The sequence below is a fragment of the Molossus molossus genome, unplaced genomic scaffold (assembly GCF_014108415.1).
Source record: "Molossus molossus isolate mMolMol1 unplaced genomic scaffold, mMolMol1.p scaffold_m16_p_6, whole genome shotgun sequence".
NCBI classification, from domain to species: Eukaryota; Metazoa; Chordata; class Mammalia; order Chiroptera; family Molossidae; genus Molossus; species Molossus molossus.
Window position 1 is genome coordinate 84197645 of NW_023425399.1, and position 288358 is coordinate 84486002.

The window sequence follows — 288358 nt, forward strand, 5'->3', positions numbered from 1 at the left end:
ATACTGGCCGGGCTTGGGGCCATTATTAAGTAAAATAAGAGTTACTTGAACACAAGCACTGCAATACTGTTATAGTTGGTACCAAGATGGCTAATAGGTGACAAATAGATAGGTAGTATATACAGGTGGGTTTACTGGACAAAGAGATGATTCATGTCCTGGGTGGGATGGAGTGGGATGATGTGAGATTTCATCATGCTACTAAGCATAGCACACAATTTGAAACTTAGGAATTGTTTATTTCTGGAATTTTTTCATTTAATATTTTTGGACCATAGTTGACTGTAAGTAACTATACCCTTGAAAAGTGAATAAGGGGGGATTACTGTATAAGGGGCCTATGACAGCATCACTTTAGCTGACTCAAATGTCCACCGATACTCTCAACTTACATATTTTCGAGGAAAAGCACTAATGTGATTGCTTAAGATGTGAGCTGGACTAGCTGTTTTTTATTTTCATGGGACACCATATTTATGTAAAGAACAACTGACAGGCAGACCATGGTTATTAAGTATTTGGCAGAAATTTTCTTGAAAATGTATAGCACCAAGACTACTGAATATATTCATATTAATAATGACTTTTTAAATCATGTTAGTATGGGCACACATAATTCCACACCCCAGAAGTATTTTGCACGTAAGTCTGATTTGTCCCACCAGTTGTGAAGCAATGATATGTACATACTAATGTATCACAACAAAGTCTTGCATTACTTCTCAGTGAGAAATATTAGTTCTTGCAAACAAAAATGTAGGACAGGAATATAGTCAATAATATTGTAATAACTCTGTGTGGTGCCAGGTGGGTACTTGAAATATTGGAGTGATCACTTTGTAAAAATATGATTGTCTAACCACTATACTGTATACCTGAAACTAATACAAAATAATATTGAGTGTAAACTGCAATTGAAAAATAAAATAAAAATAAAGCTATTCTAAAAAAAAAAAATAAATGTGTGATTTCAAAAAAAAAAAAAAATGTAGGACAAAAACATCTGATGTCATTGGCCTCTGTGCCAATAACAATTTCTGTGCCTAGAGAAGTAGGATGTGAAAGCAATTCATAGGCAGACATTGATTTTCAATAGTTCATTCCCATTTCTTTCACCAAATGTTTACCAAATGCCTAGTAGGTGCCAGGTACTGGAGTTACATGTTTCAGAGATTGGTTTCTAGTTAGTTACTCAGGAGAGGTAAGTTTATAAAGCATAGTCATACTGTACCTCATTTTTTTTTTTTTTTTTTTTTTTTTTTGTGCTTGGCTCTAATGCTTTTCACAGATGTTGTGCATTTTTACAAATTGAAGGCAAGACCCTCCACCAGCTAAAGGATAACGACTTGCTTTATTGCGGTGGTCTGGAACCAAACCCGCAATATCTCTGAGGTATGCCTGTAACTACAATCCCAAGTAATGAGTGCTGTACGTAAGTGCAACCAAAGCACAGAGGAGTGATTAATCCCTTGTTCCAGCTGTTTGCAGGCCTGAGCTTCAGGGGCAGTGAACTGGACTCGAGTTTGAGGGAGATAAAACTTTTTTATTTCTTTATTGATTTTAGAGAGAGAGGAAGGCAGAGAGAGAGGGAGATAAAAACATCGATGAGAGAGAACATTGATTGGCCACCTCCTGCATGCCCCCCCACTGGGGATCGGGCCCACAACCTGAGCATTTGCCGTAACTGGGAATTGAACCAGCAACCTCTTGGTGCATGGGTCGACACTTAACCACTGAGCCATACCAGCTAGGCGGGAGATAAAACTCTTGATCAGTCCTGTGAAGTAGACATACAGGTATCAATTTAGGAGCAACCTCAGATGTCACTATTTCCACCTCCGAGCCAATGGATGCCAGCTCAGGACCTGTTCTTGCTTAGGGTGAATTCTTAATGGCACCAAGCCAGCTGAGCTACATCAGGGGAGCCAAACTTGACAAGCCACCTGATGAGCCTTTTGTTGTGGTGAGAGGAAGAGTTTCATCTCATCATGCTGCAGCAGTTTCTTCCCACTGTTCTTTTGTGGGCTGAGTCTTAGTATAAGAACTCCCCATATAAAAGGAATTTGAAGTAGGATTATCCTATGTAGGAATAGAATTGTTTCTCACTGCCTCAACCTACTGGCTTCTTGAAATCTGAAGGGTTACTCCTGGTCCTTTTATATTTTCCTAGTATGAAAGATATGACTATTGTCTTTCATGCTTATTATAAAGTATAATATATAGAGAGCATCTTTGCCTTCAGTCAGGGGTGTGGCTGACGGTCAAGCCAATGGTATTGGTAACAATAGCCATCTCCAGTGTGACCAGTAACTATCCCGTAAATAGATGATCATAAAGAATCTGACAAATAAAAAAAAGAAGCAAGCCCTGGATGATTTTCTCAGTGGTTAGAGCGTCGGCCTGTGGACCAATGAGTCAAGGGTTCGATTTCGGTCAAGGGCATGCACCTCGGTTGCGGTTCATCCCCGGCCCTGGTCAGGGTCATGTGGAAGGCAACTAGTTGATGTGTCCCTCTCATGTCGATGTTTCTCTCTCTCTACTCTCCCTCTCTCCCACTCTATCTGAAGATAAATAGAAAAGTGTCCTCGGGTGAGGATTAAAAAAAAGAGAGAAGCAAAAAGGTAACTGTGATGGTTATGTGCCAACTTTGTTAGGCCACAGTATCCAGATATTTGGTCAAACAGAAGTCTAAATTTTATCATAAAGGTATTTTTTAGATGAGATCAATATTTAAGTCAGTAGACTTTAAGTAAAGCAGATTATCTTTTTAAATGTGGGTGGGCCTCACCTAATCAGTTGAAGGCCTTACGAGGCAAAAGACAGAGATCCCCAGAAGAGGACTGCCTTTGGACTCAAGCTGCAACATCAACTTTTTTTTTCTTCCTTTTTAAAATGTTTTTATTGATTTTTTTTAGAGAGAGCAGAAGGGAGAGAAAGATAGAAACATTGATGTGAGAGAGAAACATCAATAGGCTGCCTCCTGCACACCTCCTATTGGGGATCGAGCTTGCAACCCAGGCATGTGTCTTTGCCAAGAATCGAACCAGGACCTCTCAGTCCACGGGATGACACTCAGTTCACTGAGCCACACTGGCTGGGGTGCAGCATCAACTTTTCTCTGGGTTTTCAGCCTGCCAGCCTACCCTGCAGATTTTGGACTTGCCAGCCTCCACAATTACATCAAATACGTCAATTCCTGAAAATAAATTTATCTAACTGTATATACATCTTATTGATTCTGCTTCTCTGGAGAACACTGACTCATGAAGTCACATATTTGAAAAATGGGGTAAGAGATAGTAATTCTGGGGAGGGGCTTGGAAGAGCTGTGTGAAGAATGTGATTTAGCCTGCTCAGTCCTAGGGGATGAAGATGTCTTATGAGCTTCTCTGTTCTTTAAGTGTCTGGACCCCTATTGACTTCGTGTTCTTATCCAGGGGCTTCTTTAGTCCTCATACCCCCTTTTTTTTTTTCTAGATACATTTAATTTAATTGAAATTCAAATATATGTACCTCTCCAATGTGTTATAAGTGTTTGTAAAATTTCATTAAAAGCTAGTATTGGGAAACTCATGAAGTAACTAACAAAACTTTTTTCAGGGGAGGTAGGAGAATCAGATGAAGGAGTCTTCTGCATCTTTTGTTGCAATCTCTGTACTATTTACTGTTAGAAAGCATTTTACATTCACGATCAGCTACCCTCGGGTCTAGAATGTACTCATTTCCCATGGGGATTTTGAGAATCACATTCCTAAAAGAAGTATGTTTTTCTGATGGTTTCAGGAGCTTTCAGAACAATCCACAAGTCCCAGAATCTCAAGCATGGGATTCCTGTTTCTGATATTACCTGGGAGAAATGAAGATCAGAGAAGGATCAGCAACTGGAGGCAGAGACAGTTTCCTGGGATCAGACTCCACATGTCCTAATGAGGCTTGGAAAGGCTTCCCAGGGGCAGGATACAAGTGAGGGGAGCTGGAGGTATATGAAACCAGCTACGTGTAGCCTCTGCATTAGAGAGCTTCACTGACAACTCCAGACAGAAGGAAATGTAAAAGATATCCATTAATTGTAGTCAAAACACAGTTTTAGAGTTGGATTTCAGCCATGCCTCAATGACCATCTTTGACATTCCTAGTGAGGCTTTGTCCATGTGCTGTAATTAGGGATTAAAACAGATTCTAACAGTCCTAGGAACTGTTTCTTCCAATTTCCCAACTTTGGATATGAGCTGCCTGTCCCAACATGTAGAATGCAGCCAGGTGTCTCCGTTACACATCTCAGCTCTCAGAAACAGATGTGCATAATAAATACCTTTATTTTTCTGTAACCATAATTATTGTTTTGGGTCTCCCACCACATAGGTGGGAAACATTTAATTGCAGCCAATTCAGAATTCCCTTCTTTTACCCTTACGCTTCCACCTGAGCTTAATAGCCCAAGGCACTGGGAGGGCCTCCTCTGATTTCCATCATATATCCCCACAAGAATCCCCTGAAACATCTATGACTCTGTCTGGCTCTTGGTGGTCATTCTGTGGAGCCTGCTATGGAGGCTTTCTTATTGCTCACCGTGTGCCCTTTGGGCCCGGTGGCCTGCTCTGATACTTGTGTTCCACTCTTTGGCCTCCCAGGACTTTGTGTCCTCCTCCCATGATCTGCTTTCTTCTGTGTTGTTGTTTCCTTGTAACTCTAGCTAGGAAATAGGTTTATTGGGTTTTGGGTCCTATAAACTATCTTGGGGATCCCAGGGAGCAAGTGAAGAATTGCTCTATAGTTAATGCTTTTAATACTCCCTTTTAACTCTCAGAGGGTGGGAATGACTTGCTTGTAGTCTTTGTTCTTTGTCTATACTTCCATGTTCTTTGTCTATACACGGGTCTTTTTTTTCTTTAAATTTATCTTTATTGTATTGTTGAATGTATCACAGATGTCCTCCCTTTTTTCCCCATTGACCCCCTCCTCCCCAATCTCGTCCCCCCTCCTGCCTTCCCCACACTATCGTCTATGTCCATTGGTTATGCATATATGCATAGAAGTTCTTTGGTTTATTTCTTCCCACCCTCCCATCCATCTTTCCTTTGAGGTTCATCAGTCTAACAACTAATTTGTACTTCTTAATTCCTTCATCTTTTACACCCAGGCCCCCAGCCCCCACCCATCTGGTAAGCAACAAAAAGTTCTCTGTATCTATGAGTCTGTTTCTGTTCTGCTTGCTCATTTTGTTTGTAGATTCAATTGTTGATAGATATGTATTTATTGCCATTTTATTGTTCATATTTTTGTTCTTCTTCTTCAAGATTTCATATAATACTTTAACATTTCATATAATACTGGTTTGGTGGTGGTGAACTCCTTTAGCTTTTTCTTGCCTGGGAAACTCTTTATATGTTCATTGATTCTAAATGATAGCTTTGCAGGATAGAATAATCTTGGTTGTAGGTTGTTGTTTTTCATCACTTTGAATATCTCTTGCCACTCCCTTCTGGCCTGCAAAGTGTTTTTTGAGAAATCAGCTGACAGTCTAATGGGAACTCCCTTATAGGTAGCAAACTGCTTTTCTCTTGCTGCTTTTAAGATTCTCTCTTTGGCCCTGGACGGTTTGGCTCAGCAGTTAGAGCGTCGGCCCACGGATCAGAGGGACCCAGGTTCGGTTCCCGCTAAGGACATGTACCTTGGTTGCAGTTTGTCCCTGGCTCACATCGATGTTTCTCTCTCTTTACCTCCCTCTCTACCTCCCGCTCTATCTGAAGATAAATGCAAAAATGTCCTCGGGTGAGGATAAATAAAACAAAACAGACTCTCTCTTTGTCTTTAACCTTTTGCATTTTGATGATGATGTGTCTTGGGTGGACCTCTTTGGGTTCATCTTGTTTGGGACTCTCTGTGCTTCCTGGACTTGTATATCTGTTTCCTTCACCAAGTTAGGGACGTTTTCTGTCATTATGTTTTAAAATAGGTTTTCAATTTCTTGCTTTCTCTCTTCTCCTTCTGTCACTCCTATGATGTCAATGTTGGTATGCCTGAAGTTGTTTCAGAGGCTCCTTAAACTGTCCTAAATTTTTTGGATTAATTTTTCTTTTTGCTGTTCTGATTGGGTGTTTTTTGCTTCCTTATATTCCAAATCGACAGTTTGCTTCTTGGCTTTACCTACTCTAAATTGATTCCCTGTAAATTATTTTTATTTCAGGTAGTGCACCCTTCATTTCTGACTGGCCCTTTTTTATGTTGTTGATGTTCTCACTAAGTTTCTTGAAATTCTCACTAAGTTCCTTGAAGTTCCTACTAAGTTCCTTGAAGGTCTCACTAAGTTCCTTGAGCATCTTTATAACCAGTGTTTTGAACTCTGCATCTGTTAGATTACTTATCTTCATTTCGTTTAGTTCTTTTCCTGGAATTTGCTTTTTTCTTTCATTCAGGACATGTTTCTTTGTCTCCTCATTTTGGCTTCTTCCCTGTGTTTGTTTCTATGTATTAGGTAGGGTTGCAATGTCTCCTAGGCTTCATAGGGTGGCCAACTGTTGTAGGTGTTTTATAGGGTCCAGTGGCACAGCCTCCCTGGTCACCCCAGCAGGGCCCTCAAGGTTCACCCCTAGTGTGGACTGTACACCCTTCTGTTGTAATTGAGTCTTGATTGCTGTTGGCACATTAATGGGGGGGATTTACTCAGGCTGATCTGCTGCAAGGACTGGCTGTGCCCACTGACCACTGGCCTCTGACTCCCTTGGAGGATCAGCTATGTAGGGGCCCATCACCCAGAGCAAGATTGGCTTCATCAGGGCTCTGGTACTCACTGAGTCCATTCCTAGAGTGTGTCACTTGTGGAGGTGGTTGGGTGGTGGTGCTTCAATGTGGTCTGAAGATGTCCACTGAGTGTGCTGGCTCTGGGGCCAGGTCAGACACTGCCTGTGTTCAATCCGGGGCCACCTGGCATAAGCTACAAAGTGATCTGCAGATGGCTGCTTCTTGTGCTGGGCTTGTAGGTGCCCAAGAAAAGCCAAGCTGGCTGCTTCTAGTGCCAGGCCTGGGGCCACTTAATGAGAGGTATGGGGCTGGCTGAGACCAGATGCTGCTTGTTTGAGAGATTTTAGGAAAATCTGAAGCAGGATCCAAGGCAGGCCATTTTTATGATAAAGACATTGGAAACAGCTTGGGTGGGCCTGGAATTTGGGTGGGGCAGGGCCTCAGGGAATCACCAGGGCAGGGCCAACAGTGTGAGCCAGGTTGCTAGAGTCCCAGATATGGCAGCCATCAGCTGGCCCCTTGGGATACGAGCTCACCAAAGGAACAACGGCCCCTGCCAGCACGTCTGTCCAGGAGAAAGCTGCCTCTCCAGCTCTGGCCCCGATGCCAAACAACTCAGTTCTTCCCCTATGTCTTTGGTTCCTTTCAAGCTGCCTCCCCAGTGCTGGAGCCCAGAAGGAGCAAGACCAAGTAAGTCCGTGGGCGGGCCCTTTAAGAGGAATTGCCTGGGAATACCGCAGCCTCAATTCCCACTGGTTTTATAGCCAGAAGTTATGGGGATTCTCTTCCTGGAACTGGAACCCTGAGCTGGGAGCCTGGTGTCAGATGGAGACCCCTCACTTCTCAGGAAGGACCTTCCCTGCTGAGGTGTCCTCCTGATTTTTATCCGCCACACGTGGGTGTGGGACCAGCTGGTCCTCGCCTCCGCCCCTCCTACCAGTCTCAGTGTGGCTGCTGCTTTAATTTCGTAGTTGTAGGACTTCCATTCAGCTTGATTTCAGATGGTTCTGAATGATGGTTGTTTGGTAGTTTAGTTGTAATTTTGATGTGGTTGTGGGAGGAGGTGATACCGTGTTTACCTATGCCACCAACTTGACCAGAAGTCTATACTACATGTCTTTTTAAATTCTTTCTCTTAGCACAGAATAAGACAAAGGGCAGTCTCAACTAGGGAAGAAATACTGTGGGGAAAAAGTGGTATTAAAAAAAAAAATTAGCCCTGGCCTGTTTGGCTCAGCGGTTAGAGCATTGGCCCGCGGACCAGAGAGCCCCGGGTTCAGTTCCCGCTAAGGGCATGTACCTTGGTTGCAGTTTGTCCCTGGCCCCGGTGGGGACCGGGGTCATGTGGGTGGTAACCACTTGATGTGTCTCTCTCACATCGATGTTTCTCTCTCCCTCCTGTTCTATCTGAAGATAAATGCAAAGGTGTCCTCGGGTGAGGATAAAAAAAAAAAAATTAACCTTCCCCAAAAGTAAGCTGAGAATGAAACTAGGAACTAAGTTAGAGAGTAGGTTGTTCCTAAGAGAAAGTTATCCCAAGAAAAGAAGAAAAAAGTGAGACAGAATTGAGAGATGGAGTGGGAATTGTTCATTTATTAGAAAACCAGTAACTACTCCTAGCCTTTTTACCCTAAAACCCACCTGAGTTTGCTTGATGGGAATTTTCAGGAGTGAAATATGTTGCTATTTTGCTACTGTTTCGCTGGATCGCAAAAAATGCCAGATTTCTAGCACATCAATGGATTTTGTAACTCAGTAAATTTTTATTAAATGAATGAATGATAAAAAGCTGTGGACATAACTGGGGATATTAAAGCAGCACAAGGCTAAATGAGCAGGAGGAGCTTCACAAATGTTTACTATTTGAAAGACCGAGATTAAAAATTAATTTTACATTTTCTTTTGCTCCATCAGCATTTTTAGTTTTGAGGATCAGTATGTATACATTGAGAACCTATTTCATAACTGGTCTCAGCCAGGCACTTGACTATTGAATGTTCACACACACACACACACACACACACACACACACACATGAAAACCAACCAACCAACCCCACAGAGCTGTGTTAAAGATACTGGACTTTAACTCCTTGATTGGAGGTATTATTATGCAGGGAGCTGACCTGCAAGATGGATCACTGAGGTCAAAGGCTATAAGTTATGATGTTTGCCTTTTAAACTAAATGCTATTCTGAATTTCATAGTTCGTAGCTTTCAACTGGAAATGCCAGCATGGACTCGTGGATTCGGCCTTGGTTTCTGTTCTCTGCCTCTTTCCTCCTGGTTTCTGGCTTGGTAAGAAAACAATATATGAAAAACAACTAGAAAAATTGGGAGCCATTGATATCTATTACTAAAGAAAAAAATTGTTCATTTTTTGTTTTTTTATGGGTTTTGAAGTGTTAATGAAATGAGAGTTTTCTTGTGGAGGGCAGGCTGGGTTCGGGGAGTGAAATGGAGCCCCACCAGAGAGAGTCAAAGACATTGACATAAAATTATGCTTTTCTTTCCACTTCATTGTCGTGTAACAAGTTTTCTTTTGATAAGATGAAAAATGTGAAATTTGAAAATCATTGCATTTTATTGCCGAATGACATCATATTGCTGTGACAGTAACGTGGCATGGATGGAGTGCATGGTGATTGTCATAGGCACAGTAAATACTTATGACGTTTTGTAGCATGGGGCTTCTCTTTTGCTTCTTCATGAACTGAGACCAATCCTTCTAATGGACAGATAGTGTGTGTACCACACACCAACCCAAGGTTATAAATGAAGTTCCAAATACTTGGGGGCAAACCTCTAGTTGTGACTGTAGAGTAACAGGTCTTATATTATGCTGATATTCTGTGAACAGGAACTACAGCACTGAGAACAACAGAAACCACTTGATAACATTAAAACTGTAACTATGAAAAAATACTCATAACTTGCTTTAGTAGAAATGACTGGCATTTCTTTGTATGTGTGGCTAAAGTGTGAGACAACCATGGTGCTTGTTACTGTCAACAAGGATGGTGTTCATCCAACTAGTTCGTGTCCACTGCTTGCAGAATGTTCTACATGGTCTAGAATTTAGATATGTAAATTGTATTTACAAAAAATTTTACCTTACATTTGTGTGACATTTGCTTTTACATGACATCATATAACTCTCAAAATACCCATGGAAAGCAGATGTTGACCATATTTTACAGACAGTCTGAGTATCAGGAAGGTGAACTGACTTTCTTTTAGCTGGTGGAATCAGGAATATAACCCAGATCTACTGTCTATCAGTCCCATGAGTTTTTACTAGAGTACACTAAGACATTTCTCAGGTTTACTTAATTTTTCAACTGATGTAGTCTGGGTTTCATTTGGTTACTTCTATCTTCAGAAGTTTTTTGTGTTTTTTTGTCAGTAACAATATTATGTATACTCATCGACTTCTTTCTTAAACATTTAGTATTGTCTTTGAAGGCAGCATCTTGAGTGAAAAATGAAAACAAATTATTATTAATGAGGCCTTCAATAAAATTTCTTTTTAGAGGACTATTATAAATTACAATAATATTTCAATGTTGAGAACACATTTTTAGGCTTTTCAAACACTGCTCCATGAATCCTTTGGAAAATTATGATAAAAGTAAACACATTTCAGAGGTTGGAGTCCTATGTTCTGCCTTCTCTTCAATCTGTGAAGTTGATTTCTTACTCCTTTTACTTTCAAATTTATATAACAGAAAGTTTTATTTTTTTGTATGAAATGGGAAGTCCTTTTGGTTAGAAAGTTATCTCAAACTTCATCAGAAAGTAATCCATAATATTAGTGGAACCCCCACCCCAAATGGTTAGATATAAATTGGAACCAAGAAGAGAATATATATCATGGGCATCATAATAATATATTCTTTTATGTGTTTGTTTCCCAGCCAACTCCAGAAAATTTTGGTGAGTATAGTTTGAGATTTGCTCTAAGTTTTATTAAAAGGAAGTTATGTGTATAATAGAACAAAGGACAGAAGAACTTAGGACACATTTAATGCTAGGTACATGCATAATTGCATTGAACTTTGATCAAACACTGGCTTCTCTTGATTTGAGAAACCTTTGATTGTTCCTGTTTCAGAGTTCTACAAACCCAGCAGAAAAACAGATGATGGAGTAAGAAAGACCAAACACAGTGACTAACACACAGATATCCATAAATGCTTACTACTAATATGTTTGCTATTTTGTGTTAAATTAGATGAATATCCTATTTATTTAGTTGCACACTAGAGATTTGGCCATATTATTTGCCCCTTTGTGATTTAAAAGATAAGTTAAAATTAAAATTAAGAATTTTGTTTGAGTGTTCCAAGGTATGCTATTGCAAAGGATATACATATGGATAGATTGGACTGGTTTGACTAAATTTAAACATTTGTTTTCTATTTAATCTATTCATCTATCTTAGTCTCCCAAATTAAGTTTAATATTATATGGAGTAATGAAGTTCTTATTCCTGAAGTCATTGGCATTCAAGGGACATGAATAGGACAAGAGCATATATGTAAAAGCTCCATAGCCACAAGCCTGGCTCATGAGAGGCTCTTGATCAGTCAATCAATCAATCAACCAACCAACCAACCAACCAACCAACCAACCAACCAACCAATCAATGTATATGTATTAATTCAGAACCTAGTAGTTACTTAGCTGAGGCAAAAGATTCTTGCTCACTTCTAATTCAATAATTAATAAAGATTTTCTTTTATAAACATAATGTTCAATGTGTTTTTTTGTTGTTGTTATTTTAGTTAAAGATGTAGATGGTGGAATCGATCGGGATATATTTGATATCAATGAAGGTTTGTAGACTTTTTTTCACATTTTTTATTTAGTGGGGAGTTTGAACAAGTTTGCTAACATGAATCTTGATCTTTCCTCTTAGATTTGGGACTGGATCTTTTTGAGGGAGACATCAGGCTTGATGAAGTGAGTTGAAGCAATGCAAGAATCTTCTATTAATCACTGGAAGTTAAAATACAGAATATCTGATGATTGGAAAGCATGGGCTTAGTTAAGCCCAATTATCTCCTAGCACACAGAATTATGGTGACACATTTTTTTTTTTTTTTTATTCCTTATCTGAGAATATTGTTCTGTTTATCATTAGATAGAGTGGAAGGGAGGGAAAGAGAGAGACAGAAAGAAACCTCGATGTGATAGATCCACACCGACTGGTTGCCTCCCGCATGACCCAACCAGGTCCGGGGACGAACCGCAACAGAGGTATGTGCCCTTGACCAGAATCGAACCCGTGACTCATTGGTCCACGGGCCAACGCTCCAACCACTGAGCCAAACCTGCCAGGACTATGGTGACACATTTATTCAATGAATACATTGTACTGTAAGGAACTCATATAATAGTGTCTTCATGAACTATTACTCAGATATATGTGGTTAAAACCACCATCACTCACCATGGATGCCTTGGTCTTACTGATCTTTTTTATTTTCATTACTGGAACAATAAGATGTTTTCATTTTTATTTTATTTAATTATTTATTTCTTTATTGATTTTAGAGGGAGGAAGGGAGAGGGAGAGAGAGATAGAAACACTGATGAGAGAGAACATTGATTGGCCACCTCCTGCATGTCTCCCACTGGGGATTTGGCCCACAACCTGGGCATGTGCCCTGATCAGGAATTGAACCAGCAACCTCTTGGTGCATGGATCAATGCTCAACCACTGAGCCACACCAGCTGGGCGACGTTTTCATTTTTAAATAGAACCTCACTGATTCAATCTAGTTGAAGCAAAGTTAAACTGAATTTATAGACATCTTCAATGAATCAGGCTTTTTATCATAAGAGAGATTTTGTGACTTCTATCCTGACAGCTAAAAATAGTGTTGTCAAGTAGAGGTTTTCCTAAGCTTTGTACAAAGTCTTCTCTCTTGGTGACGTTATCACTACACCTTCACCCCATGCTATGGAATAAGTAAAAAAATCCAGGAGTCACCTTTGCTTCTTCCCTTTCTCTCACCCACCATCCAATCCATTTGCTAGTTCTATCATTTCTATCTCCAATGTATACCTCAAAGAATCTACTTTTCTCCTAATTTATCTTTCTATTTCAAATATTATCCTTCTCTAAGGGAAAACTCCATCCCTGTTACAGCAAAGTGATCTTTTAAATAGACAATGACATCATTTCATTTCCTGGCTTGAAACTCTTCAGTAGCTTCCTATTGCATTTAGGATAATATCCAAATTTACACATAGCCTTCAAGACCTCACACAATTTAACTCCTGCCTATTTCTCTTCTCATTTCTTCTCTTCTGCCCTCCCCTCCCTATCATCTCTTATCTCATCTCATTTCTCTCCTACCTCATTAGGCTACTGGCATCATAGCATCCTCAAAATGTACTAAGCATATCCCCACATCAGAAGCAGAGCAACTACTGTTTCCTCTGCCTGAAATGATCTTCCCATGGTTCCTTTCAATTCTGGATCTTTTTTATCACTCCTATTTCACCTTAAACATCATCCTCTCAAAGAGTCCTGTCCTGGCCACTTTATCCAATGTACTCCCCCATCCCTTCACTCTTATCCACACCTCCCTTTTTAAAATTTCCTCTACTACAATTGAATGTAGCCCATTTAAATTTAATTTGTTTTCTTATATATTACTTGTCTCTTTCATTAGATATTAGCTCCACAAATGTAAAGACCTTGGTAGTTTTGTTGTCAGTGAATCCCTATTCTCTAGAAAAGTGTTCATTTTTTTGCTGGATGGATACATTAGTGAAATTAGTTCTTTACTATACAAACTTCAAGTCGTTTTTAATGTTTTAAACACTTTACCCTAGCTCATGTTACTTTTTTTTTTTATGACTCTGTGAGATCAGATTATTGAGGTTTTGCTATTGCTTCCTTCTTGTATATCTTTAAGCTTTTGTAAGGAAACTGGTTTCCTTATTACCAATGTTTATAGTTCAGTTTTATAACAATCATTCTTTACATGGTTTTGCATGATTCCTTCTTCAACTCTATCAGCAAAATTAGTGATAGAAATTTCCTCCTAGAAACTTTGTTCTAATGTGATAGAAGCAGAGGTACAAACACATGCACATGTGTGCACACACACTGGCAGTTTGTTTAAGCTGGCCGGGAGACCTTTTTTGTTGTTGTTGTTAATTCTCACTCGAGGATATTTTTCCATTGATTTTTAGAGAAAGTGGAAGGGAGGAGAGAGAGGAACATGGATGTGAGAGAGACACATCGATTGGTTGCTTCCTGCATGACTCCAACCGGATCTGGGGATCTAACTTGCATCCCAGGTATGTACCCTTGACTGGAATCAAACCCACGACTCTTTGGTCTGAGGGCCAACACTTTAACCACTGAGCCAAACCAGCCAAGGCTTGGCTAGGAGAGTTTAAAGCTTCATTTATTTCTAGATTAACAATTTGTTGTTTCTTAAGTTTTTACCTGATTTGTTTAATTACCCCTTTCATATTTATTTTTGACAGGTGCAAGATAGAAATTCCATCATTGGAGAAAACTATAGGTGGCCTCATACCATTCCATATGTTCTAGAAGATAGCTTGGGTTAGTATACACCTTGGTGTATCCATAACTGATATATGTTCCTGAAAGAATATGATTACAGTATTTCCAAGGGTAGGCAATTATGTCTTTAAGAGTCTTTTGTTAGTTGCTTTGTGTACCTATGATACTTAAAAAAAAATAGTTACTGTAATTACTTTAAAAAAAAATAAACAAAATGAATAATAAAAAGAATCTAATTGACTTTGTCTGAAATATTTGTTTGCTTTGACCAATAAAGAAATTACTTTAACCAACATTTATGGAATGCCTGTTCTGTGCAGGAATATTCCATTCTAGGGACATAAAGATTAGGGAGCTAGTCTTTATTTTAAAGCAGTGGTTTCCCATATGTTCATATTCATATATGAGTAAAAAACAATAATCAAACAAATAAAACTCTAGAAATTTGCATTGCTTTACCAACATTTCATTTTGCCAAGTCAGGAGCTTAAACAACAAGAACCCACCATCTTTTATCTTCCACTTTTCATAAAATAAAGTGTTTTAATAATAAAAGGTCAGAAGAATAGAATCCACAACTAAGGACAGCTTTTCTATAGAAGAAATGTAATTGTAAAGGGCCACTCAAACATGGTCCTCATTTTATTTATGGACTAGTGAAAATGATATCACTGACCAGCATCAGTTTAGGAACTGCTGTTTGGGAAACTTTTCCTTAAAGATCACACATTTCAGTGGAGATTCAGAAAAACCAAAAGCTAATTATGATAGAATGGAATAAACATAATGATTAATTATATGTTCAAAGAGTTATGGGAGCAACCTACATTTAAAGGCATAAACTATAAGTAACAGGTGGCACTATGCAGGGGGGCTGTATGAAGGTTGTCTAAGTTGTACCCAATACACAGGTGCTGGGGGTGGGGGACAAGTAGACTGAAGTTGAGTTTGCATTCTGTTCATCAATAGACATTCATTATTTGCATGGAGTGCTATTCATCCACCAAGACAACACTGGAAGCATTTTCCAAGTTGAGGTGCCTCTAAAGAAGGGTGCCCCAGGCAGAGGTGCAAAGGCATGGAGAAGGGGGAAAAACCCTTAGCTGGAATTTAGGTTGGAAGTAAAGAGATAACGAGGTTAAGCAGGTAGGCAGGATCCAGATTGGGACAGTCTTTCCCATATTAAAAAACTTAATGTGTATGCTGATGGTAATGCAGAGCCATTAAAAGTTTTAATGTGGAAGAAGATTGTTATCATCTTGGTTGCAGTATAGAAATGTATTATTAATGGGCAGTAAGAAAGTAGGGAGATCAGCTAGTAGACTGGGAAGATATTTAGGGAAGGACTGAAGATTTTCTGAACCAAGATCTTTTTTTTTTTTTTTTTTTTCTTTTTTTTTTTTATCCTCACCCGAGGACATTTTTTCATTTTTTGTTCAGGTAGAGTGGGAGGGAAAGAGAGGAACAGAGAGAGAGAGAGAAACATCGATGTGAAAGGAACACATCGAGTGGCTGCCACCCGCACAACCGACCAGGGCCGGGGACAAACTGCAACCGAGGTACGTGCCCTTAGCGGGAACCGAACCCGGGTCTCTCAGGACCGCAGGCCGACGCTCTAACCGCTGAGCCAAACCGGCCAGGGCTGAACCAAGATCTTTTAGTAAGGATAGACAAGAATGAATAAATCTAAGAGAGATTTAGGAGGCAATAGCTAGTTTTGGTGATTAAAGGCAGGAGGTCAAGTTAGCAGGTCCAGGTAAAGAGATGCTAGTGCCCAGGATTTATGCAACTTGATGGATCATAGTACCTTTTACAAGAATAAGAAATATATCTTGAAGTGGGTGGAATAGAGAAGTGTGGTAGAAATTAGGTTTTGGAATGCAGAATTTGAAATTCATCAGGCTTATGGTGGGAGAGATATTATATGAAGCGTGGGTGGATAGCCTGGTCATTCAAGATAGAGAAATATTTGGGAGTTATTAGGATGTGGGAAAAGGTTGAAACTATGGGTCTGAATGAGTATCTTTCACAGTGCCTTGCATAGATACTCCATAGATAATGGATCCGATTGAATGACCCAAGAAGACTGTATTGAGTGAGATGGCCAACGATGAAATTCAGCCTGGGAGAATAACCTTTTGGAGTTGGTATAGAAAGAAATATGAGGTGAAATAAGGGATCTGAAGAATAATCAAATATTTGCATATAATACAGTAGGTCCTTGAATAACGTAGTTTTGTTCAACATCATTTCATTATAATGTTGATGAGATGTCATAGGGATTTAACATTTGTTTATATTAATTAGCTAAATATTTTTGTTTATTTTCTTCCTTCAGAAATGAATGCTAAGGGAGTTATCCTCAATGCATTTGAACGCTATCGTCTAAAAACATGCATTGACTTCAAGCCTTGGACTGGAGAAACTAACTATATATCAGTGTTCAAGGGCAGTGGGTAAGTTGAAGAGTTTGTTTTCTACCGGTATCAATGAGAAATGTTGTGGTCGGGACATTAATATCACAGCACTTGCCCTAGGCCCTGACCTTGAAGGAGAGTGGGGGCTTTCTTTCCTGTTTGTTGGAGATGAAAAGACAGCTGGATCTAGTTTCTCTAGCCATAAAATGATATTTTTTTATTAGGTAAAGAGGGTGGGGTTGTATGGCATCCATCTCACAATTTTGTGAACTTCAGCTAATCCTTATGTCCCACTTTAAATAAAACACGAGTGTGTGTGCATGTGTGTATTTACATTTATTTTAACCTAATGACTCTTACTACCTAAATTAAAAAGGTGACAGTGTTATTTGCTGGAGCTCAGCAATCCTGAGTGGTTGTTATACTTATAAAACCGTTATGAATGGTCATCAGCATAGCAAGGACTATCTGAAAGGCTTGGAAATTTCCAGGAAAAATCAGGAGGAGGCTGCCTTGGGGATGACTTGCTCCTATGTTATGTTTGGTGTCAGGGCAAGTTCTCCAAAGATCATCTAGTCTGGAATATTTTATATACTCACCAGGGTTATGAGAGAAGTGAATTGTGCTCAGATCCTTCCATTGTGAAGGACCCAGGCAGATAAATAAGTAGATTAGGAATTAGGGATCTCGCCCTGAGACCTCAACCTGCATCATTGTAACACCCTCTCCCCTTTCTCTTGTAAACTTTCCTCTAAGCTGCTGGTCTTTAGTGGGAAACAGGCATGCTGGGAAACAAGAACTCTCCATTGGGGAAAATTGTGACAGAATAGCAACGATTCAACATGAGTTCCTCCACGCACTGGGATTCTGGCACGAGCAGTCTCGTTCTGACCGCGATGACTATGTCAACATAATTTGGGACAGAATTCAGTCAGGTATATTTCTCTTGTTTTCTTAGATTTTTAGTTAAAGACTGAATTCTAAGCATTGTGCCCTCTCCTACCATCTACACCAACTGTATATAATAGGAAAACGAAAACTGTGTTTTGATGTCTTACTTCATTTAGCTCTAACCCAGTATGAGTTGAAGTGGGTGAAGGCTGTTGGGAACAATATCCTGGAATTCTAGTACATTTGAGCTGGACATAATTTTATTTTATTTATTTAAAATTTTATTTTTGTTACAGATGTTTCTCCTTTTTTACCCCATTGACACCCTCATCCCCATCCCCCGCACCCCGTCCCCGGCTTTGTTGAGCTGGACATAATTTTAGAAACTGGTTTCCTAAAGCATGTTTTAGGGAGTGCTGTTCATCAACATGCTCACGGGTGTTGTGTAAAAAGGAGTCTGTGGTCACATTAGTTTGGGAAAACCTAAGTTAAAAGAAATTAAACTAACAGTTACTTGCACTGCTGTGCTGTTCAGTCTTTGTTAGATGAACACAAATTGTAAATCTCAAGACAGGAGCATTTCCCAAAGTGGCTTAGTTATGGTCTTTTTGTATTTTCTTTTTGTGGAGTATTTGAGTTTATTGTTCCATGGAACACACACTGGGAAACACTGCAGTCATTGGATGGCCTGAACTTTTGTGACTTTGTGTTCCAATTCTGAAAGGTCTTCATAACCATGTCTGACTAGAGCTCATGTCCTCCACATTTTCTCACAGTGACACTTAGTTTGCCACCTGTCCTGCCTCTGTAAGGAACGGTGGAGGGGATAGCATTGCAGTCATGGGGGCACTGTGAGGACTACTCCGTATTGCAGCCCCTGACATCAAAATCTCAGCATCATGGCTCTTGCTCCTTCCTCCCCCCTCCCCCCTGCTCCCTCCCCCCAGTGTCCTGAACTCAACTGGAAGGCACAGCAGCAGACTGTAAGATTTCAGCAAGAGAAGTGTTTAGCTTTACTCCATAGCTGCATTCTTTAGGATTCCCAATGTCTTATTTTTGGTAGAAAGTTCTACCCGAATTTGACAACACATTTATGTGCTTTGGAGATCACATCTACCTCATTGTGGCCACAAAAGCATTTGATTTCCAGTTGCAATCAGTTGCCCATTGGTATGATATTAAACAGCCTGACATCTTCTCTAAATGTATTCATTTTAAAAACGACTACACATACTCCAGTAACCATAAAACCCCTGACTATGTCAATCTTCTCTAATGATTCTACATTATCATTCCCAGCCCCATCCCACCACATTTCCCAAAGTCCTCTTACTGTCATCTTCTGCTGTGGATGCTCCGCCCTCCCATCATTGCCTGCCAGTGGCCCTGACTGTTTCAACGGCTTTTCAAGAATTAAAAAAAAAATGTTTTTATTGATGTTTAGAGAGAAAGGAAGTGAGAAGGGGAGAGAGATAGAAACATCAATGAAAGAGAAACATCATCGGCTGCCTCCTGCAAGGCCCCCACTGGGGATTGAGCCTGCTACCCGGGCATGTGCCCTGACCAGGAATCAAACAAGTGACCTCTTGGTGCATGGGCTGATACTCCACCACTGAGCCACAGTGGCCAGGCTCAACAACACCTTTTAGAACCCTCTTTTCCATGTGCAGTTCTTAGAACATTGGGCCCAACGCTAACATCTAAATTTGGGCTATAATGAAAACTTAGATATGTTCAGCACAGCTGCTGGTATCACAATTCTAAGCTTGAATATTACATTCTAAGACAGGATGTGTGAAACCTTAGAACACTGTAGATTAATTGTAGCAAAAGTTGCACTTTCTTCATTACAGTCTCCATGTCTACATTAACAGCATCCGAGTAAAATAAGTTGAATTTTGTGAACATCAAGTAATTTAATATTCTTTCGTTTATCATTTAGGCAAAGAGCACAATTTTAACACCTATGATGACCAAGTCTCAGACTCTCTGAATGTTCCCTACGATTACACATCAGTCATGCACTACAGTAAAACTGCATTCAGAAATGGAACAGAGCCCACAATTATAACAAGAATCCCAGACTTCATGGATGTGATCGGCCAACGAATGGATTTCAGTGACTCTGATCTCTTAAAGCTGAATCGACTGTATAACTGCTGTATGTGATAGGTGCTTTAAAATGTCTTCTGTTTCTCTCTGCTACACAGGGGAAAAATTATGTTGTGTGCCATTTTGCTGAGCATTGCTGAGTTTTCTGAAATTATAAAAGCTTGATTTTTTATTTTTTAATCTTCACTTGAGGATATTTTTCCATTTTTTTCAGACAGAGTGAGAGAAAGAGAGACAGAGAGAGAAACATTGATGTGAGAGAGACGCATTGATTGGTTGCCTTCCGCAGGGCTGGGGACAGAACTGGGGACCAAACCCAAATCCCAATCTACAATGTAGAAGCAGTATTTTTCTTTTCACACAGTCTGCCTTTCAGATGTGAAAATAAACAGGATCTTGAAGGAACGTACCCACACAGGTTTCTCAAACTGTCACTAATTCAAATGTGATATTCAAAACTCTTTTCAGTCCTATTGAGGCATATGGTTATAATATAAATGGGATCAAATAATCTGGGCAGTGGTTTGATAATCTGAGTAACTAGAGGAATGTAGACTCAAGTTTCTATAATTAGATAATTTAATAAAAAGCCTTGGGGCAGGCAGTTCATTCAGATCTACAGAGTTGATCAATGTCTTGGTTCTGCACATATCAAGACGTCGGCAAACCACCATCACCCAGAATCAGTAAGGTGTCTCCTTTTTAAAAAATTAAAAATTTTTTTTTATCTTTATTGTTGAGAGTATTACAGATGTCCTTCCTTTTTCCCCCAATTGACCCCCCTCCACCCCACTCCCACCCCCCACGCCTTCACCACACTATTGTCTGTGTCCATTGGTTATGCTTATATGCATATAATTCTTTGGTTTATCTCTTCCCACCTCATGCCCCTTCCCTCAGAGATTTGTCCGTCTGTTCCATGTCTCTGGATCTATTTTGTTCATCAGTTTATTTTGTTCATTAGATTCCACATGTAAGTGAGATCATATGGTATTTGTCTTCCTCTGACTAGCTTATTTCGCTTAGCAGAAGGCTCTCCAGGTCCATCCATGCTGTCACAAAGGCCATGGTATATTTACACAATGTAATATTATGCAGCTGTAAAAAAGAGGTATCTCCTTTAAATGCCATCCTGGCATTCCTAGTACTTCTGTGATAAACTGTTTTTATGCTTAGATTATCATGTTGCATGAGAGTCAATAATTGTTTTTTGCTTTTGTAGCCTCTTCCTTGAGCTTTATGGACTCATGCAACTTTGAACTGGAAAATGTGTGTGGTATGATTCAAAGTTCAGGTGATAATGCTGACTGGCAGCGGGTTTCACAGGTTCCCAGAGGGCCGGAGAGCGATCACTCCAACATGGGCCAGTGCACAGGTAACAGGAGTGTGTTGCTTTGAGATTTTACTTACACTCAATGGTTTTAGCTTTAACATATACTATGAAAGACTGGGCTTTTATCTCTAACTTGTATCAGAATTATACATGATATCCCATTAGCTTGCTACCAAGGAATCGGTTCTGTGCCTTAAAAGGACATGGTGAATTGCTTTGCCTCTGTTCTCTGAGTTTGCTTTACTGTCTGAGTCTGAGCTGGGCTCTGTGAAGCCTCTGCTTCAATGTCTATGCACCCACCGCAGGAGGAGAATGTCTCTCCTGAAAGAGTTTTATCTCGGGGGTAGTGGGGTTGTTTTCTCAAAGCTTGCAGAATACGAGAGACTTTCTGGTGAACAGCACTAGGCTGTGGATTAGTCAGCTCCAGAATTTCAGCTGGTTGTGGTTACATGCTCCTACTACAAAAATACTTAAAATGAAGGTAGAAAGTACAATTCATTTAAGTTTATTCAGATAAGTCTCATTTTCCATTATAATTTTGTTTTGAATTAAATAGGCCTTTTCTTGGGGCAGGGGTGGGGGAGGCTACAAATACCAAGTTTTCATTTATTTGCTCATTTCTGGCAGCAAATATGTAAAGGTAGACTTCAGAACCCAGAGCCATTGCTTGACCGCTCAGATGGCCTAGGCCGGGAGTGAGGCCTCTCAAAGTGAAGAGATGCTTTCCCTTTTCAGGGTGGGGAGGGGTGAGGTGAGGGGGTAGACAGATGTTTTTTAAGGGTACAAACTTGCAACGAGTGGTAAATAAACCCTAGAGATCTAATGCACAGTACAATAAATATGGACAACAATATTGTATTACAATCACCAAACTTGTTAAGAGACCAGAACTTAATTATTCCAACCACTGAAAAGAAATAATTATTATGTAATACAATAGAGGTGCTGGTTATGGTTACAATGGCAATCATATAATATATAAATGTATCAAATTAACACGTGCACTTTCAATTTTCACAATGGTATATGTAAAGTATATTTAAATAAAAATATTTTTCTTTTTAAGGGCAGATTTGGATAGTGGTAGTGGTCCTACATAGGCCAGAGGAGGGGGGAAGAAAAGGAGGGAGGGAGGAGAGCGAGAGAGAGAGACAAGATCTGGTAGGTGACACTTTTTTCCATTTTTGAAAACTAACGTCTACAATAAGGAAAAGGTAGCCTGATGTTGTCTCTTTCATAAACCTGTTCCTAGAATCGTATTTAAATAGCCAACACAGCGTCCTGCATACTGTGGGAAGTGAGTGGGACTGCAGTGTCCATAAGACATGCATTATTATATCCAGTATCTGTTTTCTCTCAATTCTGCTTTTATCCTTGTAACAGGGTCTGGTTTCTTCATGCATTTCAACAGTAGCTCTGTAAATGTGGGGGCCACCGCCATGCTGGAAAGTAGAACGCTGTACCCTAAAAGAGGATTCCAGTGCTTACAATTTTATTTATATAACAGTGGAAGTGAAAATGACCGCCTGAACATTTACATCAAGGAGTATTCTGCAGGCAAGGACAATGGTACTTTAATCCCGGTGGAAGAAATAAAAGGTAAAGTGTCGACATTCTTGCTGTTTGGGTTCAGAGTGAGGCAAACAACTCTACTTAATGCCACAACCTACAACAGGGTAGGGGCTAAGGGCTTGTTACTTTTCAACATAGAACTCGATCCTCCCTGTTTTATGTGTGGTAAGGAAGCTAAAATGGGGTCGGCTGTCTACTGTAATATATGACACTCAAGAAACTGTAGATCAGTCTGACACTGAGGAGGTCAGTGCTTGGCAAGCAATAAAAATACAATGGAAGCTAGTTTAGGCAAGATGAGGAGTGTTACTGGCTCAGTGTAACTAAATTATGGAATGGATGGGGGAGGAACTAGTCTCAGCTAGGACTGGACCTGCCCCTGAACAAGGATGGGGACCTCCCCTGCTATCTTAGATGGTTTTTTTCCATGAAACTGGTGCTTTGGCTGTTTCAGCTCCCAGCTTACATTTTACCAAATGTGCCATCAGACTGCAAAGGGGACTTGTCTTCCAACTTCTAGCTTAAAAAGAAATCCCAGTGAAGGGTTCTGATTTTTATGACTCTAGTTAAACTGAACTCCTGGAGCAATTGCTCTGTGGAGGGAGGGCAACACCATGATTGGGCACCCAGTGTCATTCCAATCAGGGTCTGAGAGGTAGGTCATGTCGATCACCTATTAGAGCAGATGGTTCAGAAGCTTCCCTGAGCAGGAGGGGTTGTGTTCTGGCAACTACATTACTGTCTGTTCCACATATTTTTTTTTCTTCTATTGCTGGTTTATTCTTTTTTTTTTTTTCCCTTTAATTTATCTTTACTGTTGAAAGTGTTACAGATGTCCCGCCTTTTTCCTCTTCCCCACTCCCGTCCCCACCCTGCCTTCCCCACACTGTTATCTATGTCCATTCGTTGTGCATATGTGCATATAAGTTCTTTGCTTTATCTCTTCCTGCCCCCTTTCCTTCTGAGGTTTGTCAGTCTGTTCCCTACTTCCATGTCTCTGGATCTACCCTTTTGTTCACCAATATATTTTGCTCTTTAAATTCAACATATAAGTGAGATCATGTGATAGTTGTCTTTCTCTGACTGGCTTATTTTGCTTAGCACAATACTCTCCAGGTCCCTTTATGTTGCCTCTAAGGGTAAGATATCTTTCTTTTTTACAGCTGCATAGTATTTCTCTGTGTAAATGTACCACAGCTTTTTTTTTTTTTTTATAAATGTTTTTTATTGAGTTTTTAGAGAGAGAAGAAGGGAGAGGGGGAGAAAGATAGAAACATCAATGAGAGAGAGAGGGAGTAGAAGAAGAGAGAGCTAGAAACATAGATAAGAGGGAACATCAATTGGCCATCTCTTGCATGCCCCCCATTGGGGATTGGGCCCACAACCTGGGCATGTGTCCATACCAGGAATAGAACTGGCAACATCTTGGTGCATGGGTCAACGCTCAACCACTGAGCCATATCTGCCAGGTGAGCATTTTTTCATATGTCTCTTGGCCATTTCTATGTCCTCTTTGGAGATGTGTCTATTCAGGTCCTCTGCTCATTTTTTAAAATGGATTGTTTGTCTTCATTTTGTTGAGTTGTATGAGTACTTTATATATTTTGGAAATTAACCCCTTATCCAATGTATCATTGGCAAATATGTTCTCCCATACAGTGGGTTCCCTGTTCATTTTGATGCTGGTTTCTTTCGCTGTGCAGAAGCTTTTTAGTTCGATATAGTCCTGTTTATTCCTTTTTTCCTGTGTTAATCTCACTCTAGGCAATGTATTGGTGACCATTCTACTGTGTGTCATGTCTAAAATTTTTCTTCTAGGATTTTTATGGTTTCACAAGTTACATTTAAGTCTTTCATCCATTTTGAGTTTATTCTTGTGTATAGTGTAAGTTGGTGATCTAGTTTCATTTTTTTGCACATACCTTTCCAATTTTTCCAACACCATTTGTTTTTTTTTTTGTTTTTTGTTTTTTTTTAAAATTTTTTTTTTTATTTATTTTTTATTATTTTTTTTATTTTTTTTAATCCTCACCCGAGGACATTTTTCCATTTTTTGTTCAGGTAGAGTGGGAGGGAGAGAGAGGAACAGAGAGAGAGAAACATCGATGTGAAGGGACACATCGAGTGGTTGCCACCCGCACAACCAACCAGGGCCGGGGACAAACTGCAACCGAGGTACGTGCCCTTAGCGGGAACCGAACCCGGGTCTCTCAGGACCGCAGGCCGACGCTCTAACCGCTGAGCCAAACCGGCCAGGGCCCAACACCATTTGTTGAAGGGACTGTCTTTATTTCATTGTATGTTCTTGCCTCCTTTGTCAAATATTAATTGAGCATATTGTCTTAGGTCAATTTCTGGGTTCTCTGTTCTGTTCCATAGACCTATATGGCTGTTCTTGTGCCAGTACCAGGCTGTTTTGATTACAATGGCTTTGTAGTATAACCTGATATCTGGCGTTGTGATCCCTCCCACTTTGTTCTTTTTTTTCAAGATTGCTGTGTTTATTTGGGGTCGTTTTAGGTTCCATATAAACTTTTGGAGTATTTGTTCTAGATCTGTGAAATATGTTATTGGTATTTTAATAGTGATTGCATTGAATCTATAGATTGTTTTAGGTAGTATGCACAACTTAATGATGTTGATTCTTCCATTCCATGAAAATGGTATATGCTTCATTTTTTTATATTTTTCTTTCTCACTCTCTCTTTTTTTAATATTCTGTAGTTTTCTGAGAACAGGTCTTTTACCTCTTTGTTTAAGTTTATTCCTTGGTATCCTAATTTTTTTGTTGCAATGGTACATGGGATTGTTTTTTCAGTTTCTCTTTCTGAATTCATTATTGATGTATAAAAATGCCATCAATTTCTGGATGTTGATTTTGTATCCTGCTACTTTGCCAAATTGATTTATTAAATCTAGATTTTTTGATGGAGACTTTAGGCTTTTCTATGTACAATATCATGCCATCTGAGAATAATGACAGTTTCACTTTCTTCTTTCCAAATTCGATGCTTTTTATTTTTTTCTTCTTGTCTGATCACTGTGGCTAAGACTTCCAGTGCTATGTCGAATAAGAGTGGTGAAAGCAGACATCTCTGTCTTGTTCCTGTTCTTAAGGGAAATACTTTTAGTTTTTGCTCACTGAGTATGATGTTGGCTGTAGGTTTGTCATATATGGCTGTTATTATGTTAGGTATGAGCCTTCATTTTTGAAGTCTTGTCAGATATAGGTATTCTGCTTTTATATTTTCCATTTCCATTTGCATGGAATATTTTTTTCCATCCCTTCACTTTCAACCTGCGTGAATCTTTTGTTATGAGGTGGGTCTCGTGTTGATAGCATATACATAGGTCATGTTTTCTTATCCATTCAGCTACCCCATGTCTTTTGATTGGAGCATTTAGTCCATTTACATTTAAGGTTATTTTTGATATGTACTTATTTACTACCCCTTTTTTTCTTTATGCCTAAGTTCCTTTCTCTCTATATTTCTTCTTCTTCTTAAAACAGTCCTTTTAGCATTTCTTGCAATGCTGGTTTGGTAGTACTGAATTCCTTTAGCTTTCTTGTGTATGTGAAACTCTTTATTTTGCCTTCAATTTTAAATGATAGCCTTGCTGGATAGAACAGTCTTGGTTGCAGGTTCTTGCTTTTGATTACTTTGAATACTTTATGCCAATCACTTCTGGCCTGAAGTGTTTCTGTTGAGAAATCCACTGTTAGCCTTATGGGGGCTCTCTTGTAGGTAATTAACTGTTTCTTTCTTGTTGCTTTTAAGATTATCTCTTTGTCTTAGCCCTGCCATTTTAATTATGATGTGTCTTGGCATGGGTCTCTTTGGGTTCGTCTTGTGCTTCCTGAATTTGTGTAACTTTTCCTTTCACCAGGTTAGGGAAGTTTTCTGTGATTATTTCTTCAAACAGGTTCTCTATCACTTGCTCACTTTCTTCTTCTGGTACCACTATGATACAGATATTATTACATTTTATGTTGTGCCATCTCATTCTTTTTAATTTGTTTTTTGTTGTTGTTGTTGTTGTTGCTCTGTTTGGGTGTTTTCTTTGACCTTGTCTTCCAAATTGCTGATTTAATCCTCTGCTTTGTCCAGCCCTTCCAGTGTATTTTTGATGTTGGATATACTATTCTTCATTCTTGTTCAGAGTTTCTATTTTGTCATGTTGATGTGGTTTTCATTAAGTTCCTTGTAATTTTCTCTAATTTTTTTGAGCATCCTTGTAACCATTATTTTGAACTCTGTGTCTGGTTAATTGCTTGCTTCAATTTCATTTAGTTCTTTTGCTGGAGATGTTTCCTTTTCTTTTCTGTTTCTTTGTCACCTCATTTTAGTTGTCTCTTTGTGTTTGTTTCTGTATGTTAGATAGAACTACTATGACTCCCAGTCTTCATGGGGTGGCCTTATGTAGTAAGTGTCCTGTAGAACTCAGTGGTGAAGTCTCCTTGATCTCTTTAGCTGAATGCTCTAGAAATGTCCCTTGTGTAAGTTATATGAACCCTCCTGTTGTAATTGGGAGCTGATGTTGTTGGCCCATTCATGAGTGTGATTGACTTTCACCCCTTGGAAATGAGTTAAGCAGGATGGGGCTGCAGGATTTGGGAATGCAAATCCAATCTGCCCTTTCGATTGGGGTAGCACGAGTCCTCAGCCCTCAAGATGGTATAGCTGCTCTCCTAGCTCACACCAGAGCTCCTGAAGGGAGGCTCCAAGGGGGTTTCACCAGATTTCAGGTCCTGGGTTGGGGGTCTTGGCATGGGCTTGGGACCCCACTTTTCTCCAGGTGATGTGAGGTGGGGCTTTTGCAGCTGCAATATTTCTCCAGCTTCACAGCCGCTGCCCCTGTATGCAGGGACCAACCTTTCTGCATCTGCCCTTCTTACCAGTCTCTGTGTAGCTTCTTCTCTTTTTTTCACTCTTTGGATATAATACTCCAGTTCAGGTGAGCTAATGTTAATTCAGGTTAATTGCTCTAAATTTTAGCTCTAACTCTGGTTTGGTGGCAGGAGGAGGTGTGTTACTTTCACCTGTTCTGCCGCAACGTTTCTCCTCTGCTCCACATATTGACCTCCTGGCTCGAATGAATTGAGTAAAACCTGTTATAAAATTGATCCACATTATGCTATGTGTCACCCCCTTCCCCACTGTTTAACTACGAGAAACAATCTGAAAAACAATGGTAGTTTCCCTTGTGAACACTTTCAGTGAGGTTCTTAATCTCATTTTACATAACCACACACCACATACTATACATATACCTTCTATGTAAGTGTATATAGTATGATACACAATACATATATAAAATACCTGTTATATAGCTATTCCTTCATTAGCAATCTGTGGTGTTATCACTGATACACAATAGCACAAAACATACTTAAGAAACTTAAGGGTCCAGAATTTAAACTGATAGTACTGATAATAATAAAGTGGAAATTCTCATGAAAGGTTTTCGTTCAATTTACAGTCCATCCATGGACAATAACATTTTCTGTAATTTGAATATTTCTAAGTTATTTTCAAGAAATTATGTTTCTCATTAAGTGCCAATATATTTAAATTTTAAGTCATTGTGTTAATTATGAGCTTCACATAAATTGAGCTGTTGTCTACTTGGGGCTTCTGAAAAAATTTAAATATACTGCTTCTTATATGAGCATGTGATATAGGAAAATAAAACAGGATGGCATAGCTCTGCTGCTAGCTAAGGGTGGAGTAAAACAGTGAAGGAGGAAGTGCAGGTTGAGGAGAAAGGAGATGGTACTAAATATTAGATAAATATTCATAATGCTGAATCACTGGTAATGATGGAAGGAGTAAATTGTAGGATGTGGGCTTTCTAGGGTTTGGTGGGTTCCTGTTTCATACAGCCAAAAAGTTGATTGAAAATTTTGCATGTAAAGGAAGTGTTCGGGTCAGAGTGTAAATATACTAAAGGAGGCTTTGGTTGAGTATCACAGGAATCATGGGTACAAGTATAGAATACTGGGTTTCTTGCTTGACCATTTAATTAACACAGAGCTAGCATAGAATGAAAGGTAACTCCTAAGAAGGGCATGAAGTGCTCATGAGTTATTTGCTCGCCCATCTTGGGCAAAGGGTGACCTAGCTGAGAAACAACTAGATAAATATCCAAATATTCCAGAGAAGAGTCTGACCCCACAAAAATACCTTAAAGTAAATAGACCTGGGTTGGAGGAGTGACCTATAGGAATCTCTAGCTCTAGGATGAATGTGTGTCCATGAAGGTTAGAACGCTCACGTTGATTTTTTTTTTTTTTTGGTATGTGCCCCTAGTGGGAACCAAACCCGAGACTCTCTGGTCCGCAGGCCAATGCTCCAACCGCTGAGCCAAACCTGCCAGGGCATGTTGATTCCCACAGGATTCATTGTCCTTGGTCTTCTTTGAAATAATGTCTGTTTTGCAGATATACCCATTGGGAGCTGGCAGCTTTACCACGTAACACTGAACATGACCAACAAGTTCAGAGTGGTGTTTGGAGGGGTCAGAGGCGCTGGTACATCATTGGGTGGCCTGTCCATTGATGACATCAATCTTTCGGAAACACGGTGCCCTCATCATGTCTGGCGTATAAGGAATTTCACACAGTTCATTGGCAGCCCAGATGGAACTCTATATAGCCCTCCATTTTATTCTTCTAAAGGTTATGCCTTTCAGATTTACTTGAATCTAAACCATTTGACTAATGCAGGAATATATTTCCACTTGATCTCTGGAGCCAATGATGATCAATTACAGTGGCCGTGTCCTTGGCAACAAGCCACGATGACACTCTTGGATCAAAATCCTGACATTCGACAGCGTATGTCCAACCAGCGGAGCATAACTACAGACCCATTTATGACCACCGGTTCGTGACTCATTTTCTTTATTGCTGTGCACGGTCATTGCTCCTGGAGAGGCGGGTGGTTTGGGAATGAGAGACTGCACAGCAGGTACCTAGGGAATTTTGAGCCCAGATCTTAAGAACAGAAGGTATTTAGGGGAAGAGTTTTAGCACTTGCGGACAGTTTCCCAAGCAGGAGACTGTCAGGATTGTCAGCAGGAATGCCGATGATAGAGACAATACTGACTGTATTCCTGGGAATTGATGACCATACCTGAATTCCCAGTGTTGTGGCAGGAATATTGATTTCAGAGTCTGAAATGCCTGCATTAAAACAAGGTTTGCTTCTCATTAGCTAAGCAAATAGATCTTGAGCCAGTAATCTCTTGGAGTTGTTGTGTCTTCGCAGTAAAACTGGAGGAGTAATAATAACCACACAGACTTGTTCTAAGAATCACTACAGATCAAGCATGGAAGTTTGTGCAGAGTCATGGTATAGAGAGGCCTTCAGCTGCTGAGTTTCTCCTAATCCATGCTACCCTGATATTGCCACTGGGGCTGTCAAAACCAAATCAGCTCTAGTAGTGAGGGATGGTTTTTGATTAGAAGGAAGATGAGCAGATGCTCTAGAGTGTTGAGACTGGACTGTAACTTTTTACTAAAGATTTCTGGAGGATTTGTCAATGGTGACATTATTCCCAATCTTCCAGTTTCAAAAAGGAGCAGAACCCAGAAAGCAATCATCACATTTTTAAAAAATCCTCACCCAAGGTTACGTTTTTATTGAGTTTTAGAGAGGAAGGGAGAGGGAGAGAGAGAGAGAAACATTGATCTGTTGCCTCCTGCACAGGCCCTGACTAAGAATCAACCTGTCAGTGTACAGGATGATGCTCCAACCAACCGAGTCAGCAGTCAGGGCACAATGATCACATTTCTAATTTTAATACTTTTTTGCCATCTGGGAATCCAATAAAGGGACAAATGGAATTATGGCAAGGTGAATATTATGGCCAAATCTGAATTCTATATATGAAAGTAATGGACTTAAGTGACACTGAAAAAAAAAAAATCTAATGTGATCGAAAAAAAAAATTTCAGAAAAGATTATAGAGACTTGATGTTCAGAATTTCTTTACTTTTTTTTTTTTTTTTTTTAAAACATTCCTTCCTGGATGACATTGAAAATGGCTCAGGGTTGGGTGGGTCATCACCTTTCTCCAGACACAGTGCTTCCCTCTGAGAAAGACTTTGCTCTGTTAGGTACATAATTCAGTTCCCAAGATAAATTGTTCTATGCTAATATTAAACACTCTTTCAGTAACAAATTGATTTAACTCAGTTAAAAGGCCTATCCATAACGAAGGAATGATTCTAATGGGCAGTGCGGTTCCCCTACTGGTCAGTCAGTATAGATGTGACACCTACCTGGGGAACCTTTTGTACTTCTCCCCTCATATTCCAGAATGTGGTCCTCCCAGCCAGGCAGGCAATCTCATTTCCTTTAGGACAGTATAAATGAACAAGCTCCAACAACTTGCCAGGGAATACATCACAGGTCAATAGCATCATTTAATCACTTTTAGCTTCATCCGAATTGTGTTTCGCATTGTCTGTTCTTTCCTACCACCGAAAGCTAGGCTAACACAAGCCATTACTATAAATTGCTTTTCAGATAATGGACACTATTTTTGGGACAGGCCTTCCAAAGTGGGAGAAGTGGCTTTTTTCCCTAATGGCACTGAATTCAGAAGAGGTAGGGGCTATGGAACCAGTGCCTTCATAACCCACGAGAGGCTGAGAAGCAGAGATTTTATAAAAGGAAATGATGTTTATATCCTACTGACCGTGGAAGGTATGTCAATAAAAATAGTTTTATTGAAGCTATTTTTGTTGTTGTCATAGCCATTGATCATTTTTAATGTGTTCTTCCGGGTTCCATTTTTAGGTGTATAAATAGAGATGTGGGAGGAAATGGGCCTGAGTGGAATTTTTTTTTTTTTTTTGGCATGAATCATTAACAATATGAAAATAATTTAAATGGAAACAGCAAGGGTTCCAGGATAAAGACTTTAATTACCACTACATGGAGTAATAATGGAAAACTTTAGACTGGAAAACTTTAGAAATATGTTAAAGTATAGCCATTATACTCTAGAATTATAGTCTAAGATTCCAGAAATAAAAGCATCACACAAGTACATGAAATTAAACTTAAAATGGATTATCTTTATTGTCTTTTTCAAATACACACACACACACACACACACACATATTTTGACAGTAGTAATAATCTATTGTCTTTTAAAGTTTCCTAGCTATGGCAGTCAAAAAATACATTTTCCAGGAGTACTGGTGGTTTCCATGTTTTATGTGGTAGGATTTTAACTTATTTACTAAAGACCCACCTACCTCTCAGTAAATCAGAATCTTGTGAGTTTTTTTTAATTTTTGTTATTTATTTATTTTTTAGGTGGTTTTTTTTTGCCCTTTTTAAAAAATTAATATATTTTTGTTGCAAATGTTTCTCTTTTTTCTCCCATCGACCCCCTCCTCCTGATCCCACCCCCGCACCGGCCCCCAGCATTGTTGTCCATGTCCATGGTTATGCATACATGTGTATAAGTTCTGTGGTTTATCTCTTACTTCCACTCCCCCCCAACCCCCCTTCTAAGGTTTGTCAGTCTGTACCCTACTACTATGTCTCTGAGTCTATTTTGTTCATCGGTTTGTTTTGTTCATTATATACCACAAATAAGTGACATCATGTGATATTTGTCTTTCTCTGACTGGCTTGTTTCACTTAGGATGATACTTTCCAGGTCCCTCCATGTCATCTCAACGGATAACAGATCTTTCCTTCTTACAGCTGCATAGTATTCCATTGTGTAAATGTACCATAGATTTTTTATCCACTCATCTAGTGATGGACAGTTGGGCTGTTTCCAGATCTTAGCGATTGAAAATAGTGCTGCTATGAACATAGGGGTACATATATTCTTTCTGACTGGTGTTTCAGGCTTCTTAGGATATATTCCTGGACATGGTATCAATCAGAATCTTGTTTGTGATAAAAAGTGATACAATGAAAACCCATGGAATTTTTATTTCAGTGTCAATTAGAGTAAATCTAAATGATACTTCTTGGAAAAAATTATTCAGGAAAACTTTTGTTGAGGAAGAAGAGGCTTCATAAAATGTTTTCTCCCTCAGCAAAACTCATGTATTCATTCTGTTTGACCCTTTTTGGATAAGAGGCAACAAAAAACACCACAAAGAATAGAACCTTGCTTTTTAGAGGATCTTGTGTCTTTCACCAAATATCCATCAACTGCTCCACAAAGCAAGAGACCCGTGACTTTGAGCAGACCCCTCAGCTGCCTTGTGATCTGCTCCTCAGTTTCCTTGTCTGTCCCTTGAGGGCTGGTATGTAAAAAAATAACAAATGAAGACATTTTTAAATGGAGCCACCAGGCCAGAGAAACTGCCTTGACATCTTATACCTCAAACCTCTTGAGTGTTAAAACAAGGCAAAATAACCTTGGGATTGGCCAAGCAACCTCATATCCAAAGAACTGTTTGCAAAGATAACAAGAAAGCGGATATGATTACTGGACTGAAAGTTTTAAACTTTCTTTACAAAAAACAACACTATGTTATCTGCACAATAGAAATGTTTTTCTCCTATTTATATAATTTTCCCCCTACCCTTTATCATAGATGCTACTTGCTTTTGTTTGCGAGAACATTATTTGGGCTTCTGACTGAATTCATGCTTCCCCAATAGCTATTCTTTCGATTGCAAATAAATGCTTCTGGCCTCTCGCTTTGAAAGTCCTTTTGTTTTTAGTTAACAGTAACAAAGGCTGGGCCCCTGGAGTTCAGGCAAGTCCAGGCGCAGACAAACCTGGTTTCGCTGTAGCCCCTCAGGCTGACCCAGCTTCCTGTGCATCTCGATTTCAACCTGCCTATTTATTGTTTCACCGGCTATGAATATCCTTGGACTGTGCTTCAAGATTACCTGAATTTCTCGCAAACCAGAAACCTGGGCATCTGTTTTAAAATGTAAAAATCAAGTCCTTGTTAAAGCAAAACCTAATTTCCATCCATGCTCTTCCCCTGCCTACCTTAGACATATCCCACCTCAATTCTACACCAACTCTGCCAACCTCAGTCCCAACCTCAGGCACCGCCAACACTTGCGCGGACTTCAAATGTGAGAATGACGGCATCTGCACTGTCCGAGATGGCAAAGCTGAGTGCAGGTAAGGGCTCTCCCCATTCTTTGTTTGAAATTATATCATTCCCACAATATGGGACCACACAGTGATCTTTCATATGCGTGAAATCAGTTAGTTCACATCTCAGAACAGTTCACAGGATATTTATTTTTTGTTCTTCATTTGGGACTTTGGATAGCCAAAGAACAATAAAGTTACTTATGAAAATATAACACATTATATTCTAACTGCCTGAAAAAGTCCTCAAGAGTTAGATATCTGAAGTCCTCGCAGAAGTCTGATGTGGATCAGTGTAATTGCCCCCATGGTGTAGATGGAGATTCTTAAATTTGGAGAAGAGCTTGTCCAAGGTGTAAGCTGGAGGTGGAGGGACTAGGTCACTGAGAACTAAATTCTCTCCAATACCTCCACGCCCCCCCCCCTTGCCCCCTTGGAGTGCTGTTTGAATATCAGATGAGAAGTTACTCCACCGTTTCTTTTCCATTGACCCCGCCTGGTCTCCTGGTGCTAGTCCACCCATCCCCCTCTGGTGCAGAGTGGGTGAAATGTTCCGGAAGCCAATGACCTGGATGTTGACTCACACCTTTAATGGTGAGGTTGTGAAGATTTAAATATCAGCTCATAACTGAGCCGTGTTCTGAATGTGCAGGTGTCCGTCGGGGGAAGACTGGTGGTACACGGGATCCAGGTGTGAAAAGCGAGGCTCCACGCGAGACACCATCATCATTACTGTTTCCTCCACCATGGCTGTGTTCGCCCTGATGCTGATCGTCACCCTCGTCAGTGTCTACTGCACTCGGAAGAGATACCGTGAAAAGACAAGTTCAAACACAGCAGATATAACTCTGGGAAATGTAAGTTGAGTCTGATATTTGGTTATGCAAAACCTATTGATGAAATCATACGAAGAAGAATTTAGATTTTAAAAATATACTTTAAAAACTTCTTATTCCTTCCCTATGCTGGGGACAACTGCTTTGAGACAATGAGTTTTTGGGACCTTGGCTATAAATCAAGGGTTCTTAGAATCCATGGAGAATTTTGGGGGACAGTTTATAATCTCCCTAGAATTGTATCCCTTCTGAAAGGCAAAACTGATTTTCTATATGAGGTTCAGCCTTCCTGGTAAAAGGGAGAGGTGACTGTATGTTTTTGTTTTAAAAGTCGTTGAGTGGTGGTTGAACTTCCGCTTGTAGAAAAAGGGTGCAGGCATATTTGGGGCTTTTCTATGAAAGAAGGTTTCAACTAATTCTGGCTTCATGTGCAGTAACTCACTGTAAAGCAAGGTTTCCAAGTAGCAGTTTAAGTCTTGCCTCAGAAGGTCTCTAAAATGGCAAGAGACCCTGGTTGCTGGGAAGCAGACACAGAGGGATATTGGCATGGCAGGTTCACTGGGCAGTGAACACCCCCTGGGAACACCCCCACTGGACTTGGGGAGGCTGAGCTGACGCAGGAACAGCCAAAGCCTCAGCCCACCTGCAGTCTCTGGAGCTGGGATGGCCCCTTAGAAGTGTCACAAATAGAGGCAAGGGGGGTTCTCACCACATCAATAGCCATTGAATTGGGGCTACCCCACTAGAAGAGTGAAAAATTGGACAAGTGTATTTCAGGGGGAGGGCAGGTCCTGCATGAGAGACTCATGTTCAAGGGAAGGACTAAACAATGGGCCCAGCACCCAGTAAAAGAGAGCACAGAGTTTTGTAGGCAGATTTGTATTCTCACAAAATTGCACAAAGAAAACGGCATAAAATCTGAACATCACTTAAAAGTGAAGCTTTAAAACGTGTTCAGTTCTATTTCATTCAAAATCGAGTCTCTGAAAATTGCTAGTAAAACTACAGAAAAACATGCCTAATTAGAACACCTCTGAAAATAAAAAGTATTGCAGTTAGCTAAATGAAGAGTATATTTTCTTAAGAAAAATGATTATTCAAAACCTACTATATTTTAAGGTTATGAGTTTTGGAGTGGACAACCTGTTATCAAGATACTATATTTATTTGTGAAGTCAGCCAACAGATGGACAATGAACAGAGAGTGAATAGTTTTATTCTCATACACTGCTACAGATTTTATCAACATCAGGAAAGTGTTTAAAGCTACTCATGAAGCAATGGATTAATTACTTCACAAGCTTGTTAGAAAAGCACTTAAAATGTATACACGTTGCTTTGTTTTTTAAACAGCTGTTTCCAGCTTATTTTATGACTCAGAATAAAATGGACCGATCCACCAACACAGGACCCAGTAGGCCAACCTCAGACATGGTCCCCTGGGCCAGAACTGATGAACTTGGGGTTGGAGTGGGGAAGATGGAGGAGTGGTTAGGGGGGAGAGGGTGAGTGAGCTGGGTGAATGGAAGTGCCAGGATTTTCTCCCCGAAACTGGCAAATATAAGCGCTATTGTAACAGCAGACTTAAGTAAAAATCAAAAGGAATTAAAGAAAATGATAAAACAAAGAGAGAGCCAATAAAGGGGAGAACTGTTAAGGTATCAGAGACATGGAAGGGCCATTAAGTGGACACACACACACACACACACACACACACCATAACACTACAACAGAACTGCTTTGTCTCTGGGTCATTGAAACACATTCCCAAGAGCAAGGAATCAACTTACATTCACCTTAGTGTAGACATTTCTACAGTTAATTCACTGATAACAGAACCTCCAGATCTAGTTTAGATCTTTAAATCAGAATGACCTTCTTTCTGAGGCTGAGATGTACACTCACCCTAATGTTTAGCATCCACATAACGGGGGCCGGACAGAGCATGTTCCTGGAGACCGGCCGGGCTGCCCGCCCGGGCTGCCCGCCCATGGCATTTCATTTAAAAACCAGACCATTTTATTGTGATTCATTTAAATGACAGTATTTACATTTAGAAATTAAGTCATCAATTGTTCTTTCCCCTTTTAGCAGCATGTGTTTTGAAGATGAACTCAACACTACGGCAGGCCGGCAAATGCAATTAAAGAGGAGTCTTTGTCATGGATTTCACCTAAAATATATTGCAATCACCTCATTCTTCTATAAATGGATCAGCTCTGTAAATAGCTAGTAAATCATTATTTTGGTATGACAAATTGGTGAAATGTTTGTGGTTTTGTTTTTAAAGGAGGGGAAGCAAAAAAATATAAAATAAAATATAACGGTGGGAAAGCAATTCCGGCTTCTCCAGAAGAATAATGTTGTCTATAAAAAGAGCATAGCAGCTAGAGAGAGCTTTCCAGATTACTGATCCTTATTTGGGGGCCCAGGGTAGTGGCCTCCCAAGTGATCACCTAGAGACCTATTGGAAACACCTAAAGGCTGTGATTGTCCATGTGGAACCTCAGCATCTCCATGTTGTCCTGTGTCCATGTGGGGAGGGGCAGCAAGACGGCTCCCTTTCTCTCCGGGGACATGTGCCCCTCTCTCCGAAACTGACCACTCTCTTATTTTCTTATGTATATCCTGTGGTACATGAGCTTGGTTTAGAATTTGTTTTAATCTGCAATTATAATCAACAAGAAAACTAAACTCTTAGAAGAGTGGTTCTCAAAATTTCGGGTCTCTGCAGACTTCACACTCTTAAAAATTATTCAAGGCCTCAAACAGCTTTTGCTTATGAGCATTTATCAGTAGTTACTTAATTAGGAATTCAAACCAGGAAAATTTAAAACCGTGTCTTTATTACTCATTAAAAAATAATAAGCCCATTTATGGTAGCATACATCCTATTTTTAATGAAAAGTAATTGTATTTTCCAAAATGAAGAAAATTTAGCAAAAAAAAGAGAGATTTTGTGTGTGTGCAAATTTGTAATGTCTGGCTTAGAAGAAAATAGCTGAATTCTCATATGTGTGTCTGCATTCAACTCAGTCTGTTATACAATATTATCTTAGATGAAGGGTATGGTGAAAATCTAACCTTATGCAGACATGCAGTTGAAAAAAGGAGTCATATTTGAATAGTTTTTCAGGTGATTGTGGACATTTTTTTTAAATTGATTTTAGAGAGAGAGGGGAAGGGAAAGGGAGAGAGAGATAGAAACATTGATGAGAGAGAACATCGATTAGTCGACTCCTACACGCCCCTCAATGGGGATTTGGTCCACAACCTGGGCATGTGCTTTGACTGGGAATTACACCTGCAACCTCTTGGTGCATGGGTCGATGCTCAACCACCAAAACACAGCGGCCGGGCAATTGTAGACATTCTTTTGAATACTTTGTTCAAAGTTGACAAATGCTGATTTCTTCAAGGTTAGTTGCATTTTGAATTTGAAATCATATCAGTGAACCTTTTTACACTGTCCAGTAAATCCACTGTTCTATCACATATTTTGAATGGATCTTTCAGCTATGCATGGTTTTATAATATTGTGTATTGGTTATTTAGAAAATATTGATTCACTGAGTTATGCAGCTCTTACAACTTTTGGCACATTTCTTAATATATTAACATAACATTAGTTAATATCACCACTAATTTCATAAAAAGTCTTTAGGTCTTGGGAGGATGGCACTCATAGCAGCACAAACACATTTTTTAAAATTCTAACTTTTGGTTAGAAGCATAAATCTTATCATTAGCAGTAAGTACTGCTTTCCTTGTAATAACAGGCTCACTTCATTTACTTTTTTAAATTCAAATTTATTTTGAGAACACTATAGAGTCACATGCAGTTGTAAGAAATAATACAGAGAAATCCCATGTACCCTTTACTTAGTTTGCCTGAACTGTAACTTCCTGCAAAACTATTGTCACTACCAGGATGTTGCATTGAGAGAGAACATTTTCATTACCACAAAAATCCATCAAGTTGCCTTCATATAGCCACATCCATTTCCCTCTGTTCCCACCTCCTGTTTATCCCCTGGCAACCATTAATCCGTTCTCTACTTTTATAATTTTGTCATTTTTATGATGTTATATTAATGGAACCATACAGGATAGAATCTTTGGGGCTTGCTTTAAAAAAATTTTTTTTTAAATTTATTTTTAGAGAGAGAGAGAGAGAGAGAGAGAGAAATATCTATGTGAGAATGAAACATTGATTGGCTACCTCCTGCACACCCCTCCCTGGGGATGGGACCTGAAACCTGGGCATGTGCCCTGATGGGAAATGGAACTGGTAACCTTTGGGTGCACAGGACAATGCCCAACCAATTGAGCCAGGGTGCTTTTTTTTTTTTTTTTAAACTCAACATACTTTTCTTTAGATTCATCCAAGTTGTTGCATGTACACTAGTTGGTTCTTTTTTATTGCTGAGTAGTATTCCATAGTATGGCTACACCCCAGTTTATTTAATCATTCACTTGTGTTAGGACATTTGGGTTGTTTCCAGTTTGGGGCTATTCTAAGTAAAGTTGCTATAAACATTCATGTACAGGTTTTTGTATAGACATAAGTCTTCGTTTTTCTAGATACATGCTGAGGACAGCATTGCTAGGTGATGGTTGTTGCATGTTTAGTTTTTCTAAGAAACTGACAAACTAATTTGCAGAGTGGCTGTATCATTTTATATTCCCACTAGCAGACGTGATCCAGTTTCTCTGCGTCCTTGCCAGCTGTTGTTGCTGTCACTATTTTTTTCAATAGACTATTTTTTTAGAGTAGTTTTAGATTCACATTAAATTGAACAGAACTTAGAGAGATTTCGCATATAAGCTTAACCTCTCCCATTATCGACATCCCCACCAGGGTGGTAAGTTTGTGACAATTGACAAACCTACACTGACACATTATTATTATTACCTGAAGTCCATAGTTTGTTTACATTAGGATTCACTCTTTGTGTTGTACATTCTATGGACTTTGACAAATGTATAATGACATGTATCCACCAAAAGAGTGTCCTACAGAATAGTTTCAGTGCCCTAAAGGTCCTGTGCTCTTCTTATTCATTCCCCTCAGCCCCTGGCCACCACTCATCTTTTTACAGTATTCATGGTTTTGCCGTTTCCAGAATGTCATTTTAGTTGGACTCATACAGCATGTAACCTTTTCAGATTGGCTTCTTTTCACTATTTTTTTTTATTTTTATTCTAGCCATTCTCATAAGTATATAATGATATTTCATTGTGATTTTAATTTGCAGTTCCCTAATGACTAAGGACATTGAAATCTTTTCATATGCTTACCTGCCACCTGTATATTCTCTTCAGTGGACTCTCTCTTTATGTCTTTGCTCATACTCTAAAAGGGTTCTTTGCTCTTTTACCATTGTGTTTTGAGAGTTCTTTATATATCTTAGATCTATCCTTTTATTGAATATGTGGTTTGGAAACATATTGTTCTATTCTGTAGCTTGTCTTTTAATTATCTTAAAAGGGTATTTTGCAGAGAAAATGTCTTTAATTTTAATAAAGTCTAATTTATCAATTTTTAAAAATAGATTATACTTTTTGTGTCAACTATTTATTGAAAAGGCAGTCCTTACTCCATTGAATTGTATTACATTATACATATAATTATATATAAATTATAAATAATATATAATATAATAACTTATAAGCTTATAATTATGTATATAATGTAATACCTAGAGCAACCACTATAAGAGCCATACAAAGACATGCTCAAAACCTATATATTAAACATATATATAAAATGTATTACATTACACATGTGTATAAAATCATAGTCTTCATTCAAGTTTTTTAAAAAAACCTGCCCAATAACTAAGTCTGAATAACAATAATTTATCCTTCAATTTTTTTTTAAATTAAAAAATTGCATTTCATAGATGGACAAACCTCAGAGGGAAGGGGAGGGGCAGGAAGAGATAAACCAAAGCACTTCTATGCATATATACATAATCAGTGGACACAGACAACCAATGTGGTGAAGGTGGGGGAGGAGGGTGTCAATGGGGGAGAAAAAAAGGAACATCTGTATTACTCTCAACAATAAAGATGCATTTAAAAAAAATTGTGTTCCATGATAAAAGAAGCTAATTCATCTCACAACTCAAAAACCTTACAGATGATTTCCCTGAGTCAGCCATTACACGTCACCAGGCAGCAGAAGTGTTCCATCAGCACCTCCCGTTTTATTACACAGAGGACTAAAGGGTTGGAGCTCATAAAGTTAACAACACTGACTGCTTCCTGAAGGACTTTCTTAAGGAAAATGGTCTTTAAATTTACTTATTTATTTACTGCAAGTGTGTAACAGTGAAGATTACAATGACTGTTAGTCCAACTCGGTGCCACTGCCTTGATTTGTGCTAAGACACCACCCATTTTACTCATCATTACTCTCCACCCCCCTATTTTTAAATTTTAAATTGTGGTTAAAATTTTAAAACCATTAAAGTCACCATTCTAACCATTTTAAAGTAGCATCTAGTACATTTGCTAGATTATACAATCACCACCACTATCTAGTTCCAGAACATTTTCATCACCCCCAAAAGAAAGTTTTGTGCCCATTAAACAGTCATTCCCCTTCCTACTTCCTTTAGGCTCTGCCAACCACTAATCTGCTGTCTTTATTTGTCTATTCTGGAAGTTTTGTATATATAGAATCATACAATCAATGTGTGACCTTTTATGGTGAGCTTCTTTCACTTAGCACATATCAGAGCATTGTTTCTTTAGATAGCTGAATAAGATTCCATTGCGCGCACGCAAACACACACACACACACACACACACACACACACACCACTTTATCCATTCAAAGGTTGGTGGACATTTGGGTTGTTTCTACCTTTTGGCTATTGTGAACAGTGCTGCTATGAACATTCGTGTACACGTATTTGCTTGAACACCTCTTTTCAATTCTTTGGGAATATGCCTAGGAGCGGAATTGCTGGGTCATGTGGTAATTCTATGTTTAACTTTTTGAGGAACCGCCAAACCACTTTCCATGGCAGCTGCACCATTTTACATCCTCACCCACTATGTATGAAGGTTACAATTTTCCCACATCCTCACCAATACTTATTTTCCATTTTAAGAGATTATAACCATTCTAATGGATGTGAGGTTGTAGCTTATCATGGGTTCACAAATACTTTTGCACCATCAGTTCAAATTTCAACGTAGAAAGAAGCAAATAATATGGTAGTATTAATATGAAAATATTTTATCTTGCCTTGGCAGGTTTGGCTCAGTGGTTAGAGTGTCGGCCCACGGACCAATGAGTCTTAGGTTCGATTCTGATCAAGGACACGTACCTTGGTTGTGGTTTGTCCCTGGCCCTGGTCGGGGTTGTACGGGAGGCAACCAGTCGATGTGTCTCTCTCACATCAATATTTCTCTCTCTCTCCCCCTCCCACTCTATCTGAACAAAAATGGAAAAAAAAAAATCCTTAGGTGAGGATTAAAAAAAAAAGAAAATATTTTATCTCAATAACTCCCCTGAAAGGACCTTGGAGGTTGTCGGGGGGCTCTGTGGACCACTCTTTAAGAACAGCTGCTTTAGTGGAATTCTATGCAGGCAGACTAATATTGGTAGAGTTTTCTTTACCAGGGTAGGGACAGTTCAGGTGATTTTTTTTGTTGATTCCCTTTCATAAAGGACAAAGGTGGGGTAGTAGTTAAAGCCATGCGCTTTTGCATCAGACAGACCTGGGTTTGAATTTTGCCCCGGTAAAAAATAATTATATAATTTTGGGCAAGTTTCCTAACATCCCTGAGCCTCAATTTTCTCAGCTATGAAATGGGCCAATGACTACATCATGGAATCCTTATGAGGTTTAATAAGACAATAAGCATACGTTGTTTGGTAGATCGTGGGCACTCAATAAATAGCAGCTATGAAAGGTAGATAGTATTACAAGTGTCATATAATTTATTATCTAAACAGGGACAATTCTGAGGGTGATGAAATGCTGGACAACAGTTTTTACCTGTCTCAGGTATGCCCGGAAGTATGGCCACCCTAATAAAAAGAAGTTGTAGGAAATCGCTTTAGCAATAGAAGAAAAGTGTTGCTCACAGACTGGTGATTAAGAAAGCCTGTGTGGCCCTGGCCGGTTTGGCTCAGTGGTTAGAGCATCGGCCTGTGGTCCAGAGAGATCCAGGTTTGATACCCGCTAAGGGCGCGTACCTTGGTTGCAGTTTGTCCCCGGCCCTGGCCCTGGTTGGTCGTGCGGGTGGCAGCCTCTCGATGTGTCCCTTTCACATCTATGTTTCTCTCTGTCTTTCTCTCTCTTCCTCTCTCTCCCTCCCACTCTATCTGAACAAAAAATGCAAAAATGTCCTCGGGTGAGGATAAAAAATAAATTAAAAAAAAAAAAAGAAAGCCTAGCGTGGAGCCTGACTGCCTGGGTTTGGATCCCAACACACACTCGTTGTGTGGCCTGGGACTAGTTACTTATCTCTCTATGCCTTAATCTCCTCATTTCTATACTGAGTAAAAAGAACACATAGCTCATAATGCTGTTGCAAGACTTAAACTGCAGAGTTTATATGAAGTGCTCAGAATAAGTCTGGCACATTATAAGCACTATGTACTTAAGGGCTGCTATTGTTAGAAGAGGAAATATCCAGGGAAGCTAAGAAAGCAGGGGAAAAAATCTTGGATAATTATTTTCAGAGAACTGCTAGGAAGAACAGTTAAAAGTAGCTTTTTATAGTTATCTAATTAGCAAAAGCAATGGCATATGAGCCTTTCCTCACAACACTTGTTCAGGGGTTTTATTTTTATTTTATTTACAATAAAAATCCTGGTTTAAAAAATTGAGCCATTAGCCCGGCCGGTGTGGCTCAGTGGATTGCGCAATGTCTCATGGACTGAGAGGTCCTGGTTCGATTCCTGGTCAGGGCACATGCCCGGGTTGCAGGCTTGATCCCCAGTAGGGGGTGTGCAGGGAGCAGCCTATCAATGTTTCTATCTCTATCTCCTTTCCTCTCTCTAAAAAAAGAAAAAATTGAGTCCTTAAAGGTAAATCTTGTTTTCTATGTATGATATTGATCATTTGTGTTGCAAGTCTATTGGTCTCTAATAGTGTGGTTCTTGGGTGATTAACACTACCAAGTTATGGGCAAGCTGTTACTACTCCATAATCAGGAATTCTCAAATTGAGATTGAGATAAATTTTTGGGGAATATGTATGTATATATTTAAGGATTTTTTCTTTATTGATTTTAGAGAGAGAGGGAGAGAGAGGGAGAGTGAGATAGAAACACTGATGAGAGAGAACATCAATTGGCTGACTCTGCATGCCCCCCATTGGGGACTTGGCCCACAACTTGGGCATGTGCCCTGACCAAGAATCAAACCGGTGACCTCTTGGTTCATGCGCTGACACTCAATCACTGAGCCACACCGACTGGGTGAGAATTTTATATTTTTATTCTAGGACCAATAGAGGAAAGTTTCCCAAATTTCTTATATTGAATATAATCATACCACTCATATGTAGTATATGAATATATCATAAGGATAAGAGAATGAGCAATTGTGCATATACTTTAGAAAAATGCCATTTATTTATATTGTGTAGCCATATTGGATCCAAATTTTAGTTACCTGTTAGTTTCAGACATTAAGCTTTTTAATAGTGTATGAATTTTTGTTTTATAGTTGCTTCCAGAGGTTATAAATGGAGCATATAAAGTTTCCTCTTTTTCAGCTATAGAAGAACTCCCATCCCACCCCCAGTTCTCTTTAAAGTGAGAGAGGAAACTGATCCATCTCAGTCTGTCAGGATCCAGTACCTGCCATGTTCTCACACCAGAATACTTTCCTTCAATTACTTTTCCCATGGTCCCTGTTCCCTGTGACTATTTAAGATAGGTGTCCTGAGGTAACAACTAACTAATTGCTCCCCTACTGGGTGGTGGTCAAGAATTTTCAACATTATTTCAAGGCAGAGAACAGGTCCCTTCAGTGGGATGTGTCAGCCCTGGAAACAAGGGACTGGATTGGATAATCTAACGGCTTTTTCCTGTGGAACCATCCTTCCGTGGTCCCATGCCCGCCGTAGCTGCGTGGTTGTCAAGTTATATGTACTTGTGAGGTCTATGATTGTAAGTTTGTGATGCTATTTGTTTCTTCCAGTTTTGACTGACAAGGAATGGTGTGTATTTCTGGGAACCTGCTGCAGTGGCTCTACCCCGAGGCTAAACCCCATCACAGTTTCAACTGATGAAGGCCACTAGCTGTAATATTATGAGGTTCTTGACAAATTTTAAAATTTGAGATGTTTCACATTATTTAAAATTTTGCACATAGAGAGAGAGACTTTTTTTTTTTTTTTATCCTCACCCGAGGATATTTTTCCATTTTTTGTACAGATAGAGTGGGAGGGAGAGAGAGGAAGGGAGAGAGAGGGAGAAACATCGACGTGAAGGGACACATCGAGTGGCTGCCACCCGCACGACCAACCAGGGCCGGGGACAAACTGCAACCGAAGTACGTGCCCTTAGCGAGAACCGAACCCGGGTCTCTCCAGACCGCAGGCCGACGCTCTAACCGCTGAGCCAAACTGGCCAGGGCGAGAGAGAGAGAGACTTTATTAAGACATTTAATATTGGGCTTTTTCCAATAAAAAATTTACATTTTGCAGAAAATTTAATCCTACCTTATTTCAGTGATTTTCAATCTTTTTCATCTCATGGCACACACACACTAATTACTAAAATTCTGCGGCACACCAAAAAATAAGTGTTTTGCTGATCTGACAAAAACAAAAAAGTATATTTGAGATTCATTCATACTGGACAGCTATTGCTGTGTTGGTGGTTGTCATTTTCTTTTTTATCCTCACCCGAGGATATTTTTCCATTTTTTGTACAGATAGAGTGGGAGGGAGAGAGAGAGAGAAACATCGATGTGAAGGGACACATTGAGTGGCTGCCACCCACACGACCAACCAGGGCCGGGGACAAAGTGCAACCGAAGTACGTGCCCTTAGCGGGAACCGAACCCGGGTCTCTCCGGACCGCAGGCCAACGCTCTAACCGCTGAGCCAAACTGGCCAGGGCGGTTGTCATTTTCTTATATGACAATCTAAGGAAAAAGAGGTCTGTGCCCCTGACTAAATAGTCAGGTATTGAATGTTTTAAAACTTCTTGCAGCACACTACTTGAAAATCACCGCCTCATGTCAGACAAATATCACACCCTAGTAGTTAAATACTCATGGAAACACATGGACTCTTTCATTCCTCTTTTGAGCCTCTTGGTACCTAGGAATACTGATGAACTAATCTGCTTCTTTAAATATCAGGAAGAAATGGAACATTATTTAATTTCAGGGCTCAAGATGACCTTAAAATTCCGGTAATTCTATGGATACCACTGCTTAGGGTCCGGAAAGAATAGGGTTCTATTCAGATTATCTTCAATGTCACTAATTGTATCTAAATAAGAACATGGACTGCAGGAAAGACAAACAATAATACTCTTGGAATCTAGAATTTTAACATAAAACCAAATTTCAGCACTGAAATCAAGTTCGGCTGAGAAAAGCATGAGACGAGAAGCTGTTACAACATCACCTCTGTGCTGCAGGTGTTCCTCACGTGGAAACAAAGTGCTTGATGCCATCAGAGTGATTGATTCTGGAAATTTCCTTCAGAGCTCTCTGGTGGCTGGGAAAAGCTGCTATGGAAGCATATAATTGATCATTGTCCACTTAAACACCCATTTCAAACAACAGATGGAAATAGGTCATAGAGGGGGATGGTACATAAACTGTTGGGACCTTGGAGATCATCATGGTCAGGAGAAAAGGGGAACTTGCCCTGGCCAGTTTGGCTCAGCGGTTAGAGCATCGGCCTGCGGAGAGACCCGGGTTCGGTTCCCGCTAAGGGCATGTACCTTGGTTGCAGTTTGTCCCCGGCCCGGGTTGGTTGTGCGGGTGGCAGCCACTCGATGTGTCCCTTTCACGTCGATGTTTCTCTCTCTCTCTCTCTCTTCCTCTTCCTCCCTCTCTATCTGTACAAAAAATGGAAAAGTGTCCTCGGGTGAGGATAAAAAAAAAAAAAAAAAAGAAAAGGGGAACTAACCTTCCTCTTGGTTAGAAGAAGGGAACTAACATTTGCGGGAGGGGGCTGTACTCAATTCTAGACTCTGTGTGAGGTGTTTTGTATACTTAAGTCTCAAAAAGTCCTTTGTGATAGGTGGTATTATCATTACTTGGCAGGTGAGGAATATTATGTTTATAATTAGGTCAATTTGGCCTTCAGCCTGTGCTTAGTCTACTGTGCCCGAGGGGCTGGCTATACCTCAGGAGCAGGCAGTGATACATCCTATACAGAACTCACATGAAATCTTTAAGGTGTAAATCATCAAGCAGAGCCAAGCCAAATTAAATCTCTACCCCTAGAGCAAACAGGAAAAAGAAAAAAGAAAAAGAAAAAAACTGTACTAGTATGCGTGTCTGATATTGTGATTTATAATAAGAAATATATATTTGGTCTTCCTGTTCCTGCCACAGAGTCCCTAAACCCTTGAAATTTCCTAAGTAGTGAGAGCATTTAAGATGTCCTGTGTTATGTTAATAAGATGACTTTTAGGAAGCTCAAAGCTTAGAGGGTTGCAACCCCTGATTTTGGGGGAAGGAGGGCTGGAGGTTGAATCAATAACCAATGGTGGAGGATTTCATCAAGCATGCCTGTGTAATGAAGCCTCCATAAAAACCAAAAGGACAAAGTTTAGAGAGCATGTGGGTTGGTGAACACGTGGAGATCTGGGGAAAGTGACTTTTGCACGGAGAAGGCAGGGGAGGTCCACACCCTTTACCTGTTTCCTGCTCGAGTTGGATCCTTTTATAACCAACCAGTGATCTGAGCTCTGTGAGCTGCTCTAGCAAATTAATTAAACCCAAGGTGGTGGAGCTAGGGGGTGGTCATTGGAACCTCTGATCTATAGCCAGTAGGTCAGAAACACAGGTGATAACCTGGGCTTGTGTCTGTGTCTGAGGTGGAGGGCAGTCTTGTAGTACTGAGCCTTCGCCTGTGGAACCTGATGCTATCTCCAGGGAGATAGTATCAGAATTGAGTTGAGCTGGAGGTCACCCACCTGGTGCACAAGAAGTGCTTGGTGTGCATGCAGCAGCTTCCACTCCCCACCCCCAACACATCAAAACTATGAATCACTGGTATGGGAATATGAGGTCAAAAACTGACTCCCAGTTTGACTGAGACTACAAAGAAATTCTTCAAACTGAGCAATTTGCTCTACCAAGGAAGCTAATTGACCTGCCAATCCAAGGACTAGGCCTCTCAGACCTAAGGCCTTGACTCACTTCTGCTTTTCAAAAAAAATTTATTTTCTTTATTGATTTTTACAGAGAAAGGAAGGGAGAGAGAGAGATAGAAACATCACCTGGCCACCTCCTGCATGCCCCCCCACTGGGGATCGGGCCCACAAACTGAGCATGTGCCCCAATGGGGAATTGAACTGGTGACCTCTTGGTGCATGGGTTGATGCTCAGCCACTGAGCCATAACGGCTGGGCTCACTTCTGCTTTTACCTGCTCTTGACCTCCCTCAGACTTAAGCCCAGGTTCCAAGTTCTGAAAGTCAGTCAGTCCTCCTGTCTCAGAGCTAATGGCCATTGCAGTTCCAAAGACAGTGTCTTGAGACTCCCTGCTCCCTTTTCAGCCACAAGTGCGCTCGGCACGCAGACCTGCCTGAGGCTTAGGAAAGGCGTACATGGGCACAGCAGGAAAGAGAGGAGGTACAATATTTTCCTCCTTAATTTTTTTAATGATTAGATTTTCTAATCATTACATTAGAACATCTAAACTGTGAGGATAATTTGTTTTTTTATAAGAATCTCATTTGTACATCTTTCATATAATTACCTCAAATGTAGTTTAGATAACGTATTGTTAGATATCTGTTTTAAAATTTTTCTTTTCTGCCCTGACTGATTTGGCTCAGCAGTTAGAGCGTCAGCCAACAGACCAATGAGTCATGGGTTCGATTCCGGTCAAGGGCATGTACCTCGGGTCATGCAGGAGGCAACCAGTCAACGTGTGTCTCTCTCACATCGATATTTCTCTCTCTCTCTCTCCCTCCCTCCCACTCTATCTGAAGATAAATAGAAAAATATCCTTAAGTGAGGATTAAAATTTTCTAAGTATTTTCAAATATCACATGATCTTTTTGGGTTTACGTGTGTTCTTACTCTAATGGTCACAATAAAAATTTTTGCATTTTCTGATAATTGTATAACAGACAAAACAAAAATCACTCCCAGGTTCTCAAGACTAAACTTTTCTGAATGAATAGCTTTAGGTCAATAGGTGTTCCTTTTCCAGGAAATGACTTAGTCATCATAAACCTTAATGAGAGTGATTTGGTACACCCCAAATCAGCTAAGATTATGAAACATTTCCTTTTAGATGGAGCCTTAGAAAACTGTCCCATGTAATGAACACATGCAATTGTCAGGATGGTGCTGATAATGTGTTATCTGATAAGGCAGCCTTAATGTCAGCAATGTACAACAAACACCTGCTTATCTGTACACCTTAGCCATAGAGGCACCCTACTCACAAGGGAGCTCTTGGCTTTCATAGTTTAGCAACATTTCCTGAATTAATTTTCATAGTCTCTTCTGAAGCCTCTAAGCCAATGTTAAGGTAACCATGAAGAAGGTAGTTAATGTCAGAAAAGATCTGAATACATTTCTCTCCTTGAAAGCTCTGATCGTCCTAAGAAATGTGTCTATTTTCTACTCTTCATTTCCATCCAGTTGTGTTTTCTTTTGGCTATTGCTGCCTGTGTGTCATTCTTTCTCTTGGCTGTACCTTCTTGGATCATTTATAATGACAACATAAGAAGGAGCAGGGGAGGAAGGAAAAGCTAAGGAATAATAGCCGGGAGTGGCAGAATAAGAATGTTTTCTGGAGACCTTGCTATGAGAGCCCGCTAACTAATGGCATTCATAAGCTCTGAAGTAATCTGCCAACTCACAGGTAGCCCCCCCAAAAGATTTCCCATTAAATTGGACCCATTTCAACAGACCACTTTCTCCAGGTATCACCTCTGTGCTTTTATCTCCCAGCTAGTAAACACTCAAGCTGAAATTTGACTGCGAATTTCTGACTCAAGAGCCGATGAGTCAGAACCACTGCTACCTGGCAGGATCTATGAGAAATGAGAAAGAAATAGAAGTTGTCCCTAAAGGTAGTTCAATCAATGCTGGTTAGTCATAGACATTTCAATTGAATTTCAGAGAATGGAGAAAGATGCACTCCAGGAACAGCTGAGTGGAAACTTGACCCTTGGCTGTATAATTCACGACTCCTTGGGTTATAAGTAAGGAGTTACAAGTTTGTTTAAGCAAATGAGAACTTTATTGGCTTGAAATTCTGGGCTTGGGAAGGCTGGCAATCAAGCTGGCCCCAGGAATGACAGGCATCAGAAGACACCAGGACTTCCTCTAGTCCTCCATTCTCCCCTTTCCACCATTTCCACCTCTCTCTCTCTGTTGGCTTTGTTCTATCAAAGCAGCCCCCTTTCTGTGGCTAGACTCAGCTTCTAGCAGCTCTGCCACAGAAGGGACATAGTGCTCTCTGCCTCCAGGTCCATTTGGAAGCATTGTGGAGAAGGATTTTGATCACCATGGCTTAGGTTACGTGCCAGTATCTTGTGGCGAGGGGTTAGGTGTTGTGATTGGCCCAGTGTGGCTCAAGTGCGCACTCCTGTGGCCAAGGAAGGGGTGGGAACATGGTTGCTGGGAAATCCCTGTGGATTTGGGTGCTCACTCTATTTTGTGCTATAAATAACTGATGTTGGAGTAACAAACAAAAGATCAAATTGTGTTTTTCAAGCAGTCACGCTAGAAGTCAGATTCCATTCAGTTAACCACAGAAATAGACTCATTGATTGTCCTCTTTTCTATTTGAAAAACAACAACAACAAAACGGATGCTGGGAGAGAGCAGGAAGGGTAACCTGCCACCTGTTCTGCTGAAGAAGTTCAGCCCTGAAGGTCAGAATACCCCTCCGCCCCACCGCCCATTCACAGGCTGTAGGATTCTTGAAAATGTCAGGAAAAGAGCAAGTAGCTGATGGCCCTCAAAAGTTGGTGATTCCTGAGGAAAGTTCTAAATAGTTATTCTTTAGAGATATTTGGTCTAGTTCATTAAAAAAATGAAACACTGCTAGTCTCTTTAGCATTTGAATTTTTATACTTAATCACGTTTCATTCTTTCCATTTGATCTCAAAAACTGCATATGTTAAGATTTGTGGGGGAAAAAAAAAAAAAAGCCAAATTTAATATTGGATATAATCTTATTAGACAGAGAAAAAGCCTCAGTTACCATTCAAAACTTTTAATGATAGTTAAGAAGAAAAAAAATAGTTATAAAGAACTAAAAGAAGAAACACTGGAATTTTGTAGGTTTTATTGGCCTATTCAAAAATTTAAAGGAATCTATCAAAAATTATCAGAGGTAGTCCTGGCTGGTTTGGCTCAGTGGTTAGAGTGTTGGCCTGTGGTCCGAAGGGACCGGGGTTCGGTTCCCGCTAAGGGCATGTACCTCGGTTGCGGTTTGTCCCCGGCCCTGGTTGGGTCGTGTGGGTGGCGACCACTCGATGTGTCCCTTTCACGTCGATGTTTCTCTCTCTCTCTTCCTCTCTTTCCCTCCCGTTCTATCTGAACAAAGAATGGAAAAATGTCCTCCGGTGAGGATAAAAAAAAAAAAAATTAAAATCAGAGGTAATAAATTCTACTAATTGTATATATAAAATAAATGTGCAACATTTATTATTTGTATGTGTGAATGCCATAATGCTAAAATATTCGATGAGAATGAAATATTCCATTTCTGTTTGCTTGCACAAATATTGAATAACTGAGAATTAACTCAGGAAACACAACATTTAAGAAAGTCATAAAGTCCTAATATAAAAAATAAAGGAAAAGAATATATGGACAGCCCTGGTGGGTTTGGCTCAGCGGTTAGAGCGTCAGCCTGTGTTCCAGAGAGACCTGGGTTCAGTTCCCGCTAAGGGCATGTACCTCGGTTGCAGTTTGTCCCCAGCCCTGGCTGGGTCGTGTGGGTGGCAGCCACTCGATGTGTCCCTTTCACGTCAATGTTTCTCTCTCTCTCTCTCCCTCACACTCTGTCTGAACAAAAAATGGAAAAACTGTCCTCGGGTGAGGATAAAAAAAAAAAAAGAATAAATAGACAGATATATATTATATTCCCAATTGAGAATTTTAAATAAGGAAGACAATTAATTCCTAACTAAAGATAATGGATAGGTTTATGTATCATTGGTGCATTATCAATGGAAGTTATAACAAAATAGAAAATAGAACTTGATAATTTAATCGTTACCTAGAGGACTAAAGGACTCAATATGCATTTATAAATATGCATATATTTACATAAAACTGTTCTAGCATATTTGAAACATTTTAGAAAGAGCTGAAAACCAAAACATTAGGTTAAAAAAGTAAATTGCTCAGGGGAGCCGATTTTATTGCTCATATATTATAAAATTAATGTATGACAAAACAGTGACTACTGAAGGGTAATTCTGCCCTTAGCTTGTCTTTCTGCCTCCAGGTCTGAACTTCTATGCACTTGGCTATGTGGACGCAGGGCCTGCGGGTCTCTGTTTTCTCCACACACATCTAAATGTGCAGGTCACCGTGCCAGCGCACCTTCACAGAGCGGCACTATCTCAGGCTGTGGCTGCAGACTTTCAGCTGCGAGGCCCACTTGTGTGCTCCAGCCCAGCTTCATCACAGGGATATACTGGGACGTTGGACACTAACTCAGTTCTATCAAAATGGTACTTTAAAAAAGATTTTTAAAAGTTGATTTTTAGCCTTGGCCAGTTTGTCTCAGTGGTTAGAGCATCAGCCAGCGGACCAAAGAGTCCCGGGTTCAGTGGCACGTACCTCGGTTGCAGTTCCTCCCCACCCCGGTGGGGGTCGTGTGGGTGGCAACTAGTCAACATGTCTCTCTCACATCGGTGTTCTCTCTCTCTCTCCCCCCCCTTTCCCTCCTGCTCTATCTAAAGATAAATGCAAAAATGTCCTCGGGTGAGGGTAAAAAAAAGTTGATTTTTAGAGCAAGAGGAAGGGGGGGAGAGAGAGAGAGAGAGAGAGAGAAAGAGAGAAAGAAACATTAACACGAGAGAGAAACATTGAACGGCTGCCTCCTGCATGCCCTACTTGGGATCAAGCCCCACAACCTGGGCATGTGCCCTGACCAGGACTCGAACTGGGACCTTACATGGATGGGACAATGCTCAAGCAACTGAGCCCCACTGGCCAGAGCTCAAAATGATACTTTCGTATTTCCTTGTAGAAAATTCCTTGGGAGTCGAGGTAGAAGGGATGGCTTGGACGAATACAGCTGAAAGGTGGGTTTGGAATTCTTGGAGGGAGCAGAAGGGTGGTTGCAAAGGGTGTGGGTCGGGGAAGTGGGGAGATTTTAGTCAAGGGGCACAAACTTCCAGTTACAAGATAAATAAGTTCTGGGAATCTAATGTACGCCATGATGCTATGGTTTATAATACTGTATTATATACTTGAAAATTGCTAAGAGAGTAGATCTTAAATGCTCTCACCACACAAAAGGTAATTATGTGATATGATGGTGATGGAAATGCTAACTCTTTTGTGGTAATCATTTCCTATATAAGCATGTGTCAAACCATCCTGTTGAATATCTTAAACTTATACAATGTAACATGTCAATTATATCTCAATAAAACTGGACAAGAAAAACATTAAAAAGTAATAAACAGCCCCGGCTGGTTTGGCTCAGCTGTTAGAGCGTTGGCCTGTGGACCAGAGAGTCCAGGGTTCGGTTCCCGCTAAGGGCACATACCTTTGTTGCAGTTTGTCCCCGATCCCGGTTGGGGTCATGTGGATGGCAACCAGTCAATGTGTCTCTCTCACATCGATGTTTCTCTCTCTCTCTCCTGCTCTATCTGAAGATAAATGCAAAAATGTTCTCAGGTGAGGATTAAAAAAAATATATATATATATATATATATGAATATATTTTTCTGTCTTTTGCCTCCAACTGCTTCTGTGGAACCTCCCAGCACTTACACGGCCTCCACAATGGGTTTGGAGACTCTTCAGGGGTTTTCTCACATGAGCTCAGCTACATGTGGGAGCCGCATCCCCCTTTCCTGTTTCCGCTCCCTCCGGAGTTTCTCCTGCTGTGAGCGGTTGGATTGTGTCTTCCACAATTTGTATGTCGAAATCTTAACCCCAGTCCTTCAGAATGTGACTTTATTTGGAAATAGGGTCCTTGTAGATGTAATCAATTTAAATGAGGTCACACTTGCCTGGCTGGTGTGGCTCAGTGGTTGGGCATCGACCCATGCACCAAGAGGTCGCCAGTTCGATTCCCGGTCTGGGCACATGATCCCCAGTGGGGGGCATGCAGGAGGCGGCCAGTCGTTCTCTCTCATTGATGTCTCTATTACTCTCCCTCTCCTTTTCTCTCTCTCTTAAGTCAATAAAGAAAAATAAAATAAATAAATAAATAAATAAGGTCACACTTATAAAGAGGGGAATTTGAACACAGACATGCACACAGGGAGAATGTCATGCGAAGGTGAAGGCAGAGCGCTGGGTGATGCTTCTACATAGGAGGGAAACCAAGGTTCAGTAAACCACTAGGTGAAAAACGGATTCTTTCTCATAGCTCTGAGAGCGAACCAACTCTGCTAGCACCTTGGTCTTGGACTTCCAGCCTCCAAAACCGTGAGCCAATACATTAGGTCGTTTAAGCCGCGCAGTTTGAGGTGCTTTATTCCGGCAGCAGTAGGAAACTAATGCACCTGCCAAATCTCTTCTGGAATGAAAGTGCCATGAAGGCACAAACTGAGTGTGTCCTGTGTGTTGTTGTGTCACCAGGATCTAGCCCAGAGTCTAACACACTGTGCTCAGCGAGCCTTTGTTGAGTGATTGCTTGAACCCCTCTTCAGACTGCTATTAATGCCCATAGATTGACGGTGCAGCTGTGGCGTGTGGCTAAGCTGCGGTTCTGTGCCACGCTGGGAGTGGCTGTCCTGAGGTGTCCTTTAATGAAGGGTTCATTATTGCTGCCACTGCTGCTGTCAGTGGCAAGGGTCTGCATCCCCCCACACGCATCAGCTCGGGGCTGCTGATCACGCTGGGCTGTCCCGTGTGCCCTGAAAGCATGCTGGATGGTGCGGCAGCCGACCAGAGGTGCATAGGGACCTTATAGAAAGATCATTCTTTTGTTTTTTCTTTGCATTTCATTGTTTCCCTAGGACTTTGAAATGAGTTCATGACAGCTTCCCAGAGGAAAAAAACCAGACTCACTCACGGTGTGCAGATCTCAAAAGTCCACCTTGCCTCCAAGAAACCTGGTGCTGTTTCTTTTTTAACCAATCCTGGGTCTGAGTCTCTGTCGGGGAGTGACAGTCTCTTGGTTGGCCCATCCGACTGGCCATCCAGATTTGCTCCATTACGTCTGATTCCACAGGTGAGGACTGCCTAAGTGAAGCTGCGGTCCCAACTCACATTCAGCTCCCAACAGTGTACTTGTATAATGGTACTGCAGTGTAACGTATGTTTACAAGTTCACCGAGGAACCATTTTCAATGTCTGCTACTAAGTGCAATCACATAATCCATTTTACTCCTTCCTTCCTTCCTTCCTTCCTTCCTTCCTTCCTTCCTTCCTTCCTTCCTTCCCTCCCTCCCTCCCTCCCTCCCTCCCTCCCTCCCTCCCTCCCTCCCTCCCTCCTTCCTTCCTTCCTTCCTTCCTTCCTTCCTTCCTTCCTTCCTTCCTCACCCGGGGACATTTTTGCAGTTATCTTCAGATGGAGCAGGAGGAAGAGAGAGAAAAACATCTATGCGAGAGATACATATCGAGTGGTCGCCACCCACACGACCCCAGATGGGGCCGGGGACAAAATGCAACCCAGGTATATGCCCTTGGCAGGAACCAAACCCGGGACTCTCAGGTCCCCAGGCCAACGCTCTAACCGCTGAGCCAAACCGGCCAGGTCAATCCATTCATTTATTTATACATACATTCAACAAATAGTCTCAGATGGAAAAGTTTTGGTTCTTAAAATGGCAAGGTTCTTCACCCAGATAATTCATTCCCAAATGTCAGTGAAGGAACCGTTCTTTGGTATCTCGGCATACTAGACATGGGCTCCGTGGATGACTGCCTGATTTCAATGGCCTGCATCTGGGTTTGAGTTTTATAAAATGCCAGTGGATATAGCTCAACACATGAAGAGACAATACTTTCTGAGATCGATGGAAAACATCCAATATCCTTTCCCACAAAATTCTTATCTGCATTCTTTAACAATAGCCCCCATCTCTTCTTTTTTGGCAGCAAACTGAAAGAGAAGGACTTAAAAATCTTTCAGAAAAGAGTACATCTGTAGAAATATGGGCCACCGCTATCTTTTTAACAAACTCAATCTAAAAAATTCATTTTTGTCCTTCTGTTCAAACCCAATTGTCCATCTGCTCTGCAGTCCTTGCCTCCCTGTGGCTCACTTTGTCCCTTTTCCCGGGTTTATTAACACTTGTCATTCAGTCATCTGTCCTCTCAAGTCCGCAGCAGGCGGAGACTAATGTAACAGCAAAATGACTGGCCGTTCCTCTGGCTCTAACGTGGCTGATTTGAACAAGCTGCAGCCCTCTGTTTCTTTTATTTAAGTTTTCGGCCTTCTGGGGATGTCCTCTGCAGAAGATGGTTTGTTTTCCAGCGCCGTGCAACAGGTGCTGGTAATTTTCCCGCAGAGGAGGCGGCGGGGGCCCTGGAGCCTTGGCAGTTTGGGGCTGGTGGACCCGCCTAGTCCTGCGCGTCTGTGGCAGCTTCCTCTGACCTCGTTTCCCACATGAATACTGAAAACACAAAGCGGAGAGAGGCACGCTCTTTTCAAATACGCCATGTTGCATAGAAATGTTCTGGAACACAAGGGAAGACCCCGGGTTTTAGGGTGCTGAGGTTCCTATTTATCTTTACAACATTCGGAGCCACCCCCTCATCCAAATGCTTGGAAGTACTCGGTAAATATTCATGGACTGGAACTGAACAGTTTAGCATAACCCAAGGCATGGTAAAAGATAACAATGCCTACCTACAAAGAATTGCTTTTTTAGAAAGAAATTTTAAAGTAGAGACAACATCTCGTTTGGATAACTATTATTAGCAAGTGAGGCTTACATAATATTCAGGGCACATTTCCACTTGTCTGTCAAACAGAATGGTGCCATTTTCCCTTTGCTTAGAATGGCAATCCCTCTGTCTGGACATAAAATACCAGGGAATGAGCAAAACGCATCTTCCAACCTTTTAAATCTTCATGAAATTTGAACTAAAAGACCATAAACTTACAGCAAAAAGACAACACTTCTTTATACTCTAAAATTTATATTCTTTTTTTTTTTTTTATCCTCACCCGAGGACATTTTCCCATTTTTTTGTTCAGGTAGAGTGGGAGGGAGAGAGAGGAACAGAGAGAGAGAAACATCGATGTGAAAGGAACACATTGAGCCCTGGCCGGTTTGGCTCAGCGGTTAAAGCGTCCGCCTGCGGTCCGGAGAGACCCGGGTTCGGTTCCCGCTAAGGGCATGTACCTCGGTTGCAGTTTGTCCCCGGCCCTGGTTGGTCGTGCGGGTGGCAGCCACTCGATGTGTCCCTTTCACATCGATGTTTCCCTCTCTCTCTCTTCCTCTCTCTCCCTCCCACTCTGTCTGTACAAAAAATGGAAAAATGTCCTCGGGTGAGGATAAAAAAAAAAAAAAAAAAGAAAGGAACACAACAAGTGGCTGCCACCCGCACGACCAACCAGGGCCGGGGACAAACTGCAACCGAGGTACGTGCCCCTAGCGGGAACCGAACCCGGGTCTCTCAGGACCGCAGGTCGACGCTCCAACCGCTGAGCCAAACCAGCCAGGGCTAAAATTTATATTCTTACATAATGTATATTATTCATTGTTTTAAAATTATACAATCTGATGTCCGTGCAGACTTAGCTCAAGTTTCAAAGTAGTCATAGGCCTTGGTTGTTTGTTTTTTTTTGGCAGAATTTTATGGTTGTATTAGCACAAATACGATGTGTACACAATCTGTCTATTCATTTTCTTGCTGCGCAGCCTGGCATTGGGATTGGTGACGCTGATGGCCAGCTGGGCTGCTCTTTCCACAATGGCTCTGCGGTTCTTTGAGGAGACGTTGTGAGCAATCTCAGCACAGTAAGATTCGTTGCACATCAGCAGCACTTCAAGCTCCTTGACGTCGTGGACCAGAAACTTACGAAAGCCACTGGGCAGCATGTGTTTTGTTTTCTGGTTGCTCCCATAACCCATGTTGGGCATCAAGATCTGGCCCTTGAATCTTCTGCGCACCCTATTGTCAATACCTCTAGGTTCTCGCCAGTTCCGCTTAATTTTGACATATCGGTCTGACTGGTCCAGATGAACTTCTTGGTCCTCTTTTTGACAATCTTGGGTTTCACGAGGGTTCTGAGGACAGCCATGGTGCCGAGGAGAAGATTGCTGCCAACCCGTAGGCAGCCCGAGGAAGAGAGGATAGGCCTTGGTTTTGACCATGACTCTTGTCTAGGGCATCAGGGCATACTGCGAGGGCATTTCTGAGCGTGTGATGAGGTTCTGTGAAATGTATTTCCCTGTGGAACAACACGGGATGCTGAGTCAGGACTAATATGGGTGGGGGAAAGTGAGTGGAATGTGAAGATTCGAGAAGGGGGAAGTGGCCTGGCCACAGGCTTATCATTCATCCACCCAAAAATATTAGGGAGTACCTTCTGTGCTCCAGGCACCGTGCTAGGCTTGGGGACAGGGCAGGCAACAAAGCAAAGTCCAGGCTTTCTCTGAGCTTACGAACAATGTATAAAGCCATTAGAAAAACAGTACATCTTGGCAAATGTCAGGTAAAGTTTATACAAAAGAGAATGAATGGATGGCTACTCCATCTTGGGAAGTTTGGTAACATGTCTTGAAGGTGACAATTAAGTGGAAATCCAAATAAGTTACAGCATTGAGCATGAAAGATACGAGGAACACCTCGGAAGCGGATATTCTTCTGGAATATTTTCTAATGAGTTCTTGAAATGAGCATTCAAAAGAAGGGCCGTGGCCCTGGCTGGGTGGCTCAGTTGGTTAGAGCACCGTCCAGTTATGCCAAGGTTGTCGGTTCGATCTCTGGTCAGGACACAGAAAAGAATCAACCAATGAATGCATAAATATCTCGAACAACACCTCGATGTCTCTCCCCTCCCCACCCCTCCCTACCCCTCCTTTTTCTCTCTAGAATCAATAGACAAAGGCTAAACTACTCTGGGAAACTTCTGCACCATTCCACTGTGTGACATTGTCCTTCTCTGAAACTCCTTCTGGTATTTTCTGTGGGTGTACTCTCTGCGTTCTGCTCATACCGTGTCACACAGCCTAGAGCACCTTGAAGCACAAATTTTTTTTATCCTCACCCGAGGACATTTTTCCATTTTTTGTTCAGATAGAGTGGGAGGGAGAGAGAGGAAGAGAGAGAGAGAGAAACATTGATGTGAAAGGGACACATCGAGTGGCTGCCATCCACATGACCCAACCAGGGCCGGGGACAAACTGCAACCAAGTTACGTGCCCTTAGCGGGAACCGAACCTGGGTCTCTCTGGACCTCAGGCCAACGCTCTAACCGCTGAGCCAAACCGGCCAGGACAAAGCACTAATTTTTTTACATGCTTATCCTTTGCTCTTCTCTGTAAGTTCCTGAGGACAAACTTTGTGTCTTCCATTTTGTTTTTTTTTTGTTTTGTCTGTGGCTGGCAATTCCTGCATGGAGTAAGTATTTAATAAATGCAAGTTCAGTGAATATATTTGCCTCAATCTCCACAATTAGACAGAAAGGCAATACTGGGTCTCATGTATTTTTTAATCTCCCGGAGTGCCCAGCATTGAGAGGGTCAGAGTAAGGGGTGGGTCAAGATTGCCAATTGCAAGTTTTTAGACAGATGAAAGTGCCCCAAAATCTTTGCTCAAACTCCACTCAAATCGCTGCTCAAAGGCCTTTGAGCCTTTGAAAAGATGAGCAGAGCTTAGATTAGAGGGAGATTTTATATCTATCTATCTATCTATCTATATATAAATTTATGTTTTCTTTATTAATTTTTAGAGAGAGGATGGGAGAGGGAGAGAGAAATAGAAACATCAATGAGAGAGAACAATGATTGGCTGCCTCCTGCATGCCCCCCACCTGGGCATGCGCCTTCACTGCGAATCGAACCGGCAACCTTTCAATGCATGGGTTGATGCTCAACCACTGAGGCACACCAGCTGGGCTAGAGGAAGATTTATACAATAGATTTTTTGGGTATTCATTGAATTTGTGGGTAGATCAAAGTTGGGACTTTGGGCTGGATAAAAGGGGAGAGTAAGGAGATAAGTGGGGAGTTTGGTTTTGAGGGTTGATGTATTGAACACAGAATATTTGTGAAAAAGGTCAAATGATGTTCTTGGTGATAAAAACTGTTTCCAGTAAAAGGCAAGCACATCTTATACAAGGAAATGATGACACAGTAATTGTGCTAGTTTGGCTTTTTGTTTTCTTGCTAATATTACATCACTGAGTCATACAAGCGTGGTGAGGAGGGGAGAATAAAAATATGTTATCAATGCACTATTAACTCAGCGTGCTCTTACCTATTAATAAGACATTGATGTCTTCTCTTATGCGTGTCCCATCGAGAAGCACTTTCTCATTACCTCCAAGCGGCGTACACAAATGGCTTTTTTAATATACTCATGCCTGTGGATGCCTGGTGCTAAAGACTTGTTTAAATGGTCAAAGATACCCTATTTAAGAAACAAGAAACACTTACATTGCATATTATCAACATTAGAATAGAATCTCATTATCCATTAGCTGGTATTTGTGCGATTTATAACTCACTTTAGATTGAGTTTTGCAGAATTTCATGATCTTTGCCACATCGTCAGCTGAAAACGTAGGTGCTGTGTCTTTGCTCATCAGTTTGATATCATTAGCCAGGATTATGGCCTTGTGTTTTCTAGGCTGCGGAAACCTTTTAAGAGATGCTGCTAATTAACTATTAAACAAATGCGTGGATAAAGTTATCATCATAACAGAAAGCCACTTGGAAATTGCTTTCAATAAAATGCAATGAGTTAAATTTCTTTCAATTTTTGTTAACCTCTGCCTATCTTCTCTAAATCTCAGACAGAAACGATGCTGTGTGTATATATTTTTAGACTTGTGCTTTCTTGAAATGTTTAAAAGAAGAAACTGTTAAAGAGATCCTCTCTGAAATGGTCTGTGGGAAATAAAGATGTGTCCAGTGATGGCTGGTGTTCCCTTTGCTTTGAGACAAGGCTGGCACGATGCGTCTGGCTGTTCACACAGGAAGAGAAGGAAACCAAAGACAGGCCAATGTTCCAAGCCCCAGAAAGTAAATCGCATTATAGTTTAGCAAGAATTATATGTTCCTTAAGTTGCGCATTTCTTACCTTATCATTTTCAATGAGAAAAGAAAATGAAACACAAAAAAGCTTGGAAAGGTGGGCGCCTTTTAACAAAGCTGTGACAGATGGTTTCATTGGACTGAAGACTAAATGTGGGCTTCGATTTTAAGAACAAACAAGATTTCTTAAACAGGTAAATACAGTTATCTGAAGACATTTATTACTATTGGCAGAAATTTATCTTTTTTTTTTTTTAAAAAAAACACACTACTCAAAAAATAGTGTCTTTAAAAGCAGAATGTAAACGGTTAGGTTGTTTACATTCTCCAGTCCAACAACATAAACATTTATTGAATGTGGCCAGGAAGGGGCAGGCTGAGGGGCAAGGGTGGACCAGGACGAAGATAAAGAAGACAGGGGAGCTTGCGAGCTAGTGAAAAACTGAGAAGCTTAGACCCAAATTCATCTTCGGTGGAGAGAGACCCATTGTGGTGCTAGTGTGAGGACACGCATGGGGGGCACAGGTTGCTGAAGACAGGGCGGGTAAGGCATCGTGAGGCAGAGACCCGGAGAATGAGAAAAAGGCTTGTAACCGTGTGAAAACATCATTTCTTTACCATGCCCTTTTCTCCTTTCTTTCCTTTGGATTCAAACTGGCCTCACCTGCCCCCTTCTCCTTTGCATGTCCACTCCCTTAATCATTGAGCCCTCAGAACAATGAGGTTCTGATTAGCATCAAATAAACAAAACCTTGGGTCTGTTGACCCCAGAGAGAGAGTTTTGGTCAAACTAGAGATAGCATCAAGGTCTCAGTTGTGTTTCAGCTCCAGGCCCAGAAAAGCTTTGAAACCACACAACACGATATCATGGCTGACATCAGGACCAGATGCAGTGATCAGCTGCCCCGTACCCTAGCACCGACTTAGTGGAGACCACTACCCTGACCATGATCAATGATTTCCCCCCTAGGTAACCCCATCCCCTGGAAGCCACTGGGGAGCCAGGTCTTTGAGCATTAGCTCACCTGTCTCCAGGCATGGGCCACTTGCTTAAACATGAATCCTGACTTTATTTGCTGCAAACTCCAGTTCATGTCTTATTGGGTTCTGATTCATGCAGGGAAACAGACCCCTATAGTCTGGTAACACTCTAACACAGAAGAAGAAAAGAAAGGAATTTGCTGAATTTAAATCTATCAATCACCATCAGATAACAAACAGATATAACCCAATATCTACTACCAGCACATCGCGGTGGGGGTTGCTGTGGGTGAAGTCAAGACACATAAGACCCAGCCCCTGCCCTGGCCAGTTTGGCTCAGTGGTTAGAGCATCAGCCTGTGGACCAGAGAGTCCTGGGTTTTATTCCTGCTAAGGGCATGTACCTTGGTGGTAGTTTGTCCCCGGCCCCAGTTGGGGTCATGTGGGTGGCAGCCACTTGATGTGTCTCTCACATTGATGTTTCTCTCTCTTCCCCTCTCTCTCCCTCCAGCTCTATCTGAAGACAAATGGAAAAATGTCCTGGGTGAGGCTTAAATTAAAAAAAAAAAAAAAAAAAGCCCCAGCTCCGATTCTGAAAAGGAATCTAAATGCCAGCTCTTTTCTTCCAGTGAAGTGGCCAATCCCGTGTTTGCTCCTTATCTTGCCATTTTTTATGACAAACAATGACAGGGAATCTCCTTTCCTCTTTCTGCTAATATATAAACCTTATTGCTTTTCTTTGGGCTTAACTTTCCTCTTAAATGTATAAAAGCCTAGTTCTTGCTTTCTAAAGGCAATTTTATGTTTTCAATACTGCTCCCAAGGTCACCCGGCTATCATTTAAATGACGCTAACATTTCTCAATACTTTAACTGTGTCGTGAGCCATGCTTGCCTACAGGAAATGAAAAGGATTTCCAATCTCAAAATGAAGAGGGCGGAGCGAAAAAGCTAAGGCACTGAGCACATAAACCAAGATGCAATGAGGCGCCGTGTGCAAAAGGGCCGAGTGCAACTGAGAAATAAGCATGCTTTCCTGAAGAAGAATTCCTTCATCCCACACCACAGCCTATAAATACGAAAGGCTCCTTCTCAGTCAGGGAGAAGGTGCCATTAGAAAATGAGCTCACCCTTCTCCATTGGATCAAAGAATAAAGTTTCTGCTCTGCTTTACCCACTGGGTCAACGTCAAAGAAAGTCAGACATGGATCATCCCGGGCAGAGAAGCTGATTCATATATCCTTTGTGGAAGACAACACTCCTTTTCCCCCCGTGATGCCTGTTTGCCTTCCAATCACGGGGGTTGAGATTATAAGGGGTCACATAATTACATTTTAAGATGAAAGTGGTAGAAAGGGGGAAAACACATTAAAAACCGCCTATTTGCCTGGAGCTAAGGCTAAAGAAATCAGCTTCTTTATTATTTTTGTTTCTTGGTTAGATTGTGGGTCAATCTGTTCATACCATCATATCATTCTGGTCAATATCCAGAGATTTCTTTTTTAAATATGTTTTTATTCATTTCAGAGAGAGGGGGGGAAAGATAGAAACATGGATGAGACAGAAACAGCCATTGGTTGTCTTTTGCATGCCCCTTTCTGGGGATCCAGCCCACAACCTGGGCATGTGCCCTGGATCGAACAAGGACATCTCAGTCCATGGGACGATGCTCAATCCACTGAGCCACACTGGCTGAGCATTCTCTCCCCCCCCTATATTTGATACTAACTTGACATACCTCTCTTTCCCCCCAAAAAATGACTGGGAGAAGGGTGTTGAAATGAGAGAGCACTTCTCTGTTTTAGCATTATCATAGGTTTATGCATGACAGCAAGAAGGGCAAACATATTTAAACTAGTAGGTGGCTGCTTCTTCTGAAATAGGAAAAAGCTAAAAATATGAATCATGTATGTCTGGTCTCTTTATCCTGTTTGCCTGAGACCAGCTATGTAGCTTGCCGGGCTCAGTACAGAATGAAAACATGGAGCCCCTTGTTCAAAAATGAAAGTCAAGACGGAAAAGCACAGCATCAGCCCTAGAGCTGGGCCCTTCTAAGCATGAGGCAGGCCCCGTGTGAACACACAGGTTGCGTGTCCAGGGAACTGGCCTCATACTTGCTATTACATGGGTTGGAGATCTCATGCTTCTTATACTCTGCCAACAGCTTAATTTTGAGTGAACCGCGTAGCCAAGAAGAACTAAAATAGATGATCTCAAGTTACTGGCTTAGACCAACATTTCCAGAGCCGTCGGAGAAATGTTGGGTTAAACACAATCGAACAGGTTTTTATTGAAAACGTCTCAGAGCCTCTAATATACTAGTAGGCGCCATGCATTTCCAGGAGGTGCAATATACTATGCAGCATTTCCCAAAAAATGTTGATGGGTTTGAGACAACTGCAAATACAGGCAAGAATAAGGATGTGATTGAATAGAATTAATGACTGAAGTTCCAGAGCTGAGTGCTGTCCTTAACTTCTGCCTCACTTACCAAGTGCTCCTCCAGCAGGATGGCTTGTTCCTACAGTCACAGTGGGCCGGTGCAGATGCTGCTGGTCGCTTATCCCATGTCTGATCTCTCTTCATTGCTCACAGAGCCCTGATTTGTTCAGCATTAGAAATACTCACCTGCGTGACTCATGCAGCTTGGGGCGGTCATGTGACCTAGTTTTGGCCAGGTGCAAATCTATAGGGTGGAGCTTCTGGGGAACTATGTTTCCTGATTAAAAAGGGACAGAGTCTTTTGGTATGAGTCTTTTATTCTTCCCACTTCCAAGCTTTCTTTCTGCTTGGAAGTCAGGAAAAATGCTTGTAGGTACAGGATCCAAGTTATGATCACGAGGACAAAAGCCACAGGGGAGGGCAGTGGAGAGGGACACTTGAATGATCCTGGTTCTGGAGTGACGAGTGACGTCTTTCAGCAGCTGTGCGAGGCCTAAGTTGCCTTTTTTGGGCATCTTGTTACTTGAGAAAAACAAACGTCTACTCAACTAAGTAGCTGAGTGTTAGTTCGGTGCTGCCAAACACAAGCCCAAGGGGTGGACCTGAAATGCCTCCTTCCCACCCTGCTCCCCAGTATCTCTGCTATCCTGTGGCCCACGTGGGACAAGCTGGGTGCCATCTTCTTTTTTTTTTTTTAATCCTCACCTGAGGGTATTTTTCCATTTTTTGTACAGATAGAGTGGGAGGGAGAGAGAGAAAGGGAGAGAGAGAGAGAAACATCGATGTGAAAGGGACACATCGAGTGGCTGCCACCCGCACGACCAACCAGGGCCGGGGACAAACTGCAACCGAAGTACATGCCCTTAGCGGGAACCGAACCCGGGTCTCTCCGGACCGCAGGCCGACACTCTAACCGCTGAGCCAAACTGGCCAGGGCTGGGTGCCATCTTCAAGCTCACCTTTCCCTCACTCCTCCTAAGCTGTGGTCCTTGATCCCCTGCTGCTGCAGAAGTTGCCCTGGGCACAACTTCAGTGTCACAGCCCTGACCGCGGAGGTCAGCCTTTGGCACTTTTGGGGAAGCAGCCTCTGACTTTGGGGAAATCCGGGCTCTCCGTGGTTGCAAAGGCTGGTGGCTGGTGTGGCTGGCGACCGGAGGGGGGTTACCCATGAGGGATATCCCCTCAGTAGGTCCCCACCCCACTCATCCATTGAGGGATGCTGTGTGACTGAGCTCCCATTTCGTCCTTCCAAGCAGGAGAGAGTCCAGCAGAGATTCTGCCTTGAGCATCACTGTTTGCAATAAAATTGCTATCCTATTGTTGCTTCTTACATCTTGTAGCCCCAGAATACTATCATCATATCAATCTTTTCTTTCCCCTCCGCATATTGCATTAGAAGGGGGCGCGTGGACATGCGAGAAATGCACAGGCACGTGGGCTAGGAGAGGCTTTAGGCACATGCTTCACAGGTAAATACCAGCTGCCACGTTTGACCGATTGCCAAGTCCCTTTGCTTTGCCTCCTCCATTTTGCTCTGGTTGGTCCATTTCTCTGTGTCTCTGTTGATGCCACTCCTCCCTGGCCCCCGAGCCCCGCGGGAATTACCTGTGACTTCCTAATTGCTCTCTCGGACCCAGGTTTGCTTCCTGCCAACCCGTCGCCCACCCTGCCTTCGCAGGGCTCCTGGCTGCCCATGTTGCCCCCTCCAATGATGAGGTTTCTCTATTGCTCTCAGGATGAAGACCACACTCCCTTCCCTGCTTTGCAACGATCTCCAGGGAACGGGCTCTGTCCTCTGCTCCGCTTCTCACCGGTGTTCTCTCCTCGCCACGCTCCAGTCCTACTGAACAATTTCTGCCAGTGATGCTATGCTTTCTCACATCTCCGGGACTTCGAAACACTGTTTTCTTTCTTCAAATACTCTTCAGCCTCTCCCCCTCCCATTCATCTTCCTATTTCCTATTATCCTCCAGGCTCCCGCTTAGATGGCACTTCCTTCAGGAGGCTGACTGAACTTCAGGGTGTTCTGCCCTGCGAGCTCCCAGAGCCCCTTGTACGTGTCCCCTCATAACAGCGTGGACACTGGGTCAGAAAGACTGGGGTTTGAATTCGGGTCAGTCTCTTATTTGCCATGTGATCTTGGGTGAGTTACCCTTTTAGACTCAGTTTCATCATCCATAAAAATGGACTCACAGTAGTAGGTGCCTCTCATTGCTTCTGTGTGAATTAAATGAGAGGATGCATGTGGTTCCCTGTCACAGTGGGTAAAACACAGCAGGCACTCAGTACCTGACGTTATTGCTGGTCTGACTGTCTATACCGCCAGCTTGTGGACAGAGAATGTGTCTTATTCCCTGGAGCAGCTTGGGCACCCAGGTCCGTGCCGAAACCTACTAAATGCTCAGGAGGCACTTGCTGGACGAGGGGATGAATAGAAGGAACATGCCATTTATTTCCACTGACACCTTCTCCCACATTTCTTTTTTTTTTTTTTTTTTTTTTTATCCTCACCCGAGGATATTTTTCCATTTTTTGTACAGATAGAGTGGGAGGGAGAGAGAGAGAGAAACATCGACGTGAAGGGACACATCGAGTGGCTGCCACCCACACAACCCAACCAGGACCGGGGACAAACTGCAACCAAAGTACGTGCCCTTAGCGGGAACCGAACCCAGGTCTCTCCGGACTGCAGGCCGACGCTCTAACCGCTGAGCCAAACTGGCCAGGGCAACCTTCTCCCACATTTCTAAAGGGGTTTTGTTATATTTCAAACCAGAATTAAGTTGTACTTTGAACTAAGTGGTATGTCAACAGCTTCACATATATCAACTCATTTAATCAATTTTTAAAAATCCTCATCCGAGGATATTTTTGCATTTATCTTCAGATAGAGTGGGAGGGAAAAAGGGAGGTAGAGAGAGAGAGAAACATTGACGTGAGAGAGACACATTGACTGGTTGCCACCCACACAACCCCAACCGGGGCCAGGGACAAACTGCAACCCAGGTACGTGCCCTTAGTGGGAACCAAACCTGGGTCTCTCTGGTTCGTGGGCCGATGCTCTAACCGCTGAGCCAAACTGGCCAGGGCTCAACTCATTTAATTTTTATAACACTCTAAGAAGTGGTTGTCATTATTCCTATTTTAGAGGTGAGAAAATGAGACCACGGTCACACCAAGAATCAGGAACAGAGCACGGATCCACATTCAGAACTTGCTGACTCCAAAGGTGTTACATCATCGTCAGTAGAAAAATGCCCCCTCGGGTTACTCCCTGACCAGGAGGGTGGAAGCACAATCGTCGCCACGGCTGCTATTCCACAGCCTCGCTGGGCATGAGTGGCTGAGAGTGCAGTTATGAAGATGTCTACGGTTCCCTACTGGGCCCATTTCCTCCTGGGTTTAGGCGGCAAGTCTTTGAGAGAACATTTGTCTGTAGCATATGTGTGTGCAGACACCTGCTGGACACCTGGAATGATAAGAAAGCACATCTGTAACTCACGCTGATGGAGCAGCTGTGCACAGAACCTTTATAGAGATGCTGGGGACAGGAGGGGACAGAGCAGGACAGGAAAAGCCTATATGAGTATTTAAAGGGGTTCCAGTTTGCAGGGGCAGCTGTCTAAGCAGACGCTGTGCCCAGGAAGTCTGCTTGGTGAAGGGCAGCAGGAAGGAGCCACGGCCCAGCCGGGAATCAGAGAACAGAGTGCTGGTCGGCCTCGGAGGAAATGAGACAGGCTCCCCCCTGCCAGAGGGTCGGAGGCTGGCCGACCAATATTTTATGGACACTAGGAGTAATTTCAAACCTGGCTTTAGCATCCATGCATGTGGTATTATAAAGATAACTGTTTATTGCTTGGGAATGACGGTAGGCAGTTCTCCCAAATTACTTCAATTAACGAACCCACACAACCGCATGCCCGCCGCGCCGCCCCCTTCCATCTGCCTGGAAGATCAGTCCACTCTCTCCGCTGTCGTCTGCTGGTGGGTGTCCGGCTGTGAGTCGAACACGTGGATGAAAATGGGGTTGGAGAAAGTTTTCAAGCATCATGATGAGCTAGCTGGAGATAGGATGAGACAGCAGAAGAGGAAGTCGGGGAAATGAGAAATGTGGGCTCAGGCTGGGTAAAGACCAAAGAAGTTCCCGGGAAAGAAGTGTGAGAAGAAACCCAGAGCGGGAGGAGGCAGAGCAGAGGGGGACCTGCCGTGGCAGCGGGGACCGCAGCCGACTGTCGGGAGACAGACGGGCACGGGGCTGGGGAATCCACAGCCTGAAACACGGGCTGGAAATGCTGGTCTCTAGCAGCCCCTGGTGACCTCTCCTTTGGAACCCGGCACCGCAGTCACACACAGCCCTGGGTGGCAGTCAGGAAGGGACAAAGCCTGTGGGTGGAAGATGAATTGCTCTAGAAATGGCTGGTATTGGCAAGATGTTTAGGCGAAAACTGAACAACATGTCTCTCAAAGAAGCCGTCAGGGGTTAAACAGTAGCGTTTTATCCCGTGAGCATTAACTCTGGTAAGATATGCCTCATAGTTAACTGAATGAGGAGAACATGGACTTCACTTTCCCAGTCCACATTTCAAACTGTTCTCAGCCTTTCAAATAACAAGCTATGAATGATTGACCGATTCATGGATCCTGGTATTTTATTGTTACTGTGATCATGGTATCTCCAAGATCCCTATTCTTCCCATCATTGAAATGTGATTAAAAACAGCTAAGTATGGTAGTAGAAAAACCTTTATTGTAATTATACCGTTTCAAGATGGCAACCTAAACGGAACCTGACATCGTCGGTAGTTTACTGAATTTGTAACATCAGCTATCTCCTTTAACGTTGAATTGAAAAAGAGACTCTACATTGTCAATATGTGTGCTACCTACTGAGAGTAGTAAAAAGCATAGAGAATGATGCACGAACATATTTATGCAAAAATGAGGTTTGACATTCTCTTCGTTAGAATGTATCTTTTCTTTGTTTTTCCTTCCAGGATCAATTAGGGGAAGGAGGATGGGAAGTGAGCTTTCTCAATCTTAACTTGATCGTCAGCTTCGCTGTACTGATACTCAGTCGATTTTGTTCCTGGAGGGTTTTGTTGTTCAAAACCAATGGATGGAACTTAAATAATGACGTTCAACCTTCTTCACATAAGACCTGTTGGTTGCCTTGTTTTCTTCCCAAATTCCAGAGGCTCAAAACCAAGAAGGGAAAGGGCATCTGACAGGCCAATTTTGCGCTTCGAAAATCCCTTTCCCCTCTTCCCTGTGGACATACGACTTGAAAAAACTGGACCTGCCACACTTAAAAATTCCTTAACATGCTTGAGTCACTTCTTTCTGTTTATTGGTTTCCATAACTTCAGGATTCTAATGCGTTTGGCTAACTAGAGAAACCAGCAATACGGCTGGACTTAAACTTTTATTCTGTACTAACCCTTGAGTCACCACTGTACTCATCAGAGAGTTGATTGGACTGTCAAGATGCTCCAGCCGCATCTTGTTTTTTCCTGTCTAGCCCTGGAACGGTTCCTTTCACTGATCATGTGATTTAGAGACCTAGATCTGGGCATGAGGTACGCGCATCGTATGCTACTGGGGTATCCCTGCATTGTCCTCCGTGGACAAAGCTAGGAAACGTGTCTACGCATATGAAACACGTGTACACAGATATCTGTATTTCTGTATTTGGACATATTAAAACGAATGAGTTCATACTGACGTCGCCCACTGTCAGCACCACGGGGTTCATTCCAACCTCACCTCCGCCCTTGCCTACTTGTAAGTTCTTTCTCTGACAGTGAGAAACCTGTCTCCTGTTATCTAAAAACTGGTTACTTATGTGTCAGACTTTATGTGAGAACTAGTTATATACAGCTGGTGAAGAATCGCTAATCTGTACCCTCTGAGAAACACATTTACACACAGGGAGCACATTGGAGCACAGGGTTTGCTTTTTGGTCTTTAGCTTCAGTGTTGTTTTTTACCAAAAATTAGCTCTGCCCCCTTTTTTTTTTTTAATCCTCATCCGAGGATATTTTTACATTCATCTTCAGATAGAGTGAGAGGGAAAGAGGGAGGAAGCAAGAGAGAGAAACATCGATGTGAAAGAGACATATCGAGTGGTTGCCACCCATATGACCCCACCGGGGCCAGGGACAAACTGCAACCAAGGTACGTACCCGCAGTGGGAATCAAATCTGGGTCTCTCTGGACCGTGGGATGAAGCTCTAACCGCTGAGCCAAACTGGCTAGGGCTAGATTTACTTTTATAAAAGACAGTTTATTCTTTGTCAGGAAAATATCCTGTAAGAATGGGCATTTACAAATTTGAAATTCATAATTCTGTAACCTTTTCAGAAAAACAATGATACATATGTGTGTGTTTCTGAAACAATATGATGAATGTATATAAACCTATTTAGAAAGTTACTCTATCATTGGAATCTAGATAACTAGGTACAAAATGGAAGCAAGCAAGAAAACCACTTAATTCATTTAAATTATGTAAAATAGATTCCTCATTCAATTCTAATGTTACATGGATAGACTACTGGAGAACAAGTGCTTTTTAATTCTTCTGGTTGTCATATTGTGACTTTATAGAAGAGAGAGTGTTTAAATGTGGCTGTTTTAACCAGCTAATCTGCGAAACCAAAGGTTAAGAAAATGCCATTCAACATGAAAAAGCATGGTTGGTATAATTACGGCTGTGGAGATTTGTATAATAAAAATAATGGTTACAGAGAAAAAAAAACAAAACAAAAAATATCGAGTTGACTGGACTAATCCTGGGGTAGTGATTAGCTGGTTAGAAAAGCCTGACACCCTGTGTTCATATTTAGTACTACAGCTGCTTCTCCACCTAGGTGGCCCAGTTTGTAAACTTGTCCTAGGGGCCACCCTGGATACAGTGGGATGAAAGGTGTGTGGCTTCTGAGTAAACTTTTTTACTTTTTAGAAATCTTATACCTGTTTCACTTATATCTACAGAGCCATCCCTTTTATTCAAAAAGTAGGAGACATGTTCAGAGCCTCCATTTTATAAGCAGGAAAACGAGATGTTTCTCTTGATTTCCAGCTAGAACTGCCTAGGGAGAATCAGTTCAAGATTCATTTTCACACATCCCCCCCCCCGGTGCCTTGGAAGAAAAAAGTTGGAGGACCAGGGTACTGCATTCCAAGAACTAAATAAACCATTAAATGTTATTTTTTAAAGTTGTAATCTGAAGAAATTAAGAGACAATACTGTCATGGAATGAGTACGAAATGGGGAACGAGATTTTATCCGTAGCTCTGGTTCTGTTGTAAACCGTATGTGGTCTGGGGAATTATGCACCCTCCACAGGCTTCATTCCTATAAAGATAAGAGGTTGGACCAGATCATTTCCAAGGTTCCCCGTGGCTCCAAACCTCTGTGATGTGCCCACAGATGGCATTTCCTTTGCCTCACACAGTGTCTCCTGGCCCGCTGTGCTTCTGAGTACACGGAAACTTGCTTATCTTCACCCATCACTGTCTCTGGTCCTGAGGTCACTCCTGAGGTCGTTCAACCTTATCTACTACTTTTCAACCGTGTGTGTCTTTTAGAGCCAATTTTTGAGTCGATCTATGGGAACACACTGATCTTTTCAGTTCATTTTATAAAACACACACACACTGAAGTCATTGGCTTAATTAAACCAGTAGAAGAAAATTTATTCATTGGCAAATTATGAAGATTCAATCTGGGATAGCTAAACAAATTGATATCTTGCTCTCCTTTATTCTACTCAGAAATGTCATAATCCATACACGCATGCCCTTATTTTCACTTCTCTTTGTTGTTATCACGTGGCCAGGAATCGCGACGTTGGTGGTACAAGACCGGCCGCCATCAGGGATGGCATGCATGCTGACGTGCGATAGAACCTCCAGTCACATCTGCTTTTGAAGATACACAATCAAGACATGAGCCCTGATACCAAAGAGCTTATAGCTTACAAGGGGTTGGAGGTATGCACGGGAAGCTATGTCGCAAGAAGAGTGAGTGACCCGGGTCAGCTTGGAGGAGGACACCTGGCAAATTCTGCAGGACGTGCATGAGTTAGAGGAGAAAGAAGGGGCTGAGGTGGGCAAAGGGGCTTAAGGGAAAATTCATCTAGTGGACTAAGCATTTGCCCAGCACTGAGCATTCTTTTCAATGATTTGGCTTCCTAATGTCAGACATACAGGATTCCAAACATCTTTGATTCAAACCCAACTTATTTCTAAACTCAAATTTACTTTGCAATATCCAGTTTTGGGGAGTCATATGTCTCAGTGTATACCAGGTGTTAAGTACTCCCTGGACCTGGGGGTACATCTTTGGATGGTTTAGAAAACCTGTCAGTATTTCCAGCGCACATCCCTGAAATCCAGGAAAGTGGTCACCTATGGGTTTAGTCACAGGTTTTATCCCTGTGAAACAGGACAGAAGGGTTGAAGGCTTAAGTACTAAGATGGAATGATTTGGGGGTGCGCTATTTAATAAAAGAAGACAGCAAGATTTTCCAGTGCAGAGCTGGGGAGGTCCCAGCCAGGCTCAGAACAGCCGATCTCATGGTCTTCCCAGACCTTCCAGCTTCCCCCAAGACCCCTCACTCAAATAGCTTGATACAAAAAAAAAAAAAAAAGAAAGAAAATTTAGGGCATAAATGTTGGGAAGCGATTTCATGTTATTTGGAATACAATAAAAGCTCTTAACTTACCTCCAGCTGACATTTGCCAACTTTTCTGTAGACCTGACTGGTGGATGCCACGGTGCACTACATGCTCATGACTTTCTCTAGTGCCCTCACCCATTTCTGCTCAGTTTATGACAGATGTAATTATATAACGCAAACCAAAGATATGAGAAAAGCCAGAGTTATGACTTTGTACTATCTTTTCTCTGTACGAACATGTACACTTTTTTTTAAAGCTCACCAGTGCATCTGTATTTGTCTTTTGTTCTAACCCGACCACACAGGTACTGGATGCTGTTGGAATGCATCAGGTTTCCTGGTTCCCAGCTTCTTCTGTGTACAATAGCCATAATTTTCAGTCTTTTGTTAATACAGAATGAGCTCACAGCACCAAGAATCCCTTTAGACAAATCCCCTTCTCCTTAATGAGGATGGGAAAAGGTTCTAGAAAACTGCACACTCGGTATGACTCACTGAGGAACAATGGCAAGAAGAGTAACTTTAACATTACTTTATTTATAGACATTTTGGAACCAACGAAATCAACAATGAATTTTTATAGACATAACATACCATGTTTATCTTGAGGTACACAATGGGCCATTAGATAATGCTCTGGAAAGCAATGCAACTGTTAACTGGTTGTGAACAACCCCAGTTTCCCAAGCAAAGAAACAGTAAATGGTTACAAAACTCTTCGAAAAGAATATACCATTTCCATCTAAGTTAGGAAAAATTCCCCAATTTTTAATTCATCGAGTTCAATTTTTAGGCTTAGCATAAACATCATTTTAAATGGAACTTAACAGGACAGTGGGAGGAGGTGATAGCTAAGAAATGATCCGAGCCCTACTACAGGAGATTGTAAACAAAGGGAATTTATAATCCGACCAGCTCATTACAAAAATCATAGCCTAAAAAATAGAGCAGCAAAATTACAGAAGATATTTCTATATAGTTTTAACCCAAATCACGTTTACCTCTTGTTTCTGGTTTTCACAATTAGGTTTGAAAACACGTTTTAAAGACTAAACAATGTGATTTGACAAGAAGTAGCTGTAAGAATTCCACACGACTACAGCCCACACTGTAAAAGCCCTGCTTCCCATCATCTGAACTCTGAGCACTTCCCTCTTCTTGCCCTAGCAGCCTGGTGCATTGACAATACCAGAAAAATAGTGGGAACTGATATAACAAACATAGTTTCTGAGAGTCTCGTGTGTCCAACGTCAGAATGAATTTTTCCGGTGGAGGAAGTTGACATTTTCTTTGAACAGTTCGTGAGGTTCTTTGGAGAACTGTTCTTTTTTCCAGTTTGTTATTCAAAATGCTAATCTTATACTCTTGAGGCATGATGCATAGTGACTTGTTAAACATAGTGTTTGGGAGATGGAGGCCCCTCTGCCGTCCGCACTTGCACCCCGAACTTGTCGAGGATCTTTATGGACGATGTGCAGGTGGCTCTGGAATGCAAGCAAAGGGAGCTTATGGATGTGTCTGAAAACAGTTGGAATGGACTATCATAACATGTCCCCAGAAGATTGTTGTTTGATTTCTATGCGAGACAAGAATAAACAGTGAGACTTAGAAGAGTGGCAGCTTGCTGGAACTTCATAAACTTAAAGGGTGCATGTGGGTTCAAAGAGTACAAGTGTAAATCTCAGTTCATAAAGTCGAGCAGCTCAACGTCAAGGAGAGAGGAGGTGCTGGTGTTTGCAAGACTCGGAAAGGAACTGATTGGTCTGAGTATTGGAGGTCTCCCTCCCAACATGAGCCAGGTCCACGTTCTACATTTTAGCTGCTTGGTCTGGTTTATTGCTGATTTTCTTTTTTGATGGGGCCATGATGATGTTAGCCATGAAGTTACGGACCCCCCCAAAAAGGGTCCTGTTTTGACAGACACTTCCCCAAGCACTGAGGTCACTGCACTGTCTGCAGGGAGTGGGCCAGGTGATGTATGTACTCAGTCTTGTCCTGGTCAGTTGGAAAGTTTGCTTGTGGGGAATATCTCTATACATCTTTTCACTATAGCTCTCAGAAGGGAGAGGCTGCTTCCTTCCTACCCCTGCTCTGACTTCTGATCCGATTCTCGCCGGCTATGCCTTCTCCAGCCAGGGTGCCAAGGTCCTTTATGGACCAGTGTTCAGCTCAGGAGTGGCAATTACATTTATTTGTGGCTTTGGAGATGCCAGAAGACATTTATTACAATTTTAAAAAATTCCAAATCAGTACAAGAGAGAACTAGCCAGCGGGAGTCCGAGTTATTTTCTGCCCCCGGCATACTGCACGCGTCCAATGTCTTGTGGTGTTTGTTTTACCCCCCTTTACTCCAGGCTGCATTTCTTCCACCTGCAGGTTCTTCAAAGCCAGGACACACTTAACTCCCCACACATCCAACTGCCCAGAGGATTCTATGTCCCTCCCCCACACATACACAGTCTAACAACTGTGATTTAAAGCACAGATACGAATTCCAAGAGGGCAGGGGCCGTGTTCCCTCTGCTGCATTGTGGCGTCATACCAGCAAAGTGCCTGGCACACAAAAGATGCTCAATACAGGTCGAATCCAGGAATCAAACGCCATAGTCCCTGCCCTCGAGGAGTCTCTATATGGCCATCAACATAAACTCAACGTAATATGCCGAGACAAAACACAGAAACTATTTTGTGTCAAGTTTTTGCAAAACAAGATAAAAGGAGTCCATTTTTTATGTGGGTGACCTTCATACTGAACCCAAAGCCACCCTTCTCCTCCCGCCCGAGCTTGCGAATTGTGTCCAAGGGCTAAGTGTTTACAAAGGGACTCGGCGAGTTTGCCGAGGAAAACGTGCAGCCTTTCCGTGGCATCCTGTTTTTATTTTAAAGAGAAAATCCTGAGAGGTTAACGTTGCTAAGGAAGTTGCCCCTCAGACAGAAGGATGCTTTCTGAACAGGAGAGCAACCGAGGGGCCTCCTGCCCTGTTGAGAGCCATGCAAGAAACTTCTGTATAGATTTTTATTTTTAAAGGACACTTAAAGATGGCAAATAAAGCGGTATCAATTCACCTCAATTCTAAACCATAAGACAGATTAAATGTACCTCGAATGCCAAGAAAGCAAGCCATATTTGCACAGGTCTGCACGTATTTATCGTTTTGGGGAGAGGGAGGAGCGAACAACCAGGTATGAGCCAGCCTGCAGGTCACGCTGATGCCTGTCTCAGACCATCGGTGCGCCCAGAACCTGGGGACAGACTCCCAGGGCTACACGGGGACGGCCTGCTTGGAGGACTAACACTCCGCTAGGATAGCTATTCCTTCGAAAAGCCGAGAATAATAGCGAGGTCGCTCTATTTTGGAATCTTTAATCACATTTGGCAAAATTTGACAGAAGAATGTTCTGAAATTCTTGGAATAAAAATAGAGTAGTAATGTATTTTCTTCGGAAGAGAGGAACGAAGAGGTTTATGCACTAAACAAGTATTCTCATCAATACTTAAAAAAAACTTCCCAACAGATGTAGCCCATATAGTAGCAGAAGATGGTGTGTCTGATGTCTGAGAACACCTAACACACTGAGAAATGCTCCTCAGACCTCACTTTCCTTAGGAGAGTAAGACCCTCAAACCCGAGAAGAACTGTCATTTGACAGAAACGGTCATTTCCCCAGACATCGACACAGGAGGATTACATGCAAAACCCAGCCCCACAGTGGGCTTAAAATCAAATTCAATTCTGCAATACAGACTCTACTGGTTTCTTCCAAGTTTTCAGTGATGAACCCCTAAAAAGCCTGAGCTTCAAGGGGCAAGGGGCTGAGAACCTTTGGGTCACTCTGTCCACTCTTCCTAAGACAGTCAACTTAGTCAACAGCCCAAACCTCAGTGGAAGTGAACAGACGCTTTCTAAAATACCAGACTCAAAATGATGTTCAAAACATATACATTTGTATTGTGTATACATATATACACATATATGTATCTATTTTTTTTCCTTCTGCTCAAATTAGCAGCCATTACAGATGAATTATTGTGGTCATGGTTTGTATTATTTCAAAGGACACCATATATTTTCTATCAACACATGACTTTTGGAAAATGCCCCTTGATGAAAAGATCCCCACCGAGCATATAATATTGCAGTGTCATTTCATATCACTAACATTGTCAGGCACAAGAGTAAAACAATCAGTACTGAGTAATCCAAACAACAGAGCACAGAATAGAGTTGACTGTCTAAAGTTGATTCCCCCAAAGGAAGGAACTGTTCAAAAGTGGAATTTTTTTTTTTTAAAGATTCTTATGTCTTTCAGCTTTGGCTATTTTGTAATAAATATGATACCTTCTTGCATAAAACTCCTTGGCTAAGAATTACTTCTCTGAACATGCCTTTTGTCTTTTAGCAGCTGTTGAGTGTCGAGTGACGTACAAGGCACACCTCTGAGTGTTCTGTACAGCATTTTTATTGATGTACAAAATAGCCTGTTCACCATTCAAAAACGTGATCTATATAGTAAGAGTTTCTCTTATCCCTATTTACAGAGAAGGTTTTTAGTGCAAAAAACATGAAATTGTGTCCCAGCCCACCCCTTCTAGCACGCACATTGATCAGTTTCGTTCAATGCTCGCCGGGGTTATTTGGCTATATTTTGGGCCTCCAGCCATTAATGAATTGCATGATTTTCTTCACCTGCAGTTTGCTTAATTTGAAATCCTCTGAGAGGATTTCTTCTGTTAGTTGAACAAGCAAATTCCCGTCAATCTTTTCGGTAACGAAGAAGGATATGACATCTTCAGACAAACCAATAAACCGTAACGACTTGGACACTTCTTCTATTGAGAGTCCTGACAGGTCAGCGGGTGGCTGCCACGGGGAGCCGTCGCCGCAGGACCTGGGGGCCAGCTGGAGGTGGAGCGGAGACGAGAAAGGGTAAGAGACCGAGAATATGTCCTGCATGCCCTTTTTAACAAAATACGGGTCCTCAGAGAGGTCCGGTGACCCAGACTTGGGGTCTTCCTCAGCACCATCTATTTTCAGAGGCAAAGGAGAAGTTACGGAGGAGGCCTTCTCTTCCACTGGTTTCGGGGCCCTGGGAGGTAAGGCAGGGCATGAGATACTCTGCTTGCTCACGCCAGCTGCAAGCGTTTTCTCATCTGTGCTCTCCAGAGAGTAGCTGGCTGACTTGGGACAACCAGAGACACTGCTACTGAATTCTGCAGGGACCGAGCTGGGGGGACTGGCCGAGGACTCACAGCCTTCAAAATCAAAAGGTGCTGGGCAGTTTCTCTTTGGTGTGCCTGGCGTCTTTTGTCTAGGATAACTGTAACTCCGGCTCGGATCCAGTAGGAAGTCACTCCTGGTCTGGCTCTCCGATGCTCCCGAGTAGTGGTTGGGCCACGAGAGCCTGGAGGACAGTGCTTCGGCAGAAGGACTTCCCGATGGGGACCTCAGGTCCACAGAATCGGTTTTCACTCGGTTGCATGGATAGCAGGAAACGGGAGCACTTTCAGAAGGACTGGTGTCACTTTTAGTAACGCTGCTTAAAAGCAAACACAAAAAGGAAGATTAGTACCAAATAAAAAAAAAGTTAAATATAAGCCTTGCCTTCTCTCCAAGATGTTACTTTTGAGTAGAAAAATGTAGTTAGGAAAATATGTAATATTTTTATCATGAATTCAATAAAGTACCTGCTAATCTCATTGAGTTTTTTGTTTTTTTTTAAAGAAACTTGCCCTGGCTGGTGTGGCTCAGTTGGTTGGGCATCATCCTGTGCACCGAAAGGTTACCGGTTCGATTCCCAGTTGGGGCACATGCCTGGGTTGGAGGCTTGATCCCTGGTAGGCGGCATGCAGGAGGCAGCCAATCACATCAAAGTTTCTCTCTCTCTCTCTCCCTAAAAGTCAATAAAAAATCTTTTTAAAAAAAAATTAATTCTTTTAAAAAAACTGTTAACTTTTTATTTTGAAATTATTTGAATAACATTACAAATAGAAAATAAAAATTCTATATACCCTTCATTCAGTGGTCCCAAATGTTAACCTCATACATACCCACAAATGTAATAGATAAAATACAACAGAATTCCCTGTTGTGTCCTTTTTGGATCATATCAGGAGACACATGATATAAATATATCTAATTGCTGATGATTTATTTTAAAATGTCGACGTGTAAATATTTTATTCTTTGGAAGTATTTATGCTTATAATGGAAAACATGGAAGTTACCAAAACATGCACGAGGATAAGCAGTTCCTCAAAATTCTTTAAAAATGATTAAGTTACTAAAACATACTGGTAATTATGGATATGAACATGATGATTTAAAATGCTGGAGATAACAAGTACACAATGTTTTTTAACTAACAAGAAACTCATTGTTAGTGGGTACCTAGATCTTTATGATGAGAACAATTCTTAAGCCATGTGTGGGCTTATCATCCATAGGTGCTGTGATTGATTAGCGATGTCTGCAGCAGGTGAGGCTGGTGTGAGAAAGCAGTAGATGGGTGCCTCGTGGCTGCCGTCCTGTGACATGACTACATCACCTGCACCCACGACTATTTCTATCCAAAAGCCCAAGGTAGGAGGAAATGCCTCAAATAAAATGCGTATGCTTGCCTTGGTTTCTGTACCATCGAGTCACATTAGCATAAAGATTTAAATGTCTGGAGAACAAAAAATACTTGCAAAAGCGAGCTACTTAAAACCGTAAAGATCACAAGTCGTGCAAGTGCATTCAGCTCTGGGTCCACATTTAAGAGTGACTGAAGCCAGAGTGTGCTCAGAGGGGGGTGACCAGGCGGGGTCATCAGGGGAATCAGCTGATGAACCAAGAAGACAAGACTTAATCCTGGCAGACTTCACACTTCCACAGGCTGACAAAGAAAAGTGAGGTGGCCCTACCTTTGCTTTTCTAGACATAAAAAACACTTGCAAGTTACAGGGAGATAGATTTCAACTTGATGTAATGTAAGATTTCTAAAAAAAAAGGTGATCGGCACTTGCCCACAATGAAATGAACTGCACTGCAAAAGGAGGAGCTCCCCGCCCTGGGAGGACCCAGACAGAGTGAATGACAGCCTGACAGCAATGGTCCAGAAGGGCTTTCTGGCCTGGGGGGAACTCTGAGGGGCGAGCCCGAGGACCCTTTCGCTGCTGAGTCCCAGGTGAAGGTGCTGTCTGTCTGCTCAGGTTGAAGTCAAAGTGGGAGGAACTCCATGCTGGTGTGTGAGAACTGACGGGCAGCCCATGGGCTGCTTCTAGAGAATCCAGTTGGCCTTTATCCCTGAGTTTCTCACAGACCCTGGTGTCTTTTCTGCCTAGCACACTGACTCTTTCATCCTAGCTCAACACCAGCATGGTTCAGGGACACTTTTTAACACTGTAAAGAACGATTCCTCTCGCACCACCTGCCTAGGTGATGGCCTCCTGCACACTGCTCTCAGGACCCGTGGCGTGGCCGATGAGGAGAGTCAGGTCGCAGCGGCCCTGGCATGAGACTTACATGTCGTGCAGCCCTGAAGAATAGTAGGACAAGGTGGGGCTGGGAGAGCGAGTCTGCTGTCGCGCTGGCTTGACTGAGCGAGGAGGGATGGAGGGGCTGGTGGACAAAGGCTTTGCGCTTCGGGGCGGAACAGGTGGGGCGTTCAGGAGCCGGCACTCTTCCCTGACCTGGCGCAGAAAAGAACACTCCGGGTTAGAACAGACGGACGCCACGGGCCAGCTCCACCCCGCAGGGCAATCAGGGCACTCGCGCCTCGCAAACAGGAACAGCAGGCGTCAGGGCGGGAGAGGGGACCAGGGCAGACACCAGTCAAGGGACACACCGAGGCTGCCAGAGAGAAAACTGACGCCTTCCCATCCTTGCCGGGAGAGACTGACTTTCAGTGCCAGCTGCTGCGGGAGTAGAGCAGGTGAAGGAGCTGCTGAGGTGTGAGGACATACAAACCAGGAGCGTGAAGAAAATGAGGGCATAAAGCAATCGTGACCTTAACAGGGGATTCGACTCTCCTGTTCAGTTGTGTTTATTCACTGTTCAGAGTGACTTCAGTTTGATCCAAACCTTAGGGCACGGTGCACCTTCTCCAGGGTCAAAGGTCTTTCGGAAGGGATGCTCAGGGCTTCTCCTGGGTAAATGTGCACAAGAATCCCCTGGCGATCTTGCTAACATGGAGATTCTGACTCCGGGGACCAAGGATAGGGCCTGAGACTCTGCATTTCTAATAGGCTCTCCAGAGATACTGCTACTGCTGGACCCTGCCGACACACTGAGAATCAAGGCTGTAACTGGAATAATTAAGGCAGCTCTCCAAATCCCCCCAAAAGTACTTTTATGATGCCTCCAACTCCCTCATCCTCCTTCATCTTCACACTGGAGAGGATCGAGGTGACCTGTGATGTCCTCGGCTTCTGGGAGTCTGCCTGCAGTCACCGGGGTTTGTTTCCCATTCACTGCGGGCCTTCAGAACAGTTCTTAAAGTGGACATGTTATGTACTTCTCTGTGTCAGACAGCAGGGGGCAGTTTATACCTGGTTCTGCTAGTCTACCTTGCACAACACAGGTAAAAATAGAGCCAAGTCTGACTTGTCAAGAACACCCTTGCCTGCTTTTAGGCTGTGTCGCCACCAATTTCTTCACCTTGGCCTTCAGCTCCTTTCTGCCCCAGCGGCTCTGGGGAAATAAAGACAATGAAACAGCCAGCTCCCGCTAGCTTTGGGACCAAAGACCTGGGTTCACGTTACACTGTATCTTCTACCACCTACATCACACGCCGGCCTCTAACTGGCCTCCCCAGCCTGCTTCACATGCCGGAGAAAATCAGACGGGAAGAAAAGTCACGTGTCCGTGGTGACCCTGGAAACCCAATTCTAAGCGAAATGGAAGCAATTTAAAAAATCTGACCCACTGGATTTCTTCCTGGGGCTGGGGATCACTGCTCATACCTGGAGGACCCACCGCCCAGCTTATGGGGACCCACTGGTTTCATTTTTTCCTCTGGAGAAGCTCTTTAGGTTAAAACAAAATACTCGGAGCCGCAGATTTTCTTCTCCAACAAGCTGCAGGCTTTCCCCTTTTGAGCTTTTAAAAAGGTGGTGGTGGTGGATGACTGCAGGAGGAAAATCTGGGAGGAAAACAGCTTTGGGTAAAGAAGAGAGAGGGTCGTTCAGCTGGCACAGGGGCACTGCTGTACCACTTGGAGGGCTCACGAAGCTGAGAACCAACGAGGGCGGTGGAAAGCTCTGGCGGGGTCATCCCCAGCCCTGGCTTGGGGGACTACACACTGGTTACAAAATACGTAACCAATACACTGTGTCATCTTGCTTCTGCCTAGTTAGGGAATTGCACAGTAGCCAATGTGCTTCTTTTCCTGCTCAGGGAATGTCTATAGAATCCAGGATGGATGGGTGTAACTTTATTACAGATGTGCTTGGTTGTGTTTATGCTTATAGCATTCATATCATGGAAAACGTGAGACGATGAGGCGTCTGTCAGTTAACGTTTTCATTTTAAAAATAAACACTTAGTCATTCCTCAATCCTGTGCTAGAGAGGCACACAAGGAAAACATGGTTAATGCTGAATCTGATTTAGAATTTTTTAAATTTTGGAATTAGTCATTAAGTATGACATTTCATTAGCAGCCGCTTACTTAGATGCCAATTATAATATGCTGAGATGTCAATTACGAGATGCATTTTAATTTAAAGTAATCAGCTGACGTAGGTCTTAGAACACAGACAAGCTGCTTGTAGTTGAATCTGACCCATGGGAAGCTCTCTCTTCCTGTTCAAAACCAATGCCAGGCACTCAAGGTCACTGAGAGCTGGTTCTGCCACCTCCTTCCATAACTGGGCTTCCTAGAGAGCTTTTCAGTCGTTCCCCACAGGAGAGGAGATGGGCGGGGGGCTGGGTGGGGGAACGAGCTGTAGTGAAAAGAAGCACCTGTAGGCCACAGGGCCCTGAGAGGTGAGCTCTGGTGAACAGAGAGTGTTTACAGCGAAACTCCAAATAGCACTTGAGCTACAGAAAGCTTCCGGGGTGGCCAAGCTCCTGACAGGAGTTAAAGAACGAATGTGCATGTGTGAGAGGGCATGTGCATGTGTGTGACTCTTACTCTTGGAAGGTAGATGTGGTCAGTGAGGAGCTACTAATACAAAGTCAGAGAAAGATTTTCTGCTGTTGTGATGACAGGCAGTTTGGATGTAATCATGTGAGTTCAAAGGGAAAGAACCAGGCTTATCTGAAACCCATTTTGGAGAAAACGTAGTTACAAAACAAAAATGCTTGAAAGGGTCCCATCCACGACGAGAATTCAGATGTAACTGTGTCAAGGCACAAAATGGGTTACACTGGCGGGTGCGAGAGGCGGCCCTCTGGGGCCAGGGCAGCCCAGGCCCTGTGGACACATCTCCGCATGTTGCTTTGAACTTGCTGCTGCAAATGTGGCCCCCACGTGAAGTCACACCTCACTGCATTTTATGGGCGAATGGAATGCTTTGGTGGAATGTATGCATTTCGGGACTCAGAAGTTACAAGTCGTGAGGGTTTATTGTACCAGCTTACTTCCTCTTACATCCTGTAACAGTAGTCTACTCCCCCTCTTCATCATTCAATTCAATATGGGACGTTTGTATCCAAGAGGAATGAAGCTGCTTGAAATACACTTTATCTGACAATAAAAGACAATTTACAAGACTGGACGGCCAATCGCCCCATTTCCAGTTTTCCCTCATATTCAATTTCACTTTCAAATGCTACATTTTCAGCACATTCCTTCCCAAAGTCTCAGCATTGTGTTACTTCCCATCTCCAGTGGCCCCCGATGATTACTGCAAAGAGTCCAGGCTCTCCTGCCTTCCGCGGGGCCCTCTGCAGTCTTTCTGGCTATTTCTTCGAGCTAGAAGAATTAGTTCACCTTATTCACCTTTCTAGGTATTTCTCCCTCTACTCCTCCATATTAACACACAGGTCCACCCAACGTGGTAGATTCAGTGTTTCCTGCCCCTTCTGTTTAAAAATTTTTTTAATTGATGTTTTGGAGAGAAAGGAAGGGGGAGAGAGATAGAAACATCGATGTGAGAGAAAAACATCCATTGGCTGTCTCCTGCATGCACCCTACTGGGGATTGAACCAGGACCTCTCAGTCCATGAATCGACACTCAATCCACTGAGCCACACTGGCCGGGCCTGCCCCTCTGTTTTAGTTCAACCCGCCCATCCCCACCTAAATGCCAGTTCCTAAGGCCCAGCCCCAAATGTTAGATGCTTGGTCTGGAACCATCACAAACAGGCACCAGAACTGACTGCTGCTTCTGAACTCTGCTAACAGTTCCTATTAACTTCCTTTCCATGATAGTCAATTAGCCCTAAACTGAAAACAGTAGGGGCTGCCATCATTGCTATTATTCCTCTGGGGATGGCAGTTTAGGGATCTGTCACCTCTGGCATAAATATGTCACACAGAATGCCAGGTAGAAGTTAACAAATGACACCAAGGGGGGGGGGATCTATAATACTTTCAACAATAAAGATAGAATGAAATCTTCATTCAAAATAAAAACATCAACAAAATGGTGCTTTTTTTTTTTTATCCTCACCCGAGGATATTTTTTCATTTTTTGTACAGATAGAGTGGGAGGGAGAGAGAGGAAGGGAGAGAGAGTGAGAAACATCGACGTGAAGGGACACATCGAGTGGTTGCCACCCGCACGAACAACCAGGGCCGGGGACAAACTGCAACCGAAGTACGTGCCTTAGCGGGAACCGAACCCGGGTCTCTCCGGACCGCAGGCCGATGCTCTAACCGCTGAGCCAAACTGGCCAGGGTGGTGCTTTTGTTTTTAAACAGACACCAGAAGAATGCCTTTATAGCTCTATGTGGAAATTGTTATGATAAATCATTTGGGCTGGATATTAATTTTTCTTGTATCCTCATAGTAGTGTCAATCTAGGGGCAAAAAGGCGCCAGACATCAACTCCACCACCACACCTGACTTGGCACCAGAGTGAAAACGACAGGGACGGCATTTATAAATCGGGAAACGTGGCTTTCATCGTCAGCAACCCCAGAGCAATGAGTTACTATCCTAAAAGGAGGACGTGATAGAAGCCACGGTGCCTGGTGGACCAGAGGCCCCGTCTTCGTTCCCGCGCAGCCCTTAGGACTGAACGCCCCCTGGCGGCACGAGAAGGCGCGGTACCTGGATTAGCGGGAATAAACCTCCCACCTGGTGCAAAGTGAGGGGCAGGCATGCTGTGCTGAGGCAGGTGTTACTACCTATCGCAGATTATGGGTGACCTTTGCCTTCTGGTAGGTAATATCTGGTTATGAGTAGCTTGGGTGTTGGCAGAGAGTCTCCTGTGCCCGCTTTTATGACAGGGTCAGTGAGCACAGTGCGGACTCGGGAAGTAGCAGGAGAGCCAACTCCCATCCGAGCCGGAGCCTTGCTCCCCAGCAGTGCTCCGGTCCAGCGCTTTTCCTCCCAGCCACTCACTCCAGCACAACCCTTGCCCTTCACAGCAAGTCGCTCCCTTTTCTTATCACACCAGATCCCAATGTCCAGGAATAACACCGCTCTTGTTATTCACACACCACACTGCTAACCCAAGATAACTATAAAGCTAATTTATTAAAACATGGTGAGTTCCTCTCTTTCTAGATCTGTCACTTTTCCTAAATCTACGAGGCAAACTATAGGTTTATAGTTGTTCATATGGAAAGCGGTACAATCATTAATAGGTAACAATGCAGGAAGAAACTATGCCTCACGTCCTCACAACTGTAGACCTTTCGCCCCACCTCTATGCTTAGGCATACTCAGGGGACTGCCATAACACAATGACATAATTTAGTAACGGGGGGGCTGAATTATGTCCTAACAGGTGTCTATCCGGGGGGCTACCAGCTGGACCATGTACTTCCACTCTTCCTAAATTCTCAAGAATATGGCCGCCACTATCTGTTTTCCGACATTAATTCCATTTTGCTGTTGCTCTGTTCAAATATATTCAGCGTGCCTAGCACATGTTCACTGAGCTGGTGTTGAGTATACAACAAGAGGTAGCTCACGGAGTTAGCTGGGAGAGAAGGAGACAAACACATAATTGAGATACGAATGGGCTGTGGAATAATAGAAGTAGCAGCAAGGGTTAGCGGGAGCACCATGAACTTATTCGAGGTGTCAGAAGAACATATCTGTAGGAGATTTTACTGGGAAAGTCTTGAGGAAGAAGGAATTACGAGTGTCGAAGGTATGGAAGCATGAAAAAGAAACCACCAGATGCTCCAGCGATGACAGAAATGCTGGTGCCACTTATCAGATGAACACTTAGAAGAGGAGGGCTTGGGCGAAACCGAGGAGTTCGGCTTCGAAATGACTGACTGGAGCTCGACATTCCACTGATAGAATCCGCAGTCGTGAACGCACGGAGATCTCAAGTGAGAAGTGAAGAAGGCCAAAGAGGATGGGCAGATGAGGAGACAGAGGAGAAGAAAAACCTGTGACCACATCCTGCCGCTCACAGAGCAGAACCCTGCCTGGATGGGGTCAAAGAAGCCAGGGGTGGGTGGGGACGGCAGGGGAAACACAGAGTAAAGGTGGAAGGATGTCAGGAAGTCTGGAAGTAATGTAACAGTAGGTCACTGGGGGATCTTAGCAAGTGGAGCTCGAGTCCAGTGAGGGAAGCAGAAGCCAGTTTCCAGTGAGACACAGTTAGGACAGCAGGTGAGGTTAGAGCTAGTGAGGACAGAGACTCTTTTCAGGAATACTGGCTGGAAAGTGAGGGGGAGCCAGTTATTAGAAAGGGATACAGGATTGAAGGAGGCATTTTTTTTTTTCTCTTTAACTTGGAAGAAACTTGAAAAATGTGCCTCGGTATGTACACGTACACAGGTAACCTGGAGGTCGAGTGCACACATGCTCCTGGGACCTCCTGTGCTCTCCTTTCACTTAAGACAGAAAAGAGAACACATACTTTCTTACTTTTTGCCGTGCTATCACTGGCCACGTAAAGCTAGAAAAGCAATCGATGGTAGCTTATTACCTACCCGCTAGAGCAAAGATGGAATACACCCAATAGAGTAAGTGACTCTGGAAAGCTTGACATTTCTAAGTGAAGGCAGTCGACAAAGTGAAAACCCAACTCCACAACCTGTGGTCAAATTGAATGCATCACGAAATGGGACTATAACCTTTATTTTCAGAATTCTGTCCTGAAAGCTTAACTTGATTGCCTACCACCTGGGAGAGGTATTCAACCGCCCTCCCCTCTCCACTCCCTACACCTCTAACTCTTTTTAGCTGGGTGGGAACTGAGCACAGGGTAAAGGACGGATAATCTGTGAACAATGGAAAACAAGGTTTTCGCACTAACCGGCCACATGTTAAAAATAATACACAAGCCCTGGCCAGTTTGGCTCAGCAGTTAGAGCGTTGGCCTGAGGTCCACAGAGACCCGGGTTCGGTTCCCGCTAAGGGCATGTACCTCGGTTGCAGTTCATCTCCGGCCCTCGCTGGGTTGTGCGAGTGGCGGCCACTCGATGTGTCCCTTTCACATTGATGTTTTTTCCTCTCTCTCTCTCTCTCTCTTCCTCTCTTTCCCTCCCACTCTATCTGAACAAAAAAATGGAAAAATGTCCTCAGGTGAGGATAAAAAAAAAAAAAATAATAATAATAATACACACAAGAATCTATAAAGTTTGAAGCTCACTGTTGCCTGACTGGAAAACGGGGTTGCATGCAGATGTTTAGAGGACAGAATCTCAAACATTCATACAATTGGAGCATTTTACACATGTTGCCTCTGAACTAATTTCTTTCCCTTGTGACATTAACTTCTCTAACACTTTCTAGAGACTAAAAGGATATAAAACAAAACACACACCAGTGTTTATGAAACAGCATAGTGTGAGAATGGGTGCTTTTGGTATGAGAATTTATCTTGAAAAGTCTTTGTTTCTCGGAACTCCGAATTTGTCTGCTGTGGAAGAAATGACACTTTCTTTTTTTTTCTTTTTTTTTATCCTCATCCGAGGACATTTTTCGATATTTTGTTCAGATAGAATAGGAGGGAGGGAGGGAGGGAGGGAGAGAGAGAGAGAGAGAAACATCGATGTGAAAGGGACACATCGAGTGGTCGCCACCCACACGACCCAACCAGGGCCGGGGACAAACTGCAACCGGGGTACGTGCCCTTAGCGGGAACCGAACCCGGGTCTCTCCAGACTGCAGGCCAACGCTCTAACCGCTGAGCCAAACTGGTCCGGGCGAAGAAATGACACTTTCATACCCCTTCACTAACTGGACCAAGGAGAAAGGTTAAGAAAAGCAAACAGTACACTATGACATGACTTTTGCTTAACTGTCATTTGTTGGGGGGTGAGGGGTGGGGAATTACATCAGTGGGGACTCAACTTATAAATCAAAGGCCATGGATCTGGAGACGCCTGTCCATGAGGCCACATGCTTCCTTGTCCCAAGTCTAAAATCTAGCACCGCACGTCTGTGGGTGAAAATCTCCTGTCTCAAAGAATTGTGGGCAGTCGTTAAATTGATTCTGGAACACTTAGGCAGGGCAAGGACTTTGTTTCCATGTGAAAACGATTCTGGAAATACATATACTACTTGATCTAAAATTGGACTCACCTTCACTATGAGTTTTCCTCTCTAAAAAGCCAACTTCAGGACATGTCCAAAGAATGGAGTTCTGTAGCCATGCTTCCTTGAACTTGGTGACTTTGCCCGCACTGCGTGCCCTCTGCCCCGTGTTTTACATTGCTTCCCACACTCCCTCTCCCAGATAACAACATCGTTCCAGCCTTAAGAAATCTTATTTATAAAGAGGCTTTTATACAAGGAGTTCATAACCCTGTCATGTATCCATCAGGGATATTTTCAGCCAAACAGAAATTGAAGTTTTATAATGACAAAATGGCCACGAACGAGCCTCTATTTGATTAATGACAAGGGTGGACGTGATTTACAGTAGAGATCTCGAGTCTCAGATGCATACGTTTCTTGTTCCAATTTTCTGCACTGATGATGAAGACCTAAGGCAGGTCTGAAACGGCCTCCGATTTCCAAGCCTCAGGGGAGGGAGGCAGAGGGGGTGCAGGAGGCCACTTACTGGGAGGCAGAAGGGCAAGTGGGTCTGAAAAGAATACTTGTTTATATTCCAGGGTGCTTCCATGGACGCAGAGACAGAATATGCCACTGGGGCAGAGAATAAAAAGACCTTTTCTGAGCAAAGAGTATAATAATACGTGATACATATATTGAAAGGGTATGTAACCCTCCTATTAATGTGATTTTATGCAAATGTTGTCTGAGTACAGATCTGAAACAAGAGCTATCCCGCAGAATATTATAATTACTTTATTAGCATTGTAATCATTGAGACTTTTAATGGACAGAAGAGAAAAAAAAAATTCTTGGCCTAGGAGGCATTTCAAAACAAATAACCTACATAAAACTGAAGGCAATTAGTTTCAAAATTACTATAACACAATGATAATTTAGTCCTTATTTCAAAGAACAAGTGGGAACATAGGTATATGGTATGCTTACAGAGTACTCCTCAGAAGTTGTAATTAAAATTAATTAAATGTCAAATGCCTTAGGAGACCTCATTAATTAGTGAAATCCTGAGTGAATCCTTTTGTAGAGCAATTATTTTGAAAAGTAAATAATCACTTCCAGATTAATATTTTTAGTACCAAAGCTTGAATATTAACACGCCAGGGTTCTTTAGGAAAAATCTGTCCTTTAGTGCCATTTCTAATATTAATATTTGACAGAGGGAAAAAGCCCCAAAACAAAATAAAATAAAAATTGAGAGTAGAATCAATTCTCATAGCCATTTTCCTCAGCTGATAAAGCAACATATTTTTATAACTTTTTTTTTTACCCTAGGGTGAAAAAGGCCCTTAGTTCTGCAGGGTGGACACACCCAGGGTTGTGACATCTGGTAGCGCTGCGACCAGGCCTCGCCACGCTGAGGAAGAACCAGTCGAGGCAACTCCTCAGTTTTAATATTTCTATATAGGCTTGCCTGGCAACCTCAGCTTTGACATACGTTTTCAGCCTGACAGCCACATGTAGCTTTTTCATGAGCATCCCATTAAAGAAGGACATGCTTTGGGTCCACAGGATGCCGAGCATTTCGTTGGTTTATCACCATTACAAATTTGGCTCCACAGGTAGGTAACTATAACAGAACACCTAGCTTATCAAGTCCACATTTTTATAGTCAGATGAAAAGAATGCTTTTTTTATTTTAAAATTCAGGTTTTTGCAATATCCTAGAGACCTAGCGAAGTGACACTATCACACGCACTTTGGGAATGTGGAGACAACTGGCCCCTGTCTGGGTGCCAGGCCTCCGATGGTCTGGCGGTGGAGGTGGACGCATCCGTCCCTGCCAGCCTCCGTGACTCTTTGGAGAGGCTGTATTCCCTAGATAGGAAGGGCCAGAGGAAACAATCCCTCCCATATCATTCTCTGTGTGACCCAAAAGCAACCATCCCATATTAAGTTACTGCTACTATTTATCGAGTGCCAGGGAAAAGTGCCAAGTACTCTGTACAATATAGCAATGCAATGAAGAAGTTATTATGCCCACAGGAAGTGATTCAGGGAGGTTACATATTTTGCCCAAGGTTCAAAGCCACTAAGTGGCAGAGTGAGGGTTCAAATCCATGGGTGGTTCTTCGATGCCATGCTACATGCCTCTCATGACCTGTCCTGGAGTATGACAGATCTCCTGCTTCCTGTGCATCGCCACTGAGGGGACATGAACACTCCCAGGATGCTCGGCATTTCCTTTCATTCGCTCATCAATTGTTCAGCCTGTCTGAGGCAGATTCAGACACACCAACTCACGTCTGTATTGCTCACTCACTCACTCACTGATGTAGGTCCAGTCAATACGGCATGAAATTTACCCTTTAATTCTTATTTTTTCAAACACCAACAACCCAGTGTGCTGTGTTACAGAAACAATTTACGATGCACTTCCAGTCTTATAACAATGAACATGTGCTACCAATCCATCTTGTAACTCAATCCCTATACCCTGTTTCTCATAGGCTGTGGGGGCATCCCTGTCCATCCAAAGGTTAACAAATTCTTCATCAATATTCAGTAAATTTTAAGCCAGTGGTGACCACCTAGAGCTCCTTTTGTGCTTTTCCTTTCATGAACCTCAGGAACTGCCGTAATGTCAACAACTAACTCAGAGTAAATACACTTTGTTCTGTTACTGAAGAGGAAGGATATTAATCTCTGGGTTCTCAGGTCCCCAAGTGGGATACTGCTGCATAAATGGCTTTAGAAGGGTTGTGAGCCTGTAGTTTTGATAATTCACAATTCACTGCATAGATCAGAGCAGCCTGGAAGTCAAACGTGCTATTTATAGATTTCAGGCAGTATTAAAGTCTTCCCATCATCACTCTCCAAAATGGCACTTATAAAGAGGAAAACAAAGAACAGCTCTTGCAGAATGTCACTCATGGAGTGTACCTGGATGAATATCTTAGACATATTAGCCAAAACCCAGAAAACTGAGATTACGGATAGAGGTCCACAATGTTACGAATGGATATGTTTAAAATAAATGTATGAAACAATGACGGTAATTTGCTTAAGAGAGACTCTCAAGTCCTTCTGATTTGAGGGCACTTTGCACAATTAAAAAAAATAAAATTGTCACCGTTCAGTGAGCTGGGCATGCTCCCCCAGCCTGGGATACAAGCAGCTGCTTCCCCTCTATGCCTGAAAACAGGGACTGTTTCCTTTTCCCTGGGACATTCCTGTTTAGAAGGGATTTGTCTCTCATATTCTGGAGAGGTAAGTGGCAATTTTGTTTTCTTTACAAAAATACAGGAGGACTAGAGCATACTTATAAATAGCCATATCAAGTATATAGTAGATTAAGGGGGCTAAACCCCTGAGAATCTTCTGTTTGGCCCCATGACCTAGTTTTCTGCCCGAGACGATGGGTTTCAAGCACTGCTGAGCATATTCCAGGGGTGCCAGAGCTGCCGCACAGTCCGGGATGCACAGGAGGCATCATTGTCCAAGGGGAAGGATTTCTTCTCACTTTTACAGACAGAAACAGAGACCGTCAACATGTGCTGGACAGAGAGCACAAATATGTGTTGTAACTCGGGACACAGAAGCGGTTAGTGGAGAACAAGACCAGAAGAAAATGAACAGGCGGACATGACACTGCATAGGGGCCACTGGACCTCTGATCTTGGCTGGGTCACGGACTGCGGCGAAACAGAGTTCGCGCGCCCACTGCCAGCTCTGCTTTCCTTTCTGTGAACGGCGTGCGTTCTCGACTCTGTGCCGCTGCACCAGCACCTGCTACTCCTGAAGACTGGGTCGGCCTTAGCGCCATCCCAGACACTCTCACTTGAAAGCTGATCCCCATCTTTAATTATCAGGAGCTGCTGGACACCAGCACGTCTCCCCCCAGGATTTACTCCACTGCAACCGTGCAAAGGACTTCTATTAAATTCTGTGGGAACACTTGAATTTATGCCCCATTAAAGTTTCCTTTTGAAAATTACAAGCTGAAGCCACATCTAACAATCATGACGTCTTAGGGATCCCACACACATCCTAAAGATGGAAAACTCATTTCACGATCACAGAACCAGTAAAAACATGACTTCATTTCAAAAGTCTAATTTTTTAAGTAAATTCAATGATTTCAGGAATTTATAAAAAATCTTTATGATTATAGTGTTCTGTAAACACTGGACACACTCTGAAAAGATTCTCTTACATCATAAGAAATCACAGCTTAGACTGAAGGCCAAAATCTTTTCTTTTCCTGTAAGATTTGTTTTTAGTTTCAAAATGTAACCTTTTTCTTTTAGCCTCAAGGTCAAGACAGAGCCTCAATATTTATGTTCTACTCACTTTCTGTGCCACAGATAAAAACTAGCTTCCTACCTTTGGACTTACATAAATGACTCTGGGTGTGACCATCACATATGAGTCAATCAATTAGTCAACAAACATGAGTCCCCACTATGTGCCAGGTACGACCAAAGTTCTACAGGAGCAGCTCATGTAGTCAGGGCTACAAGCTTCAGGTAACATCAACTATATAGCTGAGTTGAGACATACCTAAAATGGCCTAGAGTACATGCCAGGAAGAGCGTCCTTTAACTTTTTACCTGCTTTTGGGAACATCCTTAACATAAATAAAAGGACCAAGGACTCTAACTCCACCACTTCCCTCAAATATTTCACAACCACTACTGGTTAAAAGGATCTCTGAGCTTGTGTGGTAAGTTTCCTGGGAGATCCTACAAGGAGCAGGAGAAAGTCTAGATCTGCAGTTTCTGGGGAGTTCTTATGTCCTGGAATAAAGAGCCAGAAGTGGGTCTTCTCTCAGGAAACTTTGCAGCAACGAGGGGCTCTGTATGTGCAGCTGAGCATGACGCCTGGCACACAGCACTGCCCGATGTCTCGCTTCCGCCTCTGGGCCCCCACTGCCTCACACACCCCATTCAGCCCTGTTCCACTGGCCCAGCAAGACGTCCTGTTTGTCCTCACCTCCCCGGCTTCCACACCTTTGCTCATGCTAGTTCGGACTGTCCTTCTTTCTCATCTCCCCACTTTTCCAATTCATATATATCCTTTCAGCTTATTTAAAATGTCATAATCTCCATAAAGGCTTCTCTCATTCATCAATCAATTATGTGTTTGTTTCTCCTCTAAATCCCCCCCCCCCCACTATCTATGTAGCTCTCTTCCATGCCCACATTTTAACTTGAATGATAGTCATCGATTTTCATCTGTTACCTTCCTTACAAACTGAAAGGTACTAGAATTCAGAGTCCAGGTTTTACTGATGGCCATATTTCTAGCATCTCTCCCACTAAGTAATTCCATGGTTCTGAAACTGGGTTCTGCACAGCACCAGGGTTCCAGAGAGGTGTCCTGAGACCACCTGGTGGGGACAGAGATCACTCAGGGGCACATGGAGACCCTCTCCTCCTAGTCCGTGCTTCCGTCAGATGGATTTTTTATTTTGTTTTCTATTCATTGTGATAATATGAGTTTTTTCCTTTAAGGATTTTGCTAGAAAGAGAAAAAACCCCACTGCAATAGAAACTGTCAAATAAATGAACAGAATTACAGCCAATGTCTCTAGTGCTTTCTCCCTTCAGATATAATGAAACCCAACATCAAAAACGAGTAGTAAAGGTTCAGAATGCCTGTTAACCAAAGATCATGGTCAAAACAGAGGGTCCTTTCTCCTCTCCTATATTGACCTTTTACATTAAAATTTGATAGAAGCCCCCTCAAGCTCTGAGTTGTGTGTGTGTGTGTGTGTGTGTGTGTGTGTACATGAGCACACCCCCTACACTTTGATCTCAATGTAACTTTGGGGATATAGGAAAGAGATACAAATTATGCTGATGTCTTTTGATCCCTCCCCTGCCCACCAATAAATCTACTTACTCATCCTTCAGTCTTCTCTGTCACTGTAAATGGCACCAATATCCACTCTGCTGCTCAGGCTAAAAATCTAGTTTTCCTTGATTTCGCTCTTTCCTTCACTACCCACACCCAATTTATCAGTAAATACCATCTATCTCTCCAACACGTTCCGAAGCAGCTCATTTCTCCCTGCCACCCACTGCTACCAACCACCGTGGCTCAGGGCGCCATTATCTCGTATCCCTGGTACTGTCACTGCCTTTTTCTGGTCTCCCAGCCTCTGCTCTCTGCTCCTGTTATCCGCTCTCGAGACAGCAGCCAAAGTCATGTTTAAACCTCTCCTATTAAAAACTCTCAAAGAGTTTCTCATCAAACACAGAGTAAAACCCTAACCCCTAACTGGTAAAAATAATCTAGCAAGCTTTTATAGTTCTCTCCAAATTAAGCAAATTGGTTCACTCTGATAATCTTCCACTGGGAGTTATCCTTTCTTTGGAAAGAAAAGACGTCAGTGGATGATTGAGCAGAGAGATGGAGAGGCTGGCACATCACACACAAAGAGAAATTACTTACCGCTTCAGATTTGGGAGGCACTGGAGGTGGAGGTAGGGCAATCTCTGAAGACTTCATTGCTGCTCCCAGAGTCCCAGGGACAGGAAGAGGAGAAGTTGCACATTTGGACCGGACAGAACCTCGAAACTGATCACATCTGCTCTTCTCGCTCAGGGAGCGAGTGAGAGGCTGATGACTGGGACTGCTTTCCTCCAGCCACAGCTCTTCATAAGGAAGTTCGGACTTCCCTGGGATCCCTGTTGATTCTTCACTAGATTCTGGGAAAAGGTAGTCGCTCCCGCTGTCACCCGAGTCCTGATAGGGCAGGATGTCATGAGGAAAGGGGGCCCACTCTCCCCCCAGGTTCCTGCAGCCATGGAGGTTCACCTCGCTGTTGCCGTGGAGATTGTTGCCATACACACAGACCGAGAGCCGGTGGAAAGACTGGGTGAGCTCGTCGCGAGCATAGCTAAGGGAATTGGGCACGTGGTTGTGGCCAGAACACCGGCCCTTTTTGGGGCTCTTGCAGTCCTCATTCCAGTCCGTTTTCACATCGCGGACGGCCCGTGAATACTCATCGATGTCGAACTGCTCTTGGCAGATACCCAGCCAGTGATGGACCAGGGTTTCTGGCCATATGTCCCCCTTCACCAGGTGTTCTGGGAGACTGAACTTGGGGACAGTCAAGTGCAAAGGGAAGTGCATGGGGAGGATCTTGTTATTGCGCAGCACACAGCAGACCACCACCGTCTTGGTCTGGATGTTCACAAACTTGTAGCGGTGGCCCTCGCGGATGAAGTGGAGGTCATAGGGGTTCCTCGGCGGAGGGCTGGGAACAGTCACATTCACCGGAAGCCTGGTTTTCTCCACAATGTTGCGGATGGTGTGCTCTCCCTCCTGCATCTGAAGTTCCAGGGGGCTTCGGGTGCTGAATCTGCCCTTGCACTGGAAGGGGAGGCTGATGCTTTCATTGGTCCGATGATTCATGCAAATGAGGCATGGCATTTTGCCTTTCCCCAGCTTGCTGATGGAATTGAGCTTCCCAATCTTTTTGAAGATTGTGTTGAGTCTTGACTTTTCCTTAAAAGTCTTTGCATAAAGAATTTCTGCCTGCCCCATGAGAGTGAGCTCATCCCCAGTACACAGGGTGATGTTGTACACTTCCGTGTCTTCGTTGCATTCACCTGAAGCAACCTACAAGAGGATCAATCAAGTTCTACGTTAGTTCCCTTCAGTCTATTCACACAAAGAAGTAGCGTGCTTGCTTTGGAGACGCACATGCGCACAAAGGAAAATGTGGTTTTGTTTAACACTAAATATAGCTACTCCATTTTAAAAATAATATTTATGTGGCTAACAATAACAAGATGACGTTAGTTTAGACTTTTAAAAATACACTTTGTTCTGAAGAAAAATAAAAGCTGTTCATTAGTAAAAATTTGGGAAATATAGAGAAATTAAGACAAAAAGAAAACACAGTAAGCTGAAAGCACAGATAGATATGGTTATTGGTTTGATAAACATCCTTCCAGTTTCTTTTCCTATGTAGTAGCCTATCATATGGATAATTATTTTGGGACAATATTATCATTATTTCTTTTTCAGTTATAAAAACTGCTTTCATAAAGACCCAGAAACACGAAAGTAGGGTACAGACTGACAACCCTCAGGAGAGGGGGTGGTGGAGGGTGGGAAGAGATAAACCACATAACTTATATGCATGTACGCATAACCAATGGACATGGAAACAAAGCTGGGGACGGGGCGGGGGGGATGGGGAGGAGAAAGTCAATGGGGTAAAAAAGGAGAAACATCTGTAACAACAACAACAACAACAACAACAAAGGACCACTACAGAAAATCCTTTTAAAAAAAGTGTTAATATTTTACTACATTTTCTAAAATTGGAATTGGGACCGATGTTCATTGGAAGAAATATTTGAAAATGAAGATTAAAAAAAATGAACAAATTTGATACAATTTTACCACTAAAGATAATCTATGTTAGCACTTTTACCTAAATAGAAAAAAAAAAAAAAAAAAATGAATGTATCAATCTACCTCAGAGATACACACACACAATTTTGTTACTGAGTTTCTCACTATAATTTATTCATTTCCCCATGTATACATATCAATTATAATACTGATCTAACATATGCCATTATATATGGGTCTGCCTTAATTTATTTGACCAGTTTCTTATTGTCAGACAGATAGGTTTTAGCAATTATAAATAGCAACACAATGAATATTTATTTATTTACTTAATTTATTTTTTATCCTTACCCAAAGACATTTTTGCATTATCTTCAGATAGAGCAGGAAGGCGAGAGGAAGGAAGAGAGAGAGAGAGAGAGAGAGAGAGAGAGAGAGAGAGAGAGAGAGAGAGAAACATTGCTGTAAGAGACACATCAAGTGGCTGCCACCCACATGACCCCAACCAGGGCAGGGGACAAACTGCAACTGAGGTCCCTTGGCGGGAACCAAACCTGAAAGAAACTCTCTGGTCTGCGGGCCAAAGCTCTAATCACTGAGCCAAACCGGCCAGGGCTGCAATGAACATTTTTATAATTCAATTATTTCACTGAAATAAAGGTCCAGAAGTAGAATTACATGGACAGAGTTTATATATATATATATATATATATATTTTAATTAAAAAAATCCTTTTAAAGACCTAATGTATATTGCCCACTGTGCTCCACCAATGTTATCCTTATTTATACTTCCAGTTTATGAAATTATCTATTTCCCATATGCATGCTGAATAAGTTTAATGTTTGCTAATGTTAAAGGTAAAGCACACATCCTATATTTTTATTTTGAATATCTTTGATAGGGAGAGAAAGAGAGAGAAACATTGATAGGGTGCCTCCCATTTGCATCCTGACTGGGGATCGAACACACAACTTAGGTATGTGCCCTGACTGGAAATCAAATCTGCAATCTTTTGGTATATGGGATGACGCTCCAAACAACAGAGCAACCCAGCCAGGGCTGAGATGGGTTTTTTAAAAAATGACAGTGATGTGTCTTTTCAATTCTAGTTTTCTGAGTTTCTACAAAGAAATTTAAATCAAACGCTATTTTTGTAAGCAGTAAGATGGCTGTATGTTTACTTTTAATTGTAATGTACTGGTTTCATATTATAATTGTAGATCCCCAAATATTAAAAAATCCTACATGCCTGAAATAATCTCTATATGATCATGATGTACTTAAATAACTATAATGCACAATTCTCTCTGATAATATTTGATCTATGATTTATGTAACTTACAGGTGAGATTAGTCTACAGTTTTATAATGTTATCTTTATCAGGTTTTAGTATCAGGCTTACATTAAGCCTAAGGTTGACTTTTTGCTTTTACGTTAATAAAAAAGCATCTGAGTAAAGTGACTGATAATGTTTATATTGCTTACTGAGTAGTAATCATCAGTCCATGTTCAGAAAACTAGGTAGTAACAACCTTTGTAAATAACTTCTTACTCACTCTTCTTGGTCATCTCTGTATAATTTTAACCTTTGGAACAAGCCAACTGTCAATCAAGTTAGTGCTTTAAAAACAGCTCTGTTGTCACTATAGATAAGTGAGCTTCTCTGGAGGAGGAGTTATCAGTACATAAATAGCAGTGCAATAATGGTTTTAATGGAAATTGAGGCTCCTATGGTTTAATTTTAGGTGACTTAATGGACTCAAAGTTAAGTGTAATTACAAAAAATAATAACTCAACTGAACTATGCTTACTTTCAGACTCAGTATTCACCTTGCCTTATGAATGTAAATAAATTTTAACTTTTTATTTGAAATAATTGCAAATTTGCAGAAAAACTGCAAAAGCAGTGCAGAGTTCCTGTGTACCCTTCCCATAGTTTCTCTTGTTAATATCTTACATGACTATGGTACAGTATCAAAACTAAGAAATTAACATCAATACACTATTATTAACTCAGCTACAAACTTTGTTTGCATTTCACTAATTTTTTTCCTCTCATGTCCCTTTTGCTGGTCTAGGATTAAACCAGTATACCACATTGCATCTAGTCCTTTGATCTGTGAGCTTCTTGTTTTTTCCTTGTTTTTTTTTTAATGACCTTGACAGTTTTGAAGACTACAGATTAGGTGGGGTTTTTTTAATGCTAAATATTAATTTATAAATGACAGTACTTGGCACATGTGAGGACTGACTTTCTTTTCCTATAGGACCCGAAGCTTCAAGGTTTCAGTTTTTTTATTCTCCCGACATTGGTCACCAAGAATCTTTATAAAGATTTGTTTGCTATTAATTCTAACTCTTGGGTTATCCTTTAGGCTTTTATTTTTAGCTAGTATCTAGTTAAGCTAACAATAATATAGATCAAAGTTCTGCAAACTACTGTCCATGGTCTAAATCCAGCCCATTACCTAACTTTGTAAATAAAGTTTTATTAAGATTCAGCTATGCCCATTCATTTACATAGAGTCTACGGCTGCTTTCACTCTGTAACAGTGTCAAGTAGTTACAACAGTGACTGTAAAGCCCACAAACTCTAAAATATTTACTCTTTGTCCCAATAAAAAGGGAATATTACCATCTACTTTGTAGGCTACATCATGTATGCAAACAACTTCCCATAGTGTTTGGCATACGGGAGGCTCTCAGTAAATAGTGACATTATCACTTTTATTAATAATGAAACATTTTAGCCCTGGCTAGTGTGGCTCAGTTGGTTGAGCGTCATCCTGTGAACTGAAAGGCCCCTGGTTCTATTCCCAGTCAGGGCACATACCCAGGTTGCAGGTTTGATCGGGTTTGTGTGGGAGGCAACTGATTGATGTTTCTCTCTCCCTCTCCCTTCTTCTCTCTCTAAAAAAAAAAAAAAAAAAAAAAATGGATAAAAACATTTAAATAATAATAATGAAATATTTTAATTCTTTTTAAAAATTTATCTTTATTGGTGAAAGTATAATAGATGTCCCTCCTTTCTTCCCCCATAAAAACGTTTTAATTCTTACAACTGTTCCACATCTCTGTATTTTCATGTTGGCTTCTATTCCATCCACTACTGTTTTCAAGCCCAATCCATTACTTCTAAGCATGACCCTTTCTTCTATACTGTGAATTGTTCAAAGTTTTATTGACTGTGTTATTCCAGAATAAAACTTAATGTCAGAATAGGGCCTGAAATACCATTATAGTTATATCTCAAAGGAAGTGAATGTACTAGTCTCCAAAATGCTCAGTTACGTTGCTATACTTCCTTTTTATTGGAATCTTGTAAAAATCTTGGCAGTTCATCCGTTTGGATCAGGATGGAGACAGGGATGTTGAGAGACAGTGTTCTCATGAGATATGAGAGACACACAGGTTCACTCTCAAACAGTAAACTATTTCCAGTTTACAGTGAGCCAACAGTGTTTCTCAAATTTGAAGAAATAACAAAGTTTATGTTATTTGGCTCTTTAAGTTGATGCTTACTATAATTTTCCTAATTTACCTTTATAAACTCCCTGAATGAATAAATTATAGGTCTACTGAGTACCCCACACCAAATGAACCAAAAGAGAGTGTCTACACAGCTTTTGAGATACAAATCAGACAGTATGTGAACAGATTAAACAGATCAAAATTATCTTTTCTAAATGCCACTTTCTGGGCACATTCAACAGTTTTGTCAACATTTCTGTGTAGTGTGTACTTCTAAAGGAAGTTATTCCAACTCCCAAACATAAAAATGCATAACATAAGTGAGTATAATCTGTAATTCCATGCTCCCAACTCTGATGCCATCATTAATGCCAGCAATTAGCTCTGCATAAATTATGAGACTAATGTACCAACCAATCTTGTGGTCACTGCCAATGACAGATGAAGAATCTCATGAATAAATGTTCTTCCTTTGGCAGTTGAGCCAAATAGTCTCCTCTGGTTTCTATAGATGTGATTTATTTGCATAATTTCTTTCCTTTTTTTTTTTTTTTTCTTTAATAGCCAAAGAAACAATGTGCTCTGTCTAAGTGCTCTGGTATGCATGCCTGGTTAACATTTCCAGTTTCAATGTTTCCTGAGAGGAAGTAATTCAAAGTGCGTTATCTAAACAAGTCTAATAGGTCTAATCCAGGAAACTATCAGGGTTTTACTATTCATAATACCATTCAGAAGTAATACCTTCTGGTCAAGCAACATTTTAAAACACTGCTGTAACCTTTTACACACACACACACACTCTAAGGGCTCTGGCAATAGGCAATCTGTTCTCTAAGAATAGTTGTTTCTAAAGATCAAACATCACAGAGGTTAAAATTTCAACTCTTGAAAAAAATCAGGATTGATCCGACTGATTTATAAATTAAATAGATAATATCTGATTAATATTAGCACATTTCTCCCCAAACTTCAATTTTTACAACTCTTTCCTTTGGGAAAATGGCAGACAATGAGAAAGAAAGGGCATGAAGAGGTCAGATAAATGGCGATTCTGAGTGCCTTTTTAAAAACAACAACAGGAAATAGGGCAAGGATGACAAGTACAATGGTGATGATTTCATCTGTGATGTGCACCAGAGGACCTGCCAATTGGTAGTTTCTCAGGGGAGGTCTTAAAATCTCAGATGACATAAAAAGCACCAGTCTGTCTTCAAACACTGAAATCATTAACCTCACAGTTGTATCCAATTTACCATTCTGCAGGAATCTTTAAAAAAAAACCTTTTCTTTATTGATTTTAGAGAGAGAGGAAGGGGGAGAGAGAGAGACAGATAGGAACATCAATGAGGGAGAAAATAGATTGGCCGCCTCCTGCATGCCCCCTACTGGGGATTCGGCCCACAACCTGGGCATGTGCCTTGACCAGGAATCAAACTGGTGACCTCTTGGTGCATGGGTGGACGCTCAATCACTGAACTATACCGGCTGGGCCTGAATAAATCTTTAAAAAAAATGACATTTGATTCACTATAAGAAAGACTGAAAATAAAAATTTAAATGAGCTACCTTTAAATTCATTCATTTTTAATTTTTAAAATTCATTCGTACATGGCAAAATTCAGGTTGCGTTGTAATTGACCATTCTAATCTCTGTATGAATACAGTCATGCACCACAGAATGAAGTTTCAGTCAACAAATATGAGAGAGTGGCCCATAAGATTATAACTGAGCTAAAAAAGTCCTACTGTGCCTGGCCGGTTTGGCTCAGTGGTTGAGCGTCGACCCATGCACCAAGAGTTCTGCGGTTCGATTCCCAGTCAGGGCACATGCCCAGGTTGTGGGCCCCATCCCCAGTGGGGGGCACGCAGGAGGCGACCAACTGATGCTCTCTCTCACCGATGTTTCCATCTCTCTCTCCCTTTCCCCCTCTCTCTAAAAACTGATAAAGAAAAAAAAAAATTAAAGAAACATTCCTATCGCCTAGTGACATCATACCTGTTGTAAGTTCCTAGTGCAACACATTACTCATGTGTTTGTGGTGATGCTGGTGTAACAAACCTACCAGGCTGACAGCTGCACAGAAGTCTAGTACATACAATTATGTACAGTACATTATACTTGATAATGACAATAAATGACTATGTTAATGGTTTTGACTATACTATAGTTTTTTATTTAAAAATATATTTACTATACTATAATTTTTATTGTTGCTAACCACCTCTCTTGATTGCATCATTTTCTCTTGTGCTTAATTTAATCTTGTATTGTTTTGCACAGTAACATGCTGAAAAGGCTTGTAGCCTAGGAGGAATAGGCTACACCACATAGCTTAGGTGTGTAGTACGCTATACCCTCTAGGTTTGTTTAAGTGCACCCTGATGTTCGTGCAATGATGAAACTGCCTAATGAGGCACCTCTCAGAAGGATACGAATCCCCAACGTTAAGTGGTACATGGCTGTGTACTCAAGAACAAGGCAGTGAGCTTAAAGGCCTCTGGACAGGTGTTGCCGTTAGGGTTAGAGTAAAACCTTGAAGGACCGTAAATCAGTGAACTTACTCCTATCTAATCAAAATTCTATCCAACATGGTTACTAGTTTCCAGCCCACAGAGGAACAAGTAAAACTAGAAATACAGACTGTTAGGGCAAGTATTCTAACAAACATAAAAGGCAACAAACAAAAAATTTAAATGAGACCACAAAACAGGGTTGCAGGGCCTCTCCATATAAAAGGAAATCTCAGGAGATGAGGGTAAGTTTTAAATATTGTTCAAGCCCTTCCTCTTTAAGATGGCAATACATTTTAAGAAAGTGAACAGAAATGACAGTCATTTTGGACAGGATTTTTGTTAAAATTTACAGCTACCCCAAAGCTGGCTATTTAGAATTACTCATGCTCTGAAGGCTCCTGGGAGGTGGCAGAAGATGCCAGAGCACATGATCCCTGTCCCTTTGAAAATTGCAGGAAAAAAACAGCCTCTCTGACATTATTATAATCTTATACCATGAGGAGATTCCTTTTCTGAACAGTCAAGACAGAAACTAGGAACGATGGTTATGATTAAACTATACTCTTAAAACAAAACAACAAAACAAAACAATTCCCCAAAGAACAATAAATGTCTCAGCACCAATATTTTGTTACTTTACAGGATGACCATGGAATGGTCTGTGAATGTGGAAAAAAGGCTACTAATAAGCTGTTTTTGCCTTTTAGCAGACAAACACGAGAAGATAGCAGAGGAAAATGATTGTGACTAGAATAGAATCACAAGCAGTTGAATACCTTAATGTATTTTCAAGGTCTCCTCTGTAGTTTTCTTTCTGTTAAATGACTAAAGAAAGTAACATGACATATGTTTACTTTGTTAACTATGATATGTAGGGAAATAAGATACAGTCTAACTAGTTGGCAAAAGGGGGAAGGATCCTTATTTCTTCAGCACTAAAGGGTAAGTAATACATTAAGTTAAAAGGCACATGGATTGCCTCAAATCCATTACTCCGGGCGGGGGGGGGGGGGGGGGGGGGGGGCTGATTCTTAGTAACTTGAAAGCCCTGGGAAAAAATCCAAAAATTCAGCATCAAGTTACATGAATTATATTAAACTTTAGAACTTTTGCTTATTTATCAGTGTATCTTTAGCAATGCAAGAACCCAATTCTAGTCTTATTTCTCTATTAATATTAGTTAACATTCTAGGTTAATACTTTACAGCAGTATTTTTGAAGGGGTTCATTTTGACAATATGCTCATCTAATCAGAAACCATGCTGACGCCAACAGAGAAGAAATATCAAGTTAACTTGTAGGATTTTATTTTTAAAATACTGGTATGATACTGTGGTATGAAATAAGATGTAAAAATCTACATGTCTAACACTCATAAAAGCTGCCAAATCCTGTGTGTCAGATCCTGAGTGTTCCAGAAATACAAAAGCAAAGGGATCTGGCTAGGTAATAATTATTCCACATGTTTATTTAGATTTTAAAAAAGGAAAATGAATTAAATGTGCAAGTTGTTGTGTCAGTTGGAAAGGATATTCTGATCACAATCGTAAGCCTTATCTCAAATCCACAAATAGAATGTGAAGGAGCAGAAAGATGACTGGGTTGAATTAGGAGACCTGGCTTTGCTGTTAAGTAGTTTTGTGGCTTCTTGTGAATCAATGAAGTCAGCTAACATCTGTTTCTTAGTTTTCATATTTGTTAAAAGGAGGAGGACTAGGCAATGTGTAAGGGCCTTTCCAGATCTAAAATTTAATGGAATTAAAACTAAATGTCCGTACACTTCCATCCTGCTGGATTATTTACATTTTATCATTTTACTCTTGATCATGTTTCTTAGTATTGAGAAGCTTAGCGATCACTTAAGTTGTCTGAATCTTATATGATTATTTTCCTATTAAAAAATGACAACCCTGACATCCTTCACCCATCACTACAGACACTGGCATCCCTGCCAGAAACAGGTGCCGAAGCCATTCATCAGGGGCTGACAAGCAGGTGCCAGGATGGCAGCTCAGCGCCATCCCAGACCACATGGTACCGGTTCTTCAGAGGTCTGTGCATGCTGATGTGGGGACCAGTCTCACATCTGACGGAAACCTCCCAAGTCCTAAGCTGGGCACTTTCCTCAGCGGAGACCATGCAAACGTGTTACTTTGCCCCTGGGGGAATATGTACGCTGGAACAGCTGAAAGCTTGGACCTCATTAGCTGGAATGAAAATAGCAACATCCTAGCATCCAGATTAGGGTATCTGGGTTCCCTCTGATTTGAGAGCAGTGATTTTAATGTAGAAAGCTTTTGGGCGCCGGCCTTTTTACCCACTTAAAGAGAGTTCCGTGTTTTCCCAGAGCTGAATCTGAAGGCTGCCCTTTCCTTCCTCTCTCTCCACAAATGTCAAAGTGAAGACAACACTTAAATGAAGACTTAATTCATTAGTCATCATTTTGATGGCAGAAAAATATCGTGTGGGAAAATTTCTCATCATCGCTGGGCGGAGTCTGAAAGGCTGGAAGACATCTGAAATAGTTCCTTCAGTACTGGAGTAATAAATTCCCAAGATGTGTCTGAGGTGAAGGGGTATGTTGAGACAACAGTAACAGCAACGAACAGATACGATGTTCTTAATATCAAGGCACTGGCCCTAAAGTACTAGATAAAGAGTAAATGGAATAATCTGTGGTGGGAAAATTTTTGAGAACGTACACTTATACTGGCATGATTTTATGTTCTAAATCAGGGGAGGGCAGACTTTTTCTTACAGGGCCAGAGAGTAGTAATTTTAGGCTTTGTGGGCTATATGGGTCTCTGTTGTAACTACTCAACACTGCTGCTATAGCGTGGAAGAAGCCACAGACAATCCTAAACATATATGGGTGGCTGTACTCCAATGAACCTTTATTGGCAAGGCTGCAATGTGCCAACCTCTATGCTTAGGCACTTGTAAAGTACTTTGGTGCGTTACTTCATTTAATTCCCATGACAAGTCTATAAGGTGGGCAGCATCACCCCCATTTTGCAGGTGAAGACACCTGGGCTCAAGGAGTCATGTGACCTGCACAGTCAATGCTTGGAGCTGGATCTGAACTCAGCTCTGAATCCCGCCCGAGCCACACGGCACAGTCCGATGTGCTTTTTAGATCACAGCAGCTTGTTTAAAGAAAGCTGTATGCCTGAAAAGTGTTGGTGCCACAATTTTTTAGTTAAACGGCAGAGAAGTGAGCCTGCGGTTGGGATGACCAACTCAAAATTAGAGTACCTTCTGGACTTCTGGGCAAGATGGTAGCATAGGTAAACACAGTACTCGCATCTCCCACAACCACACCAAAATTACAAGTAAACTACTGAATCACTATCATTCAGAACCACCTGAAATCTGGCTGAATGGAAGTCCTACAATTAGGTAATTAAAGAAACCACATCAAGACTGGTAGGAAGGGCAGAGACATAGAATGGGCTGGTCCCACACCCATGTGTGGCAGCTAAAAATTGGAACATCTTGGCTGCAGAGGTACCCCCTGAGGAGCGAGGGGTCCTCACTAGACTCCCAGCTCAGGGTTCCATCACTTCTGGCTGCAAAAACCAGCAGGGATTGAGGCTGAAGGAGGCAAAGGCTTCTGGAGTCCCAGGCAGTTCCTCTTGAAGGGCCCGCGCACGGACTTACTCAGACTTGCTCCCTCTTAGCTTCAGTACTGGAGCAGCAGCTTGAAAGGCACCAGGGACATAAAGGGAAGGACTGAGTTGTGTGGTATCAGGGCAACGGTGGGGGTGGGGGTCAGCTTTCTCCTAGACAGAAGTGTTGGCAGAGATCACTGTTCCTTTGCTGAGCCCTCTCCCCACCCAGTTGGGCGGGTAGTCAGGCACCATATCTGACTCCATCAATCTGAATCACAGTTTGCCCCGCCCTGGTGATTCTCTGAGGCCCCACCCCACCCAACTTTCAGGCCCACCCAAGCTATTTTCAGTGGCTTTTCCATACTAATGGCCTGCCTCGGCTCATGCTTCAGGTTTTCCTAAAATCTCTCAAACAAGCAGCATCTAGCCTAGGCATGCCCCATACCTCTCACTAAGTGGCCCCAGACCCAGCACTAGCAGCAGCTGGCCTTGGTGCACAGCTTGGCATTGCCTAGACACCTCCAAGCCCAGCACAAGTAGCAGCAGCCATCTGCAGATCGCTTTGTAGCTCTTGCCAGGTGGCCCCAGGCAGAACACAGGAGGTGGCTGACCTTGGCCTGCACCTCCCAGGAAGCCCCAGAGCCAGTGGACAGCTTCAGACCATGTTGAAGCATCACTACCCAACTACCTCTACAAGTGACACACTCAAGTGGATCATACGCAAGGGGCAGACTCAGCAGGCACCAGAGCCCCACTGAAGTAGGCTCTGCTCTGTGGGGCAGGCCCCTGCACAACTGATCCTCCGTGGTCAGCTGCTGAAGCCAGTTCTTGAAGCCAACTGGCCTGAGGGTAAATCCCTCTTATTGACATGCCAACAGCAATCAAGGCTCAACTACAAAAGGGCACACAGCCCACACAGGGGGCGCACCTTGAGTGCCCAGCTTGGGTGATCAGGGAGGCTGTGCCACCAGACCCTACAGGACACCTACTACAATAGGCCACCCTGCTAAGTCTAGGAGACGTAGCAGCTCTACTTTATAAATAAAAACAAACACAGAAAGGCTGCTAAAATGGGAAGACAAAGAAACTTGTCTATTCAAATGAAAGAACAAAACAAAAATTCATAAAAAGAACTAAACAAAATAGAGACAATCTATCAAATGCAGAGTTCAAAACACTGGTTATAAGGATGCTCAATGAACTTAGTGAGAACTTCAACAACATAAAAAAGGATCGGTTAGAAATTAAAGATACACTAATGGAATGAAGAATAATTTACAAGGAATCAACAATAGAGTAGATGAAGCTGAGAATCAAATCAACAATTTGGAATATAAGGAAGCGAAAAACACCCAATAAGAACATCCAAAAGAAAAAAGAATCCAAAAAAATGAGGACAGTGCAAGGAGCCTCTGGGGCAACCTGTAGTATACCAACATTTACATCATGAGGGTGACAGAAGAAGAGAGAGAGCAAGAAATGGAAAACCTATTTGAAAAATAATGCTTGTGGAGGTAAACAACAATATAGTATACAGATGATGAGTTGTGGAAAAATAAAATAAAATAAATAGAATACAATGACTTTAGGACATGAACAAAATGGTAAACATTTACTATTATTATTTTATAAATAACTCTCACATTTATGCAGACCCATCTCTTTTTAAATGTACTGCATCCTTTTAATCACCTGAAGATGCAAATAATGAGATACACGTAAGGAAAAGTTACTAGAAAAATCTTCTACATGTCATTAAATTAACCTGTTGTCATATCATTTTTTTTTTTTTTTTGGAGAGTAGAATATAAATATTTTTGAGAGTTTTTGTTCTGTCTTCAGAGATTATGGAATAAATAAACGTCTTTGAGGAGAGAAAAACATAATGACAGAAACTTCTCTAACCTGGTGGCAAAAATAGACATACAAGGCCAGGAAGCGCAAAGAGCCCCAAACAAGATGAACCCAAAGAGGCCCACACCAAGACGCACCATAATTTAAAAGCAAAAGGTTAAAGACAAAGAGGGAATCTTAAAAGCAACAACAAAGTAAACCAGTTAGTACCTACAAGGGAGCTCCCATGAGACTGTCAGCTGATTTCTCAACAGAAACTTTGCAGATCAAGAAATATTCAAAGTGATAAAAAGCAAGGACCCATAGCCAAGATTACTCTATCCTGCAAAGTTATAATTTAGGATCAAAGGACAGATAAAGAGCTTGCAGGACAAGAAAAAGCTAGAGGAGTTCATCACCACTAATCAAGTATTACATGAAAGGTTAAAGGGTCTTTTTTAAGAAGGGAAAAAAATAAAAAATATAGCAAGAAATACATATCTATCAACAATTGAGTCTAAAAAACAACATAAATGAACAAGCAGAACAGAAAAGACTCTTAGAGAACATTTTGACAGTTGTCATGTGGGAGGGGTGTTGGGAGGATGGGTGAAAAAGGTGAAGTGATTAAGAAGTACAAATTGGTTGTTAAAGAATAGTCATGGGGATGTAAAGTACAGCATAGGGAATACAGTCAATGATACTGTAATAACTATGTGTAGTGTCAGATGGTTGTGAGATGTATCGGGATGAGCACTCAGTAAGTCATGTAATGTCTAATCCATGGGATATACACCTGAAACTAATATAATAATATATGTCAACTGTACTTGAAAAATAAAAAGGATTTAAAAATGGGGGTAAAAAAAGAAACAGGATATCTTCTGATTTTGGAAGTAAACACGAGGATAGAGATGGCTGATGAAAAAACTAAAAAATGATTAAGAAAGAAAATGCCTATTATGGTTAAAGACAAATACGCAGGAAAGCAGATAAACCAAATAAAAATTCTCACCATAGAAACCCAAAACTGAATGAATAAAGAAAAAACATGTCAAAGAGGCAGGTGACTACAGTTCTAAAAATATCAAATGCCATTAGCTTGGAAAGACTGGAGGAAATGTACACATACAATCTGCGAGGGGACCAGTCCATGTATTCTTTTATGTTTTTTTTCCCTTCTTGCATTTCCTGTTCTTATTTTCTCAGAACACTCATATGGCATCCTTAGATTTAGAAAAAACATGTACTCCTGTCATTTCCTAAATTATTGCCTAAAGTTCAATTTCAAGCATTTTATACCCTACCTGCACTCCTATTTTACACCTCACTTTCTTAAACATTTCCATTTCAGAAGCCCCTTAACCCCATCAGCCCTGGCCGGTTTGGCTCAGCGGTTAGAGCGTCAGCCTGCGGTCCTGAGAGACCCGGGTTCGGTTCCCGCTAAGGGCGCGTACCTCGGTTGCAGTTTGTCCCCCGCCCTGGTCGGCTGTGCGGGTGGCAGCCACTCGATGTTTCTCTCTCTCTCTCTGTTCCTCTCTCTCCCTCCCACTTTACCTGAACAAAAAAAATGGAAAAATGTCCTCGGGTGAGGATTAAAAAAAAAACAAAACAAAAAAAACCATCAGGATCTCCAATTTTCATTGAGGTCACACTTCTTGTATTCACACTTCCTTACTCAGTGAGGAGTCTATGCTCATCGCTACCTGTCACTGTAGGACACACTTCATTTGTCCCTTTGCTGATCTCTTACACGCATCTGATAGAATCCCAACTCTGTCGCCTCTATACCTGCATCCAGGCAGCTGAAGATGACTGGAAGAATAAAAGACTGGTACTAAGTAATCTCACCTGAAATTTACCTTGACCAAACTCTGGAGTCTTCTTCCCTGGTTAACTTACTTTCTGGGTCTCTGAGCTGATTTTTGTTTCCTTCCTGTCAAGACTACTAAAGGCTTCCATTTTGCTACATTTAATGGTTCATTCCCAGTCTTTACCTAATTCAATCACTAAGTAGCATTTGACACAGGTGACCATCATTTCTATTTGAAACACCTTTGTCATTTGGTTTCTGGGACATCGACGTGCTTCAGCATCTTTCTATCTCACTGCTACTCATTTCAATCACTCCTCCAGACCCCAGTGGTGGCATGTTCCAGAGCTCAGTCCTCTATTCTTTATCTAGTCTCTAGGTGAGGGTTTTTCCGCCTCGGCACTGTTGGCATGTGTGCCCGATCGTTCTTTGCTGTGGGGGCTGTCCTGTGCATTGTAGGCTGGTCAGCAGCATCCCTGTTCTTTTCCTACCAGATGCCGGCAGCAGCTGTAACCAACCCCGCCAAGCTGTGCCAATCAAAACTGTATCCAGGCCAGATGGCGAACGAGGATCACAAATGGGTTTGGCTGTATATCTCTGGGTGCCTGGGAGCCTTTGGGTCTCCATGGCTGGTTCTGAGGAGAGGAACGTGGTCAGCAAGCTGGGAGATACCTGGCAGGAGAAGCCTGGAACTCCGAGAGGTGGCCAGAGAGAGCCAGCTGCACGACTCAGCAGCCTGAAGACCCCAGCACTCCAGAGCATCAGAGCAGCCTCAGAAGACCCCAGCAGCTCATGGATTTGGAGAGCCAGGCCAGCAGGGAGAGAAACCCCTCGAGCTGTATGGTCACTGTTACAGTCATTGCTGCCGCCGAGCAGCCTCTTGTTTATATCCCAGCCTCCCCAAGTGAATTGGACTCCAGCTCAACCAGCAGAGGGATTCTCTCCGTGAAGGAGTACATGAATGCTAGTGAGGTATCTTCCGGGAAGCCGGTGTCTTCGTGCTACAGCAGCATCAGCAACACTGAGGACTCCTTCAACATGGACAAGAAACCCCCATATGACAGCACGCCATACTCTGAGAGAATAACCGGAGGGATCTGTACTTACTGCAACCGAGAGATCCGAGACTGTTCAAAGATTACCCTCGAACATCTTGGCATCTGCTGCCATGACTATTGCTTTAAGTGTGGCATTTGCTGTAAACCGATGGGTGAGCTCCTGGATCAGATCTTTATTCACCGTGACACCATTCACTGTGGGAAATGCTATGAGAAGCTCTTCTAGCTCCCCCAGGCTGAGAAGAAGCTGATGACTCCTGGACAAGTTTGGCTGTCCCCAGTTGCCCCAAGTTGTTAGCTCCTTTTCCCTCACCCTTTGATTTCTTCATGCTTTTGCCCTTCTCAAGTTGAATTTGCTTACATCCAGTAGCATATGTTAACGATGCTATGATAATTACTTGTGTGTGTAGCCTTTTATAGGTCAGACAGTGCTTCACATCCATGATCTTATTTCAGGTTCAAGCAAAGAGGATTGAACAAGAATTCCATCTATGCTTCCCTGAGGCGTGTCAGCTTCCTGATGAATTTAGGTGGCCGGGTATGATAGGCATAGGCAGGAGCATTGGGTTCAGGGTGTAGTGGCTTGGGACAGAGCGTAAATCACATTTTGGTTTGTAGCTCTGAGTGTACCTTTGGGACTGTAGAATGCAAGGAGAACCCTGAAGCTTCTGAAGGGCCAGGTTGAAGACTGCTGACGACCCCTGGTGGGTAAATAGCAGACACTGAATGCTAGAGATTGGCATAGGCCAATGTTTAGCTTGTCTGTTTGCCACATATACATTTTTTAATTTTCCATATACTTTTAAAAGTAGTTAGTTGCTTTTGATTGCGTTATATAGAAGATTTTAATTCCTTCTACCCACCTTTCACTATATAGTTGAGGTTATTTTCCTGCAGGCATGTACTGAAATGTTTACACAATTTGGTTTAAATTCTATAAGATGTAATTCTTAGGAGGCTACTGACCAAAGGAACATCTATGTCTGAATCTTGATAGCTGATTAATACTTTTGCCCTCAATTCCCAGTCCCTAAATTTTACACAAAAATATTCTAAAGTAGGTTTTAAAGTGTATACACTCCAACAGGATCAAGAAGGGAAAAAAGCAGCTAACATTCCTTGAGGCCTTACTACATGCCAGACATTATCACAAAGTGATGGTGTTAATCCCCATAATTCTGTGCAGAGGGCATTCTTGTCCCAGTATACAGCTGAGGATATTGAGGTTCGGAAAGGTGGTCATTATATTATACAGAACCATTGCTGTCTCTTTCCAGTAACAGCAACAGACAGCATTAATTTAATGTTGAGTATGTGCAGAGGTTATGTAATCCTACCAGGTTACAGAAACCCCTCAGACCTCCCCTGAGCCACACTCTAACAAAGAGAAGACCATATGAAATCGCAGTCCTCCTCTGCGCATCCTCAGTCCCCCAGTGAAGTACCACAAGGTCCCTCTCCTCCTCTTTCTCTGAAAATATTTCTGAACTGAGATGCTCTCAGAAACCTTCCCAAAGAGGAGTTTGTTGACCCAGGGACAGCTCCAGTGGGCTAGCCAATCTGAGCACAGGGCCTTCAGTGATCCATTTTCCAATCCAAACTCTGTCCCAAGCTAGTGGAAACCCATTGGCTGGCTGGACAGATGCAGGCCAGTGATGCTCTGTTCAGGTTCAGTTGTGTTCCTCTGCCTTTCCACCAGCATCATTGTGTAAGCTCCTGAGGAGGAACACCCTGAGAGTGTTTCTAATGAAAAATTAGGCCTGTTCTCTTGATTGTATTATAAAATGTCTCTACATCTCTCTACAGTTTCTGAGTCCTATGCACATTGGCTGGTGGACTTGTTCTTCCTACCAAATGATTAGAGTGGAACATTACATTTATTTGCGTAGATGTGCATCAGATTTGCTTTGGAGGGAATAAGTGGTATAATTACAGACACTAAATGTAAGCTGGTCTTTATAAAGTCTAGCCTGCAGAATGGGACTTTGCACATGGTAGGCACTGACACAGAGATGCTGAGTGAATGAGTGAAAGGGAAAGAAAGGTCACTCCTTTGGGTGAAGGTGCTATCCCTGGGTCTTGGTACAGGCCCAGCTGATGGAGTGCAGGATAAAGAGGTCCGAGTTAGGCTGGCTCCCCCACCGTCAATATACACTTTACCTTTAAGGGAGTTCTAGAACCAATGTGCAATATATTGACAGCCAGTTTGCAAGATCAATATTGATTTCAATCTAAACCAACCTCTTTCAATTCTAAAAAGGCATAGAATTCTGCAGGCTCAAGGAAGAGGGGTGGTTGTATTACACTTTTGCTTCTTTTTAATTGCCTTAATCATACTTGCTTAACCCACATTAATGTACATGATTAAAATAAATATTAAGATATTAAAAAACAAAAACAAAAACAAACTGTATCCAGCCATTGTCACATGTCTCCTGGGGGGGAAATCACCTGTGGTTGAGAACAACTGATGTAGGTGAACTCACCTAACCCTATGGCCTCAAATGCCATTTAGGAGCCTATGAGCCGCAATTACATACCCCAAGCTCAGACCTTGCCCCAAGCTCAGGCTTGTATAGATAACTGTCCTCTCAATCTCATTATTTGGAGGTTGTATTTGTACTTGTTTGTTTATAGTTCGCCACCCAAATAGACTGTAATCTCCTGGCAGGAAGGGACTTGAATAATCACTATTTATTTCCTAGCCTAGAACAGTGTGGGGCATAGAGTAGGTGCTGAAAACATATTGGCTGGTTAAATAATTCAATTCTCAACATATACTGATTAATTTCACGCAGTTAATCACTGATGGGGCAATCGGGTAGGTAACTGTAAACACATCAAGGCATCTTTTATTTTTCTTTTTAATTCTCACCCAAGGATATTTTTCTACTTATCTTCAGATTGAGTGGGAGGCAGGGAGGGAGAGAGAAACATTGACGTGAGAGGGATACATTGGCTGGTTGCCTCCTGCACAACCCTGACCAGGGACTCTGGTCTGCAGGCCCATGCTCTAACCACTGGACACCCGACCAGGGCTCAAGGCATCTTTTAAAGACATCTTTATTGAATTTCAGAATAAAAGGATGTCTTTATTTTTTAATAAATGTGCAAACAATACTAATATGATCAGTTAAAGTTTTGCTATAGTCTTGAAAATAACAAAACTAACGTTACCATTCTTTGACTTTTAAAATTTTTTCTTTATCGTTTTAGTGAGAGAGGAAGGGAAAGGGAGAGATAGAAACATCAATGAGAGAGAATATCGATGCCTGCCTCCTGCATGCCCCACACTGGGGATTGAGCCCACAACCTGGGCATGTGCCCTGACCGGGAATCAAACCGGCGACCACTTGGTGCATGGGTCAACACTCATTTAGCCACACCAGCCAGGCTAGAGTTCCCATTCTTTCAATACTTTTGTTCTACTCCATATTCTAATCATGTCTCATTTCAATCTGCACTTGTAAATATATATGAATATATATACAAACATATATATCATTATTTCAAATGATAAATGTGCCTTTTGAATAGCATGATGCCAGTTAGCCACTAATTCCTAACTATAAGTCATTTCTTCAGTTGTTAATCCCCTTGGTGTGATTTATGCTGTATTTGCAGTGGAGAACAGAAGGTGAAAATTTCCAAGAGTGTATGAATTCTTCTAGGTTAAAAAAAAAATACTTCCTCGATAATAGCTACATTTATATACCACTTAATATTATATAATATTTATAACAGCTATATTTACGAATAAGCTGCAATGAATAACTGTACTGTTCTTTTTCTCTCTCCCTCTCCAGGGGAAGTAATAACCAAGCCTACCTCTTCCTCACTCCCACTTCGCTCTCACATTACTGCAAGTATGTACAACCACACTGGAATCATTTCTTAAAGAGGACCAATGTTTATATCTTTTGGTCCAGACATCTTTTCCATAAATCTCCTTGGCTTACTTACTTGGATGTTCATTCACTAAGCGCACGAACTTTTGTGGATCTCTTTATGCAAATTTCCCCAGGCTCCTTTATTGATTGAATATGATGGCATCTTCAAACTTTATAAGTAACAGACTACAGGTACTATTTATGTATGCATAGCACAGGAATTTAACCCAAATCCGATCAGCTCTATGGATGTTATAAGCTTGCATTCCATACACTTATTTGTGCTTCTGGAGCATTTTTTCCTCTTTAAACTATTATGGGTAAAATACACATAATATGAAAGTTCCACCTTAATCATTTTTAAGATGGTTAGTAATGTTAAATACATTCATATTGTTATGCTGAATTTTTAAATGACATCTCTATTCTATACATTTTAACCAATATAATCATGATAGACAGTTAAAACTATCAAAATGTATTGGTTTTAGTGTTATTCTTTCAATCATTGCTGATTTCATACAAATTGACAAAAAATAACTGCTGGAGAAGAGGCATCTTTTACATTAAAAATATGCCATAAAAGACTGAATATTAAATATAATACTTGGTGAAATCTTAAAAATTATCAAACAATTTTTATGCTTGATCTCTCATCATCAGCAAATTAAATGTTTTCAGCAAAGGATTTAAATTATTAGCTTTCCTTTCTATATGATTTTTTTCCCCATTTAGGTAAATATATATATATATATATATATATATATATATATATATAGTTGTTGTTTTTTTGTTTGTTTGTTTTTGGTATGTGCCCCTAGCAGGAACCAAACCCAGGACTCTCTGGTCTGCAGGCCAATGCTCCAACCACTGAGCCAAACCAGCCAGGGCTAGGTAATTCTAAACATAAGTTAAGGAGAGATTTAAATTACATCAAGACACTAATGGAATAGGATTTGATCAACTTCTGGCCGATGAATCTTGTGTTCTCAAAAATGAATGTGTTCTCAAAAATCTTCAATGTAAATGAATACAAGGGGTCATGAATACAAGTTGACTGAGCTACTTGAGGTCTAAAAATTATAAATACTTTTTAATATAAGTGTAATTTGTTTAGTGAAAAAAATTATAGAGCACAAAAATCTCACCCATTTTAATAATAAAATAAAACTAGACTATAGCAGCTGTATTTCAGAACTGGAAGAGGGAATGACTTAGCATAGCCAATTCAAGGGACAAAACCACTTCTCCAGTAAGGAAGCTGTCCTGAGCACGCCTCCCTTTCCTGAGGCGTGTGGGTGGAGTGACTCACCCACAAAGATACTGTTGCATTCCTGGCCTAAGACACCATGTGTGCAGTCTGTTTTTCATATAGAGCGAATTTCTAAGAAAAATCCACCTTGCCCTCTACATCTTGAAATGCTCAGAGAATGTGACTCTGTTGGACTTCTTGCTGAAATGAGGTTAAACAGAAAATCTTTTCAGTGTGAATACTTTTTAAAATGTCCTACTGTAATTGTAAATGCTGCTAAGAAAAATGCAGTGGATTTGCAGGTAATAAGCTGGACCTAGTTGGTGGCACTGCTTCTCTGGTTAGTCACTTTCTGAATACAAAACGAACATAGCACAGTAAACACTATTTAGCTTTTCTCTGATGAACAAGAATCAGTAAATACCTATTTGCAACATTCTATACATTTATTTTCCCCATGTATACTGATACAGTCTACAAAAAAATGGAATGAGTATATGCAGATCTCAGGTTATGCTCTGGAAGTCTCTCTTTCTTTAAGTAAATGTCCACAGACCCTCATATGCCTTCTGCCTGCTTGCTCCTACAAGGGGAGCAACCGGCCTCACAGAAGATCTGGCCAAACAACTGTAACACATCAGGGAATAAAGTCCAAATTTAAAAACAAAACACAAAATGTTGATCTGCCTTAACATTTGTCCTAGCAAAAGATAATGCTAATTAAGCACAGTTATCTACCTGGGCATCGGGTTAGCTACAGCACACGCAATTCTTTTTTTTTAATTTAATTTTTTAATCCTCACCCGAGGATATTTTTCTTTTTTTATCTTCAGGTAGAGAGAGAGGGAGAGACAGGGAGAGAGAGAGAAACAGACGTGAGAGAGACACATCGACAGACTGCCTCCCACAAGACCCCCGGCCAGGGCCAGGGACGAACCACAACGGAGGTACGTGCCCTTGGCCGGAATCGAACCTGGGACTCATTGGCCCATGGGCTGATGCTCTACTGCTGAGCCAACCCAGCCAGGCACACGCAATTCTTAAAAGACCAGTTTGGCCACTGACACCTACACATTAGGAAGACAGATCTTTCCTATGAGGCCCAGATGGGCACTTCCTGTGTACATAAATGACCTGAAAGTTAAATTATTTTACTGAGGATAAATATTTGGTTCTTCTTGAGCTACCTTCACGTTGAATGTTATTTCCTCCATGACGTACACGCGTTCAGGAAACGCTTTAGCCACCTCCTCCACACTGTTGAAATATTGCACTGGCTCCTTTATATCTCGGTCTTGTTCCAGCAGCTTGAATTGGCCTAAAATACATGATAAATGAAAGAGATGATGTGAGATGTTTACGCTGGATAGCTGTCACTTTGACGACAGCACCCCCTTTCCTTACTCCCACTCATCTTGTCTAAGGCTACTGATCATTATCATAAAAAAAAAAGGAACTACGCAGACGTTTTCTTAAACATCAGCTTTAAAATGAAAATAGACACATGTATTTTTTCTTTGCTTACATTCAGAATTTATTACCAGAGGACTAAAATCAATCTCAATGGATGTTCCCTTGTAATTTGATCTCAAAGTAGAAACTTATTCTATTATAAACGGTTGCTCATTTTGTTTTTAACCGTAAGTCATGTTGTCATTTAGTGGTAGTAATACCTAGACACATTATATTCTAAAACCAAGGCTGAGTGTCTTGAGGGACTAATTTTTTTTTATCAGTATTCTAGAAATTTTCAAATAGAATAAAATAATCTTGTGGACCTTCAGCTTTCACAGATACCTTGGTTTCTTTCTTTTTTTAAAATCCTCACCTGAGGGTATTTTTTCCTTTTATCTTCAGATAAAGTGGGAGGGGGAGAGAGAGGGAGAGAGAAGAACAGCGATGGGAAAGAGACACATTGACTGGCTGCCTCCCACACGACCCTGACCAGGGCTGGGGACCAAACCACAACCGAGATACGTGCCCTTGACCGGAATCAAACCTGCACTCTTTGGTCCGCGGGCCGACGCTCTAACCACTGAGCAAACCGGCCAGGGTGATATCCTTGGTTTCAATGCCATGCAGGTGATGCGTAATCTGGGATGCTGCTGTGGCACAGCATGAAGCCTGTGCAAAGAGAAGCTGGGTGGGGGTAGGGAGTGAGCCTCCTGCTGATGAATGAGCCACTCGGCATCTGCAGCCACAAGTGGCTTCCTTCTTTCCCTTTCATTGCCGTGTGTGAAATCCTAACAGCAGACTCCTATCGTGGTAGCCATAATTTGGGGGATTTTGGAAGAACTTTGAACATATTCCTATAAATATCAAGGATCTATTATGTTTATACATTTTCAATATTTATGATTCGACTGCTACATTCTAGAGGAGTTGTTTTCAGTTTAGAATAAAAGACAATAGACAAGCAAGTCGATGATAGTGTTTCTCTGTTGTCCTTCTCTGAATGCTGTTTACAATACAACACTTGTAAATCGTGAAAAGGAATTAAAAGCTATTCTGAGGCAGATCTCTCAGCATGTGTGTATCGGGCATCAAGCAGAAGTGCGGGAAATTTCACTCATAGTCTCAATACATTTATGTTTAGCATTTATTGGATGGAGGCATTATCTTAGATGCTGGGAATAATCAATAAATAGATTGGGTAAAAATCTCTGTTCTCCTGAAGCTTACATTGTAGTGGGAGACAGATGATAAATACGATAAATGAGTAGAGTATATAATATGTCAGAAGGTGAAAAGTGCTATTAAAAATAAGGCAAAATGAGGGGGATGGAGGGTGTAGGGTGGTCAGATAGGTGTGGCTGAGGTGACCTTTGATGTAGTTGGGAGCTGAGTTCTCAGAATTGTAAACATAGGCAACAGCCTCCGCAAAGACCCTCAGGTGGACGGGTGGGTGCCTGCTTGGCATGCTGCCGGTGTGGCTCCAGTGGGGTGAGTAAAAGGTAAGAAAGTCAGAGAAGTAACAGGTAGTCAGACTGTCTCCACGTTTGAAGAACTGCAGCTCTTCATCTGGATGGAATGGGAGCCATAGGAGGAGAAAGGTGATCTAATCAACACTACAGAAGGATCGCTCTGGTTGCCGTGTGAGAACAGACCGTAAAGACAGAGGCAGAGGCAGGAGGGTTCCACAACAATCCGAGTATAAGAAGGCAGGGGTTTGGAAGCAGGGAGAAAGTGCTGGGAATCTGGCCCGAGCAGCTGAGAGAACGGAGCTGCCCTGAGACGGGTAGGACTGGAGGGGTGGAGGGATGGTCAGGCGTTCAGCCCCGACAGGGTAAGTCTGAGATGTCCATCAGACATAGAAACAGACATATCCCAAGAGCTCTTAGATGAACATCTATGTGTGGAAGTCAGGAGAAAGGTCTGGCTGGAAATCATAAATCTGGGAGTCATCAGCACATGGATGATCTTGAAAACCATGACCCTTTAATGATGATGACCCTGGGCTTCAGTGCAGTCAGAGGAGAGGTCTAAGATTTGAGTCCCGGGAGACTGAGAAGGGCTGGCCAGGGCAGTAAAAGGAAAATCCAAAGGGGGGCATTCTCGAAGCCAGGTGATCCGACTGAGGGGTGAGCTATGCGCGTGCCGCTGACAGGACCGTGGCCCCAGAACTGCAGGATTTAGCAGCCAGTACCTCACTGAGGACTCTGACACACGCCCTGGATGGCTGGGCCAGAAGCCCGGCTGGATTAGATTTAAGAGAGATTGACAAAGGAGAGCTGGGAATAACGAGAATGGCCGCCAGACGATGTTTTGGGGAGTTCTGCTGTGAAGGGGAGAAGGGAGATGGAGTGGTAGCTGAAGGGAAGAAGTGGAATGGGATCTAGGGCGTTTTTGTTTTTCTTAATATGACGGATGCTGATGGGAACCACCAACAGATGAGGAGAAGAATTACTGGAGCATATCCTTGCGTAGGCGGGGGACAGCGCAGTGGAGGGCTGGCCTTCGACAGCAGTGCATCTGGGACAAGTTCAGTGGCAGCTGGGGGAAGCTGTCTTTTATTGCTTCAACATTTCCAGCAAAGTCAGAAAGAAGGCATCAGTTGAGAATAAGGTTGTCAGAGGAGGTGTTGGAGGGTTAAGGAAACAGGAAAAGACAGCAGTAAGTCCAGTGAGAGTGAATATCATAATATGACTGCTGGGCAGCCCTAAGCTCCCACTCGAGGTTCGTGCTCGTGATTTAAAAGTGAAATCAAACAGTACGGTTTTGTGTTTTTTCTCCAGCTAATGTGTGATCCACAGGGGCCGACATGGGGCAGCCAGGGATCTGGAGTCAGACAGGATGGTGAAATTTCCAAGTGAGTATGAGACGTGCGAGAGGGCACAGGAGTCAGGAGGTATGCAAAGGAGTGACTATGACGAGGGTCCGTGGAACTTGACCTGGACCAACATCTTGAGAGGCAGGGAGGATGGAAAGGGCAGAGGGATAACGGATGGTAGGTCCTGATGTTGATTTCTGTACCCTGGAGGGAGTGAGCTCAAGAGCCAGGCAGAGGAGAGTGATCAGACAGTGGCATTGATGCACCTGAGACAATGCAAGTGTGCAGTTTTTGGTGATGATATGGTCTAGGGGGCAACCATGGGAAGTAAGGCTGAGGTGGTGAGAAGCCAGAGGAACAGAGAAGCCAGGGTATTACAAGAATCATATATGTAAGCATGAAAAGAGAAGTATTGCTGGAGAGAATGGCGGTGAGCCAGGAGTGAAAATTATGGAGAAATGAAGGCGGAAATCATATAACAATGGTGGGGTAGTGAGTGATACAGTCTTGATGACGAGAGGCTTCAAGCTGAGAATTTTTCAGGGAGGACTGAAGTGGAATGAATGGTCAAATCTGTAATGATCAACTGCACCCCATCAACTCTGGGACAAAAAAAAAAATAGAGCTTCCCCTAGGGGGGTTTCAGGGGAACCAAGTTTTCAGAGGATATCCAGGTTTGGATTTAACGAGATGAAGTAATTTCAGAGAAGAGTTTAAGGATTTGGGATCTTTGCTGATGATGAACCTTGATGGGAGAGTTTCAGGAGGTAAGGGGTAGGCAATGAGGACAAAATAGAGGATGCACCTAGACAGTATATAACAGCTCATACACCTTTTAGAAGTATATAGAGTTACAAATCACACATTTTAAAATACAATCAAGCCCTGGCCAGTTTTTCTCAGTGGTTAGAGTGTTGGCCTGCAAACTAGGGAGACCCAGGTTTGGTTCCCACTAAGGTCACGTACCTCAGTTGCTGTTTGTCCCCGGCCCCGGATGGGGTTGTGTGGGTGGCAACCAGTTGATGTGTCTCTCTCACATTGATGTTTCTCTCTCTCTCTTTCCCCCTCTCTATCTCTTTCCCCCTCTCTATCTGGAGATAAATGCAAAAAACAAAAACAAACAAACAAAAAAAAACAGTCCTCAGGTGAGGATAAAAAAATTACTTAAAAAAAATAAAATACAATCAAAACATGCTAATTATATGCCTTTCACACACAAAAAAACCAGAATTTTTTAAAAATCAAAAAGAGTATGGAATTTCAACACAATTATTTAAATAAAATCTGCTACCATAGCAAATTAAACTTTTCATTTGTCTCTTAATCCATGTACACATTCTACATTAACTATTTTTCTATTATTACATAATTAGTCCGAGTTAGGCAAATGTCCAATTTAAGTGCAAACTCTGCCACTTACAATTTTGATGATACAGACAAGTTTTTAATCCACATGAAACTTGTTTCCTTGCCTATAATGTGGGGACACTCCAAAGGGCTGCTGTGAGGATTAACTGAGATGAAGTGGTTAAAGTATTTAGCAAAGAAACCATTTAGCAACTCTCAGCTCCTTCTCCTCTTCTCGAGATGCAGAGATTTGCTTTTCTCTTTCTGGCTCACATTTTTTACATAAATTCTCTGGAGTGAGATTATTAAATCAAAGGGTATCTCACCATTCTTTGTGTTTAACATGCATGGTGTAAAAATACTTAAACCAGTTTATACGACCACCACAGCCTACGCGAATCCTAGGTGGACCACAATCTGTCAGCACTGAGTAGTTTTTAAATGAGAGAATTCAATGGGCATTGAAGGGCATCTCATTCCTGTATTAACCTGCATCTCTTCAAATATTAGTGAAGTTAAATATTTGAATGTTTCTTGTACAAACAACTGTATTAATATACAATTAGCATATCAGATATAGTCTAAATTTCTCTTACTTCTGTAGACATTATACTTATAAATCCCATTAGCACCAAATTCAGCTTGTCTGAATTCAAGGAAGCAATAGATGATTAATAAATATTTACTGAACAAAAGACAGAAAGTTACTTTAATCCTGGGACCGGCAAACAACAAAGCAATGTATTAGTTACTGCAGGTTTTCAGTTATAAACAACAGGTGAACTATATTACTATACACAAGGTTTATTTGTTTATGAATATCACATAATGTTTCACTCATCAGAATAAGAAAACAATGGTATATTATTGGTCTACTTAAAAATCATTATCTGAATATTTCTCAGGGCCCAATCCAATGAAATAATAAGTCAGATAAGCAGTTGAAATTATTTTCCAATCTTCCAACATTGGGATAATACACAAGGGCACAAAGCAGTCGTCAGTGAAAGTTCAGATTTTTAGATCCATTCGGTTGCAATATCTAGAACCATTTGACAGAGACTCCCTGTCTCACCTGTGTTTGCTGTTTGGACAGACAGATATTTGCCAACATTTCCAATCATCTGTAACTGTGATTTATACTTTCTAATTTGTTAGAAAAGTAAGAAAAGAAATGGTAGATTTGGTACCTGAACACAATTCAAGCTAATCTAACATTAAATCAGGTACAGTTTATGAAAACCTACAAATGATATGTGTATGAACAAATTTAACTTAAAATTTGTAATCAATATTTTAGAAAAATTATCCTAAGACAGGGATTTGCATGTAACCCAAACACTCATTAAGTGGTCAAGAGATGTTTGATCCCTGAGCTGAGAAACGACCTGAAAGCTACATGCTTATAATAAACTCCACTGTATCTTCAGAGATGCATTCATAGGCCAAGGTACACCACAGCGCCCTAACACTTCTGTATCAAATGAGACATTACACTATGGAATAGTGCAAACAGATATATGATGCAAGTGACATATGTAATTATATGTTTTCTAGTATCCACATTAAAATAGTAAAAAGGGCTAAAATTAATTTTAGTAATGTTTCATCTAAACCAATACATCTAAATATAAAAATCATTAAGATAGTTTTCATATTGTCTTTTTTTTTGTTTCAATTGTACTGTATTCTCTATATATACATATATTTTAATTATTTTTATTAATTTGTTTTGGTTACAGATGTTTCTCACATTAAGTCTTTTAACTCCCATGTAAGTTTTACGCTGTGGCACACCTCAGTTCACACTAGCTACATTATAAGTGCTCAGCAGCCACACATGGCTAGTGGTTGCTATATTCGTGTGAATCTAGAATATCTCCGCATTCCCTTAACACAGTGATTATAGATCAGATGATAGAGTCCTCTTTGGGGAAAAGAAATGTATTTCCTGACAAAACAGGATGTTTTTTTTCCTCATAAAATAAAAGCGTTAGAACTCATACATTTTTTTTTTTTTTTTTTGCTGTTTGCCATGATTATTGATATTTTGGTTCAAATAATAGAGCTTGGGGTTCTTTTTTTAAAAATTCTCACCTGAGGATACTTTTCTATTTATCTTTAGATAGAGGGGGAGGGAAGAAGAAGGAGAGGGCGGGAGAGAGAGAAACATTGACGTGAAAGAGATACACTGACTGGCTGCCCCCGGCACAACCCTAACCAGGGCTGGGGACAAACTGCAACCCGCAACTGAAGTACCTGCCCTTGGCTGAAATCAAACCTGTGACTCATTGGTCCGCAAGCCCATCCTCTAACCGCTGAGCCAAACTGGCCAGGGCAAGCTTGGGTTTCTTGTTATGACTACTTCCATCCCTTCAACATCATTTTTCTTCTCTCCCAATTTGGGGGCTTATTCTTTTTTTTTTTTGGTACAGATAGAGTGGGAGGGAGAGAGAGTGAGAAACATCGATGTGAAGGGACACATCGAGTGGCCGCCACCCGCACGACCAACCAGGGCCGGGGACAAACTGCAACCGAAGTACGTGCCCTTAGCGGGAACCGAACCCGGGTCTCTCCGGACCGCAGGCCGACGCTCTAACCGCTGAGCCAAACTGGCCAGGGCTGGGGGCTTATTCTTTAAGCATTCTTTATTTTTCTATTGTATTTGTGATCTTACACTATTCAGCAGCCTCAAATGTATTTTGGCTTATGGCCAAATGAAGAATTGTACTGGGTATGGCTGCGGTGTCAATGTTAAGCTGTACAGATTCTAAACTCCCTGCCTCACCTGTGTTTGCTGTTTGGACAGAGAACTTCACAATCACCCACACATGGGGCACTTCACAGAAAGTATTCTGAGAACAATGAACATAAACCAATGAAAGAATAAGAATGAAAATAAAGTTAACAGCTAAATATAACCAAATGTTATAAGTTTTAGCATTTGAACATATTGTACATCAGAAAAATAGGCTCTTTTATTCACTCTTTTAACTGTTTATTGGATATCCAAGCGTCGGTTAACATCTCTCTCCTCTTTTCTATACAGTTTCTTCACATTGTCCAGGAAGATTTTAGTTTATATATTTCTCTGGGTACATATATTATTATTTTAAACATTTCCCTGTCATACATTTAATTATCTAAAACCAAACAATTATTTTACATTTCTTATACCCAACAAATGCCTTTAAAATCTAAATATATCAAATTTAATGTAATGTTTTAAATACTGGGTCACAGTATATATGTGACTTTTTATTTGCAGGGGTTGGCGAACTTATTCTGTAAACATTTTAGGTTTTGTGGGCTACATGGTTTCTAGCACAACTACTCCGATGACTTCTCAAAAGCTGCCATTGACAATATGTAAACAAATGAGACCAGCTGTGCTCCAATCAAACTACATTTACAAAGACAGGCAGCAGGGCAGACTTGGCCCCCAGGCCACACCATTTGCTGACCTGTCCTGCTGAAAGTACAGATCAGGTGGGGACAAGAAGACAAGACATTAGAGGTGAAAATGATCAGGCCTCATATTCCAACACTCTTAAACAGTTATACTGAGGTCTCTGGTAAGGTACGTGAAACCACATGCCACACTGGCCCATGTGTCTCTTAGAGTGGACGTTTCCCTTTCAACAGGAGTCTGCAATCAAGACGTGTAAACAGTAAAAGTGGATTTTATTATGAGAGTAATGCAAATCAGCATCAAACATGCATGCCTACATTCTCTCCCTGTATTTCACAAGACCAAATTTCTATGAACTGGTACTTAGCGTGTCTTCTTTCACTACAGACCATGACTCCCGGGTGAGTCAACCTGAAGAACTTTGGGAAAGATGCTCGGCTACTGTGTTGCTCTCCACTCTGTGGCTGCGGCCTGGAAGTCCGAACGTGTCAGAGACAAACTCGGGAGACAATCTAAGAGTTAAGAGGAAGCTCTCTGCCAAAATGCAAAATCAATTTACATAACACATTCCCACAACCCCTACACGGAGGAACTAATTTTTTAACAGACCATTTCATGAATAACAGAGTCTTTGTGCCACCAAATAAAAACATTTGGAGGTCGTTGAAACATCTGTTCTGAGATGTTACTGTCAAACTGGGTTTTGGGAGAGAGAGAAACTGCATTGTCTTTCAAAAGCTTTGATGATTTCATAAAACGTCTCCGCTGAGAGCTGTTCCATCTGCAGGACCCCGAAACCCCCAGGAACAAATTCAACACCAATGACCTACTCATCTATTACAGTTTAAATAAATCTAAGGTAATATTTAAAAAGTAAAGACTGGTTCTTTATTGCACTGCATTCATGCTGTGTCTCTAAAACTATATTACATAATTAATACGGTGACAAGAAATAACTGTCATCCAGAAAACACTCATTTTTGTGTGTGTCACTCAAAACAATCACAGAGCTTTACCTCACCATGGATACGCACTAAGCATGGCTAAGAGGCCCACGTCCTACCTGAGGCACCCACATGTCCAGCACCTGTCCGAGGCTGCAGGGGCTGTCCTACCACACACACTCTCTTGCTTAGACATCAAAGGTCACTTGTCAGAGATGAAAAATGGAAACACATTTTGCTAATTAAGAAGAGACAGCAACAATGCTGAGGCATGAAGGATTAACAGGGAGAGTCAGAACTGGTCAAATTTAGGTCTGTCTGCTTGTTACCGGCTGGGAAGTTATGGTCAGTGGTCAGTGGGAATGAAGTTCCACGCCACTGGTGAGGACGGGGCTTCCCCGACATGCTTACCCGGTTCCCATCCTTGCTGGTAGTGAGCACAGTCTGCGGTAATCTTTTACAGCTATGGTGTTACAATTCACTCTCCCTTCAGCACAGTGGTCAACTTTACGTGTGTAAATAAAAAGAAACAAAATGAGAGCCGAGACCTTTAGTGTCCATCTGCGGGCCCATAACTCAAGTGAACAACAATAGTCGACTGGCATTTACTTCCCTCCTTGTAGGGAGCAGGAAAACGTATACACTGGCATAAAATGGAGAAACAGAAGAGAAAGTAGCAGCAATTAAAAAAAAAAAAAAAAAGGCATCGGAATATGGTTAAAACGGTTAATAAAAAGGAACCCTAGAATGTTGAAAGTGCCACAGCCATGTCTGTGTTATTTAGTGTTGCACCCCCAGCACACTGCACACGGCAGAAAGTAGGTGCTCATTAAATAGTGACTAAGTGAATAAATTCTCCTTCCCTCTCTTACATCTTTCAGAGACAGGCCACCAACATGAAGTTACATGGTTTCATCAGTTGTATAAAGGAGATGCAATCTGGTTCAAATAACTAAACCTTAAGACCACAGGGTCATTTCCAAATGTGAAGACATGGACAATTTGCAAGTCATAGAAAAAACAAAGCAGTTGACAGTTTTCAGAAAGCAAATAAACCTGAACAGAAATCTGCACTTATCCTCAAGATTTCACTTTACAAATACGCTTGTATTTTTATCTTTACGTGTGCATGCATGCTGGAGTTTCTATAGGACTGAAATGTAAACGTAGGGTTGCCAGGTAAAAGATAAGCATCTTGTTATTTTAAACTGCACCAACTAAAACTCTGCCTTTTAAAAAGTTTATGTGAATGTTCACTTCCACCAACAATGTATAAAATCTCATCAGTGGTGGTGAACCATTTAGCTTCCCGTTCTTGAGTAAAGTGAAGAGTTTAAGATTACTTAATATATGCAATTGGCAAAAATTTCAAGTACCAGAGGGTACAAGGGTGAAAAGTAAGTCTCCTTCCCAATCTTATTCCAAGATCTCCACTACTGTTCCCGTGTACATCTGTCCAGACACAGTATTTGACATCGTCTATCTGCACAATTAATTCCACTCTTTTCAAAACAAATGGTAGCATTCTGCACAGTTCTTTTTATCATTCCATAAAAATCTGCTGTGTTTTTTAAGAGCTGCACAGCATCCACACTGTGCAAATACCATAACTAATGTAATCAGTCCTCTGTTGATGGGCGTTCAGATTTAGTCCAATCTTTTGTAACCACAGTAATGCTGAAGTTAATAACCTTGTACTGAAGGGTTTGCCTACTTAATGCAAGTGCATTGGTGGGAAATGCTTAAATGCGGAATTGCTGGAACAAAGAGTAAGTGCATTTTTATTTTTGATAGTGACTGCCAAACTAATTTTCATAGACTTTGTACCCACTTATATTCCCACCACCAATGTGTTTCGTCATACCTTTCCTAACACTTTATTGATAAACTTTTGCCAACCTGATAGGTGAAAAAAAGTATCTCACTGGGGTTTTAATTGCTTTTTTTTTAAATCATCATCCAAGAATATTTTTTCCATTGATTTTTAGAGAGAGCAGAAGGGAGGGAGAGAAACATTGATATGAGAGAGAAACACTGATTGGTTGTCTCCTGCACGTGCCCCGAGAGGGGCCAGGGATGGAACCTGCAACCCAGGTACATGTCCTTGACTGGGAAGCAAACCCGAGACCCTTGGGTGCGCAGGCTCTATCCACTGAGACATTCTGGCCAGGGCTTCATTGCATTTTTATTACAAAGGTAGATCTCATCTGGCTGGTGCGGCTCAGTAGCTGAATGTCAACCCATGCACCAAGAGGTCTCTGGTTAGATTCCCGGTCAGGGCACATGCCCAGGTTGTGGACCTGATCCTCAGTGGGGGGCATGCAGGAGGTGAGGTGGCCAATCAATGTTCTCTCTCATCGATGTTTCTCTCTCTCTCTCCCTTTCCCTTCTCTCTCTAAAATAAATACAGAGGGAAAATTAAAACAACAAAAAACAAACAAACAAAAAACAAAGGAAGATCTCATTTTTAATATAATTAAGCAGAATATATTTTATATTCTGTGAATTTTCTGTTCATTTACTTATTACCAATTTTTGAAACTTCTACTCTTAAGCATAATGTACAAATTAAAAACACAAACTTGAAATACTACAACATAGCATTTCCTATTCTAAAATCTGACTCCCTACATCACTTATAGTTAGTTCCTAAAATTATGATTTGGTGGGGAGCGGGAAGAGTGGAAGTGGAATTGGGAAAAAAAGAAAGATAAAGAACAAATCTCAGTACAGAGGCTCAAAGCATATAACCTCAGAGAATCAGAATTAAAGCCAAAGAACAGAAAGAAATCATCAACCAAAATATAATGAATTTCATCATAGTCATCTGTGGGTATTTCTATTTATTTCTCTATCTGAGATTATATAGAACAAGTGGTCAGAATTTCAATTCTGAAATTCTATCCTTGACCTTAACCAGACTGAACTGGTTTCAAAATTAATCCTTGTGGGACACATATTCTAACCAGCCAAGCTGTTTCACACCACACAAATGGTTTCCTTATTTTTTGAAAATAGAAAAATTGAATTTTTCATCTCATCAAATTGGTTAGTTGCTCCTTCAGAAGAATCAGAAATTTTCCGAGGCACAATGATGATAAATGTGACGAACCTGAAAAAAGGCTATAGGTGTAAACATGGTCGCTAACACGTTGTTGTGGAAATCTCGGGGTCATCTTCACCTTTCTTGTCCTAGATTTATTTTTCCAAAAATCTCGCCCTTTATTTCCTTGAAACCTCTTTGCTCCCAGCACTCTCTGCTACTATTCTGGTTTCGATCCCCATCACTTCATAATGGTATTACTGCTTCAGACTTTATGGCCACCTCCTACTGCCCTTCCATCACAACGTTACTCATCCTAACACAGCCTGAGTGGATTTCACGTCACTCAAGAACCTATGTGTTCAATACACACTGGTGGACTAAACAAACAAATAAACTATAACAGCTCTTCAATTTCTAACCCAAGCCCAGGCTCTTCTGCCTTAGCTTTCAAGTGCCTCCATGGTCTGGTTCCAGCATCTTCTGCAAATGTTTCCCTCACCACCTGTGTGCAATCAATACTCATTCTCTCCCCTTTGACTTTGCTCATGTTCTTTATTCAGTCTGTGCAAAACTATGGATCCTTTTAGTGACTTTCTGAGTTCTGTGTGAGACCGCCTTCCTGTCTTGTTCTGTTTCTGCTCCCACTTTGTTTTCCTGGGGGACCTCCTCTACCATCTCGGCTTCAAGGACCACCTACTAAGGTGACAATATACCAACTTTCCCGCCAGCGAGATGACTCCTAAATTCCACATCGATCCAACCAATACCTGGTGTGTATCTCCACAGCTTTCCCACAAAGATCTCAACATTGACACGTGCAAAATTAAACTCATCTTCATACTTCTTGAACCAGTCAGACACCTGGGTGGTCATCCCTGACTTCTCCCTTGCCCTAATCTCTCACACTCAATTGGTGCCAATTCAACTTTGTTCCCTCTCCTGTATCAATCCCTTTCTATCGCCACAACTACTACAGATTTCCAACCACATCATCTCTCACTGTGGCCAGTTCTCCTAGTTGAGCGATTTGCCCCTTGACTTGCCAGGAAGGCATCCTTTTACACTACTGCTTAACATTAAAATCAAATCCTGTTTTAAATGAGGACAATTCGTAGAGGATTATTTAAAACAAGAATATTGATAATGGTATGGGTGGGCTGCAGGGGAAGCACAGTGATATCCCGGGAACAGTCCAGAGATAAAGACACTACAGAGTTGAAGATGTCACCACCAAAGGACTGAAGGGACAAGGGAAAGGACTAGTTACTGGAAAGGGTGAGATATGTAAATAAGGTCACTTTCAGAAGGGGAGATGAAGCTGTTCACTAATGATTTATCAAGGGAGGAGGCCAGGAGAATAAAGACCTTAACCTCACTCTCTCTTGCCACCCATTTCCTGCTGGGACTATTTATCCATTGGCTGAACTCAACTGGAAATCAAACGGCATGAGAGTCTTCTAACTTAGCTCGACAGGTCAGCCTCTGGGGTGCAGCAGGGTGCAGGCAGTAAAGAATGGATTGGGGGTGTGTGCCCTTTCATCCTCTGCTTAATAAACTTTAGTGGCTCTCTACTTCCTATGAAGTGGAACTTCTTCATGAATACATGGACCTCTAAGATCTGGCCCTCACATTCCTCTCACGATGCTAAAACTCATCAAGATCTACCCACGGTGAACTGTCAATTCACTATTTGGAATGCTTCTCCTCTATTCCCAGGTTTGGTCAATTTATTCATCCAAACTCAGTTGACTTATCACCTACTCTATTTAAAAAAAAAACCAAAAAAAAAAACCCTTCACTATCTCAGGTCTATATTGGCCACACAATTTTGTGATTTCATTATCTACCTATAGATTTTTATCTAAGCACGTACAATGTTTTATTGTCCTTATTTGTTTACATGTTTACCTTTCTACATTAAATAGTAGAAACTCTCTAAAGAAATCAGAGGATGTGTCAATCACCTTTTTATTCCTAGTGCCCAATATTGTGCAAGACACAGAGCAGGAAAATCAATGATGGCTGAAGAAATGAACTTAAGCATCAGCTCAAATCCAATATCATCCATGAGGTTTCCCTGACAACCTCACCCCATGCTGATCTTCACTGATATTCATTACCAGGGTTTAATGTTTAATCATTCCCTACTTATTTTATTGGTTTTTGTATTGTTTTCTTAGTTAGACCACAAGTGCCCAGACTGCAGAAACATGTCTTCTGTTTCTCTGACAACACAGTTTGAGTCCTTACTAGAAATGAAATAAATACTTGCTCTGAGGAATAGGCATTTGGAGGAGAAACGTATATTTTTTTGGAGTCTCAAAATCAAATACTTACGTGACCAGAGAAGTTGTGTAAACTGGTAAAATTAATAGGCAGGAAACCTGGCTTTTATGTAAACACGCCCAATTTTTAATGATTTTTAATGGTTGGCTCAAATAAAAAAAAAAAATCTCGTCTAACCCAGAGACCACTCTTCATTTCTAAGAAAGGAAGGCATAGCTGTGGTTTGACCGAAGACTTACAACATCATTGATCTAAGTGATACTATATGTGAGTGGGTGATTATTGGCTAGGAAATGTTCAAAAAATTTAGCTCGGACGTCTAGGCTCCTGGAGCACTTCATTCTCCCTTAAATTGAAACCTTAAGTGGGAGGCCTCTGTTTATAGCTTTTAGCATAAACATTATGAACAAGCTCATTTAAGACCTGTCCTGTTGACGGCTTTCTGCCTGGCTATATCCTGAGTTCCTGTTCCGTCTGTTCTACCAAATATGTTCAATTAGAAAACCGGAAATAAAGGATGGTAGATCTTTCCTGACTCTGAAAGCCAGACTATGTTAAATGCCTGCAGTGACAAAGAATTAAAAAGATAACCATGTACCAAATGACCAGCTTCTTAAGAAAGAGACTTGATCAGATGTGGAAAGATAAAACAGAAAAGAAAGAGGAGTCTTGAGCCTCTGGACCAGAGCCATGTCAGGAAGAGGCATCTTTCCAGCCAGCCTGTTTTTACACACACATTACCTCACTGGCAATCCACGGAAGTGGGCGGGGATTATCAGAGATATGACCTATGAGGAAACTGAAGCCCACAGAGATGAAGGAATACGCCTTTGGTCAGCAGCAAATCCAGGATGGTAACTTATGTGTTCTGACCTCAACTCTACCCTTCTTATGCTGCTTCCCCAAACTGCCAAATCCCTCCTTAGGATGAGGTCACCAGGGTAAAGAGCTGGCTATGCCTTGTCTATTATTGAAAAAAATATGCAAAAGTTAGTAGGAAGAAGGGTCATTTACTATTTATACTTGCAATGAATTCTTCTCTGGCAGTTTGAAGGGCTATTCAGATCGTTTCATTTAATCCCCAGAATGACCCTGGCAGTTGATTAAATGATAAAACACATCTTTATTTAAGTGTAACTTAGGGTGATCAAAGCATGAAAGGGACATGGTGAGAATTCACCCCATTCTGTGGAATCAGAACCCAGGTACTATTATTCTTAATGTTGGGCATTGAACTAGTTGCCAGGACGAAGCAGCTGCTTCTATAAGAATCAAAAACCTACACAAAAAAATATCAAAGCCCTAATAAGTAAAAAGCAATTCTATTTGAGGTATCATTCTCTTTGAAAAATATAAAACAGTTTATCTACATAAAAAATTAAGAACAGCAAGGATAAGACTTTAATTTTTATATGCAGAATTTAAAACCATATATTATAAAAAGAGAAGAGGCAAAAAAGGACTAGAAAATGGAGAAGCCCTGGCTGGTGTGGCTCAGTTGGTTGAGCCTCATCCCATGCACCTAAATAAAGGTCACCAGTTCCATTCCCAGTCAGGACACATGCTGGGTTTTCAGGCTCGATCCTCAGTAGGGTGCATGTAGGAGGCAGCTGATCAATGTTTCTCTCTCTCTCTCCCTCACTCTTTAAAATCAATAAAAAATATTTTTAAAGAAAGAAAAAAGAAAATGGAGAGTAGGGAAGACAACATGAGGAGAAAGGAAGATATGAAAAAACATTAAAAAAAGATCAGACAAAGAAATCAATACTAGAAAAAAGCACTACACAGATAAACACAATTTTTTAAAATATATTTTTAATGATTTGTTAGAGAGAGAGGAAGGAAGAGATAGAAACATCATTGATGTGAGTGGAATCCATCAATTGGCTGCCTCCTGCACGCCCCCTACTGGGGATCAAGCCTGCAACCCGGGCATGTGCCCTGACCGGGAATCAAACCTCTCAGTCCATGGGACAATGCTCAATCTACTGAGCCACACGGGCTGGGCCAGATAAACACAAATTCAACGCAGACATAGGCAAGAAAGACCACACCAATACAGACGGTCAAAATATGGATGTTACACAACACAGACAGACGATATAGCTACGTTGTCATTTTACACCTAGGGGCAAAAATAAAGGCATACTGGATAGAATCAAAGTTGAGGACCAGGAGTTTTCGATACAATGATTCTGACGATATATGCTTCTCTTTCGTGCCTTATGGAAGCATTTAAAAAGGAAAAGGAGAGCCAACTGCATGTCCAAAGTGTGGGGAGGGTGAGGAAAACACTCAAGGATTTGAACATTCCACCATTATTTCTCTATTGAAACATGACCCCATTCTTGGCTTCTTATTTGCTCCCTCTTCCACAGCCCAACAGTAAACTCCCACACACCAGAGGAACTGCAGAGGGGAGACAATAATACAAGCAGCTGCTCAAGCTGTGGTTTTCATTAGGAAAAAAGTGCCTTGATTATAAGGGATTTCGTTTTTAACCTTGAGCCAAAACTGAAATGATTAAAACTTCATGTACAGAAACACGAATAAGTTCTTAAAAGTATGATTAGAACATACTCAGCCCTGGCCGGTTTGGCTCAGCGGTTAGAGCGTCGGCCTGCGGTCCTGAGAGACCCGGGTTCGGTTCCCGCTAAGGGCGCGTACCTCGGTTGCAGTTTGTCCCCGGCCCTGGTCGGTTGTGCGGGTGGCAGCCACTCGATGTGTCCCTTTCACGTCGATGTTTCTCTCTCTCTCTCTGTTCCTCTCTCTCCCTCCCACTCTGCCTGAGCAAAAAATGGAAAAATGTCCTCCGGTGAGGATAAAAAATAAAAAAAAAAAAAAAAAAAAAAGTATGATTAGAACATACTCAGCATTATCTATGGGGGGTGAGAACAGTTCAAATTTTAACACCCACTTGGCTTAGTGCATGAACTTGGATACAGGAAAGCTAGCAAAAACAATATTAAAACCTATTGTATAGGCCCTAAATTGCATTTCTGCAAAGGTTAGGGATACATTTTCACCAGATTCTTTAGCTACAAAAAGCAAGGCCATCAAGCCATGAAAAGACCTGGAGGAACCTTAAACGCATATTACTAGTGAAAGAAGACAATCTGAAAAGGCTGCATACTGTACGATTCCAACCATGTACATTCTGGAAAAGGCAAACCTAATGGAGACAGTAAAAAGATCAGTGGTTTCCAGGGACTCGTGAGAAGGGCAAGATAAATAGATGGAGCACATAGGATTTTTAGGGCAGTGAAAATACTCTGTATGAGTATTTGACATAATGGTCAATACATGTCATTATAAATGTGTCCAAACCCACAGAATGTACATCAACAGTGAACCCTAAGGTAAGCTATGGACTTTGGGTGATGGTGTGTCAGTACAGGTTCATCAATTGTAACAAATGGACCCCTGTGGTGGGGGATGTTGAAAATGAGGGGAGGCTAATTTGTTGGGTTAAGGGGTATACGGGGAAATCTCTGTACCTTCCCCTCAATTTTGCTGTGGACTTAAAATTGCTCTAAAACACAAGAAAGAAAGAAAAAGAAGAAAAAGCAAGCCAACTCCTTGAAGCTTGTATTTGATATGAGAGCAGAGCTAAGGCATGTTCTGTTCTCATGGCTCAGACAAGGGTTATGACTCCTGATTCAACATGTACTCATTGGCTATCACTCTGCCTCCTCATCTTCCCACAGCAGTTACGTGCATAAACTTCTAGAGTTGAAATTCTGGTTTTCTTTCCTATTGTGCAACGTGGATTAAGTCATAATCATCTATACCTCCTTCTGTCTCCTAGTTTTATCGTACAAAGGCAATAACACCAACACAAGTTATTGGGGTGATTAAACACACGGAAAGGACTTAACACCATAGGTGGCACATGAAAAAGAAGGGCTCAATGAACATCAGAGAGATGTCAAATGTGACAAAGATATATTTGTTACGAATGAAAAGGAGTATAGTCATGCTATTATTCTGAATTTCTTACTGGTTAGGAGAAAAGCGTTAGCTCCTTCTTATATTAAATCTAGAAAAACTCCTCCTGAACAAGAGTCATTGAAAAGTACTGTTGCTTTGACATAAAGAAGTGGGACATTTGGCAGTCAAGAAGAGAAGTGCAGAGGACGGGATTTAGGGAGGTAGGTATACTTCCACCTGGTTGGAGACTCAGTTCTGGGAAGGATAGAGAATGGGAGATACATATTATCTTTTCTATGACAAGCTGCCTAGAAAACACTGCTCAATGAAGAGCAATTGCAATGAAAATGTCTCATGTTTAAAATATAATTACTCCAATATATTTGTGACTATAGTGATGGTGTACAACAGTCCTGAGCTTATCAGGAATTAGTCAAAGCTGCAGTAAAAACAAAAACTCCAGTAAAATAAAAAGACCCTGCCTGACAGGCCCTCAGTCTTGTGAAATCTTTTCTTTTTAATTAAAAAACAACAACAACAAAAAAACAACAACAAAGAAGCAATAGTCATGCTGCTGCTCTGAGACATGAGGGTTCCATTCTTGTTAAAGTGTTTCATGAATGAGCAAGCTTTCAAACAGTAAATGCATACCTTTGTCCCACACTCCTGAGCCAGCCAATGGTCCCCCCCCACCCCCCACAAAAGAACTACTCTCTCTTCTTTTGTTTTCTTTAGTCTTTGCTGATAAAATGCCCTTGCCCTTGTTCCCCGTTTCCAATTCTTCATTTTCATCCAAACGCCTCCACTTTTATTCACCACAGATCTAGCTTATTGAGCATTCTGTATTGCCTTTCAGGTTTTGTCCCCAGTCCATGTTAAACAGGCTGTGGTGCAAGTGTACGACTTTGCTCAGTAAAATATTCCATCCAACAAGGGCAGTTATGTAAACAGGGCTGCTTCTGGCAGGAAGGCTGATGGGGTAAACAAGGCTGGAGAGAAAAAGTACTCAGAGAGGAGTGACTTTGTCTGGGCACACAGATACATTTCAAATAAAAATACTCTTGTTTCTAATGGGAGAGCAGGCTTTTAATAAACCTAAATCACTGGGGAAATTTTAAAAAGGACAATTAGGACTGAGTCAGCAACTCTGGTTTCTGAAATTGTGCTAAGGGGACTTCTTAATTTTCTGGTTTTACCATTTTATTTCTTTAAAGATAAAAACCAAAAACATTTAAAGTGCCAGGGATATTAGAAGGATACTTTAAGAATTTGAAACATTTAAGAACCTATATAGTTGTTGAATGGAAATTATGGGTAATAATCTGTCAATGAAATAAAACATTAATCATCAGAAAACCAGTTGCTTGTCCTCATGTCAGTGTTTATTGTTGAAACAGACGCTTATCGCACTGTCTTCATTAGTATTTGGTCCATAGCAAGAGTGATGAAAGTGCAGTATTTACTTTGCAAACAGTATATATAGGAAATCCACTACACCAAGGTGAGGATATCTCATAATGAAGGAAACAGGTGTCAATGAATACAAACAAGAATTGCATTAACTGAAACTGGGCACAAGCTAATATGTGTGACAAGGAAAAAAAATGACTAGAAAGTTAATGAGATTTGTTTACAATTTAATTGTAAAACATATAGTGTGACTTGATATTAAATGTTTGAGCCCAACTTCTTGGTGTGAAAGGCACAGTGTGCTGGTCAAATATTTTTGTGTGAATACAAACACACCCTCATTTAGCAAGATATTACTTGCGTTTAGTTTTTATTAGTAGGAGGTGACGTGAGTGGTGGACAAGAGCCCAGGAGGAACAGGCTGACCCGAGTCTGAGTAGCAGACATGTAAGTAACCATGGGAGAAGGCCAGCTCTCTGGGAGGCCGTCTCCTCACGTGTAAAACGGGGATGGTGATACCTACTTACGGGATTGTTGTAAGGATTAAGTGAGACCATGTACATGCAATACTCACACGGAGCAGTGCGTATTCAATTAATAGTAAGATGATTAATATATTTTTATTATCAGAATTCAATAACAGAATTTAAAGTATGGGCTGAATTAATTTTTCTTCCTTAACTATTAGTCAAGATAATGAAACGATTCAAAGTATATTTATTTACTTACTACTCTGTTCAAGGCAGTATGCAAAGTGTAAAAGATATTTCAGGTACCCAGAGACTGCTGGGCAGAAATACTTAGAAATACGTGTTTTTTTCTCTTTTACTTATATACAGATTAAAATTTTTCCAATACCCATCCAATTTTTAAGATGTAAACAAGTTAGCATAGTACGTTTATTTTGCATGCCTTGTAAATAATAAATAAATCCAAAATAATTGGACAGTTCATACACTATATCATTAAAAGACATAGTGGATGGGACCTGAATTTACAATGGCTGATATGGTTGACACCCTGTAGGTAGAAGAGACAATGTCAACAAATAATATTTTCTTTTGGCAATTACACTGCATTTCCACCAAGCGTCCAGCGAACCTTTCCAAGGCTGAGATAAGGGGGTGTTGACATAGTTTTCATGAGTGTTATTCTTACTAGTCACTGAGTGGCAGCTTATTCTTCTAGACTTCTGAGTCATTTCAACTTACACAAACACTTCTGTGTAATGAAGTTGGAGTTAGGGAAGTGGAAAAAAAATCTTTATATGAGAAAGATAACTGGGAAAGGCGACTTCATTCTTGGTGTTGGTAAAACTGACTCACTATGTGGAGAAAAACTAAAAAATGAATCTTTATCTGACACCACCTTGGGCAGGGAAGGACTCCGGGAACAGAAACTATAAGGCAAAACAATGATTACACTACAATTAAAGACTACTGTTCAATGAAGGATATTGCAGGAAAGTTGACAGACGTGGTAGAACAGATGATGTCTGCAAAGTCTAAAATGGAAAAGAATTTGATAGCTGAACTAGTCAATGAAATCTGCAAATCACTCCAAGACACTATTGCCAATTCAACAATGGGTCAAGACTATGAACAGGTAATTTACTAAGGCTATCCTAAACACTAGCAAGCATGGGAAGAGTTGTTGAGTAGTCAAATAAATGAAGCGAGAGTTATTACTCAGACCCATTAGACTACAAAATTATACATTTCAGTTGTGGGTAGGGAATCCTTTTGAGCTGTAGTGGAAGTGAGGCTGGGGCGGCCATTCTGGAGAGCATTCTAGCACCGGGTAGTCAAATTAAGTCTGTGTATTTCTAAGGCCCAGCAATCTTACTCCTGTGTGTATATCCCAAGGAAATGTTCCCCAGACCATAAGGGGAAATGCTCACTGCAGAACAATTTTGACTGCTCACATAGTGGATCTTTAAAACAGTAAAAAAAAAAAAAGAAACATGAGATATAAAACACAATACAGTTTATGTAAATTTAAAACAGTTGCACGTAAATCACTGTGCTTTTGTAAAAAGACATCCAAAAGAAAAAGGCACCATAAATAGATTCAAATGGTTGCACAGGAGAGGGTCATGTGCTATCAGGATGAAACAGAATAAAATAAAAATCTTCCTGCATACTTTTATTTCCAGAGAGAAAACTCTGTCACTAGTATTTTTAACACTTATTTAATATATCAGGAAGGGGAAAAAAAAAAAAAGGAAAGAGCGAAGGAGGAGAAAAGGGTGGAGATAACGGTTTGAGTTTCTTATAGGCTAAACATTTGGTTTGCTCAACAAATTAGAATATTCTTTTTTGAAATGACAGCTGCCTCCCTGCACTCAGCAGTTCCGTACAGGCCCCGCAGAGACACACTGACATGATGATACCCTAGCCTTTGGAGGGAATGGGCAATACCTCCCTACCTACCCAAGGGCTGTAGCTCACGAAAAAGTCTTTTCCTCCTCCTTTTATTTGATAATTTCCACCAAACCGATGTCACACAAAAAACTAGGTATTTTTTACCCTCGTCAAGTCTATTACCATTCATTTTAGGGATAACAAAAATCTAATTATTTCAAGAACATGTATCCCCTGCATTTAAAAACCCACAAAGAATGGTTTTGGAGTCATAACCCTCCTGTGTTATGTATGCTGAATTCTGAATATCTGCACCGGTTTAGAGGTTGTAAAGAATTGAACATGGCTCTCCGTAGACCAAAGATTCCTAAACAGACCAAGATGAAATTCCTAGTTACATGAAGTAGGTGAAAACAGCTTGGTTTATTCCCACATGTACACTAAACTGTTACATATAACACTGTGTAAAAATATAAATATGGGCAAAAGAGTGGACTTACAATCTCAGTATGGAAGCAAAATATTAATCTATGAAATATGAAATCAGAAAACAAGGCAACGCATCATTAAAATCTAAAGGAGGCATATAACTAGTGGTTCTCAAACTAGTGTGTATCAGATTCGCCTGGAGGGCTTAAGGCAGATGGTGGGGTCCCACCCGTCTGATTCAGCAGGTGTGGAGCGAGGACTGAGACTGCATTTCTAACAAGTTTCCAGATGATCTGAGAGTGCTGTAATGACTCAGAACTGGCATAAACGATCAGAGCAGAGAGATCACAATGACACTGTTGGGACAGGGGAGAAACTGGGACACTACAGGGACCACGAAAGTGAGTTGGCCTTTAGATAGAGAATATGGAGGTGGAAGAATGAGGAGGAAAAAGTGGAGGGGGAGGATACCTGAGCACAGGTAGAGCTGTGGGTGGGAATGAGAAGCAGGCAAGGGCAGGCTGATGGTGGGAAGGCAGGTGAGTGGACTCGATCCACTATGATGTGGTGAGCAGAGGACGGGCCTGAGCAAATGGCGTCCTGGATGGCCCTCCTGACCACTGGGCATGCACCTGGTCCAGTTGCCGCCCTGTACTTATAATACATCAGGCAGAAAGCTGGGAGATGGGACAAGCTGAGAGTCCCCAGAACACGGGCTTGGCCTGCCTGCCACACTTTTGCAGCACTTACCACAATTCCTCTTAAACAATAACTACAACATGAGTTGTACAACGTGTGTTTCTCCCAGTCATCTGTGAGGGCTGAGGCTATATTTCCAGAATGTACCCCCGTTCTGCACAATGAATACATCCTGAATGAATGAGTGTGCATGTGCTGGACCCGATCAGACCCAAGCCATCAGCTGGTCAGAGAACAATGACTTCTCCCTGCCCCCACAGGCTCTCTTATAGAACTCAGCGCCAAAGTATATGCCAAGCCATGCATTTCTCATTTTTGCCCCAGGAAAGGCCAAAAGTAGCCCTTGGGGAAGGCACTCAGAACCAAGTCTCACCACTCTGGAAAGGAAGGAGAAAAGAGGAAGGGAAGGCACTCATGTCCCCAGGCCACAAAATCCCCAAGGGAGTTGCCTGTCAAGATAAACTAGATTGGTACAATCCATAGCTCCTCCTATTCTAAAGTCTGTGGTCGGTCCTGTGCCGTCCTGACAAAAGGAGGGGAAAGAGAAACGTCTGTTCCCATCTCTGGGTAGGGTATGGTCCCACCCACTGACCATCTGACAGGAAGCTGTGAGGACCAAATGGAACAAGCCTAGAAAAGGTTAATGCAGTGCTTGGCAGTTAACTCTTCATACGTGGAAACGGCCTGAGCCCTTCATGCTGGTCCTTCATGTGCGTGTCCTGCAGGCCAGCCTGAGCCCTTCCCGGGGAACACCGGCACCAAGGAGACAGCATGACTGACCAGCGTTGTGGTGCAGGGCACGGACAGGGGCGACAGTGACGGAAACTGACACAGCACCGGGATACAGTTTAGAGGGTGAAAATTAAATTTCTTTTAGAGAGCTGAGGCTGAGATGATAACATAAGAACGTGGAGGTGTATTCAGTGGGCAGGTGGATGTTGAGACGGAGAAGTCAAGATGAGAGAGTCAAACCTCCTGGAGGTGGCGCAGGCAGCTGGGAGGGCGAGGTTTCCTGTGAAGGTGGAGAGAGGGAGACGTTGAGAGCAGGAGAGGGAAACACCTGGCGCCGAGTCTTTAGGTCAACACAGTAGAGAATGAAATGAGCCCCAGAAGACAAAGACAAAGAACCTAAGGGAAGCCAGGAGAGCGAACCGTCAGGGAGAATGGGAAGAGGAGTTTCAAGAACAGTTCCCACTAGTGTCCGGTGTTACACAGTCAAGGAGCAGAAATGGAAAAGACCACCGGTCTGACCTTCGGAGTCATTATGACTTCAAGACCCAGGTTTCCAGTGGGGAGAACCAGCTGAGAAGACCACGGCCCCTCCCGGCAGTACTGGGACCAGTCCGTCAGGTCAGAATTTTAAGAGTTCTGGAGTAACTGAAGGACTTCGTGAGCCAGGCACACAAACTCCAATAACGTGGAAACCTAGCCTACTCTTTTTCATTCAAAAGAGCCCCGAATACTCCCCGTCTACACCAGTTCCCGCGAACAGGCAGCTGGCTGACAGCAACCGACCTCATTCTCTGCATCATTAGCTGCTCCGAACACTCCTCCTGGGCTGACAGGGACACTTCACCTGGTGCTGATTGATTTATTTTTTTGTAATTTGGGAAATGATCTCTAGGTGTCCATCACTGGTGCATAATGAGGAGGGTGGGGGCAGTGTGCTAGTTCTGTTCCACCTAAGTGTGGAAGCCAGAACCACACAGGACAGCCCCTGCCGTGCTCGGGAGGTGATTCAGGGCAGGAACCATCGGGGGTGGAAGGACCATATTGTGCACTGAGCAGTTAAGAACATTGTGAAATTACAGTTGGAAAGAAGCAGGTGTCGAGAGAGAGGGAGAAAGAGCAAAAACCCACACAAACTGTAACTGAGCCAAATACTTCCGATTCCCAACCTAATTTAGCCCCTTTCCCATCAGGAAAAAAAAAAAAAGAAAAAAAAATCTGTAAGAAAAGAGAGAGCTTTACAGAGGCTCAGTCAATCAGACCTCGAGGGGTGAACATTTCCAAGGCGGTTCTGGCGAATAATGAGAAAGCCTGGTGGTATATTTAGACTCCACCGGGAACAGCTTTGAGACAGGTGACACCCTGAGATGCCAGGATTGTTATTTCTGTGGAAATATAATCAGCTGCCAAGTTCTTATTTACTAAAACTTCTCACCTTAAAGGAAAAATAAATAGAAAAGTGGAAATACTCTAAAACAGTTCCGTATCGATGGGGGTGAGGATGGAGAAGTAACAGCAAGGACGGTCTTACTTCTCTTCTAGTCCAATGAACACACACAGAAGAAAGCTCCAATTTTAAGTGGGGTCCACTTGGGACGAGGGAGGTAAAGGAGGATGGAGACCGGCGAATAGATGGAGTCGTTTCAAAGGGCACAGACTGACCTGATGTGGCATTAGACACACACCTCTTATACATATTTTTGCTGGGTTTTGGTCTCTTATCAAATGTAACTTTGACCAAAACTAAGCATATCCTAATTTTGTCTTCCTCCTTTATAACATCTCTTCGGCACAACAGGGAAATAATGACTCCACTAGATGATCACTTCTTTGCCCTTTCTCAGTGAAATCCTAGAATTCGTTCAACTTCTCTCCTCTTGGTAGAAGTGGGGAACAGCTTTGGGCAAGAGATGTGAAGGAACTACAGAGTGATCAGAAATTCAGGAGGCACCTGAACAAAAAGGGGTGGCTGGTAGCAACCTGTCCTTGTCGGCAAATGCCAACCCAGACTGGGGGGGTTTTAGGAAGGCTATTTCCACCCATTCCTTCCTTCCTCCTCAAATACAGCCACCTACCCCCACTGCCAATGTTCAAATTGGCACAATGATGAATGATCCAGGCAAGAACTTAATTTCCTGTCCAGTAGTACAAGGCTGATTTCCAATAAAAGAACTCACTCAAGACAACTATTTCCTCTCTACAGCTTCTAATCTTTTATTCAATTGTGGGCATTCTTCTCTCTCAGCATGAAAGCAGAATCAATTTTAGAACTTCCATTTGGTGAATATTCTGAAGAATCAGAGACTGCTAAAGCTGGAAGGGACCTTAAAGGCAATGTAATTCGACCCCCTCTTTTCTTGAAATTCAAATGGCTCTGACTTGCAGCCTGTGTGAGCACATGGTCAAGCTGCAGGAAGAGGGGTTGCCATCCTGAAGGCACACAGCTTGGGTCCTCACTGGTCTCATTATGAAGCTACCTTTAATGAAACAGTCTATTTTAAATTGGGAACTAATCACCATGGGAGAATATTTTTGCCATTACGGGCTCAGAGAACACACAAACAAAACAAGTGTCAGTGAAACCCTTCAAATACAGCAGCACAATTACCATGTTCAATTACTTTAGGACTCTAAATACCCGCTGCAGATGGAATGAGTTGTCCTGATATGAACTACATGTATCCGTCTCTTGTATTTATTTCTCAGAAATGCTTCACAGATAACACCACTGCTTTCTGTGAAATTAACTCTGAAAAGCAGAGGTTTCTAAACAAGAGGCTAATGACTGCATAATACAGTACCTTCTTTAGATGCACAATTTCCCATAGACAATTCCAGTTACAATTCAGGAAGTGCTTTTTGGGTTGATGCCTAAATTATCTGAAATCCACGAGCAAGGGTAGGCAAATGGCACAGAATGGGTTGGGCTGAGTGACCACAGTAGGGACAGAGCGTGTGGTCAGCAGTTAACATTGACGTTGGTAGAAAAACTAGAAGACATGAAGTTAAAAGACCCCAGGGTGTATCCAGCTCCACTTGTTAGCTGTGTGCCCTTCTCCAAGCATTTTGTTCTTATTTGTAAATAAGCAATAATTAAGGTCTCCTGGAATGTTGTAAAAATCATGTTAAATAGTAGGTATGAAAGCAACAAGCACAGCACCTAACAAATACTGGTGGTCTGAAATACTTGTTGAATTTAAATCTTTTAATTGCCTCCTATTATGCTTTCTCCTTCGTTGGAACACCCCAATTGCCACAAAAAAATACAAATACAGGGATTTACAGCATTTCATTACTAAAGTTAGTATATACAGCAATGATAGGATCCCCCCACCCAAAAAAAATGTTCATTGGCTCTGACCTATTCCCTATTTAAATGCTCTGATGAAAGAAAAATAAAATGTGTGTTGTAAACCACAGAACCTAACATGATTGGACTAAACACTGTAATGAGGCAAAGCTTGAAGACTGGAAAAAGCATGGCTTCAAACCAGATGGGCTCCACTTACCAGCAGCAAGATCTTGGATAGATTATTTAACTGCCCTGAAACTTACTTTCCTCATCTATAAAGTGAGAACCACAACAGAGACTTCACAGGTTATTATGAGGATCAAATAATATGAACGGATGTAGGTAACACAGCCAGCGAGAATGATCCCTGACTCAAAATGATACCAACTGTAATTAGCTAGTTGTTAATAACAGGACAGGAGCAAAGGGAAAGCCAGATATTATAGGCCGGTCAGTTAGGCAGCTTCACTAGGAAGCTACAACTTTACACTCCCCAGGGGTCCAACAAAAGGAAGACAGACTCATGCCCAGTAAAGTTGGAATGACTAGGGAGGGTGCTTACTGTCAGTCACACCTGGGTACAGAGGTCATTGGCCAGAATGAATGTGGCCACTGCAAGTGTGTGGAAATTTGGGATACTTAATTCCCTGAACAAAGAAACGCGCTTTCTCGTTTCCTCTTGGCATGCTTGGCTCATGGCTCATGCTTGCCTTCCTGGGATTCTCCCGTGTGGCCCAACCCCACACACAAGGAACTGATGGACTGCAGCTAGCCCGATGCTGAACTGGACCCTGATCCAACATGAAAAGGAAACTCTGGACACTGGCTTTGATTTCAGCTTTACTGAAACCCCAGCCATACTTCTTCTATGACTGGACAAAGGGAGATGGGGCTTTGGAAATCCAGGAATTTTAACTCCATGCAAATAAAAATCATTCCTTCTCTCTTGAGTCTCAGAAAATTATTTTTCTCAAGAGTCCACCCCCAGCAGCACACAATAGGGAAGAGAATGCCCCCTCTCCGTCCAATATAAAAGACAGATGATTAAAAATAGTAATTGCTAAAAATACAGAGTCCAGGGTTCTTTAGGTGAAAACTATTCCTGTTTCCACTTACTTTATGAAACAGTAAAGACACCAGCTGTTCGGTCTACTGCATAGATTTGTTATGAAAATCCAATGAGCCAATCTAGGAAGACGTTCAAAATTATAAAGTATTAGATATCTCTATATGCAAGGCAAACACATCTTTTGGAATTGTCTTTGGGAAATCAATCTCTGGAAAACACAAATTTCATTTTCTATGGCCTGGTTTTAGCTCCAGAAAGTTCAAGAAGGTGCCAGAATTGGGACTAACAAAGCCATATGCAATTTCATTTGTGTAAGACCTAAGTGAACTTGGGCTACAAATTTACATTTCATTCACACAAACCAAGGCAGATGATGTACACAAGAATATTTTTTAAAAAGTTACAATATGGCCCTCACTGGTTTGGCTCGGCAGTTAAAGCATCAGCCCACAGACCAAAGGGTCTCGGTTTCAACTCCCGGTCAAGGGCACATACCTAGGTTGCAGGTTTGATCCCCAGCCCTGGTCAGGGTCATGCAAGAGGCAATCAATCGATGTATCTCTCTCACATTGATGTTTCTATCCACCCCCTCCTTCCCAATCTCAAAAAAAAAAAGTCATAATATGTAAGTATGGCCAATTAATATACATTTTGCACTATAATTCATTATCTGGTATACAAGCTTGAAAGTGGTAACTAACTCAGGAAAATTCTGTAGCCTGTGTGCTACTACTCAGCTTATCCACTTAAGGGTGAGATTGTTGCCTGAGGTTCCTTGCTTCCCATCCACATTAGTCATAGGAAAGAAGGACAAGCTTCCCTTTCATGACCTTTGAGATGCAGATGATCTAAGGTAGAATGTTACATTTTCAAAACTAAAATCTTTACCACACTTAATATGATAATAAGTAGGGACATGAACCTTCAATATGGCCAAGAACTAGACAGCCAGAAGGTATTTCCAAGGGTGATAGAATGTCTTAGTAGGATATTATTTTCTATTGAAAACTCGGTTTGTGCTCCAAGCTTTCCTAGCCTAAAATTAGTGGGTGGTTTGCTCAATCATCAGCCAGTCTGCCACTCGTAAGTTGGACAGCACTCTACCCTAGCTGGCTCTTGCAGAGACAGTATTTTGAACTTCCTTGGTTGAATGCAAAACACATTAGCTAACTAACCAAACAAACTGGAAGGAGGCATAACACAAGAACCAAACCCGGCAGACTCTATGACTGTGAAAACACTTAAATGCTCCGGGCAGTGGGGAGGGTGACCCAGAGAGAGTGAAGGAGGTGGTTTCTTTAAAGTTTAAATCCTTATTCATCCGCAAATATAGTCACCAGAAATGCATAACTAGAAAGGAATGGACTGAAAACCTAACTTCCTCTAACTCGAAATACCCACAGCCCCAGAGGGATCAAATAAAGCATATAATCTGGTGATTTTTTAAATTTCTCTTATTCTGAATTTAGACAGAAGTCCTACTGTAAATATACATTCTCATATTCATTCATATTCTCTTTTCCCTTCCTCCTCCTTTGGGAATAAGGTGTCTGGGGGAAGACAGGGAGGGGAAAGGCACAATTTAAAGTGAGAAGACCTAGGTTCAACCCTGTCACTTCATGGCCATCGATGAAACCTAACGTTGCCCACCTCAGTTTCCTCATCTGTAAAACAGAAAAGAACCATGAAATGCTGATTTCTATGAGTGCATAAATTTTGCTTTTTTTAAAATTAATTAATTTATTTTTGTTACAGATGTTTCTCCTTTTCCCCCCACTGATTCTCCCTTCCTCCTCCCTCCCCGCCCTGTCCCCAGCTTTGTTGTCCATGTCCATTGTTCATGCACACATGCATATAAGTTCTGTGGTTTTTCTCTGCACCACCCTCTCTTCTGGGGATTGTCAGTCTGTACCCCACTTCCACATCTCTGGGACTACCCCATTCCTCAGACTGTTATGTTCATCATATTCCACAAATAAGTGAGATCATATGATACTTGTCTTTCTCTGTTTGGCTTGTTTCACTTAGGATAATACTTTCCAGGTCCCTCCACGTCATCTCAAAAGATAAGAGGTCTTTCTTTCTTACAGCTGCATAGTACTCCATTGTGTATATGTACCACAGCTTTTTTATCCATTCAAAGTGCAAGAGAAAACAAGGAAACTAGAATGCACACACATACACACACCTCTGAAACAACAGCAAAAGTCAGGAATTAGGACAAGTGAGGAAGGCCTCTGGTTCTCTAAAGTTCTCAGAAGTGTGAATGTTTTGGGCCTTTTACACTGAAGCTCTAGTTGATCAGACTAAAACCTGACCCACACACAGAGACTCTCTTTTATAGACCTGCAGCACTGCACAACTTTCCTGGAGCAGACGAATGACCTAGCCAAGGCTCAACCGTGGTTCCCAGATAGCTGGTTAAACACCATTCTAGATGTTTCTAAGAAGGTATTTTTTTTGGGTGGGATTGCAATGTAAGTTAACATACTTTGAGTAAAGCAGATTGCCCTCCATAATGTGGGTGGGCCTCATCCAATCAGTTAAAGACCTTAAGAAAAAAACTGAGGTTCCCTTAGGTAGAGGGGCTAGAGGAGGGTTCTGCCAACAGACTGTCTGGGTCTTCAGCCTGCAGATTTGGGATTTGCCACCCTCAACAATTCCATGAACCAATTCCTTAAAACAGTCCATCAATCGAGCAATCTCCCAATTCCCCCTCCCCCTCTCTTTATATATATGGATACATCCTATTAATTCTGTTTGTCTGGAGAAACCTGACTAACAGATTGGGCTTCCCCCATCTTAATTTTCTGTAACAATAAGCCCTGAAAACTTATTTCATATTGTCCTTTGTTTCCACACCAACTGTGACCGCTACTCCTGTGGCCCATGACGAGAGGTGGCAGCGGCATACCTACTGTGACTCCTGCCTACCTGCTATGTGAAAACACCGTTCTAGTGCTGCAGGGAGATCTCTGAGGGCTGAAATGACATTTCTGTATTTAATAGCTTCTCTGCAGGCCTCTAAGAAAAACTTTTGAAATAAAAAAGTGCTTCGGGAGCTATCTTTTGGGGCAAATCCATCTTATAAAATATATACAGCCCAAGCTAGTATTTTCTGAAAAACAGGCAGATGAGCTGGATTTCCCGTGGATGGAAATTTTCTTTATAGAAGATGACGGGCTTGGGCTGGGCCTAGGGGAAAGACGCCTGGAACACCTGGAATAGCTCCAGCATCCACCTTGTACAGACGTGTATCTCCTGAATCTCTCTCTCCCTCAAGCCAAGTCCACCTGAAGACTCCGCTGGATAATTCCTTGAGGATGCCTCACAGGCATTTAACATACACAAATCTCATTTTATTAGATTTCTCTTTAAATATGACCTTTACCCTCTGTTTCTCAGCTTCCCAAACGAAAGACACAATCCATAACGTACTACAAACTAGGAACCCAGAAGTCCTCATCAGCTCACGCTCCACATCCACTCGTCACTTGGTATTACTAGTTCTTCCATCCCAGTATTTCTGAATATTTCTCTGTTCCCTCTGCCTAAGTGCTGGCCCTCAACCGTTTTCATCTCTGTGCTGAACTACAGTCTGGCTCGTACTCCACCATCCCTCCACCACACCGGGGCTGGGGTGACCGCTCTAAAATGCAACCTAATCCTATAATTATGGCCCTGGCTAAAATCCTTCACCAGCTTCTCAAAGATATCTGGACACCACTCAAAGTCCTTGGCAGAAATGACAAGATCCTTCAAACCGTAGCGGCTCCCTCCTCCCCAGTGCCAGGCTGCCAGGTCCTCAAGAGCCCACGGTCTCCGCTCCACACCTTTTCCTTCTCAGCTCGGCAAGCGCTGCGCTCGGCGCTGGGACAGAACGGGGAGTGGCGTAGGCGTCTTGGTCTTTTAGAGGTTCTAGTCAAGTGACGGGGGTGGACAGAGGGTCAGTTATTAAACAATCACTCAAAGAAATAAGTAATTACAGCTTGAAAAATGCTGTAAAGAGAAAGTGCTGAGTCAGGGGGCTTTGACCTTGTCTCGGGGTCAGGCTCTTAAGGAAGTTGCTTTGACCTGAGACCTGAAAGACGAGCAGAGGTCGGGCTGCAGAAAACGAGAAGATTGGGGTAACTGGGGTACAAAAGAGCAAGGGGAAGAAAAGCAGCATAAGATGAAGTTACCAAGAGGCAGGGGCTTGTAGGCAGTAATAAGAATCACCCCCAGATATCCTTGAACCGCTTTGTTCCCTAAAACTTCTAAATGCATTGCAAAGATAAAGTGAGTGTACTGTAACTCAACAATAAAGGGAAAGCCCTGGCCAGTTTGGCTCAGCGGTTAGAGCGTCGGCCTGCGGTCCGGAGAGACCCGGGTTCGGTTCCCGCTAAGGGCACGTACTTCGGTTGCAGTTTGTCCCCAGCCCTGGTTGGTTGTGCGGGTGGCAGCCACTCGATGTGTCCCTTCACGTCGATGTTTCTCTCTCTCTCTCTCTCTCTCTCCCTCCCCCTCTATCTGTACAAAAAATGGAAAAATATCCTCGGGTGAGGATAAAAAAAAAAAAAAAAAAAAAAAACAATAAAGGGAAAAAATAACAGGGAGGAAAATCAGCAAACACATAGTAAGTACTAGGTGCTAAGCACTTTTCAAGTGCCTGCACAATATTATTATCCGTATTGAGGTACAAAGAAATTACGTCAACTGCCCAAACAATACAGAAGGCAAGTGAGCACTGGATGCGGACCCAAAGAGTCTAGTCCAAGAATTCGGCTCTTAGCCACCATGCTAAGGCTGCCAATTGGCTCCATTTCCAATCTCACCCCTTTAAGGAGTGACGTAAAATGTTTTACATCCCCTTGAATCGGTTTCTCTAAGCTCAAATACCTAAAAACAACCAAACGAAAGAGAATTGAAACACTGGAATTGTTTTCCTACAAAAAAATAAATTTTGATATTTCTCTTAAGAGCAATGGGAGACCACATGAGTTTGATTCTTTAACATGCAATTAATATGATCAGGTTTGTGTTTTCAAATGGCTTCCAAATGGAGAACGCGGTGGGGTGGGGAGAAGCAACCTGTTAGCCTACTATGATTCTCAGGGCAGGTTATTGCATATTACAGGATTTCCTTCTTTTTAAAGGCTGAATATTTTCATCATATATAAAAACATCTACCTACCATTTTCTTTATTCATCTGTTGATGAACACCGAGACTGTTTCCACATCTTGCATATAGTGAACAGTTCCTCAATGACAACAGGAGTGCTAATATCTCTTCGAGATCCTGATTTGAATCCAGAGGTGAGATTGTTCGGTCATATGGCAGTTCTAGTTTTAATTTTTGAGGAATTTCCATGCTGTTTTTCATAGTGGCTACACGATTTTGCATCTCCACCACCAACAGTATACAGGGTTCCAATTTCTCCACACCCTCACCAACACGTGTCTATTGTTTGGTTTTTGTTTGTTTTTGATAACAGTCATCCTAACAGGTATCATGTGATTTCTCATTGTGGTTTTGATTTGCATTTCTCTGATGATGAGTGACTTTGAGTATATTTTCATATACATTTTAGACACTTGTGTATCTTCTTTGGAGAAATGCCTAATTCAAGTCTTTAGCCCATTTTTTTTTTTTTTTTTATCCTCACCCGAGGACATTTTTCCATTTTTTGTTCAGATAGAGCGGGAGGGAGAGAGAGGGAGAGAGAGAGAGAAACATCGATGTGAAGGGACACATCGAGTGGCTGCCACCCGCACGACCAACCAGGGCCGGGGACAAACTGCAACCGAGGTACATGCCCTTAGCGGGAACCGAACCCGGGTCTCTCTGTACCGCAGGCCGACGCTCCAACCGCTGAGCCAAACCGGCCAGGGCCTTTAGCCCATTTTTTAATTAGTTCTTTTGTTTTTGCTACTGCATTGTAGGAGTTTCTTATATATTTTGTAAATTAACCCCTTATCTGATATATGGTTTGCAAATATTTTATTATATTCTATAGGTTACCTTTTCACTCTGTTGATGGTTTCCTTTGCTGTGTAGAAGCTTTTTAATTTGATGTTGGTCCACCTATCTATTTTTGTCCTTGTTACCTGTGATTTTGGTGTCATATCCATGAAACCATTGCCAAGACTCGTGTCCAGAAGTTTTTCCTCTTTGCTTTCTTCTAGGAGTTTTACAGTTTCAGGTCATATGTTTAGTTTTCAATCAATGTTGAGGTGAGCCATGTGTATGGTGTTGAGTTCTTCTGCATGTGGAGATATATTCTTTTCCCATTATGTATTCAAGGCTCCCTTGTTAAAGATCAATTAATTGTACATGCATGAGTTTATTTCTGGGCTCTCTATTCTGTTCCATTGATTTATATGTCTATATTTATGCCAGTACCATATGGTTTTAATTATTGTAGCTTTGCAGTATATTTTGAAATCAGGACACACAATGCCTCAAGCTTTGTTCCTTTCTTCTCGAGACTGATTGGCTTTTCATGGTCCTTTGTGGTTCCATATGAATTTTGGAATTTTTCACAAGAGAACTTTTAAACCAAGCTAATTAAAAGAAAATGAACGAAACCTGTACTTCATACAATCAATCTGTTACAGATTACTATATATTTTAGTATAACATATTACTGTATGCTTAACATGTGTTCACATCATCTTCATAGGAAATAGTAGTTGAGATTGTTAGTGCTATCTTGATCCATCTCAGTACTTAGATGTATATCCAAGTGCCAGCAAGCTACCCACTCCCCAACAGCCTGCTGAGGGCAGCCGTCCAGGACATTCACAGATACCTCCCACTCCCAGCTTCTGCCCAGTGCCGGAATACAGAGGCTGCTGCCTGGTTCCCTAGCATGTCAAGCATCAGAGAAGGTTTTTTTTTCTAATCACATCCTGGGTATACTGGCAGTCTCTGGATCATTTCCTGCACTGTTTCTACCAAGGCTCAGATCTCCAGGAGCCTGTGTACATCCTGTGCTGGTCCTCTCACATCCTACCCTGCAGGAAGTCTTGGAAATGACCAGCTTGGTAACTGATATTAATATCACCTCTGCATTATATTTGCACAACTGTGTTGCTTCCCCCGTCCCACCTCCAGACCCCATCTGTCAGACTGTTTCTTTTGAATTTGATCTCTTTTTGGACCCAGATATCCAACTGGACTTAGATTCTTCTTTTTTTAAAATCCTGACCTGAGGATATGTTTTTTATTGATTTGAGAGAGATAAAGAGAGAGGGAAACACCAAAGTGAGAGAGAAGCATCGATCCACTGCCTCCTGTACGCACCCTGACCAGGGATCGAGCTCGCAACCTTTTGGTGTACAGGACGATACTCCAGCCAACTGAGCCACCCAGACAGGACAGACTGCCTATATTCTTGTTGAAACCTGGTTATGCACTGCTGGCTTCCTCACAGAAATTATCAATAGTTACATCTAATCATGCTAAATGGGAAAAATGTAACTACTCACTATGCTGAGCAAACAGCAATTTACTATATCTAGAAATGCCTAATTATTTGAATAATTTTTTTGGAAATGAAATTATATGGGTAAAAAAAATGAAGCTTAAGAATTTCTCATACAAAAACCATTTTCAAAATAAAGCACTATCAAATGATAAAACACATGCATATACTTACACATAAATTTGTAGTAATGAAGTGACAGGTCAGAGAGCTAGTACATAATCTACAATAAGAGAGTCTATAATCTATAAGCAAATAAGAAAAGTAAAATGTATGAGCAAATCAAATATATGCACAGAGTACAGTGAACTCTCTATTATTCAGGGACAAATTAATGACAAAATCATGGCATTTGTGAAAAGGCTAAAATGACTACGAAGTGGTGAAATGTCTATCCAGAAGACCAGTGTTAGGAATCCAGTGTTACTACCTTAGCAGGGGAGGTTTTCTCCAGCAATCACGTTTCATCTAACCAAGTTTTTGGAATCTAAACCAACTCTAAAATTTGGCAAATTTTAAAAACTGGTTAGACATATCATCTAATGATAAACTAGTAGAACAAAAAATATTGTATGAAAAAAGATAAAGTATAAATTAATTCCATTTTAATCTGTACTGAGTTCTGCAGGAGACTGAAAAAATAGGAAAACCTTTAGGAAGACTTTCACTCCAACCTTGATGAGGTGATGCGAATTTGGTTAACCTAGCAATGAGCACAGAAAATGGCCGTTTCTGGTTTAAATTTACTGAAACAAGCATATGCTTATTTGACTCTCAGGATGAAAAGTAACAGATGAATTTCCGCCTGGGATTCACACTGCCAACCTGATGACAACGACACTGGAAGCAACCTGCCTTGGGTCTCAGAACCAGGCGATGATGACACTATTGACATAGGTAGTCAGAGGAACGGTCCAGCAGCCAAAAGCAGATCACCTGTGGTCTAAACATCGGATGTACTTTCCACTAAGATTAAATTAAGTCTATTTTATATTACACTCAGGACTGGTTTTATTTTAACTCTGACTTGGGTTAAAGTCTGTCAGTCGCCCATAAATTGTGATGTTTATTAACAGTGACTACAATATAAACATCAACATATTGCTTAATTTAAACATAACCGAAAAAGAAGGAAAGTCAAGAAAGGATAGAATTTCAAATATAACAATTCAGGGGAACCCTCCCTCAAAATAAAATTATTGATCTGAACTGGCTTAGATCTACCCATAAAAACTCTCAATATAATTGGATCATCCCTTTATGAGAATTCTTTTACGTATTCTGCAAATGATTTAGTAATATAAGGCAAATCCTCTTATAAAGAGGTGGATAACCTGCTATACAAAAAATGTGTCCAAACCTTGGTTGATGGTTCTTTTGTTTCAGACCATATGTAAAAATAAAACCCCAATACGATAAGGATTTGGGCTCTCCTTTGGTGGCAGGAGAACAAGTGGTTTATTGTTTTTTTTTCTTTTAGTGCATTAATGTACAGAAATCAGAAAACTGATCAATTTATTACTCCTGGTTGTGTCTGAGATGTTGAAAAATAAAGGGACATGGAACCATTGGATTTCGGAGAACTTAATAGCATCTGATTCAAGAACTTTTTATAAGGTCCCCAAAACACAAACTTAACTTGGAAGAATGTTTATAAAGCAGAGTTGAACTGCAGGGAACAAAAAGCCTTGCAGAAGGCAGCAGACCTGAAAAGACCTTCTCACAAAAGAGAAACAGGCTGTGACCACGGTTAAAGAGAGGGGAGGAGACACGGAGTCCACACCATCTCAGTTCAATTCAGTCTCAGTCTTAGCTTTGTTTACACTCCATTTCTGTTTGGACATAGAATCTGAAGAAGTCTGAATACAAACCTGTCCTACAAGATCCAAGTCTGAGGCCTTAATTTATGGAAATGGTATATATTGTGTCTCTAACTGCTAGCGGTGTGCATACAACAATAAAAAAGAAGTGATTTTAAGACAGTTAAAGATAAAAAGTAACAAAACAAACATAATGTAAGTCTGGTCTATGTAAACATTGTTCTGTAGCCAAGGGAATGGGCCTCTTGTCCTTGCTGAAGTAGGACCCCCTCCATACTCCAGTGGGCTGCGGGTGAACAAATGGGAGCCCATGTCGAAAATAAGAAGACAAGTCCTGGCCGGGTGGCTCAGTTGATTGGGCCACTGTCCCGTGCACCAAAAGGCTTTTTGGGTTCAATTCCCAGTATGGACTCGTACAGGAGGCAACCAATCAATGTCAATTCTCTCTCTCCAAAAATCAGTTAAAGAAGAAGAAGCGGCAGCAGCAGAAGAAAAGAAATATTGAAAATAACCAAATTTAGAAAAAAAAACATTTTCAAAGGTGAACTGATAGAACTACATTAACTAGATAACAGAGAATAAATTTGGGTCAGTTTGAGAAGACTTCTTGAGGAAAGAAGGAGTCTTCCTTCTTTAGGAAGTATCACAGACACACAAAAGAAACAACAACTATTTTAACCCAAAATCACAGAAAAAAACCAAATCAATGTAAAAAAATACGTATTATGTGCAATGACTAAATGTAGGACAAGGGAGTAAGTAAGTATATTAGGGTTTATAAGACAGCTTCCATCCACAGAGACACAACAGTAATATTTAAGAGTACAGCGAAACACGTGGCTCACGAGACACGTATATTGGCCATCCATTCATGCCCGGGAATGGCCTCGTCTGTCTGAAGGCCTCTGTGGTCTTCTATTATATACATATACTTCAAGCAGTTCACCAGTTTTGATCCGCCACTGCCATGAACTCATTCCAGGAAGGCAGCATCTGGAAGTCCGACATGGCTGGACTTCAGGTGCCTAGGTCTGCTCTGCAAATTCCCTCTTGAAATTCTGGAGACCCTGATGCAGCATTCTACGGCAGGAATGAAACATGGCCTGAGGCCTCTTGCTAATCTGGAAACTACTGGAATCATTTCTTAAAATAAAGATTTACAAATCTCTATTGAAAGTCGATGTTAATTTGCCTGGTTTAAACTTGTTTTGAAACTTGCAAAAAGCCACAAGGGAGTGCTCTAGAAATTACCAGATGGATGCACATTACGCCGCTCAAGGAGAAGAAAGGGCAGTGGGCCAGGGCTGTGCCTACGATGAACAATACTTCTCTTCGTTTTGGCTTGACTCTGTCTCAAGAAGTTCCATTATTATGAATGAATCAAAATTTGGTGCTTAAAAAAATTTTTTTATACCTCACATTCCCATGAGGAATGAAAAGTAGGTAATATCCAACATGGGCTTAGAGAGTCAACCAGAGGTCAGTTTAGAAATTAATATAAAGAAAATCCCCCTTTCCCACATTGTAAATATGTAATTTACCAACTCGAATGGGAGCATATTAAAAAATCAGATATATTTAAAGTATAAATAACTATTAACCGGCATTTTATTTTTTAGGTTAATTAGGTCATTAATGTACATCATAAGAAATCCTTGGAAACACACTTCTATCTACTTGATATTTACAAGGAATTCTGTCTGAGGAAAAAAATATTTTTCAAAATTTATCATGTTTAGTATAATTTTCCTAACATATAGTTAAACTGTCAGGAACTATTCAGTTATCTAGGCCTCTGCCTGTAATATTTTAGACTATTTATCCTTCAAAGATCACCAGAAAAAAATTGTACACATTGCTTCAGATTACATGGGAATAACTAGATCAAAAGTAGCAGACATAAAATAGAACAGGTTTTATTTTAAACTTTTGTTCTCTGCAAGTCCATAAAATTGATCTTAAACACATTTGAAATGTTGGAAAGACTGAACTCTTCATGGTCCTCGTAAGTTCTCTATAAATGAGAAGTCCATTAAGTTTACCAGGACAGGAATATACAAAGTTAAACTACTCCCTTCAACTGTAATCATCTCTCTAAATAATCTTTGAAAACTACCAGGTTTTTCCAATGTTTATGGCTTATAGGCCAAAATCATGTATTAAATCATTAGAAATAATGATCTATAGAACAGTGGTTTCCAATCAGCTCATCAAGAACTAAGCAGTATTGCAAGATATCCGAGAATTCTGTGCATTGAATAACATCTCCTACATATATTTTTCCCCCCGAAAAAGGTAGATGCATTGTTATTGGTAATAATCTAAAATCGAGTAAAACAATTATTACAAATAATTATCACACAGATATAAACACGTGGGCTTTTAAACCGTTATGCTGTTAAAAATGGATCCTTGATTTTGAAAAGGTACCACAGAGTACTGAAAACAAGGCATGCTTTTTAAACCCAACTCTAAAACTTCAATGAGCTCTAAAAGGACATTTGCTTGCGTCCAGGGAGTGAGGAACACAGCAGAGAAATCTGAACATTCCTGGTAGCTGACATCATCATGACAGCTTTGGCAGGGCTCCAAGTGTCTGAAGCACTGCTGAGTCCTGTTTATGCAGTGGGGGAAAGAAACCTGGGCTTTCTGATTTACACCCTGGCAACAAGTAGAGACAGTGAAAAGAAAGGGATCACATTTTATGTCCAGTAACTGGCAAGTTACGGTGAAGAAATAGGAAGAGGAGAAAGAAAAAAGCTATTTGAAAAGTTAAAAACTGACCCCCCTCCGCTGAATGAGTCATTCAGAGGCTCTTCTCTCTAAATATACATACACATGGAGGCATAAAAAAAAAAGTCTATTTATGAAAGTCATAGAACCACTTTACAGTTTGGAAAGTAAGAAATTAAATAACCCATAACAGCTCAACCTCAATAGAACTACTACTATAATATATCGATTAAGGTTTTTGGCTGATATTAGTACATTCCTGCCCCAATTGCTTCAAAAATAGAGCCAGGGTCTTTTAGGATATTAAATATAGACCCAAACACATTTAAATTAGGTATAAGGAAGGACGAACATTTCCATTCAAACTTGTGGATGTCACCATTTCCAGCTAAACACGCCGTCTAGCTAATCCTGATTCAAACTGAAGCAAGACCCCCTCTCTCTAGGAAATTTGAAAATGGTTTGAAATGCAGTTTTAAAAACAGCTTTCCATGTCAGGTCCACTCTTGTAGGTTGTGATCACTTCTTAAAATTCTTGTTTAGATGTTTGTCCTTCATTATTTAGCAAGCTATAAATTGAAGCGTTTTCATTTCTACTCTATGCAATAAAAAGATTATGTGAGTTATAAAAACATCAAAGTTCACGATGTAAAAACAAACCGAGGGATGGCCTTCTGGTTTCAAAATACACATGAAACCAACTGGTCAGGGTTTTACGTTTCTGTTCCACATTAAGTTTTATGGCATATCAGGAATGTAAAGCATGATGTTTTAATAAAATTGCCATTTATTAGGTAAGTTTGTACTTTTTGATAAATGTACTATGGTTTTGAATGGTGTGCCTATTTTTAACTGGAAAGAAGGCAAACATTAGTAAAACGGTTTGTGAAAAAGTTGACATAAACATTTATTTAGGAAGCTATTATCTTAAATTAATTTCATAGTCTTTAAACTTCTGGTACTTCTGTCTCTCAACTGTTTATTTTTATGATGTACTGTTGTATTTCCTTATATCATTAAAAAAAAGTTTAAAGTAATCAATAATGCTATTTAACATAAGGAGGAAGTAGCTCTCATCCAACTATATTAAACCAAGAAGAAATACCCAGGCACCATATGAAATACATTTGAAAGCCTAGGTCACAAATCCTTTTATTAAAAAAAAATTTTTTTTTTCTTTACTGATTTTAGAGAGAGTAGAAGGGAGAGGGAGAGAGAGAGAGAAACATCGATGAAAGAGAACATCAATTGGCCACCTCCTGCATGCCCCCCACTGGAGATCAGACCCAATACCTGGGCATGTGCCCTGACTGGGGATGGTACCGGCAACCTCTTGGTGCATGGGTCCATGCTCAACCACTGAGCCACACCGGCCGGGTCACATATCCTTTTAAATCACAATTATATATTCACTTTCTTGGCTCTCCAGAGGTTTGAAAGGTTGTTCTTAGGTTTAGTACTCATTAATCTGACTCGAATTTATCAGTAGAGAAGGCTTATATAAAATTACTGATGCAAGCAAGAGATCAACAATTATAGTTCTTGGCCCTAACTTTACTCAGATATAAATAAATTAGTAAAGATTCGGACAGTTTCGTGCAAAGCTTTCAAGTGTGGGTTAAAGGACCTGTATGACAGAGGTTTCACACAACTCAGCCAGGGTCCTGAATGCCTACTTCATTTCGTGGAGTTTAAGCAAGAGAAGTGTGGAGATAATTAGGTTCAAGGATGACCTTAAACATTCAGTGTCCTGGAAACCTGGTTGATAAATATTCTAAGTAATATCTCGAAAAGCGAAAATGTGTTTCTAAAACAATACCTTCTCTTTTTTTCAGGAGGCTTCTTACTTGGACAAAAAACATCACTAACACACAAATAATTTTGCTTGCCATGATGCAATACCACAGCTTAAGTCTGACCAGCTACCCAACATTAAAATTCTCAGTACATTCTTTGAAAAGATGGATTAACATATTAGTTTCCATGCCATAAAGAAATGTGTGTGAAAAGGAATCTTTCTTCGGTGTAGGTACACAGCTGTTGATATGTAGATTTATGGAATTATATCTATCAGCAATGCATGGTGTCTGTGCAAATGCATTATGTATAACAATGCCCAAATTTACATGGAAAAATAATATAAATTAAAATGATTAAAAAGTGCTTTGAGAGCTAAAAAAAATCCCAACGCTAAGACAAAAACAACCTCTTTTTCTTTCTCCACCCCAAAGCCCTTTTGATATGCCCTTATCAGAAAACAGGTAGGTACCATGTTACAAATGTCCGGCAGTCAGTGCTTCAAAACTTGAACATTTTCCCTGGGAAACAAGATTACAATGGGAGATTAGGTTGCCCGACCAGCACACAAAGCCTTATTAAAAACATAATAATACCAAGGAAGGGCCAAGAGTTCCCCAGGACACTGGAAAAATGCATCCCAGGCCCAGCCTCCATGGGGTGGCAGGAACGCCTCCTGGGTGCTGCCCGCTGGCTGTGGGTGGGAAGTCTGTCCTCACTGCGAGCCCAGAACCCTCTCTGCCAGTCACTGCTGAAGGATTTGGGTATGCTCCACGAGGCAGGGCTGGGGAGGGGCCTCTCAGAGAGCCACGGATTCAGGAGATTAAGGGCAGAACTGGGGGTGTGGGGATAACAGGTTGAATGGGAATGTGGGGGAGGAGGTGGAGAAGAAAAGGAAGCAGAGAGAGGAGGGGCCAGGGTCAGAGGTAGGGGAGTGAAGGCTGACATGAGTCAGAGTTTACCTCCTTCCTTCTTTCTATGGATTTACCTTTGACCTCCCCAGGATCAGATTTAAAAGACTAGACATTCGAACACCTGTGATTATGAGGGAAGGCAAGAATCTTCATGAGAGAAGGGATTGGAAGTATGGGGGTGGAAGGGAGAGAATTCGAAAGCTGCTTCTATTAAGTGTTATAAATTGAGAACACAACGGTGCTTAGACATAAAGAACAAAATAAAAGAGTTCAATTAACTGTTTTATTGGTAAGAGACCAACTCATACTAAATCTTTCAACTATGAATTTCCATTTTCCCAATTAGATATCTGTTGCTTATGAGTATTGAATTTTTAAGAGTCAGTTGTTACTAAGGAAATAAAAGTTAAACTGTTTATCTTTTTAGAATGAGAACCTATATGAACATCTTTTTTTCATGTACTTTTAGTCTATTAATGTTAAACTGATATTTTCAAATGTTTCCACATACAGAAATGTGCAAAAAAAAAAATTCTAATCAGATGCTAATGAAGTCAGAAGCATCTGATTTTCAACAAATACCTTTTGAAGGCCTATTTTGTGCCAGGCATTTTCTCAGTTTAGGGGCTACAGCAGTTAGGTCAGAAATGTCCTAAATGCTACTTTTATTTCTTAGTGACAATACTGCCCCTTAAAGGAGGGATCTCCTCAACTTTTGGCTGGCCTTTGAGCACCACTATTTATTTACATAATAGTAATTTCATTTGTGCATGCCAACTTTTTTGACCTTGGCCCAACTCTAAGCCTTAAAAGAATTTGTCACACTTTGATACATTCTCAAGTAGCTGGCATAACGTATTGTATTTCTTGCTTTGATTACATCGGGATCTTCTTTATAGGCTTTCTGAGTTGCATCAGGTTTTACATAAAGTTTACCAAGAGATGAAGGCTAAGAAGGCAAAGGAAGGCAAAAACAGTTATTTAATCAACTTGACTACACTGGAATCACACCACTTTTGGCCAGTGGATTCTAAGGTGCCTTCAGATTGTGAAATGATTCCATGCTGTTCTATGACTGTATAAAACACGGGCCAGTGAAACCTGGATCTTTATGACTTAGAACGATTACAGGGCTGGGGCCAAGTTAACCTAGGGAAGAGGAAGTAGTGGAACTTGTGAATGGAAGAAGGGAGAAAGGGGCAGGGAGGAAGGACACTCAAAAGAAAAGAAAAAACGTTTTGTCCTTAAAAAGATTACACAGTCATTTGTTAATAAATTGACTAGTTAGAAATGAATGATTACAAACAAAAGATATCCTATATGGTCTATGTTAAGAAACCGATGAAGCCCAGCCAGCACGGCTCAGTGAATTGAGCATCATCCCACAGACTGAGAGGTTCTGGTTCGATTCCAGGTCAGGGCACATGGCTGGGTTGCTGGCTCAATCCCCAGTAGGGGGCGTGCAGGAGGCAGCCGATTGATGTTTCTCTCTCACATCAATGTTTGTATAACTCTCTTTCTAAAAAAATCAATAAAAACATATTTTAAAAAAAAGAAACCAATGAATATTCGTGAGGCCAAAGGAGCCATAGGTGACATACGTCATGACGTATCAATCATCTTGATAATCTAAACTGACAAATACATTAGTATTACAAGGTTGCGGTGAAAATGAAAGAGTAATCTAGTACCAGAGGCTGTGCCTTTTCTGTTCCACGTTTATGTTTTGTGTTCCCTATACTGAAATTTCTATTAGTGGTGAAAATATTATTTAACAATATAAACAAGACGAAATTAGGGAAGATTATGTGAGCTTCATGGATTTTGTGCGCACTTCTAAAAATTAATAGCTTAGCTTGAAAGGATGAAAAAAATCATTAAAATGCACAGCAATGCCAAGTTCAAGATAAGTGTATTATATGAAACATTCTGTTTCCGTGCCTAAAAGAATGCCTGGTACCCAGCACACAGGTCAATAAATACTTGTTACAGGACTGAATGAAAGTTAAGACAAAGAAGAGAGACCTATGGCTAGAAGAACTGCAGTTTTCATTTGGGAGACTCCAAATTAACTGTAATTGCCACCAGCATTACCTCCCTGTGAAAACTTGTCCCTTTTCTGTCTACAATGCGAATTTAAAACTTTACTAATACTTTGTAGCTAGGAGAGAAACAAGCTGTACTTCTGTCAACCTTGTCCACAAAAGCGGGATTGACATTTGGATCATCCCAGAGAAGAGACCTGGGAGATAGCAAGTCCAACTCCCCCAACTCACTGGTTAAACTTGGCCCAGAGAGGTGAAATGATTTGCCTGAGGTCACAGAGCTGAGCAGCAATTCGAGTCTGGTCTTATGACCTCCCTTCAGTGTTTCACTGACTGAGTTTACATAAATGTTTTGTGAGAAACCAAAAGCTACAGGCAAGATAAGTGAAGAAGGAGGGACAGAAAAAGCTACTGTATTTGCTTGATGATAAATTTACCACAGAAATCATTGTGTCAATGGACTCTGTTCCAGTAAATCCCACAGACAAAATTGTCTTTATTAGCCATTAAGAGAATAAAAATTGGGAGTCAGAGATAGAAGAAAAAAATTGTAAGAGAAAATAGTCTATCTAGCCTGGCTGCTGTGACTCAGTGGTTGAGCATCATCCCATGCACTAAGAGGTTGCCAGTTTGATTACCAGTCAGGGCACATGCTCGGGTTGTGGGCCAGATCCCCAGTGGGGGACATGCAAGAGGTGGCCAATCGATGTTCTCTCTCATGGATGATAAAAAAATTTTTTTAAAGAGAAAACAGTCTAAAGATCATTACTGATATTGAGGAGTTCATGTCTAATTATGACATACTAAGCTTTATTCAAAATAATCTAGCAGTTATACAGTTTTACAAATCTACGTCTAATTCCTTAAAAAAATACTCTTAAGACAAGAAGCTCATGATGAAGAACAAAAGAATGCCTCCTGGAATCATACCTTTAGATAAATAAAAGTTTTAGTTTGCATCTTCAGAATAGATAAATTTTAGATATGCTAAATGTTAGATTATGGATACTTTACCTGGATTTCTGTTTAAGATAGTTATAAACTTTAAGAAATCAAGAACAGAGAGAAAGTGGTCAAAATTACTAGCTTTATACTCATGTGTATGCTCATGTTCACACTCAATGTTTCAGTCACTAACAGCAGTTAGGAGAAAAATTCAACAATGATGCAAACACACTAGAAGTTTCTTACTTCATTTTTACCTTTTTAAAATAATGACAATTAAAAATTATGGTTTTATCCTAACACTTATAAATATGGGAAAACTAAGGACATTTTTCGTAATTATCTTGCCATCCTTAAGTTTCTTGTAAATTCACAGAAAGGGCAAAGATGAGCGTGTTAAGAGGTTAAAAAAAAAAAAAAAAGATACTGTATAAAAGAAATGAGAACTTCTAAGCAAAGAGAAATAATCAAAAGGTTGTAAGTCTAACAAACTGAATAGGATTTAGGTCCACGCAATCATTGGGGAAAAAAAAAAAAAAAAAGAACTTGCAGCACAGTGACCAGGAAAATTCCACACACACTTATTATTAGAGAAGGCTTATTTTAGAAAATGAATATATCTGTAAGTGCTCTTTGTTGCTATGACCAACATTCATACGACGACAATCAGGTCATGATTACCTCCAAACAAACTTTGTCATTCTAGAGAAGCACTTTTTCTTTCATTCAGAATTTCTAAGGAAACGGCTTTCATCTTAGGCAACTAAACATCTGGCTTCTTGGTTTGTTTAAAGGAGCAAAATGGGAAAAGAGTGAATCACCATGAAGCAGGTCAGGTTAGCAATATTTTCCTATTTCAAAAAAAAAAAAAGTTACAGTCTCCAAAAACTTTTCCTTGAGAAAACAAGTAATTCAAAATGCACTGATAATTATATGTCAGGTCAGGGATTTTCAAATATGTTGAAGGACTATTCACACCAGTCTCCCATGTTTGCTTTCTAAACCCTTAATTTTACAATTCCACAAAGTAAAAACACCCAGGAGTTAAGGAGTGCAATTATTCAAGTTCTCTTGTTGGGCTTTCTCAGTTCTCCCACCACAAAGACACTTAAAACGAATTTTTCTTCTTGGCCTTTCTCTTTGATTCTTGGAATCAAAATACGCTTGTATTTATCCCTTTCCTATTTAACGGCTAAATAGTTTATTTATTACTCTGTTCTTCTGCCCATGTATATTTGTTTAAATTCCTCAAATACATAATAACAACAGCAAAGTTGACTACTACTATTCCGACCGTCATCAGAGAACTTGAATGTCAGATACCATACAGATGCCTTAGATGCGCCTTTCAATCTTCAGTTAGTATAGGCTATTATCATTCCAATGTTATAAATGGAGGCTGGCTGAATTAAGCCATTTTCCCCAGGCCACACAGCTAGCAAAGAACAAAAGCCAAGACTTGAACCCAGGTTTATCTGACTAAGCCAAAAATCTCATGTAAGGTGTGAAAACTATCCCCTAAGAGGAACATCATTACGATGTTTGAAGATCTAAGACTTCTAGTTTTGTTGTTTAAATCTTCTCTCCATGTATTAATAATGGTTTCCACTACCTGTATGATTTTTAAATAAAACCTCAGTGGAGTTTGTGGTCCTGGTTGTGTGGCCCCTCCATGCCGCTGAAGGTCAATCCCATGCTCCTCTCCTCCTTCCCTTCTGGGATCCAGGGACACAGACCCTCTCTGATTCCTTCTTGTCTCTGCTTCTAAGTCCTCTGCACACTCTGTTCCCTGTGCTGGCAGGACTCTTTTCCCTAACTCACTGCTCAGGTTTCAGCTCACAAGACATGTCCTCAGAAAGGTTTTTCCTGAGCTCAACCGAAATTAGCTCTTCCTTTCCAACTCTTAGGACACCTTGAACTTTTCATTTACAGCCTTTATCTCAATGTGTAACTGGTTAGCGTCTCTCCTCCCGGGGCTGTGGGCTCCCCGATGACAGAGGCTGACTTGATCTCGTTCAGCCTTGCGTATTCGGCGTCTAGCACAGCGTCCAGCATGTGACCTGAACGGAGATGAAGAGGAGCCGCTACAGACTGGGCAAAAGGCAGGCCTGCGGATGTCTCATCGGCTTCCCTGAGAGCTCTAGTGCAGGCCTGAGCTAAGGACCAGCAATGAGAGCTTTCACCCTTTACACCTTTTTCTTTACTCAAAATGTAAAAAAAATAATTCCATCTAAGCCACAAGTCACAAATATTTCCTTACACTAAACACAGCTATCTCTAGAAACTGCAATTTTAATAAATAAATAAGACATAACTATAAATAACTTTTTAAGAAATACAGCAGAACATATATATCCAAATTGGTTGTCTTTCAAATGCATCATTTGGGGTTGTACAATGACTACTGTGACACTGTCATAGCTCTGGACATTTCTAAGGCTCTTTTTTGGTAACAGACTTCAAAATCATATTTCTAATCGAACAGGAAAACCTGCCTCTTCACTTTAGGGTGAAAAGCCATTATCCCTCGGTTGGCATTGTCTGTTCCAGCCCTCCCCTCTGGGGACACATGATACAGCAGCCTAGCCCCCACCATTAAGCTTGAATGCTATCCCACCCCACACATGGGGCCCTGTCTGGCCAGGAGCGTCAAGATTTGCAGCAGAGTCGAAAGGTTCAGTCAGCCCACGGAGGAAGGGGTCAGAGGAGACTCTTTCAGAGAGCACCCCAGGTGTGTGCTCCCCAAAACTGGCCTTTGCAGTAACACAGGTGGGATGCATGAACTGCCAGGTAGTGACCAGCCGGCAAACGAGAACTGCCTGTAGAGGGCGCTGCTTGTTACAGGAAGTCCCGTGAGACCTCTGAGTTGGCGGGAAGGTGTCTGACTTCAGTCCTCTCTGTGCTCTCCTTGCTGCAGGGGGAGGGGAGGTCCTTCCCACCTCAGGGTCACCATAAACTTCCTCCTCCCAAGATGGTGCTGCCCACTTAAGAATGTGGAGCACTGATATTCTTTCCTAGGAAAACCACTGAACTCAAATGAAAAACGCATAGCACATAGTTCAGAATGAAAAACAGCTGGGGGCCAGGGGGAGAGAGGTATGAGTAAGTAGAGCACAAACTGTATGTTTGTGTCTCCTCCAAATTCACATGTTGAAACCTCATCCCCAGTGCGATGGGACTGAGAAGTGGGATCTTCCGGAGGTGATCAGATCATGATGGTGGAGCCCTTGTGAATGGATCGGTGCCCTTACGGAAGGGATCCCAGAGCGCTCCCTCGCCCCTTCAGACGTGAGGACACAGGGAGAAGACAGCTGTCTATGAGAAAGCAGGCTCTGCCCATGCCTTGATCCTGGACTCCCCAAACTCCAGAACTGTGAAATGAATTTCTGTTGTTTATAAGTCCCCCAGTCTATTGATAGTCTGTAGCTGCCAGAATGGACTAAGACAAACACCAAGAGTGAACCCTAATATAAACTATGGACTCTGGGTGATGGTGTAATTAAATAGGATCATCCACTGTAACAAATAACCACTCAGGCAGGATGCTGATCATGGGCAAAGCTATGCACGTGTGGTGTGGGGGCAGGGAGTACATGGAAAATCTCTTTACCTTCCCTCAATTTTGCTGTGAACTGAAACTGCTATAAAGAATAGTTGTGTGTGTGTGTGTGTGTGTGTGTGTGTTTTAAACCTCTTTTTGTGTCAAATGTCTTGTTTAAAAGGACAACGAATTAAGTAATAAAAGATGCCAGAACAGTTTTCTGGGGTGTCATGTAATACATGCCTTCCAAATTCCCTTGTGAGAAAGTTGACTCTCACACTCCAGGCCATTAGTAATGTCTGGGTGGTGAGAACAGCAGGCCACTAGAAGGTCAGGGTTAAAGGAAGTAATAGCAACCTCAGTCAGGCCAGAATTTAAACAGTGTATCTATTAGAAGCAGGTTTGGCTACATAGTTTGCAGGGCTTGGTGCAAAATGAAAATGCAGGGCCCCTTGTTCCCAAATTATTAAGAATTTCAAATCGGCAGTGGCAGAACATGAAACCTAACATGGGGCCTCTGTGACCAGGTGGGGTGCAAGTCCCTGAAGCCTGACCCGAGAAGAACCACAGAGCCATCCTCAAACTGCCCAGCTGTGCCCGGAGTTCACAACCCTCCTACTGTGACATCGATCTGTTGTCTCAAAATGGCACATGGCAGGCTTTGTAAATAACAAAACAAACCCTTTGCCTCCTGCTTTAATTTAATGTTTAACCAAAGTAAAACTTGCCCATAGTTTTAACAGTCAGATGGCACTAAGTGTCTTATAATAAAAAATAAATAAAAAATGCAGACCTGTCTCACACCTTCCAACCTGATTCCTGCTCTCCAGATTTGTATATATCATCTGATTCCCATCACACCACCTACACTCATACCATGTCCTCCCCTCCACAGTCTTCCCAATCGGGTTCCATTGCAGTTCAGGGGTTATAATCAATAGACAATGATTATATTATCAGTTCACAGTGGCGCTGAATGGATTACATAACCTTTCCTGTGCAACATTTGATTTTTTACCCTCAGGGTAAATAACTGTCTCACTTCTATAGTTTTATGTGTGTATTTTTTAAAGATAACTCTTATTAATTTTTGTTTATCTGAAGCATAAAAACCCTCTCAATGCAGTCAAACACATAAGGTAATATATTAGCTCTCTCTTAACAACAACAAAAAACATGCTGACGGTCACCTCCATCCACTGCTTTTCTGGAGTACCTATCATCCAACATTGGGCCCCACGGAGACATTCTCTAATTTGTTTCTTTTCTTCCCTATCCTCCTCTTTAGCAAATTTAATTTTGGGAAAGCTCCTCGTCTTTAGCTATCCAATCATTCCACTGAATTCCTTTATTAATGAAGTAATTTTAATTTCCAAAAGAAGAGTTTGCTTACTCTGAATGCTTCTTTTAAACAAACGTTTTTGTTTAATACCCTCTGCCCTCTGATCTCTTTCAGGCAACTAGAGAACTTTTCTTCTGATTCCTGGATGGCATTTCTGCCAAGATTCTTTCTCCTGGTGTGTGGTTTGCCCTGGACAGCATGTGGCAGGCATTCCTCACAAACCTGTTGCCAGTTCTTATCTGTGAGGGAGGCACTAAGACTCAGATTCGTCCTGAACGCATGAATGGGCTTGCTGACTGGGTAATTTCACTGAAGGGAGATCAGCTGGGGAGGCCTCCTGCTTCATAAGGGGACCCCCAAATGTTAGTATCTATAGACCTTTTGGGGGATCACTTCCCCAGAAAAGAATCCTCCCACCTAGAGGAGTTATATCTGACCAGCCAACACCCCAAAGCCAAGTGGGGGAGGGTTCTGGGTTATACTGAGGGTTCCGTCTTCCACAGAACACCTATTTTCAGTACATACTGGCATCTCATCCTCACCATGGCTCCATTCTGCTGAAAATTTGATAGATTCTGGGTGAAATTTCCATAATTTATTTTAGAGACTTGTTACTATCTTTCATTCTCTGTTTTCTTCTTCTGTTTGTTCTTAAGGGTCTTTCCCTGTTTGTTCCTTCACTTCATTTCCCTGGGTCAAGAGAGCAAATACTAACCACTGTGCTGATTCTGCACTTTCAATCAGACTTCTCCCTTTGTTGCACATTTTAAATAGAAATAATATTATTACAGCAGCATTTCCAGTTTGGTGGAATTGTATTTCCACTTCATATTCTTTTTACAATGCTGTAACTATCAAGAGAACAGATTTCTGATTTTCATCTAATGGTTAGATCCTGCCATGCAACCAAAGAAAATAAAGCACTGTCCTGCCACGTCTTCTTAGGCAGATGAGTTTTCCTTCTCTCCCTGTCGTCACTACCACCATCCTTCATCACCCCACATAGGCACAAGTACATACTGGTATCTCATCCTCACTATGGCTCCACAGTCTACTCCTCAGATCACCTACAGACAATCCTGAAATCTGAGTGGCTCTGTATCTCCCACTCACCCCCCGCCCCCACCTCCCACAACCACATACATTTGACCAAAATTTTTATTTTCATTACAGATGTTTCTCCTTTTTTCCCCCATTGACACCCTCCTCCCAGTCCCCCTCCCCCCCAGCATCATTGTCTAAGTCCTTGTTTACGCGTACATGCATGTAAGTTGTGGTTTATCTCTTCCCTCCCCCCACATCCACCTCTTCTGAGGTTTGTCAGTCTGCACCCCACTTCCATGTCTCTGGGTCTATTTTGTTCCTCAGCTTGTTTTGTTCATTATATCCCACAAATAAGTGAGGTCATTTTGTTGGCATGAACCTAAGGACTCTGGCTATTTTAGATGTCAGAACCAGTCAAGCATGGTGAGAAAGGCAAATCTATTGCAAAAAACAATCAAGTATAGAATAATATAGACAAATATCACATGATCTCACTTATATGTGCAATCTAAAAACAAAGTAAACTGACAAACAAAATAGGACCAGAGACATGGATACATGGAACAGACTGACAGATCTCAGAAGAAAGAAGGGTGGGGAAGACGGGAACAGATCAGGCAAAGAATATATATGCATATATGCATAACCCATGGACACAGACAATAGGTGGTAAAGGCTGGGTGGGGGGCAGAGTAGAGGGAGGCAAAGGAGAGAGAATGGGGGATACTTTTAATAGAGTCAACAAAGTATTTATTTAAAAAAAAAAAAAAAAGAATAATATCCCAAAATTGAATTAAAATATTTTGGATATTTGTTTCCCCTCAGTGAAATTAAGAAGAATCAACTAAAATATTACTTCTGAACAACTAGATCTTATTAGTTTTAACAGTACGATTAACCTATTAATCACAAATTCATTTGGGTGCACAGATCAACTCTCTTTAAGTTTTCATTTTAGGCAGAAAATTAATTTCAAACAAAAGTGTTTGAAAATTTGACAGTACCTCCACCCTAATAAAAAAGAATAGACAGTAGAGTGAAGATATTCTCTGGAAGACTACATCAGTGTTTTATTATTTTCCAATTTCCTGTTTAAGCCAATTAATTTAGAAAACTTTGTATACTGTTTTATTTCCTACTAGAGTTCATAAAATGCACTATGTTTACCTCAGATAAAAACAACATCAAGAGGTTAAATTGATAGGTAGAAACTGAAAGGGAACCTGTCTCCTTTAATCTATTTATTCTTTTTTTTTAAATTGTCACCCAAGGACATTCTTAGAGAGAGAAAGGGAGAGAGAGCAACACTGATGTAAGAGAGAAACATCGATGGGTTGCCTTCCATAAATGCCCCAACCAGGAACTGAACTGAAACCCAGGAATGTGCCCTGCCAAGAACCAAACCAGTAACCTTCTGGTGCAAAGGATAATGCTCAACCAACTGAGCCACTCTGGCTGGTCTATTCAATTGTCTTTTGAAGACATATGTGCTAGGTTAATAATTAAGATGTTGAGTACAGTGCATATCCTTATATTGGTGTACATCTCCATTTTAAGTGTAATCACCTATATGCAGTTTAACAATGACTATTTGCAAGCAATGATACAAAAATAAAGTTTTATTAAACCATTTTTGTCACCTTCAATAACTACTAGAAACTAACAGTTAGCCTGGCAAGGTGGGTGGTGGGAAGGCATAACACAGAGAGAGGCATAAGATAATATCAGACATGCAGATCCTCAATATTAAGATGAAGTCAATATGCTCTTCAGGATTTCCCACACCAGATGATCCAGCTTCAAGAATTCCTATTCCAGGTTGCAGTCTCTTGTTCACTCATCTTTGCATCTGTCTTCATCATTCACATGTCGTTTCCAGTCTGATGTATTTACCCTTAGGATACCCCAATCATCTCTCTGGAGCATGCCATTCTGTAGGATACAGACCTACTCACATTCTTGGTAAAAACCTTTTTAAGAACTTCAGGGGGTTAATAATCCAACTCTTACTGTATTCCTAAATTAATGTACTTTAAATTAAAAATAATATTTGAAATTGTATTATCTTTCCATTGTTAAATCTATGTAGCTAATTAATAATGAGAAAGTGGAACATGTGATTTTTCTCAGTTTTTCATTTATTAGTTGTAAAGGCATATTACTGAGCAGAGAGAGAAATTATTGGGAAACATGAAAACCTATACTATAAAATGACCGAAAGAGACAAATGTATATGGTTTAAATAAACAATAACTAAGCTTGTGTTTACTGGGATAAAACTCCTAATACTATGCAAGACATCAAAAAGAAAATGTAACCATCTGTTTATATTATTATACTTCAATCTGTTTCAGTTTCAAAAGAGCAAAATTCAGGATATTTTAACTATCAAAACAAAAGAATACATCCCACTGAGGAAATAGTGTTTATCAGCAGCGTTACAGCTACCCATTTGTGTGCCTCTCTGTAAAACTGTAAATTTGTATCTATAGTGAATCATTTTATATCAACTAGCTAAAATCACTCTTTCGCCCTGGCTGGTTTTGCTCAGCGGTTAGAGCATCGGCCTGTGGTCCAGAGAGACCCGGGTTCAGTTCCCGCTAAGGGCACGTACCTCTGTTGCAGTTTGTCCCTGGCCCTGGTTGGGTCATGTGGGTGGCAGCCACTTGATGTGTCCCTTTCAAATCGATACTTCTCCCTCTCCCTCTCTCTCTCTCTCTCTCTCTCTCTCTCTCTCTCTCTCTCTCTCCCCTCCCACTTTATCTGAACAAAAAAAATGGAAAAATGTCCTCAGGGGAGGATAAAAAATAAATAAATAAATAAATAAATAAATAAAATCTCTCTTCCAAGGAATCGTATGGTAAATATTTCAAGTACACACTCATTTAATTTATATACCTTTATACTTGGATTCATATACTGTACAAACTTTGCTTAAATGGGGTAAACTAGAATTGTAGCTTATAAGTATTCAGCTTTGTCAATAAAGTATATGAGGGCTTTGGTTTTAAGTCCAAACCGATGGGCCTGTCTTAACAAAAACAGAACTATTCCTGAAAAAATTAATATACAATAGTTTTCCCTATGAGTTTTACAAAAGCATTACCTATGTTTAAGGAAAAAAATATTTTCCTATTTCAAGGCAAAAAAATCTTGCGTAGGAACACAGTAAAACTTAAAAAAGTACCAATTATTTGAAGGAAATGAAACACAATTGCCTAGCCTTTAAATTTCATCCATGGCTCCATTCCTTTGCAAAAGGAAATGTTACTTTGTGGATATCACCTTGCCACTGTTTCTTTATAAAGTGAATATAGTATCATAGTTGTATAGTTAACCATCCTGGCTAGAGTTTTCACTGATCCTCTATATATCAATAGTAGATAAAACTGAAATAAAGTTTCTTTAGAATTTCCCCGATTCAGTAAGATTTTCAACTCTTAGAGGGAGGTTCCTTTTGACTGAGGCACTGAATGCCTGGGCCTCAGTCTTCAATCTTAACAAGTCAGGCTTCAGTAAAGGATTTGAAAATTTTGAAGATTTTCAAATGCAAATGTTAGAAAAGGCTTAATGAGTTCACTTAATCCCCACCACCCCCACTCTAGGAACACTGGAACATTCTGAACTTCTGAAAGAGACAAAGCCTTACAGTCTGTGGATTTCCAGTCGTCAACATCTAGAAGACAGGGTCCTTTTGAAGAGGCTCAGGTGACTTCCTTGAACTTTCTGAAAAACCACGGGAGAGGCCCTTGCCAGATCTGACTTGAAGGCACACTCTGGTCAAGGTAATCCTTCTGGTGTCACGAAAGGAACAATTTCAATATCTCGCTTCTGTAAGCATTCACCCCTGCCCCCCCTCGCCCCAGTGTGTTAGCAACAGTGTGTTAGTAAAACAAAATCCCAAAGCAAGAACTATATTTACTGATTTTATAAAAGTCTTGTGGGCTAGTGTTAACAAAACACTGCATCTTGGGAATACATTTGAGTTAGTAAAGTACATTTATTTATAAAATTGTTTTAGCTCATAGAACTGATGTACAGAAAACTATTTTATAAACATAAGACAAATGTTAACAGCAGTGGAAAATGTAAAAAAAAAAAATACACCATGATGAATATAATCAGAGCAATGTTTTTAAATATAGGAATATACCATGTGCCGGCACATAAGTACACAAGCAAAAAATAAAACAAAATAAAATCCTTTACATATATTATCTCTTATGATGTCTCTATGTACTACTTTTGAAATAAACTGACAAGGAAACAGATCCCTAAGGTGTTAAGTTAATAAAATCACAGAGCAGTGAGTATCAAAGCAAAAACTCACACCCAAGACTACTTAAAATCGGTGCTCTTAGTTACCTGTAAAAATTTTTAAAAATGGGGAAAGGTCAGTGAGAAGGACTTATCTTCAATCCTAGCCTTCGGGAAGAACACTGGATCAGAACAATAACTGAAAATATAAACAGAACCTTTATATATACTGACTAAATGTTATTTTATTTTATTTTTATCCTCACCCGAGGACATTTTTCTGTTTTTTTGTTCAGATAGAGTGGGGAGGGGGGGAGAGAGAAACATTGACGTGAAAGGGACACATCGAGTGGCTGCCACCACACAACCCAACCAGGGCTGGGGACAAACTGCAACCGAGGTACATGCCCTTAGTGGGAACTGAACCCGGGTCTCTCTGGACTGCAGGCCAATGCTCTAACTGCTGAGCCAAACTTGCCAGGGCTAAATTTTATGTTTATTGGGAAACAATAAACACCATTGCAATGGACTTTAACTTTGATATTCTATTCTGGCAATGGTGGATATTTTAGTTTATTCAAAAACAAAAGAATACTAGCCATCGGCACCATCAAGAGATACAGTCATACCCATAGCCAACACTAAAGCAACAGAAACTATACAAACATATCATGGAGATTTCCTGTAAACCCAATATTTAATGATCCAAATATCTCATAGAAAGTGGTAAAAAAAAAAAAAAAAAAAAAAAAGTCTTTTAAGAGATTATGGTTAAAAAAAAAAAAAAAAGATGACCAGGTCTGCTTTTCAGGTTTATGTTCACCTGAACTACTTTGCCCATCTTTTATTTTTAGCCTTTCTGAACCACTTTTGGTTTACGTTGGTTTTGCTTTGTGAACACTTCTTATAATGTCTTTCTACTGATAAGTCCTATTTATATTTACTGATAAAATTGGTAAGTTTGGCCTTAGCTCTATCATATTTTTCCACTTTATATTTATTACTTACATTATAATTTCTGCTTAAAAAATATGGAGACTACAGGCAAATGTTATATGGGTAAATCCTTTATATATTATCATGTGGAAATGGAGAGGTAGGGTTGACCAAAGTCCTAAGGATGGAGACAACGTGCTTTGGGACTAGTTCTCTCTCCCACTGGCCTGCCTCACCCCACCCAAGTCCCACTTCACGAGTCCCCTGGCTCCACACGCCCACTGCCTGCTGGTTACAGCCACCATGTCTGCTACCTCACCTCGTCAAAAGGCCTTCCTCTGAGCACTGATCCTCACTTCCTCAGGCTCATCAAGGAAGGAAAACAACACCATTAAAATAATGTAAAGGAAGTGTGATTTTTTCCCCTCTTTATTAATTTGAGAGAGAGAGGAAGTGAGAGAGAGAAAGAGAGATAGAAACATTGATGAGAAAGAACATCAACTGGCCACCTCCTGCATGCTCCCCACGGGGAATCTGGCCCACAACCCAGGCATGTGTCCTGACCAGGAATCGAACCCGTCGACCTCTTGGTGCGTGGTCGATGCTCAACCACTGAGCCACACCAGCCGGACTGTTGTGTTTTTTAAGTATGAGGTAACCCTCTGAAGGTAATGCATTTGATAAATAAACGTTAAATATGGAATTCCACTCTTGAGTAGGGGAGGATTTCCAGAGGAGGAAGATTTCCAGAACCCCCTGAAATAATATTCCTTAGATGCTGCTTAAATGCCTTCAGTAAGTCACACACAGTCCTCCAGATCTGACTCTTTCAGTTTACCATTCAGCTCATCTCCCCATTTTCCCTTCTTCAACCATTGGCTCCAGTAGTTCCAAAGGGGTAACTTGACAGTATTCCATGGAAATACACTGCTCTCTCTCCCTGCCTATGACCCGTCTGTCCTCCCCCTACCTTACCCACCCCATGGACCAGCAGGAGCACTGCCTTCTAGTCCACCAACTCTACCCTAGTCTAGTTATGAGACTGTTCTAGATGGTCCTGGAGCCCCTGTTCCTCTCTATAGTACTACTTACCACCTTACATTGTAACAGTGAGGAAGCTCCTGATTTCCTAGTGCTTCAGTGACAAGCACAGTGCTTGGCATAGAAGGAACACCCCTCAAAACATATTTGCTGCAGAAATGAACTTATAAATAAAGTTATGGCAAGGGCCACACCAGGAGAAGGCATAAGGAAAAGTTTCTAAAATATATTACATCTATCTATATATTTATTGGAAGAGACCTCTATGTAATAGAGAAACATTCTCATTCACTGGGATCCATCCATTCAAAAACCTAAAGGGCTGGAATCTAGAAAGCGGTGACAATGCAGTTTTTAACCATCTTCTCCATCCATTTTGCAATAAAGTGTAACCACTACATCATAACAGAAGATAAACTTCGGTAAAAAGCATGAACTAAAACTAAGTACTAGAGTCAATTGGCAGTTATGCAACAAAGATGAGTGATTTAAATTTTATTTTGCTTCCAGCTAGCTGGGAGGTCTACATACCAAAACTGGGCTGGCAGCTCTTAGTTGTTGAGAAAGTCCTACAAATATTCTGGAAAAACCAGTGGGTGGAATCTAGGCCCTCAGTAATACAGCATTTAGTGTCAACAGGTGAACATAAGGTTGAGAAACCAAGTATCACCATCATGTTAGGGCCATGCGCTTCACACTAAACACCCTGCATACCCCACCCCCACCCCCCCAAAAAAACCACTCTGAATGATAATAGTTCTCTTCATTTAAAATGTTTTAAAACAGAGAAGAGTTACTGATGTTAGGCTACATGGACAAGTGCAAGTTGGGAATCTACTTAAACAACATAATCTCCCCTCCTTCCTTCCTTGCTCCTGAAGCCATCTAGCAGTGCTAATGTTCTTAATTTATAAACTTGAATTTCAGATTTTCACATTGATTCAAGTCAAACAGAACCACCACCAACAAAAGCCCACACCAAATAAAAACAGTAAATACTTTCTTTTAAAATATATCTGTACAAATTCTTTCATTTTTCTGCGAAGCCCAAGAAAGTAGTCTATTTAAATAAAACTGATCAACTACTGTTTTCAAACAGTATTTTTTAAAAACAGCATTTAGCTAATAGCAATACTGTTCAGAGTTGACATCAGATACTGATTTCTGACTGGTAGAACAGTGCTTGGTAGGCAACCAATGTATGTGACTCTCTTATATCAATGTTTCTCTCTCCCCCCCCTCCCTCCCTTCCACTCTATCTGAAAATCAATGAAAAAAAATATGCTCAGGTGAGGATTAACAAAATGAATAAATAAATAAGCAAGCCATTGTCTGCTACCAATAAGGCACACTGATCAAAAGTGAGCTATATTTATTATTTCAAAATTTTATCAAACTTCTGTGAACCTGGGGACCTTCATTCTGTTAGCAGGGTGTCACAGTTGGTGACAATCAAGGAATTGTCAGGAATTATCCAGTAAAAATGCTGCACAGCAGAATTAAAAGAGAGGTATAAATATTTCTCCAGTTAGCAAACACACCATTCTCGTTTTCTGCCCCGAGTCATTTTCCTACTGCCTTACTGATAACCCCTGGATTGCAGGATGTCCTTTATATATTAGGTCATAAAGTCTCCAAAGACCCTGGGGCTAAACTGTACCAAGTGAATTCATTTCAGTGAATGATGTGGGTCTATAAGGACCCTTCACAACATAGCCCTGGTTACTTTCCTAGCTCATTTCCTGCCCACTCTTTCTCATTCTTTCCCATACCCTGCTCCTCCCACCTCTACCTCACATGCACACAAAGTCTATGGTGTGGCTTCTTAACAATAAGCTCTGCATTTTGACCAGGAATCTGAGAAACTTAATTCCCTGACAATAATAACCTACAGTAAAATTAAGCAAACAAAAGGCATTTCCCAGTACTTTCATTTAAATATAGCTAACCAAGAAAAATCTGCTGTGGGAATTCAGCACAACATGCAATAGCTGTCCTTTTAGAAGGTGGACCATCAGTCTGCATTTGGCCTGCACGGAGCACCACTGCTCCCAGGGAGGTCAGAACAGCTGAGGCATCCGAATGTCTCTCTCCGTGCACTGCCTTTCCCACAAATAAGCTCTAACATGACTACAGCCTGGCACCACTGCCCGTTATCGCGAGTCCTGAGAGTGCCTGAAAGGCGAAACTAATCCTGAGTGGATTCACATTTCAGAGCCCACAGGCTTCTTTAAAAGATGGGGGGGGGGGGACAAAGATGTGGAATGCCTTTCACATAGTGAATTTGGACAACGATCCAAATTACTTCAAGTCTGCATATGTTAACTAATTTTTTTGTGTGTGTTTTAAGAAGAGACAGACATTAGCCTTGTGGAGAATGGTTTAAAGCCTACCAGTTTACCAACCTGAAACTCTTTCCTTCTCCTTTCTGCACTGATAGGCACTTTGCCGACAATGTTACTGGTTGTGGGTTACATATATAGTCCTATCTCAAGCCCCCATCGAGTTTTAAAATGAGAGAATAATCACTCTATGGCTGCTAATAAATACTTTTAGTTGAAAATATCAAGGGCTCTTTTGTGGGGTGGTGGCTGAACCAGGTATCATTCAAAGTAAAGACTTCTTATTTAATTATTTCCTCTGATAAACTCAACCACATCACAGGACACCTTGTACACAAAGAAGAAACCAACTGAACATCAGTGAATTCTTCCAACATCACTCTGACACAGCCATTGTTTTGGCATCTTTCTCCCTGGATATGGATTTGTCCATATCACATGGAAAATAATGAGCAAAAGACTATGTAAACAGTGGCCTGGCTGCTAATGCTAAATACATGTGTTTTTCCCTTCAACTCTGACATTTGGGGGATGAAAAGGATAACGTTTCCCTTCAAGCTGTGAGTTGCTATAAGAATCATCAGAAAGTTCAGAAGATAAAATCTTATTTATATAGATGCTAGATGAGGAAAAGTATACAAGTTTCCACTACCCAATAATTTAACACTGCTTTGTGGCAATTTTAAAGTGCATGTGACCACATAGTTTATATGGGCGTGCTCATAAAAGTGTAAGCTTAGTTTTCACCATGGGCATAACTCCCAATATTTACAATCATGTTTTGTGAAATTATGTAAGCCTATGTTCCTCAAATTCTTTGGATCCCTAAATTTCTGTTTCCCTGGTATTTAAAATTTCAAGATAAATTAAGCATTCCATAGTGCCTATAACCAGGACAGTTTACTCTTGAGTATGCTGCTTTAAACTATTCAAGCTCAGTTCCTGTTACCGTCACCACTTAGGTTGGCTACCAATGGGAAAAGCCAAGGTGATGCTAAGATTATGTTCAACTACCTGCAGTTTACAATCTTTATATATCCTAATTCTTACCAGTAATCCAAACCATATAAACACAGCACTGACCCAAATATTTGTCTTAACATATGCCAGATCCTCTGATAGGCACTTGAGATACAAGGAAAGTCTGTACTTTCCCTCAAAGAACTCAAGGCGTACATCGGAGACAGAGTGTTACAGGAACACCAGGGAAGCATCAGAAGAGACGTCCTAGATGATGGATGACCACTGTAGGCTGCGAGGACAGTGTGACCCAAGGAAGGACACAGCAGGGAGAAACCCCAGACGTGGCAGAAAGGTACAGGCAGGACCTGAGAGGCAGGGCACTGACTCTGTCATACTGACTTCCGCTTGTTGACCTGGGGATCCGTGAAAGCATTTAAAGCAAAGGTGTAAGGTGGTTAAATTAAAAATACTGTGTGGCTTAAATACTGATGACCTTTTGGCTAGCAGATTTTAGGGGAACAAAACTGGAGGCAGTTCAAAGTCCATTATAAGTAAAAATGACAAGGTTTTGAATCAGGGCACCAGAAACATGTTTTTTAAAAAGGACACATTTGATATGCAGAGAAGATAGACTCAGTGGGACTTTGACTCACAGGATGTGGGGGATGAAGTAGTGGGAAGACTCCCAGATTTCTGGCTTGGGTGGCAATGCCACCAAACAGGATATAGGAAGAAGAGCAGGTTTAAGGGTGGGAGGTAACTTTAGAGTCAGGGAGCAAGAGAAGTGGGCCATGGGTGGCACTTTGGGTGACAAAGAGCATCACGGGGAGGGTGAGTGAATGACAGAGCTTGGAGAGGTACTAGGGGCCTGTGGTGACGTCCTGGCAGCCCAGCGGTCCTGAACTTCAAGGAGAAAAACACAAGTTGTCTCAAACGTGGCAGAAAGATCCAGCAATAGAAAGACTGAAAAAGGTCCATTATGGAGAAAGTGGGATGCACTAAGGACTTAGTAAAAGCTATTTCAGAAAAGTTATAAGAAGAAAAAGTCAGACCACAATGAATTATAAGGTAGATAAGAAGCAGAGATGACTGATTGAGAAGCTGCTAGATATAGACAAGAGTTACAGGCAGGGCTTGGTTTGGGTAGGTTTGTTAAGTCAGCTGAAATCTCACCACCTTGAGATAGCCAACGATGACATTTTGGTGACCATCCTTTCATACATCTCTGTGTGTGCATGTATATGTGTACATATACATAAATATAAATATATACTTACACACATATGTAATGATGCACAGACACAAAGAACATTTATTGCCAAGATTATTATGTACTGATAAAGTGAATTAGCCCCGCTGGTGTGGCTCACGGGTTGAGTTTCGACCCAGGAGCCAAGAGGTCGCCGGTTTGATTTCCGGTCAGGGCACATGCCCAGGTTGTGGGCCAAATCCCCAGTGGGGGGCATGCAGGAGGCAGCCAATCAATGTTCTCTCTCATAGATGTTTTTATCTCTCTCTCCCTCTCTGTCAAAATCAATAAAGAAATTTTTTTTAAAAAAAAGGTGAATTAGATCTTTACAACTAAACCACACTTTAAGTTATCAGAATCACAAGCATATATATAAAAGTATAGTCTTTCTTCTAAATCAAAACCCAAGACCTTTTTTTTTTTTTAATCCTCACCCGAGGACATTTTTTGATATTTTGTTCAGATAGAGTGGGAGGGAGAGAGAGAGAGAGAGAAACATCGACGGGAAAGCGACACATCGAGTGGTTGCCACCCACACGACCCAACCAGGGCTGGGGACAAACTGCAACCAAGGTACGTGCCCTTAGCGGGAACCGAACCCGGGTCTCTCCAAGACCTTACTATGACCAATACTACCCTTTAACAAAACAAATCTGTGTCTTACTTCCAAACATAGAACAGTCAGCTTACGAACAGACACACCCAATCATATTGATTTTTATAAGGTAGAGAAGCAATAACCCACTTGGAATGTTTCCAGCAGTTCAAACACACAATCGTATGAGCAGAGCCCTAGGAGCTACACCTCTGAGGGCAAACCGCCTCCTAGCAAGGGGACTGACAATGTACACCCAAAGAGTGGCACCCAGTGAGTCAACACAGAGGGGCAGGTTCCACCCTGTGAAGCTCCCACACCTGCCTTGTCTCACCACCACAAAAAAGAACACACAAAGCTCTCTAGGGTGATGTTGCAATGTCAACAAAGCTGGGAATACTGGTTAAACTGGCCTAGTCAGCTGAACGGCCACAGGATTTGGCTTGGGTTTGCTCTACCCGGAAATGGGGCAAGAGGTCAGAATTGTAACACAGAAAAGGTATCCCCTCCAAAACTTGCAGAGAAGAAAGCATGACATGGGCCGAAAAACTGAGTGCTTTCACTTACTGAAAAAATTGAGTGTCACGTCATTGTTTCTGTAGAGGGACAGAGACAAACAGCCTCACCTGGGTACAGCCCTCTGCGCACCCTCACTCCTATTCTCACTGTTCTTACGCTAATTTCCTTCCTGTAGCAGTTGTCCTAGCAGTTATTAGAAGAAGCATATTTGATAAATTAGATAAAAACCTGAAGTGTGGGAGAGATAAACCACAGAATTTATATGCATGTATGCATGAACAATGGACATAGACAACAAAGCTGGGGACAGGGTGGGGAGGGGGGAGGGGGAGAGGGATGTCAGTGGGGGAAAAGGAGAAACATCTGTAACACAAATATACTAATTAATTAAAAAATTTTTTTAAATGTTTAAAAAAACCCTGAATTGTTACTTTCGACTAGAAAATGAAAAACTAAATAGTCAAATAGCCTAAAAAATTGTTCTATCAACTTGGAAGATAATCCCGTTTATCATTTAAAATGTCAAAACTCAACTCTCCGTCTTAATAGACATGTTTTTTTAAAGAAGGAAATATTAAACAAGGTTCTATTTGGGGGAGAGGAGATTTCCTTCCACCATCATAGAACAGACACAGGTATAGAGTCAAGGAAACCTTGGGAGACAGTAGACAAGACTATCGGAAACTCAAAGGGCAAATCATTGGCAACCAACATGTTCTTCAGGGGTGAGTCAAAGGGGATAATGGATCAGGGCGCTTCCTGCTGGGCTCATCACTTCTAAGTCTCCTTGGCTGAGTTCTCCAGGGAACAGAAACATCTTCCTCACAGAAACAGGTGGAAAATGGTGTAGAAGATAAGGAGGGCTTTCATCTTCTGGTTTGGTCAAATTAGAAAATTATTTTAAAAATCTGTATTTTCTCCTCCTTCACCTTTTCTCAAGGCTCTAACTAGAAACAGTGAGAACAAGTGACTTTTTCAGGTCTTGAGGGCATACCTTTTTACGAGCACAGCCACCTGAAAATAAGGCACCTGAAAGAAACAGCCAGAATGGACCAGCTGTCACACGATACGCTCTAGCTGCCCACAGTACATATTTCCATAAGAAGATCACTTAGGAAATTGTTAATTTCCAACAGGAAGCTCATCCACCAATCCTTTCTTACAGCCATACATAGACATTTTACTGGAATGAACTTTTATGAGGTCACATTACATCTCTGCACCCCTTGCACTGTTGTCTTAGCTTTAAACACAAGAGAAATCTTTAAAAAGCCTGCATTGTGTATTAAACAACAAGTAACATGTGCAAAGCAGAGAACCTCAGTAACAACTTTTAACCAGTGAATTGTCAGAAAAAGGTAGCAGTATCATGTATATTAAAAATTGGCTAATATTAAGTTATTACAGATACCACATTCATTATGCTGTAGTACTGTACATATTTTTCTTAGAAATTAGCTATTTGTGCATATCAGTATTTGTAACTTTTAACATACTGTTATGTGAAAAATGTTACTGGGCAAATAGATCAGCCACATTTCATATGCTGCCATGTATCTTGGAATGAATGACCTAAAATCATTTTAACCATTGCTACTGGAAAGTTACAAAGTCAAAACTGGAAGGTTTTATTACATCTTGAATTTTTCCTTTCTAAAGAGCTCTTCTATTTATGCCAGCCTAAATTCTTTAAATATGTAGAAGGACACCTGTTTGCATAATACAGCTGATCATGTTTTGCTACAGTTGCAGGTGAAAAAAAAATATTAGAGAGAAAAAAGAGAAGATCACTTAGGTTGGTCACTATGTGTTGTCCTCATTGTTTTCAAGCTTCAGAGATATATGAACCTGGTAATTTTCTATCGTCTGCTTTACAGTGAACCAGATTCACTGTCATTTATAAGAAGACTCCTATTTTATTTTTGTAAATCAGTCTTCAAGACCTCATAAAGCTACAGATAAGAATTTCTGGCAAATGAACAGATTGGTATTCACCTTGAATAAATTCTGCAAAAATAGTGCTCATTATTGATGGACAGTGTACTTACAAATTTCATTTTGCCAATACACTGATTGAGAGCGTTGATGCTTAAAATCTAGCGTGTGATTTCATCAGCTTTCATAAACAACAGTAATCAGACGGGGTTGCATTCTCACATGTGGAATTGTCTAGGTTCCGCGGGAGAATATGGACCCAGGGTTCATATTTCCTATCAGATGTTTCATTCATGGTCTTCCAAGACATGAGGAACATTCAAGAAGATGTTAGAAAGGTGACACTGTCACCATGTGAGGTCACATGGTTCAGAAATTCCTTTTCTGGCAGTTAGCCAGTTTTGTACGTTGTGTTGTCGTCACAAACCACCCCACTTCTCGTTCCGTATCTGCACAGTTATTAGAGCTTCCTTTCACTTGCAGGTTGGTTTTGTAGATACAAGTTTATGTGTTCTTGGACCCATGACTTAACTCTCACCTCCCCGGCACGTAATGTTCTCCCTGATGGCATGTGCCCATATAATATGATCATATTCTATCACTAGCTTATTTAATTCAAACTGATAATTGTCAATTGCTCACCTTATGTTAGACCCTTGCTTAGATTCAAGCAAAACAGTGTAGTTCCAACAAAAACAAACTCTGCATTAATTGAAGTATACACATACATATATATCATATCAAGATGATAAAGGAAGATAAAAAGGAAAAGAAGGAAAGGCAAAAGGAAAATGAATGATTCTAAAACTAAAAACTTCTGTATAATACATGCCTTTGGAAACAACTCTAAATGGTAAATGACAGGTAATTTAATACTTGTTTATGCATTCAATTGTTCAGCCATTTAAGCATCTACAATGCATCTGGCACACTGCAAGGTAAACCAAATATTATATTCAAGAGCTTACAATAAAGTAGCAAATACATGTAAAATGCATTTTGTATACTGAGGTGCCAGACATGGTTTAAATAAATTGCTGTGAGACTTAGAAGAAGGAGAAGCCCTTCCAGCAGCAGGATTTAAGAGGAGGCATTTAGAATGGCTTAACGATCAGGCACCATTTATTCTAAGCACAAAAGATTTGTTCCTTAAAAAGGTGTTAAGTATATGACGGACCAGGAAAATTAGATCCATTAAAAGTAATGCGTGGCAAAAGGGTAGTCCATTACAGTTTACAAAGCTTTTTTATATTCAATATATTTAACATTCACAAATATTACTGCCACAATTTTAAAACTTTGAGAACTGAGAAAGAATAAAGGCAGTTTTTGAGGTCACCGAGTGGGTACTGTAAATTGCAGAGCAAGCACTAAAATCTGTGACTTTTGACGCAAAGTCTAAAACCCATCCCACCCCACCGGAGGAACAATTCTAAACACTGCCAGGCCTGTGAATCCCAAGCTATGTGTTTTTTCCATAGGTTCACCTGAGTTTGGGGACGTCTTATCTTACTGTTTCAGACCAATTAAACTGAGTCACGAATCACTTGAGAAGCCCAATGCAATCGAAGGTTGACTGATCTTTTCCCTGAAGTAGGTCCCATGGAAGCACAGCCCTGTCATGTGAGATGTCCTGCCCACCGAACAGGCAATCAAACTGGAAATCATTTGATTCGAAGCAATGGCTGGAAGCTAGATCCAGTGACTTGGAATTGATTCCAATATTGAATATATTAAAAAAAAAAAAAAAAAGACAATGGTGCATGTCTGGCTCTTCAACCCAGTTTATATCTACTTTGTCTGGAAAGCGGTCAAATCGTTTTGTGGAGATTCAGTACTGACTTTATATGGCCATTCAGGAGCAAGAGTACAGCTGGGGAACTTTCATTTCTAATGGGGTCTGCATGTACTTAGTTGAATTTGAAAAAAAAAATGATGTGGGCAATAATCTTATGAAAACTGTCTCATCCCACACCTCACCATGTTCAGACAAGTGGCTGAATTAAAAGTACAAACTAATCAGGATATCTCAAAATGGATATTTTTGTAAATAAGATCCTCCATGTAAAGGTAGGAGAAACTTTAAATATTAAAACAAATCTATAGCCCTGGCCAGTTTGGCTCAGCGGTTAGAGCGTCGGCCTGCGGTCTGGAGAGACCCGGGTTCGGTTCCCGCTAAGGGCACGTACTTCGGTTGCAGTTTGTCCCCGGCCCTGGTTGGTCGTGCGGGTGGCAGCCACTCGATGTGTCCCTTCACGTCGATGTTTCTCTCTCTCTCTCCCTTCCTCTCTCTCCCTCCCACTCTGTACAAAAAAAATGGAAAAGTATCCTCGGGTGAGGATAAAAATTAAAAAAAAAAAAAAAAATTAAAACAAATCTATACATAACATATAACACGTTTCCAGATGCCAACAGAGAATCACTGTCTTACTGAATAAGGGATGTGCTGACATCTTGAGGTTTAGGTCAAGTGAAGTAAGGTCTTTGCAAGGGAAATAAGAATTAATTCTGGATGCTGCGCTATATTGCTTTGCAAATATTATATTTTCACTTGATTATTTCTAGTATTTTAGAAACTTATTGATTTTTCTAACTTAATCTTACATCTGACCACTAAATACTGATATTAATTATAATCTTTGGTTCAGTTGATTTACCTGGATTTTCTAGTGAGACAAATCATATAATATTTTCCCCTTCTTTTCCAATGTTTGAAATCTCATTTCCTTTTTTGTCTGACTACAGCAACAACAAAGTAATAGCAATAGCAGCAGAGAGCACTGGATGGTCCTCAGTATATCTCAGATGCTCCTCTAAGCATGTTAGTCATAAGCTCATTTCAGCCTCATGACAAGTATTTGAGGTAGGTATAATGATCTTTATTTTATACATGATGAAAATGAGGCACAGAAGGTTAGGCAGCACATGTAAAAAATAAGATAGCCCTATAGGTTTCAGCCAGGACAATAAACCTCCTCTGTTTATCACCATTTTGGTATAGTACATACTGGAGTTTTGAAATGGAGAGAAAAGTTCAAGCTGCTAGGCTACTGCTACGAACTGAATGCCCCCATTCATATGTTAAAATCCTAAAGCCCAATGGGGTGGTGACTTTGGGAGTGCTCAGGTCATGAGGATAGAATTCTCATGAATGAGATTAGTCCCCTTATAAGAGAGACCCCACAGAGCACCCTATCTCCCCATGCAGGGCAGGACCCAGGGTCAGTGAGGCAGTGGGAAGTCGGCTGTCGGCAACCTGGAAGGGCCTTCACTGGGAGGCGACCAGAACTGTGAGAAAGTACGTCTCTGTTGTTTACAAGGCCCTCAGTCTGTGGCATTCTGTGACAGCAGCCCGGATAGACTACGACAGCTACAGAAGAGTAGAGGTGCAAGTGAGAACCCTCATCTTGTTCCCGACTCTAATGAAACTAGGATGACCGTGTTAGCGTTTTGTCATAGGGAGGGAAGGATGAATCGGAGTCTTTGCCAGGCATCACCAGCTGGCCCAAGGTATCTCCTGCCACCTCCAAGTACTGGAGCCATGTCACTCACGGTCTAGCTTTCCCACTGGGTAGGTGTGGCACTGCCCAGCTGGCCAAGCATGAAGACAGTGGTCTGGAGATGAATGGACACCAGCAGCACTGGTGGACATCATCCCCTCTACATAGCAAAGTGCTTGACAGCTGCCATATGGGACCTCAACAAAACCACAGCATTACAGAGAAGATAATTTCTTAATGGGTCCTGTAACAGATAAAAGGTGTCATCTGATTCTCCTTCGACCACCTCACAAAAAAAGCCTACTTACTCACTGTCCATCCAGAGTGGTGCAGTTGGTGGAGCATCGTCCTGTGTACCAAAAGGTTGCCAGTTCGATTCTCAGTCAGGGCACATGCCTGGTTGTGGGTTCCATCCCGGTTGGGGCATGTGCAGAAGGCAACCAATAGATGTTTTTTTCTCTCCCTCTTTCTCTCTTGCTCTCTCTCTTCCAATCTCTAAGCATATCCTCAGGTGAAGATTAAAATAAATAAATAAGTAAATAAATAATAAATAAAAGCATTATTAAAAAGAAAAAAAGGCTACTCACTCACTGTGAAGGAAAGTTATATACACCAGGAATTCTGTGGTTCAGCTTAAATGTCTTTATTCTTTACATGTCTATAGTTGTCTGTGCTGTTAATCCAGACATAGGACTTTTATTCAAATAAAAGGGTTGCTCCGTCCCCTACCTGTTCACACTGTGAAAACACCTAGAAGATTGGTCTGCATGGCGTTCCAATGGACTGTGTGAACTTCTCCTGCTAGATGAGAAGGACAAGAGCTGGATGGGTAGAGCACCATGTATGCCTATCGTTGACAAGAAGATTAACGGCGAAGGAAAGATGGAGCAGAGAGAACAATGACAGCCTCCGCTGAAATGCATTCTCATACCTGAGATTATACCCTGCTTCATGACTCACCCCGCCTGCCCCAGAGAGACTGGAACGGTCCTGAGGAACAATAGAATGCATTATGTCCACCTGACTTATGCAAGTTGCTAGTCACAAAGGGCAAGCCCCACCTGCTGCCAAAGGGTTTCTTCTAAAACACAAATATCATGGGAGTGAACTCCCTGCTGATGGGATGGATACACCCCAAACCCAGAAGGCGCCTGAGAACCCTGTGATCCGGCCACTGCGGCAGGTTTCAGGGTGAGAGAACTCAGGCTGCACAGCTGAACGGCTCTGGGTGTGACTCTCACCTTCACTACCTGTTGACTGTGGGACCTCGGCCAAGACCCCAGAGCCTTGGTTTCCTCATCTAGAAAGGAACAGACTTTAGGATTAAACAAGATTGTGATTCTGACGCACGGGCCCATCCACCACAAAACAAATCTCAGAATATCTTTCTCTCCCTTTTCCTTGTTCCTTGCATCTAGATATCAACTTTTACTTCATCAGCATTTCCCTCATCCTAGTTCAGGACTTCATTATCTTTCATCAGGTCTATTTCAGTAACATTTTCCTCTGGGTTCTCACCTTCTTCTCATCCTCCATTATAAACCGGTGGGGGATGGGGGGCGTGGTCCGGAAGTGTGGCAGCCTCACGTAATCTTTTTAGAATGAAGGTTATGTGAGGGACCCCCACCCAAGGCCCAGTCATTACAGTTCCCACTAGTCATCCTAGAATTCAAATTCCTTCACATTTGTTCCAAGCTGGGTTTTTAACCTTAATGTCTAAACACTTCTTTCTCCTCTACCTGACAAACTACCTAAATTATCTTCACTACTGCCCATGACCCGCACCTTTGTTCAAGCTGGTACTCTGTCTGGAATGCCCTTTCCTCTGCGTTCACTTGAAGGGCCCCCCCTGCTCTGAGACAGAACTGGAGGCTCCTTACTCACAGCCCAAGGCACTCACTTGCTGTGCCCCTCAGACCACTCACGACTGCTGCTCTTACTGTCCGCCGAGGGGCTTACCACTGTCACCTGCCTGCTCCAAGGGAGCAACAAAACCAGACTCCTTCTCCAGGCATCTTTAAAAATCTACTAAAAAAAGGGTTTGTCCTTTAAAGATCAGTCAATTTCAGTGTGGTCAAAAATATTTATTGAGCCCTAGCCATTGTGGCTCAGTTGGTTAAGTATCGTCCCATGCACTGAGAGGTCGCTGGTTCGATTTCCAGGCAGGGCACATGCCCAGGTTGCTGGCTCCATCCCCAGTGGGGGGCATGCAGGAGGCAATTGATGGATGTTTCTCTCTCTCCTTCTCCCTTCCTCTCTCTCTAAAAAAATCAATAAAAATGTTTAAAATTTTTATTTATTTGTTTAGCCCTTAAATGATTCAAACCCATGCTGGATTCTGTGAGAGGCTGGTCTGTCCTCAAAGAGCCTTTAATAGAGAGAAGAATAAGAACAAGACATAAATACTCTTGGGCACAAATTGCTATTGAGACTCCAAAGTGGAAGGATGAGAAAGGACCTGATCTATATATATGGTGTGAAAATTAGGAAAAACTTTTTGAGGAAGGTGGGATTTGGGACAGAATTTCACAACTGGGTGTTGACTGATGTGTGAGCCCTCTAAGCACTAGAAACAGCCAAGACTTAGGTGGGGGTTGGGGGGGCCTATCTGAGGAACAACAACAAACAGCCCAGTGGGGGGCTGACACCCAGTGGGGTGTCTACTGAAGACCAGTGCTCTTAGTCCAATGGACAGACCCCACCTCGGATGCCAGGCCTCAGAAGGGCCCCGCGTTAGTCAGAAGTCTGTATTCACACGGTGGACGCCTCTAAAGAGTCCGGGCCAGTGGTCAAATAATAGAGCCGTAGTTAAGAAAAGCGGACCTGGCAATAGCACAGATAACTGACTGGAGGAGGAAAGGAGGCACTTGGGTTTCCGAGCAGGTGAGACCCAGCGAGAAGAGAGGGCAAGGGGGAGCAGCTCTGAAGGGGTTGGGGAGACGGCACCAACCAGACTTGGCACACAATTATTGTAGGGTCATGAGGTGGACGGAGGACTAAAATTCCCACCCAGAGTGACCAGCTTCTTTACTAGAAGAAAGCCAACAAGATGAGACGGTGTGAAGGGCTCTAAGGAAAACAACAGAGTTTAAACTCGGGAAATACAAAAGACATGAAGGGAGAAATGGAATATTTCAAATGCACGTGCCTGCTACATTTCATTTCTCTACAGTGATCTTTATCATCTAGAAAATAAAAGCTCTATGATTATTTTGCTTGTCTCTCGCTCATTCATTGGCTTGACTCCTATTAGGGACAAACCTGATGTTCTGTAAACCAGTTCCAACAAGTTGGAGGCCCTGGTGATGGATACCTTACTGAAAACACACATGGAAGTGTCTGAATCATCTCTCCTCTTGCCCTTAATGTCAGAAGAGTTTGCATGGTGCACGTGCTTGGCTGTTTTTCTGCGTGCGGACACCTGACAGCTACCCAGACGGGTAAGTGGTTTAACAGAAGGCCAGCGCGCGACTTCACTGGAGAGTGAGACACATAGGAGAGTGGCCCCAATTCTTTGAATCAGAGTGCAGTGACTTCAGGACATTTTTCCAGCATAGCCATCAGTTTTGGAAGGCACAGAATTAAGTCTGTCTTCCGCAAAGAGAAAAACAACAACAAAACTCACAGCAATTCCTAAAAGCTGAGAGGCAGCCTTTTAAAAGGTCACACTACTTCTTAGAGGTACACATTCAAAATGGAAATCAAATTATGAAGTAAGTCGAGCCCGTCCCCACCCAAGCAATAAACACTCCATTAACAGTGTGGTTTCAGGAAGCTGGTTCAAACTTTCCACCTGATGTTAATCACATTATCTCATAGGTTAAATTATACTTGAACCACAGCTATCCCTTTCCAGTACCAACTTTCCATTCGGTACCAACATACGAGTAGAAATGGCAGACAGCGGCACAGGGGTTCTCAGCAGCAAACACCATTTCTGTTTTGTGCCAGAGTTTTTGTTTTGTTTTATTTTCCTGGTCCTAGGCTTTCTTTTTGTAGATGATTTGCAAGCATTTTGAGAGTCAACAGGGTAAAATGTGAAAATAGCAATTAAGGGATTCTCAAATTTTAAAAATTAAAGTCACTTTACTAATGTTTTTAGATCAAGAAAAGCCACATAATATGACACCAAATAACTTTCCACTGTATTTGCTCATATTTCCTCTTTCTATATCTCCCACAAAGCTCTTATTTTAAAAAGAAACTAATGAAGAAAATGTCTTTCTCCCCAAATTTACACACACACACACACACACACACACACACACACAGCGCACACGCTCGCGAGAGCTGTGAGCCATCAAGTCTCCCTTGGAAGCCACTAACTGGTGGGTCCACCATGCTGTGAAAACACAATCATGTCTTTCTGAGTTCCCCTTTCACTGGGTGGTTTCCATGCACATTTCATACTGGCAGTAAACAACCCAGTGAACCAGAACTTTCTTTACTTTTTTTTAATTTAAATCCTCACCCGAGGACATTTTTGCATTTATATTCAGATAGAGCGGGAGGGAGAGATGGGAGGAAGAGAGAGAGAGAAACCTTGACGTGACAGAGACACAACAACTGGTTGCCACCCACAAAACCCCAACTGGGGCTGGGGACAAACTGCAACCGAGGTACGTGCCCTTAGCAGGAACCGAACCCGGGACTCTCCGGTCCGCGGGCCAACCCTCTAACCGCTGAGCCAAACTGGCCAGGGTTCTTTCACTCTTAACATAAGTGACTCAAGACTCTAACAATAGAGCTGAAGGGAGGGGGCAGATTGGTTTTGATAAGAATACCACCTAAATGTTCTACAAGACAGAGAACCATGTCTCTGGTTGCTGTCAGTCAACCTTTTCCTTTTTACTAAAAAAATTTTCTAACATATAGAAAATTAGGGTAATGTGAATACCCATATACCCTTCACCTAGATTTAATATCTTTAACAGCTTGTGATATAGTCCTCTATTTTTATGGAATTTTTTGCTAAATATTTTATACATTTTAATCACATCCCCCCCTAAATAATCCAGCATGGGCCTCTAAAATATAGAAATATTTTCCTTCATCACTATAATACTAGTATCACAGTGACAAAATCAAAATAATCCCCAAATATCATCTCATCCTGAATATCACTCAAATTCAGATTTCCTTGGGTGATTATTTGTAAGCATTCAGAAGAAGTGTGACTAGAAGGCTATACCAAAGGTTAGTAACAACCCTTGAGCTATTCTTCTACTAAAGGGAGACGCTTACATAATTTCTTTATCCTTGTCTGAGTTAAAAAAAAACAACAGGGTGAATACCCAAGTGTGAACGATATAGCCACCTAACACCCAACCACAAACACCATATTGTATCAGCCACAAAAATAACATAATTAAGTAAAGAAGCAGAGGAGGAGACAGTAATAAATGTCTCTTTTGGGAAGGGGAGGGGACAAAGACAATTTCCCAGACACCAAGCTATTATATTACTTAATTAGTTCCCCCTCTTTTCTCTTTTGAATCATTCTTCCTAAACTACAAAGATTCTTCTGACTCCATTATTCTCAAAAAATGAATATTAATAGCCTTTCGCGCCTGTGTCCTGTCTCTTGGCTTCTCTTTCATGTATGCTGACAAAATTAGCTGATCCTTGCATGCTGTCTCACTTTCCACATGTTAACCCCCTTTGGTAATCTAATTTCCTCCCTTTTATTCACTGAGGTGCCCTTGTGAAGACCACCAATTTCCTTAGTCACACTTAAAAGGCCCTTCCTGCGCCAGGCCCCCTGGTCCAGCCCTCTCCTACGCCCACTGGGCTGTCCTGACAGCTCTTCCTGGCTTCATTTTCCTCTTTGTCATTCACTCAGAGATGGGAATGTCACCTGGATGCAGATGATTTACAAAGGTGGACAAGGTTATGATACACACATATTTACTTAGTTTCCCCGTAGAGCTGAGTGTGAAGGGAGTGCAAAGCTCTCTTTCGTAGGGTGGTCAGAGGGCCTTCCACGAGGAAAGTGACTTCCAGCACTGTCCGGGGAATGATGGTGAGGGACGCAGGCTCGGAGCCATGTATCATGGATCCAGACCACACTGACGAGCTGTGTAATATTCCAGTACACTTCACATCTCTAAACCTCACTTTGTACTTGTGCAAAATGCAGAAATACCAGAACCTGCTTCATGAGATTGTTGTGCCAAGTTACATGAAGAAATAAAAGTAAAATGCTGAGTTCACAAAGTGCCTAGGACACATTAAGCACTAAATCCATTTTAGTTATTGCTAACCGTGACCCAAAAATTCAATTACAAAAAATGGCCCTTCGATATCTAATATTTATTACTGGCAAAACTGGCTGGGATAATGTTCCTCCGCATATTACACCTGCGGTTTCGAACTTTTTCAAAACAAGTTTGGTTAATGTCCACTTATCACATAAGCTTTATCCAACGTAATAAAGACAATACACAAAGTGTTGTTCAACACTGGTGTTACTGTGTAAACGAATGATTCATGCTAATTAAACTCACAACCCAGGAGAATAAAATTAGCTTGTTTCGACATTTCCTTTTGTTCAGTAATTACAATTCAAGGTTATGTTAGATACCACATTAGTATAATTTTGCCCGAGAGACAGACACTGCACATCTCCGTGTCTGCTTTTGTTTTTATAAAACAGGCGCTGCCAGTAGAAATCCAGGTGCTTGCTCAGTAAGGGCCTTGCGGACTTTACAAGCAACTCTTCCCAACGGTGCGCTCCAGTGTCATTTACTTCTGTCCCTACAGTCGTGAGGGGGGAAGTACTGAGATCACTTTAGCTTGTTATAGATTCATCGGATTTGCAGGAAGATGAGAATTTAAAAACAGAAGCCGAAGTGGCTGCAGTTCATCATCTCAGATGCTTATGTTCAAGTAGCAACCTGGGCACCCATAATGACAACACGCATTCCACCGAATGATTTAAATGTTCAGACACTCAGTCACAATTCCACTACGTCTCGAATCGACGGACCACAGGTACACAGGAACCACCCGTTCTGATCCATTTGGTTTCTCAGAGCTGGGTCTCCACAGAGAGTTTCTCGGGGCTGGTTTCCATGAGAGGTGATCGTGAGGAGGTACCATTCGAGCGCTCATCCCGTGCCAGGCACAGTGTCGAGTCACTTACAACACTCAGAGAATCTTCACGGCATCTTCTAAGGTAAATCTCCATTTTACAGATTGGAAACTTGGAGTGTAGAAGGGCAAATAAAATTCCAGAAGCAATGCATATCCAGGTTTTTGTGAAGCCTGATTTTATATTAGTTTTAAAGGGGGGAAAATGTAAAATTATGAATACTAAATTGTGTTGAAGACCCTAAAAGGGGTCAGCAGTAAAGAGGGACCCTGAGTCATGAGCTTTAGTGGTAACAACTTGGGTGGCTTGACTGACCACTCTGAGCTGCAGAGACAAAAGGAATTTGATGGATACAACTATGAACTGCAAAATGAAAATTATTCATCTTTAGAAACTCTTGCTATAATTAAGTTGAACTAGGTTTTAAAAAAATTTGTTTAACAGATTTTATTGTTGTTGAATAAATCAGGATAATTTGGGGGAGGTGCAAAGTAAGTTAACTGTCTGATAAAGTATCAGACAGTTTAGACGGTTTGAGTACACACAATGCAGAAAAAGTCCGATTTCTGTACTGTACATTTCTTAGGAAACATTTGCCCTTTGGGGAGCATCCAGAAGTTAGAAAGTCTGCCTAACATTGATCTGTGATGCCTTCTGAATAAAACTTGGGTGAAAGCAGCAATCGCTTTTCTTTCTTTTTTTCAATTTTTTTTAGCAATAGCTTTTCTAAACACAATGCCAATTTTTCTTGAGTGGTTTCTCCACTGTTAGCAAAATATGTGATGCTGACTGAACACATTCTCTCTCTCAGAATCAATTGTTTGTTATACCAAGAAAACTCCCTTTATCCAAAATGAAAAACTTATTTTGCAAGGATGTGGAAAGTCTTTATTTTCCCCCCAAAGCACATCTAATAATAAGGCGGCCTTATTACCACCATATCAGAATGCAATTCTGATAAAAACTTCAAATCATATTTATCTTTTCTCGAAGTTTTATGACAGTCTTTTCCCGTGAAAATTTCTGATAAAGAACATGGGCAAAGCACTTTGAATTGTGACTTCCTCAGAGTGCTGAGTTTCACTCCTTTGCAGAGCAAACGTGACTAGAGCTGTGTATGGCTGCCCAGGTGGGCACTGCACAATTCCAAGGGACGACATTTGCAGGGACCACACCGTACGGGGTGCTACCTGGAACAGGGCAAGGCAGTGGCCCTGACTGGAACAGCAGACTGACTGAAAAAATGGGTGCGCTTATTTCAGAAAATAAGGACATGTTTGAAAGAAATGAACAGGGCATTCAGAGAGATACATGAGCCGGCCTGCACTCAAATGCCTAAATTTGGGACAATTTGAGCATCAAAAGAAATAAGAGGGGAGAGTTAGAGAAGGAACAGGATACATCCTTACAGAACCTCAAAGTATTTCCTTTCAAATGTTCTAGTAATGGTAATAATAAAGTAACTGGTAATAACATAGCAGAGAAATCCAATAACACCCTAACCAAGTGATCAAAATGAATGTCACCAATAAGTAGCAAAGGGACATCCATGCCTCCAGAGGTGATTGCCTGAGAAGGAGACCTCACATACAAAGAAATCCAACCAAAAATGCAGAACCTAAGTCTCTCATGAGATGGGGAAACCTAAATTGAGGACTATTCTATTAAACAACTTGCCTATGTTCTTCAAACATGTCATGGAACACAAGGAAGACGAGGAACTGGTCCAATTAGAGGGGCCTAAAGGGACATGACAGTGAAATACAGTAAGTGGTCCTACACTGGATGCTGTCCAGGAGGGAAACAATGCAATGAAGGTCATTATGGGGGCATCTGACAAAATGAGAGCATGGACTATAGGTTAAAGTATTAAATGCCCTCAATTTGTTAATAGCACTGTGGTTACATAAGAGGATATCTTTGTTCTTAGGAAATACACAGTGAAGTATTAGGGGGATGCAGCTGCCTACTATCAAATGCTTCAGAAAAAATAAGTGTGTGTGTGTGTAGACAGAAAGAGAGGGAGGATGGGAGAAAAAGAATAAGACAAACATGAAAAAATGATGTTAGAAATGTGTAAAACTAGGTAAATGGCATAAGGGAATATATTATACTATTGCAATCTCAAAATAAAAAGTTAAAAAAAAAAAATCAGCAACAGCCAAAATAATTTTGAGGGATATCAGTGTTCAGCTTACTTTAATGAGCAGAAAAGTAATCAATTTGTAACTAGTAGTGCAAAATAAAGAGTTAAATCTTTGGAAAATTTTGTTGCGTCATTGTCATAATCATCACCATGAACATTTATGGAGCCCTTACTGAGTGACAAATACTCTGTAAGGTGTTTCACTTGCATTACCTCTTTTAGTCTTCACAGCTACCCGAAGAGAAAGCCACAGCAGTTATCCCCACTTTACAGGTGAGGAAACTAAGGTTTAGAGGTTTAGTAACTTGCCCAAAGTAATACAGAGAGTCAATGGCAGAACCACAAATCCAACTAGGTTGATTACAAAGCTGATGGAATTTATTACTATGTTAAACTTATTTCATTTTAGTTATTTATTAATTTTTCCTCAAAGAGAGATGAATCTCAGTCCAGATGAAATTCTGACAAATTAGTAAAACACACTTGGATGAGGGCGTGTTCTAATGATCATCACAGCACCAAGAGAACCAGAGAGACATGGGTGATCATTCTGGTCTCCACAATGTAACGTATGCTCTCTTTCTTCCAAGGGCTGAACTTGGTAATACACAAAAATACACCCCAGTATATCTTTTGAAATGATCTTATCAAATACCTCATAAACTACTTGATCTTTGCTGTGGCTTGAAGATTTGTGTCCTAAAATGAGATGTTGAAGCCCAAATCCCCAGAGTGATGGTACCTAGAGGCGGAGCCCTTGGAAGGTAATTAGGTCCTGGGTGGAACCCTCATGAATGGGATCAGTGCCTTTTAAGAAGAGATAGAAGAGAGATGATCATTATCTCTACACCACACGAGGGCACGATGAGAAAAGGACTGTCTGCAGACCAGGAAGGGGGCCTTCACCAGATACCAAAACTGCTGGTGCCTTGACCTTGGACTTCCCAGACTCCAGAACTGAGAGAGATAAATTTCTGTTGTTTATAGTCCCCTCCAGTCCATGGTATTTTGTTACAGTAGCCAGAACTAAGACAGTCTTATTTCAAGTTTTTCTTCCTTTAAATATATTTTCTCTCCTCTCATGTAAAGTGGTAGATCTTAATGTTCACGTTTCTTGTTGACACTTCAACCTTACTTAAAAAAAATGTATCTTTGGCAACACAGTGCCTGATTCCCCATTTCAGTACTATTATCTTCTGGCAAATAAAGAGTAAGCTGCTAATCATACCATCTCTTTCTTCTCAGTGGAAGCTGAATGACTGTTAATTTAAAAAATATGTTCAAAACAATAACACATTTGCATATACTTGAAGGTGTTTGCGAAAATATTATTATCTGACATAGTGAATGCCCATTCCAGAAGAAAGGATCCCAACCACGGCTGCATATTTTAACCATAGGAGGAGTTTTCTTTTTTCTTTTTTTTAAATATGTATTTTATGATTTTTTTTTTTTTTAGAGAGAGGAAGGGAGAGATAGAAACATTGATGTGAGAGAGAAACATCGATCAGCTGCCTCTTGCACGCCCCCTACTAGGGATCAAGCCTGAAACCCAGGCATGTGCCCTGACAGGGAATTGAACCAGGACCTCTATCCATGGGACAACACTTACCACTGAGCCAAACCGGCTGGGCTAGGAGGAGCTTTAAAAATCCTGATGCCCAGCCCACACTGAAGACCAATTAAACTAGAAACTCTCAAGATGGGACCTGGGCATCGGTCATTTTCAGCTTTCATGATGATTCCAACGTGCAGCCAAGTTTGAGATCGCTAGATCAAGCCATAAAGAATCATATCTTTTGTGTACAGTCAAAGGACTCATAAAAGCGTTTGAGAATTAGTCTCACTAGTTAAGAAATGTATAATCCAACTTGTGAGTGAAGATATGTGTGTACGTGGTAAACAGTAACTGAATGCAGACTGAGGACATGTTCCAAATGAATGTGATGCACAATGAGTACATCGGGAGACCACATGGGGACAGGAGGTGACACCTGTACCCCTGGACACAATGACAGGCTCTGATAAAAACAAAGCGGAGGAAGGCAACTTCAGCCAGGGAATGGGGTAAATGGAAATGTATCCCATATGTCCAGGAAACAGTGAGGAGACTAATTCAGCTAGAGTGGGAGGTTCACTCTTCAGAGCAGAAAAGGTAAGGATAAAGTAGACTAGAACCAGCCCCCGGAGAGGGCCCTGAGCAGCGAGTCAAAAGTCCGGTGGCAGTCTGGAGTCTAAACAGATTTTTGGCAATTATCACATGAAAACTCTCCTCTGGGAGAACTGACTTGACAGATATTCACATGGGTTTGGGAGAAAAACTACAACTCTACCTACTAAGGCAGAAACACACAAAAGATTAGGTAAAAGTGTATGCTGATGAAGCATAATTTGACATATTCTTTTTCCGTTTTCCACAAAAGACAGGAACCAGAAATGTGGGCCTGCTAAGAATAGCGTGGATCTCACCTGTTGCGGGATCCACGCACCAGAGAGACGGGCTGCCTGGAGGGTCTGACTCATTCTTTGCCCCCTGGCCTCGCTCCCAATCTCACACTAGTAATACCTTTGGCAACTACGCATTTCTCCTTTTTCTCAAAAGGCTACTCCTATGGCTAAGAAGTATAATTCTAGAGGACAAAGTTTCAGGTCAGAAAAACACTTTCTTACCATTTATTTGAAATAAGAAGGATTTTTGAGAAGCTGATTTCTAGGTCATACTGACAATTAAAGATTTTTAGGACTAAAAAAGGGGATCAAAACATTCATCCAGTCAATAAATTTTTTTTTTTATCCTCACCCGAGGACATTTTTCCATTTTTTGTTCAGATAGAGTGGGAGAGAGAGAGAAACATCGATGTGAAGGGACACATCGAGTGGCTGCCACCCGCACGACCAACCAGGGCCGGAGGCAAACTGCAACCGAGGTACATGCCCTTAGCGGGAACCAAACCCGGATCTCTCTGTACCGCAGGCTGACGTTCCAACCGCTGAGCCAAACCGGCCAGGGCCAGTCAATAAATATTTATTGAACATGTACCATTTGCTGCTGCTCTAGACTCTGGGAAGAAATACAGCAAGGTCCCTATTCCAAATAGAAAACCCTCTGGGTACTGTAGAGGTTTCCCCCAAAAACATAACAGCAGTCTAAAGCTACACAATTTATAGCTAATTGACTAAAGTGTCCTGCTATACTTTAAAAACTGAATAGCCAAAAAAAGAAAAAGAAAGTCAAGCCCTGGCTGGCTTGGCTCAGCGGTCGGAGCGTTGGCCTGTGGACCAGAGAGTCCCGGGTTCGGTTCCGCTAGGGGCACGTACCAAAAAAAAAAAAAAAAAAAAGTCAAGATCCTTTACATAATTAACTATAAGTACCAGAGAAAGTATTGAATAACATAAATTCTTTTTAAAAAACTGCAATTAAGCCTGGCCGACATGGCTCAGTGGTTGAGCACTGACCCATGCACCAAGAGGTCGGTTCCATCCCCAGCCAGGGCACATGCCTAGGTTGTGGGCCCAATTCCCAGAGGGGGCATGCAGGAGGTAACCAACTGATGTTCCTATCTCCCTCTCCCTTCCTCTCTCTTTCTAAAAAATCAATAAAGAAAAAAAAAATTTAAGAACTGTAATTATATGTATATTCAAACCACTAAATGTATCCTAAACTCTAAAACAGTACTAGCACATAAACATGGTCAATAAAAATTAAATGGCATTGTTCAGCTGAATGGAGTTCAAAGTGAGGTGAGATCAGCTCCTATTCCGATTTAACAAAAGCAGTGAGGGCATCTCAGCAGCCTGTGTTCTACCGCCACGTGTGCACGTGTCCAGGTATTGGACCTCCCAGTCCAAAGCTGTTAAAACCAAACCACAGTGCTCATTTGTGAAACGGCATCTCGTGAAATCATGCCATCAACGTCGTTCACAGAAGCCAACACTCAAGGTGTACCCAGGGTTATTTAGAGCCATTCTTTGTGTCTGTAAATTTTCATTTTATAAATATCTAATAAGAATCCACATTTAACTACATGCATTCATTAGAAATACCTACAACAAAATGAATCTCAGCTTTTGATGACTGATCAAATAACCACACCAAACTGTTTGATTCTTCCATTACTATGTCACTATACTCTAATTTATAGACAATTCCTATTTTCTCACCTTGGAGGAAAAATCAGCATATTCAAGTCCCCTCCCGCTCCCTCTTCTTGCCCCATGAGAGGAGCTTTACCTGCGTAATGTACCGGAATCTCTATCTTTGGCCCAATGACATAGTGCCCCTCCTCCAAGCTATGGGCAGTGATGGTGGTCCACTGGCGGCATGAATGAATCAGAAGGTAGTCGTTTTCCCGCAGCCCTTCTATGCATTCTCCTAGAAAACACAATTTTATGTAAGAAACTTAGAATTAGCATGTGCTTACTCCATACTCTGTAATAAAATCTCATTAGTTAAAACTTCACTAGTGCAGGAGTTGATAGTTCATCCCAAGAGATAAAGTTCACTTAAGAATTAGCAATAAAAAAAAGCATTCCATGGCAAGTTGACAATTTCACTCAAGATTCCAGAGAAATGTTCCTTAATTATTTACAAAGAGATTTTCAAATGCTCCATTTTATCTAAATAATTATATTTCAATGATTATCAAACAAATATTAAGTGCTTACATTAGGTAATACTTAGATGCTCTGCATATATTATTTCATGCAATACAGTAACATTATGAGGTAGGTATCAGTTTTCAGAATGTTAAACATGTCTAAGCTACAGACTGAGTAAGTGGAAAAGAGCAGCTTCAGGCCTAGATCGCACTGATTCCAAAGCTTATGCTCTTAAACACTACAGTAAAACTACCAAAAATAAATAATAAATGTATCTCTCTGCTAAAACAGCACTGGAAAATAAATGCCTATTTCTCCTTTTAAATTTTAGATGTTTTGCCAGTTCTCTTTGGCCTCCTACCAACCTTCCCAATCAATTAAAAATAGTAAAGTTTATAGCATACAAATGAAATTATTTTCATTTTAATAATTTCTGTTGTACCCTTTTAGCATTTGAACCAATGACAAAATATTTCAAAAGAGAAATCTGTTCCCTGAAACTTAAAAGATAGTTTTCTAGATGCTGAAATGATCCACCCCATTAATACTGCTTTAGTAATTTTAAATGTTCAAAGAAAACACCTGAAAAGGCTATTTCTTTATACAGAAAACCATCAGCCTTCCTTATTTTTGATGTTAATTCTATTGCAATGAAAGAACCTTTGGTGATTTAAATTTTTTTTTTTTTAATCCTCACCCGAGGGTATTTTTCCATTTTTTGTACAGATAGAATGGGAGGGAGAGAAAGGAAGGGAGAGAGAGAGAGAAACATCGATGTGAAGGGACACATCAAGTGGCTGCCACCCGCACGACCAACCAGGACCGGGGACAAACTGCAACCGAAGTACATGCCCTTAGCGGGAACCAAACCTGGGTCTCTCCAGACCGCAGGCCGACACTCTAACCGCCGAGCCAAACTGGCCAGGGTGAACCTTTGGTGATTTAACTGTTATGTTTTAAAACGGCATTTATAGATCTCTCAAAAATTCTTAAAAATTTCAGTATTTTTTCAATTAAAAAAAAAAAGTGGAGAACCATCCCATTTGTTCCCAAACCAATAAGGCCATAACTTTTAATACAGGCTCAATGCAAGAATATGCTCTTTGTTGTAGCAAATACTAAGAGTTAAAAGCCTTATTTGAGGGTGGGGGAGGGAAGAAACAGGCCTGGAAGTGGAGGTACCTTAGCAGAGGGGGTAGGTCCTGTGTGGGGAGGAGTATTTTCCACCAGAGTCCCCTGCCCCTCATGCTTTGGGAGGACCAGGTTCATAAAGATACCATCTGGGGAGGCCAGTGGGACTCATCAGCCCTTTGCATCTCTCGAGCATATTGGGACAGGGAAGAGAGATGTGGAAGCGCTGCCCATAATACAGCCCCGCAGAGTTCCCCACCAAGGGCAGAGGGTAGGAAGGGCACATGTGGGGCAGCTGGGAGTTACAAACATGGGCTCTGGAGTGCAGCATTCCTAGTCAAAGCTCTGCTGCCCCCCACGTCCCCCTCCCACTGCCTGAACTGTGTGATCCTGGGTAGGCACCTTCTCTTAACCCAGGAGATGATGGGGTAACAGTCCCTGATTTACAGAGTGGTATAAGGATACCTGGTGACAGCGATGGGCAGAGTGGAGCACAAACTCTGTTTTTATGTTAGAAGTAAATAGGACACATCAGCTTTAATTGTGTTTATTGTAAGATTTTCTTAACTAAAATTTAATCCTGTATATAAACACTGTAATTTAGGTCATACTATCCTTTTACAGGTGAGGAACTGATCTTCAGTGCAGTCAAGAAACTTGCCTAGAGCTGCACAGCTAGGAAGTGGCAGAAACCGCTTCAGGATCTCTCTTTCTCTGCATCTCTCTCCTGCTCTTCCAACACCACACTGACTGTTGCCAACAATAATCCAAGAAACAGGGAGAAACTGCCCTCTGGCTTCAAGTCTCACTTATTCACTCAACCAGTTCCCAACATTTGGGACACACATCAGAAAACAAAGATCCCTGCCCCAGGATACGTACTATCCAACAGGAAGGAGGCAGTACCATTAACAAGAATGATTTAATTATGAATTAATTAGAAAGTGAAAGATGCTTTGGGTAAAGTGTTAAAAGGATTAGAAGAAAGAAAAGCAGTTCGCAAGTTTGTCATTTTATCCAGCAAACATTTGTTTATTTGTTTTGCTTTTATAAAACAGCCTTGAGATACAATAGACAAAGAAATGTAGATAATTAATGTATACAATTTGATGACTAACAAACACTGATTGAGTATATTTTATGCACAGAGCAATGGGGGAGTGGGGAAAATATAAGGATGACTTGGTTCCTGTATTCAAGAAGCCAACAGTCTCCTGGTGAGATGAGTGCACATGTAATTTCACGTGAGGAAGGACATGACGAGTGCTATGCCAGAGGCAGAAGAACTCTAGAGTGGAGATGGAGGCATTAGCAGAGAAGATCAAGAAAATGTTAACAGGAATATAAAGCATTAGGGCTGGTTCTTCACTGATGAGATGGTCTTAGATGAGCGGGAGGCCATGGGGAGCCCCTGGAGAGTGTTGATAAGAGAACGGTCAGGAAAATTAATCTGGTGGCAGAAGAAAGACGAATGGGAGAAAGGAGAACCCAGAGCCATGGACATGCAGGAAACTCAGGAAAAACACAGTACCATTCAGGGACAAAGGAAAAATGTCGTTTTCTGCAACGAAATTGTTATGTCATAAAAACTGTTTTAATTTTATTCCACAGTGGGCTCTAAAGAGGCAACTAAGAAACAACTGCAGTCAAGTTAATCAAAATGAAAATTTCATGTTAAATCCTGCTGCTAGCTGATGCCGTAAACTCTATCAAGAGGATTCAGAATGATTTTTGAAGCCATCAAGTAGTAAGAAACCAAGGCCTATTTTTGAGCTTATGTCTTTTTAATTTTTTTAAACAGCTGAACCATGTGCCTGCTTTAGGCAAAAAAAAAGTTTCACAAAAATTGTCTAGAAATAAAACTTAATATAGCCACTTAAAATAGCCTAGGGTAGGCCACTAATAGAGAAATTACATACGAATTCATAAAGTAAACAATTTTTGTGATATAATTATCTTGTTGCTTAACTGCTATGTATAACACACTAAACTTACACACTTAGCTCAGTGATGTAGTATCAGTAAGTCTAAAAAAAATTATGTGTTAAATTCCAAAATATGGTAAAGCCTTCCTGAAATTTCTCCACATCCAGCATGCTTCTGGGGATATACTTTACTTGCCGAGTTTGAATGTGACCTCTTCAACAGTAAGTCTTACATATCTGTTAATATCATCTTTAATGCTACTAGAACTAAACTCAATGAGTCCTTCAAAGTAAGTTTGCTTAAAAAAAGAAGAATCAAGCTCAGCCGAGTGGCTCAGTTGGTTGAGCATTGTCCTGTGCACCCAAAGGTGCCAGCTGAATTCCTAGTCAGGGCACATACCTGGGTTGAGGGTTCGATCCCCAGTTGGGGCATGAAACTGATTGATGTTTTTCTCTCTTCCCCCCTTCCTCTCTAAGTATGCCCTCAGATGATGATTTAAAAAAAAAGAAGAATAATCAATCTCAAATCTTTAAATATATATTTATCACCTGGACATGCACAGCTTCTGCTCATTTGGCTGCTGGACCAATATCTGATTCACCTTTCTGATCTCTCCTTGTTCCTTCTCTCAGTTTCCCCCCTTTACATTAGCTATAACTGTAGGAGTTAATCGAGGTTCCCTCTTAGTCTGTTCACCTTTTCTCTCCTTTACAATCTTACATACCTCTCAAGGATTAAATTAGTTAGGAACAACTCCCAAATCCATGCTACCTGTTACTAACTTCTATACTGAGCTGAGTCCAGACTATCTTTTATAGATTTCTACCTGGATGGCCCCTTGCCATTCATGCAGGCATCATAGGTTCGTTCAACAAATACTTCTTAAAGACCAGTAGTAAACCAAGTGCCTGCTCTCATGGACCTGACCTCTTGGCTGAGTTTTCAATCTCCTGTTCTTTACTCTTTCAACTTATGTAACTATTGCTGCAGATAAAACTTTTAAGACTATGGCACTACTCATCTTATTCTTCTGCTCACATTTGCCTTTGTTGGTTTCCATTCATACAAAATGAGATCTTAATTCCTTGGTCAAATATTCAAGGGCCCCATGATCTAGTTCCAAAAGTCCTAAGATCATATGTCTCCACACCACATATTACAGCCCAAAGAACATGTTCTCTGTTCACATACACACTTCTCTCTCTCACACCTGGGCCCTCTCCTCACCCTATCATTCGCCTGCGCCTTTATCTTCCAATCCCTGCTTAGCTACTATTCATCCTACTCCATTCTGAAAGACCAACTCAGATGTCACCTTCATGAATGGCTTCTTGATAGAAATACTTAACATTTTAAATAGAAACTGCATCAATTTTGTAACTTGGCTTATATTCTATGATAAACTTATAAACTTAATTTAGAGCTATGAGCATGAGAAACTTAGCCTGACCTTTTAGTGTTTAGATATATATATATTTAATAACATTATAATAAAAAAATTAACACTGTGGGAATTACAAGCAATTTTTTTTTCCTTTTAAAAACTTTCCTTGTCTCTATATTCATCAAGTTTGAGAAAGACAGTTATTGAGATGAAAGAACAAAAATATTCAAGATCACAAATGCTGTTGGATGAGATCCTCTCTAAACTATCTCTTCTTACCAACCACCACAGCAATGCGAGGAAACAGCCCAAAGTCACTGTCTCATGGGTTTGCTTTCCTATTCTAATATAACACACTTATCTTTATTTAGAATATTTTCCCCTGGACACCGAATCTTATGTTTTTTTATGCTAAACTATTTCAGCTCTGTCTGAGCTATATTAAGTTCATTATAGTTGAATGTATGAGTTAATGCACAACTGTAGTGCCTTTACCTATGAATTACTTAGAATGCGTCTGATCAGCTGATCGATATTGATATTTCTCTCTCATTGATGTTTCTATCTCTCTCTCCCTCTCCCTTCCTTTCTCTCTGAAATCAATAAAAACATTGAAAAACAAAAAAATAGAATGCATCTGAATCAGTCCATGTGCTATGATTTTTGGCAGCTAATAAATTTAAATGGTTTTGATTTTCCACATTTGTGTCTACTTGTTCTTGGTGTTGTATTTCACACCAGAGTAACAGGCTCAGTCAACAATTTGAGGCTGTGTCTCTACAGAAAGTGTGCACTTTTAATCTTTTCAACTCCTAGAACTCCTGACTTTCCACTTTTTAAGTATGCTTTTAACCCAGATTTGCTTGGTTTCTTCTCAGCACATTGGTAGGACCCTGTCTATGCTCACATATCAGTTGACTGATTAATAAGGCTCCTTTGAAATAATCTGATTTGTTGATACATATGTAATGAGAATCAGATTTACTGAACATGGCAGTGTTTTTATCTGTTATGAACATAACCTGTTCCTTATGTCCTAGCTAAATCTATCAACAATGGATAAATTAATAGGTTCTGCGATATCTGTGTTCCACTTACTACAAATCTAATTTAACGGTTGTGTGCTGTTTATTTTACCAATGTTAAAAGGAAAGCTAATCAAGTGGTAGCATTTTACTTGTACTTCCTCATTGTTATAAATGGGGCTGCTTAATTTTAATTATGTATTTACTTGATCTTACAATCCTTTCCATGTAGACAGGAATCCTGGTGAGTTAAATACTCAAACCACTGCATTTCTCTTACAACGTAAACATTTAAAAAAAATACCTTCAATGGCAGAGGCTAGCCAGCAGACAGGATTCCTTTCCTTTCCGACTCCCTGACAGTTCAGTGGTGCCACGTCACCAAGTTCTAACCAAGGTTGTACGAGCAGAAATGACTTTCCACTTCCTGCCCTGGCCTTGTCCATGAAAACTGCCCACAAGCCATCCGCTGTGCTCTCTCCTCAGCCAAGGGTTGAATATTGATTCCCAGGAAGGCCTTGGAACAAGCTGAAGATAGCACAGCGGCCAGCAGTCTGGGCTCCTTAATTAATACACAGTGGAACAAACCGCCCGCCTGTGCCCTGACCACACACCACGCTGTGATGTGAGAAACACACTTTGGCTGGGACATTATGCCAATGCTGTGCTGTAATTTTCCTTCTTGGTTTCAGTAGTTAGACTACCTTAACAGAAACATCTCTGTGCGTAACCTTCAATACCAGCAACATCTCCTGATTATAATGATCACAAAGTTTTGTTGTAGAAGCTATTCTTTCTAAATACTCTTCATAAATGCAAACTTACCTTGAATTTGCAAAGGTAGCTAGAACTAAAAATTACTCTTATTCTTTTAGTTACATTTTATCCCATAAACTGAGAAATATAATTAAATGATATTTAATTAGCATCCTCAAACATTTTCAATGTATGAGGTCCTAGTTGTTCTAATGTCTCCCATATAAACAAGAAATATTTACTGGGAGGATAGAGCATGGCACTATGATAACATTTCTTTGTCTAAAGAAGTACAATCCGAATGACACGGCGAGTAAAGAAAGGTTATGTAAGGGGAAGGAGGTAAAGGAGGTGAAGAGATGACGACATAGCAAATGGCTCTGAGACCGTGAAAAAGCAATCCTAAAATCATGAAATTAAAATGTTGTCTGCAATGAAAAAGCAATAAGGTGTTGCAAGAAGGAAGTATTAGCAGGGGAGGAAAATCCTGAAAGAAACAACTAATTAGCAGCTAATTAAATAGGGAGAAATTATAAAGCGATCAGGAAGAATATGGTGACAGGAAATCATTAAAGCACAGGTAATAATTTTGAATTCAGTGGAAACTGAAAAAAAAAAAGTCTTCAATGAGAAAAAAAGCTATAGGAATAAGAAAAGATACTGCGTTTAGCCTAATGGTTGAGGTATTATAAGAAAGTGTAGGACAGAAGAGGAAGGAGCAGACATAGGTATCAAACAAATAAAGGTATCTGAAGGCATTTGATGCTAAGAGCTTCTCAGAAAGCATATAAGGGGTTAAAAAATAAATAAAATAAAGCTTCTGGTACAGAGGCCATGAATGGAAAGGAATACAAAGTGACTCCTAAATCTAGGAGACACACGAATAATTTTAGCATCCAAAAACTCTCCTATAACATTCTCCTATTCCCAATGTTGAACAATAGAATCCTCCAATGATGTGCACATACCTGAATTTCTTTTTACAATTTACTGATTTTAGAGAGAAGGGAGAAAGAAAAATGTCGATATGTTGTTCCCCTTACTTATGCACACACCTGCACTTTTACAATCGTCTACTTAAATGGGATAGTTCATTTGTAGGCGCTGTCATTTTATGAACACTAAGACATATCTTAAGGTACAGAGAAAGGGCTGGGGGGTGGGGGGACGCAGGAACTACAGACAACAGCAGCACTGTTTGAACATAGCTGCTGCCCAGTTCTGACAATGAGAGCACACCTGCAGTCTCAAGTCCTACCCTTCCTTCAAGGGCCAGACCATCACTGTGTGTGAGGGGAGGAGCCAGCAGCCCAGGAAAACAGTGGTCCTGACCCCAGTCTGCTCGCTCACTGTAATCACTGGGGGACTTGTAATCACTTAGAGCGGGTCGGGGTAAAGTCCCATTACAGACCAGTGAAATCAGAATCTTTGGGAGTGGGACTCAGGTACCCACATGTTCTAAAATTTCCTCAGGCATACTAATGTGTAGCCTGGGTTCAGTTTACAACTGAGGCAGTCAGGAGCATGGGTCCTGGTAAGGCTTCACCCCACCAGGTGACTCTGCTCTTGGACCTGCTAGGAGAAGTGGGATAAATCCTAAGCAAGTACTTAGAAAGTGTTAGCCACACAGTGTTTTTACTATTATCGTTCTCAAATACCTCCGGTCACAGGATTCTCTCAAGTAACTTGCATAGCATTTGTCTGCTTTCTCCCCCCCCAACTTTGTAGTAATTATAAATTATCCTGTTATTAAAAATTTAATACACATACATTATTATATTTTTCAAATGAGACTGTGGCACTCTTAGGAGTCAGGGATGTTTCTTATCCTCTTTCCCAAACAGATCAATCACCCATTGATGATAATTCGACACGATCATTTCCCTACTTAGCTCCCACAAATTGATACATTTAACCATCAGGTGAAATTAAAAATATTTTCCTCCCTTTCTGATTTCTATGTTGCAATAGAAAAAGAGAGTAATTCTATTTTCTAAGATCTTTCTTTCTACTGAAACCATTTTTTTTTAAAGCAGATTATTATTTCAGGCTAATAGGAAGCTTTCAGCAAGAATAATTGTTCACTTTGCCATAATAACTTCTAGCAGTTTTTAAAATTAACTAGAAAGTGACAAAGACTACTGGATGTCCATCAATATCTCACTCACTCCTTGTCCCCAGAATAGTTCCCATATATTAGTTGGAAGCATGGCTGTTCAGAAGACACAATACTTAGCAATTAGGGTATAACAATGTAACTAAGATATAGACAATGGGATGTAGTGGAAGCAGTATGTGCAACTTCCAAGAAGTACTCTTTAAAAAAATATCTTTAATATACCAGAGTCTACTGACTGAAGTTTACAATTCAATGGTTTTAGTATAGTTACTATGTTGTACAATCATTACTGGAATCTAATTATAGAACATTTCTATTACCCCAAAAGAAACCTCTTATCTATCTATTAACAATCATTCCTACTTCCCACCCCAACCTTAGACAACCACTAATCTAGTTTCTATACCTATAAATTTCTCTATTCTGGACATTTTGTATAAATGAAAGTATAAAATATGTGACCATTTGTATCTACCTTCTTTTACTTAGCATAACGTTTCAAGGTTCATCTATGTTGTAGCATGGATCAGTCCTTCATTCCTTTTTATGGCCAAATAACATTTGATTGTATAGATATGCCATGTTTTATGATGCTGGGCATTTGGGCTCTTTACAGTTTGGGCAGTTATTGAGTACTGCTGATATAAACATGTGTGTACAAGTTTTTGTGTGGACATATGTTTTCATTTCTCTCGGAAGGGGTAGAACTGCTAAGTCATATGGTAACTCTAAATTTAACTTTTTGAGAACTCCCAGGCCATTTTACAAATTGGCTGCACCATGTTACATTCCCACCAGCAATGAATGCGAGTTCCAATTTCTTCCCAAACTCTCCAACACTTATTATTATCCATCTTTTTAATTACAGCCATCTCAATGGGTATGAAGTATGCTTCATTATGAATTTGATTTGTAGTTACCTAATGATTAGGGATGTTGAACATCTTTTCATGAGCTTATCGGCCATTCATATTTTTTGGAAAAATGTTTATTCAAATCTTTTGCCCAATTTTAAATTTGATTATTTGTCTTTATTGTTGAGTTGTAAGGGGGTTCTGTATATTCTGAATACAAGTTCCTTATCAGATATAAGATTTGCAAATATTTTTCTCTCATTATGTGGACTATCCTTTCACTTTTTTTTTTTTTTAAATCCTCACCCGAAGACATTTTTCCATTTTTTGTTCAGATAGAGTGGGAGGGAGAGAGAGAAACATCAATGTGAAAGGGACACATCAAGTGGCTGCCACCCACATGACCCAACCAGGGCCAGGGACAAACTGCAATCGAGATACGTGCCCTTAGCAGGAACCAAACCCAGGTCTCGCTGGACTGCAGGCCGACGCTCTAACCACTGAGCAAAACCGGCTAGGGCTCCTTTCACTTTCTTGATAGTACCCTCTGAACTATAAATTCTTCAGATTTTGCTGAAGTCAAATGTATTTTTTTCTTTTGTGTTTGTGCTTTTGGTGTCATATGTGAAAAACTGTTGCCTAACTTAAGGTCATGAAGATTTGTGGCTATATTTTATAGTTTTTAGCTATTACATTTAAGTTTGTAACTTATTTTAAATTAACTGTTGTGCAAGTTGTGGGGTCCAACTTCCCTCTTTTACATTTGAATACCCAGTTGTCTAAGCACCAGCTGAACAGACTATTCTTCATTGAATTATCTTACCTCCCTGTCAAAAATCTATTGACCATAAATGTAAGAGTTTATTTCTGGTCTCTCAACACTATTCTACTGTCTAATCTATCCTTATGACAGTACCACAATGTCACAATCACTGTAGCTTTGTAAAAAGTTTTGAAATTCGGTAATGTGAGTCTTCCAACTTTTTCATTCAAGATTGTTATGGTTTTTCTGAGTCTCTTGCATTTCCATATGAATTTTAGGATTGGCTTGTCAATTTTTACATGCAAAACAGCAAGCTGCGATGTTGATAGTGATTATGCTCAATCTATAAATCAATGTGGGGACTACTGCATCTTAAACAATATTAACTCTTCTCATCCATGAATGTGGGATGTCTTTCCATTCATTTAGATCTTTATTTCAATGATATTTTATAGTTTTCAGTGTTCAAGTCTTAAACTTTTGTTTCATTTATTCCTAAGTATTTTATTCTTTTGGGTGGTATTACAGACAGAACTGTTTTCTAATTTAATTTTTGGAGTGTTCATTGATAGTGCAGAGAAGCACAATTGATTTTTGTATATTAATCTTATATTGTAAAATCCTGATAAACTTTTTGGTTAGTTCTAATAGTGATTTTATTTTTTGTAGATTCCTTCGGGTTTTCTACATACAAGTTCATACCATCTGTGAACAGAGATAGTTTAACTTCTTCGTTTTCACTCTGGATGCCATGTTATGTTTTGTTTTTTTCTTTTTCTTGCCTAATACCCTTGGCTAGAATCTCTAGTACAATGCTAAACGTAAGTGGCAACCAAGATGTATCTTTGGAGAGGATGTGTTCCTCTTTTCGTACTTTCCTGATATGTGGAAAGTGGATGTGATTACTAGACCTGAATGGTAGTGGCCATTTGAGACCTTGAGGGAAACAAGACTGGAAATGAATCCATGATATAGCAACAACTGAAAATAAACTTGGGCCCCTGTCACCTTGAACAACACACCAACTGGAACTTCTTATCTTTTGGTGTCTGTGACTTGAAGCTAAGCTCAAGCTTACGTCAATACAGGCATACTGGAATAAAGAAAGAACTGTGGTGCCAGCAATATTTAACCAAAAGATATAAATTCGTTTCAAAATAGAAAAGAAATTTTGTTTTTATTTTTATTTTTTAATTTTATTAAAGGTGCCCATCTAAGGAAGTATTGTCTAAGCCTGGCTCCTGATTGTAAAATCTGAACAATGTCTGGTATCTATAATTTTTTTTTTAATCCTCACCCGAGGACATTTTTGCATTTATCTCCAGAGAGAGCGGGAGGGAGAGAGGGAAAGAGGGAGAGAGGGAGAGAGAGAGGGGGAGAGAGAGAGAGAGAGAGAGAGAGAGAGAGAGAGAGAGAGAGAGAGAAACATCAATGTGAGAGAGACACATGGAGTGGTTGCCACCCACATGACCCCAACAGGGGCCGGGGACAAACTGCAACCGAGGTACGTGTTCTTAGTAGAACTGAACCTGAGTCTCTTTGGTCCTCGGGCCGGCGCTCTAACCCCTGAGCCAAACTGGCCAGGGCAATTTTTTTTTTTAATCCTCGCCCGAGGACATTTTTACATTCATTTTCAGATAGAGTGGGAGGGAGAGAGAAACACTGATGTGTGAACCTAACCCAGGACTCTCTGGTCCACAGGCCGACGCTGTAACCTCTGAGCCAAACCAGCCAGGGCTATCATTTTTGTTTTTTTTACTCTAAAATGATTCCACAGGGTTTACAGGAAACAGCATTCACCAACATTATGCCTCTAATAATGTCTGTCAGGCTTTCTAACTAGTTTGTGATTGTAGAGACTGTTTTACTTTTGCTAATTCAAATTTACTTCATATAGACCAGAATATTACTCAAAAATCATTAAAAAAAAAAAACTGTCACACATTTGGATGGTTAAATTCATATATATTATAAACTTCGACTCTTAAGTTATTTATGAAACAAAGTTAGGTGCATGGTTCTAAATGGGGTAAGATCAAGCATCCCTATGGCAGAGAGAAAAGTAGTGTTTTTATATTAGTGGAAAAAAAATCATGAGGCATATAGACAAAACAACTTTCTTAGAATCTATCATTAATAGGATAATTTAACATCAGCATTAACTACCTCAGTGATATCACATGGTGAGCACTTTAGAAAGAAAAAGTCGCTCCACAGCCTGTGGATTATGCACGCATTTGACCATTATTCCTAAGAATGAAGACCCAGTAACTAACTCCCATCTCCTCTACTAGTAGCTCACTTTGGCCATGAACCTGCAGCACAGAAATTCTAGCGTAACCATGATTAGGGGTTCCCTGTTTTCTGAAAATGGGTAAGAATTTAAAGGAAACAACTTCATTCTTTGGAGCAGAATCTATAATAATATGCCAACCTAATCAGATATTTTATTTTCGGAAAATATTCTGATTAAATTAAGCCAAATATCTGCTGCCACAGCATGTTGACTAATATAAAAGTGACTGCCAGCCCTGGCCTGTGTGGCTCAGTTGGTTGGGCATCGTCCCAGGCACCAACAGGTCTCGGGTTCAATTCCCGGTCAGGGCACATGCCCAGGTTGTGAGCTCAATCCCCAGTAGGGGGTGTGCAGGAGGCATCCAATTGATGTTCCTCTCTTTCCTTCTCCCTTCTCCCCCATCTCCCTTCCTCTCATTCTAAAATCAATAAACATTAAAAATAAAAGTGACTGCCAGTTCCTTTAATGACTGAAAGTATTAAAAGTTTAGGATGATAAAACAAACGCTAAGGGAGTATTTAAATCCCCATTGCACCTATCTACTTTGAGTGCATAAAAAACAAGGAACCCTTTGTCTCCCCTACTAGATCATCAGTTCTTTAGGCCCCCACATCATCTTTTTCTGCTCTGTCTACATTCCACAAGATGCTGAGCACAGAGTAGGTGTGTAATAAATGTTTTCTAAATGAACAATTTGGGGTAGAAACTGGTGAGTATTCACAAATAAGTATAAATTAGACACTAAGGTCTTATTCAACATTAAGGCCCTCAAGGAAAGCAGAGTATTTGGAACAGCCTATTTCCCCCCCCAATATTTTCTATCAATTTCTTCCCACCCTCAACAAACATCCACAAACCTATGCTGAGATCCCTTTTTTAGATGCATACTCTATTCAAGGGCCCAAGCACTATAACCTTGGGTTCTAAGCAAGTGAAAAAGTTGTGGGGTTTTCTTGTTGTTTATTTTTTGTTTTTTTTACGTTTTGTGGTTTACTGTGAAATTCCAACAACAAGAACAGAAAGATGTAAAGATTAATTTAGACAAAGCACAAAGTGGTAACGAAGTCAAAGAACCTCGTGGTGAAATCTAAGCAAAAAGGAATAAACGAAACGAGAGAAAGATGTTTAAAAAACAGAGATTAGGGATATATTATTACCTCTTTTCAAATGAAGCCTTGGACAAAAGAACTCTTTTCAACAGGAGACTTACCAATACTAGATTCTTGTTGTATGAAACAGAAGTATGGCTACGTAAGTTAAATCTGAAATTTTATGCTCTGAAATACTAAACTGTACCTAATATTTAGAAGATAAGAACTCTATGCCAAGTAATTTTTAGAAAAACAAGCAAGCAATATTTCTACAAACATTCAAAATATTGCAAATCTCCTGCCACATACCAAGGAATCACATTACTGGCAGGTGAGAGAAGGGGCAAATATTTACATAAGAAAAATACTCTTTGGCAATCCGATGAAAGATAGTATATAGACATTCCTCTCTCAGTAAGTCTGATACATCTGGTGTATCTTCCAGTGTTGGACAGTGAATGTAAGATGATACATTTGGTTAATGTGATGTATGTACTTACTACATTGTGTGAGATGTTCACACCATTAAGGCATGCAGAGACCAAAAGCAACTGAGAACCACAGTAGCAGACACATCATCTCAGGTTCCTCCAGACACCAAGCTATGAGAAGGCAGAGCAGGGAAAGGCCAGTCCCCAGACAAATTCCCTAGGATCTGCCCTTCCCTGCCCCCAGCTCTCTGCTTCTACTAATTCCAATGAATACATGACTCCATGTGTTAGGTAGGAGGCAGAGTGGGATCTCAGAAATAGCTGAGGATTTGGAACCAGATTTAGATTTAAATTGTGGTTCTAATATTTATTAACTCTGTGATCACAGAGTTACCCTTTGAGGGTAACCCACAGTTACCCTATGATCATTAACTCTATAATCATAGAGTTAATGAGGCTTTATTTCTTTGAGCCTCAGTATTTTCATTTTTTAAATTTTATTTAATATAATTTAATTTTAATACTTAGCTTATTAATTTTTTTAAATTACAGATATCCCTATTTTTTCCCCCTTTGACACTCCCCTTTGTGCCCCCCCTTCCCACCTTCACTGAGTCCACTGGTTATACATATATGCATATACGTCCTTTGGTTTATCTCTTCCTGCCCCTCCCACGCCCCTCTTCCCTCTGAGGTTTGTCAGTCTGTTCCTTACTTGAATGTCTCTGGATCTATTTTGTTCATCAGCTTATTTTTTCATTACATTCCACAGATAAGTGAGAACATGTGATATTTGTCTTTCTCTGATTGGCTTATTTCACTTACTAGAGTACTCTCCAGGTCCCTCCATATCGTCTCAAAGGGTAAGAGAGATCTTTCTTTCTTACAACTGCATAGTATTCCTTGTGTATATGTACCACAGCTTTTTTTTATCCCCTCATCTATTGATAGACACTTGGGCTGTTTCCAGATCTTAGCAACTGTAAATAGTGCTGCTATGAACATAGGGGTACATATATTGTTTCTGGTTGGTGCTTCAGGCTTCTTAAGATATATCCCTAGAAATGAATCACAAAGTTAAATGGTAGTTCCATTTTTAAATTTTTGAAGAAACACCATATTGTCTTCCATAGTGGCTGTACCAGTCTGCACAGCAGTGTACTAGAGTCCCCTTTTCTCCACACCCTCGCCAGCACTTGTTTGATGATTTGTTGATGGCAGCCATTCTGGCAGGTGTGAGGTGATACCTCATAGTTGTTTTAATTTGCATCTCTCTGACGATTAGTAAAGTTGAGAATTTTTTCATATTTTTCCTGGCCATTTGTATGTCCTGTTTGGGAGGTGTTTATTTTTATCCTCACCCTGGGACATTTTTTGATATTTTGTTCAGATAGAGTGGGAGGGAGAGAGAGAGAGAAACATCAATGTGAAGGGACACATCGAGTGGCTGCCACCCACATGACCCAACCAGGGCCGGGGACAAACTGCAACCATGGTACATGCTCTTAGCGGGAAACGAACCCGGGTCTCTCTGTACCGCAGGCCGACGCTCCAACCACTGAGCCAAACCGGCCAAGGCTCTGCCTATTTTTTAATTGGATTGTCTGTCTTCTTTTTGTTGAATTGCATGAGTACTCTATATGTTTTGGAAATTAACCCCTTATCTGATATATCATTGACAAACATGTTCTCCCACATAGTGGTTCCTCTTTTCACTTAACGCTGGTTTCTTTTGCTTTGCAGAAGCTTTTTAGTTTGATGTAGTCCCATTTACCAACTTTTTCCTTTGTTTCTCTTGCCCTAGGCAATGTATTGGTGAAAATTCTGCTACGTGTGATATCTGAGATTTTGTTGCCTACATTTTCTTCAAAGATTTTTATGGTTTAATGAGTGACATTTAAGTCTTTTACCCATTTTGAGGTTATTTTTGTGTGTGGTGTTAAGTTGGTGGTCTGGTTTCACTTTTTTGCATGTAGCTATCCAATTTTCCCAGCAAAAGTTATTGAACAGACTGTCATTCTCCATTGTATGTTCTTGCCTTCCTTGTCAAATATTGAGCATGATGTCTTGGGTGATTTCTGGGTTCTCTGTTCTGTTCCATTGATCTATATGCCTGTTCTTGTGCCAGCACCAGGCTGTATGATTACAATGGCTTTGTAGTGTAACCTCATATCCGGAATTGTGATCCCCCCTACTTTGCTCTTCTTTTTCAAGATTGCTATGGCTATTTGGGGTCTTTTCTGATTCCATATAAACTTTTTGAGTATTTGTTCTAGATCTGTGAAATATGCTGTTGGCATTTTAATAGGGATTGCATTGAATCTATAGACTGCTTTGGGTAGTATGAACATTTTAATGATGTTGATTCTTCCAATCCATGGACATTGTATATGCTTCCACTTTTTCATACCTTCCTCTATTTCTCTTTTCAATATCCTGTAGTTTTCTAAGCATAGGTCTTTTATTTCCTTGGTTAAGTTTATTCCTAGGTGTCTTAATTTTTTTGTTGTAATGATAAATAGGATTGTTTTTATAGTTTCTCTTTCTGGGTGTTCATTATTGGTGTATAAAAATGCCAACAGTTTCTGGATGTTGATTTTATATCCTACTACTTTGTCAAATTTATTTATTTATTTATTTATTTTTTTATCCTCACCCGAGGATATTTTTCCATTTTTTTGTACAGATAGAGTGGGAGGGAGAGAGAGGAAGGGAGAGAGAGAGAGAGAAACATCGATGTGAAGGGACACATCGAGTGGCTGCCACCCGCTCGACCAACCAGGGCCGGGGACAAACTGCAACCGAAGTACGTGCCCTTAGCGGGAACCGAACCCGGGTCTCTCCGGACCGCAGGCCGACGCTCTAACCGCTGAGCCAAACTGGCCAGGGCCATTTATTAAATCTAGTAGTTTTTGGTGGAGTCCTTAGGGTTTTCTATGTATGTGTTTTCACATTTTTAAATGGTAGTCATACTAACAGAGTGGAATGCTTGACCTCTTTGATTCCATCTTGTTCAAGCCTGCTTTCTTACAAGGCCTTCAGGTTAATAACTTCTGCTTAGTACTTCATATAGACATGCTAATCATTAGAAAAATGCTGTTTTGGGCTTGAGTTTTACAAAAACAGCCCCATACCAGAAAATGCTTCTCCTCAGCAGATAAGGGAAGGATGTATTGTTTATCAAATATTTGTAGGAAACTCAGGACCAGACTCACATCAACTAGACTAAGCACAAAATTCCCCCAACCCTGCTGGCACCCAGATGTCTGTGATCATCACGCAATAAAATTTTCCTTACTCCAAACTGACGTTTTGAGTTTTGGCCTTTTGAAGCATTGGGCACACTAACTCTGAACTGGTAACAAGTTGTGATCATTGAATGAGAATAAGTATAAAGGACTCAGGATAGTACCATGTATATAGAAGGCTTATGAAAAATATGGTTTTGATTTTATTTTCTTCCTCCATTAGCTCCCTTTCCCTTAGTAGCCTGGCTCAGGTACACGGTAAAGTTTCTTTTTCCAATGAGAAAATGCTCTGCTAATGTGCAGCAATTTGCATTTTATACTTAACTTCAGCTAATAAAATAAAGGAGTCATTTTCACCAGATGTAAATGTCATGTTAAATCCAATAATTTTATTTCAGGAAGAAACACTGAACCACAGGACAAACTTATAGGATTTTCACTGTCATTTTTAGTTTTAAAATCAGTTTAGATTCATGCCCTTGATTATCTGACAAATCAAACAAAATACATACATATACATATATATATATACAATCTGACAAATAAATCAAACAAAATACATATATATATATAAGATCTGTGATATGTGTGTGTATGTGTGTGTGTGTGTGTGTATTTTGTTTGATTTATTTGTCAGATAATCAAGGGCATGAATTTCGGGCTCAACCTCTAGTAGGGGGTATGCAGGAGGCAGTCAATCAGTGTTTCTCTCTGTTTCTCTCCATTTTTCTCTTTCTCTCCCTCCCTCCCTCCCTCTCCCTTCCTCTCTTTCTAAAATCATTAACAACATATTTTAAAAAAATAAAAATAAAATAAAATATGGGAAATAGTCAAAAAATTTAAATATCAGATGACCAAATTTTATAGATAGTCTATAGAGCTATAGTAGGACTAAAAGAAAATACATAGTGTTTCTGATAAATAGGGTGCAACTTCTTAAAATGAAACTGGAGGAAAAATACTCACCCATCCTTTCATTCTAAAAATGTAAAAACAAAAACAAAAAATAAGAGTTTATAGATATTGACTAAAAGACATGATTAATTAAATTGGTACTGTGGTTAGTTATATCCCCTACCCAATTATATTCCTTACAAATAAATGTAGGTAAAGAAATCACTTTGACATTTAATCCTCTGTACACAGGGCCATTTTTGAAATGTTTAATCTGAGACATGGAGTATTTACCTGGCTTGAGGGGAGGCAAAAGGTAGTTTCGGGTATTCTCAAGTGTATTAAGTGCACATATACTTTTTTAAATAGAATAAATCTGTTTTAATGGACCAAAATTATGTTGGCAATTATAGACAAAAGGTCACTATTTGCAAAGCTTAGATTATGTTAAATTTTAATTAACATTTTAAAGGTTTCAAAGACATTGATAAATAAGGGATCGCACAGCCTGGCTCAATAAATGAGGAGCTCCCCCCACCAAAATGTCAGTGAGTTGCTATGTGAATGTAACCAAATGAGTCACAGTGTTCTAAATTTGCTCAGACAGACGTATAGTTGGAATAGAGCTAATCATATATGAATGCATTTGATTTTTTTCAGATGAGGGTACACCTAATTAAAGAAATTCACCTGAATAATGTGGATACATTAAAAATAAATATGGAAAACTTTCTACCCCATCCCATTGTCCCAGCTCTAATAAATACATACATACATAATTTTACAAATTATCTAGTGTCCAGAATGTTATTCCATTAACTCCATAAAAAGAGAGTATTTTCTTCCATTTTATTTATTTTTTCCAGATAAACGAGAAATACTACCTAGAGGGTCTAAATATAACCAAGACTAAAATAGAACAACACCCATATAAAACAGAACTAGCAACCTGTGCTCTTTTCCCCCAAGGGAGACAATCAAAATGAGTTACTTTCTCCTTGGCGTGCTTACAGATTTCACTGGTGGGACTGTGAGGTCAACTGCTCCTTGTTGCTGTGTACTATAAACACCCGCCAGCCCATCCCACACATCCTTCTGTTCTAGGTCCCAATCCCACCTCTGCCAAGGGATAGCCACACATTGCTCTTGCTTGTTTTCTACATCTGAAATGGGAATAACAGACCTACTTCAATAGATAACATGAGAAGCACCTTCTGTAGCATGATAAAACATCGCCAAGGATTATATCAGCCAAGTAAAAAGGAACTGAAACCTACCTGCTCAAATGACTTTAAGCAGGTTGATACTTTAACAATATAAACATGGAGAGACTAAGGCCTTCCCTAACATGCATCACAATGAGACAGAATCAATAAGACTGGGTTCAGGGTTTTAAAAGAGAAACGGGGAAAAGAACCTGGAGACTCCTCAATAATGGTCATTAAGGCAACAGATGGAAAACATGCTGTAAGCTTGAGAGATGCTAACTACAACTCGGAAGACCCATAACCAGTATTACTAGAGATAGGAAGTGAGAGACACTGTATTAGTTTTCTGTTGCTGCATAACAAATTGCCATACATTTAGCTGCTTAAATATAGGTCAGAAATTTGGCATGGCATGGTTGGGCTCTCAGCTTAGGCTGAAATCAAGCTGCTGGCTGGCTGAGTTCTCATGCAGAGCTCAGGGTCCTTGTCTAAACTCACTCTTGTTGCTGGCAGAATCCCGTTGCAGCTGTAAACTGAAGTCTTGTTTTCTTGCTGTCTATTGACTGGAGAGTACTCTGGACTCCTAAAGGTCACTCTCAGGGCCTTGCCCTGGGGCCCCCAGCCCATCTCATTGATGGAAAACCTGTCTCATGTTGAATCCCTCTCACACTTTGAGTATCTCTGACCTCTTCTGTGACTGGCTAGAGAAAACTCCATTTTAAAGGACTTGTCTGATTAATGTGAGCTCACTAAGACAATCTCCCTACCTTAAAGTCAAACGATTAGGGCCTTAATTACACCTGCAAAGTCCTCTTTGCCATCTAATGTAACAATCTGGTGTAACACCAGGGGATGGAGATCAAAGGGGCATCTTAGAATTCTACACCCGCCTCCCCCCGCCCCACAAAGACAGTAATACAGAGAGGAAGCCAGTACAGAGCAGATACAGAATCTGAGTCGAGTGTTATGGGTAAACTTTGTGCTTATATAGTAACTTTCAAAGCGATCTTATATGTAAAAGCAATCAAAACCAATTTATACTTTAAGATATTAGGACATGATAACAGTTGTTACCTTGTCCAAGGTGAGCAAAAGAGGCAGGTAAAAGTGAAACTCTGCTTTATTTTTAACATCTCAAGTAGGCCATAGTTCACTTAGACCCTGGAGACAAATAAAATCTTATAATCAGATAAATTTGAGAAATGGTTGCAGCCAAAACTTACTAGTCTGTATTCAAGAATCAAGTTTAAATAATTTCCAACAAATTCACTTGGCTTTTTAAAGTTAACTGGATATCAGTCACAGCTTTAAATAGCTTTAAAAGTATTACTCTCTACATGTGATGCTTAGGTCTCAAGACTTCTTTGCTATGCTCCTTTGTATTTACAACCCTAGATTGGAGGGGGAAAGAAGAGAGGGAGTCCTTCTTCTGAAAAGAAAATAGTTACTGATTTGGGGGAAATGTGCACTACCATTTAAACTCCGTGCATCTCTGCCTCCCGGATGGGCCCTGGGTACTGGCTCCTGCTGAGCCCTCTCCTCCTTGGGTGTCCCCCTCCTGACCCTGAACTGCCATCCTGGCTGGGTTGAAACCCACCCACTCGCTTATCCATTCAAAGGACCACCAGGAAACCACATACCTTTTGAGAGGTTTGTAAAGAACATTTCCATTTAAATTACAAAGAATGAAATCCAAAGAGAGCTACATGGCACTTAATCGCACTGGTTTCTTAAGCATGACCAGTATGTGCTGTGGAGCTGTGTTCATCAGAGAATCTGGCAACCTTGAGATTCCTCAGACTATTTCCACTCATACTGATGCTGGAGTTCTCTTCCCAGTACTTGTGCTTCATGTACCTATGTACAGAAATATTTATAAATACTTCTGGGAAGATACAGAAAGGGCATAAAGAAATGTTCTATCCAGTGTCCTTCAGATAGAGGGCAATTATGGAAGGGTCTGTATATTCAGTTTCACCAATTTATTAGTTCATCCTGATAGCAGTTGTACTTAGAGTTATACATCATGGCCAAGCACAATCCCATCCTGAGCTCCAGATCTGTAAGTTCAATTCCTTCTGGACATTACTAGCTAACCTCCCCATAAGAACCTCACTTACTACCTTTCCTCCAAAAGGCCCTACTGCTCCAGTGTCAGTGAGTGGGAGCTCAACCCAGCAGTCATATCAATGGCTCTCTTTCCCTCCTCACTTACATCCACCTCCTCACCAGGGCTTACAGATGACTACTGGTTCGCAGGCAACAGAACGTTAGTAATTAAGAATGTAGACTAGAAATCGGTTGCCTCCGTTCACATACCCAACTGCCACTTACTGGCTTTATCATTCAGTAAGCTATTCAATGTCCCCATAGCTCAGTTCTCTCATCTGTAAAATATAGGTAACAATAACAACAGCATTTACTTCACAGGGCTGTTGTAAGGATTTAATGAGTTAGTAAGCATAAGGCATGGACACCAGGCACCTGGTACACAGGAAGCGCTCAGTAAATCTTAGCTAGTATTACTGTTGTCAGTATTCTAACTCGGTATCTCTCTCAGCCTCGTCCCCCTTTCCACATCCCCTCTGCACTCGGATTCACACAGGCGCCCAACAGCTCTTAGTAGAAATATTATAAGGGTGTCCCTGTCTGGATTCTGGCACCCCTCCAACCTAGCTTCCATTTTGCTGCAATTAGAGTCTTCCAAATGCAAATCTGCTCTCATTATTACCCTGCTTGGAAATCTTCAATGGCCCTTCAATGCTCAGAGAAAAAAAAGTCCAGACTCCTTTCTGACATGGCCACACTGGGTAAGGGGTGGGAGGGCCAAAGAAGGGCCTACGACACAGACTAGCACAGCCCCATGTGCTATCTGTCTGGGGTCTCCATAGTGTTTCCTCAAGCTTATCCTGTTCCCCGAATGCCCTGCACCCTGTTAGCTGTTCAAGCTAGAAATCTCAGACTCTAACACTGCCTCCTTGCTCACCTTTACAAGAGATCTGTTCTTCCTTACTTTCTTTTAAAACCTCTTTAATGCCTAGGATAGTCTCCAGTCCATATGAGACTTTCCCAAGTTAGATGCAGGTTACCTTCTCAGCAGGTCACCCTCCAGCATGTGACACAAACAGAGCTACCTGAGATCCTCTGAAGCAGTTTCCTTAAGGCCTCTGCTCCTCTGTACACTGTATATGCTTCCTTCTGCCTAGGATGGTCTGTTAGCCTCTCTCCATCTCGTCAAACCCTTTTCTCGGTGAAATCCTTGCTGGTACATCCCTTGCATTTTCCATCCCACAGATGGAACTCTCTCCTTCTCTCTTGGCACTCTCTACACATCTTTCCCAGGTCCTTCTAATGGCAGTGACATTTCGTATTTGTGTGCCTGCCTTCCACGCTAGGCTGGACGCTCTTGGCAGCCCATGTATCGAATACTAACGCTCAGTTCACGTCTGCTGCACAGATTCCTGTGTAATTGGCACTCTGCTGTAACTCCCATTCTTCAAATTCAGGATGAGAGTCTCACTAGGTGACAATTTTTCCTCAGAATACAACTTGGTATAAGAAAAGTTTTCTCAGCCCTGGCCGGTTTGGCTCAGTGGTTAAAGCGTCGGCCTGCGGTCCTGAGAGACCCGGGTTCGGTTCCCGCTAAGGGCGCGTACCTCGGTTGCAGTTTGTCCCCGGCTCTGGTCAGTCGTGCGGGTGGCAGCCACTCGATGTGTTCCTTTCACATCGATGTTTCTCTCTGTTCCTCTCTCTCCCTCCCACTCTGCCTGAACAAAAAATGGAAAAATGTCCTCGGGTGAGGATACAAAAAAAAAAAACCAAAAAAAAAAACAAAAAAAAAGAAAAGTTTTCTCAGAGTCACCACAAGGGGATTCTGTTATTTCACTATCCAAAACTCAAAGCTTATCAATCTTTGGCAAAGATTGTTAGGAAAAACATAATGTAAAAACAGGGGCTAATCACATGAGGCAAATATATATTTTTTCTTAATCCTCACCCAAGGATATTTTTTCCATTGATTTTTTTAGAGAGAGTGGACGGGACAGGGGGAGGAGACAGAAGTCGGGAAAGAGAGAAAGACTGATGTGAGAGACACACTGATTTGTTGCCTTCAGCACGTGTGCCAACCAGGGCCAGGGATTGAACCTGCAACCCAGGTATGTGCCCTTGACTAGGAATCAAACCCGAGACACTTTGGTGGGAGGGCTGATGCTCTGACCTCTAAGCCACACCAGCCAGGCCAAATCTGTATTTTTTTAAACAACAATTCTGTACAAAACAGTAATAATTAAATTTGGAATTACAGAAATTTAGAATGAAAAGGCAGTGTGGAGAGCCCACTGCCTTCACTTTATAATTGAGGACATGTATACAAGGTCTCTACTGAAGACTAGAATCCAACTTCCTGCTTCTCAGGCTTAAGCCCCTCTATCCCATTATGCCAGATGAAAAGGAAAACAAAGTCGCCTGTTCCACAAACAGTGCACTCAGATTTCACACAAGCACAAGTGCTGTGCACCTAACCTGTCTCTCTCCATGCAGTTTCAAAGCAAACGCAGCCCAAGTGAATACTGTGACAGAACAGAAAGACAAGCAGCTGGCTTTGAAGTCTCAGTGCAGAGTTTGAATCCTGGCTCGACACGAGCTGTGTAAACCCCGCTAAGTCACAATAATCTCGGAGGCCGTTTTCTCATTGAAGTGTGAAGAAAAGAACCTCTTTCATAATTGTTGTGAGGATTAAATGAGAACACTGATGAATGTATGCTATGAATCATAAATGCCACACAATTGCCAAATATTAATAAAGTAAAAGGCAAGGTATTAGCTTACATTAGACATATATTTTTAGCATTAAAAACTAATCAGTAGTTAATTGTTCTCTTTATCCGTATGTTCTCTCTCTCTTGTTTTTTGTTTTTTTTTTAATCCTCACCCGAGGACACTCTTCCATTTTTTTTTGTTCAGGTAGAGTGGGAGGGAGAGAGAGGAACAGAGAGAGAGAAACATCGATGTGAAGGGACACATCGAGTGGTTGCCACCCGCACAACCGACCAGGGCCGGGGACAAACTGCAACCGAGGTACGTGCCCTTAGCGGGAACTGAACCCGGGTCTCTCAGGACCACAGGCCGACGCTCTAACCGCTGAGCCAAACCGGCCAGGGCTCTCTCTTGTTTTTTTAAACTGGCATTTGCTCTGCTCTTCAGAAATGCACTAGCTCCTAAGAAGGGAAAAGAAAGGAAAGAAATTATTTGAGGAGGCAAAAATTCACATTTTCCTGAGCTCCGCTGCTGGTGCCAAAGCAGAAGTATCTCTTCGAACAGATCACAAGAATATAATCAGCCTACAATTGTCTAATACATATTGCTATTTGCCCATATATTCAAACAGACTATAGGCCTTACACAAGTTCAGTGTCAGTGAAGTACAGAATCTTTAAGCTGTAAGGGGCATTCGGGATCATCTAAATCCTAGCTTTTCTTTAAAGCATATTTTAATGAGAAGCCTAACTAGAAAAACCCCCCAGAAACTATACTATTATGTACTTTAACATGCAAGTTATTTCGCAGTGCTTGTACTTGACTATAGATTATAGATGTCTGATAATAAACTGAACTACATTTGATTGTCCCATGGAAGTGCCTTCATATATCTTAAAATCTACGGTAAATTAAACTCAAGATAAATACTTAGCTTGTGATACTGAAATGTAAATAGACATATTATAAACACTTTTGACATTTATTTCTCCTTTGGACATTAAACTCAATGACCTTTAATACACTATTAATAACATATGAATCACAGCATAATTTCTATCTAGGAAGCAAGCCACAGTTACTTATGATTATAAACTAAGATAAGATACTAGGATAAGATCAAAGTCAAGATTGGCAAAAAGGAAATAATCATAAATGTGTCCCATATTACAAATCAGTATTGCATGGATTTGGTTGAATAAGTCAATTTACCAGGACTTGATACATTTCAAACCAAAAGGGCAAAAAAAAAATCAGATTCTGAAATAGTACCAGGTATATCAAGATATGATATATATTTGGAACCAGATAAAATAATTTTCGCTTAGCATACATATTTATATGCATTGAATACAATTTTTTAAATAAAGCTTTAAGCATGGCTTTATAGTGCTATCAACTTACATACAAATAGAACTTGTAAACATCAGATGTTTTACCCACTTTCCTTTGTGAAACATCCTTATAACATTCTCTTAATTCAGCATGTTGTCAAATAGTACTTATTAAGCACTATTCTCAGTAAATGAAACAGAACAGTCCCTTGTTCTGTGTTGTGATTTGGCACAGACATCATCCACACAGGCCAGCCTTCTGAGGGGTATATCAGAACTGCTCTAAAGAAAGATCACAGCAGTAAGGCCCAAGAAAAAGGCACTTAAAATTCTGTGCCAGTCCCAATTTAGTGTTTGTGACTGAGCAAAGTGTCAACCAAATGATCGCTCGGCTCCCCTCCTCCACAATTTTTACCCCAATGGGTAAAAAGTCATTATCACTCACATATATTAAATATAAATGTATTTAGGATTTTCTGCACATTTCCTCTTTTAAATTCTATTAACTAAGTAGCTCCCACTTTTAACAAAGAACCTTTTCTGTATTTAGGGATAGGAAACACATTTACTTAACCAATTTACTATTCCACCATTAGAGCCCCCCTCCTCCCCCCGCAAAAAAAAATATTTGGAGACTCTTCCATTTGACAATTGTAAAAATTTTCCTAGAGAAAGATTTTTCCATTTTTAAATGTAATGTACTACTGTTTGAGATAAATAGTGATTCCAAGTCTATTGATAAATATTGTGGGGGAAAATTGGCCTCAGTAGTCTGCTAATTGATCAGATCCAAGAAAGTCTCATTGGAGCAGAGCAAAAAGGGAACTGGAGAAAGACTAACATGCATGAATGAACCAAGATATAGACAATAATACTAGAGAAAGTGCTACTTTTGTGGCCAAGATTTTAAGTCAACAGATGTTCAGTGGAAGCATGTAGCTGACCTCATAAGAACAGGGCCAAACAGTCAAGGCCCCAGGGCCGTCCGGTTCAGTCAAAGATATGTGGAACAGCAAGTCTGACTGTGGATGGCATGCCTTAGATTCTTCTGCAGGCTTGAGTCTTCAAAGGCATCATTTTCTTTATTCTATAGAAATTCCTCTTTTAATTCTAATTAGAGTTTTCACAGTTTACTCAACCCAACCAATTTAATATTACCTGAAAATCTAATGAGCTTGTCACTTATTTTATCAGTTCATTGCTAAGTTTGTATTACCCTCATTGTCCCATCATCCCATAATAGCCTCTGGGAGCTCCGAGTTTTGGCAAGTCACATATAGTTGCCACTGCAAAGCAACAAAGTAGATATCAAATTAACTAGGCTAGGATCTTTTCATTGGTGAAGTTACATTTTACAAGAAACATATCATTTACGAAAAGTTAACAGTAGCTACCACCATTTAGTGAGCGGCAATTATTTTTCAGGAAACATGTTAAAATGTTGTTTTTAATATTCAATAGCTCTATAAACTCCTTCCACCAAATTTATAGATGAGAAAAACTGAAGCTCAAAGAGGTGAAATAATTAGCCTAAAGATACTCTGTTAATAAATAAAAGAGCTGGAGACAGTATCAGGAGTTCCTGTCTCCCTTAGTTGGATGTGGAAATCAAGAGCTCAGTTCCCAAATGGGGACAGTGGTGATCTGTAGGCCTGAGTGTAACACTGCTACCATCAGAGGCATCGACAAAGCAGCTGATCCAAGGAACCTGCTTATCACCCACAACTGCACATGAACATTTCGACTCCTAAGGCTTGTAATACCATATTCTGTCATGTCGTAAAATTAAAATCAGGCTTATGGAGATAAGTGATCCTCTGTGTTTAAATTAAACATCTAACCCTTGGAGAGAAAAACTGGCATTAAACTCACTTCAACAACTAAAGTGACTCACAAATATTTCCAGTTTTCCTTCCAACCATAAAAAATGTGACCTTTCTAAAATGCCACACCACTTATTGACATATTAAAGCTATAGTTTCTGAATCTGAATGTTAAATTTCTTAGGTCTCATAAATGTTTTAACACACAACAGCATGAGGAAAAGGAAGGAAAGGGGTCCACTATAATTTAGTAGAATTGCATGAAAAAATATGACTATATTTGGAGGAAAAGTGTATTATACAGAGAGTTCTAAAAATGGTAATGGGTTATGTAAGAAAGGGAAGTCATCCCTGTTAAAAATAGATAATCCCATTAGAAATGCAGTGATCTTTGGGACACAAAGCAGCCACCTGGAGGGAAATGGTTAGAACACTATGATAGCATGTGAATGAAAACGGTTGAAAAATTTATGTGCAGGTTTGATAAACACTGTAACCTTCCTAACAGCTACATACCATTACAGGCTTTAATTATAATAAGCCTCGGAATTTGAAACATGGTATTGTAATAGATCACTTTTGGAGATTCTGTCTAGTTTAGCCCTTTGCTGTGAAATGTCACTTCTCCCCCACAAAGGAGGGACTCCATGTACAGCATTTGGACTACATGCCCAATTTATGTGACTCCAAATGAGCCAATTAGACCGTCTTCCATCTTTTTCATTCCACGCTTAGTCCTTTGCTGCATTCTTGCCCTTGGATTCCTCCACACTCCCTGCACTCTCCTTTTCTCATTAAGCAGCTCAAGTTTGTTTGTGCAATTTGCAAACCCCACTGAAAGATTACATTTTCAAAAGCGCTTATAGAATAAATTGTATGTTCCTTTGTGTACTGCGCTCTCCCCTATAAAATAACCTTCTAAAAATGAACACTGTAATGATCACTTCCTTTTATTAGTGGGGGGAAAAAAGGACAAGGTCACTTTTGGAAATTCTAATCTATTAGCCATTTACTATCTCCTTCAAAGAATAAAGGGAAGTTGCCATTTCAAATCTGTATTCCATGTTAGCCTTTTTGCATATCAATAACAATCAGGTTAATTAAAACTATATGTCATTCTACACTAGCTGTTGGAAATTTATTCCTCTTAGGTCTCCCCAGTGATATCCTAACTCTTAGTGACTCTGGTGCCAATTATCTACCACTTAGGGTTATGTCTATCATGAGAATCAAATATAAAAAATTCATTTAAAAAAAACTGTAGCATTCTGGATAATAATGTCCACCTCCCAGAATCACTGCCATCGACACTCAATGAACCAAGCCTAAACCTTGGCTCTTAACAAAACAAATCCTCTCTTCAAAGGTAGCTCTGGGTACCTCAAAAGGGGTCATGCCATTCTGAATTCTGGTGCTGCCGCGATATTCTCAACCTCCCAACACAGTACTGTCAAATTCTGAAAGTGAAATCTAGCTGGAAAGATATGAGTGAGAGAAGTTGCAGAGCACTTCAGTTCGCCCGCTGCTGTGTTTCAGGTTTGGGTTCTTGATAACATTTTAATTTATGCTGATAAAGGACACTTTACTTCTTTAATGAAAAGCACTGATCTAGCCAGAGGTGATTTTTTATTCCAAATGAAGAGACTTTCCAGCTCACCCTTTTTTGGTGTAGGAGGTGAGGAATGACATTTTTAAATCTCATTGCTGTTGGCCTACGGTATGCATGTAAAAAAGCAAAAAACAGGTAAGTACTTGGCCACTTTCTATACTACCAATACAGGTTGACATGTTTAAAGAAGACCAGAAATCCTGGTTGTCATGGACAGTCCAGTAACATGAAACTGAGGAACATGATACAGTAATAGTCTAGTTTCAAACACCATGTCACAGCATTATATTATCACATGAACTCAAAAACACAATGGATGTCATGTGAATTTTTAAAAAGCTTTGTCCTTTCCTGTTATCAAGCACATTGCAGGTCAAGTGTCACGGTGCAGTCACCAATCAAGTCCTAGAATACTGTTTCTATATGGGTACCACGGTACTGCGATGAGAATGGACAGCAGTTCTTGCTGAGTGGGGTCAGAGTGAGAGGAGGGTGGTAACTGGAAGAAGCAGTTAACTTTGAAGTACAACTTCACATGCTTTCAGACCCAGAAAACAGACCGGAGACAATCACTTTAGAAAGTTCAGGGTATCTTAAAAATGTGAAATCCAACCTTTAGAATGTTGTCTTACCAAATGAATCTAACTATTACAAATGAATAAATACCATGAAAGGGATGGAAAGAGCTGCTTATAGTAGCTTTGGACAACAGTATTTCTGACTTGATACTGTAATGTTAAAGAGAAAAAAAAAATTGCACACAAATACTGCACTCGAGTTGCTAAATGTGTTTCTCATAGGGGTGTGAGTTCAGAAACTCCAATCTCCCCAACTCTCACACACACACACACACACACACACACACACACACACACACACACATTGAACAAGTAAGTAAACATATTGAAAGCAAAGGGCCTCAGCCTGGCTGGGACTGTCTTTAATTTCTTTTGAGATTCCAGATAAGATACACTAAATATGCTCCTCTGTCTCTCCACTGAACGCAATTCAATCCCTGGACAGAATGCATAGGGCAGCACTCTCAGACTTTGGAGAGTAAGTGGTAACAGACAGATTGGGGAGGAGGCACGATTTTGGCACAGCACAACAGCAGGGTCTTCAAGCAGTCCAGTGGCAGTGGTGGCAGGAGTTGGGCAGGTCCCTAAAACTCTGAGGAAGAGAATCCTCTTTGACTAGAGAAGTGGTGTTCCCAAGACAGTAGGCAAATTACTGCTGCTTGTTTTTTTGTTTTGTTTTGTTTTGCTTGTCTCTCTGTCCTTTTGCAATGTGGCCCTGGACACAGACGCAATTGCGGGGAGTACAGGCAGGGAGGAGATACTAGATCTTCTGACTTTTTGGCTAGAGGAATGGGAAGGGGGCCTGACCCAAAAAAGCCAGAAAATGCCAGTGAGATCACAGAGAGAAGAGGCTCAAGGGAGCAATTCCACAAAGCTGTGTAGAACTCCTGGGCTCACCTCCGAGCTGAGCATACATCTGACCTTCAACAACCTACCAAATACTTTGAGAACCAACTACAAGTATAGACCACTATCCAGACTCAGACGGGCTGGGTTGGGCACACAGAGGTCAGATCCCATTAGCACTGCAAAGGCTGTGAAAACTGACCTGACATTGGAACCCAGACTGCAAGAACAGGTTGAAATTTGTAACCTGAACCTAACCTGTTGAATGCCTGCTAACACAAAGCAAAACAAAAAATCAATTTTCTGCTTCAAATTTAAACAAGACGCTGGGTTTCATAACAGAACATTCGACATGTCCATTACTTGGTGTAGAACCAGAAAATATCAACTTGTAAGGGAAAGGATACCCACCAACCCAAATATAGGCATTTTTAGAAAAATACTTTAAAGCAAGTGTTAAAACTATGGTTTAAGATGTAACAGTACACCCTCATGAAATAAATAGATAAAAAGTCTGCCAGAAACCAGAAAATATAAAAAGCAAATGGAAACTTTAGAACTGAAAAATACAATAACTGAAATAAAATATTAACTAATGGATTCTATAGCCGAATGGAAATGACAGAGGAAAAAGACAGTAAATGTGTAGCAATCATCAGTAAATCAGTAGAAAGTATCCAACAGAGAAGAAAAAAAGATATAAAGATAATGAATAGGTCCTCAGGATCCTCTGGGACAACACCAAAGGGTCAAATGTCTGTGTTACCAGTCCCAGGAGAGGAGAGGAGAGGAGAAAGAGCTTGCTGCTGAAGACAGATTTGTAGAGAACACAGCGGAAATGTTTGCAATCTGGTAGATATGAACTTACAGATCCAGAAGTCTCAGCAAATACCAGACAGAATAAACTCAAAGAAACCCAAGCCCTGACACACACAATCAGACGGCTGAACGTTTAAGACAAAGGCAGAAATCCTGAAAGCAGACTGATTATAACGACAGAATAAAAAAGATGGATTTGACTTTTGACTTTTCATCAGAAATTATGAAGGGCAGAAAGAAGACCATTTTCAAGTCCTGAAAGGAAAGAACTGTCGTCCAATGAAAATACCCTTGACAAATGAAGGTGCAATAAAGACATCCTCAGATGAAGACAAACTAACAGAAAATTTGTTGCCAGCAGATTTACTTTTAAAAGTGCCAAAGAAATTTCCTCAAACAGAAGGGAAACTGTACTAGAAGTTAACCTGGAACATCAGGAATGAAGAAAAGCAACAGAAATGGCAACTATCTGGGTAAATATAATACACTATTCTTTTCTTAATTTCTATATACTATGTATGATGGTTAAAAGTAAAAATTATAATAATGTCTTTTGGAATTTTCAATGTTATGTGTTATGCTACTAATACAGTGATTAGAAGAATATTTACAGCATTAAAAGCTTGTGTTAGAATGGTCTCAGATAAACAATTTAAGCTTAAATTCTAAGAAACTAGAAAAAGCAGAATGAGGTAAACTCAGAGCAATCAGAGGAAGAATATAAGAGCAAAATTTTTATTTTAAATGTTAAAAAGAAGAAGAAAATTAGAACACAAATCAATGAAACTGAAGACAGAAAAACAATAGAGAAAAACAAACCTAAAGCTAGTTCTTTGAAACATATCAATAAAATTAATAAATCTCTAGCCAGAATGACAAAGTACAAAATAGAGATAAAGATCATCAATATCCGAAAAGAGGGGATATCAATACAGATCCAGTAGGTATGAAAAGGGAAATGAAGTAACTTTTAAGAACAACTCTACACATGTATGTTCAACAATTTAGATGAAATGGACTAACTTCTCAAAAATCACAAACACCCAAATGCACTGAAGAAAATAAGAAATTGCCTAGTTAGTCTTCAATTAAAGAAATTAAACTTATAGTTACAAAACCTTTTCCGGGAAAAAAAAAAAAAATCCCAAAGCCCAGAGAGTTTCATTGGCAAATTCTACCAAACATTTAACAAAGAAATAACACCAATTCTACAATCCCTTCTAGAAAGTATAAGAGAAGGGAATATTTCCTAACTCACTGTATGAGGCCAGATTTACCATGATACCAGAATGGGACAAAGATAGTACAGGAAAAGAAAATGACAGCAATAACCTGCATAAACCTAGAAGTAAAAAATCATCAATGAAATATAACATTAATAGTAATACACTACTTCCATCATCTGAGATCTGTGGATCTTGCCTGTAGCAGTGTTACAGCAATGAGTTTACTGTGGGAGTTCATGACTAGATTAATATCTGAAGTCAACTACTTTAATTCACCACATTAACAGACAAAAATCCCACACATGATTACTTCAATTGATATAGAAAAAGCATTTCACAAGATTTAACATCCATTCATGATTTTCAAAAACATTTTAGCAAACTAAGGAGAGAAAAGAGAATCTTTCCAATCTGAGAAAGGAAAAGGATATCTACAAAAAGAAAAAAGAAAAAAATCAAAGCTAAATCAGATCTTAGGAAGAGAACAAATGTTTCCCCCCTATGATCCAGAACAAGGCAAGGATATCCATTCTTGCCATTTTAATTCAACATAATACTGGAAGTTCTAGCCACTGCAATTAAAAGAAGAAAGAGAAATTTAAAAGCATGCAGAGTGGAAAGTTAGAAATAATGCTGTCCCTATTGCCGAAAACATAAATATCTACATAGGAAACCCTAAAGAATCTACAAAAGTTCTCTGAACTAGAAAGAAAGGTTGAAGAATATCAAGTTAATTCACAAAATTCAATTTCTACACTGTAGCAATGAACAACTAGAAACAGAAATTTTGAAATGTAATGCCACTTACAATATTTCCCAAAGAAAGAAACAGGTAAGTATAAATCTAACAAAACATGTACAGGATCTGCATGCTGAAAACTAAAAACCTTTGAAAGAAATCCAAAGAAGATGTAAAAAAAATGGGGACACAGAGCATATTCCTGGTCTGAAGAATATCAATTCTCCCCAAAATGATTTACAGATTTTATGTAATTACAATTACAATCCTGGTAGGAGTGTTATTTTTGTTTGGTTTTGGGTTTGTTTTTTTCAAATATAGACAAGTAAATTCTGATATTTACAGGAAAATGCAAAGAAACTAGAAATGTCAAACAATTTTGAGTAAGAAAAATAAAATCAGAGGACTCGCCCTACCTGATTTTGACTTACTATAATCAAGATTGTAGTGCTGGTGAATGGATAGACAGAAACCAGTGGAACAGAATAGAGAATCCAAAAATAGTTCTAACAGATATGGTCAGTTGGGTCTTGATAACGAAGTCCAGTTTCTCACTGCTAGAAAAAGAAGTTAAATGAGCAAAGGAGAAACAGTAAAATGAATGTTGTGCTAGAGATGAATTAGAGGTTATACAGTATGAACCCCCAAGTTCATATACAGTTAGATGGATATGAAAATATACAGAGATTTGTGCCCGTATACATTTGCTAGTTTACATACATATATGCCCTAACTCTGCTGGGAGGCCTAGAAGCAGGGACAGCCCAATAGCAATAAACATCCCTTTATTAAAGGGAATCAGACTCCTTGGAGAGTGGTTGATTCCAAGGCTGAGGCAGAGAAAATAAAAAATTAGTCTGGAACATCTTATGGTGTCAGGAAGTAAGAAAGGGCTTCTTGAAAAAAGATGGAGGGACAATGAAGCCCACAGAGGCCAACACGATGACTTGCTACGTCCAAAGCTGGAGTGATTTGAGGAACAAATAGCGATAATATGGACTATAACCCTAAGGATAAAATAGTCGTGGTTCCATGCTGATATAAATTAATGACTGTGAATAAATATGAAAGAAGACAAGTCTTCCTTATAGAGGAATTCCAGTGGGTAAATGTAGAAATGACGAGGGAAACAGAAAAATCCCTATTAGAAGAACACTACTGTAGTATTGCTACGGGTAAGACCCACAGATCTAAAATGAGTGGGCCGAGTTTAAGGAGAAACAGGCATAGTCTCAAAATGTCTCCCCGGAAGAAGTATTTATTACTTACCAAGGAAACACGAGTAACTTTATGATGAAGAGACCTGTCAGAGACCACCTTGGCCAAAGGATGAAGGCTAGCATCACCAGTAACAGCTGTGCTGACATCATGTAGCCCTGACATAACTCATTGAGAGATCATCTCTACGGTATCCTTCCCAATACCACAAAACCTCAATCTCATCAAGAGAGAACATCAGACCAGTCCACATCGAGAATTCTACAACTTAAGTGACTAGTACTCTTCAAAAGTGTCAAGATCACCAAAGACAAGGAGAGACCAAGGAACTGTCACAAATGACAGAAGCCTAAAGAGACGGGACAACTGAATATAATGTGGGATCTTGGATTAAATCTTGGACTAGACCAAGGACAACAGAGAAGAAAACTTTAATGAGTAGTGTTGAACCAATGTTAATTTCAGTTTTGATCACTGCATTATAGTTATTTGGGGAAGATAGGTTAAGGCTATATAAGACCTTGCCATAGTATTTCTGAATTCTTATAAATCTAAAATAATTCAAAATATAAATTTAAAGAACACAGCAAACGTTTTCTTTCTAACATTTATTATTTATTATTAAACTGGCTGTATGAAGACTGGATCATTTTGCCCGTAGAAACATTACACTTGGTGTTTAGGTTTACAGGATATCTGGCAAAGTCTGTTTAACCAATAATGGGATTTTTAAAGAAGAAAAAAATTGCAGATATAATGGTAGTAATTAGACAAAAATAATGATGACATAGAATAAAATTTTGTTTTTTAAAATAGGTTGTGACACAAGAAAAAGCAGTCCACTTAAAGAGGAGATGGTGTTGCTATAAATGTAAAATGTCATGACACCACTTAGAGTTGCTACACCCGATTTCACAATGGAACCTGGCGAAGGACTGGGGAAGGAATGCTCATATTTGAATTCCTAGAGCGTGCCAGGCACAGTTGTAGGTTCTTTTCATGGATCAGCCAAACCCATGTCATTCCTATAATATGGGTGCTGCCGGGACGGGAGAACTAGCTCGGGGACACATGTGTTACTTCCAGAAGAAGGGGTCAGCATCAAAGACAGAGGCACAAGGTGCTGTACTTGGTGGTGTGATGACCTGTGGGACTGGCACTGTGCAGAGAGTGGGACAACAGGAGGAACATTCATTCATTCGCTCACTCCATAAATATTTGTAGCCACTTGGTGTCAAGGCCATGGTGCAAATGGGAACAAAGTAACCCGCCCCTGCCTTCATGGACTCTGGTCTAGTCAAGGCAAGACCTTAATCCAGTGATCTCCAGATAAATGTAAATTACCAATGGTGTGAAGGGCTGTGTACGAAAGGCCTCCGGTGCCATGGGGGTCTGGATCTGCAGAGTGACAGTGGGTTGGTAGTGTGAGCATGAGGGAAATTTCCTCAGGAGTGGTCTTGATGCTGGAGCATGAGCAGGAATTCATTCAGACAAGAGTCAGGAGAAGGGCACTTTAGGCAGAGGGGACAGCAAGAGCCAAGACCCCGCAGAGGTTTCAAGAACCAGCCCAGGAACACCGAGGGTGGGGAGGAGAGCAGTGGAGATATGAATGGGGAGGTAGGTAGGTAGGTACCTTACAGGTGCTCTGTGAGTTTGATCTTTATTCTAGAAACAATGCCCAGTCACTGCCGTGTTAATCAGCAGCATCATGTGATCAGAAGATAACTTTGGAAAGGGTCTTTAAAATAACAGTAGTAGCAGATGTAATGGTGATAATGATAATAGCAATATATAATAATAATGACCTGTACTGAGCACTCATTGTGCTTCAGACCCTGTTCCAAGTGCTTCATCTGTGTTATCTCTGTCCTCAGGACCAGCTAAGGCACAGGTTCTGCGATCACTCCTGTTGTCCACGTGAGGACAGGGCCCCAGGGAGGGCAGGCAATGACTCTGAGGCCGCACAGTCAGGAGGCGCCGGAGCTGGGCGCAGTGGGGAGCAGAGGCTCTAGGCAGCTTGGCTCCGGAGTGCAAGCCCTTCGCCTCCGGTGGACGGCCTCAGTTCATGACAGTCCTGTCCTGCCACACTGGGCTCAGGAGCCAGCACATATATTTTACTCTGGGGAACTGTCTCCCGGGAAGATGCCCACGAGGGACTTTAGCTCACCTTTCTTATTACCTGTCTGGGAGGTATTACTCGTTCTCTTTTACAAGCTAAAAAAAAGCATCGTCACTGAGGTCTCATGGCTTAACAGGTCTGTTAAGTGGTAGAAGCGGGTTTCAACCGCATGTCTGACTAATTCCAGTGTCTCTTTCTGCATCTAATGAAAATTGAGAGTAATTCTTAGATAAAGGACACAGAGAAAGAGGCCAAGAAGAGGAGTCAGAGGCACAACAGGGGCTGAATATAATACGAGAATAAGGAGCTGTTAAAGGATAGAGAGATGCTGGTGGAAGAGGGTCAGTGTTTCTGCACACAGGACTTCAGGGTGGAAAGACGCAGAGACGCAGAGCCAGCCCACGGAGAGCTGTTCTCGAGAGAACCTCTGAAGGTCGAGTGAGTAGATCGGCGTGACCAGGGAGCCATTCCAGATTTCCACTCTCGCAAGTACTGTAGCTCGGCTTTACTCCTCATTCAGATGTGGTGTGTCCAGCTTTCGATATTTTAAATCCAGCAATTCACAAGGAAGAAAAGAAACTGTTTACAAAAAGAGGACGTACTGATCTCTACCTTTCTGACCTAAAAGAAACACTTCAAATGAACAGCTGGTACATAAATTCCGAGTGAAGTTTATAAAATGAAGTGTAGGCCTCTTTGTTATGGCCAAGTATCAATCTCCGTTCTTATCCAGCTGACTCGCTTCCCGCTCAAGTCAGGTGTCGATTCTGTCACTTCCATCAGCCTCGATGAGGACTGGTTAAACGCATCCCTTCCTCATGCCAACAGTCTCCCTTGAATTTTAGTTTTAAATTAAAGCATAGCCGGATAATAGTTTTATTCTGATTATCCATTTTCAGATTTAAAATGGATAAAACCTCAAGTGTGAGACATTTATTTATTCTGAATATGTAACTGTGCAGTACTGAGAGGACAGAGGTTTTTAAGACAGAGAAACAGCTCCCTCACTTACTAGCTGTGGGCCCTTATACAGACATCGTCTGAGCCAGGGGACGCGAAAACCGACTTTAAAGGTTATCACAGACTTAACGGAGAGATGCCATATGTATCTCCCAACCCTGCATCAGCAGACAGTGAGCCTCTAAGATGAGGCTGAGAGAAAGTAACCATATCACGTATCATGCGGTTCTTCATTTCACACATGGACTCTAAACCACTATAATGATGCATAATCATTAAAATGACAAAAGTGACAGCTGGGCAACAAACAAGTTTAACCAACCAAAGCAATGTGTTCTGGTTAAAATAGCACCAGACAGAGCCAGGAGACATGGGCTTCGGCTATATTTCGACTGTTCCGCAGCCAGTGACCTTGAGTCGACGTCCCCTCATGCATTGCCTCCCCTGGCTGCCTCTCCGTCAGATGAGGGGGATCTTGGTGCTTCCTTCTAGCTCCAAAGTTCTACAACCAGAGATGCTCGTGGAAACTGACTTTCTAGAGTGGCTAGAGGCAAAGAAGAGTGTGATCACTGGGGATGATGAACGTTAAGGATGATGACACACTGGAACAGGTTGCCAAGCTAATGTCCCTGAGAAGCCAAAGTCACCTCACCTCTGTGGGGACAGATTTACCTACAGACAGCAAACCAGGGAGCTTTCAAACACCAGAAAATGGGGAAAAGAAGGACACTTTAGTTGTGGTTATCTCCTTCCATCCTAAAAATCCAATACAAATAATTCAAACATGTTTTAATGAATGTTTCAGTTTTAAACTATTTGGAAATGTGCTTTTATTCAGTTCCTGTGCCCTTCATAATTCTTTATTATTATTATTTTAATTTCTTTTCAGATAGAGTGGGAGGGAGGAGGAAAGGGTGGGAGATAGAAACATCAACTGGTCGCCTCCCCCACACGACCCCAACCAGGGCCGGGGATGAACTGCAACCAAGGTGCGTGCCCTTGACCGGAATCAAACCCATGTGTCATTGGTCTGCGGGCAGATGCTCTAGCTATTGAGACAAACCGGCCAGGGTGCCCTTCACATTCTTAAAGAAGGCAAAATGCAGTTTGTATTATACCTTCCTGTTTTATCTTAAAAAATTGAACTGGTCTCTTTGAAATAATAAAATAATTTCCAACACATCAAAATAACCAAAATCTAGCAGTCTTAAAGCCTGGAATAAAAATTCATTGAACAAATTACTGCTCCCACCAAGAATATGAAGAACTAAACACAGCCACCCCTAAAACCCTTTTCTATACTCTTTCTTACTTGGAAAGGAATGAATTTCAGCTGTCATTTCTACTCTAAGCAAAATACAAGGAAGACAGAAGGCCTATAATATACAACTAAATAAGAGACAAAAATAAACACACTTTATCTGGCAGAAAAAGTCTGTTTGCTCTGGTCTAAACCTAGGCTCCCATGCAAGCTAGCAGTCTTGAGATGGCCATCAGCCCTATGAATTTATGCACTTCCTTCCACAAGGTCTTGCTGAGTCCTGGCTTTCCTCACCTTGGCCCCTTGCCTAGCTCCCGTGATGACAGCTAGTAGTCCTCCCCATGGCCCCAATGCCCTAGAGGCAGCTGCACCACTTATCAAACTGACTCTTCCCCTCAGTGAGCTGTCAATCACTTGCCCTGATGCTGGTCAGAAACAATGGCAGCCCTCCCTTCTTTCCTGGTTGGAATAAAACACTGTCAGGAACAACAACAACAAAAAGCCGTGTCAAATCCTCACCCTGATAAATTACACTGGAACACAAAAACAAAGAACTGCCTTGGGCTGCTTTTTAAGTTTATAACTGAACTTACCTTTTACTTTTATCTCTGGGCAATTACCTAACTGCTGGATCTCAGTCTTCTTTGCAAAATAAAAACTATTCATACCAATACTACCTTCCAAGACTGCTTTCAGGATATCTATGGCTGCCAATAAGAATTTTAAAGTAATTACACTAAAATAAGTGTTAAGCTTCTTAACCCTTGGTGTCCCCAAGGATTTCAGGGTTGGAGGCTGGGAAGAGAAACAGCACAGATCATGACCCATTTCAGTAAGGACGCTTGGGGAAGGGCTTATGAATCATTTAGAAAAGGCGCCCAGTGGATCCCCAGCCCACCCTCACCCCTGCTTTATCAAACTGGGATATCTAACTGTGTGCATGTTTTATTGACTTCACTGAGCTGGCACTATAATTTGTAAGACTAAGAGTTTAAAATATATGATTGTAGAGAACCCCCACAATAGCTGACCGGAGTAAATACCAGTACCCCTATTTGAGAAACAACACAACTGGGGCTCCACAGGCTTGTCAGGCACTGGAAGGCAGGTCTGTAGAACTAAAGCCCTATGGTAACAACTTCTGTTATTGGATATGAAGGACTGTAGAAGGAAAAGTTGAGTTCTTCCCCCAAAAGAAGATGGACGAAGAAGGCAGAACTGTGGAATAAGAGCCTTGGTTCTGCCCTGGGCTGATGTCAGATAAGCATGGAACTGGCTCACAGACCAGAAACCCAAAGCTGACTGTATAAGGAGAAACTCCATGACTACCTGGGTAAATTTACTTCTGCCAAGGTGATGCTTCAGAAAGCTTCTCCAGTCCCAGGAAGCCTCTCCCACTGAAGAGTGCTCAGTAGATTCACAACCTTGTAGTTTGGGCCTTATCCTTGGTCATTTCTGGACCAAAAGATATTAAGGAAGTAGTTAAAATGCTTTGGTTGAAAAGTCACAGAATGACCAAGCCATCGTTAATAATAATAAAAACTCTCAGAACACTCCCAGTCCGTGGCTGTGATAACGAGGGCAATGTTGGCTGGAGAACCTGAGCACTCGTTGGTTCCAGTCACCTCGTACTGCCTCCACCAGCCACCAACCTCCATCCTGAAACACGTGACCTTTATTTATACTCAGGGGAAGTGCTATGTGACGGAAGGAGCAAGCTCTGTCTCCCACCCCCCAGGCCCCAGCCCCACGAGGGGATTCCCACTGTTAGGCTCCTCTAGTAGGGAAGGAGGCCCTCAAGGCCTGCAGGGGCCCTTCTCCCACAGATTCTGCACATTCTCCATTCTTCTCACTGCTGGCTGTCCTCTGCTTACATCTTGTTCCCTATTTCCTGGTGATGCCGGTCATTTATTTGTTTATTCACTAATATATTTTACACAAATAGCACTTACCAGCATATAAGGCAATGCTTTAAAGGTGCTACAGAAATGAGCACATTTGATCAAAAAAAACTCTGAGGTGAAAACTAGCATCCTTGTTTTTGTTTTGAAGTTGAAGAAAATGGGGCACAGAGAAGTTAATTTGCTTAAGATCACACAGCTTTCACATGGCGTAATGGGCTTCTGGCACCTTTCCACTTCAGATCCCGGGACTGCTGGTATTTCCCAGTTCGAATTCTCGAGTGAATTAAACAGCCAGCCTGCTTAATATAGTAAATAGCACAATGTCTGCATTTTTGTTATCCTTACCAATAATCAGCACAAGCAGGTAAAATGATGAGCCCCATCAAAGGTGATGAAGTTAAGAAATCTGGGCTTTTGGTTTGGTTTCTTCCTTTAATGGTACAACACTGTATTTGGATTCTATAAAATTGGGCAACATCTTACAATCACTGCTGACCAGGTGAGGGTTGTGATATACCTCATTTCCTGTGCATGCCCATTAGAACTTATAGTTTGGAAGAAAATCCTGGAGACAATAATAGAGCATCCCTAAGAAATGCTGTCTCAACAATACTCTTAATGCACAGAGAACCATATTGTGTGGGAAAACATGGACATTTATGGCTGAGTGGGAAAATAATGCTAAAGAAGAGTTCAACTTGGAATGTAAAGAACACTTAGAAACACCTTAATTTACTTTGCATATATTTTCCTGTTTCTATGCCCCAAGAATGAAGATCTATGTTTAAGTCTCAAAGAGCTTATTTAACAAGCCCCCAAAAATTTAGTTGACAAAAAGCAGTGTTAGAGTTTATTTGGCACCTGTTTTGTTTCTTTCTTAGCTATATATAAAATATTAGTGCCTCTTAACTGATGCTTTTGTAAGATCTAATAAAATACAGAACTATAATTATACCTAGCTGAAGCTGTCTCAGAGACTTATGGGACCTCAGGGCCCCAGTTCGTAGATTTTCTTTGAAAGGGAAAAAGATTCTCAGAGGAAGCCTAGAGGTGCAGAAGCAAGTTCTCAGATAATATGCACTTTAATATATGAGAAGTATTGTGATATAGACTGTAACTGAAAGTACTGAAAACCCACCACCACCACCACCACCAAAGTTCATGAAAGAATTTGGGCTCTGGCAGCCCAGCTCCATGGACAGCCTTCACACCATTCTCCTCTGTAAGACGGGATAACAACAGTTTCACTTGTGTTGCTGCGAGGATTAAATAATCCATCTAAAGAAAGCAGACCAGTTGGTACAGAGTAAACACTCGATGAATGTAAGCTTCCTTGTAGCCACCAATCAAGTAAACACGGTTTTCAAGAAATGGAAGAAACAGATGAGGAAAGCTGCTACCTGTTGTACTCAAACCCATGATGGCTGTGTCCTCTGTTTAATGACTGTTCACCCAGACACCAGCAATTTTTAAGCAGACAGAAGCCGTCCCTTATATCCAGAAACAAAAGCAGCCCCCACTGCAGTTTTATTTCTCTGTTTCTGTAATCAGATCTGAATCTGAAAGGGTTCCTTCTTCGGACACAAGCCAACCCACACAGCAAATCTCTCCATATAGAGCCCACCCTCCCTACCAGCACAGAATGAAAAGTGCTCTTAAAGTCATCTGGAGAGACAATGTGCCAATATTTTTGCTTGCATTCCAAAATACAGCAAACTTCCTGTCCCTGGTGCAGCCTACCAAGTTCCCTGGAAAGGTCACAGTAATGGCACTCGAAGCAATTCACAGTTAGCCCCAGAATTCAACTCCATGCGGCTGAACACTGCTTCTATCCATTTTCAGGGCAGGTGCAAAATTGTAATTTCTTTCTGCAGAAGAAATCCCTCTGAATTGTGTAGAGGTAGTTTTGCCAAATACTAAACTAAATTACAGAACTGCTACATGAAAATCATTACTGATCTATCACTTAAAAATAAAAATTAGTATTGAAAATCTGTTGAACCATTCAACACTGCTAATAAACCATTTTAAGTCTTTACATCATGCTCGCTGTCCTTTACATCACAACTGTGACAGTATTTATAAGTCTCAAATTTTATATTCCTTATCAGAAAGAGCAAGACAAAGCTACTTATAACAAAATAATTAACAGCCTGAAAAGTTAACTATATCAAAATAATAACTAAAAAAAGAAACCAATTTATGCAAATTAAGTGCAAAGTTTCCACTTCAGCTTTTTGTTCAATATGTGATATTTCAGGGTAGGTGAAACTTTTGAAAATATAAACTATGTTGTGGGAGTTACTGATGCCCTTAAATTTAAAAATGCTATTTACAGAAAGAGCAATTCCATTGAGTACTGAACTAAGCCTATTAAAAAATCATCCTGTTTTAATGAATAATATAAATAATAGGTACTTTACAAGAAAACTTGGTGGCATATTTGAGAGTACACTGTGATGTTTCCCAAACTCAGCTGTGATACAGATGCAAATGTTCGGCACTTGCAGCATATAGGATGTAGCAGTTTCCAAGTCACCTGCAGGTCTTCAGCTTTTGCCCTCTACTCAGTCGCTTTGTTCATTGTGCAGATAAGAGGCTGATGGGAAGAGAGATGCTTTCATTGAAAGATCCCAAACAAATGTTCTCAGAAAATGAAGATATTGTTCTAGAACAGAGACCAACTGTTCAGGTTAACAGAGCCAAAGTCTTCAGTGCTACACTGCCTTGTATTTGGTACTGTAAAAGAGAACATGTGTATTCTTCAGCTCACAATAGCACTAGGTTAAGAAAAATGAAATTAATCACTGTATGTCAGTAAGTAGGTTCCCCCTAAATGACCAAACATAAGACACAGACAAGTGAAAAGCTGAGTTTTTCTTAAACTTTTCATGTAAAATCATGTGGATTGAAACACCAGCAATACTTCCAAGATAAAATAGCTGGAAAACACAGATAAGTCATCATTTAAAAGTAACTTATACAAAAATCAACTCAAAATGAATCAAAGACACAAATGTAGGAGCTAAAACCAAAAACTCTTGAAAGAACACACAGGAGTAAATTTTTATGACCTTGGATTAAACAATTATTGCTTATATGTAACACCCAAAAGTACAAGTGATAATAAAAAAAACAATAAACTGGAAATCATCAAAATGTAAACTTTTGTGCTTCAAAGGACACCATCAACAAAGTGAAAAGTTAACAGTTAGAAGGGGAGAAAAATCTGCAAAACATTTATATGATAAAGGTCATGTATCCAGAATACACAAGAAGCTCTTACAATTCAAAAATAAGAAGTCAAATAACCCAATGAAAAAATGGGCAAAGAATTTAAGTAAACATTCCTCCAAAGAAGATACACAAATGGCTAACAAGCCAATGCCCATTAGGGGAAGTCATTAAGGGAATGTAAATCAAGACCACAAAAATACCACTTCACACTCTCTAGAATGGCGATAACCAAAAAGACACACAGTAAGTATGTACAGAAATTAGAACTTTCATACACTGTTGGTGGGAATGTAAAATGGTGCAGACATTTGGAAAAGAACGTGGCAGTTCCTCAAATGCTTAAGCATAGTTATCAAATAACCCAGCAATTCTACTCGTAGGCATACATCCAAGAGAAATAAAAACACAAACAGTTATACACAAATATTCATATCAGCAGTATTCCTAGGAGCCCAAAGTGAAACAACACAAATGTCCATCAACTGACGAATGAATACATAAAAGGTGGTAGATCCATACAGTGGAGTATTATTCAGCCATAAAAAGAATAAAGTATTGATACATGCTACAATGTGGATAAGCCTTGAAAACACAATGCTCTGTGAAAGAAGCCAGTCACAAAAGGCCACTTACTGTATAAATCCATTTATAAAAAAAGAAGGCAAATTCATACAAAGAGAAAGTAGATTGATGGTTTCTAGGGGTTAGGGAGAGGGAGAAGTGAAAAGTAACTGCTAATGGGTATGAGGTTTTTTTGGGTAGATTGTTCTGGAATTAGATAGTGGTGATAGTTATACAACTCCATGAATATACTAAAAAATCTTTGAGTGTAAATTTTAAGAGTGATTTTGATGGTTTGTGAATTAGTCCTCAATAAAGCTGTTTAGTAAATTTTTTTAAAAAGTCACCTACTGGCTGGTTTGGCTCAGCGGTTGGTGCGTCGGCCTGCAGACCAGAGAGTCCCAGGTTCGGTTCCCACTAGGGGTACGTACCAAAAAAAAAAAAGTCATCTACTTCCTGTGACTAGCATGGGGCTCAGAGGTAGGGGTCTCAAGCCCTGCTCTGCTTATGTACCCAGACTTGCTAAATGCTAGTGGCTCTTGGATCTCAGTTTCTACATGTGCCAACTGCCTGGCCTGCGTCCTGGGACAGAGGCCCTCTCTGGATTCAAACAGGTGATTCTATAATGACGCCAGATCGCAAAACACAGCAACAACCCCATTGCATACTTGGGATGAAAATTTCACATTCTATCCTGAATAAGGCAGAATCATTACATGAGGGGTAACTGTCAAAAGAGTAAAGGATCCAAGAGGAAACAGTAAACCCAGCTGAACAATAGTAAAGCAAAGCCACCCCTAGGAACCCCAACTACCCAACAGTGCCAGATGCCTCTCCAGTTTTTTCCAACCTTCCCTGAGGGAATAACCTAACACTGGCACAGGAAAATCCTCTGTATTCCTTTTCCTGGGTGGACTGGTTCAGAAAATTGTATATTGAATGTATATGTTCTCATGGCACATACATCTAAAAGGGTATAACTTTCAAAGATTAATTGAAGGCCGCATCCAGGTAAGAGGTGTTTGAGAGCTAAAGGAAAACAGAGCAGCCCTCTTAAGCTGTCTAATTCTTACCTGTCCTTCAAAATTCAGCACAGGAGACAATTCCTTCTGGACGTGTAGCCCGCCTCCCTTCCTAATCATCAAGCTGGACTCATTTCCTTTCTGGGATTGCAGACACTTGTGCCCATGGATGGGAGCAAGCAACTGCCTGGGGGGCAGCCCTACCTGGATGTCCCACCAACAACCCAGGCTCAGCATGTCCAACTTCTGGCCTCATCATCTAGCCTCCACTCACCACCCCAAGCCTGCTCTTTTATTCCTCATTTTGGAGAAGGGCATCGCTGTCTACATGGACTAATGGATGCAGGTGGGAAAATCTATACGCATTAGTAAAAAGGGTAATTTATAGAATTTTTTAAAAAGATATATAGCTTTCATTCAGGATTACACACACACACACACACACACACACACACAGGCCAAAGAACTATTATAGATAGATCTTCCTGAGCATCTTTTAGGAACACAAGAGTTTATTCTAAAGTAGCATACCTATGATCTATGTGTAAAGTAGTTCATCGGAAATGCTTAACAGCAGCCTACTCCTCAAACAGAGGTATATATCCCCCTAGAGTACCATTTACACTGTTATTTGATGGAAAGAAAGAAAAGGAAAAGAAATGGTATAAATAAAAAGTCTTGTCAAAGTTATTGCATATAGTAATATTTAGGATTCATGAATTAATAATTTTTTTTGCCTTTGAAAATAAACCAGAAATCTTCTAACGAAAAATGACTAAGTCAAGCTTACTGGCTGAAACTAACAACTCCTAGTTTAAATTGCCTAAGTTCAATGTGTAAATACGGTTTAGTCTGTCTTGAAGGATTCTAGTGCAAAATTAATCATCTTACTATATATAACATAACAAGTTATTTCCTCCTCCTAAAAAATAGTTTTAAATCCCTACAGTAAATTCCAAACATTTAATTAGCATATACAATAATCTCAGAATCAAATCATATGGTATTAAACTAGATTCATTTTTCTAGGAAAAAATATGAAACCCTAGTAGCATGACAGAAATTATTCTCACAAATCATCATTTTAGTAGCAAAACCATGTTATCCCAGGAAATGTAATATTGAGGTAAAAATGCATGTTGTTCATCAAAAGAATTGCTCTAAATTTTAAATGATGCTCTGCCACAAGGGTACCACAGCCTTCAAATTAATTCAATTAGCAGATGGGGACACTGCTGTGCAGTAAAAATCTCTAATGACTTAAATACAGTAGTAATTACTCCTTTCAAAATACAGAGAATGTTGATTACCAATACACAGCAAATAAATGGTTACCAAAATAGTCTCTCCAGTTCTGACAGCAACTTCCTGATAGCATGTATTTTGTTTAACATATATATGTAATAAAAGTATTCATCATTATTATGAAATTCAAAGTTATCTACTATAACAAAAATTTTATTTTATAAACCAAAAAGATTGAGCTGCTCATTTTCGCATTATTTCATAGTCACACATTCACATTATCGCCATTTCGCCTATAAATAGGATGTTCATATAGCATATTGTCCAAACCAGGACACTTCAGGGCATGAAAGAGGGCACTGTTGTTAATTATGCTGGGACTTTCCTAGACAAAACTGGGATCCTCACATAAGGAAACAAACTCAGAAAGGCTCCTTATTTGCCCAAATTCAACACACAGGGTCAGGAGGGAATTGGGGTGGAGACCCGTGTCTGACTGGGATTCAGAATAATTTCCAAAACAAAAAAAGAGGAGGAAGTCAACAAACATAGCACCACTGCTTCTGTATTTCATATACTGCTATAATTGTGAACTCATCAAATAACTTGCATGAGGCATCTTGAGTTGATTCTTATTGCTTCCACCTACACTTCCTCAAATCCCCTTGCAGTTCCTATAACTACGTCAGGTAAGTATATGTGGGAATTAAATTTTCAAGACACTGGGAAGAGGAAATTCTATGAAGTGCAGAATGAAAACAGGAAAATCTATCCCTGGTCAGTGTTACCAAGCACAGTCCCCCAACAGTAACTGAGCAGCGAGCAGTATCTTATTAAGAGATGTGTGCTGTATACATCATCCCAGCAGGCTCAACTGCCCCAAACCATCAATGGCCCTGATTGTACTGTATACATAGAGAGCACTAAGTCCAAGCAACTTTGCTGCTTTTAAAACTATATATGCCGTTCCTGTGACAAGCACACAGAAACAGCAGTCACAACGGTTTCACACAGTCGCAGCGTCCCTCACCATCTAATTTACATTCAGTAGGAAGCTGTGAGTGGGTTTCTGATCATTCATTTACATCTACTACACAAATTATTCCTCCATGCTTTAAGTCAAAGAATCTCTGAATATGTATTATCAGTTTAAGTTTTTTTTTTCTGATTGGATTTTACTATGTATAGCTCTAATAAGAAATCAGTTAACTTAGCTACATCAAAAGAACTGAATTCTTTATTTTCAAATTTTACTTTTCATATTTAAAAGCTTTTTAAAACCATTCATCAAATAAATTTCCATCATGGTCCTATCTTTATTACCATTTACACTCCTTTCCATATTAAATTTTTAAAAATTCCTTGGCTTTATAGAAAAGTATACTTTTAAAAAAAGGAAATATAGACACATTAATGCAATGTTTCCTTATATCAATATAATGCTGAGTAGAGAAAGGTATACTTGTTTTACAGAAAAGCAATAAATGATTAATTACACCTCCCAGGACTGATATAGATTCAATTCTCCTTCTTACATCTCTCAAATCTACTGGAGTAGTTGTAAAAAAAAAAAAAAAAGACATAATGTTATTACTAAAAGATAAAGTATTGAATTTCAAATTTCTGGAGGACAGGGGCCGAATGCTTGTTTGTTCTTTCCATTTGCTTTACACATCACAGGCATTTTTATTTCTCTAAACAGTTCTTTGTGACGTTAATAAAAGGAGGTGTATGAATAACACGAGACCACACACTTTAGAAATAATGTCATTGAAATTCATTCTGTGTGACTACTGAGGTGGTTTTACTTTCCTGGTTCTATGCTATGTAATGTTCCACTAAATAATCAGTTTGTATTAACTAGGTAGGTATACTAAGAAGGCACTGGAGATCCTGGCCTACGATGAAAATTAAGCCATTTCACAAAGAGATAAGGATACAAATAAATAATAAAGCATCACTATATTGTATATCTAAAGGGGTTTATTTGGGGACCTCTCTTGCCCCATTTTCAAAGAGCTAGCTAACATTTTTTAAACCATTGTTGGACCAGTGTCTGGGAGACCGGTCTAGGTCTATCGTAGTTTCCCAGAATCAATAGACATCTCTCCTTTCATCTATGTAAATAAACAGCACTTCTCTCAAAGAAAACTGGGTAAGAACAGATGGCTTAGGACAAGGGTTGGCAAACTTTTTCCTGTCACGTGCCAGAGAGCAAGAATTTTAGGCTATGTGGGCAACACAATCTGGGTCACCAGGACTCAACTCTGGAGCTAAAGTGCAGAGGCAGCCAGACACATGAGATAACATGGTGTGACTGACTTCTAAAATAAAACTGCACTTACTTAAACAAACAGGGAGCAGGCCTGATCTGACCCTTGGGCCATGGTTTACCTATCCTGGTTTAGGTACCCTGGTTAACTAAACTCATTGCGCTCTGGTGATGGAGAGTGGGGGTTGTGGGGACTCAAGGAAAGGAAAATCAGATTTGTGTGAACAGCACCTATTTCCATTTTTGAGAAACCTTCTCTGTGACATCCCACTCCAGGGGCACTGTAACCCCCTCACCCCCAACTCCCTTACTGATGATAAAAGCCCAAACTGCTGCAAGCCTTCTATACTGCGATGGGGTGCACCTGTCCATTCCCAAGCTATCAGTGACTGTACTCTGCCACATGGCCATTGCCCCACCGTGAGGCAGTGTCCACATGCTACACAGTGGCAGATGCACTAGCCTGGCCTTCTGTGTCCTTGGCTTTGGGCAAGGGGTGGAGCAGGTGATGAACACTTTGAAACTAGGCAAAAAACTCTGTTTATGCACGTGTTTACGTGCAGCTTTCATCAGATCTCCAAAAGGTTAAGCAAGAATCACTACTCTGTTGTTCTAATCAATACACAGTGGAAAAATACTGCCCAGTACAGATGTGCATTAGGAGAGAAGGGGATCGATCATCCGTTGGTGCCAGAAACTAAGTGTGGCCACACACCATGGTCATGCCTCTTGGGTTCTTTCTTGTCACTTTGGATGGCACTAGCCTACGCTGGTTTCCATAGCATTTACTTGGATTCCATAGCGTGTGCATTTCACTTCATGATCACATGACCCCTCTGCTACAAGAAAGGATTTGACTGCAAGTGTGGGCTTCACGACTGACACTCATCTGAAGCAGAGCCTTTCTGGAAAGAAGGCTGGAGTTCACCAAGTCTCACCCCAAGGTAAGTGAAAAATATTAAACACATGGGTTTATATACAGAAATACCATATATATGTATGTATGTACCATTGAAGGCAATTAGGAAACAAGCATTTTAAATGCCAGGAAGGAAAAATGAAGACAGTTCTTTCTTTGCTTTTATATGTCATCTTCCACCCCAAGTCTTCCTTCTTGCGGAAGATGGGGTAGGAAGACAACATTTAAAATACAAACCCCACCCTGGCTGGGATAGCTTCGTGGTTAGAGCGTGGCCAATGCACTGAAGCGTCACGGGTTCAATTCCTAGTCAAGGGCATGTACCTGGGTTGCAGGTTTGATCTCTGGCCCCTGTTGGGTTGAGTGCAGGAGGCAACCAGTCTATGTGTGTGTGTGTCTCTCTCCCCCCCGCCCACTCTCTCTAAAAAATCAATAGCAAAAATACCTCGGGTGAGGATTAACAACAACAACAAAATACAAAACCTATCTCAGTGTCTGGTGTAGTTCCCATCCCCTATTAACAGTTCTGTGGGGCCTTGTGGTCGTTTTTACTTCAATGAATGCCACCAGGCCTCTCCTTTGTACCCTGCCTATCAGTGGTTCCATTTTTAATAAAGATGAGCAACAAAAGATTCTCTCATTCTGTAATGTGAACTGTGAATGGGAAAATAACCCCTTGTTGGTCTGGGTCTTGAGAGAGGCAGGCTAGAGGGGCAGTTAAAGGCAGGGCTCTGGAACTGGCTGGATGCTGGCTTCTCCCACTTTCCAGCCCTGTGACCCTGGGCAAATTGTTCCCTTTCCCTCGGCCTCTGTTCTTGGTGGGTAGCCTTATGTCAAAGAGTTATTGTGACAATTAAATAAAATAATATAAATATAACATGTTATACAATAGCCAGCATGACAATTGGTCCTCAATATGTGTTAATAATTATCACCCAAGAGTAAACACCAACAGCTTTGTTTGGGGAATATAGAAGTTTCTTTGAATAATTTTATGTGTCTGTGTTAAGAAAATAAAAACTATAGCTTTCTTTCTAATTGTTTAATCACTGACAGTATAGGGCTATCAAAAAAGTAGAAGTTCAGTTGAGTACTTATTCATCTTCATTGTGATGAGCAGTGTTGACATGTTTACCATCACTACTACTGTGATTTTGCAAAATTTCCTTCTAAGAAATAATAGTGATATGTACTAAAGCAGGTTTGTTTCACTTCCCTGATAAGTGCACAATCTTGAAAGGAGGAGGGTTTATTTGGGGTCACCATGTACATTCACACAAAAAGTTGAAAAAGTGAGACCCCTGTGGAGGTTGGGCAGGCAAAAGCGCAAGAACCTTTTAAGAGAATGGAGAATAGTGAAAGCATGTATGCTTATGTATGTAGACTGGCCAGTGGGGAAAAGTGCTATTAACTACCTCCCTTTGCCAGTAATTGGAGCTATAAAAAGACATCATTACAGTAAGGTTAAGCTTGTATATTTGTCTGAGGCACAACTAGTCAGAAAATCTTATTAGGTATTCTAATTTTCTGAGTACTCAGCAATCTAAGTATCAATCAACTTATATCTGATCTTTGGTTCAAACTGCAATAGCTATTCTTAGCAATACTTTTTCTTCCCAGTTAGGTCAGAAAATTGGCTGCAATCCTACTGCAAAATCTAAAGACATCTTTTAAATTACTAAATGCAAGTCAGCAATTTTTGGAGTCTGAGAAAGCTAAATTCCGTTTAAGTGATTAATTCTACCCCTATGCCAACAGTTACTTAAAATTATTTAAAAGTTATAATAAAGTGCTAAAAAAATATGGCCTCGGGGTTGCAATATCTGTAACCACAAATTTATTAACCTCAACCTTTTACCATCATTTGAATAGGTTCTATTCCCTCCTGATCAAAGTTATTCACTCCTCTAGCTTGTTTTATGACCATTATATTGAAATCTTCCCATACTATTTCTCTAGCCCTGAACTCTCTCAAGATGTAAGCCCGGATTTCTAATTCCTTCTGAACTGAATTTCTCTTAGATATTTCATGCTCAACACATCCACAAATTAACATGCCGCTTCATCAATGGAGTCATATTGAAAGACTACACAGCTCTACCCTCTTGAGAGTTAAGTGTGGGCTTGGGATTTGCCACAAACAACGAAAAGCTAGAGGGCCATTAGGTGCATCACTTCTGGGCAGAAGCTTGAAGGGGCCAGTGTGTGATGTGCCATATTCTCTCTGCCTCAACAAGTGTGAAAGCATAAACAGGGGCCTATAGGCCTGGGTCCTGCAGTGAGGACAGTGACACAGGGCAGAACACCCAGCCAACTCGTGATACACATGTAGCACAAGGGAGAAATACACCTCTGCTGTTTGCAAGTGCTGACATTTTGGAGTTGTTACCACAGCCTAACCTAGCCCCACCCCTGACTAATGCAGCCCCCTGCGATCTGCTTCTCTACCTGTGTTCTCACCTCTGATGAGGGCATCAGCACCCAAGTCAGTAACCTCAGGTCTACTGAATGCTTCCCTCTCTCTCATATCCATACCCAAGCTGAGTCCTAGAAAGCTCACCTTCCAATTCACCCCTCCTCTATATTTCCACTTACCTAGTTTTGGCTAGAGGCCACCTTTCTTCTTGATTGTAACCCTACAGCTTCCAAATATCTGTCATTCTATAACTCCAAAATGTTTCCTGTTGTAACTGATCATCCAACATGACACCAGAACAATCCTTCTACAAACTGCATCTGATTGGGCCTTTCCCGTATTTACAGCCCTTCAGCATTTTCTCACGGCTCATGTTAATGAATATCTGAGGAGCGCTTTTGTCAACTGGCCCAGTGCTAGGCACTCCAGGGACAAAGATGAGTCATTTGTCTACATGCTGATCTTCACATTGTAATGTGGTGACTGACGTAACTGTTTGTAGACAGTGTTGCTCAAAAGTAGTATTTTGTATTTTCCTATAATGTTAAAGTTTGTGAAATGATTCTTAAAATAAAAACTGGAGTGGATTCAAGTTTCCCTATGAAAACTTGACTCACACTCAAGTTCTAACAGGTCTGAGAGAGAGAGAGATGGAGTTGGGAGTTCATTAGCTGGGCAAGGAAGTGCACAAGGTCCAAAGAGTCTACACTGAGCCTCTTCAGAGATCACTACTGATATTAGAAGCTTACATGTTATTAGAACATGTATCATTGTTAACTCATTATTTACTAATTTTTATACTGGAGCTAATAAAAATTTGGGACACAAGAGGATTCTGTTGCGACACTATCTGTTATCTGTGTCCTGGAAGTGGGGGTCGAGGTTGGGAGGACAGCAGAGTCAGTTTAGCCACAGGATAAAGGTCAAACTTCAACAGGTTACAGCTCTTCAAAGGCTGCTTCCAATTTGCCTTTTGGGCCTCATCTCCTACCACCACCCTCAGTACATTCCTATCAAGAACAGCATTCTCCCTCTTCCAAAACTCTCCTTCCTCCACAAGAACTAGCTCAGTAGCTGGTTCATGTTTTCTGTGAAACATGCCTCAAGAGCCCTTGGCAGTATCAGCTGACCTTTGGAATGAAGCATTTCCATGCTTATTACACAATAATAGTTGTCTAAAGTCTACCTACCCAGTGGGCCTCTGCCATTTATTTAACTGTAGGCTAGCAAAACTTGTGTGTCTGTTTACATACGTGTGTACTTCTGTGCGTGTGTGTGTCTATGGATATGTAGTGCTTTCCTATGGCTGCCATAACAAATTTTCATAAACTGAGTGGTTTAAAACAACAGGAATTTATTCTCTCACACACAGTACTGGAGGCCAAAAGTCCAAAATCGAGCTGTCAGCAGGGCTGTACTTCCGTGGAAGGCTCTAAGGAGATTCTGTTCCCTGCCTCTTTCAGCTTCTGGTGGGCTCAGGTAAACCTTGGCTCGTGGCTCTATCCCTCCAATCTCGGCCTCCTGTTCTGTCTCAGATCTCCTGCTGCCTTTCTCCTCTTGGAACGACACTTGTCATTGGATTTAGAGCCCACTCTGGTAACCAGTATGATCTCATCTCAAGACTGTTAATGACATCAGCAAAGACCCCTTTTCCAAATAAGGTAACAACCTTCCATAAGTTTGGACAGAAACATAACTCTTTGAGAGCCACTATTCAACCCATTACACTGTGGACATGTGTGTGTGTGTGTGTGTGTGCACACCCGTGCATGTGCATGTGTTATATTGTGCCCAAAAAAGAGTCCCTAAATAAGGCTCTATCGAACACCTATATGTTGCCAAGGTTACAGTTTGGAAACTGTGTTGAGCGCTGGAAACATAATGATGAACATGAAAGACATAGTTCCTGCTCTCATGGAGATCAGAGTCTACTGGGGGACACAGAAATCAAGCTATTCTTTAAAGTTGGAAAAGGTAGTATGAGGAAAAATTATACCGTGGATGTATACAACAGGGAACCTCGCCTTCTCTTTTATTAAATTTTCAATGTAGGCCTGATATTTTCTCAATCAGAGATGAATAGTTCAGAGAATATTCCTTGATTTTCAGTTTAGATGATCTCCCACTCTGCACCGGGGCATCCACTGAAAGTCCTTGTCTCCCACGTGTGCTTTGCAAGTTAAATGACCTGACTCAAAGATATTCCATGGAATGACCATAGCTCATGTTATTTACAACACCACCATTTGTAACACAATCATTATTTTACAACAGCCAAGAAAAAATAAGTGTAGCTGTTGAAACTAGGACATGGCAGCGATTACAAGATACATCCCAATTTCAGAGATATTAAAATGTGCACCTTAGAGTCAGTGAAACATGTTCATTTCCATTTTGAAATATATTCTCACGACACATCAGGAAAATGAAACAGCCTGTGACTGAACAGTACAACCAAATCTCAGTGCTCTACCAGCAAAATTTTACTGCTGAGTTGGCTTCCCTTTGCTTCAGAATAATTTTCACCTTCTTTCCATGAGATCTGTATATCTAAATATAATTCAGTAAGTCCTAAAATAAGACATATATTGGGTCTCTTCTAGGCTTGAGAAAATTTGAGAAGTCAGAGATTGGGAAAGAACTCTAAAACTCTTGAGCTGAAACAAGAAGGGGTGGCTGCTGGAATTATTACTTCTTTCTTTGTCCAGAATTTGCTGAAAGGTCAGAAGGTGAAGAACAGATATGTGCACCTGTGTGTACTAGGGCGGAGTCTGTAAATACTTCAGAGATAAGCCAGAATATCCAAGCACCTTGTGGTGGAGTCATTCAGATAAGATTTCTGATCCATCTAGTGGACAACTGCTGGTCCTACTAGACCCTGTGAAATGCACAACGGAAAGAGAAGACAGGATGCTGGCTCTCGGATGGCTTAGGAAGACATATCTGAAAGAGAAGTGATTCAACCTACTCAACTTCCTCATAAAATGCGGGACTGAGATTCCGTTGTTTTACACAAAGGTCATGTAGTAGAAAAATGTCTCGGCCCAGCCTGTGTGTCTCAGTGGCTGAGAGCTGACCCATGCACCAAGGGGTCACTGGTTTGATTCCTGGTCAAGGCACATGCCCGTGTTTCAGGCTCAATCCCTAGTAAGGGGATGTGCAGAAGGCAGCCAATTGACGTTTCTCTCTCTCTGTAAAAAAATCAATGAAAACATATAAAAAAAAAAATGTCTCAGAGAAAAATTGATGCTTTGCGTTCTCTCCTCACCCTATTCACCTCCACTTAAGCAGACAGTCCAGGTTTTGACACTGAGATCTAAGGTCCACATGGCCCTATGGTTTTCCTAAAAAAGATTTAATTTTGGTCCTTGTATGCAAAATTAAGGGGAATTAGAAAGACAATTCCATCAACAATTTTTGGGGTGGTAAAAAAAATGTAAGTGAAATTTAAGTCTTTAAAAACTAACACATGTGGTCATTAGGGAACTTTTTAAGCAATAGATTCATATATATTATGAATAGTGTGTTAAATTGTACCCATTATCCAAAAAATAATTGTAAAATACACTTTCAATTAAAGTAGTCTAAAGTTAAGTGCAACTTGCAAATGCCTCTTAAATTCTGAAAGGCTCTCTTACACACACACACACACACACACACACACACACACACACAAACGAACAGCAGCTTGGTAAAGCATCATTTTAAAACAAATTCTTCCCTGGAGAAAACTTATTGCCAAAGCATCTGGACTATGCTTCCAGAAGGCATTTAACAAGTTACTATCATTTCCCAGACTTAACAGGGAAGCACTGGCTTTAAAATGAATTAAAATTTCTTTAGAAAAACAAATCTCAGGCCTCCCACAGCCACTGGAGAGAAAAAAAGTAAACCAAGATTAGGAACTACTTAGTCACAACTTTGGGGAATTAAGAATTGTTTTCTAATTTAATGAACCATATATGTTCTTAGATTATAGCCCAAGACACTCTCTGAAAGACAGGTGTGGTGGAAGTGTGTTTTTTCCTACCAATAAAGAGCAAAATAAATTTGACAAAGATAGTTCAATTCAGTGGTTAAGCACTCTTTTGAATAAATGGGCCGGCACAACAACAGTCTGGAAGTAAATAAAACTCTTACATCATATGCAAAAAATTAATTCCAGATGAATAAAAGATTTAAATTTTTTAAAAACTTCCTAGAATATCTAAGAGACTACATGTACAATCTACGGGTCAGGAAGTTATTTCTTAGCCAAGAGTGAAAACAGGAAAAGAGACTTGTCTATCCGTGTCAAAATTTAAAACTCTGAAATGGATAAATATAATATAAACAAAGTCAACAGATAAAATATAGATAAGAAAAAATATCTCTATGATATACAAATAGCATCTAGAAATTGGCAAAAATAAACCAACAACAGAAAAACCAGCAAAAAAAGGGATAAATTTGCAGAAGAGCAGTCTAAATGCTTAATAAACATATAAAAAGGGCACAAAATCCCTTATAGTCAAGGAAATGCAAATTTACATAGCAACTTGTTTTAAACTTTATAATACCTAATGTTGACATGGATTTGGAGAAACAGTATTCTCAAACATCAATGATGGAAGTGAGAACTGTTAAAGACTTTATGGATAGCATTTGGTACATCTATTAAATCAATTCCTCTTCTGTGAACCGGGTTTTTGTTTTTCTTTTCCTTTATTGATTTTTAGAGAAAGAGGGAGAGGGAGAGAGAGATAGAAACATCAATGAGAGAGAACATCAAATGGCCACCTCCTGCATGCTCCCCGCTGGGGATTTGGCCCACAACCTGAGCATGTGCCCTGACCAGGAATTGAACAAGTGACCTCTTGGTGCACGCCACTCAACCACTGAGCAACACACTGGCCGGGCTGAATTGAGTTTTGATACTGGGATAGAAGACCCATTTTTCCCTATTTTTTCTAAAAAGATTTAATTTTGGTCTTTGCACATGTGATGAAGAGAATTATGAAGACAATGCTATCAAAGATTTTTTGGGGGGAGGATAAGTAAAAGATATGAGATAGAAACTATAGACTTCTTAGAAAAAATGAACAATTAATGACATTATGTACATGGAGGTTTGGTGATATGTAATTCACAGGGACCAATAACTAGAAACAAATTGAACACAGATCAACAGAAGAGTATTTCCATACCATGAAATGGTATACAGCTGTTAAAAGGAATGAATTTGTTTTATACCAGATCATTCAAAAAGATTTCTATGAGTAATATAAGCCAGAGGCCAAAATGTATGTATGATATAAAAGTATATTAATACAACTCCATTTACATAAAGCAATGACAGAATTATGTTTCAGTATATGTCTGTGTGTGTGTGTGTGTGTGTGTGTGTATATATATATATATATATAATGTTGATGTAGGACTGCGTGAGTATGGAGAAAACATGAAGGAAATACACTGGATTATCAAAGTGGATCGTGTAGGACAGGCAAGGGTTGGGTTGGAGAAATGAGAGCTGAAGTAAAGAGAAAGTAAAAAAGAAAAACACAGAAAGTCCCAAAAAAGATGAACCCACGGAGGTCCACACCAAGGCACATCATCATCAAAATGCCAAAGGTTAGACAGAGAATCTTGAAAGCATCAAGAGAAAAGCAGTTCACTACCTACAAAGGAGCTCCCATAAGACTGTCAGAGGATTTCTCAAAAGAAACTTTGCAGGCCAGAAAGGAGTGGCAAGAAATATTCAAGGTAATGAAAAGCAACAACCTACTACCAAGAGTACTCTATCCTGCAAAGCTATCATTTAGAATCGATGGACATATCAAGAGTTTCCCAGACAAGAAAAAGCTAAAGGAGTTCATCACCACCAAACCAGTATTATATGAAATGTTGAAGCATCTTCTTGAAGGAGAAGGACAAAAATATGTACGATAAAATGGCAATTAATATATATCTATCAACAATTGAATCTACAAACAAAATGAGCAAGAAGAACAGAAACAGATTCATAGATACAGAGAACTTTTTGTTGCTTGCCATATGGGTGAGGGCTGGGGTATGGGTGAAAAATATGAAGAACTTAAGAAGTACAAATTGGTTGTTAGAATGATGAACCTCAAAGGGAAGGGGGGAGGGAGGGCGAGATGAGATAAACCAAAGAACTTCTATGCATATATGCAATGGACACCAACAATAGTATGGGGAAGGCAAGAGTGGGGTGGGATTGAGAGGAGAGGATCAATGGGGAGAAAAAAAGGTGGAACATTTGTAATACATTCAATAATACAGATGAGTTTAAAAAAAAAGAGAGAAAGTGTTCACCATTGGGTTCAAATGGATAAATTTACTTTCTATGTGTAAGAATATAACAGTTTCCATGCACACTCAAATATAGGTGGAATTTAGGCAGGAGAGTCTGACAGGAGAATAAAGAAGTTTGAGCTAAAAAAAAAAAAAAGAAAGAAAAGCAGGAGCTAAAACGCTTTGTTCATGTAAAACTGCAGGAGAGAGAGTTGAAAGAGAATAGAGGACATATGAAAGGACAGTCACCAAAGTATCGATGGTAATTATCTCAGGGTGTTGGAACTTCAAAGTATCTTTAGTTTTTAAATACTTTTGTTTTCAAATTCTTCATAATGAATAATTAACATAATAACTGACTTGATATTAACATAATAGTCATTATGCTAATAATCAGGAGGAAACAAAACTTTGTTTCATTGTGACAATTTAAAAAACTAGATAGACTATAAATAGTATTTATACTTAGTTCATATATTGTCCTCCTTCCCTCCTCTCTAGTGTCCACTTATTAGCACGAAACTCCCACTGTATCTATCCCACAGTGTTCAATTGTATATAATCTACTCAAATGAATATCTTTCTAATTGAATAAAAAAAAAAAAAAGATTGGGAGGAAGAGTGAGTACAATTCATAAACTACCTGATCCACTGTAAAGTTAATTTGAGGTTTCTTTGGCACTAAAAGATCATCTTAAAGCCATCTAGTACTTCATTTTTAGCAACTGTCACCTCAACCCTCTGATAAATACTATTTATAGTCCTCAGGTGCCAAGTTGGCAAAGGAGTATGCATTTTATTCCCCATCAATCACAGCCCATACACAGAAAGAGAATTAAACTAGGCTTTTCTTCTCTTATCTCTGGTTCCCTTCTTCACAGCCATTACACTGAAGTTGGCGTTTACAGAGATATTCAACAGAAGAAATCAAATGACATTCAAACCATCATGTGTACTTCTCTTCCCATCTGACAGTTACCTGTGATTCTCTATTATTTATTCTCTTGCATAAGCACTCAGATTCTAGGCTTCAACAAGGCTCTCAAGTTGCTGTCGTCCATCTCTTTCAAGAGAATAGGAATTCATGTAGAAAACTACAATGGCAGAGTTTTTTATGGGTTACATGTAAAAAATTTAAAATTTTTTTTATAAATTTGTCAACTGTTTTTTAGTCTTTAAGACCAAAGAGTGATGAACCTAGTTTACCAGCTTAGTTTCATGCAATGCACAGGGATTAATCAACAACAGAGTATCTGTGGGGACCTCCCCATGACTTGAACTCAAACACAATTATAGTTGTAAATACACAGCATGGTTTTACCAAGACTTGCATGAGATTATTTTATTTTCTATAATGGAAGGGCATCCATTTTTTCAGAAGACTGGCCACAATGTAACAGTAAACATAACAGTTGAATCCTATATCTAGATTGATACAGAAAAGTAGATTAATCACAATGATTCAATCTCATAAACAGATGTAATATCTAGTTGTGAATATCAACTGAAAAAAAACAGAAAGGAAGTTAAGAAAGAGTAAATACACATGAAACCTGGAGGTTATTTATAAATATCCTGCAGAAAACCCAGAAAAAGGACACTAGAATTTAATTTTTATTGAAAAACAACTCTACCAAAAAATTGAACAAAAAATTCACAAAATAAGATAAAAGTATTGATGAGATTCTACTAATAATCAAAGAAATAGAAATTAGAAAAAGTGCACATTTTTAAAATGTCTAAATTAGCAGACACACCTATGATATTCAATGATTTACTAAGTGATGGACTTACTCATTCACTGGTAATGGTACAAACTTTCCTGGATACAAGTTAGCAATACATATCAAAAAGCTAAAAATAATAAACTCTGAATAATAATAATCCCATTTCCAGGAACTGCAGATAATGAAATGATGTAAAACTGACAAAGATATCCTCATAAGCATGACTCAAAACAACCAACTAACAACTAGAAAATAGTCAAGTAAATAGTGGTTTGTTGGTAATAAAAGAATTCCACTCACTTATGGCAATTTTATTTTCAAAGAATATTAATAATGAAGGAAAATGCTCATGATCTAATGTAAAATTTAAAAAGCAGTTTTATATATAGTTTGGTGCCTATTTTAGATATAGTCTCTATTTACCTGCCATGCATGCATAACAGGGAAATGTTAATAATGGTTATATAAAAAGTTATATAAAAGTATACAAGCCAAAAAAGAATGTGAGGAGTTTCTTATAACAATAATTTCTACAAGTACACAACTTTTTATGGCTTACTTATAAAGTACTACCACCTCTAATAAAGGGCCTCTTAACTAGAACCACTTCAAGGTTTTAGCTCACGCTCAGGGATAGAGAGAGAAAAGGAGGTTGGGGCAAGACGTTCATATCTTGGCTGAGGAAGAACTTGAACAAAAAGATGTCCAGGAATTGAGGACCAATACATGGCTATTTTAGTAGGTTTTGAATAGGGAAAAAAAAGTTAAGGTATCAAAGCAAAAATCTGAGTGGCAGAGGCTGTTGTTAGGTGGTTCTGAATACCCAATGTTTTCCCCTGTTCTGCAGTAGGAGCCTCTGGGTAGTGTTGCCCAGTTAAAAAACATCAAATCCTTGCCTTTCTGACCATATAGTGTATAATTCCTGACCAATGAGATATAAGTGAAATGCAGTATAGAACTGGTGCCTTTTGCCTTTCCTGCTGTCTGGGATGCAGACGTGAAGGCCAGAGCTCCAGCAGCCATTAAGGACCATGAAGAGAAAATTACCTGCCAAGGATGTCAGAGCAGAAACATGTGAGCAATCTGGATCATTGATTCTGTGATCTGCCATATCAGTCCTGGCAGATTTTCAGATTTTCAGATTTTTGTCAAAGCAAAAATCTCCATATTGTATGTATAAGCCTTTTTTTGTTGTTCTATTATGCACAACTGAAATTAACCTTAATTGATGTACCTATCCATAATGAGCTTGTGAAAATTTGTTCTGATCCTCTCTATTCTCAGTGGCTCCCTTCCTCTTAACTGACCAAAAGATGGGACAAAAATAAACAGGAAAAAATAAATAACAGTAGAATATCTGTATAAAGCTTTATGTTACTTTAATTATTTAAAATCATTTTTTAGAGAGAGAGGAAGGGAGAGAGAGAGAAACATCAACGAGATGCCTCCTGCAAGCTCCCCTGAAACTTGGGCATGTGCCCTGAACAGGAATTGAACCGGGACCTCTCAGTCCAGGGGATGATGCTCAATCCACTGAGTTACTTATTTTAAGTAGGTAACATGAACCTTCTAGAGCTCTCTCTCTTTACATATCACTAATTAAATTGTTTTAAACTTGAGTTTGGTGCTTGATTGATTTTGTGGGTCAGCGGTCCAAGGTATAAATGGATCTTGCATTATTTTAAATGTTAACCTGAAACAGACTGAAATGGAAGATCTTGGTACATAAGCTACTGAGGACCAGGAATGACAATGGAATAAATGTTAGTCCTCTGACTCCAACCATCCCTTGCTCACCCAGCGCTGCTCAAGAAGAGAGGGGCAATTCAAAATAACTGTCAAGCATGAAATACAGCCTCTACACAGATAGATGTGTCCTGAGTTATTTCAGTGGGCTTCCTCAGGTATTTCATTAACCTTTTTTTTTTTTAAAATGAATGACAGAATCTGCTATAACCAGTGCTTCCTAATTACCTACAAGGTAACAGATATATTTAAAAATAGAAAAGGTAACATTTACCCTTTTCTGGTTCCTTTTGATATTTGAATCTAGTTCCCTGCTGGAAAGAAAATATTGTCAATGTGAACTAATTATCAAGGGCAAATTTTCAATTCTAGCACCTTAAATTCTGGTATTGAGAAAAACAGTCATCTTAAAAAATTTTTTTAAAATCTGACCACAGAAATGTTTCTGTACTGAGTGGAGAAAAAACAACAGTACACAGCTTATTTTAAATCTTCACAGGGATACATACATAAGCACTGCTCACAGATTACAATCCCTTCTAAGGTATAACCAGGCCTAATCAAAACTTACTGTAGATGTTAAATATTAACCTGAATAACACATATCTTCATAACTATAAGACTTCACATTGCACTTTAAATTCAATAACTAGGTATTTATTAAACAACTATTAAGCCATCAAAACCCAACTGTATTTCAATACTTCAAACTAGGTTTAAGAATTAGCAGAATCGATTAAAGTGACCTGCCCTATAATTACACGTAATTCATCCACAGGACGGGAAAAGGGCTTGGGAACATTGTTTTGTCCTTCTTTTACTACTATTTAATACTCCTGCCATGGCATAAAAGGAAACTCATTGCCTGGGATTAAGACACTAATGTTTCAAGTCAATCTTGGGCTATTCTAGGAAGATGACAACTGTACCAAATTAGCAGTTGTAGTTTTGTTATCACTATTTAAACCAAGTGGCTTGCTTTGCTTAGAAGTAAAATTCCTGGTGTCCCTAAGTAGTTAGCTGACTATCCAATGAGGCCTTTTCTTTATTGTAGTAAGAATTGACTGGTGTCAAAAATTTTTGGCATTCTAGTCCATATAAGGTTAAAAATGCAATGACATAGCTATATGTCATATGTAAAGGTGTCATCTTAATTTCAGAATGAAGAACAAGCAAGAAATAAAAAAAAATACGTTGCAATTTCTAGAAATAATTTATTTATTATTTTATCCTCACCCGAGGACATTTTTGATATTTTGTTCAGATAGAGTGGGAGGGAGAGAGAAAGAGAGAAACATCGACGTGAAAGGGACACATCAAGTGGTTGCCACCCACACAACCCAACCAGGGCAGGGGACAAACTGCAACCGAGGTACGTGCCCTTAGCGGAAACCGAACCCGGGTCTCTCGGGACCACAGGCCGATGCTCTAACCGCTGAGCCAAACCGGCCAGGGCTAGAAATAATTTATTTAAAATAGTGATAACTAATGACCGTAAGAATCATTCTTTCATCACAGTGGTCCACAAGTCTGTTTTCCTACTGATAATTTTTAAGACCTACCATCTTAGTTCCAATTTACATGTTTAAGTGTATAATGTCTATCTGCTCATTGAAACAAAAGTGAAATTTGACTTGCACTGGTCATAGATAGCTTTAGTAATATATTTTGGACCTTAAAATTTTTTAATACTGAAATATGCTCATTCATTTATTAAATTCTTATCAAGCATTTCCTACACACTAAAATATTTTAGCGGGTATTTTATATTTTGTCAAGTATGACAAAATAATACATGAACCAGCAATGAAAATTATTTTTCAAATTGCATATAACAGCCGGTGTTCTTAAGATTCATAGTCCTGCTGAAGACGAGAAGGAGCTCATGAGTTTTCCTAGAACTGCAGCTCAGTAAGTGAAAAGACAGATACCCCAGGAATCTCAAATAGAAATAAAAGAGTGTACAAGCTGGTCGAACTTGTATTTCAATAAGGCAACCAAATGCATCACAGTTTAACCTCCCCTTAAACTGTGCGCAATGGTCGAACCAGTTTTCCTTCACAGATAAATTGAGCATCTTAAGATTTTTACTGGCCATGTAGACACTCATTTAAGACTTTCAAAACAGTGCTCACTTCAGTAGTACATATACTAAAACTGGAACTATACAGAAAAGATTAGCATGGCCCCTAAGCAAGACTTTCAAAGCAGCCAACAAAGTTGAAAAGCAAAAGAAGCGCCCAGTCAGTGTGGCACAGTGGATTGAGGGTCAGTCCCATGGACCGAGAAGTCCCGGTTTGATTCCCAATCAGGGCACATGCCCAGGTTGCAGGGCTGATCCCCAGTAGGGGGTGTGCAGGAGGCAGCTAATGGATGTTTCTCACATTGATGTTTCTATCTCTCTCTCTCTAAAAAATCCATAAAAAAAACACACACAAAACATTAAAGAAAAAAAAAAAAACAAAGCAAAAGGAGCCCTGTCCAACTATTGTGGGTTTGAATGTTTACCACCAACCACTGCATTCTACAAGGTCCTCTCCTATTCTTGTTTTATGCGTAATTTTTAGGTATGGCCCATTGGAATAGGTGATAACTAGAGGAAAGTAAAAGTATATGGTATGTAAAAGAATATTCAAGAAACTCTTCTTCACCCAGTCTGTGTATAATATAGTAGATACTTTTTGCCTCCTAACAGTTATATAATATTATAGGTCCTCAAAAAATCACCACCACTCAGTAAAAGTAGCAATGAGTACATGCTAAAGAAAGATTCAGGTGTCTGTAGCATCTGATCCAACTCATATGTAATTCTGGATTAAGTTAAAAGTTTCTTTCCTCACTTTCTGCTCTGGTTTCTCTCAAACTCAAACTCAATCTTGGGTTAGTTAGTTCTTAAACACTTCCTCTCTGATAAAGACCTTACACCACCTTTTTATAACCTATGGATTACTAGATCAATAACCTGGAATACTCAAAAGGAAATAGACTAAAGTCACCTAGAATATTTTCCTCAGTTTCTTTATCTGTACAAGGATAATAAAATCTATTATCAGTGGATTCTTGTTGCCTAAATGATTTACTGTGAAGCCCGCCCCAAGCTGGTCAGCACCTCCACTATACCCATCTTATACGTGTATAGTTTTGCAACACACACGTATTTCACACACAGTACTGCATTTAAGTATCACAGTAGGAAGATACACAAGAATGTAAGCTCCATGAGGACAGAGGTTTTGTCTTGATTTGTTTAGTGCTATAGTCCCAATATCTATAACAAGGCTTGACATATGGAAGGGGCTTAATACATATTAGTTGCTTGAATAAACAATTAGTGAATAACTATGAGATACATGGGCAAGTATAATGTCCATTTCTTCTCCATGAAAAAACTACAAAGGGATTAAGAGACCTGACCAAGATCACAAGGCTATGAAATGCCAATACCTATAATTGAACACAGGTCTCTAGGATCCAAATCCAGCATCCTTTATTTTTTTTTATTTTTTATCCTCACCCGAGGATATTTTTCCATTTTTTGTACAGATAGAGAGGAAGGGAGAGAGAGAGAGAGAAACATCGATGTGAAGGGACACATCGAGTGGCTGCCACCCGCACAACCAACCAGGGCCGGGGACAAACTGCAACCGAGGTACATGCCCTTAGCGGGAACCGAACCCGGGTCTCTCCGGACCGCAGGCCGACGCTCTAACCGCTGAGCCAAACTGGCCAGGGCAAAAAATTTTTTTTTTTTTTTTTTATTAATCCAGCATCCTTTAAACCACACCCCTGTCAGCTGGGGCATATGTACCCTCTTACGATACAGAATGCCAGGAGAAATGATATGACACACAAGCATAGTGCATCTTTCTGGGGCAAGATTTACACTAAGTTACTTCAGAAAAATACTGCACATATATACACATATGTATATAAATCAACATCAGTCGTGGAATCTTTGAGAACTTACATTAACTTCAAAGATTAAACATGAATCTAAAAACACCTCTGACACTTGCAAGCGGCCACTTGCAGCCTCTCTCTGACCTGAGTATCCATGTTTCTGCGCCTGTGGCCTTGCAGGCGCTTCAATGGTCAAGTTAGAAAAGCAGGCAGCACAAAACAAGGGCCAGGGTTCCCCCAGTCTCAACACAGCTGGGGCTTAGCATCAGCTCCAATTCCTCTGTGCAGCTGGATAGGAGAGGTGGCTGCTGATCTGTCTAAACAGCTGCCTCTAACTCCTACCATCTTCTTTCTTCTCTCTCCCTCTGAGTCCATACAGCCATGGTCTTCCTTTTCCTTTCAGCAAACAGGGCCATAAACTTATCTTTCACTGCTCCAGACTAGCGTTTTTGGAACTGGGGTACATGTCTGGAGTAAAGCCAGCATTTCTCAAGGGGTTCACCATCACACCTGTAAAAGAATCAATGTCCCAATTTCCAAGTGTTTTCTCTAAAAATTGATCTGTGTGGGACCCAGACAGTGGCGGAGGGACTCCGTCCCTCGATGAATGGAAGCTGTCCTTCAACATCTCCCCTTGGAAATGGCCCTTCACCAACTTCACAAAAGTCGGCCATTTGCATTACTTTCCTCAAATCTTTCTAAACTGGCCAGAGTATAAAGGCCCTAGGGTGACAAAGGAACCAATAAAAATGCTAATGCAGAGGAGTGAAAGTCTCCAGTATTTGGGTAACAACTCCTTTTGTGAGTCTGAAATATTCAAATACCTAGAGCCTTAAGGTCAAAAGAAACACAAAACACTGGGTTTGAATTTATATACATTTTGTTGTTGTTGCTGTTCTTAAAGAAAGTATCACAGGGTGATTAGTTAGACACTTTTAAACAAAAATACATTACCTTGGGGTAGAATTCTTTAGGAGAAAGGGAAATATAAATATAAATTTAAGGGGGAAAAGGAAAAGTGTCAAATTTTTAACTGTTGAAGAATTTATTCATGCATTTTAAAAAAAATGATTGATATTGAGAATCGTATATAGATCCTGTTAGAATTTTTTAATTGATGTAGCAATTTAATGTAAAAGGTCAATATTAATAATATGCTGAAAATTACATCCCTGCAACTATTTAAATTTAGGATAAAAAGTTTTAGAAATTAGCTTAAAAATGTACGTAGGGTACAGAATTTTACAGACTCTTTAGGAGCACCAGGAAGAAAAAAGTTGGGAGAACACTGCTCTAGACCAAGCCTTCAGAGCTGTTATAAGATAGTCAGAAGCTAGGAAATTCCAGGACAAGCGGAATAGGGAACCTAAGACAGTTAAACAGCAGTTTTCAGCCACCTAGTAAACCCTATCTTCCCTAACCAAGGACACTTAACAGTAAAACGATTTGAACTTCTCCCTGACCAGAGGGTAATAGTTTAAATCATCCTACTCAAGGAGACAGATAACAGAAAGCCAGTTAGTGCCATTTACTAACCACACCCAAGGACAGACAAATTAAGAGAATAAATCTCATTTTGGCACATCAGCATAAAGCTGATGACTATTCTATTGATCTCCACACCCCAACCCCCACCCCAAGACCTCCCCTAAATGCTCAGCCTTTAAAATCCCTGGGGGGGGGGGAGGGTCAGTGCCCTTTCTTCCCAGGAGCAAGCCTTCCCCTTCTCCCCATTCTTCCCCCACAGGCATGCATCTTCTAAACTCCAAGGGACCCCATGTGCTTGCAACCAGGGGAACAATGGGCAGTGGCACCTTGTCCCAGGCTAAACCCCTGAACCTGTCCTCGAGGCCCTTTTCTCTGACTTCCCATTGAGCCAAGGCAGCCCAGCCTAGGCTCTCCTATGGCTTCTAAGTTCTTCCGTATTTCACTTTTCTAAGTGTGTGTTTTTGCTGTGGCCAATAAATTCTTGCTTGCTTTTCTATATTTTGTCTCTTGATTGAACTCTTTCCTTCAAGAAGACAAAAACTGAGGTCTGGTTTTGCCCGTAACAAAGCCTTTCCAAGATTAAATACTGAAGAGGCAAAGAATAAACAATTTCCCACTTGCCCAGTTTTGGGCATTCTCTCCACCCTCTTCTTGGTCATAAACACATGTGTTAAACCTGGTTCTACAGCCAACAGTTGCTAAGATCGGTGATTAGTTTAAATATCTGATCTTCACTGCACTGCTGACTGGGGTTAGACCTTAGCTGATGAGATGTATCTCACTCCTCAGGAGAATTGCTACAGTACTTTTCATTGAGTTCTCCAGAAAGATTCATGAGGTAATACCCATAAAAGCTCACTAATTTTGTATTTATCTTATCATACGATGACAAATTTCACCACTGGGGATATAATATTGAATGCATCTGTCTGACTGGCATTTCATGAGTGACAGGCATAATGCAAAGAATTGGAGAGTTCTTACTTATCATGCAGTTAATAGCCTAAGCATGGCACATGTATTGAGGAATTATCTTGACACATCTACATACCCTAAGGCCTCAGACTCCACTTATTTGCTTCTTTCTCTGCTTTCTTACTCTCTTCTTCCCCACTGCCCCTCACCTCTTTTCAGCCACTCTCTTGGGAAGTACAAAGTTGTCCGCATATGATGGATGGGGCCAGCACTTAATTCGGTGTCTACACTGTTTTAAAAATATTGACTTTCCGGTCCTTGGGCTCTGAGAGAGACAGTGGGGCTATTTAGAGCAGATGTTAGAACTACTCTAAACCTGTTCCCATTTAGTCTGAGGAGGTAGTAGTTTGAGATAAAAGGTCTGTCTTTAGAGTCCAAAAGCCAGCTGGAAATCCCATGCCACCATTTACCAGGTATGTCAATTTCTCTGACTCTCAGGTTCTCAAAGTCCTTAAAATGGGGTTACTGAGGATTTGAGACAATGTACATCAAGCACCTAGAAATTACCTGCACACAGTAGGCATTCAATAGTCAATAGTTATGAAATCAGATGTTTAATGTTCTTTAATGATTGCTTAAAATTAGCCAACAGTTTTGTCTTGGCAAAATGTCAACCAGTGGTATGTTTTTCAATTTCCTTCTAGTCTCTTTTAAAACAAGTGATTTGGAAAATGACTACCTTTTACGTCTAATTATAGAGTGTGTGTGTGTGTGTGTGTGTGTGTGTGTATGTGTGTGTGTAAAATGTACCTGCAAAAGGACAAACACAGAATGAGGACCGCATGAAGTTTGAAATTCCCCATACAGCATTTATAAATATGGCTGCATGTCCTAAACATGTTCTAAGCATTGCTGTGAATGAAACACGTTTAAAAATAAGCATGGAATCTATGATGGACTCTTTTAAAGTCTATCCAAATTTAATTGGTAAGCCAACACTTTCCCCATCTAACTAGTAAAGTTTCTTGTTGTTAAGATACTTAACAATTCTTGTGTTCGTATGAGTATCACCTTTAGTTTCTAAATCAATTTAACAAAGTGTATATATCAATGACTTAAAAGGATTCCCATGCTTATTCAGCAAGATAGAAATATATCCTAATCCTAACTAAGAGATTTATATACAAGAGTGATAATTGTATCACAACTTATAATAATAAAAAGTAAAACAGCTTGATGATCATTATAAGTAACTAGGTTATATGTTATAGCCATCCCACTGGATATTATGCAGCTATTAAAAGCAAAAAATATATATATTTAATAACATGGGATTGTTAAGGGACAGAAGCAAGGCATAAAGCAGTATTTGGCTATGATTCCAAATTTGTGTGTGCTATTGTGATTCTCAAGTCGTAATAAGAAATTTACAATAAAGAATTGGAATTACACAAGGATCAAAATCCATTCCACAGCTTGAAAGGACACAGTGTTAGACTTACTACCCACGTCCTAATTTTAAAAAGAAGTGTGGGATGAGTACACTGCTGATTCAGATCCTTTTTATGAATGGCAGGGATAAGAAAGTGGATAATAAAGCTAAAAGTTATGCCTGCAACTGACAGCCTCTTTAAACTTTCAGTTTAATGATGCCTTTGAGTGACTTTTACACCACATGACCCAGTGTGCTCTGGCTAGCTAACAAGTTTTGGTAGGGTGTGCAGAGATGAGACAAGGTCGGAAAAGGTGAGGAGGAACCATAACCTTCCAAAGTACACAACTTTGCAGTGAAAGAGGAAATGAAACACTGAACGCTCGCGCGCGCACACACAGACTCAGATCTGCAGATACATATTTAAGGTACAGAACACTTTCCCACCACTGCTCGAAGCAGAAATGCCTGAACACACCACCTGTCCCTGGATTGATCTGTGTACTCATTATAGTTTTAAAACTCCTCGTTTACTCCCAATGCCCACCCCGACCACCACCAATCAAACACGGCTAGCAAGCAAGCCAACTGTTTCCACCTTTCATGAACTTTCCTCCATTTATTTTTCACATCAGTACTTCAAAGGTCTAATCTAACCCCACAGATAAGGAACAGAATAAAAATGCCTTTGGCCATTTATACATCTGATGTTGCGCACTCTTGTACTCCAGAGAAGAAAGAGTAACCCAGTTCCCTGTGACTTGAAATGACATCTTTCTGCTCAGTGCTCTTCTAACTTGGCCTGTGTGACCATAGCTCTATCTGCCTGCCTGCCGGCCTGGGCCCAGGTGCTCCCGGCGGCCCCACAGAGCAAGCTTCTTTCTGCAAACAGTCTGAAATCGTATGAAGTCAAAATCAACTGAAGTTATTGTGAAAGCACAAGAGAAGACAAAACACACCTAAATTGCCACCATACATGTCACTGTTCTCAAGCTGAAAGGTGTCTGCTTGCTTGACAGTATGCACCTCTATCTACTTGTTTGCAGATGTCACACTGCAGAACCAACAGCTGGGGATATCTGGTTAGCTTCTGGTGGTCAGTTTCAAGAAATACGTACAAGCATTTCTTAGTTCTGAGCTCAGGTTCCATCTATATAGGTTTGAATGACTTAAATTTTTTTCCAGGCTGGAAATGCGCTAAGCTAATAATTAACCTTAAGCATACCATGACTTCTGCTAAAAACATTTTCTACACATTGCCCTAAATTACTTTCAATTCGGTTAAACAAAACAGACAAGCTGTAATAAAAGGTCTCTAAGAAACGTGATCCCTTTCATTGGTCACCCAGGAGTTTTTCCTCTTAAATCTGCTGCTTCTTGTGGGGGAAAAGGGGAGGAGAGCATCCAAAATACAGATTCCACCCAAAGCAGAATTATTTTGTAAGAAAGTTGACTAAGATAACTCTTCAGGGTTTCCCAGGTTGAGTAATTCTTGCAGGCGGGTGGGAGGGGCAGCTCGCCTCCAAGATTACTATCTGCAGAGGTTTCCCCTATGTTTTTTTTCCCAGGCGTCCTTTTTAATTATACTGCAAGGGCTCTGATTTCTACATCTCTAAGCTGCTGCTGGGGGGAGTTGAGAGCGCCGCGCCAGGGCTGCGGCAGCCGCTCCGGCCAACTCCAGCGCTGGGGGCGGGCAGCCCACTCCCCACCGGGTCCCACCCTCCCGGGCGCCCGCGCCGAGACTGCGGTCCGCGCCCGTCTGCCCCGCGCCGGCTGCCGGGCCGGGACTCACCGCTGTCCAGCCGCGCGATCTGGGGCAGCCGGTAAGTGCTGACCAGCAGGTCGAGCGGAACGGCCACCGAGCTCCACTTCACATCCTTGAGGCTGCAGCCCAGCGAGGGCGCCGGGTCCATCTTCCCCGCCTCGTCCTGCCCCGCGCTCCCGCCGACGCCGCCGGCACCACCGCCGCTCACGCTGGGGGTCTGGGGAGCGCGGAGGCTCCGGGCACTGCAGCCGCTGGCAGCCCGGGGGCGCGGCGGCTGAGGCGGCCGGGAAGGACGGGCCCGCGCCGGGCTCAGCTGCCGCTGCGGGGCATGGCTGCGGCGCCCCGCGTGCCCTCAAGCCCCGAGAGGACAAGCAGCAGCCCCGCGGCGGGCAGCGGCGGCCGGGGTGGCTGCGGCGGCTCCCGCTCCGCCTCCTCCTCTGGCCCAGGGTCTGCAACTGCGGCGGCCGCCGGCTCGCCTCCTCCTCCTCTTACCCCTCCTTCCCTCCGCCTCGAGCGTGTGAGGAGGAGCCGCGGGTCTGAGAAACGCCATAGCAGCGCTCCCAGCACTGACTAATCAACAAGGTGCGAGCAACGCCTGCGCAGCTCGGGGAGACACCGCCTCCGCCCCCGCCTCCCGGCGCCGCCCGCTCCGCCTCCCGCTCGGCCTCCCGCTCGGCCTCCGCCTCCCCGGCCCGCGGGCTCCGCGCGGCGTCAGCTTCCCGGCCGCGGCCGCCGGCGCCTGGGCTCGGCGCGCTGCTCAAGCTTTAGCTCTCGCTCCCCCGTCCGACCGCTCCGGCGCCCTGCAGCCTCGCCGGGTCTGCTGCGCGCCCTGGCTCCTTCCCGAGCCCAGGAGGGGCGGGATGGGCCCAGGAATCACTTTGTCCTGGTGGTGGGCACCCTCCCCGCCCAGGACACCAAAACGCCGGGCGCAACAGGGACCTGTTTGGGTGCTCACCTCCCGGGAGGCTGGGAAAGCCAGCGTGGAGCACGCCTTGGCGGCTCTCGCCAGCCCTACAACTCTGCAAACGGAGCTGAAAGTTAATCCTACCACGTCTAGACTTTGGCTGCTAGCGGGGTAAAAAAGGCCGAAGCAAGGAGAGAGGTGATGAGTGATCGGTCCCCACAGAAGGGAAGATGACAGTTTAGTACCTTCATGGTAAGAACAAGCTTCTGGAGACCGCGGGGGACGAGGCCACCAACCACGGTAGACTCACCCAGGGAAAGGGCAAACTAGGTTACTGGGAGCCCGCTGAGGCCAGCTGTTTTCACGTGCTTTTCCCGCTCGATTCCCTTCCGACCTTAGAGGTTGCGTTAATTTCCGTTTTCTTGATACACATACCAAGACTTCAGGCAGCTTGGCAATATTACACAACTTGTAGATGGTCGTGCTGGGATTCAAACCCACAGTTTGCTTTCTGTGATCAATCATTCTGTTTCCCTCAATATTGAACATAGCCGACAGAACTCAGGATGTAAAGGTGGCATGAGATGGTTTCTTCAGGCATATCCTGACTTTTGTGTGCTAATCTTTTTTCAGCATTATTTTTAATGCAAAGGTAAGTGGTTGCCAGGTGAACCAGTAGCGTATCAATTCTTCCTACTTTTCAACATGTGTTCAGTGCTGGGTGCAGGATAAAGCAAAATGAGCACCTGTTTTGCCCGCCCAAAGGGATTTGAAAACATTCTGCTGCTTTCCAGTGGGCTGACTTAGGTCTGAATGAATAAACCACTCCAATTATCAATTGAAGAGAAACAGATTCTTCCACACCCATCTTTCTCGCCCTCTCACTTTGAAGCATTAGCGATAATTTTCACAAAATTCTTTTGCTGAAAGTGTTCACCTCTGTGTCATTCACTTTAGTTTTTTGAAAAAAAGTGAAAAACATTTTAGTACACATTTTACTCAGAATTGCAGGTCCATAAAGTTCTGAGATTTGCTCACCTATAAAAGAATTTTAAAAAACCATAAGGAGCTAAGTACCAGCTTATTTTATTCTATCTAAATAATTCATCATTTCTGGAAATAAAACTCAGACTCCAAAAACAATATAGGAAACATTTTTAAATGGGCAGGGTCAGGGGTCCTTCAAGCAGTAAGTAGATCCTAAAATCTTATATGGTAGATTGATGTTTAAAATATAACTTGCTGCTACTATTATATCTTTAAAAGCTTCAGGGAATAGAAGTAGTTCCCTCTTACAAAAAGATTGGTGACTTATGACCTAAAGACATACAAAATAAAAGGATTAATGCAACCAACTTTTTTTTAGTCGGTAAAGGATTTACATTAAATTTACTCTGATTGCTAACCTTGCAGGAAAAGTTTCATTTCAATCTTGAGTATTAAAGGGAAAAAATCTTAATGAGCTACAGATTCTTATGGAAGTTTCATATTAATTGTGAGATGGGAACTATAAAAAAGCTATTTAAAAAAATCAGCAGAGAAGGGTAATTTTTTTACTTCCAAAGTTGGTATGAGGTGTTGTGTTTCTTAAAACTGTCGAACCAATGCATATTGTGTGCATAAAAACATAACAACTGAATGCAGGGGCAAAACTTACAGGATCTTACAGTTTGTGAAGTTTTCTGTAAATCGAAATTCAATGTATGCCCCCCCTTTATTTATTTATTTTAAAATATGTTTTTATTGATTTTTTTAATCCTCGTCCAAGGATATTTTTCTATTTATCTTCAGATAGAATGGGAGTGGGAGAGAGAGAGAGAGAACATTGATATGAGAGAAACACATCGATTGGTTGCCTTCGGCACTACCCCAACCAGGGCTGGGGACCGAACCACAACCCAGGTATGTGCCCTTGACTGGAATCGAACCCACCACTCTTTGGTCTTCAGGCCAACACTGGAACCACTGAGCCAACTGGTCAGGGCTTATTGATTTATTTAGAGAGAGATAGAAACATGGATGTGAGAGCAAAGCATCCATTGGCTGCCTCCTGTACGCCCCCTACTGGGGATCAAACCCAAAAACCGGGCATGTGCCCTGATCAGGAATCCAACAGGGACCTCTCAGTCCATGGAACAATGCTCAATCCACTGAACCACACTAGCCAGACCAGCACCCCCCCACCTTTTTTTTTTTTAATTTGAGAGAACATTTACTAAAGCTAGGAACAGTGAAACAAGGTAATGCTTAAGATAGAAGCAGCAACAGGAGACAGCCCAGGCTGGGCTGCTTTGGCTCTCTAGAAATGTTTTAGGAAAGAAATGAGCCAAGGCGGGGCTAATCTTGGCTCACTGAAAAGTCAGAGAGAAGGGGCCTGGGAGGCAGGATCAGGGGGTTTGCTGCCTGCTATTCCCCTGGTTGAAAGTCCCATGGGGGCCCCCAGAATTTCTTTTTAAAAGTATGTGTCAGAGAGAAGGGCACAGGAGCACTCCAAGGAGGGTGCACCTACTGGGTACATTTTTAAATTGAGATGTGTGGGTGACAGCATATTATGGTGATTAAAATATTAACTCCAGAGCTGGATGGTTTGGGTTTGATTGGTAGCTCTGCTCCTATTTCGAATCTAGGGCAACTTGCTATTTCCTCCTCTGAAAAATGAGGATAATTGTTAGAGACTGAATATCTGTGTCCACTGCCCCCGCTCCCAGTTCTTGAGACCTAGTCCCTAATGTGATTGCATTTGGAGGTGAGGCCTTTGAAAACTGATTACATATATGAACTGGAAAGCAGGCTTTCACCAGATATGAAATTTGCCTGAACCTTGATCTTATATTTCCCATTCTCCAGAACTGTAAAAAATAAAATTTCTGCTGCTTATAAGTCACCCAGTTTATGATATTCTGTTACAGCAGCTGGAACAAACTAAGACAATATAATACTTCTCACCTCATAGGTTGGATATGAAAATTTAATCATTTAATATATGTTGAGCAGTTAGAATAGCGTCTGATACATGGAAAGTGCTATGGAAGAATTTGCTATTATTTTTTAAAAAATATTGGCTTTGAAGGGGCCAAATTTATAAAAAAGATAAAAAGTCAAAGGGAGCTGTGAGGTAATCATTAGAAATGGAAGAACAGTTATGACAGGCAAGGAGTAGAAGAACATTCCTCAATGGGAGCAGAAACCTAGGTATCTGCCCCAGCTGTGAGACCACACTCCCCAAATCTAGAGTCTGTGGGAAGTTAACTTAAGCCACAGGAGCCAGCCCTGCCCTGCTACCCAGCAGACCCAGGCAGTGACAACGAGGCCTCTTCATACGCTGATCTACTGATGTTGATAAGCCGAAGGGTGAATCAGGTACATGTTACTATAGGACTCAAGGGATGCTTCACGGCTTTCTAACATAACATGTTAATTTTTTGCATTATCAGCTTTGCAAGATAAAATATTACATGTTGGCTTTCCTCATATCAGAGTGTCCTGAGTCACATAATGTGCTAGTAGTCAAGTGTGATACCAAAGTTTGCAACCCCAGTTGCTTTCTAGGTCTCTAAACTTCTTTCCCTTTCAATTAATTTCCATGCAGTTGCCAGAATTAACTTTAAAATTACTCCCTGGCTAAAGCCTTGTACAGTATTTGTATTCTTATTGTCTGTGGAATAGTGTAAAGCCCTTTCTCCTCACGGTGTAAAAGGTTCTTTCTCTATGTGGCTATGTCTGCCTCTCCAGCTTCATTTCAGTTGACTAGCTTCTGACAGCCTAGAATCTAGTAGTAGTAGTACCTTCTTATAGTCGCTCAAATGTGTCTTGCTCATGCATGCCCTTGAAGAGGTGGTTCTCTCAGCTTGGAATGCCCTTCTGCCTTTCTCCTCCTGGAAAGCGCCTACTCCAGCTCCCACTGCTTGCATTCCTTGAAATGCTGTGTGCTCTTCAAGGAGCTGACCACTCCTTTTCCTCTGTCACCATTATACCTGGCAGCTCCTTTTAATTGTGCTAATTGCACTATGATTTCTTATCTGTTCATATGTTAGTTTCCTGTACTAAACAGCAATTAACTGTGGCCACCAAAAGGGTATTTTCTTCACCTTTGTTTCTCTGGTTTCTGCTACCATGCCTGGGACATGGAAAGTGCTCAATTAATGTTTGTTGACTAAGTAACTAATGGCTGAGTCTGCCTCTCATCTATATTATTTCTTGGGTTACTACATCTCTTTATTATAAGCAATTAATGTTCATCAAGTCTAGAAATTTTCAAGATTTTTAAGGTTCCCGTGTCATACAACAATGTATATGATGAGATTGGCTCCCAATTTCTTTTATTCATCTGAAAAATTAAATTTCATTGAAATCAAGATTTGTACTTTTGTCACTGAACTAGAGAGATACTTCTAGACTGTCAGTTATAACACTTATTAAAAGTGTTAGCATTTGTAAATTTATTGTTTGTTAGCTTATTTGTGATCTTCCTTACCTGGACTTTACCCTCAGAGAGGCTTGCTTGAACTTTGCATTTCCAGCACCAGGCACATAGAAGTCAGTATCTGTCTCTGTCTCTCTCTGTCTCTCTGTCTCTTTCTACACACACACACACACACACACACACACACACACACACGTATATATGTAAACTACATATTGTATATACCATATGCATAGTTTCAGGAAGGATTTATAAACATATTCAGAAATTTAGTTTGTCTTCCCTTCTTTTCTTACTTTTGATATAGGATGTGCCTTTCTTAAGTAGGTGATCAGATAATACATTAATATATGAATATTTAAGAAAAATATCCCAAGTTGCAAATCAGATTTTATGGGACATGTTTGCTTTTCCAAACAATACACAACATATCCCTATTTAAAAATACACATCATGCCCTGGCTGGTGTTGACCAGTTGGTTGGAACCTTGTTCCATACACTGAAAGGTTTCGGGTTTGATCCCAGGTCAGGGTGTACCGGAAGGCAACCAATCGATGTTTCTCTTTCACATCAATGTTTCTCTCTTCTCTCTCTCTCTCTCCTTCCCCTCTCTCTAAATATCAATAAGCATATCCTCAGGTGAGGATTTAAAAAAATACACATCACATTGCAACCCAATATACACATACATATATAACTGAAACAGAAATTTTACAAAATAGTACTTTTTTGTGTGCTTCTAATGTGTACTGAATCCTAATCTTTTAATCCATTCCTTTGTGTTTTTTTAATGTTAGTCATGACCCACTCATTTTATTGCACAATCTATAATACAATCTACAGTGTTAAAACCACTATTTAGAAAAACAGTTTATTTATTTTAAAAACGGAATATTATGGTTGGAGTCATAGAAGCTCCTAAAATTTAAGAATAATCAGAAATAAGAAGGCAAATGATAATGTAATTATTGAATTTACCAAATCATATATACATATATGGCTGTATAGGTTATAGATTTAGATTCATGAAGAAGCTAGCTCTTTGAGATGATGATCATTCTCCCAAACAAGCACAAGACCTCAGTTTGAGAACCTGCTAGTATTGTGAGTATTGGTCTTGGGTGTAGTGTGCAAGCTTTTCAAAGGGGTGGTTGGTTAATTAAGTCATAGGTTAGCTATATAATTCTATAGTTTCAAGAAATCCTTTATTAGGAGATTCCAAAATGTCAGTGGAGTGAATGGAAGCTACACAGCCCAGGACCAAAATGGAATTACAACTAAAATAATGCAAATAGTTGGGAAAAACCAACAGACAAGCAGCTGGAGAGGACCTCTATAACCATGGTCAAAAAGATATCACTGAATTGAGCCTGGTAGGAACTGTGGAGGTTGGAGAGGGCAGGCTGGGAGCCCAAGGACAGAAACAACAGCCCCAACCTCAGAAATTTTGCACCACCTGGCCAGGTGAAAGAAATGCAAATTGAGGCTCATTAACAGCCAGCAAGCATCTGTCCCACCCTCTGGAAATCCTCTTACCCTGAACACCTGAGGGATTTTTTTTCATTCAGCTGAGGGCTACAACCCAAGGATCATCAAGTTACTGAGACTAATAGCCTCCAGGCAAAAAGCTAGAGGATAACTGAACCTTTCCTGGGCTTGCAAATCTACCCAGAAAAGTAAGACTTGACAGTGGTGTTTATCGTGGGTCCTCCACACTCATTCAAACCCAGTAGAGGGAGCCTCAATCAGCAGAACACCAACACCAACAAAGAAAATTGGGCAGGCTCCAAAATCCACTGAGACAGCCAAAATGGTGGGGAAAAAAAAAAAAATCCAAATGAAAGAAGAAGATAATTTGATAGAAGATTAAATAAATGAAAGGGAATTGAGCAAGATATCAGAGGGAGAGTTCAGAATAATAATCGTGAGGGAGCTCAACAGCATGAGTAAAAATATGGAAGCACTGAAAACCAACCAATTGGACATGAAGAATGGCATAGCAGAAATGAAGAATGGCATAGAACACATTGGAAATAAAGAACATATTGGAAGTAATAACTAGCAGAGTAGAGGAAGCCAAGGACCGGATCAGTGAATTAGAAGACAGGGTAGGAAAAAATCACCCAATCAGAGAACCAAAAAGAAAAAAAAAAATTAAAAAACAGGAAGACAGCTTAAGAGAACTGTAGGACAATATGAAATGCAACAACATCTGCATCATAGGAGAACCAGAAGAAGAAGAAAATGAGCAAAGATTGGAGAATATATTTGAAGAAATAGTGACAGAAAACTTCCCTAACATGGTGAAGGAAAGAGGCATGCAAGTACAAGAATCACAGAGAGCCCCAAGTAAGAAGAACCCAAACAGGCCCACAACAGACACATAACAATTAAAGTGCCAAAATTAAAGACAAAGATAGAATGCTAAAGACAGCAAGTGATAAGCAACAGGTAACCTACAAAGGAAACCCCATAAGGCTCTCAGCTGACTTCTCACAAGAAACACTACAGGCCAGAAGGGAATGGCATGAAGTATTCAAGGCCATGAAAAACAAGGATCTGAATCCAAGACTACTCTATCCAGCAAGGATAACATTCGAAATAGAAGTGAAATGAAGAGCTTCCCAGACCAAAAAAGGCTAAGGGAATATATTAGCACCAAACCAGCACTACAAGAAATGTTAAAAGGACTGCTGTAATTAGTAGAAGAAATAGGAAGAAAAATATAACCACACTAAACAAAAAGGCAGTAAATAAGTACATATCAATAATCACCTTAAATGTAAGTGGATTAAATGATCTGCTCAAAAGACACAGAGTAGCTGATTAGATAAAAAAGCATTACTCATATATATGTTGATTACAAGAGATCCACCTCACAACAAAAGACTCATAGGTTGAAAGTGAAGGGATGGAAAAAAATCTTCCAAGCAAACAGAAAGGAAAAAACAGCTGGGATAGCAATACTCATATCTGAAAAAAAAAAAAAAAAGACTTTAACATAAGGCCATAACTAGAGACAAAAATGCTGCTACATAATATTGAAAGGATCTATCCAATAGGAAGATATTATCTTGGTAAACATATAAACACCCAATATAGGAGCACCAAAATATATTTAAAAACTTCTGGAGGACTTCAAAGGAGAAATCGACAGCAATACAATTATAGCAGGGGACTGAAACACCCCACTGACATCACTGGATAGATCCTCTAGACAAAAAATTAACAGGGAAACAGAGACTCTAAATGATGCAAAAGATCAAATGGATTTAATAGATATCTACAGAGAATTACACCCCAAAACCACAGAATTCACATTCTTCTTAAATGCACATGGGACATTCTCAAAGATAGACCACATGTTAGGACACAAAGTAAGTCTCTACAAGTTCAAGAAGATTGCAATCATATCCAGCATCTTCTTAGATCACAATGGCATGAAACTAGAAATCAATTACAGCAAAAACATTCAAACACATGAAGACTAAATAGCATGTTATTAAACAATGAGTGGGTTACCAAGGAGATCAAGAAAGAAATTAAAAACTTCCTGAAAACCAATGAAAATGAACACACAATAACACAAAAATTTATGGGACGCAACAAAAGCAGTCCTGAGAAGGAAGTTCATAGTACTACAGACCTACCTCAAGAAACAAGAAAAATTTCTAATTGACTGTCTAACCTCACAACTTAAAGAACTAGAGAGCAAACAAAAAGAAAAACTCAGAGCAAATAGAAGTAAAAAAATAGTAATGATCAGAGAAAAATAAACAACATAGAGACTAAAAAAAAAAAAAAAACAATTCAAAAAATCAATGAAACAAAGAGCTGGTTCTTTGAAAGATAAACAAGATTGATGGACCCTTAACTAGACTCACCAAGAAACGAAGAGAGAGGACCCAAATAAACAAAATCAGAAACAAAAGAGGAAAAGTACAACTGACACCACAGAAATACAAAGGATCATTAACTAATACTATGAAAAATTATACACCAACATTGGAAAATCTAGGCAAAATGGATAAATTTCTAGAAACACATGGTCTCCCAAAACTGAACCAGGAAGAGATAGAAAACTTGAACAGACCAATAACAACTAAGGAAATTGAAGATGTAATCAGGAATCTCCCAGCAAACAAAAGCCCAGGCCTGGACAGTTTCAACGGCGAGTTTTACCAAACATTCAAAGAACTACTACCCATTCTTCTCAAACTATTCCAAAACATTCAAGAAGAATGAAGACTTCCAAACTTGTTTTATGAAGCTAACGTAATTCTAATTCCCAAACCAGATAAAGACACTACAAAGAAAGAAAACTATGGACCAATATCCCTGATGAACATAGATGCCAAAGTCCTTAACAAAATATTAGCAAATTGGATCCAGCTATACATTACAAAAATTACTCACCATGGCCAAATGGGATTCATCCTAGGGATGCAAGTCTGGCACAATATTCACAAATCAATAAATATGATACACCACATAAAATGAAAGACAAAAACCATATGATTATATCAATAGATGCTGAAAAAGCATTCCACAAAATCTAGCAGCCATTTGTAATAAAAACTCAGCAATGTGAGAATAGAGGGATCGTATCTCAATATAATAAAGGCCATATATGAAAGGCCTACAGCCAACATCATACTCAATGGGAAAAAACTAAAAGCATTTCCCTTAAGATCAGGAACAAGACAGGGATGCCCACTTTTGCCACTCTTATTTAACATAGTACTGGAAGTCTTAGCCATAGCAATCAGACATAAAGAAGAAAAAAAAAAGGCATTTAAATTGTAAAGGAATAAAACTGTCATTATTTGCAGATGACATGATATTGTACATAGAAAACCCTAAAAACTCCATTAAAAAAATCTAGTAGGTTTAATAAGTGAAGTTGACAAAGTAGCAGAATACAAAATTAACAACAAGAAATTGATGGCATTCTTATACACCAATGATGAACTCACAGAAAGAAACTAAAAAACAATCCCATTTACCATTGCAGCAATATAAATTAAGATACCTAAGAATAAACTTAACCAAAGAATTAAGGACCTATTTGCAGAAAACTACAGGACATTGACAAAAGAAATAGGGGAAGATATTAAAAAAAAAAAAAAATGGAAGCATATACCTTGTTCATAGATTGGAAGAATTAACATCATTAAAATGTCCATACTACCCAAAGGAATCTATAGATTCAATACAATCCCCATCAAAATACCAAAGACATATTTCACAGAACTAGAACAAATACTACAAAAATTTATATGGAACCAAAAAGACCTCGAATAGCCACAGCAATCTTGAAAATGAAGAGCAAAGAAGGAGGGATCACAATACCAGATATGAGGTTATACTACAAAGCCATTGTAATCAAAACAGCCTGGTACTGGCACAAGAACAGGCATATAGATCAATGGAACAGAACATAGAACCAAGACATTATGCTCAATTACTATTTGACAAAGGTGGCAACAGTGGAGTAAAGACAGCCTCTTTAATAAATGGTGTTGGGAAAATTGGACAGCTATAAGCAAAAAAAAAAAAGAAAAAAGGAAACTAGACCATCAATTTACACCATACACAAGAATAAACTCAAAATGGATAAGACTTAAATGTGACTAGTGAATTCATAAAAATCCTAAAAGAAATTGTAGGCAACCAAATTTCAAACATCACATGCAGCAGAATTTTCACTGATACAGCGCCTAAGGCAAGAGAAACAAAGGAAAAAATTAATACATGGGACTATATCAAACTAAAAAGCTTCTGCAAAGCAAAATAAATGACTATCAAAATGGAAAGGGAACCCACTACATGGGAGAGCACAATTGCCAACGATACATCAGAGAATGGGTTAATTTCTAAAATATATAGAGTACTCATACAACTCAACAAAAGGAAGACAAAGAACCCAATTAAAAAATGGGCAGCGGAGCTGAATAGACACCTCACCAAAAGGACATATAAAAGGCCAAGAGACATATGAAAGAATGCTCAATGTCACTAATCATCAGAGAGATGCAAATTAAAACAACACTGGGGTATCATCTTACCCCTGCCAGAATGGCTGCCATCAATAATTCATGAAACAACAAGTGCTGTTGAGGGTGTGGAGAAAAGGGGACTCTAGTACACTGCTGGTAGGAATGCAGACTGGTGCAGCCACTATGAAAAACAATATGGTGTTTCCTCAAAAAATTAAAAATTGATCTGCCATTTGACCCAGTGATCCCGCTTTTAGGAATATATCCTAAGAAGCCTGAAACACCAATTAGAAAGAACAAATGTACCCCTATGTTCATAGCAGCACTATTTACAATTGCTAAGATCTGTAAACAGCCTAAGTGTCCATCAGCAGATGAGTGGATAAAAAAGCCGTGGTACAGCCCTGGCCGGTTTGGCTCAGCGGTTAGAGCGTTGGCCTGCGGTCCTGAGAGACCCGGGTTTGGTTCCCGCTAAGGGCGCGTACCTCGGTTGCAGTTTGTCCCCGGCCCTGGTCGGTTGTGCGGGTGGCAGCCACTCGATGTGTTCCTTTCACATCGATGTTTCTCTCTCTCTCTCTCTTCCTCTCTCTCCCTCCCACTCTACCTGAACAAAGAATGGAAAAATGTCCTCGGGTGAGGATAAAAAAAAAAAAAAAAAAAAAGCCATGGTACATATACACAATGGATTACTATGTAGCTGTAAGAAAGAAAGATCTCTTATTCTTTGAGATGATATGGAGGGACCTGGAGAGTATTATCCTAAGCAAAATAAGCCAATCAGAGAAAGACAAATACCACATGATCTCACTTATTTGTGGAATATAATGAACAAAATAAGCTGATAAACAAAATAGACCCAGAGACATAGAAAGGAGTATGATTCAGACTGACAAACCTTAGTGGAGAGGGGCAAGGGGAAGGGATGAGATCAACTAAAGAACTTATATGCATGTATGTGTAACCAATGGACATAGACAACCATGCTGGGGTGCCAGCGGGATTGGAAGGAGGGTGTCAATGGGAGGAAAAGAAGAAACATCTGTAACAAAAATAAATTAATTAATAAAAAAAAAATCCTTTCTTAAAATAAAGCACCACTACTAACTAATCACTTATTATTTATTTTGCATAAATTAATAAATTGTGTTAATGATACATTTAAAATATTAGTTAAAGAAATACCTAGCTTATTTGGCTACATCACTTATGAAATAGATAAGCTAAGGTTCCTTACACCTAGGAGAGTCTATGGTTCAGGGCATAATTTCAATTTTTCTTAATAAATCTATTTAAAGTGACAGCACAGGCAGAAAATCTTTTTTTTATTAGTGCCAAAATCATAACTAATGTTATTAAATATTTATTAGTGCCAAAAATCTCTGCAGGATATATACAAGTTTGTTGTTGGCTTTCTGATGATTTACAGCTTCAAAGGAGTTTTAGTGTCAGTTATAGCTTCCATTTTTAAGCCTCTCCCTAAAAAGATAAGGTTTTAGTTCCCTACTGACAAATCCTCTAGACTAGAGAAAGGCCCTCAGATTGTGTTTCTGCCCTCTTTTGTAGTAAGCAGTGAAAAGGGAAAGTCAGGGAGATTGTGGTTATGCTGGGTACCTCTACTGGACACTTGACTAACTATCCTGGTCCAAAATGTGAGCATTATTCCTCCTGACCACTCTCGTCATTCAGGTTCCTGATCTGTGAAGGCTAGAGAGTTCATATGTTTAGAATTGTTGAAGATCATACTTAACTTCTCTAATCCATTTTCTTTTTTAAATCCTCACTCGAGGACATTTTTCCATTTTTTGTTCATAGAGAGTGGGAGGGAGAGAGAGAGAGAGAGAAACATCGACATGAAAGGGACACATCGAGTGGCTGCCACCCCCACGACCCAACCAGGGCCGAGGACAAACTGCAACCGAGGTACGTGCCCTTAACGGGAACCAAACCTGGGTCTCTCTGCACCGCAGGCTGACATTCTAACCGCTGAGCCAAACAAGCCAAGGCATCCATTTTCTACTCACTCTCAAACACACTTCTTAAAGAGTCTATGCCTTCCCTTCATCTCAGAAACATATTTAGCCCTGACCAGTTTGACTCAATGGTTAGAGCGTCGGCCTGCGGTCCAGAGTGACCCGGGTTTGGTTCCCGCTAAGGGCACATACCTTGGCTGCAGTTTGTCCCCAGCCCTGGTTGGGGTTGTGTGAGTGGCAACCAGTTGATGTGTCTCTCTCACATTGATGTTTCTCTTTTTCTCTGCCTCTCGCTCTATGCAAAAATGTCCTCAGGTGAGGATAAAAAAAAAACATATTTAAATTTCCCCCAAATGGTGTTTTAAAATATCTATTTTATAAAATTTTTATAATATGGAAAAATCAAATGACAAAAATAAATGACCTATAATGCCATCACCCTGTGTTAACTATTTATCACTCTTGATATTTGGTGTATATTCTTCTATCTTTAGTGTCTATGTAGGTGTGTATATCTATTTAATTTGGATCATCCTATAATATAATTTTGTAGCTTACCTTTCTCACTTAACAATATACTTTGAACATTTTCCCATGTTGATGTGTATTCCAAAATGTGATTTTTATTGTTTGTATTGATTTATTATTATTATTGAAGTATATGAACATACCATAATTTATCCAACACTGTGATTTGGCATTTTTGTTATTTATGTTTTTCTATTAATAATGCCTTCATAGCTATCTTTGTAGGTAAATCCTTGGGCATATTCATGATTTTGCCCCTTAATATAAATTTCTGTATGGGGAATTGATGTATTAGAAAGTAAGAGCATTTCTTTTAAAAGACTTTAACAAGTATTGCCAATTTACCTTTCAGAAATGTATGATTTTTCACTCCCACTGTTTGGAAACTAAATATTCTACATTATCTTTTCTTTTAAAATAATTAAACAAAATCTTTAAAAATAATTGGACAAGTATTAAGAAGTAAAAATAAATCAAGTATAGTTGGCAATTAATTTATGTGATTCTATGAATGGGCAAGAATATTTAATAATAGATGGATAAACCTGGATAAAACATTATTCCTCAATTTAGTAACAACACCTATAAGTAGAATTTTTGTTTAATTGAAGATACCTGTAGATACCGAATTTAATAAAAAAAATTACCAGACAAAATACTGTAGTAAGAGGCCATCAAATGTTAAGAAAGAGTGAGGGAATATTTATGTATACAATTATGAAGATAATTTATTTATGCTTTTTTTTGATACCTACATTTGTATTTCCTCCACAAAATGATCATGAACTTGTAATTTCCCTTCCTGACTTTATTAGATTTAAAAAATTCCTTACATTTTAAAAATTCTCACCATTCAATCTATATAAAGATATACATATCAATATCACACTACATTTAAATTTTTTTTCTTTATTGATTTTTTTAGAGAGAGAGAAAGGGAGAGGGAGAGAGAGATAGAAACATGGATGAGGGAGAACATCGATTGGCTGCCTCCTGCATGCCCCCCAACTGGGCCCACAACCTGGGCGTGTGTCCTGATCAGGAATCGAACCAACGACCTCTTGGTACATGGGTCAATGCTCAACCACTGAGCCACACCGGCCGGGCACACTACTTTTAAAATAAGTACTGGGGAGTCATGGGGGCAGGAGGAGATCATGGAGTTCTACTTTGCTCTAAACTATTCAAGCTAATGCTGTGGAAGATGGTACCATTCTCATCAGACGTTCTACCTCTACTTGAGAAAAACTACTCGGCTTTCCTTCAAACTCCCATCCAAATTCTATTTTGAAATACATTTACCTCGCATTAGTTTTGTGTCTCAGGTAATTAAAATTTATATTTTTTTACTACTTCATTCGTAGCAACAACTTAAAGTCCTACTTACTATTTTTAAATATTTTATCATTAAATATCTATTCTCTGTAGTTTCTTTTTCCTTCCTAATCATGTACTTCAGAGTCACACCTGAACTTAGTACCATCAGTTTTCTCCAAGGACTCAAGTCACTTGTCACATTTCTTTGGAATGGATAGAAGTGGAAATGAATTCACTAAAAAGGAGAAAAGGATATGCAATATTAATATGAACTTGCTGTTTTCTCTCTGAACTCTAGTGTTATAAATGCTTTACATTTACTATTTTAAAAAAAAGTCTAAATGTACCGATTTGAATGTATTGACTATGTTTCAATTTATTTATTACACGTTTAACTCATCAGGAGGAAAATATATGTATATCTGCATAATACTTATTGGAACAGTAACCAAATCTGTACTGTTATTGATGATTTCATCATGGTAACTAATGCCCTTTCAAAAGAGCAACGTATTGCCCGCCTGGTGTGGCTCAGTGGATTGAGCATGGTTCCATGGATTGAGAGGTCCTGGTTCTATACCCAGTCAGAGCACATGCCTGGGTTGTAGGCTCGATCCCCAGTGGGGTGTGTGCAGGAGGAAACCAATTGGTTTCTCTCAGACAATGATGTTTCTATCTTCCTCTCTCTTCCTCTCTCTCTCTCAGGGAAAAAAAAAAAATCAATAAAAACATATATTAAAAAAAAAAAAGACATGCGACCATGCAAGGAGTAAAAAAAAAACAGAAACAAAGAGCACTATGTTATAGTCTATTTTTCCGTTCTTTAAATTTTAAATGTACACTGATTTATCAATGTTCATAGCTCATCTCCCACTCTTTGTTCATCTATCTATCTACTCATTTAATAAATATTTATTGAATACTATGTGCCAGGCACTATTCAAGCCAATAGGACTAGAAAGATGAGTTATTATTCTCAAGTGTCTTAATCTAGTAGGAGAGCCAGAAGCACAGTAAATAAATGTCATTACAATCCAGTATGGTAAGGGTTAGAGATATGTGGTGGTATTTTGAGACTACAAAGTGAGCCTCCTACTTGGCAAGGAATTGAATGAGACCATTACAGATGTCTTTGAGGAGATGAACAAATGGAGAAGCGTGCAATAGAACAAACTTGCCAATTCAAGATAGAACATGGGGAGAGGACAAGGAACTGAACACCAGGGGGAAAAGAACAGTGTAAGAAACAGCATGAAGTAAAGAAGCAACATATTATACGGGAGGAACTATTATGAGTTTGGTTTT

The 288358-nt window shown here is 40.6% G+C and overlaps 2 protein-coding genes and 3 pseudogenes across 2 annotated transcripts; 3 read left to right on the forward strand and 2 right to left on the reverse strand.

The window, feature by feature from the left end:
• Positions 1-1340: 1340 nt before the first annotated feature.
• On the forward strand, positions 1341-34580 carry MEP1B (meprin A subunit beta). Its single transcript, XM_036245961.1, has 15 exons — positions 1341-1392; positions 8948-9038; positions 10658-10676; positions 11528-11578; positions 11662-11705; positions 14253-14331; positions 16631-16748; positions 17466-17644; positions 19543-19761; positions 20935-21087; positions 22429-22644; positions 29060-29503; positions 31152-31331; positions 33609-33741; positions 34367-34580. The coding sequence occupies exons 2-15, from the start codon at positions 8976-8978 to the stop codon at positions 34578-34580; spliced, it is 2112 nt and encodes a 703-aa protein (XP_036101854.1). The 5' UTR covers positions 1341-1392; positions 8948-8975.
• Positions 34581-57700: 23120 nt separating this feature from the next.
• On the reverse strand, positions 57701-58137 carry LOC118619264 (annotated as a pseudogene).
• Positions 58138-77480: 19343 nt separating this feature from the next.
• Positions 77481-200416, reverse strand: GAREM1 (GRB2 associated regulator of MAPK1 subtype 1). Its single transcript, XM_036244696.1, has 5 exons — positions 200282-200416; positions 117788-117918; positions 95238-96410; positions 80708-80874; positions 77481-78737 (listed from the first exon to the last, which is right to left on the reverse strand). Exons 2-5 carry the CDS (start codon positions 117812-117814, stop codon positions 77843-77845), a joined length of 2262 nt encoding a protein of 753 aa, XP_036100589.1. The 5' UTR covers positions 117815-117918; positions 200282-200416; the 3' UTR covers positions 77481-77842.
• Positions 111026-111740, forward strand: LOC118618380 (annotated as a pseudogene).
• A 64122-nt stretch (positions 200417-264538) lies between the features above and the next one.
• LOC118619432 lies at positions 264539-264636 on the forward strand (annotated as a pseudogene).
• Positions 264637-288358: the final 23722 nt, after the last annotated feature.

Excerpts from the sequence above, each read along its gene's own strand:
- GAREM1 (XM_036244696.1), bottom strand. The coding sequence starts at position 117,814 with ATGGAGGAAATAACATTCAACGTGAAG. Across the intron at positions 80,875-95,237 it reads TGCCTCCCAAATCTGAAGCG|GTCAGGGAAGAGTGCCGGCT; the intron begins GTAAGTAATTTC and ends TTTCTGCGCCAG. Across the intron at positions 78,738-80,707 it reads TCTTCAGGGCTGCACGACAT|CGTTACTAAAAGTGACACCA; the intron begins GTAAGTCTCATG and ends GCTTTTAAGCAG.
- MEP1B (XM_036245961.1), top strand. The coding sequence starts at position 8,976 with ATGGACTCGTGGATTCGGCCTTGGTTTCTGTTCTCTGCCTCTTTCCTC. Across the intron at positions 11,706-14,252 it reads GAGACATCAGGCTTGATGAA|GTGCAAGATAGAAATTCCAT; the intron begins GTGAGTTGAAGC and ends TATTTTTGACAG. Across the intron at positions 14,332-16,630 it reads TGTTCTAGAAGATAGCTTGG|AAATGAATGCTAAGGGAGTT; the intron begins GTTAGTATACAC and ends TTCTTCCTTCAG.